Source organism: Harmonia axyridis, chromosome 6, assembly GCF_914767665.1.
Source record: "Harmonia axyridis chromosome 6, icHarAxyr1.1, whole genome shotgun sequence".
Lineage (NCBI taxonomy): Eukaryota > Metazoa > Arthropoda > Insecta > Coleoptera > Coccinellidae > Harmonia > Harmonia axyridis.
In genome coordinates, this window is record NC_059506.1 from 1,785,189 (window position 1) to 2,033,010 (window position 247,822).

Consider the following 247,822-nt stretch of genomic DNA (forward strand, 5'->3'; position numbering starts at 1 on the left):
TTTTCAGGATACATTTTTATATTTATAAGGTCCGCGAGGGGGGGGGGACATGGCCTCCATGCATCCGTGGATCATAAGCATATAGAAATAAATCTCAGTCAATCATTCAAAATATCATTGGCATATAGTATCAACATCAACATCAGACGAACCATAGGCTGTTTGAATGGAATATGGTGGAGCTCTGATATTGGTAGAAAACAGAAATACACCATCTATGAGACCTTTGTCAAGAGCGCTCTAATATATGGCGCAGAAACATGGAGAATAACGGAAAACAATAGGAGGAAGCTCGAAGCGACTGAGATGGATGTTTTTAGACGATCTGTTAGAGTATCCCGAAGAGATAGGGTCAGAAACGAAGACATCAGGCGGCGTATGGGAGTGGATGGATCATTAACAACAGATATTGAAAGAAAACAGCTAGTGTGGTATGGACATGTACAAAGGATGAATGTGGACAGACTGCCAAGGATGACCATGCACTGGATACCACCAAACCGCAGGAAGCGAGGAAGACCCAAGAAATCATGGAAGGAAGGAATAACCAAGGCTATGAGTGATAGGAATCTAAGAGAGGACCAATGGAACGATAGGAACGAGTGGAAGTTAGGCATCGGACAACGTTGCCGGACGTTTTAAAACCGATTATATATATATATATATATATATAGTATCAACAACACCCGATCCAAAACCGAACCCTGAGTGGTACACCTCTCTTAATTTCGCGCAATTCACATTTTACATATTTCTTTTGTGACTTCTGTTAAGATATTTTGATCGCTACGAATTGAATTCTTTGTTTGTTTTTTTATCCAATTGAAAGCATTTTCACGTATACCCCAATATGATGAACGACTTTTCATTTTAATGATTTTTCAGTTTATTAAAAATAATAACTTCATCAATACGATTAACTTTTTCATGGAATTAATGTTCAATTTTAGTCCAGGGTATCAATTTGAAATTAACTTTGCGATAGAAGAAATTAATTTTTCTTTAAACGACGGCAACGGTACCTTATGAAGTGAATTTATTTCAAAAGTAATATATCACAATAAATGAAAAAACAAAATGTAATACTACAGAGAGTTCGTAAACAATCTGGTAGGTCAACGAATCACTTCACTGTCACCCAATTCCAGGAACGATCATTTTAATTTAATACCGTCATTAAAATTTTAATCCTCCAGTAGGAGAAGCCTATATTTCGTTACCTGTACCGTTTAATGGAGGATTGATGATAGCATTGAATTTTAATGAACGTTCTTGCAATTGGATATGAGTTATGAATAAAACCTTAATTTTCATTCTTATTGTGCACCCAAGTTTATAACTCAAAATGAAGAAATGGGCATCTGAACGGTAATGTTCCCAATGAATCAAGGTACAATTCAGAAAATAATCACTAAATCAGCCAATAGGATCAAGAAAAGATGAGCTAGAAATAAGGTTGAGATTTTGCTCGTTCCTCTAATTTTGCCGGTGTGCATATTCAATTTTTTGAGGAAATGATTCAGTCGACTGGAAAATGTGTGTAAGCACCTGAAGAACATAACTGATCATTTTCACTAGTAGTCCGGGAGCCAGTAACAGATATACATGACCAAGTTCCTCTCAAACGGTAATTAGTAGAATGCATCTGGTAATAGTAATAAAAAGCCTCGTGAACGTCAGCTGCGACTCTTCTGGGGGGGAGAGCGGCGGCAGCCCCCCAAACACGAAGAAAAAAAAGATAAATTCAGTCATTTCCTCCCAACTGAAAATTTGTCAAATTGTAGCTAACCCAATATCTAGACGAAAAAATAAAATCAGCTGGCTATAGCATGGTGGATTATACGTCAGCTGGTGCCTCAAACATGAAAAAATAATATATTTTCAATGACAGCTCTGACAGCGACTCTGATAATGAATCAGAGAGTGCCACATTCGCGAGAAAAGGACTTTATTTGTTTCTCATTTGTAAACGTCAGTTTCCAAAAACACAATATTAATCAAGAAAGTTTATTTTATCAAGTCGATAACTTGTAAAACTGACAGTTAACTTGCAAAATTTTTACAAGTTAGTAGTATTATTTACATTAGAAAATTTTGTTTTATCGTCATACATGTTGAAAATCATGGTACAATTGTTATCTCCAGTAACACAGATTTTTGATGATGAAAGAGTTGATACTGATGATGATGAACCATCTGTTGACTCAGAAACTGCTGAACTCGAGGACTGCAGAACATTTGTACTCTCCTTACTACCAAATAATTTGCTAGACATTTCGATTTTTTTGTTGACCGAATCATCTACATAACTCATCGCAATTTCGGTGCTCTTCCACCCTCCTGCACGCTTTAGTGCTAAAATATCTCCACCCGAATCCGCAACCATAGTGGCTCCAGTTCTGCGAAAAGAGTGACCGGTGTATAACTCTGGGTCTTTTAAACCTAAATATTTCGCTATTTGCTTTGGGATACCACCAATAGTGTGCTGGCCAGCATTGAGGGAAATGCACTTTCCATGTCGGTATGTCAAAAAAAATCTTAGGCTTTCTGTTCCAGGAGGCCGAAGATTTACATATTTTCTCTATAACATGCAAGGCTTGAAGCTGCAGCCATCATCGGTTATGGTGAATCTTCTTGTTGTTAAATTTTTTGTTTGCTGCAATGTCACAATAACGTATTTTCCCATATCTTCTACATCATTCATGTTTAAGGAGAGAATTTCTTCACATCGACAACATCCAAAAATCCCAAATATTGTTACAATTTTCGTCAGCAAACACTGGTCATCAGGAGCATGTAGAAGAAATTGTTCAGCCTCTTCTTTACTTAATACCTCGGCCTTTTTTGGCGTATAACGCTCATTTTTTCGTTTCAGAAACGCTATTACCTTTTGAAATCTGCAAATGACAACTAAACGTCATATTCTTCAATCAATTTTTTAAGGAAAACAAACCTGCGAACAGGGGCATTTTCTTTCATTTCCAAGCAGCTTTTCAGCATAGACCATTTTGCCTATAAAGTACCTTGAAGCTGATTTTGCAGGTAATAAACTTGAAGCTACACTACTGGCTGCCTCAATAATTTCTTTTGGTACATTCATTCTCGCTTTCGCCAAAACAAATGTAAAGAAAAATAAACAGACATGTTCATTGCAACACTTCCATAGCTTACATAGACTTATATAATATATATGTCTATGATAGCTTACGACATTTGAGACAAATTATTGAGATTTTTTTGGAATTTATCTAACCTTTTTACAAATGAGAAACAAATAAAATATAAAACAATACACGCAAGGTAACGGGTTTTACTGGCTCAATGAGGTAACTGACTCGCCTGCGGCTCGTCAATTATATCCTCCATTCGCCAGTAAAAACCCTCTTACCTTGCTAGTAATGTTATATACTATTCTACACATGTTGCACAATAATATTTAGTTACTTCCACTCTCTGATTCAGTATCAGAGTCGCTGTCAGAGCTGTCATTGAAAACATAATTTTTTTTTTCATGTTTGAGGCACCAGCTGACGTATAATCCAGCATGTTATAGCCAGCTGATTGTATTTTTTCGTCTAGATATTGGGTTAGCTACAATTTGACAAATTTTCAGTTGGGAGGAAATGACTGAATGTATTTTTTTTTCTTCGTGTTTGGGGGGCTGCCGCCGCTCTCCCCCCCAACCGAGTCGCAGCTGACGTTCACGAGGCTTTTTATTATCTGATTATCTGATTCATCTCACCAAGTATCTCTCGAGAGGAAATAATCAACCAAATTTGCACCTGGCTCCCGGACTATAGATGTTTTATCATTTGTTTAAGATAAATTTTTCAAACACTATTATTCTAATTTAGGCTTTCGCAACGCCGTATCTTCAAAAGAGCTAAAACTTATTAAATAATTATAAATGTGATTTATCTGTTAACATTATACTGTAACGTATTTAGATTATACCGAAGGGAATAATGTTCTCAATAATCACATTTCAACTAAGCAATGCAATCGAAATAACTAACGGATATGACAATAAAAATTTTTTGTCGTAGAATTTCCTCCTATTTGAGCTTTCTGATTGCTATGAATTTACTACAATTCTTTACACTCTATCTAAGAGAACACATTTTGTTATCGGTGTCCAAAAGCGAACATTTTTCCTACCCCACAATAGTACGTTCCAGGAAAATGGAAATATATTACAGTGATTATAAATATTCCATTTTTTTATCAGTTGCAAGGTAGATGATTTTTTAATGTAACTGTGTTGGGACATGTAAGGAAAAAACTCCTATTTAACAAAATAAAGAAGTATAAAAATCGGCAGAAATGGATTCTGAATTACCAGGTGAGAGGATTTGAAACTATTTCATTTAATTTTTTGAATAAGTAGGAAAATCACATAAAAAAATTAAGTGTATCGGGTGGCCCAAATTCGTTGTCTAGTGAGGGGATCTCAGAACCTCTTTGAGTTCGAAATGAAGAATGGCACATTTTCGGGCTTGATTTTTGAGAGAATTAATTTGATGAATATCAAACAATCATAAATTCAAATGTTTTCAAGCTATAAGAGAAAATTTGAAAATTGCGTGAAATGAAAGTTCTCATAACTTCTAAATTATTGGTGCTTTTAGCATGAAACAGAAACATCCTACAAGCACTTTTTCAGTAGAATTCATTGGTGTATTAATTTATTTTTATTGCTATTAGGTTTTAAAGTAAGAATGTGAACCATAATAATTTCTTTGACAAATTAATTAATTATTTTTTTTTCAAAAATATATAACATAATATATAAATTTCTTATTGAACTATAAAAATTATCAGAAGTTTGAGTTTCAATTGGTAAATCAACCAAGGGCCTACCTATTATAATCTGTGAACTTTAGATGATAAAAATATTCGGTGGCCACCAAAGTCTCCGGACTTAACATCGTTAGATTGTTTCCTTTGATCACATTTAAAGAACAACATTTATTAATTTGAAGATGTTGGGAAAATCTAACGGTATTAAATCCGGAGACCGTGGTGGTCATCGAATACATATATTAATTATCTGAAGATCACAGATTATTTTAGATGAGCACTTGTTGATTTGCCGTGTGAAACTGAAATTTTTGATGATTTTTATAGTTTGATAAGAAATTTATATATCATGTTATATATTTTTGAAAAAGGAAAAATTAAGCGATTTCATTTGTTATAGAAATTGTTATGGTTTACTTTTAAGAAAACACAAATTTGTGTTATTATACAACAAAGAAAAAATTAAGCGATTTCATTTGTTATGGTTTACTTTTAAAACGGCACAAGTTTGTATTATTATAATGGGTGTTTTTTTTCGAGGTATTTAACTTTAAGTTGGCATTACTATTCAAGATGACGACCGATTTAACAGCTGTTAAGTGATTTATTCTCAGTTTGGTTTGGTAATTTATCATGAATAGACTCACGCCTGAACAACGCTTGCAAATAGTGCAATTTTATCTGTGCGGAATACGTATCGCGTACTACTTCCATTTTAGCGATGAAGCGCACTTCTGGTTGAATGGCTACGTCAACAAACAAAACTGCCGCATTTGGAGTGAAGCTAATCCTCAAGTGTATGTCGAAACACCGTTACATCCAGAAAACCTGACTGTTTGGTGCGCTTTATGGGCTGGTGGAATCATTGGTCCGTACTTCTTCAAAAACGATGATGGCCAGAACGTTACAGTCAATGGTGATCGATATGGTAGGTATAGAGCCATGATTACTAACTTATTCATTCATGAATTGAACAACCATGATGTCCAGGAACTGTGGTTCCAACAAGACGGCGCAACATATCACACAGCTCGTGCCACAATCGATTTATTAAAAGACACGTTTGGTGACCGCCTAATTTCACGTTTTGGACCTGTGAATTGGCCTCCAAGATCTTGTGATTTAACACCGCTAGACTACTTTCTGTGGGGCTATGTAAAGTCATTGGTCTATGCGGATAAGCCACAGACCCTTGACCATTTGGAAGACAACATTCGCCGTGTTATTGTCGATATACGGCCACAAATGTTGGAAAAAGTCATCGAGAATTGGACTACATCATATGCCAGAAATCATATTTAAAATGTAATGCCACAAGATTATCTTGCGGATAAATAAAATTCATGTCAATTGAATAATCCATCGTTGTTTTATTGCAATTTGGAGTTCGATAGCTCTAAAAAAAAACACCCTTTACAAACTCGTGTTTCTTTAAAAGATAAAAAAAAAGATAAAAATTTTTGAAAAATATAATCAAGCCTGAAAATTTTCCATTCATTTTTTCCCAACACCAGACAACGATTTTCGGAGTCTCGATACTCTAATGAGGAAAATATCAAATATCTATGTCTTACTAAAATGTTATTGTATTTCCATAATTATTATCATATATTAGAAGGACAATAAAGGTTAATCTCTTCGATTCTTAATTTCTCATTAACTATCTTACAAAGCATCAATTTGATTAACATTAAATTGAGTTATTCTAATTTTCACTATTTTATTATGTAACTAACAATTATTTCTATACACAGTAGCTTCTTCAAATTTCGTGCAGTTTGAATAATAATGAAATAGTGGTAATTAAAAAAACTTTCGTATTTAATATAAATCTTATTGAATATATCCCTACAATATGGGTATGTTCAATTCAACATCCGCTTGTGTACTTCCTCAGATAATTTTTTAGAGAGTAGATACTATAAAGCAACATGTGAGTTGTCATCTCATCAGTATTGTGTATTATGTACAATTCGCTACATATATAAATCTCACCCTTATTTATATTGAAACCATGAAAAAACCAATGAAAATTACAGCTTACGGTATTGGCGTACGTCATGGTCAAGTAGCTTTGATATTTTCGATGGTGGTCATCATGTATCTAATTAATATGGCTGCACCTATAGCTATAGTAGCTATGACAACTCCAGGAACAAGCCCCAATCCAGAAGTCCCAGTAAGTAAATAAACATTCAGTTATTCGTTTTTACGGTCACCAAAACAATTATTCTGCTTTGCACTCGTGGCAGTAGTTTTTGTTTATTAAGTTCTCCTTTAAATTTATTAGACTACAATCATTTTCTCTTCACTAAATATTTGTATTGGCTATTGTTATAGTGTATGTATCATATGTGTCAAGCCTCTGCCATTAATATTTATGCTACAATAAATTTATGAGGTGTGCAATATATTATAATGGCATTTATTTTAGTTATTATGATTTTGTTCGAAACGTTTAGCAGAAGTACGTCGACTTGAGTTCTTGAAAAATAGATTTCAACTTTTAGAGTCTATAAAACATTTGCAAATTCGATTCAAATATTGATATGAATTAGAAATAAGGGTGAAAACCAAAAAATAGAAAATGGTAAAATGGGAAAAATTTTGATTCAAATTCCATAGGTCTAAAATTTAAAAGTAGATAAATTTTGATTACGGGATTATACAGGAGATTTCTAAATTGGAGGTACCAACGAGAACGAGTTAATTCTTAGATTATCAAAAAAAAACAGTCCACTATGAATATGGACCCAAAAACACTTTGTATTCGAGACCAGGGTGTTAAAATTTGATATTTTCAAGTTTTAATTTGTCATATGCAGGATGTTCCTAAATTGGAGGTACGAATAAAGTGACAGATTACTCAGTATTAAAGCTTTTTTCTGAGTTTTTTCTCATAGCACAAGATATTCACGGAATATTCAACTTAAATTTGGCATAGATATTCTAATTCAAAGTTTTCAACATGTGACATGCTTATTTTCATTGCAATTCTGGATACTTTTTCTGGAACAGTGGCCACTTCTTTCCTCCAGAATATTTGCTGGTGGACCAGTGATAGTTTGAAAAAATATAGAAAGAAACTTTGGTCCAGACTACAATTCTTGGTGTCTTGTTGTTTTGTCGTATCTGCTACCGATTTCGAAAAAACATTTCAAACTATATCGGGTGTCCCAAGGTGAGTGGCCTATTAGATTATTATGGAAACTATTGATGGTAAAGATTTCAAATTTTGTGGATAGATATTTGGCCATGTAAGGTACATTTTTAAAATAATTTCACATTTCCAGTGTTGCCGGATGTACGACAATTTGGCAACAACTTTGTTATTTTGAATAGGACATCCGGTATTTCTATTTTTTTTATGATACTCCATAAAATATTGAATCTATTCACTCTTACTTTTCCATCCCTATCTTCAACGGTTTTTGAGTTATTAATTATTTTTCGAAATTTTAGATCAAATTGGCGTATTACGAAAATGACTCTAGTTCGCTCAATATTTGAGATTTAAGTCAGAAATTTTGCAAGTCGTTAGATATTGATCTGATCTGTGTCACTGCTTTTGAATTATGGTTGTCAATAATACAGGACGGACCAAAAAAAATCATCATTTGCCAAGTTACAAAATTGTAAAAAAGTCTATTTTTTCAAATTAGACACCTAGTATATTTTTCAATTCTTGGAATCAGTACAACACACTCTACAATTTTTCTATTCACGTCCCTATACCTATCTCAACTGGATTCCGAGTTATATGCGTTATATGTGTATATCTTTCTTGAGTCATTATTTATAGAAAAACCTCGGAACAAAACACCTGTTAGGCAATAATTGTTTATTTTGACATTTATGGATTGAACTGATTCATTGATATATCGATCTATGAACGACAAAGAGAAAATAACAATACAAAAGAAATTAACACTTATTGAATCGATGTGAAATCTAATAAACGCATATAACTCGGAATCCAGTTGAGATAGGTATAGGGACGTGAATAGAAAAATTGTAGAGTGTGTTGTACTGATTCCAAGAATTGAAAAATATACTAGGTGTCTAATTTGAAAAAATATATTTTTTTACAATTTTGTAACTTGGCAAATGATGATTTTTTTTGGTCCGTCCTGTATTATTGACAACCATAATTCAAAAGCAGTGACACAGATCAGATCAATATTTAACGACTTGCAAAATTTCTGACTTAAATCTCAAATATTGAGCGAACTAGAGTCATTTTTGTAATACGCCAATTTGATCTAAAATTTCGAAAAATAATTAATAACTCAAAAACCGTTGAAGATAGGGATGAAAAAGTAAGAGTGAATAGATTCAATATTTTATGGAGTATCATAAAAAAAAGAAATACCGGATGTCCTATTCAAAATAACAAAGTTGTTGCCAAATTGTCGTACATCCGGCAACACTGGAAATGTGAAATTATTTTAAAAATGTACCTTATATGGCCAAATATCTATCCACAAAATTTGAAATTTTTACTATCGATAGTTTCCATAATAATCTAATAGGCCACTCACCTTGGGACACCCGATATATTTCTAGTAAACCTCAAGAAAATCCAAATTAATATAAAGATCCAGTTAGTATGCTGTGATGTATAAATTAATTATAAGTTTTAGGACTTAATGACCCAATCTGTAGTGAAGATTAAAAAGATTCGATAAAATGGTAAAGTCACCAAAAAAGGTGGAAAGGCTCTGTATTTCAAAAATAAATCATTCGAGGGCCTATGTTAAGACTTATATCTTAAAATTAACCAAGGAATATCTCATTTTGGTTTGTAACCCTCCAATCTAGGAACATCCTGTATATTGGAATTACAAATATTCATCACGCTATATGCAAATTTCGAAAACAAAGCGTTTGTGATCCCTTGATTTTTTTTCTAAAATGATACTCAGTGTCTCTCGTTCCCGTTCTTACCTCCAATTTAGGAATACCCTGTATATAAAATTCCGAGATATGAATTTATATCGCTACCGCTTAGGGATTCACGGCTTGGCTTGATATTCAAGCTACTTGGCTTCAGCTTGACTTGAATCAAGTTCATGTCAAGTTGTAGTTTTTCAATGTCAATTGAAGTAGATTTCAAGTCAAGCTCAAGCCAAATAGCTTGAATATCAAGTCAAGTAGCTTGAATATCCAGCCAAGCCTCGAATCCCTACTACCGCTCTGCTCACTACAGGTAGGTATAAGTACTATACAGGGTGCTCCATAGAAATTGCGAACAAATTTAATTTTTTTTTCAAAATATTAAAGTCAATGCCAGAACGCACTCCACTGAAGGTGCTGAAAACAAGTTGTGATATTCAAAGCCTAAAAATTGATATGACAGCAGATTGGAAAATAAAAATGCATAATAAGAATATAATTTAGAATAATACTAATAATCATTATAATTATGATAATATGTTTTTTCAAGCCAAAAAATGAAGTTATGTAGATTTTAGTGCATAATATCATTTTCATTATTTGGCCTATCTTTTTATATTTGAAACATTTGAAACTGAGGGTCAAAATATTCTCTTCAATTCAGGTGCTCAATTATTAAAATTTTTCTCCAAAATTTACTTCAGTTTGTCACAATGGAGTAATTTTTCTTCGATTCCAAAAAAAGCTTCGAATTCGACCTGAAATTATTTGTTTCTAAATCATTATATTTTTATATCTTTATTTGTTCATTATATTCAATGGATAATTTCTTTGGAATCGGCCAAGGAAAAAAAAATCAACTTCAACTGAAAGTTTTTGTAGAAATCAAAAATCGAATAAATAAATATTTTCTTTTTCACTGCCACCCCCCTTCCCCGTATTTGCATGAAAATTGGTATAAATATTGGTAGCTAATGTTGTTATATCGCATTGAACTTCCTTTAACCTAAAGTAGTGAATCATGAAAGCACAAACAAAAACCAAAAAATTCGACACCACATAATCAGGAAATAGGGAACATTTATTTCTGCTATAAAAAACAAACACTGCAAAATCCTAGCACTTATATTTTCGAAATTATGAATCATGCCTCTGAGTATTATTTTTTTTACATTGATAATTCAATATTCTCTTCTTCAAGAGCGTTGGAAGAGGAAATAAAGAACTAAAAAAAAAATTAAAAAAGAAATTTGCAGTGTCTTTGATTGTTGACGTCTATGTTGTTTGAATGGATCTATTTACTCCAAAAAATGTTTATTTATGTTAATTCTCATTCAAGGCGTTCAAGAGCTGGACAGACCAAAGTTTAGTCTTAATTTCCTACTACTGGGGATTCGCACCAACTCAACTAATCGGAGGACCTTTGACAAGAAAATATGGCTTCAAAAAGTTTATGGTATTATCTATGGTCATTTGCTCTATATTTTCCATGTTTTTGCCTTCTTTAGTCATCGAATATGGATCGAAAGCAATGATTTTCGTTTTATTCACCATTGGCTTCTATCAGGGATTAATATTACCAATGTTGTCCGATTTTGTAAGCAAATGGGCTCCAGTCCGAGAGAGAACTCCAATTGGAACATTCATTTTCGCCAGTAAGTCTACTTTTAAGAATTTTATGAAGTACACACTTTTTTGTTCCACAGATTTTTATCATTTCGATATTTATTTTATTTCGATATTATTATTTATTGATAGTTCAAGACAAGGAACACATAATAACTTCATATTTTCTCTTCGCTACCCGTCACCTAAGCTTAATAGTTGTGGTCACTATTCAATTACTCATGTTTTCTTTTTAGGTAAAACTTTAGGAACAGTGTTTGCCTCAGAAATAACTGGACTTTTGTCTAGCTCATGGTGGGGATGGCCATCAGCATTCTACCTCTATGGTATGATCGGTCTTGTATGGAGTATCTTTATGATAATTTTCGGATATAATTCACCTGAGGAACATAAGAGCATTTCTCAAGCAGAGCTTGAATATATTAGGAGAGGGCAGACCCTTACAACAAAGGTAATATAGGTACAGTTATTCTTATAACTAGCATGGTTGATTTAACTTACTTCACACAAGCCGTAAAGTATAAAAGTTGATAAGTTTTAATGATCATAATAAGAATGTTCATTATCATTGAAGATGAAGATTAAGACATTGTGATATGAAATATTTATTAAAAACTATTAACATCATAAACGTACCAGAATATACATTAATCCTTAGTTACTCTTAATACATAGTAACCATAATTTAAAATCTTAGTTACGAAAGCATAATACGGTAGATATAAAATGATAATAGAACTAGTTTTCATGTATAAAGTAGGCAAATTTCGATGTTTTAGCACTACAACTTTTAAACCAGAAGAGATAGACAAAATCTGATACCCCATTTTCGTTCCCTTTTTCCGAGAAACTAACAAGAGTATTCATTTTTGCCCAAATTCTCTTATTTTCGAGTTATTAGCGTAAATTAGAAAAATGGCGATGTCGAAAAAAATTTATATCTCCGCTAATACCAACTGATAGAGCTCTGAAATTGGAACATTATACTAGCAGTTTTTTTACGTTGATCCGTATTTGTCGATTTCAACTTTTTTTTTCGACTATTACTCTGAGATTGATTAAAAAAAACTAAAATAAAAGATAATCAAATTTTTCATTATGATGTTATTCAAATTGAAAATATTACTTCAGAGAATACCGTGGAATAAGATCATGAAATCTGTGCCTACGTGGTCCACTTGGATATCCCAAATTGGTATTGTTTGGACCATAAGATTGTCCACAACTGAATTCCCTACTTACATCAATAGAGTTCTTGGAATCGACGTAGGATCTGTGAGTACCACACTTAAATTTTGTTTTTAGGTGAAATATTTCTGAATTTCATATTTTTTTTCAGGCTGGGGCCTTCATGTCCATCACTTATTTGGTATCATATTTCTTCACATTCTTCGTAAGCAGCTCTTCACAATATTTGATCAACAACAATTATCTGAGCACGACAGTTTGTAGGAAACTGTGTAATGGTTTAGGTAAATTGAAGTTTTTGATTTATATCTTTCATACATATTTGTATTTGATATGCCACGTATTAATCGTAATGAATGGCTTTATGTACCGAACTTCTTCAAAGCGCCATAATGTTTAATGTTGTTTTTTTTTTATATTTCTCAATTTACTTAATTTTTCTACGTTGACCATGTTTGATTTGGATTTTGGAATATTTCCATCGGAAAAGCAAAACTATGGTCTATTAGATGTTGAATGAAAATAAGTATGATTTGAAAATTGATATATCAAGAAAAGATTCATAAATTTCTAATATAAACTTGCCTGCAACTTTCGAATTCTACAATTTATGTATAACAAAATTATTTCAAAAATTTGCCAAATTTCTCCTTATTTCCTAAAAAAGCTGTCGTTAGAATGCCAGCTGTAGGTTTGTTTCAGCTGATATATATTTGAAAGGGGAAAAGAGCAAAGAGAGGAAAGTAATGAATTAAATATTTTTTATTTGCAATTAAACTCAAAATTTTAGTGGAAAACGTGTTCATAAAAATGTTTGAAATGCCTCCACCATTCCTTATACAAGCACGTGCCCTCTTTCTCATTTCTTCAGTTGTTACTTTCCGCCTGAAATTCACTCTCAATCTTCTCTATTCTAACAGTGTTCGATCCGGACTTCTCGCTGGGCACCAAAAATAATCCAAAATTTTAATCAAATTTGATCAATGTAGAAAAAAATTGACGAAAAATGGGGTAAGGTGAAAAATCTTTTGAAAATCAATAGAACACAAATATCTCGTAACTGGTCACTAAATATGGCTCAAACGACAGCAAAAGAGTCATACAAACAAGTTCTCCAAAGTTCACGTCTAATTTGGAACCACAACGTATAATATTAGGTTCAAAAATATTCTTCTTCTTTTTCATCAAATATTAATTCTTCATCAAATATATATATATATATATACCTATATAAATAATCGTCATCAAATATATATACATAATAATTCTTCATCAAATATTAATGATTGATAAAATTTTTCTAGCGATTTTTAAAGAATTGATCAATTTTATTGAATGATAACTATTCAAATTTTGTTTCAGCTGCATATGGTTCATCGATCTTTTTAGTTTTCCTCGCTGTTTTCCGTCTGAACCGATTTTTAGCTTTGTTATGTATCTTCTTCGAAATGATCTGTTTGAACGCTAGTTTCTCTGGTTACAATATCAACTACAATGATCTCAGTCCAAACTTCTCAGGATGTCTGTTTGGGGTTGGAGGTATAACCTCCACTATTGTGTCCTTCCTTCCTGTGATGATTGTCCAATACATGGTGACCGACCAGGTAAGTGACGTTTTATTCAATGAAGAATTTTTGAAAGATGGAAGAATTATTTGGAGATACAGACGACGATATTCATTCGAACACATTTGGCCCATAGATAAGTGTCAGCTAATAATACTAATAGCTTTATTTACCCAACAGGAAAGTTCCCAGTCACAGGGTAACAAATCACATCAACTCATTTTCTTTGAGTTGTGAATTCCCTGAAAAACTAAACGAAATGGCAAGTACTCCAAAAATTATAGATATAAAGAAGGAAAAAAAACATAAAATAAACAACTACAATAGACTAATGTTAACTTTGTTAGCACAATCACAAAGCCGATACATTGGTGCCCGCTGGAGTCCGAGGCGTGGGTATACTAAATATAGGAGAACCTCTGGCTCTGGATTATGTCCTTGATCAGCTGCTGGGGTACAATCACCACATAACTACCGTCCAATCATTCTTCTCTCGTGTAAAAAAGGGAAGATTACGGAAGCGGTTGAAAAAATTAAAGACAATAAAGCAAGATAAGAAAATCGTACAGTTAAAACAGTTTGATTTTCAAAGCCAACATTTCACTGTGAAACAAGTGCTTCGAGTAGTGGAACAAATCACGAATGGATTTAACCGCAAATAAGTCACAGGGGTTGTGTTCTTGGATGTGGCCAAAGCTTTTGATGAGTTATGGCACGAAGGACTTCTATACAAACTGCTTGTAGCTGGTTTCCCTCTCTCCATTGTCTAACTTGTAGCTTCTCACCTGCATTCTAGCAAGTTTAGAGCCAAAGTTGACGGAGTACTGTCTTCAGAGAGGTCTCTTGCAGCTGGAATTCCACAAGAATCTCTGCTGTCTCCGTTATTGTTTACAATATATGTAGCCGACATCGACATGCTGAAAGGGAGAAAACCTCCATGGAACTGTACGCTGACGATTCCGTCCCAAAATGGCAACGAAGTATCTATAATAAGCCATCTACAGATTTCAATATTGGTTTGCTCGATGGAGAATTGAGGAGGGCAAAGCCGTTTTTTTCAGCCTATTGAAAAAAGATCCCTAAGGACACGTCATAATGTTCGATAGGAGGATCGAATGGAAAAACGATTTGAGTGGTACTTAACAAGAAGCTCACTTGGAGACAACATGTCGCATCAGCTGTATCGAAGGAAAGACAGCAGCGACATCGTTTCAACTGCTACTATGCAAAAGCAACGAAATGTCTCTTTCTATAAGCTTCTTTTCTGTAAGTCTACTATTCAGCCGGTCATGACTTACGCATGCTCGGCCTGGGGATACGCCGCAAAGATCCATCTGCAGACACTTCAAGTCGTGCAGAATACGATCCTGAGGCGAGCCGTAAATGCATCATGGTTTGTCAGCAACGTTAGGATACATGAAGACCTTAAAATACCATTCCTAGACGACCATCCAAAAGATCTGAGCGTGAAGACCTTCAGTAAAATGAAAAATCACGCAAACCCTCTCATAAGGAAGGCTTACACTATGATGATAAAGTCCCTAGAAAGCATGAAGTGTGTGTTAAAGCCAAACATCGACTGGCATAGAGATTACACACAATGATTACACAAACCTTCTGAGTGCCATATTGCCACCTGCTAGAGCAGATCAAAATAGCTCACCAAAGGTGAATCATATTGATATAGAGCAGTAAAAGGCTAATAGTCTATCTGCATAAGTGTCAGAAGCATTTCATTTTTATTGTGCTTTTTTATTATGTTTTTCTAAAGAAAACAAACTGTTTAAATCTATGGGAGATGATTACCCAATTATTAGGGGCCTGTAGCGACCCTTGTACATCTGAGGATTCGAAAAATCATCACTTGGAGAATCGGTCCTGGTTGAAGCAACCCTCCCGATTTCAGAGCGAGTTTAGTGTTGAAGACATAAATATTGAAGGAATTTCTAAGGACAAATGCGATTTTTTGTCTAAATTGGCCATAGACAATGATGCGGAGGTGATCCTTCTACAAGAAACCCACACGGCAACAGCAAAACAACTCCGTGAAAGAGGATTTATAACAGGTTATGTATTGATAGATTACCTTTTGAGTCCTGTTTATGGTCTAGCTTGTTATGTTAAAAAATCATTAATTACTAATGTTGAATTGGTTCGGAAAGGTGAAGTTGACGGTGTGTTTTTTATAGCCTTCAAATTTTGTAATATTTTTGTCATCAATATTTACAAACCCCCTAATACTCTTTGGCCTAGAAATTTCGATGTCATTTTCCCTCATCCTTCAATTTATTGTGGTGATTTCAATTGTCACCATTTGATGTGGGGCTATGCAGTTAATGACATGAATGGTATAGCATTAACTGAATGGATTGAAGATAATAATTTCAATCTGATTTTTGACGCAAAAGATAAACCAACTTTCCATTCTTCTAGATGGAATAGAGGATATAATCCAGATTTGTGTATAGTTTCTGCAGATACTGATTCTAAACCTCTTCCTGTTAGACGTAAGGTTCTCAATGATTTCCCACATAGCCAACACAGACCAATTTTAATTCGTATAGGAAATATTCTTCACCTTAATGTTTCTTTACCTAAGGCTAGATGGAATTTCAAGGAAGCTCGTTGGGATTGTTTCAAAAATAAAATAGATAGTGATATTAGATGGTTTCGTCCATGTTCTCAGAATTATTTTAGGTTTGTGGGTGTAGTGAAAGCTGCTCCGAAAAAATTCGTCCCAAGGGGATATCGTCAGAATTATATTCCTGGTTGGTCTCCTGAGACGCAAATGTTGTATGAGGACTATAAAAAATCACCGACTTCCCAAAAAGCGGAAGATTTATTGAAATCTTTGAATACAGGTCGTAAGGAAAAATGGAATTCTGTTTTATCTAACATGAACTTCACTCATTCTAGTAGAAGTTCCTGGGATGTTCTACGGAAATTAGGTGAAGCTGCTCCTATTGTTGAATCAACTTCTAAAATTAATCCAGAACTAATTGCTCGTCGGCTCGTGGGCGTTTCTAATTCCGTAAAAATTTCCAGATCTGAGGTAAAAGAGATGAGGAAAAATTTACATAGGTTGAGATCATCGTCATCTGTTGTAGATGTTATTTCTCGTCCATTCAGTTTGGAAGAGTTGACATCTGCAATTAAATGTACAAAAACTAGAAAAGCTGCCGGTTTCGATGGAATCTATCCTGAATTCATGAAACATTTGGGGATGAAGGCCTTATCTTGGCTTTTGTCGTTCTATAATGATATATTGAGTTCAGGTAACTTTCCAAATGAATTTCGTAAAGCAAAAGTAATTGCTATTTTGAAGTCAGGTAAAAATTCTTCCGATCCAAGTAATTATCGCCCGATAAGTCTTCTGAGTGTTCCTTTTAAAATCTTGGAAAGGTTGATTCTATTCAGGATTGAACCTTATGTTGAGGATGCTCTGCAAAATTGTCAAGGAGGTTTTAGGAAAAATAGAAATTGCTCCGATCAAGTACTTAGTTTAACTACCTTCATTGAATCAGGTTTCAATGATAAGTTGAAAACAGGAGCTGTCTTCTTAGATTTGTCCGCAGCTTACGACACTGTGTGGAAGGATGGTCTAATTAAAAAACTACATGATCATTTGAACTGTGGAAAAATGATTCGTTTAATCGAAAACATGTTGTCTGATAGGAGACTTCGTGTTTTTGTTGATGATAAAAGTAGTAGTTTTAAAACTTTGAATAATGGTCTTCCGCAGGGATCGGTTTTGTCTCCCATACTTTTTAATTTATATTTGTGTGATATCCCAGTTACTTCATCTGGAAAATTCATTTATGCCGATGATATTGCTCTTTTGTTTCGTCATTCTGATTTTGGAATTATTGAAAATACTTTCAATGAAGATCTTAAAATTATGGAAAATTATTTTCTTGAGTGGCGCTTATGCCCTAATCCAAATAAAACAGAAGTCTCCTGTTTCCATTTGAATAATCAACAAAAACACAGAAAATTGAGAGTAACTTTCAATAATTCCGTCTTGAATCATAATTTTGCCCCCAAATATCTTGGAGTTAAACTTGATTCTTCTTTGAATTTCAAGGTTCACTTAGAAAATTTGCGTTTGAAATTAAAGTCGAGGAATAATATCCTCCAAAAATTAGCAGGATCTTCATGGGGTGCTGATGCCAACACTCTTCGTACAGCAGCTTTGGCCTTGGTTTTTTCTGCTGCTGAATACTGTTGTTCTGTTTGGTTTAATAGTGCTCATGTTCATAAAATTGATGCACAGCTTAACGTTTCTATGAGAATTATTAGTGGGACTATTAGATCTACTCCTTTAGATTGGTTACCGGTGCTATCACATATAGTTCCACCTCATATTCGTAGACAGGTTGTAGTCAAGAAATCTTGGGATAAATTTCATTTCTATCCGAACTCATTTCCTATTTTATCCTATTTCCCAGATTCTAGAACTGCTAGATTGAAATCACGCAATCCTTTATGGACTAACACCTTCCTTGAATTCAATGAAAGCGACAAGGAAATTTGGCGTTCGGGATGGACTTCTTCTAACGTTTTCAACAAAAGTCTTATTGTTGATCCTTCAGAAAAAGTTCTAGGTTTCAATCTTCTTAGGAAAATTTGGTGTATTTTGAATAGACTTAGAACTGGTCATGGTCGTTGTAATAGTACCCTCTTCAAATGACGTTCTATTGATAGCCCACTATGTGAGTGTGGTGTAGAAGAGACCATTGACCACTTGGTGAATGATTGTCCGATTTATAAATTTCATGATGGTTTCCAAGCTATCCATTCAGTTTCAGATTCTTTTTTAGAATGGGTAGTTAACTTCAAATCGATATAATGAAAACTAATATTTAGTACTCCTTTCTGCTTCTTTTCTTTTTGTTTTAGGATCCAATTGGAAATTATAGAGTCGTCAACCGAAAAGAGAGGATAAAGGAAATTTTGTTTTGGTTGAAGAGGAAGTCCTTCAATATAAATTATGTCAGCTTATTCTGTAAACGTTTACACAAACCAGTCACTACACCGATACGGGGAGACAGAGTTTTTGCTGAGGTTTTTATCTGTTCTCTTGTATCATACGTTGAAATGTATGATGCCCCGTTACATTTCCTCTGCTAATACTGAGATTCATCGACACATATGCTTGATTGTTTGAAATTAATATTTTGTATTGCTCTTTCTCAAAAGAATATATATATATATATATATATATATATATATATATATATATATATATATATATATATATATATATATATATATATATATATATATAGTCTATCTGCAGAAGAAAAAGATGTTCAAAGTACTAAGTTAGGGTACAATCCGATCTAAGAAGCCTAGAAATAATTTTGAAATAGTCCACCTCTTGCTTTTGCTAGAACTCAACAGAGTTCTGTAAGGTAGCGCTCTTCAGAATTGTTCAAACTTCCTCCTATCGGGATTGCAAAATGGAATAATGATTTGAGAAACTGCAAACTTTCACAAGATATTATATTGCAGTTCATATCGAATTCAGAATGAAATTATTTGAATATAATGATAGACAGCTATACATATATTCAGAGAATAGAAGGTTGTTATGAGCATAGAATATAAAATATTGTTATTCTACACTCAGAGGGTTAATTTGGAAGAAAGGAAAGACAGGAAAACCCATTGAACTATCGACCCATCAGCCGATTATCGGCAATTAGTAAAGTGCTAGAGAAGCTAATGAACAGGTTATGAGGGTTTCTAGGCATCTTAATCCGATCTTGGTATAATCAGAAACCACATGTGTCATCAATGTCATTGTAGGTTAGGTTAGATCTATTATGCTTTATTTGTTGTAACATGTTCCCTCAACAGCTGATTGGTGTTACCAAATTTATCAAAAAATTTACTTTTTTGTTTGATTCTTTCAAGCTCATGTAATGGGTGTATCATGTTTGGTGGTGACTACTTAAATTGTAAGATAGGTACATATATGTATTTTGGAACGTTTTAGCCAATATATAGCTCAATTCTCCATTAATTTGTAGTTTTACCTGATCAATAGATTTATAGGAGGTATTAGTATTCTATTTCGTCCTATCAAGAAGTGTGGTCATTGAATACTTGGAATATTTCTTTGTTTTCATTTTATTAATTCTCAACTTAACCAAATCTATTATTTGTTTTGCTATTTCAATATTTCTCTTGTATTCAGTCGAGCAGTACACAATGGGGTTATGCGTTCCTCATATCAGCAATAGTAGCTTCTGTTGGCACCATTTTCTTCATGCTGAAAGGATCTGGAGAGGTTCAAGATTATGATGACATAGATGACAAAGAAGGTAAATAATTTTTTTAAATTTTCCTCTACTGCCTTATTTCTTTATTTATATTTCAGATGAGGAATCGCAACTTCTGGAGAAAAAACACCTGAAATAATCCAGTCATATGTTCTTAAATTGAATTAGTTTTATGATCTCCATTCATATATGTTCCTCCTTGAAAATATATAAATCGTTTGGTAAAAGCTATATAAGAATAAAAAATATTAAAAACCATTCTATAGGCTTAAATGCATTGAGATATGTTGTTATAATTGTTTATATTTATTGAAAAATTGTTGAAAATTTTAATGGAATAAACGCAGACGAAAATTTTTAACCTAATCCTGAGTCATTTTTTCACCAGAAAAAGTTGATTTTTTGTTTGTTTTGATTTAATCATGCTGCAAAATACACTTCCATCCAACGATCCATAACGGTCTCTGACCTCAGATCAATCATATGAGATTCGGTACAAATGTATTTAGCAATACTGAATTGATTTCCCTAGTTTGGGAATTTCATTCATGAATTGCTAAAACTGAAAAATATCTCCAAAATGAAGCATTGTTTACGGTAATAGTTTCAGAATAAAGATATTTAAAATAATATTCTGAGAATGTAGGTACCAGGTTTATCACCATAATTTGACCCCCCCCTTAAATTTTGTTACTGAAAGAAATATAGTATATCCAGTCACTTGGAGGAAGCTGGCTATTTCGATTATACAAGGGTTGTCCAAGTTTCTAGAAATTCTTTTGGGGCCAGTGAATTTATCGCCTAACAATACTTTCAAATAAACCCCGGATCGCGGTATCCACTTCCAAGACACATCTATGGCTAATCGTTTTATGGACTAGTTCAAGAGACTTTGGATATACTGTACAACAAAATGCTTTATACAAAAGTTTCACGAAATCGACTAGTGTTTTTTTAAAACGATTTAAAAAAAATGAAATATACACAGGGTGGGCAACATATTGATTGCAACTTCATTTTTTCAAATGAAACACCCTGTATATTGTTCTATATTTGACTAGCTCTTTTTCCCCTGATTTCGAATATATAACATTTGTTTGGCCTATCTTTCTTATTCTGAGTACCACAGAGTTTCAAATTTTAAGAACTACCTGGCAAACTAGGTAATCAGTTTTCAAGTGGCAAGCTGCGATTATTCAAAATGCCCTTTTTTGAATTATCATGTTGTTCACGCGGTATAATATCCTGTGTTAGTGCAAAGTGAAGAAGCTGCTCACTCACAATTCTCTCCAGGACCTTGGACACCGAAGAGGTAAGGCTTATGGATCAATAATTTTATTGGACCTTGGGAGCCTTTTTTTCATTTACAATAATATCACCATGCACAGGTACCCACAGTAGAGTTACTTTATTGGCTCTGGCTAGTTAATTTATGGTATTACAGCACTGCAATGTCAATAGTCACATGTCAATAAACCTGGCTAAAGGATTCCATGGACCTCAGCATGGCCTGGTTGTCCGTAGTGCCCGTTTCTTTTGAGACACTCTTGGGCGCAAGTATAGGCAGCTAGTGTTCCCAGAGTTTGTATTATAATTTCAAAACTAATTGCAATAAGAACAAATGACTACACCAATAGAATCAACTGAAAAAAGTGACTGAATGTTTTTGTTTCATGTTCATAGCTCCAGTAATAAAGAAGTTATGAGAACTTTTCATTCGCATTTTCCAAATTTCTCATATAGCTCGAAAACAGTTGAACTTATAAGGAGGGAGTTTGACCATATTAATTCTCTCAAAAATTGAGCCTGAAGTTTTAGCATTAATTTTTCCAAGCTCAAAGACATTCTGAGATCCTCCCACTAGGCAACAAATTTAGGACGCCTGATACAAAGGAATTGGAATGATTAACAACCTGTTTCCAATAAGGTTAGAATTGAACTGAAAATCACCTAAAAACTACAACGAATTATAAAATGGATTAATTTATTGAGGAACCGATTTAGGCTCCTAAAACTCTTAAAATCAAACAATAAAAGAAGAAAAAAATTAAAATCTAATTTATTGATGCTTAGTATATCGTAAATATATAAAGAAATTAATTTTGAAGAAGTTAAGGTGCGTCAAAGGTGTATAAATGAAATATGAAAACATTAAGATATAAAATGAATACAATCCCCGAAAAATATATAATCTATGGATAAGTCGTAAAAAATTGATAAGAGAAATATTGAAGGACTTTTGCATTAATGCTCATTTTATAGAGCCATCATATTTGTCAGTTTTAAATCGACAAACAAATTAATTTTGTGCCATTAGCACAGTATTTGCTAGAATTCCATCTTATGACTTTTTCTTTCGTTTGAAGTCTACGAAATAAAAAAATACGCGTACGAGTAATGTTCGAACAACTCTATGAACGCACATTAAGGTTACATTCGAAATTCTATGAGCGTGCAATTTCGTTGTACTTATTACCGCCACGATTATATTTTTTACTGTCAAAATGTAAGATATTAAATGCATAAAACTTCATTAGAGCTGAAAAAAATAGATTCTAGTAATAATTCATCTTTCGAGTTCTAATCAATTCTATAGAATTCCATATATGAAATCTATGTATGACCATAGTATAATAATTATACTATGGTATGACTAATGAACGGAATCAAAGGAATTTAGGAATATTTTCTGTTAGGTAATTTTTAAAAAACAACTTGTCATCATGTTTTCAATCTTCCATATGGACTCTGTTTTCACTCAATTACAGTCAGATAATTATTTTTTGGATTAATGATACCGTTCATATACTTAAAGAGGTATGATAAAATAAAGAGCAGATTTTATCATATGCTGTCAAGATCATTACAAGTGGACAATGATCCTAGATGGTTATCGATATCATGAAAAAATCATATTTTTCAAATTAGTCGAGATTGATTTTTCGAATTAGAGACCCCAGTAGATTTCGTATTGATAATTTTTGGATTTCAATGAAAGTTTTAAAAAACTTTCTTTGTGTAACCGAAAATTGTAGAGATCTGAAAAATTTTTCTGGGAGAAAGATCATTGTCTCAAATCCCAACATGCAAATTTTCAGCAGAAAATTATGATTGGTTTTCCAAAAACGTCTTATAGACCATCGTGGTGAATCACCCTGTATAATAATTACGAAATTGTCATCAAGGAATTCACGAAACCAAAAAAAATTTAAACAAATAATTGTACAGATCAATTAATCATTCAAGACTTCAGGTATTTTCAGAATTCCATATAATTAGGAAGACTATTGTCTAACTCATAAAATTGTTTATTATTTTCTAGTTACATATAAAAGGTTGATAAGTCATTGGTTGGTTTGTCTGCAGTAAATAGATGCAAACCATTGAAAGACATATGCAATAAAATAATTTCAATGTTATTCGATACAAATAGAGAAACTTTTCAAAAATTTCAAGAAAATAAATACAAAAGGTAATTCGAAATGATGAGAGTTAAACTACTTATAATGGCGATAAAAAAATTTACGAATGACAATAGAATATTAGAATATAACGTATTGAATTGATATTTAATGAGAATTAATATAACAGTTATTGAACAAATTAATATAACAGTGGTTTAACACAGGAATCATTCAATCAATGACAGAAAAACTATACATTACTGAATTTCGATATGTAGCCAACTGCCAACTAAGGCGTTGTGTGGCACGAAGCATGTTCAACATAAAATTTTGCTTGAAATTGTTATTCTGAATACACATGCAAAATCTCAACATGATTTTGTCACTGAGATATTGAAGTTTTTCCGATATTATTGAATTTTCTCTGAACCTGGTGATGTGATCAACACCAAATTTTGCCTGGAGCTTGAATAATTATCTATGATAAAACAAGTGCAGAAGGCATTGATATTCTTCCACGAGTTCAAAATTTTGACTTCAATTAATTTCTCTTGGAATATACTAATTTTTTATATCAAAATGAAACCTCTTATTAGAAATCCTTCTTGAAAAAACGTACATATTTTCACATCAAATTTTATTATTCATTAGAGCGTCTACTAAGATACAAGATATAGTTTAGAAATACTGAAAATGTTCAACTTTTGAAAGGAATTTTAGATGCTAAGCTAATATTTCTAGTTCCCTTACCATTTCTGGGTAAATTTTCAGGGTCAACAAGCGTAAACAAAATCCGAATTGTCCATTTTGAGAAAGAATGTTGGATAGTAGCAAGGAATTCCTCTATGAAAAAAAAATTTACAATTCTGATTATCTGCTTGAAATATTTCAGATAATAGGAACAATGCACTTGTCATGACGGAATCTTTCTGTGAGACTTTGGCATGCAATTCGCATATACAGGATGATTCAAAAATGTGTACCGAGCTTTCTGAGGTTGAGAGTACAGGGTGGGCAAATTTCGATGTTTTAACACTACAACTTTTAAACCAGAGAAGATAAACAAAATCTGATACCCCATTCTCGATATCTTTTTCTGAGGAACTAACAAGGGTAGTATTCATTTTTGGCCACCTTCTTTTGTTCTCGAATTATAAGCGAAAATTGGAAAAATGGCGATATCGAAAAACATTTATATCCCCGGTAATACTGATGATAGAGCTCTGAAATTAAAACATTATACAGGCACTTTTTTACGTAGAATCCAGTGGCGTGCTTGTCTTTTCAAAAGGGTCTTTAATCACGAATATATATGACCCAAAGTTATGTTTTTTTGAGGAAGAACACTAGATCTTGTGCCCGTTTTTGAAAATTTAATTGTTTCTGATTTTAAAAATATATAACATCGTATGGTTATTGAAATAAATAACAAAAAATTGTCAAACACATTTTTTTACCTAAGAGTCTCAATATTTCTATGGTTTCAACTGTCGATGAGCACAGAAAAATTGAGCTTCCTATAAGAAGAGCAGTGTCCTTCCGTCAATCTAATTATGTTTTTCTATGCTTTTTACTAATTTCTACAAAATTCGAATCTAGATATATTTTATAAAAATACTTTCGAAAAGATGAATGAACTCGAAGAAAATTTCCTAGTTTCTTGAACACAGTCTCAAATATTCATCTATTGAATTCGGTGCGAAATATCAAGAAGATGTGTCGACTATGCACTGTGCAATTGTTGTCATTATTAGGTTAAGTATTATTTCTTGTTTGTTCCCTTCGTAATTAAATTGTTGAGTTCAATCATATATGCGTTGTTTCATATGCTATTTAAAATGGATTGGCACTTGTGCGTATTCATTCTGGAGACCTATGAAAATAATCTTCAGATACATCCATCTCATTACAACTCTTTCGATTGAAACATTCGATCTTGTGGATCTTTTCGTTATTTCCAAATCAAATTTTAGATAAATAATTTCTAAAATATATCTAGATTAAATTTTAGTAGAAATTGGTGAAAAGCATAAAAATAATCAGATTGACGGAAGGATACTGCTCTTCTTATAGAAAGCTCAATTTTTCTGGGACTTTCAGATAAAAAAGATTTTTGACCATTTTCAATCATTCACATTGATACAAACCATACGATGTTATATATTTTTGAAATCAGGGAAAATTAAGCTTTCAAAAAATGTAAATATAAATATAGTGTTCCCATTTAAAAATACATAACTTTGGGTCATAGCTTCGTAATTAAAGACCCTTTCGAAAATACAAGCACGCCACTGGATTCTACGCAAAAAATGCCTGTATAATATCATAATTTCATAGCTCTATCATCAGTATTAGCGGTGATATACCTGTTTTTCGAAATCGCCGTTTTTCCAATTTTCGCTTATAACTCGAAAACAAAAGAAGGTGGCCAAAAATGAATACTACCCTTGTTAGTTTCTCAGAAGAAGAGAGAATTGGGTATCAGATTTTGTCTTTCTCCTCTGGTTTAAAAGTTGTAGTGCTAAAACATCGAAATTTAGCCACCCCCCAGAAAGCTCAGAATATATTTTTGACTCACCCTGTAGATACAGTGCAATTTATGATGTGTTTCACCGTTTTTCAATTCGACACCGTATAGGTTCAATGGCGGTTAGAAAATCAACAAAACACCAGACAATATCCGATAGTGAGAGTCTACAACTTTATCACAGATACAAAGTTTTTTTTCAAGACTTCACATGGAGAGTCAACTAATTAGTTTTATCAATTGTAAGCTCATTCATTTCATTATTTAATTGTAATCTACGTTTCCACTCGACTAACGGAACTCACATATATATTAATTGAAGATGCTGATTATGAAGTCATTTATTAAATTCATATTCGTTGTCGATACAACAACTCAGTACTTTCTAAGTGTTCTTGACATTACGAGGATATCAATATGAAAAATACAAGTGCAGAAGAGAAATTCAGTTTCTCAAGTGAGTGTTTGATTTTGGATGTTTTGATGTATATTTCTATAAACATAATCATGTCATTCAAAAAACACTGTTGCGGTTCTGGGAATTCTTAGGAATAATAACAGCTGATGTCATCAAATCATAACCAGTAACCGTGTGACAGAAATCCTTCTAACATCTTAAACTCAATGGATTTTTAGTGACAATTTTCAAAACATCTTCTCTTTGAAAGTCTATTACAGATTGTTTTGGAAGAACTCAATTCAGAATATTAGACCCATTAAAAAAAATTGAACAATTCTATATTTGTTGAGTCAAATAATAGAAGAATAAATAAATGATTCATATTCCCTCATATTTTACAATTAGGTTTTTCCAGAATGAAAAGTACTTGTTTCCATATCAAAACCATTTATAGATGAAAAATGTGAAAAAAAATTCATGTGATTATTCATAGAAGAAGCAATACCAAAGTTTCCATCAGAGAACATTGTTGATACAGGCATATCTATTGCGTGTTACATTTTCTGCTCACTTATTTCATTGAAAACTCCACTTTCTTTTGAGATTCTTTATTGAAATACATCTTTCGATTAGATTATATGTCATTCAAACTCATTTCATCAGAACAATAGCTTTCCTTGCCCCTATTTTTGTAGTTTCCAATTTTTTTTCAGAAAAATTTCTAGATATGCTCACATCCAGTTTAATTCACTTCCACTCAGTCAATTGGAAACATTATAATTCTTGAAAAACTATTGAGATCTGAATATATACTGTCCAATTGCATTTAAGAACACATTGTTTCATGATTTAAAGTATTTTCGAAGCGAAATAAATAAATTATACAATATTTGAAGCATACCAACCCGATCGATAGAACTCAATAATATGTTGTAGCATAACGAAACAATTTTTTTTTGCTAAATTTTATCAATAATTAATTTTTCGGCAACCATCCGGGAAGTGCTCACTTCCCGGACGCTTTTTCTCTGAGAAAGTAGCATTTCCCGGCCTAGTCCGGAAAGTACGTACTTCCCGGACTAGGCCGGAAAAGAATCATAGAATCCATAGCAACCGAGATAACGGCTGACAGTTCATATGAAATAAGTTGTCAAAAATTTGCATGTTTTTTTATCGCAATCGCAATAAAATATGGAAAGCAGCAACGATAGTGTTATTTTACATGGTTTCCGAAAAAATATTGTACGCAACACGCCCGAAATAGTTATTTATAATACAAGTGCAGAAGGCATTGATATTCTTCCACGAGTTCAAAATTCAAAAACGAGCCACGAAGTGGCGAGTTTTGGAATGAACGAGTGGTAGAATGAGCCTTCTGTACGAGTATCATACATTATTTTCTCTAATTCATTGCATTTTCATTGAAATTAATGAAATATTTCCATAAATATAATTAAGTGATTTTTGCATTGAAAAATCTTGGTTGGCAGAACTGATTTCTTTGAGGCAAATTGATGAATTGACAGATAAATCCGTGGCGGAAAGTTTGGAGCACCAACATAGAATAATAAAATATAACCATGAAAACTGTGCGTTTCTGATATATTCTCGCACGATTTTGTTCTACAAGATGTGGAAGAATGAACGGAATAACCACAGAATTAGAGAAATGGTTTTTTTGGACTCACAGACTTCCAGGACTCGCTTACGCTCGTCCTGGAATTTTGTCTATTCGTCCAAAAAAACCCTATTTTCCGGACTTGTTACGTGAATTACTATTTTCATAATTTTTACATTATGTGGAATGGTCATGGAATCAAAAAAAAAAACACATTGATATGAGATTAATGAACTGTCAAATTCACACTAACTTTTGGACGACTTATGTTTTTTCATGGGGCTCAGTTGGAAAGTTCTCTCATATATAATTGTCTTGAGCACTCCTTCTCTCAACAGAAAGCTCAATTTATTTTGTCACAAAGTGTGTAATTTTCGAATATTCAGCCGGGAGTGATCTCAAACTATAAGGTTTGACTCGCAGATGATGAATCCGTTGTCAGATTCGATTCTGCCCGGCCGTATACATACACAATCTATTTCTCAACCAGAACCTAAGACCCAACATTTTCGTGACTATGAAACCAATGAAGTTAACATTTTGGATAGGTATTCATATGAAATAACAATCTCGAACTCCATTCACAATATCGAGCTAATAATATCATCAAAACCATAGAAAATTCAAGAAGAACATTGGCAAACAAATACCAATATTTCCGTGATTACAAATCCGTTCGGGTTGATATTCAGCGTATATACAGAGTGTTTCATAAACAATGCAAACAAATTCAGGGCATTGTTTTCTGGGTTTTTTGGGGTCGAAAAGGTCCTCAAGGCATTTATTTGAAATGCTTCATTTCAATTTGTTTCAAATAAATAATAAATTCCTCGATATTTTCGAAACGGTTGGGATCTTTGAACCAGATGTGATAGAAATGAATAAAGCAATAAGGTGATTATTAGTATGCCAGTTCCGTTTTCCAAAAGCATAATAAATCCTGATATTCTCTAACAAATTAAAAAAAATAATAACTGCGTTTTTTTTGGTAGGATACAACTTTGTTAAAAAAAATATCTAAAACCGTTTGTTATTCAAAAAAATATAGTGTATTAATCGAATTTAATAGCATCAAAAAGTTTCTCAAATTATCAGAATTGTTGGTAATGGCCCCCTCCATATCAAACCAGTCAATTTGTGTTTTTCACGGTAAATTTTTGGGGTAGCTTTGATTCTTCGATTCTATATATTTTTGGGGTGGTGAATCTGAACATAAGGTTCGAAAAAAAGGTGAAATCTTTTATTTTTGAGCGTTTTCTGCACATAACTCGGAAAATATCAATTTTTCCTGAATAATACGAACTTAACAAGAGAAATTCGTTTGGAATTTTAAATACTTGAATTTTGTATGGGTTGGTCATAAAAGAAAAATTGATATTTTTCGAGTTATATGCAAAAAACTGCTAAAAAAATGAACTTTTTTAACTTTACGTATTTTTCAATGTTTCGTCATGAAATTTTTGGGGAAAAACTCAATCGGATTCAGCACCTCAAAAGTCTTCTCAATCCATTTCGACAATATCGAGGAATTTGTTATATTTTTAGAAAACATGTAACATTCTTCATCTTGAAAACAGTATTAAACATTTTCTTTCTTTTCAATATTTTTCTATAGATACCTATGATTTATTTCAGAAAGAGATAAAAGGACAAAGACGCATTGAATGAAACATCATAATAACAATTAACAATTTCGCAATCAACAATATATCTCGCAATATATTGATTTCAGGTGGTTTATCCGATATTTTTTTCAAAGTCTTTGTTCTATCTTATCATAATCACTATAGAGCTATACCTTATACCAATAAATAATAAATTTTTTCTTTATTCTTTAGAATAATTACTGATCAATATCAATGATTCAATACTCTGCTTTCGATACTTGTTTATATCAATAAGATACAGCAAACTGTTTCGAAATTGGAATAACCTAAAAAATTATCCTGTTACATGAATTAAATTATGTTGATCCACAGGAAGAAGAAAACGAAATGTTTACAAAATAAAGTTTGCTTCATAACTTTCGTTCCAATTTTTTCTGTAAACACTCCAAATGACGCAAATTGGGCCAGTCCTAATTTCGAGATCTATATATTTTAATAGCAATAGAACTTTGCATCATTCCAGTTATCTTTTATTCGCATTTCTTGATAAATACTGGTGAAATATCATGTCCATGACCTTGTCTTGTATCCGAGGGTAATTTTTTTAGTGATCGACTTCATATATTAAACATTTTTCAAACTTGTTTCTCAGCAAGTATGTCTAGTACAGGATTAAATAGGTCATATATAAGTCTGTTGTCATTTTCACAAATGAATGTTGTAGTGCGGATAGACTTAGAGTACAGTGATTTAATTTCCAACGGTATATTAGTTTCGTTTTTTAATCGAGCAAATTAATTTGAATTCCATTCTCTTCATTCTGAAAAAAAATCAATATGAAGTGAATCAGGTGAAAATCGAGTAATATCATAAACTGTAGGAATTCTTTGAAACGTTAGTTAGCGTTGTACATAAATCGTCAGTTGTCTACTTGGTCGTTTTCATTAGTAGGCTGTGTAAGGAGGAAAGAATCACATAAGGTAACTTAAATAATGGGAATAGGAAATATACTTACAGCTCATGAATTGATAGCATCGCTTCAATGTAGTCGAAGAAGGATTTTGGCAATGAAAATCCTTAGACGGTGTCATATATCAGCACCTTGTCATATAAAATATCTTATTAGCCTGTTTGTGGCAAGGAGTCAAATAAATTATTTGGAATCTCAGTGACGAGCCTCTTTGTATTACGCATCACAGACATGAGGAGTCATTGAAATATGTTTTTTTATTTTTTCTTAGAGAAAACTACTGGAATCATTATCAATCTTATACTTAATGTATACTCTTTAGAAAAAGTTTCATCCGCTACTCAATCAGTCCATCAGAACCTGATACCGAGATGGCAACATCAGTGCCATACCTCTTTTTTCTCGTTAGTAACAAGCTTCAAAATATGCTGGTCATAATTTCGGAAAATAGATTTGAGTCTTGATCGAGATATACAGGGTGTCCCGTAAAGACCACGTCAAACCGAGGGAGAATGTAGATCAAAGGATAACCCACCTGTTATGACAAAATTCCCATTATAAAAGTCTTACCGTTTTCGAGATATTTTTTTTTTTAATAATGAATTTTTGCCTCTTTCAATAGTTTTGTCTTTAGCTTAGGGTTGGTACAATTTTACACCTTTTTGGTTAATTTTTTTAGTGAAATATTACTGAAGAATGATTTTAACATTTACATTAAGAACATCCTCCGAACATTTTAAAGGGGGGCTGTTAGAAATATTTTTATGGAAAATTTTGGTAGTGGATTCTTCAAATGTACTGAACTACTGCTGCACATTACACCAATAAATTGTTTATTTTATAGTGATTTCAAAAAGGTATCACACAAATCATCTGTTATTCAAAAAAAAAGATATAGCAGTTTTTATTCAAATGGGTACGTTTCTGATAAAATTAAGTTTGTCAATTCTGTTAAGAAATCTTCGATGTTGCATTACCTAGTGAACAATGGTAATTGTTTACGTGCGAAAATATTATTCGCATAATTATTCACCTCAACGAAAATTATTCCTCACATGCAAGGTGCAGCTGTACACCGGTCATTATTATTATTATTATTTTCAAACAAAAAAAAATATCTCGAAAACGGTAAGACTTTTATAATGGGAATTTTGTCATAGCAGGTGGGTTATTTTGATCTACATTCTCCCTCGATTTGACCTTATTATTATTATTATTTGAACTGGGGTCGTTTTGCTTCGGTGAGCCTTCCGGGAACTGCGACCATGCAGATCTTTTGTTCACTACCCTACTCATTCATAGAAACCCAGGGAGGTCGTCAACGACGTTAATAAAATTGACAACCTCCCTAGGGGCCTTGGCCATTACCTCTCTGGTATCCAGGACCGGCTTGCCCATGTGAATGGTTCTTAGGCCAGCCAGCTCTGGACACTTGCATATCAAGTGTTCAGAAGTTTCTACTTCCGATCCACAGAGCCTGCAAATCTCGTCTGCTGACTTACCCATACGGTACAAATGATGTTTGTACCGACAGTGCCCCGTCAGCAGTCCCACCATCACCCGAAGCTCCGCTCGTGACAGCTTCAGGAGTTTTCTGGTGTAAGTAGGTGAAATCTTCACGAATTTCTTTGCCTGAGCAAGTCTAGGAGTGTTAGTCCAGTGGATTGTCCTACTGTTCAACTCCCATAGCTGGACCGCAGCTTTGTATTGGTCTTTTCCTATCCCACAGAAAGGCTCAGGTCCAGCAGGTCTTAGCCTAGATGCACTTTTTGCAAGCTCGTCCGCTCTCTCATTTCCTTCAACACCACAGTGCCCTGGTACCCATAGTAGAGTCACCTTGTTTCCTCTGGCCAGTTGCTTTATGGTGTTACGGCACTCCCAAGTCAGCAGAGACCCCTGACAGCACGATTCCAGGGATCTCAGCGTGGCTTGGCTGTCCGTAGTGATGTAGATATGCGCCCCTTTGAGGTTCATTTTGAGACACTCCTGGGCGCATACATAAACAGCCATTATCTCGGCTTGTAGAATCGAGGGCTCACTTCCCAGGGCTTTAGAGATCCTCAGTCTAGGTCCATATATCCCAATGCCGGTGCCCTTCTCTGTTTTTGATCCATCTGTAAACCATATGGATGACTTTTTGTCTAGACGATTTATGAAACTTATTGCACTATGACGGTCATTTATAACCGTTTCAAAGGGCGTTTCAAAATCGTAGGTGGTTGGCATAATATCTGATGGTTTTGCGAGGAGGTTTGAATCTAGTTGATTCAGTATCCTCATATGTCCAACCCAGTTCCCAGGAAGGAGCTTTCCATTATGGGAAATCCTTATTGCTTCGAGCAGGCTACATTTCCTTACATGTAGGTGTAAGGGAGGCAAGTCTAGTATGACCTCCAGCGCTGCCGTAGAAGCTGTGCGCATAGCTCTTGTGACACCAATGCACGCCAGCCTTTGCATTTTCTGCAACCTGATGCGTGTGGTGACCTCCTCGGTTTTTGTCCACCATGCTAGAGATGCATAGGTGACAATAGGGCGTACCACCGCTGTGTATAACCACAGTACCATTTTCGGTTTCACTCCCCATGTCTTTCCAAAGAGTCTTTTGCATGCCCACATAGCCGCCGTGGCTCTGGAAAGAGTCTTATCTATATGTTTCCCCCAGTTCAGTTTACTGTCCAGGGTAACACCTAGATATTTACACTCACTAGAGAAGTGCAGAGTCTGACCATTTAAGACCAGAGCTCTGAGGTCGAGATTCCTTCTTCTAGTGAACGGGATTATTGATGTTTTCGAGGGGTTGACAGTAAGCCCCTCTTCCCCGCACCAATTTTCAATAGTTTTGAGAGCAAGTTGCATTCGGCTACTTATTGGGCCCACATGCTTGCCTCTAACCGTCACCACTATGTCGTCGGCGTAAGCCTGGACGTTAAATCCGCCTGTTGTAAGCCTCTCCAGGAGGCCATCCATGACCAAGCTCCACAGCAGGGGTGATAGAACCCCTCCCTGAGGGCATCCCCTGCACGTCAGCACAGTCACTTCGGTTTCTCCCAGATAGGCTGTAACGGTTCGTCCTTTCAACATAGCTGATATCCACTTAACAGTGGAGGGTTCTATCCCTTTCCTTTTGGCTGCATTGCATATGGAGGTATGTAGGGTATTGTCAAAGGCCCCTCCGATATCACCGAACATTGCAAGCAGAATCTCCTTTGCGTTGAGGGTGCCTTCCACCTCTCTAAGAAGATGATGAAGGGCGTCTACAGTAGATCTACCCGCCCTATAAGCAAACTGTTTGCTGTGGAGTTTTACACTGCCTCGTATGTTGTTGTCAATTATTTTCTCCATGGTCTTCAGGAGAAAGGAGGTGAGGCATATGGGTCGATAGGATTTAGGCTCTGGGGAGCCTTTTCGACCCTCTTTGGGTATGAATACTACCCTCGCCTCCCTCCATGATTTCGGGATATAGCCCCTTGTAAAACTGGCCTTGAAGAGCTCAGTTATCGGGGCTATAAGTACTTCAACACCTTTCTGAAGCATGGCTGGAAAAATACCATCCATGCCTGCTGATTTGAAGGGCTGAAAGCTCTTTATCGCCCATTCAATTCTTTCTGGTGTGAATAGTCTACCAGCTTTCTGAGAATCCCACCTGGTGGGGTTGTATACTTCCCCAGCGGGGGCCCCATCTTCACTGGTAATCTGCCTGGAGCCAGGAAAGTGAGTCTCTAGTAGAGCTCTTAGGCTCTCTTGAGGATCATTCGTGAATTCCCCACATGGCTTCTTTATTTGGCCAATTGGGTTTGAGTGATCCTTAGATAGTACCTTTTGAAGTCTAGCTGCTGGGGCCGTTTTATCTATTCCCTCACAGAAGCTTCTCCAGGACTGCCTTTTGGCTTTCCTGACCTCTTTGTTGTAGTTGGTCAGGGCTAGTCTGTAGGCATTCCAGCTGCCTTCTCGCTTAGCCTTATTGAAGGCTTTTCTAGCAATTTTCTTGAGGTTTTCAAGATGATTGTTCCACCAGGGGACGTCTCTGGAGATCGTTTTCTTCCTGAGTGGACAACTGTTTTCAAATGCCCTCTTCAGACATGATGTGAAGTGAGCAGAGGCGTTCTCCAGATCCTCATTGGAGCTGATGTTGTATTTCAGGCCCTTCAGATCAGAACTCATGTGGGCTATGTAAAGTTCCCAGTCTGTCTTCCTGGGTATCCTGCACTCAACATCAGCTGAAGAAGTTGCTTCAACGTTGAATTCTATTGCCATATGGTCTGACATGGATGGCTCTTCTGAGACCCTCCAGTTCTTGACCATCCCCGCAATAAAAGGTGTCACCAGTGTAAGGTCAATTACTTCCCTTCTGATCGCATTCATGAAGGTTGGACTATTACCCACATTTACTATCTCTATGTTAGTAGAAAATAGAAAGTCAAGTAAATCCTCACCTCTATGATTTATATCTGTGCTGCCCCATACTTTGTGGTGTGCGTTCGCATCGCAGCCCAGAATAAGTTGTTTCTTCTCTATGCGGCACCATTCGATGAGGCGTTGTACTTCCTCCGGTGGTGGGCTGATGGCGTCTCCTGGAAAATATCCTGAGGCGATAACAAGCTGCCTCTTGATGTTCTCAGTTCGCACCTCAACCAATGCCGCAGCAAGATCCCTTGTCAGGAACTCTGTAAGTGGAAGACAGGTTAGTCCCCTTCTGAGTATTATTAGGGCTCTTGGACTTACTGCCTTATCGCAGTATATCATCTGATATACTTTGTTTGGTAGGCCTCTTACTTGGCCTCCATTGATCCAGGGCTCTTGTATCAGCCCTATGTCAACATGCCTTCTAGATGTTCTCCAGCATAAGGCACTAGAGGCTGCCTTCGAGTGCTGGAGGTTTATCTGAAGGCATGTCAGACATCTACTCCTTATGAGGTAGGTTGTCCGCTAGGCTTTTCGGAAGGGACCGCCGGTTTTTCTCCGTCGGACCCCCCCTTATCACGCCCTTGCGGATCAGCCCTCCCCCCAGAGCTGGTGGTCAGTTTTATGGCCTCTTCATTTCCTGGAGGCTTCACCACCTTCTTCTTTACCTCCCCTTTGGGCCTTTTCGACGCCGGACCAGAGGTTGGGGCCTGAGAAGCTCCTCTCCTCTCGGCCATTGTCTTTGGTCCCTTAAGGCGGAGATTTGTTTGGCCGAAAAAGTAATTTATCTGCCAATTCTTTGCTCTAAGTCTCTCGACCGATGTTCTATCAGCCGAGATGACAATCTCGAGCATGGGTCCTGATGGTCCCCTCCGAAGGACTCTCCAGCTGGAGGTTTTGAGCCCTGCGTTCTGATTCTCTACCGCCTTGAGAATTTTCTCATTGGAGAGATCATGGCTGTCGGGGAGATATCCGACCAGGATCTCCGGGTGAGGCAATTCTGCCTCTTCGGCTATCCTTAGATCAGCTCCCTCCCAAGGTTTGAGTTTTGGCTGTATGCTCTTCAGCCACTCCACAGTGGCTTTGTCAGAGCATGTCAGCCCAAGCCAGCCTGGCCTCATATGCAGTTGGTGGAACGTAGGCGTTATGGCGTCCTCGTTCCCCAATGCAATAATCTCTTCCATTAGCGATTTTTTGATGGCCATTAGTTGGTCCATTTCCAAAATCACCTCTGGAAATTTTTTGTGCATTATCCCCACCTTCAGACCAGCGGTAGCCTGGCTGTAGGTGGGCCCACCTGATGCGGGACCCTTGGGAGTTCCTAAGGGCTGAGCCCCGGAAGCTCCCGAGGATTGAACTTTGGAGGCACCCGAGGCCTGAGCCCCGGCACCTCCTGAGGACCGTGCGACTTTTGAAGCCTCGCATTTGGCACTCTTTGGCTGCTTGCCTTTAGGCGTGCTGTCCTCCGACCTATTTCTCTTGGTCCCTCGGCCTGTTTTCTGCTTTGGACCAATTGGTTTGGAGGCTTCTTTCCTGGCATCGTCAGGAGCCATCCCTTTCTTTAGAAGGAACTTCATCCTCCTTCTGGCGGCCCCGGAGAGTCTATGTCTCCTGACCGTCAGCTTTTCGAGGCCAGCTACGACCTCTTCATCGCTGCTCTTCAGCAGCATTTCCTCCGCCATGGGGTCAGGACTTGCGCCCTGTTCCTCAGGCTGAGCGAGGCTTTGCTCTTCCTCGATTAGCACATTAGGGCTAGTGCTAGACCCTTCTTTAGTTTTTTCTATCTGGTCCATATGAAGTCCCACGTGCAGCTAGGGAATTTCAGTCACCAGAGGCAGAGCCCCGCATGCCCCTGGAAGGCCAATTAAACCAGAGGTCGCCTGGTATCTGGAGTTCGCATATTCAGGACTAGATCCTTCCACTAGCCACGCAGACTTCGGCATACGCTGTTCCACCTTGTCTTGGGGAAAGTTTTTATTGTGTCTTTCATACACTCGGTTCAGGCGGTTAAGCCAAATCCCCCGGCATGTGTCCTCTGCTCGCGAGACATGACCACAGACATCAGATTCCACATGTCGGTATATCAGGCATGAAGTGCTGATCCCTTGCATACCTGGCATCGTAAACTCCGTGCAATACCCCAAGCCACGACACTACAGCAGGGTATGGGGAGTCGCACCGCATTGGTCAGTGTCGGTCGATCACTGTCCAACTCTCGCCCCGAGGAGGCTGCGGTGAACCATGCCAGCACAGACCTTGGCATGGCTGGGGTCGACTAATCCCCCGAGAGCTCGATTTGACCTTAATGTTATATTTTTATTATTGTTTGAAACATGGATGATAACGAATTAATTATTGTATTTATAATATTTATATTTTTTGAGATATTAATACTTAAATACCGTGCAAGCCAAGTAAAGGCTTGATAAGTGTTATTCAGACTCTGCAATAAAAACAACAATAGTTAAAGGGTGTTAACTTTTAACGAGGTCGAAGAACCAGCGACGATGCTGGTCACCCAAATTCGGCAGTTGTTTACGAAAAAATCGAACACGAAATGGTTTTAAGAGATCGTAAATTGGAGTTGCATAAGTTAGTCTATTCGGAAAGATGTTTGGATCTTTTTGACAGGAAGATCTTCAAAATGAGGCATCGCAACACTCCTCATCCCTATTCAAAATCAAGGGGTTATACTCACCCCCGTTAGGGGGTTGAAAGAACGGGGATGAAAAAAGCGGAAAAGTTCTCGAATCAGAAATTTATAGGTCCGAGCGATTTTCCACAATTTCAATTTAAAGCCAGAAAATCGAGTTGTTAAATTTTCGTTGGACTACAGTGTATATTCATCACTACAGTCCGTAGCCAAACAAAGCATCAGCTGAGTGGAAAATGGTCGTTGAAAGCCATCCAAAATGACTGAAACATAAGCTGGCAAAGTTATGGCATTCGTATTTTGGGACGTGAATGGTATATTGTTCATTGATATACTTGCAAAAGATAAAACCATCAACAGTTAATGTTGATTAAGTGCAGTTTCAATAATTGGCTATATTAGAGCTGCATTCTCAAATGGTTTGGAAATACAGAGTGTGTACCTACCAAAAAAGTGGAAATGACCAAACACATACACTGTGTCCGTAAAGTATGGAACATATTCATTTTTAGCTAAACAGACCATTTTAACAAATAATCCTGAAACACGTCGATTTTTGATTTTAATTCACCGTATTTTAAAATAATAATCTAATATACAGGGTGAATTACTTTCGAGTAATGACGTCACCGTCATTTTTTTTGAATGGAACACCCCCATTTTGTCTCAATTTTCCGATTACTCTAGCTGAGCTGACTTCAAAAATGTATCACATGTTGATTCCAATTGACAAAAATACAATAGTTTTGTGTGTGCTAATAAAATAACGCATAACATTCTTCATTAGTTAAATTAACATTATTATCAAAAATACTAATTGTCTAGCGGCAATTGATTTGAATGTAACACCCTGTAGTTTGTTACATTTTTAGATTAGTAAAAATTCAAAACATGTTTGGTACTTGTGGTCTAGCAGACAGAATATCAAAGAAATCATTCTTATCAATTCAAAAAAAAACATAGTAGTTCAGTTTTTTGTGAAATGTCATTATTTGTTTAGTAATTTATTGGTGTTCAGTATTTTAAATAATATAATACTTCGTCGGTTGTTACTTGATTTCCTTGGTAAGGCATCCCAGAAATTCATTCAAAAGCCATATTAGGAGACTGTAATTGACTGATGGTATATTCATCTTCCTGTCAAAATATTTTTGTGATAACTCCAACTCCAAATTGGAGATTTCAGAGCCAGCATGAAAGACAAAAAAAATTTCACTATGAAGTAAGATTATGTCACATTTACTTAATAAGGGTGAAACCGGTATATCGCTGTTCTCCCTCGATGACATGCATTCTCCTTGGGTTACTTTCGATTATGATTCCTACGTAATAGCGTGGAGACCTTCTGTCTGACAATGGTTATGTAGATGGCATTTTGCTGATACATTAACCAGATAGATAATTAATATCGTATGATATTATTACACACTTGGAAATTGTACTTCTTTTTCTTTTTTTTTCATCATTCATTTCCAAATATCAGCCGTTTCATTCATTACTTATATCGCATTTGAAAAAGTAGTGGTAAATTCTCGGGTCAATTTATATGATTCAAGGTTTGAAAATAAGAAGATTGCCTGAATTCTCGATTATAATGTCTTCGGTTTTTGCTTCCCTACTAGGTACAGCAACAACTCTTCGATTCTTAGGACATTATATTTGTACCTTGAGTGATATATTTATAACATTGTCATTTACACGTGGATCTTGTTCACCAGGATCTTGGCGTTTCTCAACCAACAGCGGTTCTAGGAAACCTTCCAGAGAATTATTTTATTTTTGGATCACGACCAACGTAAAACCTATTTTCTTCGGAAATTACGTTAGATACCACAATGGATTTATTGAAAATCGAAATAATGAATATTTTCCTGGTAGTCAACTTACGTGACTTCTTCGGTTGCTGACATGAATTGAAAATAAATACGTGTTCAATGTTGTTCACATGGTATTTCCCAGTAGCGATGAATATTGGCAACTCGATAACTTTTTAAGATTAAAAAAAAGGTGAGAATATTAATAGTATCAATACTAAGATGAATGATCAGTTGAATCAACAATGAGGAAGAATATCAGGAAGTGGTTTCAAATCATTACCGCAGACAAAAAGTATAGGATAGATAATAAACTCGATAGATTAGTGTTTCATAATCTGAGAACAAAGATATTGATTTGTTCTGGAGAATTTTTTGATCTGAAATTACTAGATTGGATTCAGGAAAGATTTTTGAGCGCTCGTTCTTCAAACGCTATAGCGTTTACAATATATTGTATCGTCACTGTGTACTTTATGTACTTTTCAGGTCTTGAGCCTGCAATTGTCTCAAAAGATAATTAACGACTCAGTGATGATGAATGCATTATCAAATTATATTCAACTTGAAAATTTAAGGCAGATTCGGATCTCGAATTCCACGGTTTACCTAGTTAATGGCAAAAATATGACTAGACCATAGAGTAATAAACATGAAGGGTGTTTTTTTTAGAGCTATAGAACTTTAAATAGCAGTAAAACAAAGATGGATTATTCGATTGACATGAAGTTTATTTATCCGCAAGATAATCTTGTGCCATTACATTTTAAATATGATTTCTGGCATATGACCGCCACTACTGGCTCGGATGTAGTCCAATCTGGACGTCCAATTTTCGATGACTTTTTCCAACATTTGTGGCCGTATATCGGCAATAACACGGCGAATGTTGTCTTCCAAATGGTCAAGGGTTTGTGGCTTATTACCAATGACTTTACATAGCCCCACAAAAAGTAGTCTAGCGGTGTTAAATCACAAGATCTTGGAGGCCAATTCACTGGTCGGAAACGTGAAATTAGGCGGTCACCAAACGTGTCTTTCAGTAAATCGATTGTGGCACGAGCTGTGTGACATGTTGCGCCGTCTTGTTGGAACCAGAGCTCCTGGACATCATGGTTGTTCAATTCAGGAATGAAAAAGTTAGTAATCACGGCTCTATACCGATCACCATTGAGTGTAACGTTCTGGCCATCATCGTTTTTGAAGAAGTACGGACCAATGATTCCACCAGCCCATAAAGCGCACCAAACAGTCAGTTTTTCTGGATGTAACGGTGTTTCGACATACACTTGAGGATTAGCTTCACTCCAAATGCGGTAGTTTTGTTTGTTGACGTAGCCAATCAACCAGAAGTGAGCTTCATCGCTGAACAAAATAAAATGGACGTAGTGCGCGATACGTATTCCGCACAGAACCATTATTTTCGAAATGAAATTTCACTATTTCCAAGCGTTGTTCAGGCGTGAGTCTATTTATGATGACTTGCCAAACCAAACTGAGAATAAATCAATTGACAGCTGTTAAATCGGTCGCCATCTTGAACAGAAATGCCTACTCAAAGTTATATACCTCGAAAAAGACAGCCTTTACTTACGACTCTGTTATTCTTTTATTTCCGCTCACTTACATTTTTCATAAAATTATGAAAGGAAAAATCGGTTTCACCGCTATAGATTTTCTGGAATATACGCATTTACCTTTACCATCGTTATCTTGGTATCAAATAATGCACTTTATATAATTTATTTACAGGAATTTTCAAAATTATTCAATGATAATTGTTCCATGAAATATAAAAGAATTAAATGAGGTGAATTTAATGAACCTTGGTTGAAATTTTGCTGATTCCATTCAATGATCATTTTGAGCGTGGGATATTTCAGACAAGGTAATTGAAATGTTGAAGCACCTAAACGTGATGTAACGGTTGGTAATCCAGGAAATGTACAGATTTCCTTGAATCTGCTTCCAGGTATTTTGTTTAAAACTGTAGATATCAGTTGGAGCAAATGCAGTGAAGTGTAAAAATTAAACGTGTGAGTGGAAATTGTAGATACTACTTTGCTCTATGTAAATCTGCGGCCTATTTTCAAAATCGGCATAAACCTTTCACACTCTTGTTCTTGAGAGCAGGGTGCCATTATTTTTCTCGAATTCTCGTTGGTCGCGATTCTTGAGTCAAAAATTTCTATAAATAATATAAATTTGGAATCAGTGATGATTGATTGATACTCGATGATCTAATTAATGTCAATAAGTGTCTGATTAAGACAAAACCTCGGATCTAAAGGGTGTTTTTTCTAGAGCTATAGAACTTCAAATTGCAATAAAACAACGATGGATTATTCGATTGACATGAATTTTATTTATCCGCAAGATAATCTTGTGACATTATATTTTAAATATGATTTCTGGCATATGACCGCCACGGCTGGTTCGGATGTAGTACAATCTGGACGTCCAATTTTCGATCACTTTTTCCAACATTTGTAGCCGTATATCGGCAATAACACGGCGAATGTTGTTTTCCAAATGGTCATGAGTTTGTGGCTTATCCGCATAGACCAACGACTTTACATAGCCCCACAGAAAGTAGTCTAGCGGTGTTAAATCACAAGATCTTGGAGGCCAATTCACAGGTTCAAAACGTGAAATTAGGCGGTCACCAAACGTGTCTTTCAATAAACCGATTATGGCACGAGCTGTGCGACATGTTGCGCCGTCTTGTTGGAACCACAGCTCCTGGACATCATGGTTGTTCAATTCAGGAATGTAAAAGTTAGTAATCATGGCTCTATACCGATCACCATTGACTGTAACTTTCTGGCCATCATCGTTTTTGAAAAAGTACGGACCAATGATTCCACCAGCCCATAAAGCGCACCAAACAGTCAGTTTTTCTGGATGTAACGGTGTTTCGACATACACTTGAGGATTAGCTTCACTCCAAATGCGGCAGTTTTGTTTGTTGACGCAGCCATTCAACCAGAAGTGCGCTTCATCGCTAAACAAAATAAAATGAAAGTAGTGCGCGTTACGTATTCCGCACAGAACCATTATTTTCGAAATAAAATTGCACCAGTTGCAAGCTTTGTGCAGGCGTAAGTCTATTCATGATGAATTGCCAAACCAAACTAAGAATAAATTACTTAACAGCTGTTAAATCGGTCCCCATCTTGAACAGTAATGCCAACTTAAAGTTATATACCTCGAAAAAAAACACCCTATAGTATGCAGAATACTCATCATTTTCTGTATCTACCTGCTGAAATCCAAGGTTTGGCAATTATTGCTCTCCTATTGTCGTCCGTTGGCGGGCTCGAAGTTTGTTTTCTGAATTTCTGATATAATTGGGTATTCATCTCAATCATTTTGAGTTGATATGAAACGTTGATTCACTATGGGGCATGAGAAGTGCGTTTTTTGTGGAGAAACTCGCGAATTCAGTGAAATATCGTATCACTGATATCATTTCCGCGTGCTTCATGTCAAATTTGATAGTTCATGATGGGGACAAAATTTGCTCACTGAAAATGACATATGCTCCCTCTTTCTATGTTTATTATTCTGAGGTCGAAATCAAAGTTTCCCTACTGACGAAAACCGAATAATTTAAAACACAGTAGGTATCTATATTTTTATCGCATCGCCTTGGATATTTAGCATAATGAATTGCGAAACATACGTGTAAAACGATAAGAAAACTTAGAACATAAAACGTTCCATTGCTCTTCTTATCCTCTATTCGCCAGCAACTATGTGTTTTATACCTATTATTCTCTATATACTCTCGAAAATGGTTTGTTCACAGTGATACGAAACGTATTGAACCTTTTGAAGGAGTTATCCCTGATGTTGACATTAAGCTCCTTTCTTTTAAGATCTGTTACGTTTATCGAGTATTATTCGAACCAGTTCAATTAATGTTGACTTTTCCGGAACTGCAATTTGTTTGATTACTTGAAATCCGCTACATTTTGCAGTAATTGATATGCTTGAAAGATATCGAATTCAATGCTACTGATTGTTGGTTAATATTCTTGATTTACTCCGTATATTATATACCATAAATTTATACGTGTTTTCCTTCTTTTGGCTTCAGAAATGGGTACGAGACATCTCCAGATATTCCTGCTGTTTGCGGCAGGATTTATAGGTTATGGAATGAGAGCTAATATGTCTGTTGGTATAGTGGCCATGATGAGCGACAAACCACCTGATAAAAGTATACCTGTGAGTACCTTCTTTATGTTGAACTATTAATTTAACAGAGAAATGCTCTGATGGCCAGTGGAACGACGCTAAGGTGCTGGAGACAAGAGATCTGCGTGAATCGGCAAATAATATAGGGAGGCCCTCATAGTATATGAGTTTTTCCGGAATATTTCGGAACAGGTGAATTTTCATTTGAATTATATAGATTATACATTTTTTTGTCACGCAGTAACATTAGACTCCGTTAGAGACTAATTAAAATTAAAGTCCATTAGAGCTTAATTGGAAATATACAGGGTGTACCTAAATAGTGTAAAAAATCAAGCATATGTTCTGTCTAATGAGTTATGAAACATTTTCAGATTGCATGGAATTGAATTGAGTAACCCAAGTTTGTTCGAAGTTTCATATATGTACCTACTTAAAACTTCCTGTTTTTCAGATATTTCGATTTTTTATGAACCTTAGAGTCTTTGGAAGAACCTAATGAATCCAAAATGAATTAATTCAATTGAATATTATTTCAAAAGTAAATACTAGAAGAACGATAATCATTGAGGACTCTACTGGGTGTTCAAAATGAGACGATACATTCATGTTTTATTCAAACCTTAATATCGGTCTTATTCCAAATGATACACCCTGTATTCAATTTTTTTATTCGGTTTATTTTATTACTCAGAAAATAGATATTCCATTATAAATAATCCCGGTATTAACATTTCAATGAGTCTCATTTTGAACACCCAGTTAAATTCTTATTAATTATCAAAAAGTCAGTACTTACCTCCGTTCTTCTAGTATTCACTTTCAAAATCACATTCGAATGAAATAATTTATTTCGAAGCTCTTTGATCTAATTCATGAAAAAAAAAGTTATATGCCGATGGAACATGGAACAAACTTAGGGTCATTTATTCCATAGAATCTGAAGATTCAATTGAAAACAGTGTGTTCCATAAGAAAAACATTGGGAATTTTCAAACAATTCGAGCAAATTGAGCCTAATGTCTCGAAAAATATTCGCAAATTTCGGCGTAAAATTGCATAATCTACTGAACACACATGAAATAATTAATGTCCAAAAATTATACACTGTGTATAGCCGTTATAACCAATTTACAGTGTATTCTGAAAGTTACAGGTATTTAAAAATTCTTCAAATTTTCAAAAACACCTTGTATCTCGAAAAAAAGAAATTTTTTGGTAACTTCTAATATAATTTTCCAACTCTTACATATGTCCTCTATCTAAAGGTTGTCCAACGGATCACTGAACATAGAGCTACATAGAAAGACTTATTCCCTAGATAGTGGACCAAAATAAAATATTCACTTGAATTGTGACCACTCAACAACCAAACTGGTTTTTCCAGATTTGCAGACAATGTCCGAAAAATAAAAGTGAGACTAAACATTTCGAATTGATAAGAAATCAAAACAAATATTCAAAAATGCAGAATTAAATTTCTAGATCGTGTTTCAACTTTGTTTTTGAAGTTGATCCGTGACATTTGTTTTCGTATCTTTTGATTAATTGATGAACAATGATAAATTCATTCCAATTGGGACTTTAGTAAGGGTCTTCTGTAAAACAATGATGAGAAATTTTCACTTGGAATTGGTAATACCACCATCATGTATTCCACCAATTTTGTTCAATTTTTAAGTCCTCGTTAAGGATGTATCATTTTTCAAAACACCTGTATTTTTGAAATTTGAGCCGGAAATGGTATCAAACAAAAAGGTTCGACTCAGGGTTCCACAAATTTGGCCGTTCAGTTTTTTTTCCTGTTGATGTCAAAACTACATATTCGATCGAGATGAAAATTTGCATTCGAGTATACCATTACAAATTCAAGCCCCGTACAAAACTTCATCTTGATTAGGTAGCCAGAATCATAAAAAAAGAGGAATATCGAAAAAAATTAACCAATATTTCCGTGACCATAAAAGTTCAAATTTTGGATGTTAATATAAAATAACCATCTAAATCAAGCTCCGTAAAAAGTTTCAACCTGACACTACATTAGGGGGCACAATTGCCACATGGTTGAACGAGCACTCAAAAGCTTCTGATTTCATGTTAGTGCTTTCGTCATTTTTTTATGGTACCTACGTTGTTGAGTTGATAATTATTTCACTACACAGAAACCTAATTATCTAAATGAGCTAAGCTTATCTCAGCATTTAAACGACCAAAGCGTTAGAATCAGTAAGTCGATAATATGAAAAATTAAATAATGATAGAAATTATTTTATATGTTGGTACTCCGAACTTTCCGCCACGGCTTTATCTGTCAATTCATCAATTTGCCTTAAAGAAATCAGTTCTGCCAACCAACATTTTTCAATGCAAAAATCATTCGTTAAATGATATTTAACGAAATATTCCATTAATTTCAATAAAAATGCAATGAATTAGAGAAAATAATGTATAATACTCGTACAAAAGGGTCATTCTACCACTCGTTCATTCAAAAACTCGCCACTTCGTGGCTCGTTTTTGAATTTTGAACTTGTGGAAGAATATCAATGCCTTCTGCACTTGTATTATAAATAACTATTTTATGTTTACTTTTGTTTCTTCTGTTTTTATACGATTCAGTGAATTTGTTGCCCGGCATTCATTTTAAAAAGACGTTTTTTTCAGTTAACTTCCTCAAATTAGTATAATGATATCAATACAATTCGGCAATTTCAATTGATAGAGAAGAATATAAAACTCTTCAGAAATGGCCAGTTCACGCATTTTGTGGTGTGGAGTCAAATACCTATATCCTATGAATTTCGAAGACTAAAAACTCATTCTTTAAATTTCGAAAAATTTCCGAAGATATCAAAAAGGAAACCTACTTCAGGCAACTCAAAAGAATATAGTAATGGTATGATACAAAATGCAGGAGAAATGATACATACACCTTGGTGTAAAACTATCATTTTCTTTTTTAAGTTCCATATGAATTACAAATTCAATTCATTATCTTTATTTGACTTGTTTCTAGACATATCCAGAATGGGACGACAAGGATACCATCTTATCTTCCTTCTTCTGGGGATACGTTGTATTTCAAATTGGAGCTGGACAGATCGCTGAGAAATATGGACCAAAATATTTCCTCATGACATCTCTTGCCATAGCATCTTGTTTCAGTACAATAATTCCCTACATGGCAGCGCAGTTTGGTTCCACTGGAGTCATCGTCAACAGGGTTATCCAGGGGTTATGCCAGGGGTTCTTATTTCCCTCTACCCACTGCGTGCTGAGCAAGTGGACGCCACTGGCAGAGAGGTCAAGGATTGCAGGATTCGTTTATACAGGTAAAATTCAAATAAATCTTATATTTATATCAAAAGATAATGCTTATTAGCGCTAATTTTTAAGCTTATTAGAGCTTTGATGAGACATGAGGTGTTCAAATTAAAAAACCTCTGGATTTAGGATTCATATTAAATTTGCATGCATTTGCAATATTTCATATCAAGAAGAAGTGGAAGCAGAATATAGAAAAGCTGTTAGCATTTAATATTTGAGTGAACACTACGTCATGACACCGTTTCCAGACTTTTGAACCACCCGGTATATGGCTCAACGTCTCTGTTTCATGGAGCAACCTGAATCTTCCATATATGTGTCGTTTGCTTATATTCGCTTGTTTTGTTCACAGCTGGTCCATTAGGAACAAGTGTTTCTATGGTGGTGACAGGTTACATTTCTGATACCTCCTTTGGTTGGCCATATGTCTTCTACTTGTATGGTTGCCTAGGACTATTGTGGGTTCTTGCCTACACGTATTATGGGTGTAACAAGCCCTCCGAACATAAAACTATTTCAATGGAAGAGAGAAAATATATCGAGGGAAGTACTCAAGCAGTGAATGATGTAGATGTAAGAAACGTTCTCAAAGTAAAGTTTATTTTCGATAATGAGATTTTTTTAAGGTACAACTGAAAACACCATGGGGTAAAATTCTGACATCGTTGCCTTTTTGGGCGATATTGGTGTCTCATGTGGGGAACAACTGGGGATTTTGGACATTGTTGACAGAGATCCCCTCATTCATGTCTTCTGTGCTCAAGTTTGACATAAAAAGTGTAAGTATAAGACAGAACAAGGATGAAATTTCGCTAACGAAGAAATTATTTTCAGAATAGCGAACTTTCTGCGTTGCCATATTTGGGTTATTGCATTCTTGGACTCCTCATCAGTCCTATTTCGGACATTGTAATTGGGAGAAAAATTCTGAGTCTTGGAAGCAGCAGGAAATTCTTCAATTGCATAGGTAACCTTGATTAAATACATTTATTTTAAGATAAGGAACTCACTGATTTCACACATATATTTTACGTTTAAAAAATCCGATTCCGTTTCCTCTGATATAATTTAATTTTTTCTGTCTAATTACCTAATGCATTTTGTGATAAACATTAGCTTTCAACGGAGCTCATATTCGTGATATGGTTTTATTAATCAAAAATTTATAGTCATCAAAGTTCAAGTATAACTGAAATAATCTCAGTTAGTTTCATAGATCATTTGATTCTATACATAATAATCAAATTTAGATATAATGGATGATATGTTTGTTATTAAAGATAGTTAAGTTAGGTAGGACAAAGAAAATTCACAATTGAGTGACAGCCATAAACAGTTCATAGACGAAATATGGAACATCGAAGAGAGGAATGAAAACTGAAAATCCACGATAGCGAGAAATTACGAAATTTGAAGTATTATTTTGAGAATTTGAATTTGATATCAATAGAATTGAAAAAAGGAATTTGAAGTTGGAGTTAAGTTATTAACGAGTTAAAGAAGAATTTATAAAGATATTGAAAGAGTTTTGGAATTGGAATTGAAAAGGGAATTTGAAATTGGAATTGGAAAGAATTTGGAGTTGTAACGTCGAAGTAGTATTGGAATAGGATTTTCAGTTTTCAAAGAATAAAATACAGAGCTGGACTGAATTGAAAAGAGCATTTTCTTAGATAAGTGTTTTAAATTTTTTTTTGTATAATAATAAATTTCATTTCAATAGATAGATAATTAGTTAGCTCTTCCGTACTCATATGGAATTTCAAGCAGTTATTATGTTGACTGAAAAGTTCATAGGCTGACACATAAATACCTACTAGTGTAAGTCAATTTTATTTAGCCCTAAGCTTCGAAAGATACGTGTACAAATTGGACAGCTGTGAGACTATTGGCTTGTGAGTTATTGCACTTTGCGTGAAGCAACTATTGTTAGTACGAGAAAAAAATGGCTAAAAAGGAATTTCGCGTGTTAATAAAGCATTACTTCTTGAGGAAAAATACTGTTTCAGCCACTGATTGCATGAATTTGGCTACGAATTGTTTCTTCATCAATTGTTTTCTCCAGATCTGGATAACAGCGACTTTTTCCGTGTCTCAGACCTCAAGAGAATGCTCTCTTGAGAGAAATTTAGCCCCTTTTGAGAGGTAAACGCCGAAACCGAAGCCTATTTTGAGGCTAAAGACAAATCGTACTCCAAAAATGATATCGAAAAATTTTATGTTCGCTAAAATCGTATTGCTCTCGAGGACAACTATAATGAATAATAAAATCAAAGTTTATCAAACATTATTTTCTTATTTTTATTTCATTTATCAGTATCAACATATTTCATCTATTGATCAATCGCGAAAGTAACTTACATTTAACTTTTTCTAGGTTTGATTTTGCCAGCTTTGTCCCTGATTGCCCTAGGTTACCTTCCTACAGGACATGCACACATTGCAGTTCTATTGCTAATTTTGGCTGTCTCTACGAATGCTGGTGTTCTGGTTGGCTTCAATGTGAACCACATTGATATTTCGCCAAATTTTGCTGGCACCCTTATGGGCTTGACGAATTGTGCTGCGAACTTTGGTTCGTTCATTGGACCTTTGATGGTTAAATTCATTGTGACAGATCCAGTGAGTATAACTCGATGATCTAATAATATTCAGATAGCGCGTTCAGAGAGAATATTTGGCAACAATTCAAAAGTGAGACGCCTGATATTTACATCAGTTCATGTCACAACATAGTAGTTCTTGTTGATTCAACATATTGAGACAACTCTCCCTCTCCAATGTAGGAGACAATGCCCTACACGTTCTTAAAGGAGATTCAAATTTTTATTCGATCAAAAAAGAGAACAATCGGTCCAGCAGAGAATACTAACGTTACCAAACTGATATAGTATATCCAGAGTCACTTGAACTACTCCAAAAACGCTTTGCCAGATGTACCTTTGAATTGGATACCGCTAAATACTGGGGTTTATTTGAAAGTATTGCTAGGCAATAAATTCACTGTTCCCAAGGGAATTTCTGGGAACTTGGACATCCCTCGTATATCGAAATATTCGGGCTTCCTCCAAGTGACTTTGGATATATCAGTTTTTTTTCGAGGTATATAAGTTGGCATTACTGTTCAAGATGGCGACCGATTTAACAGCTGTCAAGTGATTTATTCTCAGTTTGGTTTGGCAATTCATCATGAATAGACTCACGCCTGAACAACGCTTGCAAATAGTGCAATTTTATTTCGAAAATAATGGTTCTGTGCGGAATACGTATCGCGCGAATTTTGTTTAGCGATGAAGCGCACTTTTGGTTGAATGGCTACGTCAACAAACAAAACTGCCGCATTTGGAGTGAAGCTTATCCTCAAGTGTATGTCGAAACACCGTTACATCCAGAAAAACTGACTGTTTGGTGCGCTTTATGGGCTGGTGTAATCATTGGTCCGTACTTCTTCAAAAACGATGATGGCCAGAACGTAACAGTCAATGGTGATCGGTATAGAGCCATGATTACTAACTTTTTCATTCCTGAATTGAACAAGCATGATGTCCAGGAGCTGTGGTTCCAATAAGACGGCGCAACATGTCACACAGCTCGTGCCACAATCGATTGTAATGTAAAATGTAATGTAAAAGCGAATGTGACTTATGTCCCAAATGCTCAGGCCCTCATGAAATCAAAAATTGCGATTCGAATGATATTTGCTGTGTAAATTGTAAGTTTCTTAATTCAAGGTTCAATACAGCTCATGATATAGGTCACAGTGCTAACAGTTCTATATGTAACTATTTTCTGTCCCATATAGGTAAACTTAAGTCTAGAATAGATTATGCAGAGTAGATCACGTGCATGTTTGAAGATAGCCCATTTTAATATTTGTTCTCTCTTTCCTAAATTAGATGAGTTTTTTGATGTTATTACTGCTGAACGTATTGATATAATTTGTTTAACTGAAACTTGGCTGAACCAAAACATTCCGGATGAAAGCATTTTTATTTCAGGTTTTCGTGTTTTCCGTTGTGATCGTGTTGCGCGTGTTGGGGGGGGAGTTGGTTTCTATGTGAGGGACTCTCTATCATCGAGGAGTGTGTTCGTCGACTTTGACCTGCCTGATGGGGTGGAACATATTTGGATCGAGCTGAGGTTGGGCAAGGAAACTCTTCTGCTGGGATCTATTTATCGAACAGCCGCGTGTTGTATTTCAAATTTAATCCACTACTTGGATGATTTTTTATCCATGGTATCCTCAAGGTATGAGCATGTTATTGTCGCCGGGGACATAAACGAGAATCAACTGATTGTGAGTAATTTTACTGATTGCATTGAATCTTATGGTCTGAAACAACTAATAGATGAACCAACACGTATAACGGCCACATCCCATACTCTACTTGATGTGATTTGTTCTAGTAGGCCTGAACTGGTAATTGATTCTGGGGTCATTGATCATTCGATGTCTGACCATAGGGGTGTATTTTGCAAGATCAATTTAAAAAAAAAGATTAATTCGCCAAAGTTAATACGTTATCGTGATTTTCGTAATTTTGTACTTCAGGACTTTTTGTCGGACCTTTCTGGTGCATGTTTTGATGATGTTCTCTATATTGGTGATATTGATTTGAAGATCTCCAACTTTTGTCGTTGTCTTACGGAAATATTTGACCTACATGCCCCATATGTTGAATCGAGAGTTTCTAAGCCGTTTGCTCTTTGGATAACGCCAACCGTGAAAAGCATGATGAAGTTGAGGAACAGGGCCCTATCAAGATATAAGCTTACGAAAAACTTAGCTGATTACAGATATTATGCTCGTCTGCGAAATGCTGTTACATCGGCTGTGCGAAGGGAAAAATTCAGCTTTATGTCCCAAGCCCGCTCTCAAGGTTCAAAATTTTTTTGGAAATCTTTTAAATCATTGCAGGTTGGTTCAGAGATGTCGGTGCCCGAAAACTTTGTTGATCCTCAGCAGTTTAATGATTATTTTCGTTCTGTTTTCAGCCCTCCTCATGTTTGCCCGCAGACAACTAGTCATTATTGTTCGAGTAAATTCGATCCGAATATGGAATTTTCTTTCAGACTTGCAACTATGGAGGAGGTAAGGTCTGTTATTTCAAATCTTAGTTCGAACGCATTGGGCATTAATGGTATATCTGCTAGAATGCTACAATTGTCGGTCGATGTTGTTTTGCCACACATTACGCATATAATTAATGTTTGCATTGAGTCTGGTTATTATCCGAGCGTCTGGAAGTGCTCTATTGTGAATCCTCTACCCAAGATTCCTGATCCTAAAGATTTGTCCGATTTTAGACCTATAAGTATATTACCAGCCATGTCGAAGATTCTCGAGAAAGTACTCTTCATTCAGATTTATGACTATGTTTCCGAGAGTGGAATTCTTACTGCTCACCAGTCAGGTTTCAGAAGGGGTTATAGCACTACCACTCTTCTTTTAAATGTAGCTGATGACATCCTGCGTTCTTTGGATAGTGGGCATGCTTCATTTCTTACCTTGTTAGATTTCGCAAAGGCGTTCGATACCCTAGACCATGAGTTGCTCTGTGCTAAATTGGGTTATTTCGGATTTGATGAATCTTCTTTGAGATTTTTTAAGTCTTATCTATTTGGTAGATATCAGTGCGTTAAATTGCGTGATGCATTTTCGGAGTACTGTCTGATAACTTCGGGTGTTCCTCAGGGTTCCATTCTTGGCCCTCTGTTATTCCTTATATATATAGCTGATATGTATAAAGTTGTTAAGTTTGTTGACATTTATTTTTATTGTGATGACACTCAGGTTCACCTTTCTTTCCTCCCCTCCTCTATTTCTATGGCTGTTGAACGGTTAAATGAAGATCTCTCCAGAATTGAGCAATATTGCAGGATGAACAATCTGAGAATTAACGTGAAAAAATGTTTCTATATACCCTTCTTTCCAAGAACGTTTCATGCTGAGGTTGACGTTAAGATAGGTGTGGAGAAGATTCCATCCTCCTCCTGCTGCAGGAACTTAGGAATTTTTTTCGATTGTCGACTGAGATTCAAGGAGCATGTCTCGATGTTGTTGAGAAATTCTTTTCTGGCACTACGTTATTTGTATCGCCAGAGACAGTTTTTAGATTTCCATTCACGTAAGTATCTCTGCGAAACACTCGTGCTGTCCAAGCTGAGCTATGGATTGCCAGTTTTTTATCCTTGTCTAGACTCTGTCGAGAGATATAGGTTACAAAAAGTGCAGAATTCGTGCTGCCGCTACGTTTTAGGTTTGAGAAAGTACGATAGGGGGATCAGTAATGGAATAAATGGGTTAACGTGGCTCAGGGTCGAAAATATTTTTCGGCTTCATATGAGTATTTTAGTACATCGAATTTTGAGAACGGGTATTCCTCCTTATTTGAAAGCCAGGTTGGTCTACAGACGAGATGTTCACCGTGTTGCTTTAAGACATGGGCAGAGGCTCATGCTGCCTCGATTTGGTTCAGCCATGTTTCAGCGCTCTTTCACCTTTAATGCGGTGAAGTTGCATAATGAAATGCTGATTTCATGTAGGGGTTCTTCTTTGAACTCTTTGAGAAGAGAATTGAAGAATACATTGTTTTTGAGCCAGTTATAGTTTTTGTAAATTATGTTCATTTTTGGAAATATTTCAGTTGAATATTGATAGGGTTCATTTATGTTTTTTTCCTTTTATTGATTTTTTTGTTTTGTTTTTTCTTTATTTGTATTTTGTCGGGGGTTGAGTGGAGTAGCCTTGGCTAGACTTCGCCCCTGAAAATTGCCAAATAAAGACTCTATTATTATTTATTGAAAGACACGTTTGGTGACCGCCTAATTTCACGTTTTGGACCTGTGAATTGGCCTCCAAGATCTTGTGATTTAACACCGCTAGACTACTTTCTGTGGGGCTATGTAAAGTCATTGGTCTATGCGGATAAGTCACAAACCCTTGACCATTTGGAAGACAACATTGGCCGTGTTATTGCCGACATACGGCCACAAATGTTGGAAAATGTCATCGAAAATTGGACTACATCCGAGCCAGCCGTCGACTAAACGAATTTCCAACCGAATTTTTGAAAAAAAAAACTGTCCAATAAAAACTCCAAACCACAGAGCGCACCATACAGTGAAACATACATGTAAAGCATTTCAACATGTGAAGGCTTCCCAACAATCTGTCTAGGATTTCCAGAAATTAAATTGCGTAAAATAAAGATAAGAAAAAATAAGATTTTTTCAGAAGACCCAACGGGTTGGTTCTTGAATGAGTTGAGAGAATCAACTGCGATGAAAATGGTCTGCTGGCTTCAATTGTTCCACCTTGCAAAGCTTTAAAGCCAAATCCTTACGCAGAATTCGCCTTGTGGTTGTTGTTGATAACTTCAATTGTTGAGAACGTCGAGGAATTGACAAATTCGGATTTTTTTGAAAACTGTGTCTCTCGGCTGAGATTTTTTGCCCTCAAAATAACTGGTCGGACATGTGTTGGTGTTGGCACATTAAGAACCGAGCCTATCAACTCAAATTTATTGACCAAATTCTTAATAGCGGTCTCAGAGGTACGATTCAGTGTACTATTTCGTATAGCAGTCCCATCAGAGTCAACAAAAAATTTTCTGTCACACTGGACCTGTTATTTTTTAATTTCAACTCTCACATACCATTCCCGTGAAGATCTTATAAGGCTGAGCAGGAGCAAATAACTAATCTTCTAATTCTGTTTTTAGAAAGATGAGTATTTATGGAGAATAGTATTCATGATATCAGCTGGATTTTACATAGCAAGTGCTATATTTTTCGTCATTTTTGGTTCAGGAGAAAGACAAGAATGGAACGAACAACAGGTTTCAATAGAAGGTAATTTTTTGTTCGAATTTGTATTGTTGAACGTTGATGTAAATCTTCAACTAAACTAATTTTTTTTTTCAAAGGTGAGATCAACTATGGCAGTACAGCAGACACAAAGGAAAGAAAACTCAGTGCTTGAATCACAATGTATTGTGTGTTCTTTTATTTATTTCATATTGAAATGTTCATCAACCTATCTGTGATAATTTTATTAGAGTATGCAAAGAATCCCCTGTGAATTTTAATCCCCTCCCAATATTTTCCAAGAACGACATTAATTATTTTGTATTGTTTACAACGAATGCCAGGATGAAATAACAATTTTCATATCAATTATCGCATCTTGAACTCTCAGCCTCGTAATCTATAAAAACTAAATATCCCAAAAATGGCAAAATCTTCAAGGTTTCAAGTTTGACCGATTGAATATCTACTAATGTCAGATCTCTTATGGTGTTTTTTATCAGGACTTGAAATACCTACCTGGAATAATGATTTGAATAAAAAAAAGGAAGTTGCACTAATGAGGAATATGTACCTAATCAAAATGATATTTGGAGCTTAAGGTTATTATTTTTATTTATTCACTCAGATAAAAGTAAATGAAGGAAATTTCTATGCGATGCAAAAATTTTTAGGTTGTTAAAACAATCGATTCAACCAGGTTAGATCGCGATCTATTTGATAATCTTCAGTTCGATCTGACTAGAAACTTCTCGCTTTATTTAAGTTTTTTGAGCTCATCTGTTTCTGCTTTCGATATAAAGTGTGTGTTGCTGAGCTGGTTTCTTTGAGTTTTATTCTACGACGAAGTTCATCATAATGTGGACAGCAAGATGGAAGGTGTTCTTCATATGTATTAAAAAATAATTTTTTAGATAATTTTGATTAAATTTGAAATTATCTTAGTGGGTAAATAACCATGGTGATCACTTCAACATAATAAATTCAAAACCCTATATTTTGAAAGCGGCTCATTCTATCGGAAAAACACAACATACATTTTTTACGTGAATTTCATAGGATATTTGGAAAAAAACTCAAAATTTTTCTGCGATGTCAACAAAATGGTAAACGGGAGTTTTATGTATTACTCTTTTTTTTTTTTTGAGAAAACAACCCTCAAAACTTTTTTGTTGTGAAGAAAATATTGTCAGCAAAAAATTTGTCCTGAAAATTTGTTATATGACTTAATTTCTACTGAAATCAATCGAAGCATACAAATTTGAAATAGAAAGGATATCGGGTGTGTAGTCAAACTTGAACAATTTTATCTCTTTATTGCTTCAGCCAAGCTTTCGGACAATAACTTGTCCTTCTTCAGGGCCACTGAAAATTACATAAAGTTGTAAAAAACAAACAGAAATTAACACAGCATAACTTACATCAATGTGAGACTTAAAAGTTAAAATTATTACAATGTTCATATATAATACTTATGTAATTAGGCAGGAATAACTATATTTTACTTAATCTTAACAACAGAATCAACCTAGTCAAATCTTAAAAGACATATGAACGAATAATGTCAAAGGTTAAAAACATAGAAAAAACACAAAGACAAGAGACACAGAGAGGAACGACAACAGAAGACGAGTGACGTCACACAATGAGGAAATGATAAGGCGTTTTATAGTGAGGGAATCATCTGTAATGCATAATCATCTAATTTGACTCACATTAATCAGTTGAACGATGTTGCAATAAATGGAATTAATACCATTAAAATCTGAGTAGATATTTAAATTTGTTTCATGGCTCATGATTTCAACCGCCTCCAAAAACTCTCTTTTATATTTGTTAGCCTCTGAGAACTTCATAGTATGTCCCGTTTCATATATGTGTTTAGATAATCCAGTGGTTTGTCTCCCTTTTGTACAATCTCTAACATGTTCCTTTATTCTAGTACTTAAATTTCTGCCAGTTTGGCCTATATATGGTCTATTACATTCAATGCAATCTATGGAGTAAATTATTCCAGACTTGTTAGATGTTGTTGTTTTGTCCTTCATTTTTGAAAATACATATTTACCCAAAGTGCAAGGCATGCGTGCAGCAATTATAAGATCTTGATTGTTTGGTACATGGTTTCTAAAAGTTCTTATAATGGAAGGTGTGATGGCAGGATGGTAAGGAATAGAGAAGAATTTCTTTGCAACAACTGGACTCTCCTCATCAATGGATGGAAGGTTATCATGTATCACCCTTGAGCCAGATTCTGTAAAGCGACCAGGGTTGTTAAACAAACATTTATTCAAAAGTCTAGCAAGATAAGAATTTTTAAGGAGGAGGTGACGTAATCTATGGAGGCTAGACTGCAATAGATGAGGGCTCACTAACTTTTCTATTCGACTTTTCAATCCTATAATGAGGTTGATTTTATATTTAAAGTCGTGTAAAGATTTAAAGTTGAAGTAACGACCAGATGCCATTGGTTTTTGGTACCAATCTGTCCACACCTTGTCATCATCACTGCGTATTAACTGTTAGTCTAGGTAACTTAGAGTGGAATTTACTTCTCGTTCATAAGTAAATTTTATGTTATGATCTTGAGCATTAAGGGTGTCAACAACACTGATGAGTAAATCTGTTCGTACAATGCAAAACAAATCATCCACGTATTTTTTAATAACGATGGGAGTGTAATTCAATGCTTCAAAGGCATTATCAAGCAAATCGTCCACAACCATATCTGCAATATATATTTATCCTTTCTATTTCAAATTGTAAATTGTTAGTCGAGATTTACATGTAGTGAAGCATATAAATGTTATCGGAGAAGATGTATGATTAAAATGAAGACTTTGGAGGAAGCATTTTTGGACATAAGTTTATAGAAACATTATTCTTATTTCGGTGAGTAATATTACCTTCTGAAATTTTGCCACACTAATAGACAAAATCTTGTATACTCACGTCTCAATCTATCGAGAAATTAATCAAATGATTAAACACGTATATCTTTATTGAAAGTTAGACAGATGTCTATATGCTTTCCAGAAGATCTTCGATAATCGATATTTATCTCACAGACAGGATATGAATTATAAGCATACAGACCTTCAACAGTATTAGTATGAGAAATTCAATACGTTCTCACGAATAAGAGACATAACAAATTTTGGCTTATCAGTGTACGTAAGAAAATTAGAGTATCTTGCTGAGCAAACAGAAACTCCGAATGCACGAAGTACCAAGTACAGATTTGGAAAAATTGCAACATGGGCATTTGTTGACCGATGATTCAGCTCTGAGTGGAGCTATTGGTTGATTTTTGGCGAATTAAAAGTACCATAAAAGAGACTCGGGATTCGGGAAGGGCAGTATCGCATGGGGATTGAGTTGAGGGTGAGGCCAGAACGTCTGCGTTTGGAGCAGAACAATTTTTTCAGAATATTTGAGTATTCAGTCAAGATATTTATGAAAATAATAGGGAGCAAGAAAATAAGTATTAGCAGACAGGATATATCCTAAAGAAAGAATTGTTCTGACTCTATGACAGGGAATAATGGGATAAACAGAAAAAAGGGAAAATTAGAGTTTAGTTTTGGTTATTATACCTTATATATATAGGTTTACCTCAAAGTGCGCGTATCAGATGTGGTTAGTGAACAAAAAGCAATTACACGACAAAATCTTGAACTAGTTATATGAAGGATATTCAGATCTAGTACCGTTGGACGAAGGCAAGTAAATTTGAAAATCTAATTTGGCTATTTTTGGAGAAACCAAAAACCTTTTCCTCAAATTCTAATAAAAACTCCCATAAAATCGTGGGGATTTACTCGATCAAATCATTTCTCTGTTCAATTTCAGTTTATTCTTGACACTCTCATAGATTTAAAACTACAACCAACGAGTTATCGGTTGATCAAAGTTTTATGAAACCCATCGTTAGTCTAACTATATGTACTTCCGATATCTCCCTATTTCAAAGTTGTAGCAGTACATTTCTTTGTTTTATTTTTGCTTGTTATTGGTTCAATTGATGCAGTTGTGAGCATCAGGAAATCCTGGCTTTTGAGCCAATTGACGAAAAATATGTGTATGACTTTTTTTAAATTTTCTTCATTATACGTATACATTTTAAGAAATAATCCTGAAACACGTCGATTTTTTATTTTAATTTACCGTATTTTGAAATAATTTGAAATATACAGGGTGAATTACTTTCGAGTAATGACGTCACCGTCATTTTTTTCAAATGGAACACCCCCACTTTGTCTCAATTTTCCGATTACTCTAGCTGAGCTGATTCCAAAAATGTATCACATGTTGATTCCAATTGGTTCAGGGTGGACAAAAATAATTCACGAATATTGAAAATATTGTAGTACTAAACTGTCATTGAACACGTATAAATTACTAAACAAATAATGACATTTCACAAAAGACTAGAGGACTATGTTTTTTTCAATTGATAAGAAATAATATCTTTCATATTCTGTCTGCTAGACCACAAGTACCAAACATGTTTGGAAACATTTTTATCAATCTAAAAATGTAACAAACTGCAGAGTGTTACATTCAAACCAATTGCCGCTAGACAATAAGTATTTTTGTTAATATTGTTAATTTAAGTAATAAAGAATGTTACGCGTTACTTTATGAGCACACACAAAACTATTGTATTTTGTCCACCCTGTACCTATTGGAATCAACATGTGAAACATTTTCGGAATCAGCTCAGCTAGAGTAATCGGAAAATTGAGACAAAATGGGGGTGTATATTAGATTATTATTTTAAAATACGGTGAATTAAAATAAAAAATCGACGTGTTTCAGGATTATTTCTTAAAATGGTCTGTTTAGCTAAAAATGAATTTGTTCTATACTTTACGGACACAGTGTTTAGAGCGTGCCAAAAAAGTAACGTAACTCGTCAATAATTCTTGTATGAAGAATTATCGAGAAAAACACACGCACCCGCCGATTTTTAATTTTAAAAGCAATTTTTCCTGTGCTTTTTTTAATTTGATATTTACCACCCCCTACTTTATTTTTCCAAAAAAAGAATATATGGATTGTGATACATCAAATGAATACTAATTTGATAATCTATTCAGCGATGTGGGTAAAAGTAAAATTAGTTGTGTTTTTTATTGAAAAATTAGTAAATAATTCACAATTTCTGATTGAAGAGTTACTGCAATCAGACCATTATTTTTTTACTGATTATTATTGAGGGAAATTCACGAATTTCAGAAGCAGGTATCTTTATGCTTTTTTGAATTTACGTTTCACATCCCTCTTATGTTTTTTCAAATAGGAGTAAATGGATTGTGATATATCAAATGAAAGAAAATTCGATTGCACATTGAGCCGTGTGACTGAAAAAAAAATTTGTTCAGTTATTTTTTTAAAACAAAATTAACACTTTGTGATTGGCGTCAGGCTCTTATTCTTGAAATATTAATCAAAGTACGGTTTGCACATTGTCAAGCAGTCAACGGTGCTCAATTCGAACATTTAATACACTAAAATTATTTTCCACCCTTGCGTAGGTCGGTTTCAAAAAGCGGGTAACCATACCAAATTGATTATTTTTTAATGTTTCAATAAGAAAAAACAGCGCAACCAATCTTCTTTTCATTCACACCGTTGAGTAGGTAATCAAATTACCTTTCATTTGATGTATCACAATCCACATATTCTCATTTGGAACAATTGAGTATCTAGCTAGAGGTGTGTAGGGGCTGAGAAATATCAAATTCAAAAAAGCATACGATGAATTGCTTTTGAAATTAAAAATCGGCGGGTGCGAGGATTTTGGTTAATAATAATGTTTAAGAATTATTGACGATTTACGATACTTTTTTGGCACGCTGTATGTGACGTCACGTCAGTGCATTCCTCATTTTTTTTTTTTTCATTATTTTGACGAGGGATCAACACGAAATTTCAAATAATGCTCAGAATTTATATTTACTTACAATATCTCTATTAGGAGCATCTGTTGTTACGGAATTATATTTTTTTCGATTTTCTGCATAGGTTTCTAGTTCTGATTCATTCTATAGCCACACGCAGAATCTCAACCCGATCAGATCGTTAGATCTCAGATATTCGGTATTTGTTTTTCAATATTTTTCTTGAATTTTCTATAGTGTGCTGTGGTGATGTGGAAATTTTAAACGTTGCTTCAAATATAGGTATTAAATATGAACACTTAGTCTAGGTTTCTGCCTTTTCTAATGATTTATGATATAAAACTCGAAATAAACCTATAATTTTTATTTTCGTTCTTCAGTAAAAATTCTCTAGAAGCTAGGTGCTAGGGGGAAATCACAAATTAAAGTTTTTCGAGACATTGATGATATAATTCATCATACATATTAACTGCAGGAGCCTGCAGAAAAGTGCTAACCATGGAAGATACTAGTTTGTATATCAACCAGGTGACCTAAAGATATGCAACGTCATACCCATATTATTCGGGTCTGTCAAGCATACCATTTTCTCAAAAATTACAGCATCGTTATTGTTTATCGGTAATTATAGAGGAATTCTAAATATCATGAATATTCCTGACAATTCAAGCAATCTGTTGCGAGTAAATGGAAATAATCATATCATCATCCTGAAAATTATTCTAATTATCCACACGATGTACCTACCTAATTTACAAATAGTTTCATCCTTAGTCATTGGTTATGGTTGGAAAAATCTTTGTGTGATATAATTGAAAATCCCTTGATATTGATGTTCTGTATTCCATTTATATTCCATATTAGTTTTTCTAAGATTTCCTCGTAATGATAAATTCTAATTATTTTTGCCTATCATTAGGGATTCACAGAGATTGGCATCAGATTGAGAGCATTTTTCTTGAAATATTGTTACCAAATCAATCACTTTAAAGTTAAATGATTAAACAAGGTTTTCCTGAATTGTGAGTACAAACGGAAAATGGCAGATTCCGCAAAGCATTTCAAGGAAATAAAGTCCTAAGAACATGGGTCCGCAAACGCTGTTTTCGAGGTATACAGGGTGAAAAAGTTTGATTGTATTCGAGTTTTTTTTTCTTATAGCATCTTTCCTTCACAAGATATTTACTCCAAATTTTGCATAAATATTTCAGATGGAATTTGAAGTTCTCATCATGTGATATGCTGATGATGAACGCAAATGTACAGAGTGATATTTTTTCTTTTTTTGGTGGACCTGTGTTAGTAAAAAGAGACTTTGGTCCAATACTACACTTTTTTTTACTTGTAGTTTTCCCGTATCTACTAACAATTTCGAGAAAAAATGTTCAAACAATTCTCTACTCTCTCCCCAAGAAAATCCAAATTAGTTTATTATGAAGATCTATAGTAAGTTGTGATAAATAAATCAATCATTAGTTTCGGTAATCATTCACATTATCTTCAGAAAATTTCAAAAAAGATGTGATAAACATCATAAAAAAGTAGGACTTCAAGAAACTCCCTGTATCTCCAAAATGAAGCGTTTGCGGGTCCATGTTCCAGAAGTTCCTTGAATATGACCGATCGAAATTCTGTTTTTTCATACATTTTGAAACTGCTGATTAGATTGAGATAAAAATTTGCTTTAAGATGTAAAAATAGCGGTTCTTCCTCATTTGAAGTTCTTCCCCGATAACTCTTGAAGTATTCATTTTAGGTTTAAGGTTTGCTTAAGTAACCCCCACTATTTTTGTACGTAGAATCGACTAACATAATAAAAAATACAGGTTCTAATTTGAAAATCTTGTGTTTTGATGAATTTGAGTTGTCCAAGTTCATGATCCTCTTGTAAACACCCTGCACATTTTTGGTCCAAGCCGAAAACAATCTTATAATAATAAGTATTTGCGGAATCGAAAAAGAAAAAAAAATTTTTCGAAAATGCTATTTCTGCTGAAATATTCACTAAAATGCGAGTCCTCATCGCCACTTTTTTTCATATGAATCCCAATAACTCATGAACCGTTGAATTTTAGCCAAGGTATGGCATATTGCCGAAATTGCCATAAAAAAATCTATCTAATGATGCAATAATATATTATGTATGCCATTCGAAATAAGGAAGTAGTAGTCTGTTTCCGGTATAACCGGAAGTTATAGAGATCTGAAAATAATTTAGGGAGAAAGATCATTAGCTCAAACCCCAATATGCAAATTTTCAGCTCAAAATTATGATTAGTTTTCCATAAACGTCTAATAGGCCATCCCGGCGAATCACCCTGTATGTATTATTACATGGCACGATCATGAACTTGAACAACTCAAATTCATCAAAACTCAATGTTTTCAAAGCACAATCTTTATTTTCATTCTTTCAGTCCATTCTACTTATAAGAAGAGGAGGAGTTACTTTAGAAAAACCTATTCCTAAAATGAAAGCTTTGAAAGTTATTGAGGAAGAACTTGGAATGAAAAAAAAAATAACAATTTCTAACTGGACGGAAATTTTTATATATAATATAATATTTTTATTTACCATTTCAATTTCAAATACACAATAGTCTTTTAGTTAATGATAAACAATACATGGAATCCCCACAAAAGGATAAACCTGTGCATGGGTTGTTTCTTTTTAGATGTAGAATTGACTGAAAGAATAAAAAACATTGGTTGTAATTTGAAAATCATGAGTTTTGATAAATGTGAGTTATTCAAGTTCATGATCTTCTTATAAACACCCTGTACATTTTTGGTCCAAACCGCAAACAATCTTATAATACTATGAATTGGCGGAATTGAAATTGGAGAATGTTCTTTCGAAAAGAACTTTTTCTGGAGGAATATTCGATAAAATGTGAGTCCTAGTCGCCACCATTTTTTATAAGAAGCTTTGAGTTTTTCGACAAGTTATAGCATATTGCTGAAATTGACATCGAATAAGTTATTCAATGATGCAATAATATACTGGGTGTGTCATTTGAAATGAGAATTGAGGTAGTAGTATGTATCCGGCATAACCAGAAATTGTATAATATGCAAACTTACAGCATAAAATAATGATAAATTTTCCATAAATGTCTAATAGGTCATCGTGATGAATCACCCTGTATATAGAACAACAATTCAAAGCTTCGTACATAATTTCGTCATGATATCATCTACAGAATCGGGAAAACTCAAAAAAAAAAAAATAAGAAAAAATCACTGAGATTTCAAGTCAGTAGATTCCTCATTTTTTCAATAGATTTAATCAAATTTTCACTTCAAAATTATGATCTGATTCACGGAATTTGTTCTCCGACTGTCAGAAAGAACCTAACCATATTTTGACAAAATAAAGTCTGAACTGTAAATTGGTGATTAGAAGTTAATGGCTTCGTTTATTCATATCTCCCTAATTCATTAGTACCTAAATCATATTTGGACAGGAACCATGGCACATAAAAGATTATTTGTACTGAAGAAATAATAGACAAGATAAGGTATTTAATTAGTACATGATAAACGGAAATCAATTGAATTTAAAAAATATTTGAAAAGCATTAAGAAATGTACAACACAAAAGATTAATGATTGTTCCTCTTTAATAGTCACTCACTAAATAGCATGCATACACCAAAATCTTAAGACCTTCGGTATTCAACAAAATCTGTTTTTATTTTTCAATTTCAAATTACTGTATTTTTCCATTCACAGACCTAATCAATTCTTCAACACAGAAGTTCTTTATGATGAAACGAAGCCGATGATAAAATTCCATCATTCTAACTGAGTAAACTGTATAAACAATCACCTACAATAATCAGACGTGATATGTGATGTGTAATTTACTGTGTTCAGTGTACATCTCCAGATATATCGTACTTTCTTTTTGTACCAGTTGGGATCAGAGTCGAAAATAATCAACAAGGTCAATATCGATAATCGCGTCAAAAAAAAAGTGCGAAAATTACACCAATGGATTGTTCAAGAGATACTGACTGTTTATTGGGCCACAGTACTACCAAATATGGAAAAAACTACAACAGCATCAACATCAATATAAAAGAACTATCTGGAAGTGTACCTGACGTACCGACTCCAGAACATGAAGCTGAACTGAAACCCGAAGGTAGGTTAATAAATTTTTCATATTTAAATTTTTGATAGACGGAGATGTAAAGAATGATATGGTTGTCATATGGGACACGTTTTTGTTTCTACGTTTACTTACTTGATAAGCCAATACCTCCAAATGTTGACACATATTCTTTGATGATACATAATCTCAAGTTTTGGTGATAAAACATAAATGATAAAAGTGAAAATATTAACGTATTGTTAGTTGCTTCTGTAATGATTTTCTACTGCATTATTACTAATCAATTCTATTGTTCTGTTCGTTTTTTACTCGTAATCTTCGAACTGATATCTATATAGCGTTAAACTCTCGGAAGTGTTTAGGGAAAAAAATGACGTTAATTATTTTTTCTGATTCGTTAAATATCTCAACTTGTTGAGGATAAGCCGAGAAATGAATATCATATATAGAATGAATTAAAGAATTCAGAATTGAATATGCCAGATATGAATTCGCGGTGAAAATACTCTAACCTTTTCCTATTCCTACTTCTATTTCAAAAGAATATAGAACAGTAACGCTTCTACATTAAAAGCATCGAAAGCGCGAGTTTTTGAACAAATCGAATTAAGCACTTAATATTGAACTTACTACCGCAAAAAAAATCGAAAAAGCAATAACTTGATATCAGGGGCTTTTGAGATCTCCTACCTGTTATTTATTACAATGTAATTTTTTTCCGGTAGTTCATCTGAATGAGTGGTTTTAATTATATGGTTCTCCTGAAAAGCATGAAAGTTTCAGTGACTGTTTGACATAATATACACTGTGTCCGTAAAGTATGGAACAAATTCATTTTTAGCTAAAAAGACCATTTTAAGAAATAATCCTGAAACACGTCGATTTTTTATTTTAATTTACCATATTTTAAAATAATAATCTAATATACAGGGTGATTTACTTTCGAGTAATGACGTTACCGCCATTTTTTTTAAATGGAACACCCCCATTTTGTCTCAATTTTCCGATTACCCTAGCTGAGCTGATTCCAAAAATGAATCACATGCTGATTCCACTTGGTACAGGGTGGACAAAATACAATAGTTTTGTGTGTGCTCATGAAGTAACGCGTATCATTCTTTATTAGTTAAATTAACAATATTATCAAAAATACTTATTCTCTAGCGGCAACTGGTTTGAATGTAACACCTTGTAGTTTGTTACATTTTTAGATTAATAAAGATGAGCTGTTTCCAAACATGTTTGGTACTTGTGGTCTAGCAGACAGAATATGAGAAAAATTATTTCTTATTTTTATACATTTTTATTAATCTAAAAATGTAACAAACTACAGGGTGTTACATTCAAACCAATTGCCGCTAGACAATAAGTATTTGTGATAATATTGTTAATTTAACTGTTGAAGAATGTTACGCGTTACTTTATGAGCACACACGAAACTATTGTATTTTTGTCCACTCTGTACCAATTGGAATCAACATGTGATACATTTCTGGAATCAGCTCAGCTAGAGTGATCGGAAAATTGAGACAAAATGGGGATGTTCCATTTAGAAGAAGAGAAAACTTCTCAACTAAACCACATCCAACATCCCTTTCCTGTTGGGGGTTGTTTTCCCCCTCAGATGGATATTTCGGTATAATTTCATCATCACCATTATTAACACTATGCCCAATATTATTGTTTAAAACCATCCTCGGTCACAAAATTATGAAGTTCCAGACTTCATAACGAAATGTTGGAGTAGGTCTTTTCGGGGACCAATTTTATTTTTTTAAGGACCAATTCCCTGCTATAGCAGAAAATATTATAGTATCAAATAAGCGTTCGATTCTTTTATTGTTTTTCGGTCCAAATTTCATTTCGAGCTCATTGCCGATGTTCATTATTGTTCTGGTTATTAATTTGATTCTATATGCCGCCTATTTGTTCGGTTCAGTGTTTATTGACTTACTGTATAATAAGCTTTGCTTTTGATAATGGGTTTGTATGCTATTTGGTTAGGTCTGTCATAATTTCTTTTATAGTTTCGTTTCCCAGATTGAGTTGCTTGTTTTTCCTGATTAAACAGGTACCTATTGTAAATAGTATTCTTATTTCTAAACTACTCCTCAAGAGGGGTTTATACCACGTGACTTTCTCGTGATCTGCCAAAGTTCAACTACTCCTATCTCATCAGCGTTTATGAAATTTCACCACTTTTCAGGTTGAATCAAGCAATCTCAAACGTTCCTCTGGTTTACCGTATTTTCTATTCATTATCTCATATATTCATTATCTAACATTATCACATGCAATAATTCAAAATACGTTTTAACGTCTTTATACTTAAATTTAGAAAAAAGGCATTTTCAGCCTTCGACAAGTATATTTGTATGATATTGTTGTGTGAATATTCATCAAAAAAACAAATGCTTGTTGGGAAAGTTACATTATGTATACATTTCCTTTTCGGAAAAATCATCTTATTCCTTTTTTCCATTCCAAGAAAAAATTATGAAAAAAGACGAATTTTTCAAAACGAATAAAAGTGAAATGCTCATATAAATCGATGGTCTTCAGCGTGAAATGAAGCGGGCTAATTATTGAACTGATCGCTGAAATGGTATAGACCCCTCTTAACTCCAGCGTTGTAAATATTCAACAGTACATTAATATTGTGTATTTATGTGTAGAAAAGCTATAATTTTAGTATTGAAGATTTTGGATCTGATCTTGAAACTAAGTAATTCTTATAACGGGTGTTTTTTTTTTCGAGATATATAACTTTAAGTTGGCATTACTGTTCGAGATGGCGACCGATTTAACAGCTGTCAAGTGATTTATTCTCAGTTTGGTTTGGCAATTCATCATGAATAGACTCACGCCTGAATAACGCTTGCAAATAGTGCAATTTTATTTCGAAAATAATGGTTCTGTGCGGAATACGTATCGCGCACTGCGTCCATTTTATTTTGTTTAGCGATGTACATATTTCGTTTTGTGAAATCATTTTAAAAAACACTTGTACCTCCTTTAGTCAAAAAATAAAGAAGGGGTCAAATTTTGGTGAAAAACCCGGTATACTTATTGCTCCTGGATCTAAGTGGTCATTTAGCATTAATTAATTTCAAGAGTACGATAAAAACTTCGAAGAACAGAACGAAAAATTTCTTTATATAGGAAGAAATTATTCTTTTGATAGTACTTCGAACGAGACTGTAACCTCTTCGTTACAACTCAAAATGCCCGAGAACAGTCGTTTGTTTGAGTCGTGGTTCAGATCCCTGAATCTACCAAATGGAAGGGACAAAAACCCAGGTCGATCAAACACCTCTTATAATTACATAAGTATTTCACAATCCGAATCTTTAAAATATCTGGTACCAGAAAAATTTACATACAATATTTATAAAATGAAAATATATACAAGTGAATCCGAAATTTATAATTGTATAAAAAAAGAATGAAATTTTCTAAGATCCTAAATTACTTTCCTGAAGAGGTAAAAGTCCTAGCTCTATACTGAGCCAATCTTCCTCCACCGAAGTTGATAAGAACTTAGGTCTGGCAGTTCTTCAATTGTAAGGAGAGTAAATAATTTGACTTGTAAGTTGACAATTGACAATGATGGGCTGTCTTTAGACGAAGAACTCTCAATGTAATTATCCAACTTTCAACGTTTATCAAGAACCAATCAGGAATTCAGCAAAGAAAATATACCAAAAAAAAACTGAAAATCAGAGAACAGAAATTAATAAGAAGCCAAATTAAGGTGATGGCTTTTCTGTTTCTGAAACAACCAAAGTTTACATAAAAGATATTAACACTCATGTACTTATTTTATCGCTTGAACAAAATGACTGCCAAATGAGATAAGAAACTAAAAGGATGATCTCAAGGCAATCATATGTAGATTGTTTCAGAAAAGATCTCTTTCAAAAATGTAACAAACGAAAAATGTAAAAAATAATAGATACGAAAAACATCCTCTACATAAAAGTTTTGTGAAAATATTCATAAACTGAGTTATAACTTATTATGCTTCATTTAAGATAAAAATTCACGATAGTTAAAACGAAGTTACATTTAAACATCAATAATAGGTATTAAAAAATATTTGATTATAATAAATTATATTTAAATAAAGAATAAAAATTTTCATTTCACGTAAAATGATGAAATGTTAAAATGGCGGATGCATTCCTTTATCAAATTAAATCTGAATATCAAAAAATTTTCATATATATTACGTATACAACAATCAAATAATGACGATAAGAAAAATATACAACTTACCCCTTTTTTCAGGGTTTTATGAATGAACTAGAGAAAAACAATTATAACTATTTTGCAGCGATAATTATCGATATATGTACGTTCGAAGAAACTAGAAAAGAAAATGATATCATAATTTCGAAGTATCGAGTACATATGCACGAAGATACGCATTGGCGTACGCCCAGATTTCCATCAACTGTCTGACTCAGTTGAATATATAAAATTTGAAATGTAGCACGCTACAAGACATTGTTATTTCATCAATATTATCAAGAATAAGAAAGTCTCTATGACTAAGAATTATTATGCTTCTGTGACTTCCAGTCAAACTTCTTGGAATTGTACATGCTGTTCTTCAGTTGAGAATTACTTTCTCTCGCATTTTCTAGTTTTGATTCAAGTCTGAATGAATCACTGACAAGGTATTCCCGTGAACAAAATCATCAGCATCGTTGAGTTGACAAAATGAGTACTTTACATGAATAAACAATATTAGACTTTTAGTTGAATGAATCGGTCACATGGGTATAGACATCACCTGAATTAGCAATGGGTCAAGATGACCCTCGTAAAATCCTTCAATGTTGATGTTTTTGGATCCTACATTTGTTGTAGCAATGAGAATCATGGCATAGGATTGCATTCTAAGTTGACATGAACTCGACCTTATCAGGAAGATCAACAAACTTCTATGATTGACCTTACCTTCAACACGAAAATTCTACCGAAATACAAACTTCCAGTGATTAGATCGTTTTCTCTAGGAAGTTTTCATGCACTTCCTTATGGTTTTTTTCAATGGGAATTTATGATAACATACTACTGGCATAACAATTCCATTCGAGCAAAGGGTTCAAGCAAAATATTTTAATATCTTGTTCCAAGTAGTTTACCGAATAAACATTTACGGATTTTTCCATCAAAAATTGCCTGAAACGATTTGGTAAAAATCGACTATGAAACATTTAAGGTTTTTTAATTTAGTAATATCTATTATCCTACATATGTAGGTATAATGTAAGCAAAAGGTTTACCGTTTTGAGGTTCCGAAAGTTAAAGTAAATACAATACACTTTCATTTAGAATATCAATAATTTTTTTTATTTCAATACAGGGTGTTTCACTGGGAAACGGAAATACTTCACAGGTGCATAGGTGGCACCAAGGCGGTTCTGGAGATACCCCATTTATTGGGTCTTACTGTCTTTGTAGCCGAGATACAGGGTGTTTTATGAATTTTGCCCGTTTCTTTCTGAGGCCACATCAAACGAACCACCTGGTAAATTTTCTTCATATTTGGCAAATATGTTCCTAATTGAGAGCCCAAACGTATCATACAATAACCGCCTTAAAAATCCAGGTCCAGGTTAACAAAAAATTATGAATCGTTTGAATCCTCGAAACAACACCCTGTACATCGGAATTTTGAAAATCTGTTTTAATATTCGGAAACACCACTAAAAACTAAACTGAGACGTGTATTTCAAATTTTCGCGCAGACAGTTTTACTGCACAAATTTTCAACGTAAAAGTGAAGTTTTTAAGAACTTGGATACCTGAAAGTGCTTTGAAGTGAGTTTTAACAATGAATCATCAAAAATATTAAATCCATACGTGTTTCGCTTATAACGGGTGTTTTTTTTTCGAGGTATATAACTTTAAGTTGGCATTACTGTTCAAGATGGCGACCGATTTAACAGCTGTCAAGTGATTTATTCTCAGTTTGGTAATTCATCATGAATAAACTCACGCCTGAACTACACTTGCAAATTGTGCAATTTTATTTCGAAAATAATGGTTCTGTGCGGAATACGTATCGCGCACTACGTCCATTTTATTTTGTTTAGCGATGAAGCGCACTTCTGGTTGAATGACTACGTCAACAAACAAAACTGCCACATTTGGAGTGAAGCTAATTCTCAAGTGTATGTCGAAACACCGTTACATCCAGAAAAACTGACTGTTTGGTGCGCTTTATGGGCTGGTGGAATCATTGGTCCGTACTTCTTCAAAAACGATGATGGTCAGAACGTTACAGTCAATGGTGATCAGTATAAAGCCATGATTTCTAACTTTTTCATTCCTGAATTGAACAACCATGATGTCCAGGAGCTGTGGTTCCAACAAGACGACGCAACATGTCACACAGCTCGTACCACAATCGATTTATTGAAAGACACGTTGGGTGACCGCCTAATTTCACGTTTTGGACCTGTGAATTGGCCTCCAAGATCTTGTGATTTAACACCGCTAGACTACTTTCTGTGGGGCTATGTAAATTCATTGGTTTATGCGGATAAGCCACAAACCCTTGACCATTTGGAAGACAACATTCGCCGTGTTATTGCCGATAAACGGCCACAAATGTTGAAAAAAGTAATCGAAAATTGGACGTCCAGATTGGACTTCATCCGAGACAGCCGTGGCAGTCATATGCCAGAAATCATATTTAAAATGTAATGCCACAAGATTATCTTGCGGATAAATAAAATTCATGTCAATCGAATAATCCATCGTTGTTCTATTGCAATTTAAAGTTCTATAGCTCTAAAAAAATACCCTTTACATATAAAATACAGTATTGAAAATCAATATCCACCTAAACCACACTACATGATAATTAATGAGGCGTATAGTTTTTTCATGAAAATTTCATATATTCCACTTGGTTTTCTTGGTCATCGATGCGTTCATTGAACGATATAATTGTCTTCGTTGAGTTCTTTTAGGCGCCTTCATTCAAAACAGCACAAATCAAAACTCCCAATTATCAGATAATTCAATCAATGTAATTTAATCGTTACAAGGCTCAAAAAAAGACGAAGTCATTATTTTATCATTTGATATTGAGTATCTGATGAATTATATATTGTTCGGGATTATTTTTCTATAGGTGAGTGGAAAATGAATCAGTCTGAAAACCATGAGAAACAATCAATATTGATATTCATTATCGCGTTGAATTTGAATGATCCACTGATATCACAATGAATTAAGACAGTGGCTCAAGATCATCTTCGATATGCTACTACTTGGATTATCCATTTGCTGAGATCTGATAAGGAATAGCAAATACATAAAGGTTTCATAGTCGATACAGACATAAATAAAAATTATAAACAATGCATTGTTTGGATGTGTATAGTAAGAATTTTTGCACTGAATCTAAAACAATGGTCTGACATCAGAGTTATGCTCCACTTTTTTGTTCAAGGGGAAAGTTTTCGAGATTGCCGAAGATGTTTTTCAAACACACTTGAATAGGGTTTTCCATTTTCTTATGGGAAATACGTCATATTATAAAATATCAATTCATAGTACTCACGACAGGTAATAATAACAATAATAAGAGAATTTATTCATGAAAATACATTCAATAAACTCTATACTACTGTAGAGTTATATAAAAATATAAACTGTGCACAGTAATGAACATAAAATTTACTCTTTATACACCGCAAAATATATTAGCTTCTAATTAAGTGGAACAAACGTGTGCTTCATCACAGATAATGGTCGAAATCCTGTATAATATTTGTCAAAATCCTGTAGTGAATCTGTCGAAATCGTGGTTTTAGTGTGTCATATTCTGTATTTCTCTTTGTCATATTCGTGGGTACATTAATAGTTCTGATTTATCATTTTATGTAATTTTGTTTTATCAAAGTCTATCATCCATTTTTTCAATTTTCTTTTGAATGATATTTTGTTACCTTTGTGAGTATTTTCTCTAGAAAAGTTTTTCAATAATTTCATGATTTATTGCTCAAAAAAATTAGATGTGCCGTAATTTTCTTCAATTAGAAATGTATTGATACCTTCACTTTTTTCTTCCGTTATTATGATTTTTCTTGTATTTTGGAATATCTTCACCTTCCATTCAAATAACCGAAAATATTCGTAATAAATTAATTTGTTATCGGAAAAATACTTCAGAGATTTATCAGATCGAAAAAAATGAATAATTTTTTCTACGTAAAGGCAATAAAACTGAAAAGTTTGATTATATTTATATGTTCACAAAATTTCAGTGGAAATTGACGATTAGGTTTGGAGATATCGAAATTTTGCTAAACTTTCATTTAATCTCCCAATAATACATTACTCACTAGGTTTTTTATATTATTACAGCTCTAAATTTTATAGAGAACATTCAGCATCTGGAAAATGAAATTTAAAAGATTTGTGAAATTTTCTCGAACATATGACCTTGAACTTGTACATCGGCAGTCATGCAAAATAAAACTAAAAGTCTTTCAAGCTCTTCTGAATCATATCATCATTAATTCAGTGGAATCAAATCGAAATATAATGCTATCATGATATTTACAGTGTTAACTATGTGAACCCTCCAATTTTATGAATGAAACTAACTGGAAATCCCAATATCATTATTCTACTCCTAATGAAATTAACAGGCATTAGTGACTGGGTACCATAACCATTAGCAGTCATTCAAATATAATCAAATGACAAACTTGAAAAGTTGATTTAAAGAAGAGGTGAAATACTAATTAAATGTATCACACTTCCAAAAATGTTTCAACTCTTACTTTTATTGTCACAGGTGTGATGAGTTTACTATCAAATGATTAATAGAAACATTCCACATTTTAATCTATTATACAGGAGATCGTTTTCAGGCTGTCGTTCCCCGAACAGATTGCTACTCAAATCTTCACTATGCCTGTAAATTTTGAATTTTGAGCCGAGATTGGTCTAAACCAATAAAGTTTGGCCACTGTTTCGTGATCAAATGCAAGAACGTCGGTCCGGCCAACCGTAAAAACGACAATTTTCGGACAGAAACTGCCGCGGTCGAATTCATTAATGAAAATTTTGTAACCTGATAATTTCTAAACTTCATATTTGATCTACATAGATCGAATTTTTCATGTCGACTGGGTTAAAATTCAATTTGTTTTTGTGAAAAAATGATATGAATTTTCCAAGAGGGTGAAATCGTCAGAACACCGCAATTATACAGGGTGTTTACAAATAAGACGGAGGTATTACTATCACTCATTGGCTGTCGATAGAGCCATATTTATTAATAACCGAAAATCAACAGTTTTCGAGATATTTTAGTTCTTGTTCTTTGAAAAATTTCTCACCTTACTTCATTTTTCGTCAATTTTTTGCAACCTTAACCAAGTGTGATTTAAATTTTGGAATATTTTCATCAGAAAAGGAAATGTATGGAAAAAGCAAAACTATGATGTATTAGATATTGAATGAGAATAAGTATGATTTGAAAGTTGGTGGTATGAAGAAAATAATAGTGAATTTGCCTGCAACTTTCAAATTCCACAATTTATGTATCACAAAATTATTTTGAAAACTTGCCAAATTCCTTTCTCCTAAAAAAAGTTTTCGTTAGAATACATGTACTTGTTTTGTTCCAGCAGATTTTGAATTGAAGGGGAAAAGAACAAAGAAAAGGAATAATTTAAGTATTTTTGTTCAAATCAAACTCAAAATTTTAATAGCAAATGTATTCATAAATAATGTTTGAAATAACTGCTTCGTCTATTCTAACAATGTTAGATCTGGACTTATCGCTGGCCACGATTTGGTCAACGTGGAAAAAATTGACGAAAAGTGAAGTAAGGTGCGAAATCTTTCAAAAATCAAAAGAACTCAAACATCGTAAACTGATGATTTTCGGTTATCACTAAATATGGCTCAAAAGACAGCAAATGGTTCATACTAATACGTCCTCACTCATAATTTGGAAACACCCTGTATAAACTGACCGACAAAATCGACATAGGACTAAATCGCATCTTGTATTGAACTTTATACGGTATTGTGGTCTCTAAGGACGCAATAGAAGCATGAATGAACGAGTGGTCAAAAGCTCCTGATGCAAAGTTAGTGCTTTTCTTTGCACCAACGGTCTGTGATGGATAATCTAGACATTAGAGCAATTAGAAGAATGTTTCTTGTTATTATTTCATTAATCCATTATTATCAATTTGAGCACGAAGAACTCTCTTTTTGATAACTTCCGCGAGATCAATACATCAAAAAATTCCGTTAATTATATCATTTGTTAAGAAATGGAGTGGAAAAATACATATCTGTTAAAATACTAAAGAATCCGCCACTTCATTCTCGTGAAATGTTATATTAATTAAATGAAGATAACTTTTTGACTTTCATCCAAGGGAACGAAGCCTCCTTCTCCAATATGTGCTCTATCTGACTATTGAAAGGACACCAAATTCTCTCAGAAGTTTGAGTGTTAAAAAATACGTAGATATAGAGAGAAAGAGAGAGACAGACAGAAATTATAAATATACTTAATCGTTTTTATTTATGAATGGATTTTGTCAACATTAAACTTGGCAAAATTAGTGTAAAATGTTCTGTCAAGAAAGTACCTACCTACTGCTCAATTAAAAAGCCCCGTTTTAGAAATAACAAAATTCTTTTATGTTGAGTTTGAGTTGCATTTTATATTTGCATTGAGTTAAGTATCATCTGCTATTTATTATGTTTATATCGTACCATATATTGCGAGTTCAACTCGAGTAGGTTTTGCGATTTTTTCAAAGGATTAATTATAGAGCAATGACTTCATCTCAAATTTTCAACATCATTCTGCGAAGCACAATTTATCGGAAAATAGCACAAACATACCTATCTGGAGACAAAATTCATGATGCAGCATGAAAAAACTTCCTAGGCCAAAACTTATATGGAAAAACCATATTCCGCCTAAATTTTCTTTTTATTCCAAAACTTAAATTACCATTGTAGGACACCCCTTTTTAGGTGATACATGACGAAAAATATAATTGATATTGTATTAGACTCCATTCCAAAAACATTTCTGTTGTAATTTTATTATTTCGGATGAGGTTAACTTCAGAGGCGATACAATTTCATGAAGAGAATAAATATTTTTATTTAAAGAATTCGGTTTTCTTTTTTATATTAAAAAAAAGGAATTTTTCAAAGAATGTCCTCGATAACGCCCCGGCAAAATAAAATTTTGCCGCCCTGCTTTGCCTCATATATCTGAATTTTCTTTGAAGAAGCCTCTATTTTTACTCTCAGTCATATTATCAATTCCATATGAAATTGTTTTTTTAAATTAATACTTCTTTGTCAAACTAATCGAAGGATGTTTTGTTTATGTGATCAAAAAACTTTTCGCAGTATATAGTAAAAAGACGACGTAGTTCTTGAAGGTGCAATTTAGTACCTATTTGTATAGGGTGTTTTTTTTTCGGGGTATATAACTTGAAGTTGGCATTACTGTTCAAGATGGCGACCGATTTAAAATCTGCCCAGTGATTTATTCTCAGTTTGGTTTGGCAATTCATCATGAATAGACTCACGCTTGCAAATAGTGCAATTTTATTTCGAAAATAATGGTTCTGTGCGGAATACGTATCGCGCACTACGTCCATTTTATTTTGTTTAGCGATGAAGCGCACTTCTGGTTTAATGGCTACGTCAACAAACAAAACTGCCGCATTTGGAGTGAAGCTAATCCTCAAATGTATGTCGAACACCGTTACATCCAGAAAAACTGACTGTTTGGTGCGCTTTATGTGCTGGTGGAATCATTGGTCCGTACTTCTTCAAAAACGATGATGGTCAGAACGTTACAGTCAATGGTGATCGGTATAGAGCCATGATTACTAACTTTTTCATTCCTGAATTGAACAACCATGATGTCCAGGAGCTGTGGTTTCAACAAAACAGCGCAACATGTCACTCAGCTCGTGCCACGTTTGGTGACCGCCTAATTTCACGTTTTGGACCTGTAAATTGGCCTCCAAGATCTTGTGATTTAACACCGCTAGACTACTTTCTGTGGGGCTATGTAAAGTCATTGGCCTATGCGGATAAGCCACAAACCCTTGACCATTTGGAAGACAACATTCGCCGTGTTATTGCCGATATACGGCCACAAATGTTGGAAAAGTCATCGAAAATTGGACGTCCAGATTGGACTACATCCGAGCCAGCCTTGTCGGTCATATGCCAGAAATCATATTCAAAATGTAATGCCACAAGATTATCTTGCGGATAAATAAAATTCATGTCAATCGAATAATCCATCGTTGTTTTATTGCAATATAAAGTTCTATAGCTCTAAAAAAAACACCCTTTATTTTCATAACTATAATTGAGGGCGCCTATTCTATTTGAAGAAATGGCTCTATGTAATTTCATTATTTTCAGTAAGAAACCATTTTTGGGTCAAAAAAGATGTCCTGTTTCATTAATTGGCAGCACCCCTTAAATTTGGGACCCCGGCAAAAAGTCCGGTTTACCGCTCCTGGCGGCGGCCCTGATAACCACCATCTTGAAGTTATAGTGAAGCGATTGTGGGGCATGGGGATAGACCTTATCTTTCACATGGCCCCAAAGAAAAAAGTCACAAGATCTCGGTGGCCAATTGTGATCACCTCTTCAAAAGATAATACGACCAGTAAAGTTTTTTTGCAAAATTGAGATTGTTTCGTTGCTTGTGTGACACTTAGTGCCATCATGCTGAAAATGAACGTTGTCCCCGTCAATATCTGTCAATTTCGGCCATAAAAATTCATTAATCATTTAATTATAGCTCGGTAGCGTAATCCATTCACAGTTGCACCAGTCTCATTTTCAAATAACCAACTAGTCACTAGCCCAAAAACTAGATAGAGAGGCTTTTCGAACAAACATTCTTTGATTTTTCTAACTTCAAATGCCTCAATTTCGCTTATTAACGTAGACTCCAAGGTGAAAATGGACTTCATCACTGAAGATGATTTTTCGATGAAAATCCTAATTATTTTGATTCATTTCAAGGACCCAATCATCGAAGATGATATGTTGTTGGTGATCGATCAGCTTGAATTCTTGTGTTAACTGACTTTAAAAAAGCCTCAAGACCTAAGTCAAAATAAGGTGTAATATTATTCCTGGAATGGCTAATTTCCTCTCCTATAAGTGAAAATAAAGGCGTCAAAATTGAAATATTTTCGAACATCGATAAAGGAAACTTACATTTACATTTCTTTAAGATTTAAGATATACCGGGAGATAACGGAATTAATAGACCTTAAAATAAGTAGCATTGCTCTTCAGCCACCTGCATACCTACCTAAGCATTGAAAATTTCAAGGATTTTTTCATGTGCAAATTTGATAGGTAGGCACAAACACAATACAGCTGGGGGAGAGTCAAGTATCACTTAGAATTGGCATAGTATTTATTCTTCCCGAAAAATGTATTCATTTGGAGAACCGTGGGATGAAAAAAAAAGAAATGACACTGGAATAATGTATCCACGTTAGAGATATGAATTATTTTGGTTCATTTTCGAAAATTCACAAAACCATTCATGCAAAGCTTTCCTATATTGGAGGTACAAACGAAAATGACAGAATCAGGATCATTTAAAAAAACTATATAAAAAAATCTATAACACTAGCTCGCAAATGCTTTGTTTTTGAGATAAAGGCTGATAGAGTTTGATGTTCATTCATTTTTTTCCTCATAGCACCTTCCCTACGTGAGATTTTCAACTTAAGTTTGGCATAGAAATTCCAATTTAAAGTTTTCATCGTTTGATTTTGAAGGCAAATATACAAATAAATAATATAATTATTTTTCTAATTTTTTCTGGAACAGTGCTCTCCTCAAAATTCTTCGTGTGGTGGACCACTGGTATTTTAGAAAAAATATGAAAGGAAATTCTGGTCCTGTACCTAGGTACACTTTTTGATTTGTTGTAGTTTTGTCGTATCTGCTTCCGATTTGGAAAGAAAATTCAAACAATTCCCAAGAATATCCAAATTATGTATTATAAGGATCCAGTTAGTAAGCTGTGATGAATATTTCAATTATAAGTTTTGGTACTTTTACACCATCTATAAAGACGATTAATAATATTCGATAAACTGATATAATCATCACAAAAAAAAGGACTACTAGAGACACCCTGTATTTTGAGAACATTTTCCTTTGTTTGTACCTCCAATTTGGGAACACCCTGTACAATACTTTCAACAATAATAATAATAATAATAAAAAAAACGGTAGATTATTGAAACATATTGTATTGCAGATAATGCAATCAGAGAATATTGTTCAAAGAGTGCAATGATTTGTTTCCAATTGTTTCAGTGGAATACAGAATCTCCTTCTTAATTTGCCACCGATATACAGTCTTGACAATATCATACATTGATATGGTGAATATCCACGAGCAGAACAAAGATAAGAGCCCATCAGTCGAATAAAGATAGAATGAAGCGGTCATTTGAAGAATTCATTTTCCAATATCGCTTTGAGGGAAGAGGGTTACACGTAGACGTGTTCGAAATAGTACATTAAAAGTAATGCAATGTGGGGTGCTGAATTTCTTCAAATAGTGAAGGCCTGAGAATTACCACACCCATTGGCAGTGAATTTTGTTATTACATTTGATTCGAAACGAAAAATTGATATCGGTTTTTTCCCTTTGCTGCATATTATGCAAATACTAGAAGAATTCTAGAATCACAAAAAGATTGCACATGTTATTAAATCAAATAATTCGTCTCGGTTACATGAAAAGTAGGGTACAGTTTTGCGTGCGCTGATTATAATCATCGAAATATATAGTTCAAATATTTTATATTCATCTGAGGAAATATTCTATTATCCTCATCCGAAGCAATTAAGTTTTAAAATCATGAATTGGATAGGAAGTAATTTCCTTATAAAGGATGTTTTTTTTAGAGCTATAGAACTTTAAATTGCAATAAAACAACGATGGATTATTCGATTGACATGAATTTCATTCATCCGCAAGATAATCTTGTGGCATTACATTTTAAATATGATTTCTGGCATATGACCGCCACGGCTGGCTCGGATGTAGTCCAATCTGGACGTCCAATTTTCGATTACTTTTTCCAACATTTGTGGCCGTATATCGGCAATAACAAGGCGAATGTTGTCTTTCAAATGGTCAAGGGTTTGTGGCTTATCCGCATAGACCAACGACTTTACATAGCCCCACAGAAAGTAGTATAGAGGTGTTAAATCACAAGATCTTGGAGGCCAATTCACAGGTCCAAAACGTGAAATTAGGCGGTCACCAAACGTGTCTTTCAATAAATCGATTGTGGCACGAGCTGTGTGACATGTTGCGCCGTCTTGTTGGAACCACAGCTCCTGGACATCATGGTTGTTCAATTCAGGAATGAAAAAGTTAGTAATCATCGTGTTTGAAGAAGTACGGACCAATGATTCCACCAGCCCATAAATCACACCAAACAGTCAGTTTTTCTGGATGTAATGGTGTTTCGACATACACTTTAGGATTAGCTTCACTCCAAATGCGGAAGTTTTGTTTGTTGACTTAGCCATTTAACCAGAAGTGCGCTTCATCGTTAAACAAAATAAAATGGACGTAGTGCGCGATACGTATTCCGCACAGAACCATTATTTTCGAAATAAAATTGCACTATTTGCCAGCGTTTGTCAAGCGTGAGTCTATTCATGATGAATTGCCAAACCAAACTGAGAATAAATCACTTGACAGCTGTTGAATCGGTCGCCATCTTGAACAGTAATGTCAACTTAAAGTTATATACCTCGAAAAAAAATACCCGTTACTTTCAACCCTTCATCCCTGTTATAATTTCTGCAGCATCATTTTCAACACCGAAGAGCTCAACTGAAAACATTCAGATGAGAATTCAAAAACAATTGTTTATTGGTCTATTCTATTCAAAACTTGAATAATCATTTTACATATTATCGGATCTATAAGTGGGTAAATTCTATCGCGGATTTACACAGAATAAGAGTACAGATTGATCCATTGATTCTCTCCAAATGCGAGTCTTAAAGCTGATAATTGATTTATAAAATAAATAAAATTAATTCTCGAAAACTATTAAACATAATATTCATCAGATTGAAAAGTGGAATGGTAAAATAAAGTAAAAGTAATGATATATTTTTTGAATTTTGAAACTCAGTGGAATCACGAATATTATAAATCATTCTGAAGTATTATGATCATAAGGCGAAACCTTACAGTTAAATATTATAAGCTTGAACATTGATGAAATGATAAAATAAAATAATGAATTATTTTAGTTAAATGAACTCATTAAGTGTAATCCAACTCTTGAATGAAAGAAAAATTCAATTTTCATATACAGAGTGTTCCACCAATGACGCAACGCTCTATTAGGTTTGAACGCTGAAATTTTTGAATGTTTTTTCAGGACGGTATCGTCAGTTTTAGAAATAAAGGGTGTTTTTTTAAAGCTATAGAACTTTAAATTGCAATAAAACAACGATGGATTATTCGATTGACATGAATTTTATTTATACGCAAGATAATCTTGTGGCATTACATTTTAAATATGATTTCTGGCATATGACCGCCACGGCTGGCTCGGATGTAGTCCAATCTGGACGTCTAATTTTCGATGACTTTTTCCAACATTTGTGGCCGTATATCGGCAATAACACGGCGAATGTTGTCCTCCAAATGGTCAAGGGTTTGTGGCTTATCCGCATAGACCAATGACTTTACATAGCCCCATAGAAAGTTGTCTAGCGGTGTTAAATCACAAGATCTTGAGGCCAATTCACAGGCCCAAAACGTGTCTTTCAATAAATCGATTGTGGCACGAGCTGTGTGATATTTTGCGCCGTCTTGTTGGAACCACAGCTCCTGGACATCATGGTTGTTCAATTCAGGAATGAAAAAGTTAGTAATCAAGAAACAGTCAGTTTTTTTGGATGTTAGGGTGTTTCGACATACACTTGAGGATTAGCTTCAATCAAAATGCGGCAGTTTTGTTTGTTGACGTAGCCATTCAACCCGAAGTGCGCTTCATAGCTAAACAGAATTCGCTTATGAAAATCGGGAACAACGGTAATCTAAAAATTGCACTATTTTCAAGCGTTGTTCAGGCGTGAGTCTATTCATGATGAATTGCCAAACCAAACTGAGAATAAATCACTTGACAGCTGTTAAAGTTATATACCTCGAAAAAAAACACCCTTTACATAGGATGCACCAATAGGGTGAAAATGACCTAAAATATTATCATTTTATGAAAACAATTAGTGGTGTAAATTCTATCGCGGACTTACACAGAATATTGACAAAATCAAGCATTCTATCACTGCCTCCCCACCTCCAAAGTTCTACCAGGTACTCAAAACCCCAAAAATTTTCCGGAATTCCTAGTGCATACTTCCACATCGTTAAAATAATTGCAAATCCGAATTCGAGGTTTATAAGTACGTACATTCTCCCCAGTTCTCAATTTCAGTCGGTCATATCGCCGGTAATGAACGCTAAAGGTTATTACACACTAGCAGTTACGATTCTCCCAGCGAATGCCTAATAGAAACGGCGATCTTAACCTTCGTGTGCACCGCTCTCGGTTCGAGAATTGTTTTTTGTTCAAGGAAGTACAGAGTGGTTGAACCAATAAAAATCGTGTCAACACGGTGGAGTACGTTTGCAGGTTGCATTCTCCCTCCAAATCATTCGTAGATATGATCTGCACGATAATCTGATATAATACTGTCAGTATCAAATAACAATTCTTTAGTCTGCGTATTTTTGTGTTCGGTTTTACCGGTTGTACGACATCTGAAAGAAAATTGTTCACTGTGCCAAGGTGGTAGAACGAAAAAGAAACGTTTCTAGTTATTGACTGACTTCTGGATAAATTGACTTTCAGTTCAGCAATGGTTCACAAACAGATTTTCACGATAACGAAGAAAGATGTAGAGTCTAATAAGAAAGAAGATGACCTCAAACCCGATGGTAAATTCACCCAATATTATTTCATTTCTCTTTCCACATTCTATAAATCATATCAATTTAAATAATTGAATTATATTTGTTTAACACACACAAAATTTGATATTTACTAACGTTTTTTCACCATATGACATCCATACTCAGACAAAATAAACAAAATTCACAACAAGAATCAATGGGATTAGCTTACATTATATACACTTAAAATCAATCATATTATCAAAAATATTATAGCATTTACTATTATTCTTATTGTTTATTCCTAACTCTTTGATTCTCATCTGTTCCTCTTCATAGAACTAAATATCGAAATGGTAAATTCAGACAATATTATTTTATTTTTATAACCCTATATTCCATTTCAAACTCTTCTCACATTCCATAAAACATATCAATTTAAATAATTAAATTATATTAGTTCAACACAAACAAAATTTGATATTTACAAACGTTTTTTCAACATATGACATCCATACTCAGACAAAATAAACAAAATTCACAACAAGAATCAATGGCATAAGCATACACTTATAATCAATCATATTATCAAAAATATTATAGTATTTACTTTAACTTTTATTGTTTATTCATTAAGTATTTATTTCATATTGGTTCCTCTTTATAGAACTAAATATCTAAATCATTGAAATGAGTGAAAACCTGCTCTCCATCAATTCTGTTTCATGTTACCATCACAATCGATGGGAAATGTGTCATGGAATTGTTTATATTGATATCATGCCCAATTACTCTGATTCTATTCATCCACTTGTAATGTTTTCATTGTATTTTTTATCGAATTAGATACTGTTTAGATGCCTCACAATTCGAACTATTGTACTTGATTATCGATATATCGTTTATATGCATCTAGTGTTTTTTCGATCAATTTTTCGAATATATAGGTTGTTCAATCTAAGGTTCTTACTTGTCTTTATGTAAAAATTTTTGGGGAAATTACTAAAAATTCAATATTCAGTTTCTAATTTTGAAAACATACAACTTTAAGACGTTCAAAATAGTCTATTCAGAAATGGTATATCATCTCACATTTCGAATTTCAATTTTTTTTCTCTACCTCTTGGTGTATTATCATCTATTTTAATTCCTTATTCTGGAAAAATCTCAAATTTTCGAATGAAATTGTTCAATAGTAAAATATTATGAACCCCTCACAATTTTTCATGGTTTCATTTTAAAATATTACTACGAAAATCGAATGAGTTATTGATAATTGATAATTCATTCCCTTCGAATTAGAGTAAGTACAGATTGATCCATTTATTAAATATTGATTCTCTCCAATTGAGAGTCTTAAGGCTGATTGATTGATTGATATATAAAATAAATCAAAGTATCGAAAACTATTCAAAAAAAAATTTTATAATTGAAAAGTGGAATGATATGACTACACAATCTAAAAGTATAATATTAATTATCAGTGATTTGTTTGAAATTTGAAACTCAATGGAATCACGAATACTTATTATAAACCATTCTGAAGTATTATGATCATAAGGTGAAAGCTTAAAATTAAGGATTATAAGCTTGAACATTGATGAAGTGATAAAATGAAGTAATGAATTATTTTAGCTAGATAAACACATTAGGAGTAATCCAACTCTTGAATGCGAGAAAATTTTCATATACAAAGTTAAAGCGGAGTTTAATCGCTGAAATTTTCTATTTTTTTTCAAAACAGTAGCATAAGTCTAGTTTAGAGCTACTTGTTAAAAGTTTCAGAAATACATTGGATGCATATCAATTTGAGAAACATATTTCCATTTTCTATAAATTAGGGGGTCATTGGAAAAACCTAATAATTTCGAAATAAATAACTTCATTTGGATGAGATTTTGAGAGTGAATCCTAGAAGAAATGAGGTAAGAACTGACTTTTTGATAATCATTGAGAAATCCATTGGGTGTTCAAAATGATACTATTCATTAACGTTTCATTCAAAAGTTATTATCGGGCTTATTCCAAATCCAAATGCACATCGTATATTCTACATTCAATAGAATTCGCAATGATTAATACGAGGTCAGTACTTTCTTCCGTTATTTCAAATATTCACTTTCAAAATCTCATTCGAATTTCGAAGTTATTGGGATTTTTCAAAGGCAAAACCTTCCAATTGATGAAAAATCGAATTATCTCAAAAACGGTATATTTTAAGCATGGGAAGCTTCGAACAAACTTCAATTGTTCCGTGCAATCAGAATATCCAATAAAAATTGGGTTATGTTCTTTAATAAAAAACATATGTGTCGTTATTTACACTTTTTTGGTACACCCTGTCTATTCCCGAAAAAATTGAGAATTTAGCTCTAAGGGTGCCTAATGAAACTGTGTCAAAAAAATTCATAGAAGACCAGACAGCAGCCTAATGGAAAAATTATTAATTTTTCTGAATTTTACGTATTTTGTAGAATAAGATCTGAACAAGAAAGTCTATGGAACCAACTCAATCATATGACTAGTTTTCGAGATACAGGTTGTCGAAGTTGAAAAATGACATTTCTTCAAAGTAACATTTCCCAAAGGAAAGCATCTTGAATGAAACACTTATGCGCGATAAATATCGATTACCCATGAGGTAATAATTTCAAACTGGTTTTTAATAAAAATTATTCCCAGATACGGGGTCAATCAAACATTATTCAAAATGAAATTCGTTTCGTTTATAATTCACCCTGTAATTGAGAAAGTCATCCGTGGAATTTTCCAATTTTTGTCATTACTCTTAGTTAGAGTATATATTATAATCTCAAACAGTATTGGATTTGCTATGAGAAGTTTTTGAGATACACACAAAATTTCATACAGAGTAACGTTAAAAGACACGTCAGCGTTTACTTATTGTTAGTTTGTTGTCATCGTACTTTGAAAGTCAATTGGGTCTCCCAAATTAAATACTCACTGAGAGCAACTCAAGAAGTATAAGATATAAAGAATAAATTTTCAAGAAACCTTCATCTCTCTTTTCAAAATAATAAAATATCAGAAAACAGATCATAAATATCTTGACTCAGTCTCGAGTTACTGGGCGTTTCTGAAAAATTTATCGCGCAAAAGTGTTTCATTCAAGATTTTTTCCTAAGAGAAATGTTAATTCAAAGAAATGCTATTTTCCAACTTCGACACCTTCTATTTCTGAAATTAGTCATAGGATTCAGTTGGACCCAAAGACTTTCTTGTTCAGGTCATATTCCACAAAATACGAGAAATTCAGAAAAATTAAACGTTGATAAATTTTTCAATTAGGCTGCTGCCTGGTCCTTTCAGCGCTTAACCGTGATAAAGCGTCGCGCCAATGGTGTAACACCCTGTTCATTCATACAGGGTGTCCCGGGAAGAATGCGACAAACGAATACCATAAATTAAGGTCATCATGGAGGAGCCGTATCAAGATGTTTCAATCGCCTGAGTGCCTTCGTTGGGGATATACAGGGTGATGTTCACCTTATGAGTGAAATTTCACTGTTGAATAACGCTTTAACTAATCGATCGAATAATTTCAAATTTTGAAGTTTTGTCACCCTTTCCTATCGCCTTCCTTCAATATTTCTGAATTCGAGTGAATCAGACCCGGACTAGGAAAATTTCAGACTTTTCCTATTTTCGTGAATATTGGATCACCCTGTACGTGAACATTATGATTTTTCCGTTTTCGGAACCACAAAGAATCAATTCCATATAAAAATTCTAAATCTTTGCTTGGCACGGTCATATAGCGTGATCAATAAACATTCTCTCATGAGTGAAATTTTTTTTGTTCAATAACTCTTCAAGAAACCCACCGAATAATTTCAATTTTTCAAGTTTTGTCGCCCTTTACTATCGCCTTCCTTCAATATTTCTGAAATCCAGTAAATCAGATCCGGACTAGGAAAATTTAAGACCTTTTTTATTTTCGTGAATATTGAAAAATTGAAATTATTCGGTGGATTTCTTGAAGAGTTATTGAACAAAAAAAAATTCACTCATGAGAGAATGTTTATTGATCACGCTATATGACCGTGCCAAGCAAAGATTTAGAATTTTTATAATGAATTGATTTTTTGTGGTTCCGAAAACGGGAAAAAATCATAATGTTCACGTACAGGGTGATCCAATATTCACGAAAATAGGAAAAGTCTGAAATTTTCCTAGTCCGGGTCTGATTCACTCGAATTCAGAAATATTGAAGGAAGGCGATAGGAAAGTGTGACAAAACTTCAAAATTTGAAATTATTCGATCGATTAGTTGAAGAGTTATTCAACAGTGAAATTTCACTCATAAGATGAACATCACCCTGTATATCCCCAACGAAGGCATTCAGGCGATTGAAACATCTTGATACGGGTCCTCCATGATGACCTTAATTTATGGTATTCGTTTGTCGCATTCTTCCCGGGACACCCTGTATATAAAATGCATAACATAAATATTTATTTTTGGTCATTGTGAATTGAAAACGAATAGAAGGCGAGATATTTCATTCAATTAGCACCAATTTGATTTCGATACAAAAACAAGCGGTAGAAACTAATTTTTTCTGGAGCAGAATCGAAGAGTAACAGTTCATTATCGAAAAATTGTGAAATTCTTCATCGAAGGTAACGCATCGGGCATTTCGTATAATAACTTCCGAAGATGTACTACTCAATTATTATTTCACTACCAATTTGCATTCAAATGAAGTAGCAACCACGCGCACCGTTACAATTTGAAGAGTCAGGAAATTGTTGAATATGTGAACGGTACAATTACAATGGAAAATGACTTTTAATTATATTGCCGTATCATAATTTCATGAAGATTATATCAACCGTCACAACAGTGCATGTGTGGTAACAACATTGAAAGATCAAGTTCAGTTGAATTTCTTACGGTTTCTTCCGAAATATTAAAAAAAAAAATAAGTTGATAATGATTATGGTCATCATTGGAATGAGGCGTGTTGCATAAGTGGATACAGTATAATCTCATCTTGAAGGGTTTATGAAAATCAGTCTTGGAATAGTAATTATATGCACGGTCAGGTGTACCAGATGATAATATCGATTTTATCTGTGTTTTGAAGAATAAATGGGAATTTTGGAGATTAACGGATTATCTTTACGTATAATTAATATAAACTGAGAGAATCAACCGAGTGATTTCAATTGATATTTTTCAAAAATATTTTTACCGATAGCTATAAAAATAAAGAGTTAGGTAACTTGATTTGAATTAAGACATGGGTTATACTGCACAAAATAATGCACAGAAAAAATAGCACTAGAATTAGTAACTAAAAAAATCGAAAAAAAGCTAAAAGGGATTTCAGTAAGTGGTTTCATTGCGAACAAATAGCTTTACAGGCTGGGCAAATTTCGATGTTTTAGCACTACAACTTTTAAACCAGAGGAGATAGACAAAATCTGATACCCCATTCTCGATCTCTTTTTCTGAGAAACTAACAAGGATAATATTCATTTTTGGCCACCTTCTTTTGTTTTCGAGTTATAATCGAAAATTGGAAAGATGGCGATATCGAAAAACATTTATATCTCCGCTAATACTGATGATAGAGCTCTGAAATTAAAACATTATTCAGGCACTTTTTCACGTAGAATCAAGTGGCGTGCTCGTCTTTTCAAAAGGGTTTTTAATTACGGAGCTATGACCCAAACAATGAGTAAAAAGCATAAAAATAATCAGATTGACAGAAGGACACTGCTCTTGTTAGAGAAAATTCTATTTTTCTGTGCTCATCAACAGTTGAAACCATAGAAATATTGGGACTCTTAGATAAAAGGAGGTTTTTGACCACTTTCTGTTATTTATTTTAATACGAACCATACGATGTTATATATTTTTGAAATCAGGAAAAATTGAGCTTTCAAAAAATGCCACAGAAATTTAGTGTTCCCATTTGAAAAAACATAAGTTTGGGTCATAGCTCCATAATTGAAAACCTTTTTGAAAAGACGAGCACGCCACTTGATTCTACGTGAAGAAGTGCCTGCATAATGTTTTAATTTCAGAGCTCTATCATCAGTATTAGGGGAGATATACATGTTGTTCGATATCGCCATTTTTTCAATTTTCGCTTATAACTCGAAAACAAAAGAAGGTGGCCAAAAATGAATACTACCCTTGTTAGTTTCTCAGAAAAGGAGATCGAGAATAGGGTATCAGATTTTGTCTATCTCCTCTGGTTTAAAAGTTGTAGTGCTAAAACATCGAAATTTGCCCACCCTGTACAGGGTGTTTCACGTAAGCGAATCACTGAATTTTGTGGCTTATCCTTCAAGCAAAATTGAAAAGTGACCCATCATAATGATAGTATATTCCAAAGGGGTTTCCAAAAAAAAAACTATCGATCCAAGGCATGGAAAGTTATTGAGGAAAAACGTTTTTCGAAAAAGAAATTGTTTGCAAATTTGACTGATTTTCAAAAAAAAGATCTAGAGATTATTTCTCACTAATTGTTCCTACATTTGAAGATCCGGTTTTCAAATAAAGGATATGTATTTTTGCCCATCAAAGACATGAATTGAATGATATGATCGCCCCTTTATTGGACACTTTATTGGACTTTATTGGTTCATCTTCGTTGTCAGAGCTTTCATTTTTTTCTGTGACATCCGCAATCATCTATAATCTTCCTAAAACTCTGCTTCTCAATTTTCTCCATCATCACCTAGTGTCCATTTTCTGTTTCATCTATTTGAACATACTACGATTTACTTTGTTCACTTATTCCACTAAATCAAAACCTCGATCTTGTCCTTCTCCTGATTCACTCAAAGGAAACAAGTCTTCTAAATGTAGAAGATTTGTACCCTATAATCCGAACGGCCTGAACTCTGTAATCCGAACGGAAGAATGAAATGTCATTCTTCCGTTCGGATTACAGAGTTCAGGCCGTTCGGATTATAGGGTACTTCGGATTATCCGGGGTTCGGATTATCCATACATTACCTACTGAGATTTTCAAGTTCCTAGGATCTTCCTTTTTAATTTTATCGTTTCAACGGGCGGACGAACAAATTCGAGTTGAACTTCATCGTCAAATTCTAAGACCAAAATAACAGATCGTGAATAAATATAGCGCTAAAATAATCATTGTGGCATATCTGTAATTGATACAATTTATTTGTCTATCTACAACAATATTATCCAATACAAAACAATACAAAACAATCTACAAACTATTCATATATGCATTGTGCATAATCAGAATTCCATATAGTTTCCCTGCATCAAAGAAACAGACTAATGGAGAACGTTGAAATTCTTAGTACAGTATCTGCGTAAATTTTCTTAAAATTTCATCATATCAATTATCAATTATGTAAGAAAACCGCTTTCTTATAATTTTTTCTGATGCGATTCTGAATGTTTATTACTCGAAAAAATAAATCAAAACACTTCAACTTTATTCTATAACTATAATTATCTTTCAAACCATTATAAAGAATGTTGGAAGGTTTGAAACCGCATTCATTCGTTCTAAATTCCGAATAAAATGTTCAAAATTTTCTGAATTCTTAGTTGTAGATTAACGTTTTTATTCGATCCTATTTTGCCAATACTCTTATTCAATTTCATCATTTTACATCGTGAAATTTTGAAGAAATTATTGTTTTCATACGATTCCTCATGAATATCAGATTTTTCTATTCATAGAACCCAATTTTCAGATGGAAGGATAAATGATACCGAATTTCAAAAATATGATACCGAATTTAAAAAATGTCTTACAACATCTGAATGATATAATTAATAGAGAGCAATATCGAAGAGCGAAGATATAGTAACCAAATTTCATATTAAAATGTATACAATTATCTAGTTTAGCTTCTAAAAAAATATTCAGATGGTGTATTTCAGGCGGATGAATATTGGAATCGAAAATTTCAAGAAAATTTTCCAATTTTGTATTGGTACATTTCAAAGAAGGCCATCACATCTTTATACAGTTTTCAATTCCTGATTATTATTATAATGTTGTATACAGGCTGTCCCGGGAAGAATGCGACAAACGGATACCATGAAATAAGGTCATCATGGAGGACTCATATCAAGAGGTTTCAATCGCCTGAGTGCCTTCGTTTGGGATATACAGGGTGATGTTCGGCTTATGAGTGAAATTTCACAGGTCAATAACTCTTTAACTAATCTACCGAAAAATTTCAAATATTGAAGTTTTGTCACCCTTTACTAGCGCCTTCCTTCAATATTTCTGAAATCGAGTAAATCAGATCCGGACTAGGAAAATTTCAGACTTTTCCTATTTTCTCGAATATTGGATCACCCTGTACGTGAACATTATGATTTGTTTTCGTTTCCGTAACCACAAAGAATTAATTCATAATAAAAATTCTAAATCTCTGTTTGGCACGGTCATACAGGGTGATCAATAATTATTCCCTCTTAGAGTGAATATTTTTTAGTTAAATAACTCTTCAATTAATCCACCGAATAATTTCAATTTTTGAAGTTTTGTCACCCATTACTATCGTCTTCCTTCACAATTTCTGAAATCGAATGAATCAGATCCGGACCAGGAAAATTTTAGACTTTTTCTCTTTTCGTGAATATTGGATCACCCTGTACGTTGATATTATGATTTTTTCTCGTTTTCGTAACCACAAAGATTTAATTCATAATAAAAATTCCAAATCAGTGCTTGGCACCGTCATACAGGGTGATCAATAAACATTCTCTCATGAAAGAAATTGCATAGTTCAAGAAATCTTGAATTTATCGTTAGAATTATTTCGAGAATCGCATTTTTTTTCACCCTATACGAATGCCTTTCCTAAATTTTGCTCAAATTATTTGAGAAAACTTCTAATCAACAAACTGCATGAAAAATAGAACAAAAACAGCAAATATTTGAACTTGAAAACAATGAATCAAAAATAAATAAATAAAATATTTTCAGTTCAGCAAGGATTGTTCAAAATAGTATCCTTCCATTTCAACACATTTTTGAGCACGTTGACTTAGTTGTGACTGATTTCGCTATCGTATTCGGTTGAGATTTAATAATATTTCGCAAATCAATAATTATTTGTAGCAAATGCTTCATATTGTTAGTCTGTACCGCATAGACTTCCTCATAATGAATAATCCAAGGGTGTCAGGAATAGAGGATACCAAGCCACATTTCCACCTTTGCCAATCCATATGTGTTCAACAGACTCAGTCAAATATTCACGCACTTTTTTTGGTTATTGCGCATTAGATCCATCATGTTTCAACTACAACGTTCCCATTGGAATGTTTATTAACTAACAGAATTATGTTTCTGAAAATTTCCATGAAGTTCTCCTGTCTACCTATTTTCAAAAAGATTAACCAAACACCAAACATTTAACGAGAATTTAACTTGGGATTGTTTATTGATCTCCCTGTATGAAGGTGCCAAGCAGAAGATTTAGAATTTATAATGAATTAATTTTTTTGTGGTTACGCAACGAAAAAAATTCTTATTGTTTACGTACAGGGTGTCCAATATTCACGAAAATGGAAAAAGTCTAAAATTTTTCTGGTCCGGATCTGATTTATTCTATTTCAGGAATTGTGAAGGAAGACGATAGTAATGGGTGAAGAAACTTCAAAAATTGAAATTGGTTTAATTGAAGTGTTATTGGACTATAAAAAAATTCACTCATAAGGGAATATTAATTGATCACCCTGTATGACCGTGCCAAACAGAGATTAAAAATTTTTATTATGAACTAATTCTTTGTGGTTACGGAAAAAAATTGAGTGGATGCTCAAATTGCTTAAATTTCATAAAATATATCAAATTCCTTCGAGTTACATACTGTTCAATGATCAAAAGAAATTTTTCGGAGTTAATTTGATTGCTTCAGGTTTGCTCTTTTTCCTAATGTAATTAGTAAATAATGATTCATTACGCTCGATGAATAGTGAAAAGTTCATAAATGCATTCATATACGGAATATCAACAATGGAATTCAAATAAAAATTGAATTTCCTCAACCTCAGACAATTTTATTACAGATAATCTACTCATTCACTTCAATTATGAATACATTTTCAGTTCATCAAACACTTCTCTTTGTTCTCGACAAAAACCTGACCAAAAGACCTTATCCACCTACTTCTACTATCTTTTAACCTAGTCATGTTTAATTCAATTCTACTCGAGAAATTCTTTCAATGAATCACTTCTAAATTTTCCAATATATACACTGTCCCAATCAATACATCGTAAAGTAGGTGATGCAAATTTTTGGCACCAATTTCCAAGAATATTAAAATAATACAATATTAAAGAAGTTATGAGAACTTTTCATTTTACGTCATTTTCTAATTTTTTCTTATAACTTGAAAACAGTTGAGTTTATGAGGTTGTGGTTTCCACCAATATAATTCTCCTAAAACTCGAACCCGAAAATTTACCATTCACTTTTTTTTATCTCAAAGGGGTTCTGAGATTCACTCATTATACAACGAATTTGGGACACCCGATACATACAATAAAGTTCTTCAGGAAGTTGTGGAAGAATTTTCTTCAAATTAATGGAAAAAGTTCAAAAAATGATTCTATTACATTTTCATCAGATTGGCAAAAAAAGGTGGTGTAGCAAATGAACCATGAGATGATATCAAACTGAAAAGCATTCGGCAAACTTCTAATGTTGTCAAATTATACCGTTTCCTCATCATGCATTGCTTCATTTCATACATATACATATACACCTAATTTACGTGTACGAAATATTTTAGCATCAATAGAAATACATGACATCGTTCATCAAATTCCGACGAAAAGTGTGTCGACTTCAAGATAATTGAAGAGATGACCAATCATTGAGTGTTATTTTCTCTTGAGTCTTGATATTCCAAATGCATCTACATTGATAGATTCTTCAGACATATCAATTAAGAAAATAGTACCTAAAATATAGTTTTTATATGGTTATCCAATCGGACTGAATTTGAAATACTAAAAATGGCAACACTTTGTGATATGTTTTGACATTTTTCATATCATTTGTTTTCAGTAGGTTATGCAATTCAAAAATGGAAAGAAACACGATTTGACAATGTTCGGAAAATTTAAATTTGATTCATTAAAATTAGTACAGCTTTGCTGCTGCCGTTTTTTTCCGAAATTCGAGGCTTTATTGTAAAAAACTGGTTATACATTTATGATTCAAATTTCGAAATATTGTCCATCGTTGGCCACTACTTTCGGGCAGCGTACGTATCCCGCGTTGAAAAAACTGATCATCTCTCGAATCGATCCAGTTTTTTACTTCTTCATAAGACCGGAAGTGCTGGTCGGCCACGTCGTGTGCCATTGTTCAAAACAATTGATAGTCCGAAGGAGCAACGTCTGGAGAATACGGCGTGTAGGGAACTTTCTCAGTATGTCTTGAGTTCTGACCACTTTCGCAACGTTCGATAACGATCGCCTGTGATTGTTTCAGTCGGTTTTAACAACTCATAATATTTTACGCCGAGCTGGATCCACCAAATACTGCGCATGACCTTGGAACTGTGAATATTCAGTTTGGCCGTCGACGTGGAAGCACTTGGTGTTATCGTAATGAACCAATTTTTCGTCTCCAGTCACAATGCTATGCAGAAATCTCTTCCGTCTTTGCCTTGAAAGCGGCTGTTCACGAGGATACAAACGCCGTTCAACATCTATCGGCTTCAACTCGAACAGCACCCAATTTCCTTGTTTCTGAATCATTCACATGACTTTCAGGCGTTTTGAAATGGCTTGTTGCGTCACTACTAATGATCCTGGCAATTTTTGTTGCGTTTAACACGAGTCTTGATCAAATAATACGTCCAATTCTGCATTTCCGAAAACCTTCTATTTTCTAACGCCATGCTGGTCTTCGACGTCACAATCACCGTTCTTGAAGCACTCTCGTCACTAACGGCCTCGCCATAGGTATTTGAGAGCATTTTATGAGCCTCAGTCGCATATTTGATCATATTGGAGCCAAAAATTGAAAACCTCTTGCAAATTAAAATAACTAGGCTCGTAAGCTGACATATTTAACCGAGAATAACTTCATGATGTATGCACAAATCGATTTATAATAAAAATAATAATTCAGCCTTTTTTCTTGATTTCAGAATGGTATGGAACCAGACACACACAATGTCTGCTCCTATTTGTGCTGCTCTCTATTGGATATGCCATGAGGGTGAATTTATCTGTGGGGATAGTAGCAATGACAGATAAAACTGCTAGCAGTAATCCTGATGTACCGGTAAGTTGATAGTTTTAATGAGTTTTTTTTCAGGGATAACTTGAATTCCACCCAGGAAATGAGATATTCGGTGGTGTATAGGTACATAATATACTAGGCTATATTTCAGTGATTATTACATAGTGCATTGTTAGAAAATCTATTTGAGTTTTTCATTATCATCAAAGAAACACTCTAACGAATAATCCAAGCAACAAAGCATTCTTTAAATTATCTTCAATGAGCAATTCATTCTCTTTCGCATCTTCTATCTATTGAAAATGGATGCTTCGAAGAGGTTATATTTTTTTTTGCAAAGAGAAAATACTCATAAAACTAAGTTGAAGAATAATGCAAAAAATCATAACAAATCGTTAGGATATGAATGAAGGTAGACCAGTATAGTTAAGCACGTTAGAATTACGCCTACACTCGCAAATATTGATTGCATAACACAGAATGGAGATCTAATGTTTATGTTTCTTGGATTAATCTTGAAATCTAGCTTTTCAATTTCTCATCTTCTATTCATATCAGCCTAAGAACCTACAATTTTTTTTTACACCATCCAGAGATTCGACTTCAGGGTGGTTCGTTCAAATATCTCAATAATAATTTATAATGGGTTATTCTTTTTGTGGTTCCAAACGTGAACGTAAATAAAACACACCTTCCTTCAGAATATCGAACAGATTTTATTGCAATATACCTAATAATCGGACGTAACAATTAAGTATATTTGGTATACAAGATCATTCGAATGTTCTCCGCGTGATCTCTTACAGGACTCGATCCTTGCGAGGTAATTTTCTATGACCCGCTGGCACTTTTCGGGCAATATCTCACCAATAACTTGACAGATTTGGTGTTCAGATCGTCAATAGTCTGAGGTTATTGCGATAAACGCAATTCTTCGCATAACCCCACAAAAAATCCAAAGGCAATAAATCGCAAGATCTTGGTAGACAATTTACAACGCCGAAACAAGAAACAACGCGTCCTTGGATTTTTTTTTCAATAAAGCCAAAAGGGGGGTCGTGTTGTGTGGCTTGTTGCACCATCTTGGCGGAATCACTTCTCTTCCAATTCGATATCATTATTTTCAGAAATTTTTAATCAATTGGCTGTTCTTCTTCTTCTTCAAGTACCTATCCGATTCGAATATAACGTTGTTGGTAGCAGCTAGAAACAGTTCTGCTGAGCTTTTCCCAAGCCAGGTTCTCAGGTTCCGCAACAATGATATTCTTTTTCTTCCAGGTCCCCTCTTACCTACTACTTTCCCTTTAATTATATTCTGCAGTAGGGAGCATCTTTCTTTATTTCTCATAATATGCCCCAGGTATTCGAGCTTTGTTCTCTTAACTGTATGAACGATTTCTTGGTCTTTTTCATTCTCTCTAGCACTTCTTAATTGGTTATGTGAGCTATCCAAGGTATCCTGAGTACTCTTCCATATAGCCACATTTCGAACGCTTCCAGTTTTTTCGTGATGACTGTAAGTGTCCAAGATTCTACGCCATGCAGTAATACGGAAAATATTTAGCATCTTAGTTGTCTTACCTTCAATTACAGAGGTTCTTGTAGATGGCACTCATTTTGTTGAAAACCATCCTAGCTCTATGCGACTTTTTATTTCTTGCACATTTATTACAGTACCAAGATAGTTATACTACTTTACTCGTTCTTCTTCTCTTATACTAGCTTTGTTTATTTTATTATCATCTGTTTGGTCTTCTGCACATTGATATTAAGACCATATTGTTGACTGTGATGCGTGATTTGGTCCATTAGATTTTGTAATTGCTCCAAACTGTCAGCTATCAACGGTATCGTCGGCGTATTGAATATTGTTCAGCATGACTCCGTTCAAAAGGATACCTTCAGTCATACCATCCATCGCTGTAGCGATGAGAATTGAATGACACCTTCATTATTTTCAAAGTAGTACGAGAAAATCACTCCATCAGACCAAATTGAACACCATACAACGACTTTTTATTGAAAGTGTTGGTCTCTCATCAGCAACATGGGGATTTTCACTGCCCCATATGTGACAATTCTGCTTGTTTACATAGCCATTGAGTAAAATTTGTGCTTCGTCGCTTAAGAAAATTCGATGCGAAAAAACGTTTCCCAAAGGTTGTTGTTCAAGCACCCTATCGGTATATTTTCTACGCATTCCATGGCCAGCTGGCTTAAGATCTTGTATTACCTGAGCCTGATACGGAAGGAGATGCAAATCCAGATGCAAAATACGCCATAGCCTGCCGTAAAAGAGGACCAAATATTTTGCGCGCCGAGTAATGGATAAATATGGATCTTCGTGAACACTTTCACTTACAACAGCAATATTTACGGTCAAGCGTCATGTCGATGATGTATAGTTCTTAAGAAATCAGTAACGGATCTAGACTCTTGGAATTTTTCAGTGTCTTACCAATTATACGTTCAAATGGACGATTATTCCGACCATAATCTGCCTGTAATGCACGAAACGTGCTTACAACTTCATTATTATTGCCATTAAAGCCAGGTGAAAACTGCTTACTTCATCATATCAACTGTAAATAAGTTTGACGAAAACTAAGGAACATAACACTATAAAATTATCCGGATCTAAAATGATTTCTAGTATAATTGTCATTGAAATTTTTCTGTAGTTATACTAAAAATTGCCTCGCTTGCTTTGGCACTTCATCTTGAATAGACTCATGCCTGAACAACGCTTGCAAATAGTGCAATTTTATTTCGAAAATAATGGTTCTGTGCGGAATACATTTCGCGCACTACGTCCATTTTATTTTGTTTAGCGATGAAGCGCACTTCTGGTTGAATGGCTACGTCAACAAACAAAACTGCCGCATTTGGAGTGAAGCCAATCCTCAAGTGTATGTCGAAACACCGTTACACTTAGAAAAACTGACTGGTGCACTTTATGGGCTGGTGGAATCATTGGTCCATACTTCTTCAAAAACGATGATGGCCAGAACGTTACAGTCAATGGTGATCGGTATAGATAGAGCCATGATTACTAACTTTTTCATTCCTGAATTGAACAACCATGATGTCCAGGAGCTGTGGTTCCAACAAGACGGCGCAACATGTCACACAGCTCGTGCCACAATCGATTTATTGAAATACACGTTTGGTGACCGCCTAATTTCACGTTTTGGACCTGTGAATTGGCCTCCAAGATCTTGTGATTTAACACCGCTAGACTACTTTCTGTGTGGCTATGTAAAGTCATTGGTCTATGCGGATAAGCCACAAACCCTTGACCATTTGGAAGACAACATTCGCCGTGTTATTGCCGATATACGGCCACAAATGTTGGAAAAAGTCATCGAAAATTGGACGTCCAGATTGGACTACATCCGAGCCAGCCGTGGCGGTCATATGCCAGAAATCATATTTAAAATGTAATGCCACAAGATTATCTTGCGGATAAATAGAATTAATATCAATCGAATAATCCATCGTTGTTTTATTGCAATTTAAAGTTCTATAGTTCTAAAAAAAACACCCTTTATATTTTTGCGTGTGTAAAGCGAATATGACTTGAATGAGAAGACGAGGCTCTCATTTTTTCTAATTTGATTTCTATTCTTCATTAAGTCACTACCTGATGCAAATGCGTTTGTTACATTATGGGAATATGGGATGAAACACAGGACAATAAACCTTCATGTAAATGTTGTACTGTTGGCGTCATACGCCCGATATCTTCCAAGAAAACTGCAGGACATGCCTCCTTATAAAATTTTCGAAAACTGTTCCAACTCCATTCCCTTCACATCGCTACCATATCTAAATCCGATGAATCAATACTCAGGGATTTTCATAGTCCCACTTCCGGTAATATGTTCAATAAAAAGAACCGCAGTAAGAAGTTGATTTCATTGACAGCTGTTTAAATCGCCTCTTTGTCCCGATCAGGAAGATGTGGGAACATTTTAATGGATTTAAATTCATTACTATTCAAAAATCGTCGGTAAAAAAACACTTATATTTATTTCATATTCCAAACTTGAATATCCGGTACAGATGAGTGAATCTTTTTTAGAACGTTGACACGGCACGCTCTATCAGAGTTCATCGAAGGTAATCGCTAAAATCGTCCTTTACGCGACATGTGAAGGTGATTTTTCTAATCTGGCCAGCATTTTATTCGTGTCACAGTGCGTTGTTTTCTAGGAGTTCGGAATTCTCATTTTTTTTTATCGGACTGTGAAGCAATTTCTTCACATTATCAGAAAATTACTCGTTTATTTATTTAGTTATGCACCGCATAAATACATATTTACGGTATAGTCGTACATATAATATACAGGCTGCTTAAGCTTTCATCATTGAATCCTCATGCAATGTTTTTTTCGAGGTATATAACTTTAAGTTGGCATTACTGTTCAAGATGGCGCCGCTTTAACAGCTGTCAAGTGATTTATTCTCAGTTTGGTTTGGCAATTCATCATGAATAGACTCACGCCTGAACAACGCTTGCAAATAGTGCAATTTTATTTCGAAAATAATGGTTCTGTACGGAATACGTATCGCGCACTACGTCCATTTTATTTTGTTTAGCGATGAAGCGCACTTCTGGTTGAATGGCTACGTCAACAAACAAAACTGTTGCATTTGGAGTGAAGCTAATCCTCAAGTGTATGTCGAAACACCGGTACATCCAGAAAAACTGACTGTTTGGTGCGCTTTATGGTGGAAGCATTGGTCCGTACTTCTTCAAAAACGATGATGGCCAGAACGTTACAGTCAATGGTGATCGGTATACAGCCATGATTACTAACTTTTTCATTCCTGAATTGAACAACCATGATGTCCAGGAGCTGTGGTTCCAACAAGACGGCGCAACATGTCCCACAGCTCGTGCCACAATCGATTTATTGAAAGAAACGTTTGGTGACCGCCTAATTTCACGTTTTGAACCTGTGAATTGGCCTCCAAGATCTTGTGATTTAACACCGCTAGACTACTTTCTGTGGGGCTACGTAAAGTCATTGGTCTATGCGGATAAGCCACAAACCCTTGACCATTTGGAAGACAACATTCGCCGTGTTATTGCCGATATACGGCCCCAAATGTTGGAAAAAGTCATCGAAAATTGGACGTCCAGATTGGACTACATCCGAGCCAGCCGTGGCGGTCATATGCCAGAAATCATATTCAAAATGTAATGCCACGAGATTATCTTGCGGATAAATAAAATTCATGTCAATCGAATAATCCATCGTTGTTTTATTGCAATTTAAAGTTCTATAGCTCTAAAAAAAACACCCTTTAGAAGACAAAATGTAATTACAACCTACTCTCTAATTCCTCTTCATGGAGATTACGGGTTATCAAATTCAAAGAAAGAAACCAATTTTGCCCATTTGTATTAACTCTTCAATATACAGAATAACACTTCACTTGATAAGTACCCTGCCAAACCAGTTAAACACATTTTTTTCCCAAAAATGCAACTTTATTCAGCAATAAGGTCACCTTCAAGAGCGATAAGTTCATTTCAATGCTCCTCCAATTTTTCAATATCTTTAGAGTAGAAAGATTCATCTGTGCTTTTAAAATAGGTTTCAACCTCGGTAATAACTTTTTATAAGAGCCAAATTTCTTTTCCTGGAGCATCCTTTTGAGGTCTGCAAAAAGCCAGATCTGAAGAAGCTGGCTGGTCAAGTACTTCAATTTGAAGGAGTAAAAAGAGAAATTTTTTCCTTTGCAGTTGAGGATATTTTTCTGAATTTCTGCACTCAATCGATCCAAAAACGTTATGTTTGTTCACTAGGAATGCGTAATTGTCTTACAATTATAGTAATAACTTGTCCCAGTGTTGTACGCTAAGTTCAATTCAAACTGAAACTTTTTTCTGTCATCCGGCAGATAAAGTTGAAATTTTAAATGTGATCAAATCGTTAAAGAACAAAAAAAGCTGTGGTGCTGATTTTGTATCAGTCAGGATTTTGAAGGAAACAGCGGATTATACATTACATTTCTGATTAATTTTTCAGTTACAACTGGTACGTTTCCTACTGTCTTGAAACATGCAATAGTACTTCCGATCTATAAGAAAAATTATCCTAATAATTTAGCCAACTATAGACCCATTTTCATACTTAGTGTCTTCTCTAAGGTCATTGAACGAATAGTATTCAACCGTATGATGAGTTTTCTCTCAAAATTTGATCTAATTTCCAGTTTAGACCTGGCTGATCGACGCAAACGGCTGCCTTGTACTTTTTTTATTTTATTTATCGTTCTCTGGATGTTTCGGGTGTATTTTTCGAACTTACAATTGATTGTGTGATCCTCAGTTTATTGTAAGCAAGTTGCATAATATCGGATTTAGGGGGATATTTCTCAGTTGTGTTCAAAGTTTCATTTCAGACAGGACAATGTCTGTTAGTGTCGGTAATTCAATCTCTCGCGTGTTCACGAACGACTTGGGGGTTGCTCAGGGTTCCGTTTTGGGGCCTTTGTTTTTATACTCTTCATTATTGATTTGCCTGATTTCGTTTTCGAATGGCTTGTCATTTTTGTGGATTATACTTCGGTGCCGGTCTCGGCTCGGAATCTTTGCTGAACTTATACGACGCTGCGAGCTCTTGGTTGATGGTTTTGTAGAATGGTGTAAAGTTAATACTCTCATTGTTAATATTCCTAAGTGTGAATTGATAATTTTCGAAATTAAGAACGCCTTAGATGAATCGAAAGTGACAATTCAAAAAGATAGAGAATTTTCCAAGGATTACAGTGATGATATTTTTTTTTCAACTTTATATCAAACATTTTCGAGTAAAATTCATTTTTCTACTCGACGGTAGCTATTACGCCCCCTAGCGGTAGAGGTATGAACTTCAAAACAATTTCCAGTGTGTTCTCTTGTACACTTTAGTGGTACCTCGCTTATTTGCCCACCCTGTACATAGGTACAGTCTATCTGTACTTCTGCCTTCTATACTGCTTCATTATCTTTTCGGATAAAGATTTCAAATCAATCTTTCGAAATGCTTTCACGTCAATTATCGAAGGAGCTTCAATTATACCACCGAATGATCTACAATATACCTACATAAAGTTCAGATATCAATTACCGAAATTATACCTTCGATCTACTCTACCTCCAAATCAAATTATAGAAAGAAACGGAAATGGTGTAAGAACTCGATCGTAGTTTGCAAATCAGTAGAAATACATAATCAATTAGTTATGCACTTCTTTAACCGTGTTATGACAAGGTCAAAAAATACTCTTCGCGAAAAAACTAAATATCGAATCTTTCATCTGGATCACTTGCTTCGTTGAACATACCTACATCCGTTTGTTTTTCAGTCACATTCCTAGATGTTCTCCATAGATACAAAACAATGTTGCAAGGTCCCATTAGAACCTTGCTTGGCCGTCTGACCTTCCAATCTGACGAATGTTTCCCGATGTAGAATAAACCCTTATATGGTTTCAACTATCCCAACTTAGGAACAAACAGTACCCGTTTTAAACACTTTCAAGTTATGCAATGAACTTTCATCGTATCAGATAAGATTTAGACGCGTGTTATTGATTAGGTGATTTCACCTGGATTTTCAGATAAGCAAGTGAGAAGTCTATTATCGCATATGGAAAGTTGCCTTTCCATAGGCCATCAAAGGAATACTAATGAAGAAGTTGTTTTGAGAAGCTTGTTCTTGTTGAAATATTTCTGAAAGGTTTACTATGTTTGATAACGTTTCGTCGACGAAAATGAGAACAAATCATTGTGAATCTGCAGTAAACTGAAGGGTTTTCCAATAAGAGGTTTCATTTTGAGGAACCCGTATCTGAGCAGTTGTCACTTTAGACGCTGACATTTTTTGGAAGAACGATAACCGCTTCAACAACGCATTGATCTTGTTATAAGATTCACTACCAAAATAGTAAAATTTTACAGTCACAGTTATCAAACTAAAGCACTTTTGAATCGGTTGTGAATAGGGATTCACGGCATGGCTTAATTTTCCAACTACTTGGCTTGAGCTTGACTTGATTTAAAGTCAAGTAGTAGTTTTTCAATCTCCAGTCAAGTATTTATTTATCAAGTACTTGAATCATATCATGCTACTTGATTTTTAGCAGTTTTATTGTGTAGTGTCCCATCAATTGAAAAATGATGAAATGAGAAGGAACCTTGCAAAAAACACTTTTATTCATCAAACTTATTGTATAAAAGAACCGAAAAAATCAATTTTTTTGAAATAGGAACATGAATTGAATCATACAAAATAAAAACAAATGAAAAATTAAGTTCCTCATTATTGAGAAACCTCCAGGCTTTATTTGATTTCATAATTTTCCATCCAGGATCTAAGACACATGAGCCATTATAGATTTGTCGCCTAACCTATTGCGAGTTTTGTAACTGTAAGGACAGTTCTGTTCACGAGCTTGATTTTCAAGTCAAGTAGTTCGTTAAAATGTCAAGCTACTCTCATTTCTCATAAACCTGCTAAAAATCAAGAAGATCGATGTGATTCAAGTACTGATACAAAAATACTTGACTTGACGTTGAAAACTAATAAAGGGTGTTTTTTTTTAGAGCTATAGAACATTAAATTGCAATAAAACAACGATGGATTATTCGATTGACATGAATTTTATTTATCCGCAAGATAATCTTGTGGCATTACATTTTTAATATGATTTCTGGCATATGACCGCCACGGCTGGCGCGGATGTAGTCCAATCTGGACGTCCAATTTTAGATGACTTTTTCCAACATTTGTGGCCGTATATCGGCAATAACACGGCGAATGTTGTCTTCCAAATGGTCAAGGGTTTGTGGCTTATCCGCATAGACCAATTACTTTACATAGCCCCACAGAAAGTAGTCTAGCGATGTTAAATCACAAGATCTTGGAGGCCAATTCACAGGTCCAAAACGTGAAATTAGGCGGTCACCAAACGTGTCTTTCAATAAATCGATTGTGGCACGAGCTGTGTGACATGTTGCGCCGTCTTGTTGGAACCACAGCTCCTGGACATCATGGTTGTTCAATTCAGGAATGAAAAAGTTAGTAATCATGGCTCTATACCGATCACCATTGACTGTAACGTTTTGGCCATCTGACCAATGATTCCACCAGCCCATAAAGCGCACCAAACAGTTTTTCTGGGTGTAACGGTGTTTCGACATACACTTGAGGATTAGCTTTATTCCAAAAAAAAAAAAACGTTCCATGGTTAATCGAATTAACTGCTCTGATGGACGATTTTGTCGACGATAAAATGGACGTAGTGCGCGATACGTATTCCGCACAGAACCATTATTTTCGGAATAAAATTGCACTATTTGCAAGCTTTGTTCAGGCGTGAATCTATTCGTGATGAATTGCCAAAGTAAACCAAAAAAAAATCACTGGTTAAATCGGTCGCCATCTTGAATAGTAATGCCAACTTAAAATTATATACCCCGAGAAAAAACACCCTTTACTTGCCTTTAGCTTGACTTGAAATCAAGTCAAGCTCAAGCCAAGTAGCTTGGAAAATCAATCCAATCTGTGAAACCCTAGTATTCTAATTGTCGTGTTCTGTTAAAATCAGAAAGTTGAGACATTAAATTAGTAATTTAGTTAATAATACCTTAAAATAAGCTTACAACAATGAAGAGTATGCAGATATCATATTTTTTTTATCGTTATTGCAATGGGAATATCCAGAATGTACTGATAAGTGTACATATTTACGGTTTTTTAAAAGCATACTTTTTTGTTATTAATAAATCATATCAATAGACATGAATGAAACTTTTGAAGTAATTCATTTCCTCAAATAATTGAAATGGGACAAATGTTTCCAAAATGTTTTTTGTTGAAATGACATCACCTTTCATACGGCAAAATTTTTCGGTGGGCTAATGAATAACCCTGTTCAAGCATGTCGATACATTGGAAAATATTTTTTATTATGTCAAAAAGCCTATCAGAAGGATGTTCAAGGAAATGTTTTAATAATACTTGAGGCCTTATTTAAAAATGGTTTTTGAAGAAGTTCGATAGACATTTCCTCTCCTTATTCAATTTTAAATATTATTCTCCGATGTTCTTTCTCCATTTGAGGAATATCTCATATTAGAAGGATAAAATATTAATATTTCAGCGCATCATTATTCCAATGCGCTCAAAAATAGGTTAAGTAGATAACGCTGGTTTTTCTCACAATACAATAGTACCTACTTGAAATAGCAACCTACTTCTACTTCTAACCTTCGAAATTAAAAAAAAAGTAAATACGATATTCGTTACATAGGTACTTGATGCATTCCTATGTTGCGATTATAACAAAGCATTTAACTGTATCGAAATTGATTTGAATAATGCGAAAGTTCCAACTAAGCATCATAATATTGATTTGAAGGCCAAATTCTTAGGGTTAATATGAAATTGATGATGTAATTGTACTTTCAAATTAAAAAATTGGAAAAAGTATAGGAAGCAATCTCGAGAATTCGAACAAAGCACGATATTGAATTATTGATGAATTAAAGCGTGATCCGAAAAAATTTGTCATAATGAAATGGAGCAGTAGAAGAACACAAGAAATAAGTAATCCAAAACTAATTACATTGAAGGTTGATGTTGTACGGTAGAATTTATTCTTTTTTCCAGTTGGTAGGTACGTGAAAACGCTTCCTTGTTGAATAATGGTGAGAATTCAATACTAAGGTGTGATATTGATCAAAATTGTTAGTGAGAAAAGTGTTTTTACGTTCTGCACATTAACACTCAAGATAATATCTAGGAATCCTTAGTTATTATTTCAGAAGTGCATGGAAAATGTGCAATAGAGCTGTCTCCCATCCATATATTAACCAATATCCATACCTACTGAGGGCTTGGACTTGCACAATAGAAATCTATACACTCAATATCTGTCCCAAAGTTGCGGTCTTAACTATCATCAAAGATTATAAGTACTCGATTAACTTGTGGAGGCACATGTTATGAAAATAGAGAATCACTTGATACTTTCAACATAATGTCATTGAACAATCTCGTTGAGAAAAAAAGCATAAGATAAAGATTCGTTTTTTTTCTTCCTTGTCATCAAATCTCAGAAGAAAAACATTTTTGATTTGGATTGGAGTATTTCGGACCAAATCCATGTTTTTATTACAATTTACAATCTTATTGCAGATTAAAGCCTGCTCCTATATCTTCTTTCATGTTCGAATTTGTTAAATTCTTCCTGCAAATGAAAATTCAAAAGGAGTCATTCGGTTCCCAAAAAAATATGCTGGTCCTTTAAAGATTATGAAATAAGATAATTTTGATCAGTTTTCCGCTAGGTTTTCCGAGTGTAGAAGCTGCATTACATTATTTTTGGACAACTCAGTTAATTGCCCTACTTCATATCTATCAAAAATTTCAATGAAATCTCATGAATGGACTCTGAAAAAATGCCCAATATAAAGGAAATAAAGGAGGAAAGCATTTCCGTCAAATTAAGAGCTTTTGAGCGTTCGTTAAATCAAGCGCCAATTACACCTTTAGAGACATGAACTTCTAAAATAGTGAGAAAAATTACACTTTCTCCACTTGATGCACAATATACTTTTTTCGATATTCTGCTTCAATTTTCTACGATTCTGATGAAGCTATCAACTGCAAATTTTTACCCTAGCTTGATATTATTATTTGATATAAGCACGCAACTGATTCGAATTAATTTTGATTAGAATATTGAGTACTTTTTAAGAAATTCTTCTGTGCTTATGGTTACGCGATCAACATGACATTTCAGACAAATTTTACTCGTTTATTTCCCTCAAAACTTCACAGGGTAATTCTTAGACCTAACAAGAACAAACACTTTTCGTTCTTGAAAATTCGACTTCATTTGTCAACATAGTTACCTTCAAGAGTGAACTCTTACGCTCCTTTAACTTTGCAATACCTTTTGGTATAAACATTCGTCTTTGCTTTCGAAATAAGCTTCAATCTCGGCAATCACTTCTTTATTAGACATTTTTTCTCTGGAGCATTCTTTAGAGGTCTGCAAAAAGCCAATAACCATTGGGAGATAGATCTAAAGCGCAATTCGTTAAATTGTAGCATGGTTTTCATCGATTTGTGACAAGCTGTATTGCCTTAGTGAAAGAGGCTTACTTTTTTCTTTTGAATTTGAGGACGTTTTTTTTTCATTTCTGCACTCTATCCATCCAATAACGCTATTCACTATTGATGGTTTTAACTTTGCTAAGATAGTAAGATAGTCAATGAACAATAATATCGTGCATTTCCCAGAATGGACTAGTTTTCACTTTTTTGTTAAGGATTAATTCTAAAAATTTAAGTAAAATGAAACGCAAATGTGGAAGAATCAATGAAATATCTCTAGAAATGAAAAAGTTATGGGACTTTGAAGTTGCGCTTGGAAGAATAATTTCATAGTACGTGTAAGTGGCGTGACGTCACACACTAGACGACTGGTATTACGAATTCATTGGTGTACAATCACTTGTGCCGTTCATGTCGTGTTTTGTTCGTTACACGATGGCTGAAATAACTTACTATATACATACATATAAATTACTTTTTTCTCTTTCTCAACAACCAGTACTCAACTACAAACTGTTTATGAAACGTTTTTTAAATAAATCATCGTTATAAGTTGAACCATGATGAAGCAAACTCAAAAGTAGATACTTACTTGAAAAGTTTAACTCCTTTTATTTCAGCACTGACATAAGATGGATTTGAAGAAAAAACTCCATCACTGCGAATATATCTATTTTAGGCAAATTGTCACTTTGTCCTTTCACGAAGCCTTCTTCCATTATGGTGACATAAAAACAAAACTCGAGTTAAAACTACACTGTACAACTACAAACGGCGCGAGAGCCTTGGCGCGGCTAAGTATTTGAACGTAATTTATTGTGTAGCGATCACAGGCAAGTGCCGTGACGTCACAGACCAAAGACGTTCCGCGCTAAAATACGTGAATTTAAATAATCTATTTCTCAGCCAATTATTGACGGATTTTCAAAATTTTTTCACTGATTTATCAGTTTTGCTCTATATTTTAATTCTATCGTGTCAAATATAGTATTATCAACATCACTAAACTAGTCCATTCACGCTTCAATTTTCAATTGCAGACCTATGAGTGGAAAGACAAAAGTATAGTCCTATCCTCGTTCTTCTGGGGATACGTGGTGCTGCAAGTGCTGGCAGGTTACTGCGCCACACAGTACGGCGCTAAATGGTTCCTGACGGGATCAATGTTGGTGAATTCCTTGGCCTGTATGGGCATCCCATTCATGGCTGCCGAGTTCGGATCTAAGGGAGTGATGGCGTGTCGAGTCCTGCAGGGACTGAGCCAGGGCTTCTTCTTCCCCTCCGTCCATGGTCTTCTTGGACAATGGGTACCGACGGGCGAGAGATCACAGCTTGGGACGTTCGTGTACAGTGGTAAGTGTCTTTCTCTAATTCTGTGGCATGTTCGTTAATCCTGCCACACCTTGTAAAGGGTGTTTTTTTTAGAGCTATAGAACTTTAAATTCCAATAAAACAACGATGGTTTATTCGATTGACATAAATTTTATTTATCTTGTGGCATTACATTTTAAATATGATTTCTGGAATATGACTGCCACGGCTGGCTCGGATGTAGTCCAATCTGGACGTCCAATTTTCGATGACTTTTTCCAACATTTGTGACCGTATATCGGCAGTAACACGTCGAATGTTGTCTACCAAATGGTCAAGGGTTTGTGGCTTATCCGCATAGACCAATGACTTTACATAGCCCCACAGAAAGTAGTCTAGCGGTGTTAAATCACAAGATCTTGGAGGCCAATTCACAGGTCCAAAACGTGAAAATAGGCGGTCACCAAACGTGTCTTTCAATGAATCGATTGTGGCACGAGCTGTGTGACATGTTGCGCCGTCTTGTTGGAACCACAGCTCCTGGACATCATGGTTGTTCAATTCAGGAATGAAAAAGTTAGTAATCATGGCTCTATACCGATCACCATTGAATGTAACGTTCTGGCCATCATCGTTTGTGAAGAAGTACGGACCAATGATTCCACCAGCCCATAAAGCGCACCAAACAGTCAGTTTTTCTGGATGAAACGGTGTTTCGACATACACTTGAGGATTAGCTTCACTCCAAATGCGGGAGTTTTGTTTGTTGAAGTAGCCATTCAACCAGAAGTGCGCTTCATCGCTCAACAAAATAAAATGGACGTAGTGCGCGCGATACGTAAATACTTCGGGTTATAGCAGCAATATTTTCGGTTATTCTTGAGCGACTTACACGGTTTCGATTTTTCACGCAACCAACTCATCCCAATAGCAACAGCTCAAATTTTTCTACCATAGTTTCACTATTGCCCACCAAGAAAGTGCTTCACGAAGATCAAAAAGAGGTTTTGTTTTACAAACTGTGACTCCAAAATTTTCACCATTTTTATAGTCAATTTTAACAATTTCAATGTATTGTTGAATCATATATCGTTCTATTTTCAGTAATGGCGTTTTTACTTGTCAAATATCTAAAGATGACAGCTTCAAAGGAGGCAGCTGTCCTGATATAGAATTATTCGAAATGAAATCACTTATTGGAAAATTCTGTATATAGCAATAGTTGCGTGGTGTTCAATAAACGCATAAATGGACAAGCGCGCAAAAGCACCTGATTTCACGATATTTTTCTATTCGAACACTTTCACGAGCATAATATTGTTGAATTGATTATTTCTTTTAATTTCCATCCATATCAGTCGATAAAGGTACACAATTTTTATTTCGCACTAACAAAATCGACAACAATTCTACGAGAAAAACAATATTTACTCAATAAAAATTCCTGGAATGCATATATTTTCCCGATAACACCTCAAATTATTGCTGTCAAAATATTATGTTATTCCTGATTCAGTTAGCACAATATCAAAGCCTCATAAAATCCCCTACGACATCAATTCCAAATTGAACTGTACCAAACACTATTAAATCGTGTGACCAATTTATAATGCGTCGTTCTTTTCATTACGACTCGAGGATTTGAATATCAATGTTCCCTTATTGGTTTATAATAAATTGTCAATAATAAAAGTTTAGAATCGTTCAAGAAGCTATTCACTTGAAATTTCCTACAAAATCGAAAACACGATTTTTGTAATTTTGGAATCAACGAATCAAATTAAAAAAAAATCGTATCCCCAAGATAATAATTAATAGAGACTATTATATAGACACTATTAGTCTGACGTCACACACCGCCATTTTTGGTTCTCCTGTCAGTGTTCGGAATCCAAACAAATAAATTGTCATTCAAATTAGTACGGTGTCGTTGAAGAAATTGGCTTATTTTCATAAATAAGAGTATTTGAGGAATGATTTCAGTATTAATTGATAGACAGAAGGAACGAGGTTAATACCAGTAAGTTTAAATCCTGTATCATTCTCCAGATTTTGTAAAAAGCCGTGTTTATTAGTTGAAATTACTGGCATTAATCTCGTTCCTTCTGTCTATCAATTAATAGTAAAATCGTTCCTTAAATAATCTTATTTATCAAAATAAGCCAATTTCTTCAACGACAACGTACTAATTTGAATGACAATTTGTTTGTTTGGATTCCGAACACTGACAGGAGAACTAAAATGGCGATGTGTGACGTCATCGCCAATAGAGAGTAAAAACTTATAGAATTAGGGAAGTAAACTCCTTGAAGCTATCCCAGATGGCAAATACTGAAGTTTATTAGAACTCTGGAACCAAATAAACAGCGAGAACAGCTCTGATAGGGTGCACAATATACCATAAGGTTATGAAGGTCGCGGTACAATGAAACCTCCCTTAAATTTAGATCTAAATCTAATCTAGTCAGTTCAACACAATAATCTGATTCGAATTTTTTTCAGGTGCTCCATTTGGTACCATAGTGGCTCTACCTCTAACTGGTTTGATCTCGGCTAGTGAATGGGGATGGCCAGTGAGTTTCTATCTATTTGGAATCGTAGGGCTTTTTTGGACTGTTTGGTGGTGTTTTGCAGGCTATGACAATCCGTCAGAACATCCCACGATCACAGAGCAAGAAAAGTATTACGTCGAATCGTCCTTGGGTCACCTCAAGAAGAAAATCGTAAGTTCCATAGTTCTCAATGGAGGTTTAAAAGTAATTCAAATAATTTTCTCTAGTTACCCACTCCCTGGAAGGCCATATTTACTTCACTACCGATGTGGGCTATTGTGGTGGCCAACTTTGGGCAAAATTGGGGATATGCCACACTGCTCACCGAAATACCAAATTATTTGCACGAAGTGATGGGATTTAACGTGAAGTCTGTAAGTATTATTCTCCGTAAATGATAACAATAACAAATGACAAATAAGTAAGCCTATTGGCAATGTTGCTAATGTTGAATTCACATTATTTTATGTTGTATTAAATATCGAATTCACTTCAAATAATTGTAAATGCGATCCGGTTGATCACTGAATTATACTGGCACTAGAAGCTCACTATCGTAAGGTCGCTTTCCAAATATCTTCCAACAAAAAATCGAAAGATGTGAGGAAATGAACCTAGTAGAAACTATTAGTCTAGGCTCCCTATTGCTCGGGAATTGAAGAAAATGAAGAGGCTAATACACTTTCCAGAAAAGGAGCACAAACTACCACTGGACCCCTGTGGAATAGATAAATGTATCTACAAGTTTCAGGAGAGATCTAAGAAGTATCTGTATCTCAGCTAGAATATATACTAACTGACAAAGGAACTGCAACACCCAGAAGTAGCTGTTTAAATTTTAATTTTTTTTTGGTAAAACATAGATAGTATAGCAAGGAGTAAACGATTGAAATTTGGAGATTAAAGGAAGGGTTTACAATTTGCATTTGTTAATAATGTGTTTGTCCACCGCGATTATCTATACACTCCCCAACACGTCTCGGCATTTATGCAATAAGGTGGTATATTTCTTCTTGAGAGATACTATCCCAAGCTACCTGTACTTCATGTCTCAGAGCCGCCAAAGTCCGTGGGGCTAGGGTAAATTTCCAAGCCTTCTACCCATGATGTCCCAAGATTACATATAACACGGAGCGCTGTCATGTTACCTCGAATGAAGACTAAAGATGCATTGCATGTGCATTGCACTCCATACCATAGCGCCTACAGTCCGGTGTACTTGACGCTCAACATCAAACTGAGGTTCACGTCTTTCTCCCCAACGTCGTCAAACCCTTCTTGGACCATCATGTGCACCCAAGGAGAATCGAGATTCATCATAAAAGACGACCTGATGCCATTCCACATTCCAATGTTGACGTTGTCTGCACCACTGTAATCGTTGCCGACGATGCTCAACCGTCAACCTCAACCGTAACAAGATGGGGTCGATAAACCAGCAAACACAAATACGTATCATAGACATAACATATATATTACAACGATCTATGTTACATAACAATGTAACATACACGCGCCTTTCTAGTACCGCTCAACGACCGCTCTATGTCCGCCTTCCGTTACATAACATGTAACAAAATTGCCATGTATCATGTACAGATCATGTAACATACATGATACATCGCTGGTATATTACATCTGTAATATTTATGGTACATCCTTTATGTATCATATACGTAGCTGTTACATTTCATGTAACATACATGATACATCGCTGGTATATTACATCTGTAATATTTATGGTACATCCTTTTTATGTAATATAAATATATACAGGCTGGCTCAGTTTTTTGTAGAATAACAGTTGTGAGAGTTTTCAGTTTTTAAGATGAAAACATAATATGAATATGGGTCGTAATTTCATAATAAGGAAGTTATATCGAGGTTGTTCAAGTTACCAGATTTATCAATAAAATCTTTAATTTTGAACAACCTGATGTCAATAACCTCCTTATGTTTTTGTGAATTTATTGATCTATAAAGTGACTATGACGCTTTCATCCTAAAAGTGAATACACCAAGTTACTCTACAAGAACTGGGCCAACCTATATATGGTTATATCACATAATATATACTCAGTAAAAAGTTCACCATGCAATATAAAAAAATTTATCCGTTCTATGTGATATAACCAAAAGAAATATATCTGCTACAAACAAGAGACATAAGAAAAATGTAATAGTTATCTGAATGTTTATATTACATATAGGTACTCAGAAGTAAATTCTCTATGCAATTCAAAAACAATACATACCTGTACAATTCTTTCTGGAGGAAAAAGAAATAAATTCTCTATGCAATTCAAAAACAATACATACCTGTACAATTCTTTCTGGAGGAAAAACTAATCAAACTACATATAAAAAATCTAAATAAGCCGACACCACACAAATTATGTTTTAGTGAATTTGTTGGAATTTTTTTCAATACCTTCCAAACAAAATTATAACAAATGATACACAATACCAATTGAAACTAAAACTGCTGGTATCTAGCCAACATCAATTAATAAGAGATATATCACTTATAAATTACATGAAAAGAGATACTTATGAATTAAGGTGCATTCCAAAAATATATATTTAAACTCCATCTTTCATTTTTTGCTAGAAAGATATTTTTTAGTCAACAATATTATTATTTTGAACCTAGAAAATTCAACAAAAACCAGATTCCTACGTTTGGTATGCACCACATTTGAAATATTACAAATAATTTATGAATAGTAAAACAGGATTTAATAATTTAACAATTGGGTGTTTGTTAAATGAAAGATCATAGAATTATTGAAAATTTTTAATGTAATCAAAGTACCTACATCAACCAAAACTTATTTTTGTCTCTTGATCCTCAATGTGGCCAGCCTTATCCACTCGGCTGATATCTATCTTCTCAAAGTCTGCACATTGGATAAAAGATTGAGATGCAAAACCTAAACATATTGGAATGTTATTAAAAAATGGTATTTACAATTAAAATTCTCAGTAACGAGGTTTCCTGATTGGATAAATAACAAATTTCTTACATAATATAAAGTTATGAAAGTTTTGAATACATGAGTAAACTTCAGGAGGTGATTCCTCACTCTGAAACAGCAAAATTATTTATATCATACTAAAACATTTGATTAAACTTATCAGAATCTATTTCTCAAAAAGCATCCTTATGTGATCTGACATTGGTCATTAATAATGATGGAAGAAAAGTGTATTGTGCATATATGAAATCTAGATGTTTTAATTTCACGAATAGCAGATAATAACATAGGTATATACATCACAAACATAAATAAAGTATAGCAGAAAAATAGTCTAAGTAGTAAAAACTAGCGCACTATTCAGATACTTCTTATTTAGATGATAAAACAATTGTGGTTTTACTTCAGAACTATATACACCCAAATGCAAATTACCATAAAAAGGAAAAATATCAAAATGCATATAATTTGAATGAAGAAGACAGAAACCATGCACACATTCCATTAACGATCCACAAAAACATGCAGCAAATATACCTATGCTATTAACAGGCATGCAAGTACAAAAGCAAAATGAAAGGCACATACAACAGCATTTATATATCTAAATGTAGTTACGTTGTCGAAGTATACTTATATTCACTTACCTCACATATTTTCACTATGAAACTAATCTGGAATTGGTGAAAAATCATCGAATGTTGAATATTATTATTACAGTTTTTCACTTCTTATCTCACATATTTCCACGATGAAAGTAATCCGGAATTGATGAAAAATCAAAGAATATTGAATATTATTATTATTATAGTTCATCACTTCTAACTAACAATCAAAAGTTAGAAAATGCATATCACTTTTCACTGCACTAGTCCTGGCAAAAATCTCTAAACAGTTCAACTTTAATAAAGGTTATGTATTATAAGAGTACTTGTATAGATCTGAGTAATATATCATGAATATGCTATATTTACATAGCTTTTACATAATATTAGCAATGTAAAATATATATTGCGAATGTTACATATATGATATGTAACTATATTACACACTAGTAGATATCAGAGTTATATTGTTTTTAGGGATGCTGGAAGATGTATCATATACGTAACTTCAGTAATATAACAATGTTACATATATGATATATGAATAAGTCAAATAATTTCATGGATATATGAAATGTTATGTATCAGATACATTAGTTTTGAGATGTATCAGGTATATACCTCATTTCTTAGGGATGTTATGTAACGGGAAGGCGCATATAACAACATGGTTTGCTGGGAATGCTGCAGTCCGAAAGACCTTATCCGGCGGTAAACCGTTCGAACATTTACAGGTTGGCCTTATTATCAAAACCACTCGTTAGCCAAAGATCTGGTTGTCGCAAATCGGTCTCTAATGGCCATAAGTCTTAGACGTCGATCTTGAACTTCATTTGTGCCCCTTAGATGTCCGGTGCCTAATCTTCGTCATTTTTGGGCACTATCAAACCAAGCTTGACAATATCTCGTAACAGTAGTTGGATTTCTGTTCGTACGGTTAGCGATTTCTCAAAATGACAACCCCGTAGACCAATAATTCGACCTCTTTCAAATTCATTTAGCTGGCGATAAATTCCGCGTACACGTGGTCTAGGCATTTTAACAACAACCAAACATCGACTTTGGATCTCCTCGAACAGCTGGTTTGTTGTAAAATTTAACAAACTTGCAAAAAAACGCCTACAATATTTAAGTAACAAAAATTGTTCACATGAAAAAACCTTCACGATTTTCTCTCCAAATTCAATTATTTACTCCTTGCTATACTATCTATGTTTTACCAAAATAAATTTAAAATTTAAACGGCATTTTCTGGGTGTTGCAGTTTCTTTGTCAGTTAGTATACTGCACCTTCTGATGGGATTCCTTTCAGAGCATTGCCTCCTCAGGAAGAGACTCATGAGAATGAGTCTAGCAGAAAATGACGGGTTCAGAACTTGGGGAGAAGAAATTGGTAATCACCTGGTAACGGAACGCCTCACCATCGCTAACCAATGCAAAAAATGCTTTGTACAAGAGACTTGTAGAAATGAGGAAGTAGCCTCCTTGAAACCATCTACTATACTGGAGTTTATTAGAACCCTGGAATTGGAGAGCTAGCTGTAAACTACGACGATTAATGTCGACAACAGCTCTGATGGGGGGCACAATTCCATAAAGTCGCGGTGCAATGAAACTCCCTTCAAATCTAAATCTAATCTAATTCTCGATTACATTTGGGAGATTCTAGCTTCACTTTAACCTGCGGCGAAGGCTTGGAATCGCTTAGTCTTCCCTCCTGTAAATTGTCATCACCGATAATTTCTAAGAACAAAATTATTCATAGGTGTAGAGTAAAATTATCTCACCCGAAAATTGCAGTTATACGGAAAAAATGATAATACGTTAATGTTGTGGTTTAAAGAATATTTTTCTTTCCTTTTACAGAACAGCTTGCTTTCTGCAGCTCCTTACCTTGGTTACTGGATCATAAGTATGTCCTTTGGACCTCTTTCAGACTTACTAATTAATCGCAAAATCGTCACAAGAGGAACATCTAGGAAAATCTTCAATTCTATCGGTGAGTAATAATCCCCAAACACAACTGAATCGAAATAATATGTTTGTTCCTTATTAGGTATTGTGGGTCCGGCAATAGCCCTAACTTTATTGAGTTACCTACCAGATGATGAAGACTTCCTTTCAGTAATAGTATTGATATTTGCTGTTGGAATAAATGGATCTGTATCATCTGGTTTCCAAGTGAATCACATTGATATTTCACCCAATTTTTCTGGAATATTGATGGGAATCACGAATGGTTCGTCAAACATATTTTCAATTATTGCCCCATTGGCCGTCCAAGTCATTGTAACAGATGAGGTAAGAAAACTAACATTTATTTTTAAATCCTTTTTGAACTAGGACTTTTGTGCCTTTTTGCTATTTTTGAGTTTCCATGAGCTTCATGTGCTGAACATTAACTTTGACTCCTACATTAGACAGAAAAAGATTAAGCCCAGGGTCACGACGTGTAAACAAAATGCTTCTCACCTTTCTTTTAGAATCGATTCCTTTCTCTGTCTTTATGTCTTTGAGTTATTTACTTATTATTTAGTAAATCTGTAGTAGCGATATTAGAATATAAAGGTACTGATGGTAGAATCAATTAACGAAAAGAGTCTTTTTTATCAAATAAAGGTTAATTATGAAAATATAGGTTATTTATTCGCAGACCATGTTTCTTACTCGACCTCAATAACTTTTCTGAAATACAGGGTGATTCACCGGGATGGCCTATGAGACGTTTATGGAAAACTAATCATAATTTTGTGCTGAAAATTTGCATATTGGTGTTTGAGACAATGATCTTTCTTCCTAAAATATTTTCAGATCTCTACAACTTCCGGTTATACCGGAAACAGACTTCTTCTTCCTTATTTCAAATGGCACACCCAGTATATTATTGCATCATTAGATAGCTCTTTTGATGGCAATTTCGTCAATATGCCATACCTTGGGTAAAAATTCAACGGTTCATGAGTTATTGGGATTCTTATGAAAAAAAGGTGGCGATGAGGACTCACATTTTTTTAAATATTTCAGCAGAAAAAGCTTTTTTTGAAAAATTTTTTTTCTTTTTCGATTCCACAAATACGTAGTACTATAAGACTGTTTGCGGCTTGGACCAAAAATGTACAGGGTGTTAATAAGAGGATCATGAACTTGGACAACTCAAATTCATCAAAACTCAAGATTTTCAAATTAGAACCTATATTTTTTATTATTTCAGTCGATTCTACGTACAAAAATAGTGGGGGTTACTTAAGCAAACCCTATACCTAAAATGAATACCGAAGAACCGAGGGAAGAACTTCAAATGAGGAAAAAACACCCTGTCCATTTTTGGCTCAAACCGCAAATAGTCTAATAATACTACGTATTTGCGGAATCGAAAAATAAAGAAAAATTTTTGGAAAAAGCTCTTTCTGCGGTAATATTAAAAAAAATGTGAGTCCACATCGTCACCTTTTTGTTCATAAGTATGCCAATAACTCATGAAACGTTGAGTTTTTCCCAAGGTATGGCATATTGCCGAAATTGCCATCAAAAAAGCTATCTAATGATGCAATAATATACTGGGTGTACCATTTGAAATAAGGAAGTAGAAGTCTGTTTCCGGTATAACCGGAAGTTGTAGAAATCTGAAAATATTTTAGGGAGAAAGATCATTGTCTCAAACCCCTATATACAAATTTTCAGCCCAAAATTATGATTAGTTTTCCATAAACGTCTAATAGGCCATCCCGGTGAATCACCCTGTATAATAACCGTACACTTATGGAGGGTAGAGTGTCCATTGAACTGACCTAAATTAGGTTCGCTAGTGTAGCTAGGGATTGAATTTCTTAGGAAACGTCATAAAGTACTAATAGAGATAAAGCATTAAAGCAAGGATATAAACAGGGATTTTACCCTCTAGCTACACTAGCGCCTCCTATTTATCCTTTTCCGCAGCACACTTTCTCAACACTTCTACCATAATAGATGATTGTCCCTATCTCTACCCTCCATATTTCATATGAAACGTCGAAAAGTATTGATAAAGATAAAGCAAGAAGTAAACGAGGATGAAAGTGTATCCACCTTTGGCAATACTAGAGCCTTTGTGGAGAATTTTTGAGCCCTTATTTATCCTTTTCTGCTGGACTCTTTCTCAAAAGTTCAACAAGAGATTATTCTTCTTATCTCTACCCCCCATACGTACAATAAAACTGATGATCAGACCTAGAGTGATAATTATCACTAGTGTCACCTACCAGCGCTCTTTGAAACAATCTCACTTCCTCACAGGTTTCTAGACCGATTAACAATCCATAACTCATTTAGCGCATTCACCAAAATGCATGCAGATCCAAAAAACTGAAGAAAAAAACCAAGATTCAGCTTGCAATTAGGCTTTATAGAAAGATTGCTCTTGTGGAAAATTAATTGCAATCCAAAGTTGAAAAAATGAAAATGATAAAACTGGTATCATAGAATAAATTTCATATAGTACAGTATCACAATATAATAAGTAGATAATTTCAAGGAATATCAGAAAATTGCAAGATCCAATGTTATGCTACAATGTTTGTATTTTCATTCTAAGTGTTGAAATCATTGCTTTCATCTCCTACAGTCCAATACATACGTTGAAATGATAGTTATTTGAAAAAGCACTCCAAGAAAGACAAGTGAGCCACAAAATAAACTTCAATGTTTGGGAATAAATAAAAAAAATAAATAAGTTTATTGAAGCAGAAAATCCAAAGAACATTGAATTTATACTTTTCAGTAAAAATTTCAACAGAAATTAATATAATTTTTTTTTTCAGTCTGATAAGTCATTATGGAGGATAGTGTTCCTCATAGCTTCAATAATTTATGTTCTATCTGCCATATTCTTCAACATGTTTGCATCTGGAGAGATTCAACCATGGAATAACGAGCAACCGATAGATGACAAAAAGAGAAAATTGAGCCATATGGACAATCACGAAAAATATGAAAAATCAACGAATACACAACCGATTGCAGAAGAAAAAGTATGATAATAATTCTCCCCTTCAACAGGACTCGTTTTTATAAGAAAACAGTTGTTTTTTATTGAATAATTTATGTATGAACGTGTAAATTATTACTTAGACTATCGTTTAATTGAAAAAGAATGTTTGCTATGTACTAGGTACATTAATAATAGTTTAGATTATTTTATTTATTGAATTCATTGTTAATTGTTATTTTATCTGTGATAAAGTGATGTGAATATTATCATGTTGTTGTTTTAGCTGCAGCATGATACCCCTACATTTAAATAATAAAGATGTTCACACAAAGTTTCATTTCACTCTGATAGTAATATTTTATCAGCTAACGATACACAGGGTGTTCTACAAGCTCTACGACAAGCTTTGAAAGATGGTAGCTGCACTCATTTTGAACATTTTTTTTCTATGAACATAGGCCCGATTCGTTTTCGTTTAGAAGTTAGGAAAATTTCAAAAAAAACATTTTCTTGTTAAAGTCAGAAATATGTTTGAACATTGTATAAAACTTTCTCAACAATAAAAATTGTTCCAAATGTACATCTTTGATTTAAATGCAAACCTCACACAAACTTAAGATGACACTACTAAGAGGATAGAATATGAGTTGTTCCTTATTTGATTTGCTGCATCTTGAATTGTATCAAGTAATTAAGGTAAGAAAACTAAAATTTATTCTTAATCGTTTTTCGAACTAGGACTTTTTTGTGCTTATTTCCTATTTTTGGGTTTCCATGAGCTTTATTATGTACTGAGCATTAACTTTCACTCCTACATTAGACAGAAAAAGATTAAGCCCTGGATCACGTGACCACTTGGGAGAGGATAAAATGTTTGAATTTCAACCAATCAAAACATCGGTTGGTTGAGCCTAGGGTCACGAAGTGTAAGCAAAGTGCTTCTCATCTTCTGTTAATATCGATTCATTTCTCTCTCTCTATGTTATTGATTATTCGAATTGATTTGATAAGATTTGATTTCAACATGATACACAAGCTGCTTCATATATTCTCATAAATTAAAATAAAAAAATTAAGATTCAAAGAATGAAAGGATTACTTGCCCTTGACCTATCCATTTATTCAAGAAATTTTCATTCCACCAAGCAGCTACTTGTTATTCTCTCTGTGGTGATGTACCTTCGATGAGCTCTAGATCGTCAAAGAAATTAAGAAGGTTGGGATCCAAAATATTGTTATACAAATCTGCATTTAAAAGATCATTTATAACATATACTGACTGAAAATCATTGTTGAAAATCCCACCACAAAGTTGACACTAAAATGTGGCTAAAATTATCTTGGTCTAATTACTAATGACTTATGAATTTTGCAGTACCTATTCATGTTCATTATTATTGTTGTTGATACTGTCGTTAGTAGATCACATTATAAGTAAAATAAATCTATTCATTCTATTCGTTGTCATATCACCCTGTACATATTTCCATTAGTCCATCTACTTTTGATTATTTATTTATTTATTATTACATTAAATCTACAAATCAACTGAGTTGTTCATAGAAAAAAAGTTCTTTGAATCAGACCTGGACTACCTCGGTAGTACAGTGGACTGAGAAGTTGGCTGTGGTGCCGAAGGTACCGGGTTCGAATCCTGGCTAGGTCATGGATGTTGTGTATGTCTGGTGGAGGTTTATGAGTTTGATATAGTAAATATGAAATGTTCGCTGTGTAGATGGCCTTAGTAGCCAAGCACATATAAAGGAAAAAAAAAAGAATCAGACCTATGTTCATAGAAAAAAGTTCAGAATGGGCACATCTGTCAAAGTTTGTATAGAGCTCTTGTATACAATATGTATTACATCCTAAATTGGAGGTACAAGAAAAATGAAATATTTTCTTGGATAATTAAAAAAAAAGTCCTATAAACAAATATTTTGTTCATAGTATTATTATTATACCAGTTTACTGAATCTCCATTAATCTTTGGTACAGTTAATAAATACCAATACATATAATTAATTTATTCATCGCAGCTTACTAACTCAATTTTAATAATAATTTGGATTTTCCAGAGGATTACTAGAGAATGGTTTCGAATTTTTTTCTCAAAATCGTTAGCAGATACGATAATTCTACAAGTAACGAAAGAGTGCAGTAGTGTTGTACCAAAAAAAATTCTGGAGTAAAGAAGCGGACAGTGTTCCCCAAGAAATATCACCCTGTAGATTTGTGTTCAAAATCAGTTTATCACATGATGAGAATTTAAATTGAAATATTTATGTCAAATTAAAGTAAAATATCTAAAAATCAAACTTTAACACCCTATATCTTGAAAACAAAGCATTTGTAGACCCATGCATATGGGACTTTTTTCGTTGAAATGGTCTAGAAAATCTGTAAATTTGATTGTACCTTCAATTTAGGATATGATTAGTATATGATTCTAGGAACGGAAAATTGAATTATATTCAATTAGACTATTAACAAAATGAACCAACTGAACTAGAGATAGTAAAATTTATTCAGTCTTCATTACAAGGAATGGTTTTTTGGAGAACATTGATAAAAGAGACAACACATAAATGCATCCAATACATCCAATCAATAGAGAAACTATTGATACTATCGGATAATGATCAAGGTCTCCAACTGGCACTAATACTTCATCAATATCGAATAACTAAAATCAGTATGATGAATATACAGAAAAGTCAAAAAGATAAGAACTTACAGCTTTATATGTCACATTTGTCCACCTACATTTCTTCAGATTATCTAAATGGCATGGAGCCATAACAGTACTTCGATGACACAACTTCCTGATTTTTTGTGAACATCTAGCCAGTATGATAGGTTTGGGTAATATAACTTTTCCATACCCACCAGTTAATTGTGCTCTTTGGTATCTCAAATGAAATGGCAAATCAATAGAAACTTTAGAGTAATCATCAGTCTCAATAATTATATATACAGTGTGATTTGACGCCTCATGTTCAATGAGTTCAACATCTACAAAACCATCGATTACAGTTTTCAGCTAAAAGATAAAGATCTAAGATTGAATCCTATGAAAATAATTCCAAACGTACTTTGTTCATTCTATCAAGATCAGCAAGCTCATCAGGATTGACAAATGCCCCTTGTGGCATATCCAATTGCATAATAAAACTACATTTTTGTTCTGAAATGATATCTTTAGAAGGATTTGTTATTTCCAATAACCATTTCAGTTCCCTGGAATTAAACTATTTTTAGGTTACATCGTTTTAATTATCAAAATAAAGATCTTAATTCTTTCAGAAGTTTGATGCCACAAAAGAAATAATTTATTTCTGCAGAAAAACCAATTCAGAAATAAGATCTGGTACTAATAACACCTACCTGTGAAAGCCTGCTTTATCGATATTCTGAGTTAAAAGTATATCAAATGATAAGCAACCTGAATCTGTTGCAATCAACTGTGCTATTGTCTGCAATAATATTATTATAAAAAATAAATGTTTGTTGTTCATGGTCATTATTTCATCCTGAAAATATCAGTTCATCAGTGAAAGTTATCCTTACAAAATAGTGGTAGTGAAAATATTGAGGTTATATATAATATTATTATGATTGATATCGACATAGAATAAAAAATTATATGATTGTAGAGTATGAATTTATTGGCCTCCTGTCATCAACTATTGAAATGCTCACATTTTATGATATCATATATTCTTACTATTGAATCTTATTTCAACTTCAACAGTATTATAAATTACATGACAGTTCTCTCACGTGGTTCATACTATCATCACTATCTATTATTCAAATTATTTTCAAAATAAAGTAATATCTACCTTATTGGGCTTTACTAATTTTGAACCACCAAACAGCATTAAATAATAAAATAACTTACTGTGTTTGTCTATCTTTCGAATGGTACTGATTTTTCCAGCTTTTTTTATAGCAATAATAAAAGAAATAACATAGTAGAGTATAAGAAGTCACAATTTTCACAGCTCCAAGGAGGAATGGAACAGAAGAAATAATAGAATTCAATCCCCTTCTCAACATCATATTGAACAGATTAAATAATATCAAGAAAGCAATAGAAACTAAGCAACATCACTAGGTAACTTAACCAACGCACTGATATTGTTATTGCTTGTTGGAAGGAAACTCAAAATACAACAACAGAACAGGACAAAGGAACAAAGCATAGACCAAAAGTGGATTACTAAAGCCACATTCGAGAGAAAACGCAAGCGCAGATTCCTTATTGACTAGGTAGTAAGGTAGGCTTCTAGGATTATCTGTTTAATGCTGAAGCTGGACTACGAATTACGATCCGAGATATTTTTAAGGACCCTTGAACTGCAAGGAATTTCATATCATACTTGATATACATAAATGGAATAACGGAGACATTCAATATGTTTATTCCGATACTTACTAACCAAACTTGGAATCCCTTTAAGTCTAAAGTCTAATAATAAGATGACCGTGAATTATTTAAAATATTGAATGCAAAATAAATTGGATATTATGAAGAGTACAATTCTATCAACAAACAAGAATTAAAACAAAAATAATTCAAAATGAATGTATCATAGTCATGAAATACTATTGAAATGAACATTTGCACTATTCAATTATAAACGAAAGAAAACACATTGGATGATAGATAGAATGTGTTTAATCAGTTAATCGCAATTTCATGTGACAAAATAACAACTTATAGGTAATATGTGCGTTTTTCACTAATGCAAACTAATAAAAGCAAAAATATTTTTATCAAAAGAAGAAAATTCTCAAACGTTGTCGACTCTTAAGATGTATATTTTCAAACTTTTTAACTAATCTAACATTTCTACAACAATACCTCCCTTTTTCCTTCAGCATAGACTTATTTATATAAGGAAGTTAAAAACCATAAAACGGACAATTATTACATATCAATATTTTCTATCTGTTTTAATCAGTAAGTATCTATAATTTATCTTTCAATATTAATCCACTTGATCAAATCGAGGAAACATTTTCAATGTAGTTTTCTGTACCTAGGTATTATTCTGTTATGATTTCCTTTAATTTTTATATCACAGAATACCTCAATTCCGTATACAGAGTGTTGTTTAGGTTTCCATTTTGAGGGGCGGCAGATTGAGCTTATTAATTTTTTATTTTGATTTACAGAATTAAAAAATATATTATACTCTCACAAAGTACGAATTTCGAAAATTGGAGAAAAATTGAAATATTTTACAAAAATCGAAATATAGTCCTACCTACAGGGTGTATCAGTTTTTTTATCGTAAAAAATTAATGGGATATTCCCCTCTTTGTCCAGATTCGGAAAAATGTATATTATATACCTCTATCTCGATACCTAAGAGACATACAGGATGTTGAAGTTTACAAGAAAAAATCATTTTTATGCAAAAGCTTCCATAAAAATGCTTGAATTCAACCGAAATTTTGCATGCCTTCCCTACTACCTAAAGGCCTTTTTATGAGGATATTTTCGATTTTCGGGGTACACCAGTGGCGTGCGATTCGGTCACATCTCAAGTATTTCGAAGAAAATAGTATACCGCTGTTTTTTTGAAGGAATGAATGAAGCAATATCGAACTGCTTGTTCAATTTGGAGTATAATTTGCTTTTACAGAATAAAATTTGAAATTCCAGATCCAGAGATGATTAGTTTTTTCGAAAGACGTGCTAACTCAAAATTGGCTACAAATTCATAATTTAGTCAGCCACGAATTGAATTCGGTAATATCTCGGATATCTTTTGTATTAAGTGAACGTATCTGTCAAACAAAAAATCAAATACATTGTTTCAAGATATCTCTCCGAAATATTACCGAATTCAATTCTTGGCTGACTAAATTATGAATTTGTAGCCAATTTCGAGTTAGCACGTCTTTCGAAAAGACTAATCATCTCTGGATCTGGAATTTTAAATTTTATTCTGTGAAAGCAAATTAGACTTCAAATTGAACGAGCAGTTCGATATTGATTCCTTCCTTCAAAAAAACAGCGGTAAACTTTTTTCTTCGAAATACTTGACATGTGACCGAATTGCACGCCACTGGTGTTCCCCCAAAATCGCAAATATCTTCATAAAATAGCCCTTAGGTAGTAGGGTAGGCATGCAAAATTTCGTTTGAATTCAAGCATTTTTATGGAAGCTATTGCATAAAAATGATTTTTTCTTGTAAACTTCAACACCCTGTATCTCTCTTAGGGATCGAGATAGAGGTATATAATATACATTTTTCCGAAACAGAACAACGAGGAGAATATCCCATTAAATTTTTAAATTTTTCACGATTAAAACTGATACACCTTGTATGTATATGTACACAGAGCCAAATACTCAATATTTCAAGATCTCTATACACGAACAATTGCGAGACTCTTTGTAAAATATAGTAATGAATAAGATGTCGTACGATAACATTATTAATTCTTTTGTAAATTTGAAGTCTAACAAAATAGTGTTGTAATGCTTTTATAATTTAAATTAAACTGTAATACTAACCTAGATTAGATTAATGAAAAATATTTAGCACCAAATGTATATTTTTTGTGTACCTAAGCTCATTTTATATCATTCACCTATGAATTTTAGGTATAGTGTTAAGACTTACCTTACTTTACCTACATGTTTTTTGATAATTCTTTGTGGTGAAAATAATGAAGGATCTGACACGGTACCTTAGTACTCAATGATACCAACCATCTGGAAAGACTTGATTCAACGAGGATGATGGAGCACAAATCTTAAAGGTAAAATCTCATTGATAATAAATGTAATTGATAACATTGTGAACTAAGGTTCAAAATTCAGAGGCGGCAAAAGTTGAATAGCCTACAGGCGGCAAATCTGTAACTCCGCCTCTACATAGGGCTCAAATTCAAATGAGGCAGTCATGAGTTTCACATAAAGCCATTATTATTGCAAATAATTCAGATCATATGCAAAGTTTTCTCTTTGTTATAAGTAGGTACTCATTCAAAAAATATGACTCATCAATTTTCAAACAAGGAATATGCGGCTTATATTTATTTATGGTTTTGTAATGGAAATGAACTGGCTGCAAAAAGGGAATACGAAAACCGATTCTAGCTGAAGACTGCCAAAAAGCAAAATATCAGAAGACATGGACGATTTTCAACAGCAAAATGTAACGACCATATTGAGACGATATATACTCTAATGGATATGGAAGACAATACCGATTGTAGATTAATAGGTACTCCCGCAATAAGCACTACTGTACTATAGAAGAATTAGTGCTGCCTGAGGTGCTGCCCTAAATATACCTTATTCCACAGTCTGGCGTATATTGAAAAAACATCACCTACATTCCTATCACATTAAACATGTTCGGAGACTGGAGAATGGGGAAAATATTCCCAAATTAAACTTTAGTAGATGGGTAATACGCAATAGGCGAATATCAAACAGATGTCTGTTTACAAATGAAACCCAATTCAAGCGTGGTAGTGTCTCAACTCAAGAAATTTTTATTCCTGGGCCACAGAATCTTACTAGATAGACGCATTCCCTATATAAATTTTCTGTGAACGTATAGTGCTGTGCAGGGCCACCGCCAGACATTTTGGCGCCCCGGCAAAATAAAATTTCGCTGCCCTGATTTGCCTAATTTATCTGAATTTTCTTTGAAGGAGCCTCAGTTATTTCTCTTAGGCATATTTTAAATTCCATATACCTAAATCGTTTCTTCAACTCAAAATCACCTTCTAAAATTTATCAAAGGACGTTTTGTGGATTTCATAAAAAAATGCCCTGCATTGTTTAAAAGTACGACGCTTTATAAATAAATCAATAGTAAAAAGAGGACGTATATCTGAAATGTGTATTTTATTACCTATTTGTATTTTCATAACTATAGATGAGAGCGCCTATTTGGTTTTAAAAAAATTAGCTCTTAGTAATTCTATTATTTTACTAGACTGAGTGGTATTTTCACCGAGAAAACATTTTTGTATTAATAAGTATGTGTTGTTTTATTGGCTGACTTCGCCCCTAAATTTTGGCGCTACGGCAAAATGTTCGGTTTGCCGTTCCTGGCGGCGGCCCTGGTGCAGTGCTTCTTCAAATTGATTGAACCCTTTATTTTACCGACGCGATTAACTGATGAAGTGTTGGATTCTTTAGAAAATATGCTACCAGTTTAACTTCATGTAATTATTGCTGGCATATATTTTCAGTATGATGTGGTTTAGCCTCATTATATAGGCTCATCCATAGAGAATTTTTGGACGATAATTTTGGTGATGTATGGATTGGTCACAACTGGCCTTCCAGATCACCTGATTTTGATCTCATATACCTGGGGTTGTCTGAAGCTGTGGTAGGTATATTCTAGTGAAATGCGTATTCACTATCAGATAATTTCAAGAATACAAGAAGCAAGCAGGGAAATAAAAACAATCCCAATTAATTCGCGAGTCAATTAGACATTCTTAAACGAGCACAAAGATGCATTAATCAAAACGATTTTCGCCAATTTTCCTTTTTTAATTACAATTAGGTGTATCTTCCTGGTAATTTCATGAAGGGTTAGTGTAAAGTTATAAAAATGCTCCTTGTCTTCGTTAGTGACCGATTTTGTTATTTCTTCTTCTTTTGTATTAGTCATTTCCTGTCTATAAATTTATTCAAAAGCCTCCGAAAACTCGATTCTTTTGGATATCTTCTCTCGGGCTACTTGCTAACAAACATATTTTGCGGCACTGCCATGAAAATCATAACAACCATTCAATTTTTTCCTAAATTAATCTCGATTTATTGTATCCAAAAGTAACCTTGAGACCTAAACATCAATAACTTGATTAATAATCGATTATTGGAATTCCTATAAAACACTGATTTATTGGTTGAATCGACATGTGATCAATATTATTCGAAAACCATTATCTTGTTCATGCTGAAGCTCAAGGATTATAATATTGAGAATGTTCATTAAAAAAAAATTTCAGTTGTGATGTCATTTTTCTTATCCGCCGGACGCTGGAGACAAAATAGCCCTAAGTGTCCGTAAGGGTACTTCTGAGAAAATTTGAGGTATTCAATTGTATCGTGAAAAAATACAGGGAGTTACCCCTACATTTGAAAATATCGTGAAATAATATTTTTGAAGTTTTTCATATTTGGACATTAATAACGGACATCCTGTTTATGACAGGTAGATCCTTCAGGAGCGAGGATTACTCATGCTTACCTATGAAATGTTATTGGTCAAAAGTTAACTTAGATCTACATCCAAAATGGCGTACTGATACCGCTTTAAGTCACGTGATGTCGACTCCTTCTCTATTCTATCTCGAGGGATCAACCGAATAATTTCAAATTCTGAAGTTCCGTCACCCTTTCGCCTACTTTCAATATTTCTGAAATCGAATAAATCAGATCCGGACTAGGAAAGTTTCAGACATTTTCTATTTTCGTGAATATTGAATCACCCTGTAGGTACGTGAACATTATGATTTTTTTTCGTCTTCGTAACCACTAAGAATTAATTCATAATAAAAATTTTAAATCTCTGCTTGGATCCGTCATACAGGGTGATCAATAAACATTCCCTTATTAAAGAAATTTCAGTCAAATATTCGCGCACTTTTTTCGGTTAGTGCGCATTAGCTTCATCATGTTGCAACTACAACGTTTTCATTGGAATGTTTACTAACGAACAAAATTATGTTTCTAAAAATTTTCAAAAATATTAGGGAAAAACCAAACGATTGTTGTAGATACTGCACCAAACATTTATGGATAATATAACTTGGGATTTTTATGAATCACTGATTTTGGATTATCTTGAGCCCATACATGAAAATAACGTGAATTGTTGCATCAATTCCTAGTGAATGGCGAACTGCAAAATTCGAAGATCAAGATTTCTTGAATTATGAAATTCCACTCTTGAGGGAATGTTTATTGATCACCCAGTATGAGGATGTGAAGCAGAAGATTTAGAATTTTTATAATGAATTAATTTTTTGTGATAACGAAAACGAAAAAAATCTAATTGTTCACTTACAGGATGTTCCAATATTCATGAAAATAGAAAAAGTCTAGAATTTTCCTAGTCCAGAACTGATTTATTCGATATCAGAAATATTGAAGTAAGACGTTCGTGAAGAGTTTAAAAACTGCAATTTTCGAAATAATTCAAAGGATAATTTCAAGATTTTTTGACCTCTTTAATAAGGGAATGATTTGATTATTGGTCACCCTATATGACGGTGCCAAGCAGAGTTTTAGAATTTTGATTATAAACTAATTCTTTGTGGTAACGAAAACGAAAAACTCCTGATATTAACGTACAGGATGATCCAATATTCACGAAAATAGAAAAAGTTCAAAATTTTCCTAGTCTGGATCTGATTTATTCAATTTCAGAAATATTGAAGGAAGGCGATAGTAAATGGTGACAAAAACTTAGGAACTAAAAATTTCATGAAAAGGACATGGTGCTGATTCCGTAGCCGTGGTGGCAATTTGGCTAAAATCTTTTTCCATTGTTAATGACATACCTTCCTCTTCACAATGAAATAAACATCCGTTGATTTCTCAATATATGTATATGTATACTGTTTGTTTTAATATCAAAATGAAACCTGAGAAAAATTAAAACTCCTGAGCATGAATCGATTATTTTTATAGTCTTTTGTTTCCGAAGAAAATGTTAAAAAAATTATCCATGACATTGTATTGAGAGTACCACTGCATTCTTATGTTTTCATTTTGTGTTTAGAAGATTTTTCATAAGGAAAAACCGCCTTCTCCTATGATGTGTTACCTGCAAAATCGTTGTTTGGATATGAATAATTTCCATATTTTTACGATCGATTGAATCGGGTTATGGAAATAAAAAAAAATTCAATTCTGTATCCGCGCAATTATCAAGGTCACGAATTAAGGCAAGCATCAAATTCAGATAGTGATAATTAAAAATTTATCCTGTACTCACTACTCAGTCCAGTAAATGTAAACTACATAATTATTGGTGGTAATAAGGTATTATAGACTTGACCCACCACAGTTGGAAATTCAATACCATAATACCAATTTACTTCTTCCTCAACCTAAACTAATGAAGTTATTCCAAAGTCAACAACCAATTGAATCACATCAAGGTCTGAATGTTTTTTCGGTGCTATTGATCATGAAATTTGATGAAAAAAAAATGGGAAACATTAATACCATTGTGAGTTCTAAACAGGTTAGCAAGAAAGAAGCGTCAACTCGGATCGTACTCACAAAGTGTAGATATAGGCTCAGTTATCAATTTTGTTTCAGTCATGACTATTCATTTTGAATTTCGATTAAATTCAAATTAGATGAAACAGTTCGTTCAAATACAGTTTATGTTCTTGAGTAGTGCTTGATGCGTTGTGGTATGAAGTGATAGTGAATGTAGGTTATTAATTTCGATCAGTTATTTTGAAAACGGTCGATGTAACCGTAAATGGGTGCATAAGAAAAGGATACAAACATTTCAAGACCAATCAAAAATTTTACGAGATGTACAAGCAGGTTTGGATATTATTTGCTCTATTCAATGGATTATTTCAAGAATTGGATTATTGTTACTTGTTTCAAAATCGAATCAGGCATCTTATCAACTTTTCGAATATTCAAAACAATGAGAATTTTATTTTGGAGTGAAAAATTATCTTCCAAATACATCTACAAGTCAATAATGCTCTGATTTCATTTATACTTTTCGATAAATTAGTTTTATTTGATCTGGATTTTCATCTTTCAAAATTTTACCGGTTTTGTAATAAAATCTAACAGAAACAAATCTTACTTTCCTGAAAAAGTCTCTGAAAAATGGAGATATATATTTCTTATTGTGGTACAGTGTTTTTTATACGTAATTGAGTTTTTGAATATGAAGGTCAGGTTATTATAACTTCTCAAAAAATGAACAAGTTTCGATTTTATTCTAAAATCATCCTCAGGGCTCTAGAATGCACATACCTACAAAATTTTACTTTCATTTACATCTTATAAATATTCTATGTTTGTAAATATTCTATGTCTATGTAAATATTCATATGTATAAATATTCTTACAAAACCGATATTACAATTTATTTTGAAATGAAATTATTTTTCATTAACGAAGGATGAACGAATATAATATATACATATTTTCCATTTTTTGGGAATTTCCATCTTTGCGAAGAGTCTTTTATACTACAACTACATGACTGAGCAATTCTTTACAGGTTGAATTTTTCTGAAGGGTCTTTTCTTAGTGTTAGAAGATTTAAAACCAAAGTTGATACTGACATTTTCACCTATTTGTTCTGACAGACTCTCTTGTCTCATTTTAAGTTCCACCTGAAATTTAGCGCTGGTTAGTTTCATCAATAATTTCATAGATAATTTGTATGGATTTTTTATATGATAAATTTAGAAAACGTGCCATGCTTTTCTTCTATTGCTAGTAGAATATGAGGTTTGAATGAAAGTTACACATAATATGACGAAGTTTAACAAAATTCCCTTAATATTGACTCTTTATTTTTCAAAAAATTATATAGTTTTTATGCATGATAAAAAACCAACGTTTGAACTACATAAAATTGCATATGTAAAAATGTTTTATCCAGATCTTTTCTCTGTACCTTAAGAGCTATCAGTCTGAATCGTGTAATAAGAATTTTTTATCTATACAACATTTTTCCATCTAGCTTCAGAATCTGATGAATCAGTTTTAAGTACTAAAAGTAAAGGAATTGACTCCAAAATATAATTTTAGAAAATTATGCAATATTAAATTATGAAAACAAAGGCATGTATCAAAAACATGAATATTATTTTATTCATAGTTTTTAATACATGATCATTCTTATGGAATTTTCCTAATAATTATACACCAAAAAAAACATGAATTATTTTTTTGTCAGGTTAAGAATTCAGAGAGAATGATCATTAGAATATAATTTTGATTTTATTCACATATCTGGTTTGTCAAGGATGAGTGCGTTGACTTTGGAATTTAGATTTTAGATTTTATAAATGAACTTCTTAGGTAGTTCCAATGTTATTTTACGTATTAATGTTTTTTTATGTTAACTGAATTGTTTTGTTTGATTCAGCTAGCATTAAAAAAGTTGGTGCTCCCCTATGTTTCGCTTTCGCAAAATATTTTTTCAAATTTGATATATTCAGCTGATGTAATATTAGCGTGGTGTCAAAACGAGAAGGTTGTTCGAATTCTTAGTGTTTATAAGGTCAGTTATTATGTGCTTATCAAAATTCGATATTATGACGAATTTTATTGATATCTTTTATATTTTACGAAAACATTAGATATGATGTCGATTGATCTACTCTGTTACATTTTTGACTATCAGATGACCCTATTTCTAATTTGCTTGTTAATTTTCCACAAGTTGATAATGCCAAAATCATATCATTGGTTGTCACCAGCTGATGCAATCCCTCACACTTCAAAGAATGTACTGTCAATATAATTGTAATAGTTCTAGCAATTAAAAGGAATGTCTGCTATAATTGCAATATAATGCAAAACCTGATCTCTTCTTTTGATGATTATGCGATAGAAACAGTTTAACGTTGAGGTCAATGGCATTCGCATAAGATGGTTTCTCAAAAAAGAACGTTTTTTTTTTGAAGATTAGGTGCATAAATCGATACATTCAATGTGCTCTTATTATCACTAGATAATTAGTTGATTTATTATAGGATTTCTATTATTTTTGGCTGATTGATTCGAGCATTATATGTCTTTCTATTTTGAAAAAAACTTCCACGGTTTCTGTCAAGGGCGTAGATCTTTTTTTTTTCTTGAGGGGGGAAGTAATCGAAAGAAATTTCGTTTACTCATTTCTGTAATGTGAGAAAAAAGGTTTGATAACGAAGTCTGATCCAAAAATTACTCGAAATAATAGAATTATTTTGATTACCGATTCGATTGTTCTCACCTCTTACAGGTGTTCCTAAATTGGAGATACGAAGAAAAATGAGATAAGATGAGAGACATCTTGAATAATTTAAAGAATGAAATGTCGCATACATGGCCCCGTAAACGCTTCGTTTTCGAGATACAGGGTGTTTCTTGTAGTCCTACTTTTTTGAGATGCTTAAACAGTCTATTGAATCTTTTCTTCTCTACAGATTGGGTAAATAAGTACCAAAAGTTATAATTAATTTTATTCATCATAGCTTACTGGATCCTATAATTATTTGATTTTTCCTGAGGATTTCTAAACAATTGTTCGACAAGAACAATTTACAATTTTCTAAATCACCAGTAGTTCACCAAAAAAAGTTCTGGTGGAAAAAGCGGGCACCCTTCCAGAAAAATTATCAGCCTGTAGATTTGCATTCAAAATAAGCATATCACATGATGAAAACTTTAAATTGGAATATCTATGCCAAATTTTATGAGAAACAACTTTAACATTTGAATCTCGAAAACAAATCGCTTGCGGACTCATGTTATAGAACTATTACTCAGAATGATCCGAGGAATCTGTCGGTTTTGTTTGTACCTCCAATTCAGGCACACCCTGTATAGTTAATTCAAAATTTATGTCTCCACAAATGAATTGCAATTTGAATTAAACTTATTAAATTGTAAAACACAGCACAGACAATTTCTCGATGTGAATATCTCAGTTCAGTTCTTTGATAACTGCATTATCAAAATTTTGTGACGAAAAAGATACAGAGAACCGAAAACAACGGGTTAGTGTATACCGATGACGAATGCAAAATTCACAGATGGCAAAACAAGGGGAACGCCGACAAAGCGGGTAGATAAAGGAAAATAAAAAACCTCTGACATAGACGTTCTCGTAGTGCAATAAAACTACTCATCTCGAAAGCGATAAAAACTCATAAACCGTAAACGGGTCCGATTTTCAACTGTCGTGTCGATTTCACAGGAAAGTAAAATTATGATTGGTTCATTTTATGGAAAAATTTTCGTTCTTCGTTTTTGCGAGAATTCTGAAATTTTATATTCTGCAAATCGTGGTACCCCAACAATTTTACGCCTTTGCCCTGAATGTGATTATTAGAAAATAAATTAATCATAAAGATACATTTACAATTAGTTAATGGTTAATTGGAACATAATGATGTGAAAAAAAATTTAGCGGAAATGAAGTAATTTTACTTTCAATTAGTCCAATATGAATTTCCGCCAAGTAGATACCAACACAATCAATATATTCCTGTTAATTATGAAAATGAGCATATTTAAATGACCAGAAATTTTTGCATATCAACCAAATCAATTTATTCCATCATTTATTTATTTCTTTCATTGTAGGAAACCATGGAAATTTACAAGAGTTTTTTTCCCGAAATATCCAAAACTTGCTCCAGAAAACCCATCAAAGGTTTGCCTCAAATAGGATCTAGTTTGGGAATAAAATATCCTTCAAGCAGAGACCTACCTCTTCACAGTGGCGACATCTGGCTGCAAGGGAAAAGAGCAGATGAAGGAGCCGAAGGATTATGGAGGATACACGATGAGCTTTACGACCTCACTGACTTTATCTCTTCACATCCTGGTGGTAGTGAATGGATAAGAATGACAAAGGTAGGGTTCAAATCGTTTCAGTATGAGTAATAAAACTTCTGTAAGATATTTACAAGATTATTCAATAAGTTTTGCGATTCGATAAAAAAACACAATTTTATGGTTTGAAATGAACTTTTTTATTCAGTTTATAGTTTTCCTGAACATTAATACACTAAATTCCATCCCTGAAGTGAGAATTTGGAAGAGTTGTAAAATACCTCAGCGAAATAAACATAGATAGAGAGATATGTCATTGTCAGTAAGTAAATTTTGTCCCCAACATGATCTATCAAATTTGACATGAAGCGCGCGGAAATGGAAACATATCAGTGATACGATATTTCACTCAATTCGCGAGTTTCTCCACAAAGAACGCACTTCTTATGAATAAAGAATCAACGTTTCATATCAACTCAAAATATATTGAGATGAATACCTAAATATATGATATCAGAAATTCAAAGAATAAACTTCAAGCGCGCCAAACGATGTGAAACAACGGATATGACACTAGGAGAGCAATAGTTGCCAAACCTTGGATTTCAGCAGGTAGATACAGAAAATGATAAATATTCTGCATACTTTAAATTCGACAATTAGGAAAAATCTCTGATTCCAAATATTCAAATTTGCATATTTAACTGAGAATTACTCAAATAAATATACACTGCGCAAAAAAATTAACGCACATTCTGAAAATCTCAATTTTAATGAAAGTTAACTCTTCATTGACTTTATAACTTATTTTTTATGTTCTCTCGGGAAGGTTTTGAACGAAACAAGACACATTAAATAGAAGAAAAATTCAGGACTTCACCGAATCTTATGTGAAAGAAGAGAAATAAACAATTTTCAAAATACTGGAATGCTGATAAGTGATTTAATACTTGGTATTTCCACCCCTTGCGTTAATTACAGCTCGGCAACGACGGTTCATACTCAAAATGAGTGATCTTAAAAAGTTCTGATCTAATCCTTCCCAGATTTCTCTGAGTTGGATTCCTAAGTCATTAAGAGTAGCTGGATGATTTTCTGAACTTCTCAGCCTTCTATTGAGGTTGTTCCAAATCTGCTCAATCGGATTGAGATCTGGACTTCTTGCTGGCCATTCCATTCGAGAGACTTCAACCTCTTCAAGGTACTCCTGAACGATGCGCGCACGTTGGGGTCTGGCATTATCGTCCATAAAAATGAAATTTTCACCGATGTATGGGGCAAATGGCACTACATGCTCTTCAAGAATGCTCCTTATATACCTATCAGCATTCATACGACCACTAGGTCTGTGCGAGCAGTCAAAGATATTCCACCCCATACCATAATCGATCCACTGATATGCAAAGATATGCACTGAGCATATCTTTCATGTGGACGTCTGTATACAAGGGAACGTCGATCACAATGGTAGAGGCAGAATCTAGACTCATCTGTGAAGAGAACTCTTTCCCAATCAGCCTCTTCCCAATGGATATGCTCTCTCGCAAAATCCAAACGCGCCCTTCGATGGGCTGGGGTAAGAGCTGGGCCTCTTGCCGCGACACGAGGCCTTAAATCATATTCTCTGAGGCGATTTCTTATTGTTATTATTATTCTGAGTGCTAAGTTGCACCCCATGAGTTTGCTCAAGCTGATTTTGAAGGAGGCGAGCGGTTGCAAACCGTTGTCTCCACGAAGAAACTCTCAAGTAACGTTCTTGAATGGCAATTGTTGCCCGTGGTCTACCCTGTCCTGGTCTTCGGACATTCATACCTGTCTCCCTGAATCGCTGCAACATTCTGGACACACTTGTATGGGAAACTCCAAACCTTTCTGCAATTCTTGTGTATGTCCACCCTTCTTCTCGCAAAACTACCGCTTGGGCACATTCCTCTTCGGTCAAATTGCGTGTTTCGCGTTGCATAGCGATCAAGTGTAGAAAATCAAACGAAAGAAAAACTATTGATCACTAGAATTGATCGAGAACAACTGATTTCAGAATGGAGCCAATACATTCAAAATCTGATAATCTCATCTTTTTTTATTCCTGCTGGGAAAAAACATCTGTATTGAAGAAAAACGTTGGAAGTGGACAACATATGCATGCATAATTCTGATAAAAATAATTATCATTGAGAACACCTTCAGTTGTAGAATAAATTTGAGATTACCAGAATGTGCGTTAATTTTTTTGCGCAGTGTATTTCATCCAATATAATATACATTCATTATGATATAGTGAAATTGTGGATTCGAAAATATATCACAATCCGATAATGTAATCTAACCATGTTGGGGACATGTAAAAATTGCGTATACTCTCTGTCTATGTTTATTACTCTATGTAAAATACGATTTTACAGCTATTATGACTTCATCATTTGGTTAAAAAACGCTTTCCACGCATACATTTTTTCAGTTTTGGAAACAGAGGAAATTCGCTAGGTTCCAATCTTGATGAATACGGTAGATGTTCTAACAATTCTAACTTGAATTTATGGATTTAAGCCATTGTCAAAATGCTCTTGTGACACGGTGCATTGTCCTGATGAGAAACAATTTTTTTCTTCTGGAAACAGGAAATTTTTTCTTCAGCTGTTCTATAAAAGATTACAATAATATCAAGAATTTATTGTTACACCAGTTTCCTTTGGCATCTCTCTGGATCTGTAGATCCGAAGCCCCTCCCCCCTTAGCTGATCTAGTGCATTTATCAAATGTTAAACGCTACAAATCGCAATTAAAATTAAATAATTTTTACGAACCATGGAATATCTTGAAGTACAAACAATGAGCATTTTCTTCAATTTTTGGGTTGTTCTCCTTCACTTCAAATGAAGCAACATCCAAATGATACTAATATCTGTTTTTCAGGGCACCGACATCACAGAAGCCTTTGAAACGCACCACATACAAGAAACAGCTCAGAAACTCCTTCCAAAATACTTTGAAAAGAAAGCAAGCAAGCCCAGAAACTATCCTTTTACATTTCACGAAAACGGATTCTACAGAACAATGAAGAGAAGAATACGAGAGGAAGTTGTTAAGATACCTCAAAAATTCGTCAGGCAATCTGAAATGATTGTAGATTCCCTCTTCATATCTTATGTTTTAACGGCTTGGTTAGCTGCTTACAGTTATAATTTCTGGATAGGGGCTTTAGCAGGTGTTTTTCTGAGTTATACTGCTATAGCTGCACACAACTTTTTCCACAGTAGGGACAACTTCAGGATGCATTATTTCGATTTCTCTATGTTATCCTCAAGGTAGGTTGTGATATGAAGAATATTATATTATGAATAATCGCACAAAAACACTGCAAATATTACAATATGGTTTCTTGTTTCCTCTAATCTCATAAAGCATTCAAACGAATGAAAAAAAACATTGAATTTCGGAAAAAAACGGCGTATAACTTTGCATCCGCCGTTTTTTTCCGAAATTCAATGCTTTATTTACATTTAAGTTTCAAAGTATTGACCAACGCTGACCATTACTTCCTTCCATCTTTCGAGCAGCGTACGATCCAATTTTTTACTTCTTCATAAGACCGTGTGCCGTTGATCGAAACAAGTGATAGTCCGAAAGAGCAACGTCTAGAAAATACAGAGGGTGGGGTCCCATTTCAAGGTTTCCAAGTATGTCTTGACCACTTTCGCAACATAGGGTCGAGTATTGCCATGCTGTAAAATCACTTTATCATGTCTCTCGTTGTATTGCAGCTGTTTCTGTCGGCTCAAACGAATTAATTAAATTCGATAACAATCACCTGTCATTCTTTCAATCGGTTTTAACAAATCATAATACATGACGCAAGGCTGGTATCACCAAATACTGAGCATGATCTTGAAACCGTGAATATTCGGTTTGATGTGTAAGCATGGCCGGCATATCCCCATGATTTTCTGCGCTTGGGATTATCTCTCGGCTTCAACTCGTACGGCACCAAATTCCCTTGTTTCTGAATCATTTCCATGAATTTCAGGCGTTTTGAAATGGCTTGTTGCTTCACTCCCGATAATCCTGCCAATTCTTGTTGCGTTTGACACGAGTCTTGATCAAGTAATACCTCCATTTCTGCATCTTCGAAAACCTTTCTCTCTTCCAAAGCCATGCTGGTCTTCGACGTCAATATCACCGTTGTTGCAGCGTTGAAGCCACTCTTCGCACGTCCTTTTACTTATAGCGGCTTTACTATTGGTATTCTAGAGCATTCGATGAGCCTCAGCCGCAAATTTCTTCATACTAAAGCAGAAAATTAAAACCTCCCACAAATGACGAGAATTTGGATCGTAAGCTGACATGTTTAGTGAGAGATATTCTTGGGTTCAAGCTCAGATCAGAAAACTTGATTATTCATTCAAGTGTAAAAGCAGTATTTTCGAATTACTCAGTTTATCAATGAAGTGCAAATACGAACAAAATTTCAGTGAAATTTGAAGGATACCTGCTGAGATAACCAAATTTTATCAAACAATAATCAAGAACTGATAATCTTCCAGAGAACATTTGTGTTCGTTTTATTAGGTATTAATTGTTTTTAAAATTTAAGTCTTATGGAAATGGTATTTCTTCAAATTATTGGGAAATAATATTTCATAACCGGAAACATAAAAGTAGGACATAAAGTAAAAAAACAAAAAATAAGAGTAAATCTGCAGAAGCTTGATTTTATCGAAGACAAAAATTTGGAATAGTAGATATCGATTATTCCGTATTAAATTTTGATTATTGAAATTTTGCAGTAAATGAATACAAATCGCTTATAACTCTCAACTATACCTCATCCAGAATAATACCAAAAATTATACATAGTAAATAACAAAACAATTATGAATCATTCAAATATTTTGATGCATATTCAGTTTTTGAAACTTTTCAGTGGCGTAACTAGAGTGGACGCATGATGGTGGTTACCCTCACTTTGAAAAAGCAAAATCTTTTAATGTTAAATTTTTTTTTCAAATTTTCTAATCAATGTAGGTATTCCCAATAAACTTCTCTCATTACGCCTATGCAACTTGTAAATTTCAGGATTATTCGAAATGAAAACAAAGTGAGTTAATTATTGAAGAAACCATGAACCATGAACGTTATTAATAAAATATATTACGCCACACTGAACACATTCATATGTTCAGCTTGAAAAAGTAATTGAAAACGTTTTTTTTTTTATTTTAACGATGTTCGTTATTTTTTCAATAGCATCTTTTTTTGAAAGAAATGAACAGTAGATATATTATTTATAATACGTAAGGATGTTTATCTAGATCCCGTAATTTGAAGATTATACCCATTAATTTTTTCACATTTTTTTTTACAGTGAAATTGAATCTCAATTAGTATTTCGCATTTTACACGGTGGACCATGGCCGAGGGTAGGGGAGACCGAGTCTAGTTGGAATCTTTTTTAAACTTTAATTTTTTAAATTATATAAATTGAAATTGGTTGGTTTGTGAAACTAAGTTTAAATGCTTCGGGTTTTAGCTTCTATAAAAAACTTTAGAAGAAATTGTAATTCATATAGATTGAGAGTAATAATTTGGTTTATGTGTTGCCTAGTGGGCCAACTAGCCCACATGCGCCAAAAGTAAATAGAGAACAAAAAAACAATAAAAAAGTTAAGGGATTACAAAAACAATATATCCGATATATGAATATCTGAGTGACAGTTGAAAATTGCTTTAATTCAACTTTGAAACTTAAAAAGCTTATAAATAAATTACATACATTATGGAATTGAATAACAACCAAATATTTGAATTATACTTTATTGCAATGCCCTATAATGTACAATATTTTTGATTTTCCTATAATATACAATATTTTTGGTTTTCCTTTCTGGAGAGAAAACAAGCAGATGTTTTATCAACTCTCGAGCATGCAACGTACAACTGCCCAAGCGAAAAGAAGGCAGTTCAAGGTTTATTCCACGAATTTGTAACAATAGACATTGTGTTCAAAATCACAGGCTTCAACGAGACATACTAAAATGATGAGAAGTACATTTTTTTTCAAGAGGAATGACCTTCATAGTCTTAAGGAGTTTCGAAAAAAAATAAATTTCCTTTCAGACGATGTAAAATTAAAAAAAAAATCAGTGAAATGCTGAAGCGTTTTTTATTGATGATCGAATAATATTTAGGCGATGTGTATTATGTACTCCTTTCGATTAACTTTGCATTTTATTTTAGGGAATGGAGAATAAGTCATGCTCTGAGCCATCATCTCTATCCAAACACCATTTCCGACATGGAAATTTCTTCACTGGAACCGTTTTTCGGGTGGTTACCATATAAGAAACATTTCTTATTCAAATATATGTCAATGATTTTAGGACCAATAATCTACAGTCTTCTGTTCGTTGCATCATGGATCAAAACGTCAGTATAAATGGATAAAATTTATTTTAAATTTGTAGTGATTTAATTTTTTTTTTCCAGCACGATATCGAATGTTTTAGTGAATGGACATATACAATGGGAAACATTGCTACCATTTACAATTTTATTCGTTCAGTACTTTGGTACTGAACAAAGTTTCTTAAGCTGTGTTATAATATTTTCCTTCATAATCGGCTGTGCTAGTGTCCATTTTTCAATAGTTGGTGTCAATGCTGCTCATCATCATCCAATGCTCTTCCACGATGGGGATGCTCCCAGGTAAAAAACCATTTTCATTATGAATATACAAGGTGGTCTAACGAAAACTTAACACCTCGATTTTCCGATTCTAAAATTAAAATATGGGAAATCACATGGACATGTCAATTCTTGATTCGAGGGGGAACAACATTTCCGCTTTTTTCATCCCCTTAACTTCAAACCCCTAACGGGGTGAGCACAAGTCCTTGATTTTGAATAGGGATGAGGGGTTTTGCGATACCTCATTTTGAAGATCGTTTCAAGCAAGGGCGTAGATCTTTTTTTTTTCTTGGATAGGATAATCTAAAAAAAGTATCTTGATAACATTCTATACTTATATCTATAATGTGAGAAAAAGAGGTTTGATAACGAAGTTTGAACCAAATTACTCCAAATAATTTTTTTTTATTACCAATTCTATTGTTCTTATCTTATACTGGGTGTGCCGAGGAGGTCACCATACGCATCAGGTTGCAGAAAATGCAAAGGCTGGCGTGTATTGGTGTCACAGGAGCTATGCGCACAGCTCCTACGGCAGCGCTGGAGGTCATACTAGACTTGCCTCCCTTAGACCTACATGTGAGGAAATGTAGCAATAAGGATCTCCCATAATGGAAAGCTCCTTCCTGGGAACTGGGTTGGACATATGAGGATACTGAATCAACTAGATTCAAACCTCCTCGCAAAACCATCAGATATTATGCCAACCACCTACGATTTTGAAACGCCCTTTGAAACGGTTATAAATGACCGTCATAGTGCAATAAGTTTCATAAATCGTCTGGACAAAAAGTCATCCATATGGTTTACAGATGGATCAAAAACAGAGAAGGGCACCGGCATTGGGATATATGGACCTAGACTGAGGATCTCTAAAGCCCTGGAAAGTGAGCCCTCGATTCTACAGACCGAGATAATGGCTGTTTATGTATGCGCCCAGGAGTGTCTCAAAATGAACCTCAAAGGGGCGCATATCTACATCACCACGGACAGCCAAACCACGCTGAGATCCCTGGAATCGTGCTGTCAGGGGTCTCTGCTGACTTGGGAGTGCCGTAACACCATAAACCAACTGGCCAGAGGAAATAAGGTGACTCTACTATGGATACCAGGGCACTGTGGGGTTGAAGGAAATGAGAGAGCAGACGAGCTTGCAAAAAGTGCATCAAGGTTAAGACCTGCTGGACCTGAGCCTTTCTGTGGGATAGGAAAAGACCAATACAAAGCTGCGGTCCAGCTATGGGAGTTGAACAGTAGGACAATCCACTGGACTAACACTCCTAGACTTGCTCAGGCAAAGAAATTCGTGAAGATTTCACCTACTTACACCAGAAAACTCCTGAAGCTGTCATGAGCGGAGCTTCGGGTGATGGTGGGACTGCTGACGGGGCACTGTCGGTACAAACATCATTTGTACCGTATGGGTGAGTCAGCAGACGAGATTTGCAGACTCTGTGGATCGGAAGTTAAAACGGCTGAACACTTGATATCTAGTGTCCAGAGCTGGCTGGCCCAAGAACCATTCACATGGACAAGCCGGTCCTGGATACCAGAGAGGTAATGGCCAAGGCCCCTAGGGAGGTTGTCAATTTTATTAACGTCGTTGACGACCTCCCTGGGTTTCTATGAATGAGTAGGGTAGTGAACAAAAGATCTGCATGGTCGCTGTTCCCGGAAGGCTTACCGAAGCAAAACGACCCCAGTTCAAATAATAATAATAATATACTGGGTGTTCCTGAATTGGAGTTACGAAGGAAAATTAGAGATTTCTTGGATAATTTCAAAAATAAAATGGCCCATAAACATGAGCCTGATGCAAACGCTTTGTTTTCGAGATACAGGGTGTTTCTTGTAATCTTACTTTTTTGTGATGTTTCACCAGTTTATCGAATCTTTATCAATCTTCGCTACAGAGTTGTTAAATAAAACTTATTATTAATTTATTTATCACACCTACCTACCTGGATCTTTAAAATAATAAGGATTTTCCTGAGACTTACCAAAGAGAGTTGTTTGAATTTTTTTCTCGAAATCGATTGCACATACGATAAAACTTCAACAAACCAAAAAGTGTGGTACTGAACCAGAGTTTCTTTTTGAATTTTTCTAAACTACCAATGGTTCAAAAAAACATAATTCTGGAAGAAAGAAGCAGGCAGAAAAAATTCTCATATTTGCAGTCAAAATTAGGATATCACATGATGAAAAATTCAAATTGGAATATATCTATGCCAATTTAAGTTGAATATCTTGTGACGGGAATGTGCTATTAGAGAAAAACTTGAACTTTAATACCTGTATCTCGGAAACAAAGCGTTTGCAGACTTATGTCATGGGACTTTTTTCTGTAATTTTCATATGTATCATTCCAATTCAGGAACACCCTGTAGATACAGTCAATTCGAAACTGATGTCTCCACAAATAATTTGCAATTTGAATGAAACACAATAAATTGTAAAACACAGTCCAGACAATTTCTCGATGCGAATTACTCAGTTCAGTTCTTTGATAACTATAGTATTGAAATTTTGTAACGAGAATGATACAAAAAACCGAAAACAACGTGTAAGTGTATACCGATGACGAATGCAAAAATCACAGATGGCAAATAAGGGGCGATGCCGAGAAAGCGGATAGATAAAAGGAAATAATAAATCTCGGACAAAGACGACCTCGTAGCGCAATAAAAGTACTCATCTTGAAAGCGATAATAAACTCATTAATCCTAAAGGGGTCCGATTTTTTGTGGACGTGTCGAAAAGGAAAGTAAAATGATTATTATTATTATTATTGGTTAATTTTATAGAGAACTTTTCGTTCTTCGTCTTTGCAAGATTCCTGAAATTTTATATTTTGAAATTCTTAGAGGGGAAGTAATTACCCCCAGTACACCCTCATTTCTACGACCTTGGTTTCAAGTACTATCTGATCACAAAATTTCCCTCATCAATCTTCATTTATTGAAAGTTTTTCAGAATAATAATTTTCTGGAGTTCAATGCATGGATTCTGAACACGAGGATATTGCGATAATTTATTATGATTTTTTTTGTTGTTGCCGTGTTGAATTTTCATTAACCTTGATGCCAATGAAACGAGATGAACTTTGACAGCATTTTATGCGTTTACATTTGAAAATAATTTCATATCATATTTATCAAATGATCCAATAAAAAGATTAACTCACTCAATTTACTTATTCTCATTATTTCGTAATTATCAATAATAACTTGATGACTTAATATTCTTGGTTTCGACAATTATAAATAATTCTGGATAAATTATAGCAAAAATGCCTCGTCAGCTTGATTTGCATTTTGTTCGGTCAATGCTAGTCTAGGAGTGCAAAATGTTAGTCAACGCACTCGAAAAAATAATCAGGTCAATCTACCTGGGGTGCACGGTAAAAAATGGCAGATCAGCTGGGAAGATACGAGGGCGAGTGACTTCATTGGATCAGAGTCTTTCTGCGATTGAGATTTAGGTATCTAAAAATGTCTTAATATTCTATAAGAAATATTTTAAATTTAAAAAGTAGTTCACATGAGTTAGTAAAATTTCCCCTTGCCTATTGTGGCAACAATTCGCATAAAGTCATAAAAATTTTCATCCAGTAACCAGCGAGCTAGTCAGATAAGATGAAATATCTGAATATTTTGTGTTTTCGATACAAGTTTCGAAAAAAAACCCAAAAAATCGCTTTTTGACAAGGAAAGTCCCGTTTCTTTCGTAAATAAGGCACGAGTTTATCCATATATCAATTTTTCTCAACCACAATGACAACAAGAGAACCTTGGTATCAACCTAGGTTAGACGCAATTTTCCTAACTTCGGTTTTGGGTAGCGCTTCGGCACTTGGGTATTTTCGAGATCCATAATTATACGTCAATAATTCATTAATTATTTTTTGAAATTTAATAGAAAGGTGTGAAATGCAGGGTATTCTCAAAAATTGCCAAATTATTTTTTTACTTCCTAAAAAAGTGTTCGTTAGAATGCAGGCACTGTAGTTTTGTTTAAGCAGATTTTGATTTGAAAGGGGAAAGAAGCGAAGAAGGGAAAGTAATTAATTGAATATTTTTTATTGCCATTAAACTCAAAATTTCAGTAGGAAATGTATTCATAAATTATGTTTGAAATGACCTCCACCATTCTTTATACAAGCACGTGACCTCTTTAATATTTTTTCAGTTGTTACTTTCCTGCCTTTCTGCCTGAAATTTACTCGCAATCTTATCGCAGCTTCCTCTATTCTAACAGTTTTAGATCCGGACTTCTCGCAGGACACAAAAATAATCCTAAATTATAATCAAGTTTGGTCAACGTATAAAAAAATTATGAAAAATGAAGTGAGGTGATGAATCTTTCGAAAATCAAAATAACTCAAATATCTCGTATAGTATATCCAAAGTCACTTGGAGGAAGCCAGATATTTCAATTATACAAGGGTTGTCCAAGTTTTCAGAAATTCCTTCGGAATTTATGAAAATATTGCTTACAACACTCTCAAAAAAACCCCAATATTTAGCAAATCGTCTTGGAAACAAGAATGAGCCGATTTGATTCTTCTCATTGGCTGAATATTCTTCGTTCCACTTGGGGGGCGTTTTTGGTTACACTCGTTGGCTGCATCTATCACCTCTTAATTATTTTCTAATGATTCGCATAGACAGGTGTGGTCCATAGGGGTATTATTGAAATGCATTTTTACGTAGTTTTAGTTCGTAGTGTGACTGATGTTTTTGACTATGATGTAAGGCTAACCAACAAATTTTTCATTACATTTTCTGATTTTATCAATGGTATTACTAGTTTGAGTAGTCATGTAGAATAGGAATATGACCTTTGAGGCTCTCTTATTTGCTGCGTCAAAATAGCAGCTACGTAGTCAGATCGAAAAATTAATCAAATTTCATAGAAAATAGAGATATTTTACCATCTCCTGCCATCAGTCGGGACAGTTTTAATAAGGAAATACCACAATTTCTAACTGAGTGGAGTAGTCTATGACTTCCGGAAAACATAGAAACCAAAATCGAAATTTGGATAACTAAATTTGACATTTCATGAAATGTCATTAATTATTCGTAATTGAAAATTTTATTGGTTTATGAATTCTCAACCATCTTAACGAATAATTGATTACAATTTATAAAATTTCAACTTTTTAGTTTGTTTCTAGGTTTTCTGGAAGTCGTAGACTACCCCATTCAATGAGAAATTGCAGTTTTCCTTAGTTCAAAGTTTTCCTCAATATCTTTCAAAGTATATGATTTGATGAGACCACTCTCTATTTATAACTACGTAAAATTGACTGAAAAAATAAAAAATATAGGTTTTTTCCAAAAAACTTTTCCATAATATTTTCTATAACAATCTCATTAACTCATGAAGCTTATACCCAAGTATTGTCATATTGCTGAAATTATCATCAACTAAGCTATCTGATAATGCGATAATATACTGGGTGTGCCATTTAAAATAACAAAGTAGTACTCTGTTTCCAGTATAAAACGAAATTGTAAAGGTCTGAAAATACTTTAGGGAGAAAGATCATCACCGCAAATCCCAATTTTCAGGACAAAATTAATATTAGTTTACCATAAATGTCTAATAGGCCAACGTAGTGAATCACCCTGTATATCATTATCATTCAGCCTCCTGCTGCCACTGCGGGACATAAACTTCGTCTTACAATAACGAAGAAATAAAACTCAATTCGTCAACGTAGATGCTAATTTGATGTAGAAAATTGGATGTCATTCAAGGATCTCAAGGTCATCACCTATTCTACCCTAGTTTGTCTTATCTTCAGATAGAACGTTTCCGAATTCATCTCAAACATTTTTGTGCTCTTATAATCTCATGCAACGCTCAGTTCATCATCGTTGTTAATGTTCCTTGATAGTAAACTGCAGGTCGAGAATAAAGAATAATCAAATTATAACACCGTAAAATGACAAAGGATCATTTTAGATGTGACAACAAAAGTTATTCACGTCGCAAATTTTCTGAAAGAAAAGACTAGTTCAAGTGACTTTGGATATACTATAATTTGTTGATTTTTGGTTTTCACTAAATATGGCTTAGACGACAGCAAATGAGTCATACTAACACGTCCTCCAAGTTTCACGTCTAATTTGGAAACAACCTGTATATTTCTGAAATATTATTTATGATTGACAGACACTTTTATGTAATAATACCGGGACGCCTGCGGCGCCCCTAAATTCTATGCGCACCTGGGCATTGCCCATCTTGCCCCTGAGGGGCAAGATGGAGCGGCCCTGCTATTGAATGTAAACTATGTAACATTACATCACGTTTATTTTTCAGACCCGAAGAAGAGATGGATTTTGGAGTTTTCCAATTGGATGCAGTGGCGGACAGGAAAGAAATAAACAGTTCTCACCTCCTGACAATCACCCACTTTGGAGATCATGCACTTCACCATTTGTTCCCAACGATCGATCACGGCAAACTGAGGTTTCTCTATCCCATTTTCATCAAGACATGTGAAGAATTTGGTGTTGAATGGAAATGCACAACTCAATTAGACTTGGTTAAGGGGCAATATCAGCAATTGGGACGGGATGTCAATGAGCTGCAACCGAAGAAAATGAAGAAAATCGTAGAATAAAACTATAGAATAATTTAGCGAATTTTACATTTATGACTGATTAAACTTTATGAATTGTTGGAATAAAGGTATTTTGAATTGTTTTTTGAGTATTTTATGAACTTTAGAAGATGAGGTAGGTTTCATTATATTTTAACGATCTTGTAGACTACTCTCCATTTGAAAAGATTTATAGTTAAAAAAATGAACATAAATTCCTAGTCCAACCAGTAGAAACTAACTGAAAAACATTAAAATTCATTTTCATTCGTCAACTTTCAACTTTCAAGAGTGAAGCATATACAGGGTGTCCCAAATCATAATCATAACAATTGATAGAAGAATTTGGCATTTTTGAGATATAGAGGAACGTTGGTGTTTTTTAAATGGGACTCCCTATATTTTTCAACGCGGTTTTTTAGCCGCAAAGATATCGAGTTTTTCGACTTCCTTTTTTGATGGGGCAGTTCATACAGAGTATTCCGTAAACTGACGTCAACTCGACGCATGCTGATAGCTCAGTTCAAGCTCGACCAGTATATCCAAACTTGATTTTGGTAAAAGTGTCTTAGTTTTTGAGGTATCAACAGTTTTATGAAAATCATCAAAATCTACACCTTATTCATTGCTCTGAATGACAGTGTGCCACAGCGACAAATATTGGTATTTTGTGATTCTTCTTTCGATCGAAAATTACAGACAGATCAGCCTACCCAACATGATCAAAGATTTTGCCAAGGTAGTTATGGTGAGCTCAGAAAAATGGAATAGTTCTAGTTCTAGTACTAGTAGTTTTTTAATTTTTCTAAATTTCGTCATCTAGTTTTGATCGTTTCTGCTATAAAAAAATTATATCAGACTAACTCGGTACGTTGAGCCGAAAGTTAGCCTTTCAAGTAAAATTTTCGATAAAATATACGTTGCTTGTGATGGTACCCAGCGCCGACTCGTTGGATATAAACGTCGCCAAAGTCAATATCTTCAATTCGGGCCATAATCTATATTCTGTGGAAAGGAGTTCTTTATTGCACTAGTGCAATAAAGTTTTTATTGCACTCATCTGTCATTCTACTTCAACGTGCTATCATCATGACAAACAAATATTTCAGCCTGAAGGAAATAACGATGTACAGTTACCAAGTACTAGTACGTTTACAGCAGTAACAAATCAAGAAGTGGATTTAAAAAGTACTTCACTACGAAATATTCATATTGAAAATTGCACCAATTGTTCATTCACTTTCAACATTGAGGGTAAAAATAAAGTTTGAGTAAAATTGTTCGTAACGTATTAGTTCCTGTTTCAATGCAAATCGATATTAATAATGAAGTACCTATTCAAGTTGCGCTTTTCATTTTCCTACATCTAGTGCCGCACCTCAATAAATCATTTTTTGCTTTTTGCATGAACGTAGAAAAAATGTTGTATGCAACTCGTGCAAAAATTGTTTATTGCACTCGACGTGAAATTGTACGACGAGGCCGTTAGGCCGAGTTGGACAACACCAGAATTTAAACAATTTGAATGCATTGTTGAAGCGTGTATCGACAAATGTCAGAAGATGGCAGCTTCAAAAGTGCCAGCTCCAGCTGCCCAGATAGCTATTCAAAATTTTACCTGTTATTGACAAAGTATTTCGAATTTTTTTTTTCTATTATCTATTAAAAGTTTTTAAATTCTTATTGCTTCTATTTTCTATATTGAAACGCCACGAGCCGCCACTGCTATAATACTTGCAATTGATGAACATTTATTTAGAATGTTTCCAAGAACTAAATCACTTAATCACAAAAAAAAACCAAATAACTCTTTCATTCTGAACTTCAATTTGTCTTCTTTGTTTCTCCATAGAATTCTCACGAATTCTTGAAATGAAGACGATATAATCTACTACAGATTAAAAGATCCTTAATGAATAAGATGATTTGCCTCTGGACACTGATAAAACTGTTATTCGATAGAGTTCGAATAAATATTGTTTACGATCATCAATAACAAGTGAGTACGACTGTAAATATCGTGATCTCAGAATGGCGCCAAGAGATGACTCCTTGTATTACGAAAAAAGGGGTAAAAAACTTGTTTCTACAGTTGGTTTGCACTATTATACAAACAGGGAACAATATATGATATCTGGAAATGAATGGTTGAAGGGCAAACGATGTGATGATGACCTTGGAGGACTTTGGAGAATACACGATAGGGTATATGATTTGGGGAGTTTCATCAGGAAGCATCCTGGAGGACCAGAATGGATTCAGATGACCAAGGTAGTGATGATGCCATTTATTTTGTCATTTGCATCTCTGAAATTATGTTCTTCATTCATCATATTAGCCATTAGATCAATGAAATTGTAGGGACTTCATACAACTGTTATTAGGTATTTCTTTCTTCACATCCAGATGTGAGAGAAACATCAACAGAATAATGATTTTCAGGGCCATCAATGATAATTTTCTTTTTTCTTCTCGTTAACACTATACAGGATGGCCACTTTTTCAATGGGATTGTATTGGTAACTTTTAAACCATAAGAGTTAGAAGGTCGGTCAAATGGAGAAAAAGTTGCATTCATAGAAGCATTGTCAAGCAGTTCAAACAAATCGAGATTATCAGGGTAGGTTATTGAGATACCATAAGAAAAGTAAATTCTGTCATTTTGATTTTTCTTTTTTTCCCACTTCATTTCAAATATTATCAAAAAATGTTACAGGAATTTTTTATTCGATAGTAAATTGTTTTCAATTTGACGTAATCAGATTTCGTATCCAACGTTTCGTGCTCTCTGGGCCACCCTCAACCTAATTTTTTTCAATACGGACCTTCATATTTTATGACACTTTTCGAAATAACTTTTAACGCTGAATTCAACGATATATAATACAATGCCATTCAAAGTTGATTTTTAGGTGATTTTGACCTCATCCAATTTTCTTTGGGTCGGATCTGTAGTGAATGCAAATTATCAAAAACTGCTTTTAATAAAATAGTCAAGAGACGCGAATACAATGATTTTAAATTTGAATACCAAGCCTTGCAAAACTTATATCGTAATTATATCGAACTAAAGTTCGGTTCTGTAATTTGTTTCAACGGAACAAATGACAAATCCAACAATAGTGATTTCTCGCGAGAAAATTGAGAATGTATTGGAAGGTATTCAAGAAGACGAAATAAGCAAATGTATAAGAAGTATGGGTTCCGGAACCGTTAAGTGCATTTTACAAAATGGTGGACATTTCGAACACTTACTTCATTCATGTTCATTTACTTTTGAATAATCATTCGATTTTTCTTTCATTAAATGATAATTCGTTTAATTATCATGAATTGAAATATATAAATAATTATTACTTGTTTCTTGATTTGATTCTGATATGTTCCATTTAGTTCAAGATGAGTAAGTTGATTTTCTCATCGAAATGTATTGCATGTTGTTAATTGAACTAAAAGTACCTAAATGTAATACAGATCCGACCCAAAGAAATTTGGATAAGGGTCAAAATCACCTGAATATCAAGTTTGAATGACATTGTATGATATATCGTTGAATTTAGCGTTAAAAGTTATTTTTAAAAGTGTCATAAAATATGCAGGTCCGTATTGAAAAAAATGAGGTTGAAGGTGGTCTAGAGAGTACGAAACGTTGGATACGAAATCTGATTACGTCAAATTGAGTATGATTTACTGTCGAATAAAAAATTCCTGTAACATTATTTGATAATATTTGAAATAAAGTGGGAAAAAAAGAAAAATCAAAATGACAGAATTTACTTTTCTTATGATATCTCGATAACCGGCCCTGATAATCTCGATTTGTTTGAACTGCTTGACAATGCTTCTATGCATGCAACTTTTTCTCCATTTGACCGACCTTCTAACTCTTATGGTTTAAAAGTTACCAATACAATCCCATTGAAAAAGTGGCCACCCTGTATACACATCGTTAATTTAGAGCTACGTAAAAAATTATAATGCGGTTTATAGTTCATTTCCGCTTGATCCTTTGGGCTGATTCAATATTTTTTTTCTTGAATTGTAACTTGATGCCCCGAAAACATAACTGTTCAGATACCGTTCTCAGTTACTTTGTTTTTGATTATACAGGGTGATTATTGGTAAATGGGCGGAAGCTGAGGGTAGACAGAGGACACTGAGGCGAGTCAGAATATTTGAAGGGTCTATTTCTCTTTATAATCAAGAAACAGAGTGTTTTATTGATTTTGTCAATTTCTTCAATTATACCCATAACTTTCAAACCACCCTATATATATATTAATAATATTTGATAGATACGTTTATTTTTTGTAACAACTAGGTACTTTTTAAAGACATACCAACTGAGATATTTTTTTTAGGTCCAGCCTAGGGAAAATTGATAAATAAGATTCAACAAAAAAAAAACACCCTGTTAATTGAAATTTGTTGGATTTGATGGGATATTCGAATGAAAGAGACAAAATAAAAAGAGCAAGGTATTTCTCGAACTTCCGCATGCGATTTCAATACTCAATAAATCTAGTCAAACCTGAATATTTGGACAGCACAGTACCCAAAATGTGATTAAAATTGAATTTCATTCGGTATTTATTGATTCTACCTATTTTATTGAAGGTAACAAAATTGAAACACAACGAAATGCAGAGGTCTTTGTTCGAAGAAATCTTTTATGATTTCAATTAGTGATATCACCAATGAATACGATAAAAACGAGAATTGAATTTATTTATCGAATATCTGAATTAGAATAAACAAGAATATAAATTCAGGAAAATATAGCATCTAAATCAAGAACCTCAATGCTATAAAAAACCTTTGAAACAGAAAAAAAATCACAAATTGCTCAAAATGGCTATCATTCTGCTCAATGCATTTCTGTGCTCATTTAATTAGACAAGTTCGAAAAATACCTTGCTACATTTTGTCTTTATCCGAATATCCTATCGGATTCAAGAAATTTTGATATACAGGTTGTTTTATGGGTTGAATCTCATTTATCAATTTTTTCTAGGCAGGACCTGAAAATACATCAGTTGTTATGTCTGTGTGAAGAAGTTGCTTCAGAGAATAAATGTACCAAATATCATGAAAATGTAAAGGGAGGATTCAAAAAAGGAAAAGCAATGGACCCTTCAAATATAGGATATTTTGACTCGCCTCAGTGCCCCCTATCTACTACCCCCAGCTTCCGCCTATTCACCAATGAATCACCCCTTATACAGGAGTTAACAAAAAGTGTGAAAAGTAAGCTTTTATTGAAAAAAAAATGAATTACCTACATTACATACATTGAGATTTTGTCCGATTTTTTAATTTTGCCGGTGTGTATATTTTACACATAGAAAATCAAGCGGGAATGAAAAAAATTCAAAATTCGGTCCAACTTTTTTCTTTACGCAAAACTCTGTTACTACTTCGACGTAAATTTGAGTGAGAGAGTTCTTAAGTCGATTTCTGAAAAAGCCTTGCAAAAATGTTCATTTCCAACTAACCAAAATCTCATTTCAGGGTACCGATATCACAGAAGCATTCGAAGCACACCACATCAAAGGAGTAGCAGAACAATTACTCTCAAGATACTTCGTTAAGGAAGCCACAACTCCAAGAATAAGTCCGTTCAAATTCAACGACAAAGGTTTTTACAGAACGTTGAAAAGAAGAATCGCCGAAGAATTACCACATGTTCCAAAATATGTAGCTCAACAGTCCAAATTACTAGCTGATATAATTATGTCCACATACCTTCTTCTCTTTATAATAGCAGCAAGCTGTGAGAATTACTATATTGGAATACTGGCTGGATATTTTCTCACCCTTACTGTTAATATAAGCCACAATTTCATACACCAAAAGGATAACTTTAGAATGTACTATTTGGACTTATCCATGATGTCATCCAGGTGAGCTGTCCTTGATTTGAAATATTTTTTTTTTCTTAGGGAATAAGATGAGATATAAGGATAAGGGGGCTACTCCGGAAAATACATTACCTATAACTGTCAGCAGCTTGAATCTACCATGAGTTGAGCAACGGGTTATGGTGGGACTTGCTGATAGAACACTGTCGGTGCAAATGAAGGGTGTTTTTTTCGAGGTATATAACTTTAAGTTGGCATTAGTGTTCAAGATGGCGACCGATTTAACAGTTGTCACGTGATTTATTCTCAGTTTGGTTTGGCAATTCATCATGAATAGACTGACGCCTGAATAACGCTTGCAAATAGTGCAATTTTATTTCGAAAATAATGGTTCTGTGCGAAATACGTATCGAGCACTACGTCCATTTTATCGTCGATAAAATCGTCCATCAGAGCAGTTAATTCGATTAACCATGGAACGTTTTCGCACCACGTTTACTCTTATTGATAACTCGCATCTCCAGAGGCGCCGTACGGTGCGTACAGAAGAAGCTATTGCTGCTGTAGAGCGTAGCATTGAGGAAGACCCGAATGAGTCTATCCGCCATCGAGCACAGGAATTGGATCTGTGTCCAACCACTTTATGGAAGATTTTGCTGAAGGATCTTGGTTTGCGTGCTTACAAAATCCAACTCGTGCAAGAATTGAAGCCGAACGATCATCGAGTAAGGCGTAAATTCGTCGAATGGGCCCAAAATGAGATTGCCGTTGTTCCCGATTTTCATAAGCGAATTTTGTTTAGCGATAAAGCGTACTTCTGGTTGAATGGCTACGTCAACAAACAAAACTGCCGCATTTGGAGTGAAGCTAATCCTCAAGTGTATGTCGAAACACCGTTACATCCAGAAAAACTGACTGTTTGGTGCGCCTTATGGGCTGGTGGAATCATTGGTCCGTGCTTCTTCAAAAACGATGATGACAAGAACGTTACAGTCAATGGTGTTCGGTATAGAGCCATGATTACTAACTTTTTCATTCCTGAATTGAACAACCACATGTCACACAGCTCGTGCCACAATCGATTCATTGAAAGACACGTTTGGTGACCGCCTAATTTCACGTTTTGGACCTGTGAATTGGCCTCCAAGATCTTGTGATTCAACACCGCTTGACTTCTGTGGGGCTATGGAAAGTCATTGGTCTATGCGGATAAACCACAAACCTTTGACCATTTGGAAGACAACATTCACCGTGTTATTGCCTATATACGGCCACAAATGTTGGAAAAAGTCATCGAAAATTGGACGTCCAGATTGGACTACATCCGAGCCAGCCGTGGCGGTCATATGCCAGAAATCATATTTATAATGTAATGCCACAAGATTATCTTGCGGATAAATGAAATTCATGTCAATCGAATAATCCATCGTTGTTTTATTGCAATTTAAAGTTCTATAGCTCTAAAAAAAACACCCTTCACATGGGTACACAGTGACGATATAGCGTTTGAAGAACGAGCGTTCAAAAATCTTTCCTGTATCCAATCTAGTAATTTCTGATTGAAAAATTCTCCAGAACGAATCAATATCTTTGTTCTCAGATTATGAAACAGTAATCTATCTTTGTTCTCAGATTATGAAACATATAATCCATCGTTGTTTTATTGCAATTTAAAGATCCATAGCTCTAAAAAAAAACACACTTCACTTTTTGTACCGCATGGGCAAGTCAGTACAGAAATGAGATTTGCAGGCTCTGTGGGAAGGAGGTAGAAACAGCTGACAACATGGTTTGCAAATGTCTGGGGTTGACTGGCTCAAGAACCACCCATATGGGAAATTTAAGAACAAAAGATCGATTTGGTCGCAGTTCCCGGAAGGCTAACAGAGCTGCAACGACCCCGATTCAGTAATAATAATATAATAAATAAATGACTGTCAGAGAACCTTTGTGATGTAAGGGTCATTTCTTGCCTAGTAAATTAGATTAGATTATAGGGGGACGATAAGATCATGTTAACCTTGGAAACACTTTCATCCCAAGATCTTTTTCATTCATATTAGTTTTAATGAATTCATTACCGTCCTAGGTGCTAAATTCGTTAGCTGTTTTGGTTTTGAGAACCATGAGCTAAGGTGTTGTAGCTTTTTCCTATGGATATCTTCACAACTGTAAAGCGTCTCAGTTGCTTCTTGGCAGATATGAGATCAATCATCTGGAACCTTTCATAATATGTCCAACAATTAGAAGAGAACGGGAAAGCTGTGAGTCTTTAAGATCTTGGATGAGTTGTGCACCATTGACATATATCTAACCTTTCACGTGGCCTAAAGAAAAAAAAAATTGAAGGTGTGGAATCACATGATCTTGGTGGCCAATTGCGATCACAACACTGCCAGGAGAGTTTTATTACAAAATGACGATTGTTTCGTTGCTTGTGTGTCTAGAAATCATTAATTATAGCTCGGCAGTGCTATCCGTTCACCGTAACAGTTACATCTATCTCATATTCGAAGGGCCAATCACACTATCAGTCCAAAAACTACCAAACAGTGATACGTTGATAATGGAGAGGTTTTTCAACAATCACTCTAAGATTTTCCGGGTCCCAAATGCGACAATTCTGCTTATTGACGTAGACTTCGAGGTGAAAATGAGCTTGATCACTGAAGATAATTTTTCGATGGAGACCTGGACTATTTTAATGCATTTTAAGAACCCAATCAGCGAAGATACTAGTTGCTGTGATCGACCGGCTTGACCTTGAGTTCTTATGGTAACTGAACTTTAGAAGCCTAATGACCTAAGTCTTTATGCAAAATACTGTAACTGCAAAATTTTTGTAGTGAGTTTCCAGTGCGTTGTTGAAGGCTGTAGCATTACATTTTTAGTATAATGGCCTAATTTTATTGTCAAATTTCAAAAAATTACAGCTTCAAAAGTGACAGCTGCCCAGATAGCAAGCTATTCAAAACGAAACCTCTCTTGGAAAACCTTTCACATAGAATTTTACATTGTTTCGTTCTTAGAAATACCGGATTTCCCTTAATGTAATAGTCAATTAAATTTTTTTGCAGAGAATTTCGGGTGAGTCATGTTCTGAGCCATCATTTATTCCCAAACACGATTCATGACTTGGAGATCAGCATGTACGAACCAATATTGTACATAATGCCGCAGACTAAATCTTTCTTGGAGAAGAGTTTGTCATGGTTGTATGCTCTATTGCTTTTTCCAACACTTTCTATAAAAGCCTATTTTTCCACGTAATGTATTTGATTAAGATTGAATTTCATAATCGTTTATTCACGAATCGTTCGTTGTAGGTTGATACAAGAAAGGAAGATCGATATACGTACCTTCATACCTTGGATACCATTGCTATTGACTTTAATCATAGCACGTTCAGAGTTTTTGGAGACTATAAAAATGTTTTTCTGGATTATCAGTTGGGGAAGTTTAACTTTCCATTTAATTGGCAAGACTGCTGCTCATCACCACCCCGAAATATTCCATGATGGAGACGCTGCCAGGTAATTTATAAAAAGTGTTTCATTTAAACTCCTTTACAACTTTTCACCTCTAGTTCTCCAATAATACAGCATCTGTAAAGTAAATCGCACGGTGAATAACCAATGAGATAAAACCTTTGCTAGTTGCCATGGAAATAAATAACGAACAGCCTGCGTAGCCGACAACTTTTTAACGTTTCGTTATTGTTTCGCGATTTGTCACCAGTTTTTGGATTTGCGTCAAAAACAATTACGCACTTCTAAAATAATATTTTCTAGTCATGCGTAATATGCTTCTTACACCTCTATACTATTAATGCATTGCTATCAATTTGATTGCTATCAATTTGATTGATAATTCGTTCAAAAAAAATTGCATATTATTGATAGCTTTTCAATGAATCAGAGAATCAATTGGAATGGGATTTATCATTGAGTTATCTATTAGAAGACAACTGACCATATCAAATTTATAAGGTAATAAAAACGGTTATGCAAAATACGTTTCCAATACATATACACTGCGCAAAAAAATTAACGCACATTCTGAAAATCTCAATTTTAATGAAAGTTAGCTCTACATTGACTTTCTAACTTATTTTTTATGTTCTCTCGGGAAGGTTTTGAACGAAACAAGACACATTAAATGGAAGAAAAATTCAGGATTTCTCCGAATCTTATGTGAAAGGAGGGAAATAAACAATTTTCAAATACTGGAATGCTGATAAGTGATTTAATACTTGGTATTTCCACCCCTTGCGTTAATTACAGCTCGGCAACGACGGTTCATACTCAAAATGAGTGATCTTGAAATGTTCTGATCTAATCCTTCCCAGATTTCTCTGAGTTGGATTCCTAAGTCATTAAGAGTAGCTGGACGATTTTCTGAACTTCTCAGCCTTCTATTGAGGTTGTCCCAAACCTGCTCAATCGGATTGAGATCTGGACTTCTTGCTGGCCATTCCATTCGAAAGACTTCAACCTCTTCAAGATACTCCTGAACGATGCGCGGACGATGGGGTCTGGCAGTATCGTCCATAAAAATGAAATTTTCACCAATGTAAGGGACAAATGGCACTTCATGCTCTTCAAGAATGTTCCTTATATACCTATCAGCATTCATAGCTCCATTATCAACGACAACTAGGTCTGTCCGAGCAGTCAGAGATATTCCACCCCATACCATAATCGATCCTCCCCCGAAACCAGTAGTATTCAGGAAATTGCACTGAGCATATCTTTCATGTGGACGTCTATATACAAGGGAACGTCGATCACAATGGTAGAGGCAGAGTCTAAACTCATCTGTGAAGAGAACTCTTTCCCAATCAGCCTCTTCCCAATGGATATGCTCTCTCGCAAAATACAAACGCGCCCTTCGATGGGCTGGGGTAAGAGCTGGGCCTCTTGCCGCGACACGAGGCCTTAAATCATATTCTCTGAGGCGATTTCTTATTGTCTGAGTGCTAATTTGCACCCCATGAGTTTGCTCAAGCTGATTTTGAAGGAGGCGAGCGGTTGCAAACCTTTGTCTCAACGAAGAAACTCTCAAGTAACGTTCTTGAATGGGAGTTGTTACCCGTGGTCTACCCTGTCCTGGTCTTCGGACATTCATACCTGTCTCCCTGAATCGCTGCAACATTCTGGACACACTTGTATGGGAAACTCCAAACCTTTCTGCAATCCTTGTGTATGTCCACCCTTCTTCTCGCAAAACTACCGCTTGGGCACATTCCTTTTGGGTCAAATTGTGTGTTTCGCGTTGCATAGCGATCGAGTGTAGAAAATCAAACGAAAGTGAAACTATTGATCACTAGAATTGATCGAGAACAACTGATTTCAGAATGGAGCCAATACATTCAAAATCTGATAATCTCATCTTTTTTTATTCCTGCTGGGGAAAAAACATCTGTATTGAAAAAAAAACGTTGAAAGTGGATAACATATGCATGCAGAATTCTGATAAAAATAATTATCATTGAGAACACCGGCAGTTATAGAATAAATTTGAGATTTCCATAATGTGCGTTAATTTGTTTGCGCAGTGTATATAGGAAGTTCTCTTCGAAATGAGAAAGTGACTTTAAATTGACCTTCCGTGAATGACCCTGCATAATATTCGAAGTAGATATATCTGCAAATAATAATTAATTGCAATCAGACTATTCACTTTTAATATTGCTTACGTCGTTTTATTCGTTCCTTCATCCACTACTATAGATTTTATCACATACTTCACAGGCCTTCAGAAGAACTGGATTTTGGAGTACACCAACTCGATGCAGTCAGTGACAGACCAAATATAAGAGGATCCCTCATACTGGTGCTGACAAACTTTGGCGATCATGCGTTGCATCATCTATTTCCAACCCTAGACCACAGTATTCTTGATTATCTGTATCCAACATTTCTCAAGACTTGTATAGATTTTGGAGTAGAATGGAAACTCCATTCTTCAGGAGAATTACTTGGTGGTGCTGTTAAGCATTTGGTTAGAGAACCCAGGACAACACCACCACAATCTTTGAAGAGAAAAACATTGTAATAAAATTGTAGTTTTCGGACAATTTATCTCTTTTTCCTCTTTCTTTTTGGTGGGTCAAAATGTCAACGAAGTTTGTAGTATTTATTATTAAATTTTTTTCTTGAATTGTAACTTGATTCCTCGTGAACATAACTGTTCATATGTCGTCCTCATATATTCTGAACATCTTGTGGAGTGATTCGTTGTTACATGAGAATCATCACATTGTTTACGAACACTAAGATGCTGCCTTATTTTTTTGAACATTTCCTCTTTTTGTTTATTTCGATATGTAATCGTCAACATTATCGTCTGTCAACGATTCACTCCAGAGCTGAATAAAGCTTCACTTTTCATTTTTGTTTATTTGTGTGTATATTTTATTAGAAATTTTTGTTTATTATTTTTCGATAAAGTTATCTTCTGAGAATTTTTTTTCAGAACTCGAATAAGGTAGTTATGGGTAGGTATAGAAAAACTACGATATTACCAATATAGTTTATATTATTTTACATAAATAATTAACAATTAACATTAAAATAAATACAGAGTGTAAATGAATGATGACGGAAGGATGACAAAAAACACTCGTAAATAAATACAGAAACAATATAATCTTTTATTGGTGCCTTAATCCATACAATTCACACATATACAATACATGTTGAACGAACCTACGGTTTATGATTACGTTCTTTGGTACTAGAAACGCGGAGAGCAAAAGGGCTTTTTATAGATGGAAATACGTGTCTCATTTTCTCCCATTTTCTCCTTGTCCCGTACACATTCATCAACGTCGGAATTTTCCAGAATAAAGAAAAAATAAAAAAAAGAATGTAGGTATGCTTTAAAGAACTAAAAATTTACGCGTAGGATGTTTAGCGGAAAGTCCTTAATTACTTAACACTGTGCCTAACTTTAAAAATCTTCATTTGCAAGGTCGAACCTAGGTGGGAAGGTTCCTCCTAAGCCATCAAGGGCGCGTTGGCGAGGCTGTAAACAAATCATTTTTAGAACGATCATCACAAAAATATTATATAATTTCATCGAGAATAACAAACAGATCAAATAGGGATACAGAAAATTAAATGCTGACTGAAATTCTTCAGGAAAAACATGGAGTGATGGCAACATTAAGTAATGTCTTAGCTAAATAAAAATATGGTGGTATATTTCGTTATACTTTGGAATGCGGACAAACACATTTCAAAATAGAAAAAGCGACAATATGGACAAAATTAAAACAGAACTATGTACACATTGGGAGACGAGGATTGTAAACTCGAAAATCCTCACTTACTTCGTGTGCCAGTTACTCCAAAGCAATCGGCAAACGTGATTTTTGTTGGGGCTACAAGAAATTAGTACAAAATATGAGAGAACAGCGTTGATGGAATGAAATGTATCGAGTTTACTTGTGTGATAAGTGATTTTTGGGGTGTAAAGTTTAAACGAGGCGATTTGATGATGGAATTGTAAAAAACTTAGAAACTTACTGCTGGGCTGGCTCCTCTGGTGACAGATGGGGCACGTCCCTTCGCTCTGAATTTGGAAATAGCTTGTTCGGCAAGATCAGCGCGTTCTTCAGCTTCTTCCAATTCCTGTTGTGCCTTGCGGAATTTGGCCAAGTTGAGGGCAGCAATTTCTTCGGCTTCTTCGATCTGCCTCTTGTAGGTCTTGATCTTCTGTTGGAGTTTGTCAACCAAGTCTTGCATACGTTCGTGGTTCTTGCGGTCTTCTTCAGCCTGGAAGCTCAATTCCTTGATACGTCTCTCGGACTTCCTGAGGTTCTTCTGGGCGTCAGCGTGTCTCCTCTGTTCTCCGTCTAATTCGTTCTCCAATTCTCTGACACGTTGTTCCAATTTCTGGATGGCCTTCTTTCCTCCCTTAAGGGCATTGGCCTCGGCTTCATCAAGACGAACTTGGAGGTCCTTGATTTGTGTTTCGAGGGCCTTGCGGAGTTTTTCTTGAGTTTGAGCGTGGTCTTGTTCGGCTCTGAGTTCATCAGCTAGACGGGCAGCATCAACCATAGCCTTCTTGGCCTTCTCTTCGGAGTTCTTGGCTTCGTTGAGAAGTTCGTCGAGGTCGGAGTGGAGGGTTTGGAGTTCGCTTTCGAGTTTCCTCTTGGCAGCAGACAAGGATGAGTTCTGGGCGGAGAGGTCGTTGAGTTGTTCATGGGCATCTCCCAATTCTTGTTCAGCTTGACGTCTGGCACGGTCAGCTTGTTCCAAAAGTGTGCGAGATTCTTCAAGTTCGTTCTGAAGAGCATTAGCACGACGTTCAGAGATTCCAAGTTGTTCACGGGCTTCGTCACGTGCACGTTGTTCTTCTTCGAGGGCAGTCTGGGTATCCTTGAGTTGTTGTTGGTAGCGTTTGATGGTCTTTTGGGCCTCAGCATTAGCCTATAAACAAAGAGAGTATTAGCAATGGAGTCGTCCCAATATGTTCGATATGTTTCTTACCTTGTTGGCGTGGTCCAATGCAATTTCGAGTTCGTTGATGTCGGCTTCCAACTTCTTCTTCATGCGAAGGGCCTCAGCTTTACCCTTGGCTTCAGCCTCGAGGGAAGCTTGCATGGAGTCGAGGGCACGTTGGTGGTTCTTCCTGGTGTTTTCGAATTCCTCCTCTTTCTCTTGGATGCGGCGGTCGATTTCTTGACGTACTTGAGAGAGTTCCAATTGGGCACGGAGTACCTTGTTTTCTTCCTGTTCAAGAGCGGCTTCAGCTTCTTCGAGAGCGGCTTGTAATTCGTCCTTTTCAGCTTCCAAACGTTTCCTGGCCTTTTCGATTTCATGGATGTTGCGTCCACCTTCGCCGATTTGGTCAAGAAGGTCCTTGACTTCATCAGCCAAGTTCTTGTTTTCACGTCTGACAGCTTCCAATTGTTCTTGTCCTTCTTCGTAAGCTCCCTTGAGTCTGAACAATTCGGTGGAGTAGTTTCTGCATTCCTTCTGGCTGGCGTCAAGTTCAGCAGCAAGGTCGTCAACCTTGAGTTTCCATTCTCCAATGATTTTGTCGAATGCCTTCTGTTTCTTTTCAGCAGCATTGGCAATTGCGTTGGCACGGTCGACTTCGAGTTGGAGATCTTCGACTTCAGTAGCCAATCTCTGTTTGGTCTTCTCGAGGGCAACGACTTTCTGGTTGAGTGATTCGATGGTCTCTTCAGCTTCAGCCAAACGAGCTTGGAGTTTCCTCTTAGCTTCTTCAAGTTCTTCAGAGCGGGCGATACCTTCAGATTCGTATTTCTGTCTCCACAATTGGGCTTCAGCGTTGGCTTTGCTGAGTTGACGTTGGATGTCAGCCTTAGCTTCAGCTTCTTCCTCAACTTGTTCACGGATGTTGTCCAAGTCGTGTTCAAGATTACGGAATTTGCCAAGGAGTGTGGCACGTTCGCGACCTTCTTCATCGGCTAACCTCTTGGTGTCTTCCAATTGAGTGGTGAGTGATACCTTGATCTTGCTGAGTTGAGAAACTTGAGATTCGGCTTCCTCGAGTTGTCTGAGCAAGTCAGAGTTCTCGATGGACAACTTCTTCTTGGCAGCGTCGAAGTCATTGAGGGTACGGTTGGTTTCATCAAGTTTAGCCTGAACGTCGTTGAGTTGTTGAGAGAGTTGTTTGGATACCTTTTCAACAGCAGCCTAGGGAACATAGTTATGGTTAGTGAGAGTTCTCAACTTTTCGAAAACAACACATCGAAATCAACAGCAATGATTAGGGGAGTTGAATATTAGAAATCACACATTTGTAGCATTTAGTCTCCTCAGAGCTGAAATAATTATGAGTATATTTGAAAGCATAAGCGGCTAGAGCGACTCCCAACAATTCTTGTGTACCTTTTCGTTAGCCAAATGGTCCACAGATGCACGTAAGTCGTTGAGTTCGCCGAAGTATTGAGCCTTCTCTTTTTCAGCCCTAGGAAATTAAGAAAGAACAGAATGTCACAAGTACAATAAATAACAAACACTGGGGGTGGAAAGGTGGGTCACATGAACGTCTAACAAGTAAAAGATGACGACAATCAGTAATACCTTATCTCGACCGACTTGTTCAACAGCTGATCTAGTTTGTTGAAGTTCGGTATATATGTTGGCACGATCCCTTTCTGCCCTATATTACATAGAATTCAAATTGAAATTTATGATAAATTAAAAATGATGTGTCCATTGTGCAAAGTTTTGTTCATGTGATGTCGAAGAAAGAAATTGATTGAATAATATTGGTAGTATTTTGGTGTGAGATATTTTCATACTTACTTTGCCTTGAGTTTGTTGAGTTGGTCGATTTGTTCACCCATTTCGGAAACAGCATCGTTGTGCTTCTTGCGAAGGTTGGCGAGAGTGCTTTCGTGTTGGATGTTGGATTCCTCAAGATCCCTGCGGAGCTTGGCGAGTTCAGCCTCACGTTTCTTGTTGAGTTCGATTTGGGCAGAAGTGGCACCACCAGCTTCTTCCAAACGCTCACCAAGTTCTTCCAATTCTCTGGCCAAATCAGCACGTTGTTTTTCAGCCTTGGCACGAGCTTGACGTTCAGCTTCGACTTCCTCTTCCAATTCTTCGATGCGAGATTGGAGTTCCTTGATTTGTTTCTGGAGTTTTCCAACAACGGATTGTTCGTCCTCCAGTTTGGCAGTGAGGGATGAGATTTCCTTGTCTTTGCGTTGGATGGTCTGTTCGAGTTCCTTCTTGTTGCGTTCCAAGTCAGCGACAGCTTCTTGGGTGAGTTTCAAGTCACCTTCAACCTTCCTCTTGGATTTCTCAACATCTCCACGAAGTTTCTTCTCTCTTTCGAGGGAGTCTTCAAGCTCGTCCAAGGTTTGTTCCAATTTGGCTTTAACCTTGTTGAGATGGTTGACTTTGTCTTCGGCAGCTTGGAGTTCCTCAGAGATCTTCTGGTTGTTTTCTCCAGAAAGTTTCTTCTCTTTGTTCAACTTGTTGATGAGCTCGTCTTGGTGAGCGATTTCATCGTTCAAGTTTCTGATTTGGTGTTCCTTAGTGGCTTTGTCTTGTTCAGCCTTTTGGAGATTGAGTTCCAAGTCTTCAACGTCCTTCTTGTAACCGCCAATTTCTTGTTCCAACTTCTTCTTTTGTTGGTTAAGTTGGTTGCGGGCATCCTCTTCTTGGCTCAAACGGTCTTGAGTTTCCTATGATGAATATACATTGAAAGATAAAAATTACGAATATAGAATTATGTAGGTTATTTCTAATCGACTGAACAAGTTTTCGTTACACATAAACATAATTAAAGAACACCTTCATCTGGCAAGTAGCCAGGTGATTTACCTATGCTCTTTCCAATTTGTGAAAGTTTTGGGTTACTCTCAAACGTTGAAACCTCTTATATTTAGATTATAAAATTGAGATTGAATCATTTGATTCATCGTGAACTCGATATTTTAAACTTTTCATCGTTCATGTTATCTCGGGAATAGAAACAAACAAAGGATGTATTTTCATATATACATAAGGGTTTATAAATAGCTTTCAATAGCTTCTTTGATACTTATTCATAAATTTATATCTCATCGATGCTATCATAAAATATCTGGTGTTAACACAAACGATGGTTCAGATGAAATTCTACTTTGTTCGAAAAACAATCAAGAGCTCGAAATATCACATTGGATCAAATAAAAGCTGGGTGTTCTGTGAAGTCATTTTTTAGGTTGATTCTCTCGAATTAGATATTTTTGGTTCACTGAGAACTACAAAAAGTCTACAGTGGTGATTCAAATGGAATAATCTAAGGTGAAAATTTCAGTTAAATGAAAGATTATTACATTACGAAGAGTATTACTCAATTTTATTTAACGGAGTATAAAATTATTGTACTCTTTTTTTATGGAAACTTTACTACGAAATTTTCAATTTCTAACAATTTAGAATAGATTCTGATTTAGAAAAATGTGATTCAAAGGAATATGATGGTGTGAATTTGAATTTCTCTAATGAAATTGAATATGAACGAATCCAAACGTTGCAATGCTATGAAATTTTGGATTATCAACATTTTCAGGTATAATCTTTGAATTATTATGAAGAATAATATGACGATCACTCAAGTTGATCTAAGACAAAACAGAATAAGTGATGAATTCTTTAGAGATTTTATGGAAGAGTAGCGAAATTCAATTAAAAGTTCAGGAACCAATTTATTGATGAATGAGAAGTAAAATACTAGCGATGAGCAAAGAACATTTTTCCCGAATGTTTTGGATGATATGAATGAGTTGAATAAGGTAAAAGTATTTCAATTAAAAACCCGTGTTTGTGAATATAATGAATTGTGACTTACCTGGAGTTGAGATTCCAAGTCGTTCTTCTGGGCTTGCAATTTGTTGGCCCTTTCTTGAGTTTCAGAAAGAGATCCCTTCTCTCCTTCCAAAGAGTTCAAGAGCTCAGTCTTTTCAGCCAAAAGTTTGGAGTAAAGACCCTCGAGCTCCTTCTTGGCTTTGGATTCACGTTCATAAGCTTCTTCAGCCTTCTTTGCCTTCTCTTCCAGTTTCTGCAAGGATTCATTGCGATCAGATAACTTTCTCTGTATTTCGTTCATTGGTTTATCGTTTTCGGTTTCAGTTGTCATCGCGATTTATCAAGTCAAAATTCGTATCGTATAAAGTCGAAGGAGTGTTAAGTTCTTGCGAAGAACTAAGAAGTTGGGAAGTGCCCGATACCGAAGACCACCAAGACGCAACTGTAAAACCATCACTTGATCCCCTCTTCCAAGTTTCTGGATACCTATAAATTTATCTGCGTGGGTTTGGAAACCCGATTTGATGAAAGATTATAGAAGTATGCGATACTTCATAAACTAATGATGGGTTTGGGAGGGGTGGATATATTTAGACACCTGATGTAGGACATTGCACAGGTGAATTTTTATTTTTGGGCGTTTAACACGATTTAGAAATCCGAACATCGATTTAAGAATGTCTGCGTGATTATGACGTATTCAGATTGATGAAGCGTTGATCCAACCAACTTTGGGATCATATCAGATGTCGAGGCAGAATTCATCAGCCTCTACCAGAGATTACAAATACCGGAAATTTCTTTGAGAGCGACTCACTGGGGACAATCTAAGAGGTGAGTATTTTGGAGATGATTAATTCGGTCAGAAATAGAATCTCTTGGAATGAAGGATTTACGATGATTTAGATCGAATGTGGGTGGTAACAGGTGAATCATATGCTTGTAGACATAGAATCTGACATTTTCTTAAATTGAATTTTGGGATGATGATTGAATTTCATAATCTCTTCTGGAAAATAATATCCCAATTTAGATTGCTGAAGTGAAATATTTACTGTGACTAATAATAACTATCCTAATGAAAGAAAACCTAGAAGAAAAAGCAAACCATCTGAGAAAAATTCCAGTCTCTCTCATTTGATTGGACAAAATAAATATTGAGATTGGAAGGTATGTGTGATGAAAAATTATATTATGAGAAGATATTTCGATCCAAAAATTTTATCCTCAGAAGGTTTATCATTTCAGTTTTCAGATTGACTAAAAGTAGAAAATGAAACTGAATTTTCAAGAAATTAATACTAACTCCACTTTGCTAATAAGTACCTGCAAAATGTTGTGAATAACTTATATCAATCAGAATGAAAGAAAACCTAGAAGAAAAAGCAAACCATCTGAGAAGAATTCCAGTCTCTCTCATTTGATTGGACAAAATAAATATTGAGATTAGAAGGTATGTGTGATGAAAAATTATATTATGAGAAGATATTTCGATCCAAAAATTTAATCCTCAGAAGGTTTATCATTTCAGTTTTCAGATTGACTAAAAGAAGGAAATGAAACTGAATTTTCAAAAAATTAATACTAACTCCTCTTTGCTAATAAGTACCTGCAAAATATTGTGAATTACTTATATCAATCAAAATGTAATTAAAATCATTTCAATTGAGTAAAGAAAAGAAATAAATTGAGGGAAAAAACTACAAAAATGAATGTCGATAAGATGAAGTAGCCAATACTCGAACTGAATAATTCTGAGTATTGCCGGAAAAGAAAGCAAAAAAGAAATACCTACTGAGAAAAACCTCACGACTAAAGCTTTCCCAAAAAATTGTTATGGAGATCTAATATGAACAGATAATTTCGACATACCAATTTTAAAAAATCTTGACTTCAGCAGCCAACGTATTACTCGAACTATGAACTCAGAAGAAAGTCTGAGAACAAACTGCAATCATTTAGGTCGAACAGCTACTTGAAAATTTTCTATCCAGTTTGAAAGTTCACACAAAAAAATTTTGAACTGTTTCAATTACAAATTTAAAAAAATCGAAAAATTTACTTGAAGCGGTCCGAAATAATATTTGATATAACTGACGAATAATTTCTGAGTACAATATGATAAAATATATCCCATCCATAAGGATATGATGTAGAACTTGAAAGAAAAAAGCCAAATTTCCAAAAAATTAAAAATGTTAGCTCCTTTTTCTGAATAAAAAAAATATTGAGAATAGAATACCGAACTATATATTTGAGTTAGCCTAGTCACTAATATGAAAGAAGATTAATAAAGCTTATAAGCTTATCAACATAACTTGCTGAAGAAATATTTCCTTCTACTTGGAAAATCTTTACTGATGAATTTTAGATTGATTATTGCATGACTAAAACATAAACATGAACAAAAAATTTCAGTTAATCTGGAATTAATTTTTTAAGATACAGAAAAAAATTTTAGAACACTATCTTAATTAAATTTTGCATTTAAATTCATTTGATATTGTGAATTTTTTGTCCAATGTTATTATGCAATCGGCTAGCTAGTGAAGTTTTAATTCTGTTCAAAACTCCAAAGTCCCACGCGTATAGAAAGACTCTATGATTCTATGAACATATCAAAGCGAATTATTGAAACCGAAAAGTCTAATGCGCCAGTCAAATATTGAATCCTTTACTCACAGCAATCTCATCCTCGATACGGGTGACGTTGAGGAGTGGTCTGACCTTCTGCCAGAGTTTGTACCATGGCCATGTGCGCAACTTTAGGTATTTGCGCAAGTTCCTCTGGCAAACTTGGAGAGCCAAACGTTGCTCTTGTAGTTTCTTGAACTCCTTCCTGGACAAGTAACCACGAGCCCAAGATTGCATCCAGGTGACAATCTTTCCAAGACGTTCGTCACGTAGTTCTTCCATCTGACCCAAGACTCCAGCACGGAAGAATACCTAGATTATATCAACAATGAGATGAGAAGTTCCGTCGTCTTTGAAGAACCATGTTGCATCTCCAACATGGTCTTTCTTGCAAGAAGCGTATTTCAACAAATCAAGAAGCAGCTGAATCCATCGAAAAGGCAGTTTTCATTGAGAAACGAATGTTTAATGTTCTCATTTACTATTTCTTTGACAGTATTTATTCTATTATTCCAAATAATCGTTTCTGAATGAAAATTCCCATGAAGCAGAAGTGCTAGAGCGTCTAAGTAGTGCCACTCTTGAAAGAAATACCTTCGTCTTGCCAAGACGATACTGCTCCTTATCAAGGTTGATAGCTTCCAAAATAAGTGTAGTTGCTTTTTCAGCGGTAATTCCATCTTTAACCGAACTTGCTGCCAGAATTTTGTATCTGTTTCCAGCAAGTAAAGAAGCATAACATGAAAAACACAAAAGTGATAAAACAAACACTAAAGAAATAAATGAGGTAGAGAAGTGAGAAAGAAAAACAGGTAACAATAAAACATAAAACAGCTCCGCCAGTCTTTCGGACGAAGTGATAGGAAAAAACAAAATCACAAGTGTTCAGGAACATGCCTTGGTGTGTCCTAGACGGTAATTTTCAGGGTCAAGACCCGTAGCATCCAAAATGTGTCCAGCACACTTCTTGGGATCGGATTCCTTAGTAACAGCGGCTGGGTTCAAGATTTTATAACTACAGGTAAAATGGTAAAACAATTAACATGGACTCTTTCACAAGGGTTGAAGTTATGTTGGTTTTTGTCAAAGTACTATGGGTATAAAATGTTAATATTTAAAAACTATTCTACTATCCAATCATGACGAACAAGACGGTGGTCCACAGGAATACTGAATGTTACATATAAATAGGAAATTTTGACTGAAACAATTTATGGACATTTACAGGGGTGTAACCCTTGCCTTAGTGTGTCCAATTCTGTAACTGTCAGCATCAAGACCGACTTCTTTAAGACATTTGCTAGCTGCCTCTTTAGGATCCTTTTCTTTTGCCATTGTAGCTGGAGCTAAGATCATGTAACTGCATGGAAATAAAGTAGTTATTGTTTTCACCCCGATTCTTATTCAGAAATGTCTTGGAGAATAAGTACCTATTCATTATCCAGAATTCTTTTTTTTCCTATTTAAGTTAATCATAATGTCCGGGATAAAAATTTAGAAATATCTTTGATTTATCTTTGTTGGCATATCCTTATAGATATGTCAATGAAATGTAACTAGAAAGGTTTTGTGTTCACAGGTATGTGTTGCCTGTTGTGGTTTCTGATGCTTACCGTAGTTTGAAGTCAGGGTAGACCATCCTGTTGGGGAAACCTTTCCTACAGATACGGATACCTTCAAGTACACCGTTACAAGTCAACTGGTGCATAACCAAGTGAGAATCAATGACTCCAGGTTGTTTCATTTCATTGGGAATGATACAACGTACGAAGTGAGGTTGGGTAGATCTCAAGGTGGTCATCAAGTTGTTCAATTGTTCCTATGGACAAAAATATATTAATGTTCTGCACCATTTCTTTTTACGTTTCAGTCTATTACATTGAGTGAACGAAGATATTGGTGAGATCACAAAAAATATTGAGAAGATATTTGTTATTTGAAATAAGGTAAACAAGAACATTGTTAATTCCTCACGAATGAAGTTTCGTGAAATTCTGTTGTTACATGAAGAATCAACTTCTGAGTGTTAAACGTTACAGAACAAAACACTAAAACTTAGTAATTATATTAGTGTACGAAGCAATTGGCTTGGTTTAGTAGTTGTTGCTTCTAAGCAATTTAACTACGTATACCATTCCTCGATAGTTAATTAATGATTGTTTAAAAGGTCGCTGTAATCCAACAGCGATGTGAAAATCCAGAACTCCATACTGAAGAATTCTGTACGTTAAAACAATGGTGAATAATCTCTACGATGTAAAGATAAGGTGAGGGTGAAAAATCATGTTCTACAGTCTTCTACATGAATGTTTGCAATCGTTCCAGGTATTTTGATTGCTATGGTTTTGTATTTTTTTTTGTGTATGAAAAACGATTGGTGACTGAAAAAGTTTAGAATATAACTATACCTTGTAGGCAGAAGATACAGTAGCAAAACCACCTCCCTTCTTACCACGTCCACCTGTTACATCATAATACATTAGAAATCATCACAAAAATTACGTTTAAGACCGACAGATGGCGTTTTATCGAAAATATCCTGGTTCGTCCATGTATTCGAACAATATCCTGCCTAGATATCATTGTATACGTATTTTAAATAATCGAAAAATTAACTCGTAGCATGAGTATAGCAATATACAATGCTTGCATGGAGGCTGCTGTAAAAAGTTAGAACTGCGTAGCTATTGTCGAGGTAATATTCAATTCGTACCCTGTATAAACTGGATACAGTTTGGAAAGCTGAACCCTTTGGCCTCTTTGCTCCTAAATTGGTATAACAGATAAGAATTATGAATATGAATGAAGACTGTTAAAGTTGGAAAACATTTCTGAATTATGAATATTTAAATTTAGAATTCAGTTTCCTAAGTAGATATTGATATATGGTTGTTGTGATCCTCCTAGGCTACCTTGAAAAAAATTTAATAACCCGGATAAAAAGTATGTCTTTTATACCTTTAGCATCAGCTGCGCTACCAGATTGACCTGGGTGATCAGCGAAGATTTCTACCAACAGTTTATTGGTACCCTTCTTGTAGAGATCGACAACAGTGTCGTTCAAGGGGTCCTTGTTCTTTTCCAACCAACCGGTGATGTTGTATGGTACCTGGAATCGAAGACAGTCAAGAGAGGTATTCATAAATGAAGTATGGTAAGACTGGATATTGCCAGTCAGATGAATACTTACATTACCAGCATAATGCCCAATGGCGAAGTGGGCAGCTTGCTGACCAGGCTTTGGTGGTTTTGGTTTCAAGAAGTTGGGTGATTTACCCAAGTGGTTGGTGTTCAACTTTTCTTCAAAGGTCCTGTCAGTAGCTTTGGGGAACATAGATTCTTCTTCAAGGATGGAGAGGATACCCATAGGCTAAATTGAACAATTAAATTATAAAGGATTCGACAAACCTCATCCAAGAAATTCGCATTCTATCTCATGTAGCTTAATCTGTGAAGATTATCGAGAGAATTTCTTGGATGGATTGGATATTTGTTGTTAGATATTAGGGTGAACTGTGCATAAACTCTGGTTTCTAATGGTGCAGCAATACTAGGTGTTTCTACCACTTATGGTCCAAGTGCTTGCTAGATTTTCGAAGAAGGTGCTTCAATTCTTCGAGAAGAACCTTAAGTACCTTTTCTATTAAATCAATGCAAGGTTGAAGATCTAAACCGAAATCGATAAAATCCCAATTTATCCTTTCGCGCTCATACTCTTCCTGTTCCAGAATGAACATATGATGATTGTAGAATTGTTGCATTTTTTCGTTCGAGTAGTTTATACACAGTTGATTGAAGCCATTGTACTACAAAAAAGCGGCATTATTGTTATTAGGTTTACGTGGAATTTTCAAGAATATTCCTGATGTTGACGAAGCACATGAGCTGAAAACATTTAACATATAATGAACTGATAGTCCTGGTTAGGTAACTGAGAGCTGAGCTGTTTTGGCAGGTACCAGATGCCAAGTTACCTTTTCGATAAGTTCGATACAGGCTAACAAATCCATGCCAAAATCAATGAAAGCCCATTCAATTCCTTCTCTTTGGTATTCTTCTTGTTCCAACACAAACATGTGGTGGTTAAAGAATTGTTGCAATTTCTCATTGGTGAAGTTGATGCAAAGTTGTTCAAATCCATTGAACTGTGGTTTGGGAACAAAAGACAGACACATAAGACATAAACACAAAGCAATTCCTAGTATTGTCCTGTTGGGGAATTGCTTCTACTACATAAATACATTTCACACAAACATTTACGTAAACATAAACGAATGATAGGGTCGAAACTATATTCGTTTATATCGGGTACACAATACACAATGGAGACAGACACATACAATAACAGTTCAAGACGAATTGAGTTTTGGTTTCGTCGTTTTCGAACTTTTACCAACATAACATAATAGCGAAAAACAATATCGGCGTATACTCTGAAGGGTTCCTCCAAACCTCCAATTACCTTCTCGATCAACTCAATACAGGCCAACAAGTCCATTCCAAAATCGATGAAGACCCAGTCGATACCTTCTTTTTTATATTCTTCTTGTTCAAGTACGAACATGTGGTGGTTAAAGAATTGTTGCAATTTCTCGTTGGTAAAGTTAATGCAAAGTTGTTCGAAACCGTTGTACTATACATATAAAAACAGATAATTTGTTAACATTTTACGAGTTATCTGAAGGTGTTAGGTGGTGATGCTAGGAAAGACTCGAGGATGCAAAAGTAGCTGAGGTACCTTCTCGATAAGTTCAATGCAAGCAAGCAAATCCATTCCAAAGTCAATGAATTCCCAATGGATTCCTTCTCTGGTGTATTCTTCTTGTTCCAACACAAACATGTGGTGGTTGAAAAATTGCTGAAGCTTCTCATTAGTAAAGTTAATGCAGAGCTGCTCAAAGCCGTTAAACTGGACGGAAATATAAATAAATATAAAATGAAAAGTAAAGAAATGTTAAAAAACAAAAATTGAAAATAAAGACTCAAGTAAAATGAATTAAGAATTTGAATAAAATGAAAGCAAAATGAATTTCAGGAGGGCAGGGGTAGTAATAGAAATCATATGTTTCAGATAAAAAGCTTGGTCCTAATTAGCTTCTTTCTTTATCAGTTGAATTTATGTGTCTGATCAACCATCATTTTATTCATGAAATGGTAGGTTTTTGATGTGTGTCTTATGTAGTAGAAGTGAATTGAGAATGAAATCATGAAATCGAAAATGTTCATAATATGTTGATCTGGCCAATTCTCTCATTATCGGTTGAAGAAAATGAGATATTGGTCAAAATGCATTCACACATTTGTGTTTAAACAGTTTGGTGATTATTGATTTTTCATTTGAGATTTCATGATGTTCCGAGTAGTACTGGTAAACTTACATCGAAGATTTCAAAACCTGCAATATCAAGTACACCAATGAAGTGTTGTCTCTTTTGTTTTGTGTCAAGAGTTTCGTTACACTTCTTGACCAAGAACTTGAAGAGCCTGTCAAACATGGCCTTTGACATGGCACCAACGGAGTATGATACTTGGTTGACATTACGACCTTGGGTGACGAACTCGTTACCGACTTTGATTCTTGGTTTGCACAAAGCTTGGTACAAGGCATTTTGGTCAATACCCAGAAGTTTGGCAACTTGTTCACCTCCCTGGAATAACAGATAAAGTAAATATCGTTACTTTTATATTTTTCACAACTCATCATACTTCTGTGCCATCTGGTTCAGCCTGTTCTTCACGACCCCTTTGCTTGAATTTCATGCAACCCATGTGCATAACAGAGGCAGTGATCTTGTAGATGTTGTCTTTTTCTTCTTGGGTGAAACCAAGTACATCGAAAGCTTGCTGTGGGATCAAAAAGCAAATAAGTCACATTTTCTCATTTTCTTACCGAGAATCAAGAATGGAGTTGTCTTTGAATTTTGGAATGAATAGATTAATCATCAAATGTATTGATTTTACTCCATTCTTAGAGCCTCAATTGATTCCATAACACCATGAGCCACAAATGCTATGGTGAATGAAGGCTATATACAAAATGATAGGTGCCAATATATACAGATGGAAGCACTTACCAACCCACATTAGTCCCAACATAAAGCTAAAATTGTAAGAGGCATTAGTTGATACTTTTTGACATTTTGATTATTTCACAGGAGTGACAAAGACTCACGAATGGAAATAAAAGAATACAAAGGGTGTTCAAAATGGACGAGGTAACGTTTTTGAGTTACTCACATCAGTCAATGTCAATTCTTCATTGTCATCTACTCCAGGAATTGATGTTTTACCCTGGGAGACGAAGAAGTAGTCGTACACGTCATTACTAAGTAAGCATTGTTCTATTCGGGTTGATGAAAATAAGAAAATAATAATAAAAAAATTAAGAAAAGATGGTGAAAATATGGTGTTGATATTTACAATGTAATTCGATGTGAATTGTGTTCTGATGAAGAAATAAGGAGGGAATGTTAATGCATAACATTAATTGACGTGGTTGTTATCAAAATTGTCAAAAAGTGTGCGTTGCTCAGGGAGCTCAGGATACCTAGATATTAAGATGATTTGTTGCATCATCCATTGCTCCCTGAATTAATTCAGGGCTGATTGCTTACGTCAGTGACTTCAGCCTCCAGACTATCATTTACACCAGGTATCCTCGTCTTTCCCTGACTTATGAAGGGGTACTCAGAGATACGATTACTTAAAATGCATTTTTCTACGACAAAATTAACATATTAAACATCTTGGTATCTAGGCATCCACGCTGTTCCTAGAATGTTAGTGCTACAGTAACTATATCACAATAAAACACATAGACACAAAAGATAGAAGGGTAGTAGTCTTAAGAGAAGAAAGTGTATACAACATAGAAAGGATGCATGATATGGACGTAGTCCATTCTTTAGCTGATTTTCAGAATATGATTTGAAGCATCGTTTGCATTTATCATAATGATTATGTAACTGCAGAAGATGCTTAAAAGATAGAGATGAACTCAGCGATCAACTTTTTATGCAACAGGCGTTGAACATCAAGGACTTACATCAGTGATGGTGCATTCTTCGCCATCATCTACATTTGGAATAGTAGTTTTACCTTGTGCAACGAAGTGGTAGTCGTTGACATTATTGGACAACAAACACATATCTGTTCATCCAACAAAAAAAGATAGTGAATAAACAAGGCCGTGTCATGTAGCGGCTCTTAAAGACTACTTAGGATCAATAATACTAACATGGGGAACGAAGACATACACTAAAAACAACTTCAAACTTAAGAGCTAGCAACTCAATTCCATGCTATATAATGGACTGAGACAAATGTTCTACTCTTTAGTTTCTCATGGTTCAAAACAAATACAATAATCTACTTCAAACTCTCCAAGCGTTCAACACGTTGGTACTCTGCTTATATCCTGCAGGTTTAACATCGTTTGTTTATGGTAACAATTTTGAAGCAATTTTTATTATTTGCACCAATAACTACTGAAAGATAAATCGAAGGAAACCAAAAATATTCTGTTGTCGAATTTTGCGAGCCTTACGTCTGTCAATGTACATTCTTCACCGTCATCAACGTTTGGAATTGTGGTTTTACCCTGAGAGATGAAGTAGTAATCCATGATGTTGTTGGAGAGGAGACACGACTCTAAAGTTATTAACAGATTATATGAGAATTTTTGTTAACATCTTTTTGGGAACTGGAGAGAGTACACTGCTGGGCATGTAGTTTTGACTTGTGGTAAATTTCATTCAAGAAGATGTATGAAAATAATTGTTCAATCATTCGTCGATCCTGATCATCAATCTGGTAACATCAATGATTTAACTTTACGTACAAAATTATCATTTGAAGAATTTATTTTAAAACCGAAAGTCCATTCTATGATGATCAGAATCTCCAGTGTAATGTGTCTTGTTCTATGTTAACGTTTGTAGGTATATGATGTGACGTTTACCTTTAAGTCCAGGAACGGCACCAGACATCATCTGGTAGAAAATGTGGTAAGATCTTTCAAGAGTTTGCTGGGAGATGACACGAGCCTTCTCAAGTAGATCTTCAATGATAAAATTACGTTAGAAAAAGATTCACCAAGTCAATAGGCAAAACTTACAAGTTTCAATATCAGCACCAGCAAGTTTACCAGTAGGACCGAAGTGAATACGGATGAATTTACCCTAAACGAAGAAGAAATCATCAATAAAATTCGAAGAAACGTATAAGTTTGACAACTTACGAAACGAGAAGAGTTGTCGTTACGCACTGTCTTGGCGTTACCGAAAGCTTCAAGTACAGGGTTAGTTTGTACAACTTGATCTTCAAGAGTACCCTTCTTCTTTTCTTCTTCAGTGGGCTTCTTGGATGAAGCACCAACGGTGGCGAAGTAGGCAATTACCTTTTTCGTGTTTTCAGTTTTACCAGCACCAGACTCACCACTGGGGAAGAAAATGATGTTTTTGAGTTAAGAATAAATGGACACGGTGCGAAAAAAACGGACACCGTAACAAGAAAGAATGTACAGGGTGGGCAAATTTTTTGTTTTAGCACTACAACTTTTAAACCAGAGGAGATAGACAAAATCTGATACAACATTCTCGGTCTCTTTTTCTGAGAAACTAACAAGGGTAGTTTTCATTTTTGACCACCTTCTTTTGTTTTCGAGTTATAAGCGAAAAATGGAAAAATGGCGATATCGAAAAACATTTATATCTCCGCTAATACTGATGATAGAGCTCTGAAATTAAAACATTATACAGGCACTTTTTTACGTTGAATCCAGTGGCGTGCTCGTCTTTTCGAGAGGGGTTTTTAATTACGAAGCTATGGCCCAAAGTTTTGTTTTTTCCAATGCAAACGCTGGATTTATGTGCCATTTTTTGAAAGCTTAATTTTTCCTGATTTCAAAAATATATAACATCTTATGGTTTGTATTGAAATAACTAACAGAAAATGGTCAGAAACCTTTTTTTATCTAAGAGTCTCAATATTTCTATGGTTTCAACTGTTGATGGGCACAAAAAAATTGAGCTTTCTAGAACAACAGCAGTGTCCTTCTGTAAATCTGATTATTATTATACTTTTTGATAATTTCTACAAAATTCGAATCTAGATATATTTCATAAAAATAGTTTAGAAAATATAAATGAACTCGGAGAAGATTTCCTTGAAAAGCATAGAAATAATCAGATTGACGGGTGGACACTGCTCTTGTTATAGAAAGCTCAATATTTCTGTACTCATCAACAGTTGAAACCATAGAAATATTGAGACTCTTAGGTAGAAAAAGGTAACTGACCATTTTCTGTTAGTTATTTCAATACAAACCATACGATGTTATATATTTTTGAAATCAGGAAAAATTAAGCTTCCAAAAAATGGCACAGAAATCTAGTGTTCCCATTTGAAAAAAACATAACTTTGGGTCATAGCTTCGTAATTAAAAACCCTTTTGAAAAGACGAGTACGCCACTGGATTCTACGTAAAAAAGTGCCTGTATAATGTTTTAATTTCAGAGCTCTATCATCAGTATTAGCGGAGATATAAATGTTTTTCGATATCACCATTTTTAAAATTTTCGCCTATAACTCGAAAACAAATGAAGGTAGCTAAAAATGAATACTACCCTTGTTAGTTTCTCAGAAAAAGAGATCGAGAAGTGGGTATCAGATTTTGTCTATTTCCTCTGGTTCAAAAGTTGTAGTGCTAAAACATCGAAATTTGCCCACCCTGTACATAAAATAGAGAATTAATCTTTGACGATTGAAGGATAGTTCTTTCTTGTTCAGTTGAAAGAAAGAGTTGAAATACTTACGTAATCAACATAGATTGATTTTCATTGTCTGTAAAGAAGAAAATTGGTCATTAGATGAGTGTCTAAGATTTCGATAATTTCAACTTACTGGTCAACATGTTGACATAAGCACCATCAGAAATGGCGAAGATGTGTGGTGGTACTTCATTACGCCTTTTACCACGGTATAACTTGGCACAACGGTTGGTATATACAGGGAAACGCTTGTAGGGGTTAATAGCAACACAGAAAAGCCCTGAGTAGGTCTAGAAATAATAGAAAAAAATCATAAGTGTTCGAAATGATATTCTAATTGCAGTTCACATAAACGCAAAAAAAAAAACGGAATTGCAGTTTCATCTTGTCCCAGAGATGTTCTGCAAGACGTAAAACAAAAGTCCATCAATACAACTTGAAAGTATTGGTAGGACGACAAAAGCTTATAGTTCTAAAAACGAGAGAATAGAGAAATTTTCAACAATAATCATTGACAAAGCAAACATTTTCTGATTTTATTCTTGAATTATTCTCGATCCTTTCGATTCAACATAAATAAAAAGGCAGTCAACACAGTCTTAGGTGTTGTTGAAGAAAAAACTGGTTCTGTACAAGAGACAGTAGAGACAACACATTGTAGGGATAAAACAACACAGTCCTTCAGGTGACATAGATCCATCAGGAAAAAGGGAAGCCCTCAAATCAAATACTCAATCTGGTCCACCAGTTTTGAGAGTATTGTTTAAACATGGAAGAAAGAACACCAGAAAGATCTACAGAAGCGTAAAGAATTGAAATTTTTATGAAATGAATTTGTTTTTAGGTAGATCTTTCTCGTGGTCAATTCAATTCCAATCCTTGACGCCACAGGGTTGTTCAAAACCTTCCTTTCGTCGACTTACATAGATAAGCTTAGCATAATATCTTTGCTTCAAGTTATGTAAAACTGAAGCATCGTTGAGGTATGTCAAGTTTGACATATCCTCGGCTTTTTCGTACTTAGGTGGGTTGACTTGAGTTACTTGCTCCTTCTTGAAGTCCTTGGTCTGTTTAAAAGATAAAAATGATTAATTTGAGTGAATTGAGGTACTTACATATATGAGTTTTGCATAGTATCGCTGCTTCAAGTTATGTAAGACTGCAGCGTCGTTCAGATAAGTCAAATCGGCCATATCTTCGACTTTTTCGTATTTTGGAGGATTCACTTGGTGAACGTTTTCCTTTTTGAAATTCTTTTCCTACTCTCAGAAAATGCATGTTAGAAAGGAAAATATGGAATATTTGAAACAAAGATTAGCACAAATGTTCACTACTGTTTTGGTCCGAAATAGCTATTATAAAAATTGTGAAAAATCTTGATTCAAGTCAATTCAAACTAATGTTTTGTCTTTGAAGAATTTTATATTGCATTTAATCAACTCAATATTCGTTTAATCTTGTATAGTTGAAGTTATATTATTTTTTTTTCACTCCAATAAAATGATCAATTTCATTATATTTGTCCTTATCTTTGAATTGTTCTGCAGAAGTCTTATCAGAATTTCTAGAGTCATTATTAGTTGTTGTTTTTTTATATTCATCAATGTGTACACATTGGCAAAATTAGAGGAACGGACAAAATCTCCATGAAATTTGTATTTATTTTCTCTTGAACTCTCCGGCTGATTATGAGCAATAATTTTTTTGAATTGTAGCTTGATTTCTCGGGAATATAACTGTTCGAATGTGTCCTCATTCACTTCCTTTCTGTTATTGACAGGGGTAAATAAAAACATAAAAAGTAAGGTATTTTTCAGAACACCCTGTGGAATGATTCTTTCTGATAATCGATAATTATTTACGAACACTCAGATGTTGCCTCATCTTTTCTGAACATTTTTTTTATTCATTGCTATATCTTAGTTTTGAGTAAAATTACAGCACTTCATAAGGTATCGTTGTTGAATGATAAATTGATGTTTTGAATCTCAAAGTTCTTAAAATTGATTTCAATTGATTCACAGGACCATGTACATAAATTCGATAAAAACATAATTGCATTGATAAATTCAATCATTTCTCAACCGATGAACAGAAACATTAATACAATGAAAAGTAAGTTCATCATATTATTATTGCTGAATAAAGTTTATTATTATTATTATAATTGTTTTCATTGAATCAAGGAACAATCAAGGAACAACCAATGAAATGTTTATTATTACATTATGTTCAATTTATTATTCGATCGTTTGTAGTTTGTAGCAATAATTTATTACTGTTCATTGAAATTATAAGAAGTTATACATCTAATGGAAAAAGTTCATGTATCGAAACAATGAACATTCAGAATCGAAATATTGATGAATAGGGATTCATAAATTTCATTATATGGATTTAAAAGTACTTGGTATCAATGAAATCAAGTTGATGATTGCCATCCTTCAATATAATGAGCAAATTTTTTTTTCGGTGTACCGAAACATTTCAATGTGATGTGATTTCTCTCAAAATTGAGATACAAAAATTACTAAAAAGAGAAAATGTTCTGAAAAGATTGGGCAACATTTGAGTGTTCGTAAACATTTTCGTCTGTCAAGGATTCACACCACAGGGTGTTCTGAATAGAAGCTTACTTCTTATTCTTTTGATTCATCCTTGTTTATAACAAGAACAAAGTAACTGAGGATGCCTTTCGAACAGTTATGTTCCCAAAGAATGAAGCTGCAATCCAAAAAAAACATTCTAAACACCAAAGGGTTCAAGAGGTATTGAACTACAAACATCGTTGAAATTTTGTACGTTCCCCTAATATTGCGGGTTTGTATAATCATATTCGAAAACTATCAGTGATTTCAGATCTGAACGTATGAAGAAATTTATCTCAACCTTAGCTTTTTTTTTAATTTTTATTGAAATGTATTAAACTCTCATTAATGTTTTTTAACTTTTTTGTTTATTTTTTTTTGTTTAGAAATTGACTAAATTTTTGCTAAGGTTTTTTCTCTAATACTTTGTGCCGATATTACCTCTCCTCCAGGAACACCAACGGTGACAAGGTCTCCTTTGGTACCCTTGATCTCTCCAAGGACAAAACCTTCCTTCTCGTCCGGTACCCAGCATGATTTCTTGGCATCATAGGGCTTAGTCTGGTCAATACGTTTCTGTTCGAGAGATACGAACAAGTATGGGGTTGGATCTTCGTCTTCTTGACCTGCTGGTGCTTTAGGCATCTTGGCAACGGACTTAGAGGGGCTTCGAGACACGTAAATACAGCCCTAGAGCCTTTCTAAAGAAAAAAAAATTATGAAACGACGTTGAATCATTAATTTCTGCAGTTGTAAGGTCCAAAAGTGCCAAGACAAGAAGGCGTTATGGTCTATGGATAGAGAACTATCATTGAATTATTTACCAAGATCGAATACAGCATGAACGAAAAGAAGTAATAAATATAAAAGTAATACTATCGAATTCCATTGAATGAAATAAATTCTAGAAAAATTTTAATGGATACGAGTTTGGTAGGAAAAACTTTGCCAAACAAAATCAAAAAGATTAAACAATTAAAACAATAAACATTTAAAACAAATTGTCTAACAAAAATCAAAGATCAAACAATTGAAAGACACAGTTACTATCGATAACATCCATCTTGCTTTTTGAAACTTTTGGATCTTTTTTCAATCAATTCAAACAAGTTTAAGACAAGCAAAGCTTTAACATGAGGCCTAATTAGATAAGAAGCTGAGATGAATATGAATGAAAAGCCTTAATTAGTCACTGAGGTTTCTTTTTTATGTTTACAAGAAAAAAGTTTTGCTTGAGAAGACGTTTTGAAATAGTTGCTGTTATCAACGATATGAAATCATAAAGAATCGAAAAAAAAAGCAAAAAGAATGACATATTTTAAATTTGTTTTACTTTATCGCAAATGGAACCACCCTAATTTATTTGAAACGATCACTGACAGGATTTTAAGATTGTAATTCAACAGGATCCTCACATATTTCTATATATACGCGTTCGTCCCGCTAAAATTAGTCCTAGCCTGAGTATTGCGAAATTAGGGAATTGAGTAATATTCCAAGCAAGATCCAAAAATATACTATCCTGATTTCATCATCAGAAAGTGACGTTATTCTGACTCATAAGAGAAACCGTTGATTTTTTTTCAACACATGTAAACACGTTTGGAATTGAGAAGACTAAGTGAATCGAAACCTAAATTGAATGAATTCAAATTAAAAAAAAATTCAATTAAAAAAAAAATTTTTTTGTTCAAAATGATTTGATCTGATTATAATAGAGGTCATGTTTATTTCCTGAAAGCTTTCGAATTTAAATGACCGTAAGATGTCATTACTTTTTTATCGTTGAATGATAGTCGAAAAAAAACTATTCATAAGCATTAACTTGATTTCATTCGATTGCTTTAGCCCGATTCTATGATCTTATTACGTCAGTACTCATTCTAAAACGCAAGAAAACCTTCCAATTCATGAATCGATTCACGCCAACAAGGAAAACGAAGCCAGGTTTTACGTTGGAGTTCAGTTCGGATCCGTTCTAAAAATAGTCCAAGAATTTGTGGCAAACTAAATCGAGAAACAGAACACCAAGCATATACAGGAGAAGAATGACTATTTTAGGGCGCGGTGCCAAAGATTTCCGGCATTGTTGAACTGCTTGGCATCCCAATTATTACATAATATCCACCTCGGACCAATGGCCTTCGATATCTCCATATCCGAATCGCATAGATAGGAATTTGCATGTTTACCGTTCCGCATTTCTGTTTGATATCGCGTGAGCTACATTTGCAGGTGGAATTGACTCTTCAGACTAAAAAAAATTGGATTTGATACTTAGCTACTGCAGAAAGATTCAGAAAAATAAGATTGATTGACAATCTTCCAATTATTTCAAAAGAAATTTCTTTGGACTCCGAAATATTTCTTGAAATCGAAAAGGCTTATAACTGCTTTCAAATACTTCAGTTATGTAACAAAAGTTTCCTTTCCATATCATTATTTATTGATATTCCAAATAATATTATTGAAATTTTTAGCGAAATTTTGTTCGAAAGTTAAGATCTTCTATTAATGTTGAAGATATTTTCCACTAGATTGAAAGGATTGTAATGGTAAAGTCATATTAGCCAATACAGATTGACAATTAATAAAGAACCTAAAGCATTTTTTGAACTTCTGAATAATATTATTGAAATATTTGGCGAAATTTTGTTCGGAAATTAATATTGATGTTGAAAAGATTTTATAATTGATTGAATGAGGTGTAGTCATAGTAGCCAATTCAGATTGACAATTGATTAAGAGCCAATAGAATTTTTTGACCTTCTGAAATTATTATTGAAACTTTTGGCGAAATTTCGTTCGAAAGTTGATATTAATGTTGAAGAAATTTTACAATGGATTGAATGAAATGTTATGGTGTAGTCATACTAGCCAATTCAGATTGACAATTAAGAACCTATGGAATTTCTTTGACCTTGGAGCTACATCTGTAAGACCTATTGTTGTGTCCATCTTCAAGGATGCTTATTACCAACTCCAAGGAACACTTTCACTTTTTCCTTCTAGATATTATACTCAATTTGATGTGTTGAAGTCTCAAAAGATTCCTTGAAGTTGGCTTTCCCTTAGAGTGGCTCATAAGCCTTGCAGATGAGTCCAGTTACAATAAATCTACACGTCATATCCATTTTCACCTCTACAGGTCGTCCCGAAAATGACTGAATACACAAACACTTCCACAAAAGTGACAAAACGAAAGCTAGTATGACTTGTGAGGGTGATTGTGTGGTAGCCTAATCAACTGCACGTTTGATGATGGCACAAGTCACTTCAAAGCCACTCTCAACACAGTCCATTAAAAAGTATCCATAAAAGCGCGTGTTGTGCACACAATTAGAAAAAAAAAATGAAAATCACAGAGTCTGAGCGACGCACACTTCTCACTTACGTTCGCAAGGTTCTGAACCAGACCAGTGACGTACCAACAAATATAAACGAATGCAACCTTATCCCAGAATGTAACGAGGCACCTGATTGGCGGATAATATTAACCAATGGCTCGAGCTGTTACATTTCCGTCAGTCTACCTTTTTAGGATGGGGAACTGGGATGCTGAGGAAAATTCGAATTTTCGGACCGTTCAGGGAGCGGAGAGGGGCTGTCACTGCGAGGGGGAGAGGGATAGAGCGTTCACCTAATGGCTCATTTTTGAGCTGGACCTCGGGAACATCTGATAACGCTATCAAAGTTTGAGTTATTGAGCACCATGGCGTTTATGAGTGATGTTATGACATGGCCGGTTGATGAATGTTTACATGACGTGAAGATTGACAGGTAAATTGACTGTATGAAACGTACATAATCGAGCTAGATTATATTTGGAGCATAATTCACTTCGAGATCTGATATCTGATCTATGTTTTCAGGGATTTGCGTAAACATTTGGTGATTCATCTGGTGAATTTACTGTTTTCGATTACCTTGACAGTTTCTTTGGAAGAATTCTTTCTGATTAATTATAAACTTCATCTATAGGTTTTATTTATAAGAAAAAGACGAGATTGGATAACACATAGTTCCATTGATTTGAGTTTTATTACACGTCATTGACTTTCACAATAGCAACTCCAGGTGGTTTCAAAAGTTTCAATACTTCTGTGCATGTTTTTGTGATGATGAAAAAGGTGTAATTTTTTGTTTGAATCCAGTTGAGGACTAAATTTTATTATGTGTTATGTTATCTGTTCAAATGAAAATTTTTTCCATCATAGAACAATATATATACAATCTGATTAAATTACGAAAGATTCAGGAAGTTTTAGGAATAATATGAGCAGGTTACAATTGTTTTTCCTTGAGATTATTCCAAAGCAAATTTCTTCTCAACCAACAAGAGAGTTATTTCAACCTATAAGAAAATACAACTTTCAGTTTGATATCTCATTCGTAACTGTTTTTCTGATTGTCAAGTACACAGTTTTGGTGAGAAGGTATATAATTTTTTTTTCAGATACTGCCTTCAATTTTTTTTAGGAATAATTTGAATGCAAGGAAAAATGTCATTATTTTATACAATGATTATCTATTTCTATACCAATTTGATATTTGAGGAGAAGATGGTTTAAAAAGGCTGAAGCAAATCTGCAAGAATATTATTCGACAAAAAAGTTGCGAGATAAATTCCAATCATTTCGAAATTATTCCCTACATTCAAGTGGAATGTCTCTATATACAGGGTGCTCCTAAATTGGAGGTACAAAGGAGAATGAGAGATTCCTTGGATAATTTTGAGGAAAAGGGTTCTATAAATATGAGCCTGCAAACGCTTTATTTTCGAGATATAGAGTAGTCCTAGTTTTTTGTGATGATAATAACAGTTTATCGAATTTTTATTACTCTTCTCTAAAGATGGGATAAATAAGTACCAATACTTAATTTGTTCATCACAGCTTACTAACTGGATCTTCATAATAATTTGGATTTTCTTGGTGATTACTAGGGAATTGTTTGAAATTTTTGTCCCTCAAAATAAAGAAATTAAATGAAAGAAAACATAGAAAACATCACTCTGTATATTTGCATTCAAAATTAGCATATCACATAATGAAAACTTCAAAGTGGAATATCTATGCCATATTTAAGTTAGATGTCTTATGAAGGGAAGGTGTTATAAGAAGAAACTTGAAAAAAAATCAAACTTTAACTTACTGTATCTCTTAAAACAAAGCGTTTGCGGCCATATGTTTCTGAAAATTTTCTTTCTCGAAATAATCCGAGAATCTGTCATTTTCGTTTGTACCTACAATACTCTGTAGATGGCATTCACTGTAAAGAGTTATATGAGAATTTAACTCCATAGCGCCTTCACCGAAAAAATATAAGAGATAAGATTTTTCTGAAAATATTTTTCAAGTTGTGTCTCTTAGAATGAGTTGATAATGTTTTTTTTCTTATGAGAAGTCACTTTAATATGAAACAAAGAACAATAAAACTTAGACTTCTTAACGAAGATATTCATAGGAACATATTGTCAGATCAGATTTCAATTTGACATTAGAATAATATGAGAACTCAAATACAGACTAACCCGGTTTCTGTAGAAGACAATAATCTGATTGAAATACTTCAACACAAATTCTTCGGATAAGTGTGATCAAATTTCTAATCGAAATTATTCAAATTAATATTTTCTACATCAACAGAAGAAATATTTCAACATCAAGACATTAAAATTAATCAGTTTTGCATTCTACTTATGATATCATTCTACTTTTCTGATTGTCAAGTTGTTTGGAGTACTAATTCTCTTCCGCTGCTACCTATATGCTAGGAAAGGGTCATTATATCTTGTGCAACGAATATCTATTTCTGTACCAAATAGGAGTTTGTAGAGATGAAATTTGAGAAATGGTTTCATTTTATTTTAAGTATTTGATATTTCCATCTTAACACTTATTTTCGAAATTTTTCGTCACTGTATTGCCTCCGGGTGTAGCGAAGGTAGGAAAGCTTTGTAATCACTTCTGGGATGAGAAATTTTTGATATTCAAAATTTTCGTCATTAATTTTCACCATATCAGACTATCAGAATGCGGACACATAGGTGCAGAGCCTAGTACCCAATAGCCTTGACTTTAAGCTGATTTCAACAGAATTTTGTGAAGGTATCCTTCATTTAAGATTTTCCAATAAGATTTTAATAATTTAAAAATGAGTATATTTCAGAAGAGATCAATGTTTATTTTATTGTGAAGAGGGTGGCATGTCATCAACTTTAGGAATCGATATCAACCAAATGAACGCCACGGCTACAGTTACAGCATCATATCCTTTTCATGAAATTTTCCATGACTAATTCGCACATTTGCTGCTGTATGTCCTTGATAACTTCACGAATTCCATCTTTTAAGTTGTTGAATCTATTGTGGACCATTAGTATATAGGAACCTTATCTCACGTGGTCTCAAAGAAAAAAATTCCAATCACAAGATCTCGGAAGCCAATTGTGATACCTCTTCGTGAAATAACCAGGAAACTTTTTATGCAGAATTACTATTTTTTCATTTCTTGTGTGGTACGGAGCCACATTTTTTTGAAAATAAACTTCGTACACATCAATATCTTCCAATTCCGGCAATAAAAAATCATTAATATTAGACTAATTCCCAAGATAGATGAGGAATCTACAAATCTGGTCCCTAGGTTTTCGTCAACACTGCGGGATACAACAGCAATATTCTCAGTTGTTCTCGAGAGCCGCACACGGTTTCGATTCTTCACATCACTAACTTGTCCCAACAGCTCGAATAATCCCAACAATTTAGTATTGCCGGCCGAAAAGGTGCTTCAAGACTAACCAAAAGTGCTTAGTTTTGCCATCAGTGACTGCAAAAGAATCCAAAGTGAAAAGATTTGAAAGAGATTTTTCCAGAAAACATTTTTTATATTCCCTTTATAACCGGAAGAACTAAGGTGTCGCAATATCAATGGCAGATTTCAAATGGGTCCCAATTTTACAGAAACGTCTAAAAGACAGTCGAACTTGAAACACCCTGTATAATTAAAGCCACAAAAAATTTCATTTCACACAAATTAGTCAAGTTTAGTGTATATATATATATATATATATATATATATATATATATATATATGGCGAATGGAGTCCCATTCCTGGATACCAGGGTGATTCGAACACTGGAAAATAGGCTGATTCTAGATTGGTACCGAAAACCAACAAGTTCAGGGAGATACATACACTATTTTTCTAATCATTCACATGGACAAAAGGTAAACATGATTTTAGGATTGAAGAATCGCATAGAAAAGGTTGCCCATCCAAGTCTAAGGCGGCAGAATCTGAGGTTGTTGATGCAGTTGATGCTAGAGAATGGATACCCAAAAAGGTTATTGTCCAGATTGATTTTTAATACCACTCCTTCGACACGGCCAACGAATGGAGAGAGGAGCGCATCCACCACTGTGGACACTGAGAACACGGGTAGAATTCTTTACTTGTCTATTCCCCTAATTAATGGTATGACAAACGCATTAATTAACCTCTTAAAGACCACAGAAATTATGTTGATTCAGAAATCTTATTTTAAAATTGACAGATTATACAGTCGAGTGAAAGATAGGATGACTGTTGATAACATGAGTGGTGTGGTATATTGTATTCCTTGTTCAATATGCAGTGAGGTGTACATTGGTCAGACGTCTCAGCTTCTGAAGAGAAGGATTGCTCAACACAAAAGCGACATCAAAAATTCAAGTAAGATTTGTGCCCTAGCAGACCATACCCGGGACAAAGATCATCCAATGAATTATGATTCCACCAAAATCCTAGAAATTGAAGTTAGTGGAAGAAAGAGATGTTTCTTAGAGATGTATCATATTAAACGTCAAACCTGTTCGATGAACTACAGAAGGGATGTAAATAATATCAGCTCCATCTATTCTTATTTGATTCATTATGACCGGTTCTGTGGGAGAGAATTGGATGGATCACATACAGAAAGAATTTCAACAAGTTCAGCAGTCGTAGGGATAACGTGAAAATGAATTTTGTGTTCTAGGCCATTTCTGTGAGAGGGGATTGGTTTCGGTTCATGGAATCTTTCAAAAAATCGCATTTGTTCTGAGTTTGGTGAGAGTGAATTACTGCGACCAATGTGATTTAATGCTACTCTATGTTTCATCTGTCATGTGCGTGTATTCTGTGGCAAGTCTGGTTGACAACATTTTTGACAACCTCTCATTTTGTTGATTATTCTGTTTACCTTATTTACTTATTATAATTGATTTCTACTCCTTTACTAACGAAGTGTCAGATCTTTTTTCGCTGAAGTTGTTGATGTTCTTGTTAGTTGCTTTCTTGAGAGCTATTGATTTGTGTTCAAATAAGATCTTTACAACTCTGTATTTCGGTATGTACTATTTTTACATGTTTTGTGATTGCCTTATTTTGACTGTTTTTTATTGCTATTGTAGAGTCCTGAAGAAGGTCCCCATCGGGATCGAAACGTCGACTAAATGAAATAAAGAAGAGTGACATTATAACACTTATCAATTTTCCCACACCCCTTATCTAACTTATAACTATTGTTGTATATTGGGAATTAAAATTGTTGATATATATATATATATATCTCTTATACACATTGACTTTCAATAGCCATATAACAGCAAATAGCTGAGTTCATAGTCAGCAATACTTACATATTATCAAGTTGAAGAAATAATATTGCAACGCAAAATTTTATTGCTATGAAAATAGTATATCCAAGTTTATGAATGGAGGCACATAAACTGACAAAGAAAAAATGTGAACTTGAACTATGGCCAACTACCAGAGGTAATTAGAGAAAACTCGGAATGATAGGCATACGAAATCATACAAAGTAGTCAAACATGTCTTCGTTGAAATCTATTAAGTTTACGATTGTGGAAACAGGAAGTTATCAACAAGGGTTTAACGAACACGAAAATTCTTACAGATGAATATTGTGATCTTTATAATTGGGAAATAACTTCGAAAATCATCAATTTTCCCGTAAAGGTATAGGTAAACTTACATATGTAGTCTCAAGTGCTCAAAAACCCTAGACGTTTTGTTCATAATTTTTTTCCGTGATGCTGCTTGAATTTTCTATGATTCAGATGACGAGATCAATATGAAATTCTGCTTGAAGCTTGAAATTGTTTTGTATATTCACATGCAAAATCTCAACTCAGTAGGATCCGCTGTGTCTAAGAATAGTCCACTATTTAGGCAGCTCTCACTTTTGTAATTTTTGACATTTGACAAGTGAAAACTACGTTATTATTGAGAATGGAACAATACACGCTTCAACAACTTATTGAATTGGTTAAAATTCACGAATGGTGAAAGTTTTCCAGTCACTGTTCGCAAAACTAAAATACTTTTGGGTTGTCGTGAAGCATTCTCTCGGACGGCAATAGTGAAACTCAGAATATTGCTGCTGTAGCCCGAAGTGCTCACCAAAACCCAGGTTTGTGAATTCTGCTTCGATTTGACTTGATGAATAATTTTTATGGGCAGAATAAGAGGAAATTGATGTGGATGATATTTTTAACAAGACGGCGCTACGTGCACCCCAAGCAACGAACAATCGCAATTTTGCAAGAACATTTTTCTGGATGTGTTATTTCTCGAAGTTGTGATTACAATTGGCCACAGAGAATTTGTGATTTAACATCTGTTACGTGCTCAAATTTGTTTTGGAATTTTCCGTAATTTATAGGTTAATGATGTCGTTGTTTATTTTTCGTACTGCGTGCATTAGCTACCGGTGTCAACTGTCGATCATAGATATTCGAGTGAGAAAAATTGACGGGCCAGAGACTCTGTGAATATGGAAAATTTTTCTTTCAGGCAACGTTGAAGATAAGATGTATGCTAATGCTCGACAATCGTTTCAAGACCATAAAGATGAAATTCGTGAAGTTATTGAGGGCAGCCGTAAATGTGCGTATTGGTCATTGGAAAATTTCATGAAAAGGATATAAGGCTGCAACCGTAGTCATGGTTGCCATTTGGCTGATTGGATCAGGCTGATATCATTTTCCATCGTTAGTGGCATGCCTTCCTCTTCACAATGAAATAAACATACATTGAATTCTCTTGAAATAAACTCTTTATTTTAATATCAAAATGAAACCTCCTATTGGAAAACCTCTTACTATACGAGTATCTCATATAGTATAAAAGTATAAAAGATTTTTCTGTTGTCTCCAAAATAGATATTTTTTATTCGGAATGGAACTAATAAAAAACAATATTCTGTTATTGATTTAAATTGTGTGAGTCTTGTTGTAGGTACCACAACACTGTTTTTTATACAGGGTGAGTCAATAAAAATCGATAACTTTTGTAAATTTTGGGTTAGGAGAATGATTCAAATTTTGAAGGAATCGGCAGTACTCCTACAACTACAACCTTTGATTATATTTGACTCTATAGGCTAACCCGAAAATGGAAAACACGATATCACTCTGTTTTTTAAATGGGAATCCCTAATTTTTACCTCATACTCATAACATCCATGAAATTCTGATTTCGAAATATCCCATCATCCATCTGTGCTTCTTTTTGGAGTGGGCCTCTTTTTTCTAAAAATTTCATGGTTATAATGAATTCATTGAAATTTTTTTAAGGTTATTTTTGAAATCGTAGTGTCGTCCGGGCCACCTGTAGAGTGATCTGTAAATTTGCAGAAGACATGGAAACTTTTCGGGAATTCAATAAACAAAATCAAACCATTATCTTGAATGGTTTTCAAGATTACGATTCCTAGTTTTACCCATAATAACCTTGAAATTTCTCGAAAAAAGTGGCCTACGTCAAAAAGTACCACAGATAAAAGATGGCGTTCCTAATACTGGGTGTATATCTATGACAAAGTAGCCTACATCAAAAAGTACAGCAGATCAATGATATATAGCAATCGTGATATTTCGAAATCACAATTTCATGGAGATTATGAGTATGACATAAAAATTGAGCATTCTCATTTAAAAAACAGGGTGGTATCGTGTTTCACCACTTTTAGACCAGCCTGTAGAGTCAAAAATAATTCAAGCTTATGCGCTGACTACTGTCGATTCCGTCAAAATTTAACTCATTCTCCTAATCCAAGATTCACAAGAGTTATCGACCGATCAAGCACTATCGACTCACCCTGTATAAAGTTTGTGACTGGCGCCAATACTTATCTGGATTTTTTCTATTCTATTCTCTGTACTCCTATTTAAATAACTCTCAATTCGGATCCAACGAAATATTTCTGGAGCTGCCAAAAGCTGGTAAAAGTAATGTAAACATTTTTCTGATAAAAATAAAATATTTCTTAAAAAACTTGTTCCGTTGATCACCATGTGAACGCTGGAGTATCTACCTACTATATCTGCAGTTTTGACAAATTAGCAGGTGATAGGAGTATTACACTAGGCGTCAATTCGATTATGACATGATACATCACTAGTTAATGTTCAATTCATCAAATAAATTTATGCACCTAATCTATGAGGAATTTAATACTTAGTAGACGGCTGATTAAATGTCCTGGCCTCTGAGTTATGAGCAATTTACCACATTTAATTCTTAAATTTAGATATACCCAAGTAAATCTAGATTATTTTCTATTTGGAATTGTTCCATATCAATTTTAGTCTCCACTGTAAAGATAAAATCTGGCCGAGATCCAGCCCAACACCAATTAAAACTGATACTCTGGGATCCTTTCTATTGTCAATGTTGATGTGATTGTAGGGTTAGCTGAGAAATAGGTCAACCACGAATTTTTCAGATTTATTGGACGATTTAGGAGAGGCACCATAAGGTAGTTGACTAATTCGTTCCAGTGCACATTTTCCAATAAATAAATGGCTTTCCAATGAGAGTTTAATAATAATAATAACGATTATTCAAGAAACAAACAGTAAAATTCATTTGCACAACACGGATTGAATAAACATTGTTTATATCCAGGTTTTCACTGAGACATAAAAAAACGAGTATTTTCTCAGAGAAAGCAATGTTTCTTCCATTGTGAAGAGGAAAGTATACTAAAAGGTGTTTTTTTTTAGAGCTATAGAACTTTAAATTGCAATAAAACAACGATGGATTATTCGATTGACATGAATTTTATTCATCCGCAAGATAATCTTGTGGCATTACATTTTAAATATGATTTCTGGCATATGACCGCCACGGCTGGCTCGGATGTAGTCCAATCTGGACGTCCAATTTTCGATTACTTTTTCCAATATTTGTGGCCATATATCGGCAATAACACAGCGAATGTTGTCTTCCAAATGGTCAAGGGTTTGTGGCTTATCCGCATAGACTAATGACTTTACATAGCCCCACAGAAAGTAGTCTAGCGGTGTTAAATCACAAGATCTTGGAGGCCAATTCACAGGTGCAAAACGTGAAATTAGGCGGTCACCAAACGTGTCTTTCAATAAATCGATTGTGGCACGAGCTGTGTGACATGTTGCGCCGTCTTGTTGGAACCACAGCTCCTGGACATCATGGTTGTTCAATTCAGGAATGAAAAAGTTAGTAATCATGGCTATATACCGATCTCCATTGACTGTAACGTTCTGGCCATCATCGTTTTTGAAGAAGTACGGACCAATGATTCCACCAGCCCATAAAGCGCACCAAACAGTCAGTTTTTCCGGATGTTTATTGACGAGGAGGCTGATTGGGAAAGAGTTCTCTTCACAGATGAGTCTAGATTCTGCCTCTACCATTGTGATCGACGTTCCCTTGTATACAGACGTCCACATGATAGATATGCTCAGTGCACTCTTTCCCAATCAGCCTCTTCCCAATGGATATGCTCTCTCGCAAAATCCAAACGCGCCCTTCGATGGGCTGGGGTAAGAGCTGGGCCTCTTGCCGCGACACGAGGCCTTAAATCATATTCTCTGAGGCGATTTCTTATTAGTGCTAATTTGCACCCCATGAGTTTGCTCAAGCTGATTTTGAAGGAGGCGAGCGGTTGCAAACCGTTGTCTCAACGAAGAAACTCTCAAGTAACGTTCTTGAATGGCAGTTGTTACCCGTGGTCTACCCTGTCCTGGTCTTTGGACATTCATACCTGTCTCCCTGAATCGCTGCAACATTCTGGACACACTTGTATGGGAAACTAAAAACTTTGTGTATGTCCACCCATCTTCTCGAAAAACTACCGCTTAGGCACATTCCTCTTGGGTCAAATTGCGTGTTTCGCGTTGCATAGCGATCGAGTGTAGAAAATCAAACGAAAGAAAAACTATTGATCACTAGAATTGATCGAGAACAACTGATTTCAGAATGGAGCCAATACATTCAAAATCTGATAATCTCATCTTTTTTTATTCCTGCTGGGAAAAAACATCTGTATTGAAGAAAAACATTGAAAGTGGATAACATATGTGCATAATTCTGATAAAAATAATTATCATTGAGAACACCTTCAGTTGTAGAATAAATTTGAGATTTCCATAATGTGCGTTAATTCTTTTGCGCAGTTTATAATAATATGTTTATTATTACTATTTATTTATTATAAATAAATAGATAACTAAAACAATCCCATTCGGTTCTGAATAAAAAAAAATCTCCTAATTCTTTCACTCCTCCACGATCAAACATTCTCACCGAACCTCATTTGTTTGAGAATAGAACTTGCTGCAATTGTATTTATAGACGAATCAGAGCTCGGGCGTTAAAAATATCGTCAACAAGAAAAAACAAGTGATCGTTACTGTTTTAGTGGTCAGATCGCATTTTTGACAGGTTATTGGAGCATAAGACGTTGCCAGAAACATTTTTACTACCAACGTCGGCATTGTTTGATTCTATTTCATTTTCAGGAGACGCAAGAAAAATGAGATTGAAAATTTCATACATATCTGACTGTGATGTTTTCGTTGGCATGAATTACACAGAGGAATTCACGATAATTATTCGCTTTTTGAATTTTTACGAGTCTGTTTACGTCAGCATGGCAGAGGTGTTATGCCAATTGGAAATGATGGGAAACAAATTATATGTCTGAAATGCTCGGTTATAGCATTCTAGTTGAAAATCGTCTCTTCTGAGTCGGATGTTTGTGAGGTTAGGTAGGAATTTTAAACTACAATCCATCCGTGGATCCCTACACTCAATTACCCATGTATTTATTTTGGAAAACTGGAAAATTGTTTGTCTATTTTCAATTGTTTTTGTAAGTTTCAATTCATACTGAAATTTCCAGTGAACTTTCAATTAGTTAGTTAGTTTTTTCAATGTAACATGTAACAATGTGCCATTTGAAATAATTTTTGACCATTAATTGTAGTTAATGTTTGATTAATAATTATTTCACTCTGCATAATCCAGACTTGAAATTTTTTACTGATAGGAGTATTCAATATGTCTACCTACTCGAAAAAATATTGGCTGTATCGGCAGCGTAACTGATTCCTTCATTAATTACCAATTAAAAAAACTCCTTATTTTCATTTTTTCTAAATTTCCTCGTAAATGGTGAAACGTGATCTGAAAAGACTCATCATTTTTGAGCCCTTCCATTTTTGAATTCATATACACGGTGTTGTATTGAAAAAAGTGTAACTTTGGTCTTTATATTTGTTTTCGAACACCCTGTATATATGAAAATAATTTTAAATTGTGCTTCTGACTACCCTATACACATCGCAAGCATATATTTTCAAAATATCTTTTTTTACATCCTTAAAATGAGATCCGCGACTGTGTTGGGCCACCCGGTATAAAAATTGAATCTGTTATTATAGTTTGAACAAAAACTGCGAATGGCATTTGAAGTTAAAAAAAAATATTCATTGAAATTCTATTTAACAATAACAACGAAACATATCAAGGACTAACTAATGGCTGACATGAATTTGTTTCAAGTCTAACAATTTCACTTAATTTGGTTCCATTCAATTTTACAAAGATAAGACTTTGGAAAAGGCAAGAAAATCCGATAGAAAATCCTAAGCGCTTTGGGCTTCATAATGGAGTATTCTTTCGGAAGCTCTGTCCAGAAGTTTATTAGAGATTTTTCAAAATTTTCCGTATTACAACGAGGGGCCGCGAGCAAAAGTTTGAGAACAGCTGCCTTAGGAGAAGAAAAATTAATCTTAATTCGAACCTATGACTTCCGCTTGCTAGACAAAGGCTCTGCCAATTGGGCCACAAGCCCTTTTGAAAAGAAAAGATCAAATAATGGTAAAAAAGAGATCACAAAGACCACTCAAAGCTGAAGAAGAAGAAAAGATCTTATAAAAATAAACGGAATAGAAAGCGCAAAAAAACCAACAACAATTTGAATTGAGAAACGATTATATGAAGCACTAAACGAGAAAAGTATAACCATTTGTAGAATGATATTTAAAATAGAATTGGCGGCTAATTTCTGCTGAAAATTTTGAATTAAGTGAATACTGTGAAGAAGATAGAAAGATTCGTTTCGATAACGATGGTGTCATTCTCAGAAACGAAAAGTTGCTATCCATTGCGAAGAGGCTGATTGGGAAAGAGTTCTCTTCACAGATGAGTCTAGATTCTGCCTCTCCCATTGTGATCGACGTTCCCTTTTATACAGACGTCCACATGAAAGATATGCTCAGTGCACTCTTTCCCAATCAGCCTCTTCCCAATGGATATGCCCCTCTCGCAAAATCCAAACGCGCCCTTCGATGGGCTGGGGTAAGAGCTGGGCCTCTTGCCGCGACACGAGGCCTTAAATCATATTCTCTGAGGCGATTTCTTATTGTCTGAGTGCTAATTTGCACCCCATGAGTTTGCTCAAGCTGATTTTGAAGGAGGCGAGCGGTTGCAAACCGTTGTCTCAACGAAGAAACTCTCAAGTAATGTTCTTGAATGGCAGTTGTTACCCGTGGTCTACCCCGTCCTGGTCTTCGGACATTCATACCTGTCTCCCTGAATCGCTGCAACATTCTGGACACACTTGTATGGAAAACTCCAAACCTTTCTGCCATTATTGTGTATGTCCACCCTTCTTCTCGCAAAACTACCGCTTGGGCACATTCCTCTTGGGTCAAATTGCGTGTTTCGCGTTGCATAGCGATCGAGTGTAGAAAATCAAACGAAAGAAAAACTATTGATCACTAGAATTGATCGAGAACAACTGATTTCAGAATGGAGCCAATACATTAAAAATCTGATAATCTCATCTTTTTTTATTCCTGCTGGGAAAAAACATATGTATTGAAGAAAAACGTTGAAAGTGGATAACATATGCATGCATAATTCTGATAAAAATAATTATCATTGAGAACACCTTCAGTTGTAGAATAAATTTGAGATTTCCATAATGCGGGTTAATTCTTTTGCGCAGTGTACTTCATATGGATATTTAGTTGAGATTGAAGATCCCATAAAAAGGTCCAGATACTACTACAGTTCGAATATACTCCAGTATCTGGGATGTCTTCAAGGTTAGGTAGGTATTTTCTCACTTCTACAAGTCTCTTGTCCAAAGCATTTTTTGCATTTGCTTGTGATGGCAAGGCATTCCGTCACCAGGTGATCTGGAGTTTCTACCTCCTCCCCGCAGAATCAAGACTCGTCGTTTCCTGCTAGCTTCATTCTGGTGGGGTACTACCTGAGAATGCCTGCCTTGAAAGTAGGGATTCACGGCTTGGCTTGATATTCAAGCTCAAGCTCAAGCTCAAGTAGTTTGTGCTTGAGCAAAGTAGCTTAAATATTAAGCCAAGCCGTGAATCCCTACTTGAGGAGGTGTATTTTCTGGCTAAAATGCAGATACTTCTCGCATCATCAAACTTTTAAAAAAATTATTCAACGCCAGAGTGTTTCTCTCTCGGTTTTTTCTTTCCCTTGAAACTCTTTCATGTAGGTACATTTACCTCAACCAAAATTATGAGGTTTGGGGCCAATGAAAGGAGTTTGTGTTCCTTTTCTGGCAAGTGTATTGGCCTCTTCATTTCATTTAATTCCCAAGTGACTGGGAAACAATACTAAAAAGACCTTGTTATACTTACCTCTTTCATTGAATTTCTTTCGCCACTCTAATAGCTCCATTCCCTGTCGTGGAACCTCTTAGGGGCTGATTCAAAAAGTAATATCTAACGAATTTCATTAATTAGTATCAGTAGAAAACGAACACGAATTTATGAGTTTCCTGAAATTTAATCCTTACTCATGAGCAAAGCGCACCATATATGTACTTTATTCGAAAAAGCTTGATTTCATGTGAAACCTGATATTCATATCATATTTCATGAATATCAGGCCAGTAGAACGTGAGATATGGAGATCCTGGCAATTTCACAATGGACCATGCTCAATACGACCTTAAATATGAAGAATCTAGAATTTATATACAGGGCGAGTCAATCGTACTCAATCAGTCGATAACTCTTGGGAATTTTAGGCTAGGAGAATGATTCAAACTTTGATCAAGATAATGTCTTTTGCAAATTACTATCGGATCTTAACCCAAAATTTCCAAGAGTTATCACCGATCTAACACTATCGGCTCACCTTGTAGAACCATATTCGACCATTCCTCCAGATTTGTTAGTTACGTTAGGCTGTTCCATTGAATTGCTAGCGAAAATTTCGAAATGAATTGTTGTCATGTCAAAAATGAACACAAGGCTTTCGTTTCCTCAGGTAGACTTGCATAGGGTTGGCTAATTTCGATGTTTTAGCACTTAGTACAACTTATGAATCAAAGGAGATAGATAAAATCAGATACCCCATTCTCGTTCTTTCCTCCTGAGAAACTTACAAGAGTAGTATTGAATTTTGGCCAACGTTTGTTTTCGAACTATAAGCGAAATTGGAAAAATGGCGATATCAAAAACATTTTTCTCAGTTTGTACTGATGATAGAGCTCTAAAATTAGAACATTATAGAGGCACTTTTTAATGTAGAATCCAGTGGCATCTCATCTCATCTCTTTAGCAGGATTTTTAATTACGGAGCTATAAACCAAATTTATGTTTTTTTAAATAGTTGTCTGTGCCCATTTTTGTGAGCATCATTTTTTCTGATTTCGAAAATATACAACATCGTATGGTTAGTATCAATATAAACAATAGATAATGGTCAAAAAACTTTTTTCATCTGAGAGTCTCAATATTTTTAAAGTTTCAACTGTTGATGAGCGTCATTCTGGAGTCCTACAAAATAGTTATTTATAATACAAGTGCAGAAGGCATTGATATTTTTCCACGAGTTCAAAATTCAAAAACTAGCCACGAAGTGGCGAGTTTTTGAATGAACGAGTGGTAGAATGAGCCTTCTGTACGAGTATTATACAATATTTTCTCTAATTCATTTCATTCTTATTGAAATTAATGAAATATTTCCATAAATATCATTTAGTAATTTTTTTGTTCTACAAGATGTGGAAGAATGAACGGAATAACCACAGAATTAGAGAAATAATCTTCCGATGTATCCATTTCGTTAGTACTGATGTATCGATTGAAACAGTCGATCATGTTCTTTATTTCCGAATCCATTTTGACCATTTTCTATTATTTATATTGACAACAAAGCAAACGATTTTGTATATTTTTTAATAAGTTTAAATTAAGCTCTTAGAAAATCTTTCAGTAATCTAGTGTTTCCATTTAAAAAAACATAACTTTGGTTTATAGCTTCATAATTAAGAATCCTGCTAAAGAGATGAGGACGCCCCTGGATTCTGAGTAAAAAAGTGCCTGTATAATGTTTTAATTTCGGAGCTCTATCATCAGTATTAAAGGAGAAATAAATTTTCTTCGATATCGCCATTTTTCCAACTTTCGCTTATGATTCAAAAACAAAAAAAGGTGGCCAAAAAAGAATACAACTCTTGCTAGTTTATCAGAATGAGATCGAGAATGGGTGTATCAAATTTTCTCTATCTCCTACCACTTAAAAGTTTAATACAAAAACATCGAAGTTTGCCCACCCTGTAGGTACACCAAAGCTATCCCGGTATTGATCCTCCGTTCTCAAAAATCTAACGCATGAAATTTGAAGGCAAAATATCGGCAGATGAACATTGCTGTTCTTAAATTAAGTAGCGCAACCCATTTACCTCATTACGATACATTATGCATAATACTATTGTAATCCGATGTTGCCGGGCCTTTCAGATGGATAAGAGAAAGAATTTTCACGTTACTATTTCTGGTTGGGCCGAACATCAGACAGTTATCGAAAATGTAAACATGACTAATGCGAACTTATTTTTGGATGGTTTCTTTTGGTGGGAGTGCAGGCAGGGTTACTCAGGATTGAAATATTCACATGGCATCATCGAAGAATAATAGTGAATAACATTTTGTATATATAAGCCACCAAAAAGTAACGATTACAATTCGATTGTTGTACGCACCTTTAGAGAATTTGGGAAATATAAACTCTGTTTAAAATAGAAAAGAACGCGCGACGTTTCAGTGTACAGGGTGATTCACTTATTTTGGTAACCCCAATTTTCTCAAAAATACGTTTTTATTTTGTAAACAGCGTTTTATATGAGTCAGCGTCGAGGCTCTGTCAATTTTTTACATGAACATAACGTATCTTTTATGTCATTCGAAAGACGATTGGAAAACCTTTTTTTTTAACTAGGCAATTTATCTATGGAATATTGTTCTATTCTCTAGGTATTACAAATAATAATGTTTACAAGAATTACAGAAAAAGGAACGCAGTACCATAAATACATTGATCAGATTTGATTGTACAATTGGCATTCTTTAAGAAATTTTATTATTGCTTCAGTTTGTGTTGCTGGGTCGAGGATGTCCTTTATATACTAACTGACAAAGAAACTACAACACCCAGAAGGAGTTGTTCAAATTTTAATTTTTTTTGGTAAAACATAGATAGTATAGAAAGGAGTAAATTATTGAAATTTGGAGAAAAAAAAAGAAGGGTTCAAAATTTTTTCTAATAAATTGGGATACAATCTCAAGCTACCTGTACTTCATGTCTCAGAGCCGCCAAAGTCCGAGGAGGCTGAGGTAAATTTTTAAGCCTTCTACCCATGATTCTCGAGCCGGTTAAGGTAAGGGAGAACATATGGCTCCACTATTTCTTGACGGTAACGCAGCGCTGTCATGTTACCTCGAATATAGACTAATAAATACGAATAAGAAAAAATTGTCGGAACATCATTAGACGTGCATATTTTAAAATTACCTGGAAACTAGCGTGGTTATCTCAACTAACTGAGTCCACTATAAACTCAAGAAAAAATAGTATTGAACTATTGTCCAAGAGAGAGCCAAATTTTTTTTTGAGGAGGCCAAAATAAAGCGAAACAATAGTTCTGCTAATCTTTTAGCCTCAGTTTGCTACATTTTAGGGATAGCCAGCAGAATTTTAGGGGGGCTCGGTTGACGGAACAAAAAAAATTTAGGCATCCCACAAACGACATTACACCATATTTTGTCTTATAAAGCTTTTTAATTCAGTAACTCTTTTTAAATTCAATAACTCTAGTTGGTCCTTCACCAGCAACGTCATATTTTCGATTATTGGATCCTCAAAATGCATCAAAATGATCTGGATTTTCTTCGAAAAATGATCTTCAGTGATGAGCGAAGTGATAAGGCCTAATTTCACCTCGGAGGCTACTTTGATAAATCATATCTCGGTAGTGGAAATATATTCACCATAACAATAACATCGGTCTCATTTTTTTATAAGAAATGTTCAATCACACCACTAGCCCAAAAACTGCACCAAACAGTGAAACATTGAGGCTGTTCAACAATCATTCTTGGACCGACAATTCTGCTTATTAATGATTTTTTCCAACAACTGCTATGAAAAGTAGCGTTTTCTTCATAGCTTACTCAATTTCAAAACTATGTATTGCCCATACTGTGAGAAATATTATTTCTCACGGCACTTTTCCCACACCTTGCTTGGTAGACCAATGAAATTGGGCTTTTGAGAAGTCGTTTCTATGGAAACGCAATAAATTAACACATACTGTCAACAAAGGTCATTTTGATTTGAATCAAGTCCGTTAGTTGAATTATTGAAATTTGTGCAGTTGTAGGAAAAGTATAGTGTGCAACATGTGGAGAAAGTCCTTTTCTCGCTCGTGTGTGTTCTCGCCTTTCAGGCTCGTGCCACAAACTTCCACACTCGCGAGAAAAGTTGGACTTTCCCCACTTGTTGCACAGTATACTATTTTATGTCGAGAACTGGAAGATATTGATGTGGACGACGTTTATTTTCAATATAAGCGCACACAATCAGAAAAATAAATTTCATTTTGCAAGAAAAGTTTTCTGATCTTGTAATTTATCGAAAAGTTGATTCCTATTCGTCATCGAGATCTAGTGATTTACCACCCTTAGACTTTTTTCAGGGTCTGTGAAGAAGGAGGTATATGCAAATTTCACCAATCAATTCAAAACCTTGAAAATGGAATTCAGAAGGCCTCAAAAAAGTTATCGAAGGCATATAGACGAAAATTAAAATTTGATGACAAAAATATGGTGCTGCAACCGAAGGCCATTTGGCTAATATTGGTTTTCTTCATTATTGTCTTAACTTCTTCTTGACAATGGAATAAACATCCATTGATTTCACCTATATTATACTCATTTTTTGTCGACTAAGTGGAAATAATCGGAAAATCCTTCAAAATAACTTCCTTTGAATTTAATTATTACCTTCAACCATCTCATGAATTTAGAGGCTTAACAACAATTAGTAGGTACGCGGATATAAATTTTGGAGGGAAACTATAAAAATTGTGTTGCATTATTATTTATATAATTTCCAATCAGAATTTCTGATTATCACATTTTTTCAGAACAACTTCACTGTTCTGCCTATTTGTATACATCAAAAGGTATTCCAACAGCCTCCCCACCATTCTCATATCTCTCAGCGAGGTTAAACGTTCTTCTTCTCTCAGTCTCTGACGTCTCTTCTTGAATATCAACCTCAAGAACATCTCAATCACCTCAATAAGTCCAATGACGGATAATCCAAGAAACAGTCCAAGTGAACCTCCCAGATCGCCAATGAAAGAGCTCCAATCGTAACTGACAACTTGTTCGACAACTGAGACAATGTTGGAGGTGTATCCCAGATAAAGGAGGGAAAATGGTGATGAGGTCACTGTCTTTCTTTGAAGTACCTTGGGTAGGTAGAGGTGAAGATGGCATGATTTTGGACAATCGCAATCTTCGGAAAATGATTTTCGTTTGCTGAAAATTATAATGAGTTTTAAAACAAGTTTTTATCATTACTGAGTTTTACTACAAATTGAGTTGAATAACAATTTAAGGAGTACATTGTAACCACAGTTTCGAACTTATTCTAGTTCATCTTCAGACACTGTGAAGATTTTATGAAATGTAGGTACAGACTACAGAGCATTTATGTGGAACAGGTACAAGAAAGTTACAAGAAAGGTGGTACTTGGGAAAATCCAGGGAAGAGGATGTAAAAATTGGTAGATAGCGAACATTTTTACCGTTATCTAGCTTCCATGAACCATTTAAAAACATTGAATTATTTTAATAGCAAAGTTCTGTTTGTTCGTTCAAAGTTCCAAGCATTAAATACACTGCGCAAAAAAATTAACGCACATTATGGAAATCTCAAATTTATTGTACAACTGCAGGTGTTCTCAACTCAATGATAATTATTTTTATCAGAATTATGCATGCATATGTTATCCACTTTTAACGTTTTTCTTCAATACAGATGTTTTTTCCCAGCAGGAATAAAAAAATATGAGATTATCAGATTTTGAATGTATTGGCTCCACTCTGAAATCAGTTGTTCTCGATCAATTCTAGTGATCAATAGTTTTTCTCTGGTTTGATTTTCTACACTCGATTTCTATGCAACGCGAAACACGCAATTTGACCCAAGAGGAATGTGCCCAAGCGGTAGTTTTGCGAGAAGAAGGGTGGACATACACAAGAATTGCAGAAAGGTTTGGAGTTTCCCATACAAGTGTGTCCAGAATGTTGCAGCGAGACAGGTATGAATGTCCGAAGACCAGGACAGGGTATATCACGGGTAACAACTGCCTTTCAAGAACGTTGAGAAACTTGAGAGTGTCTTCGTTGAGACAACGGTTTGCAACCGCTCGCCTCCTTCAAAATCAGCTTGAGCAAACTCATGGGGTGTAAATTAGCACTCAGACAATAAGAAATCGCCTCAGAGAATATGATTTAAGGCCTCGTGCCGCGGCCAGAGTACCAGATCTTACCCCAGCCCATCGAAGGGCGAGTTTGGATTTTGCGAGAGAGCATATCCATTGGGAAGAGGCTGATTGGGAAAGAGTTCTCTTCACAGATGAGTCTAGATTCTGCCTCTGCCATTGTGATCGACCTTGCTTAGTATACAGACGTCCACATGAAAGATATGCTCAGTGCAATTTCCTGAATACTACCGGTTTCGGAAGAGGATCGATTATGGTATGGGTTGGAATATATGTATTTGACTGCTCGCACATACCTAGTGATCGTTGATAATGGAGCTATGAATGCTGAAAGGTATATAAGGAACATTCTTGAAGAGCATGAAGTGCCATTTGCCCCATACATTGGTGAAAATTTCATTTGTATGGACGATAATGCCAAACCCCATCGGGCGCGCATCGTTCAGGAGTACCTTGAAGAGGTTGAAGTCTCTCGAATGGAATGGTCAGCAAGAAGTTCAGATCTCAATCCGATTGAGCAGGTTTGGAAAAACCTCAATAGAAGGCTGAGAAGTTCAGAAAATCATCCAGCTACTCTTAATGACTTAGGAATCCAACTCAGAGAAATCTGGATTAGATCAGAACATTTTAAGATCACTCATTTTGAGTATGAACTGTCGTTGCCGAGCTGTAATTTACGCAAGGGGTGGAAATACCAAGTATTAAATCACTTATCAGCATTCCAGTATTTTAAAAATTGTTTATTTCTCTACTTTCACATAAGATTCGGTGAAATCCTGAATTTTTTTTCCATTTAATGTGTCTTGTTTCGTTCAAAACCTTCCCGAGAGAACATAAAAAATAAATTATGAAGTCAATGTAGAGTTAACTTCCATTAAAATTGAGATTTTCAGAATGTGCGTTAATTTTTTTGCGCAGTGTAGATATAAAAATTCGATCGAAATTATAATTGAAAGTGTGTTTTAGTTACGTTTACTTCGGATAACCCTTTGGAATGAATTGGATTGTAGCTAAACCTTACCTTACCTTCTCTATATACAACTTTACCTATTGAGTACATTATTCATTTTGTCGATAACCTCCGAGTCATTACAGGATGGAAATATCAAGTTGCCCTTCATCCAAGGTAGGGAACATAGGAATTCTTTCATTAGTTTATCATGCATGCATTCCTCAAAGCACTGAAAATAAATTTGAATAGAGAAAAACGAGAGATGGAACTTGACACACATACTCTCGATTGACTGTAATTACTGGTAGACACACATCGTTCATCTGGGTGATCCACCATGTGGAATTCCTTCACTTCTATATTTAATTGGACCGCTTCTCCAGATTCGATAAAAATGAATTGAGAGTACGTTTCCATCTGCTCCGATTGATCTGTAAAAATTGATTAATTTAGGTGACGATTGGCGATGAATGTTATGAGATCTCTAAAGTTTCGATAATTCAAAGTTCAACGAAATGGAGAAAAAGAAACTTTAAGGTTTTCCAATAAGAGGTTTCATTTTAATAATACAAAATAAAACGAGTGTCGAGTATACTGTAAGAGAAATCAATAAATGTTTATCTCATTTTGAAGAGGAAGTTATGCCTTTAACGATGCAATATTATGTCCAAATGGCCGACACGGAATGAAAATTTCAACTTGTTAAATTGCTAAATGAATAAATTCTGCTTCAATTATGAAGTATTTTTATAGTTCTGCATCTTTCGAATTCAAATTCATGTTGAAATCATTTGGTGATTGTTTCGAATATTTGATTTCTGAAGTCATTTTAATGTTAGTATTCATTTGTATTTCAAAATACATTCTTTAAAATATTTTAATAATAATCTTCAATTGCAGGAGAAGCTGATTGTTTAAGAAGTTTCATCCAGGAACAATTGACTTCAATACGCATTACAATAATCTTCTTCAACACCATTGTGGCAAAATGGAAGATCCCAAATAATTCATATGTTCATCTTCGAAAAAGAAATGCAACTTTGATTTATTATTTCTTAGCGAAAATCTAGTTACGTTCGAATACAACCTAATAATTTCCCAAAAAACACGAAATTGTAGACCTTAAAAAAATGTAATTTACCTGTTATGAATTCTGAAGAATGATGAAGGAAAATATTAAAACCATCTGAAAAGTCCTGAGCCAGCACAAATTTCTTCGTTTCATTCCTAGGACTCGACATTCTGTTAATATTCCCTAGATAAAATATCATACCTCCTTCCGGTGAAAAATCAGAGGATAAATTAGTTGTGATGAAAGTATGGCATTTTCCCAGTTTCAGATACAAGTTAGAAGAAACGTTCATGCCTGAAAACAATTTTCTCACAACGTTTCTTCAGAAATTCAACCTCATCTTACTTTTAAATCCAACAATTGAATTGTAACCGAAGAACTGCTGAGTTTCATTCAAATCATAGGTTGACTCCTCCATAAATTCATCTAGTGAAAATTCATCGAATTTGAATTTTGAAAATGCTCCTTTATTGCTCAGTTCTGTCCTTCTTCTCATACCATATTTCTGAAAGGGTTGATGAATTGTGTTGATATTTACATAACACAAAATTTATGATATCTAGGGGAACTAATCAGTTATCAGATGTATTAAGGATAAAATAATTATAAAATTACTGAATTATCTAAGAACTGAACATTCTGAAGAAACTCGGGCTTTTACTGCCAAGATAGTACCTCACTCTACTATGCAATCAAAAGATCCACATTTATAGAAGGAATAACTTCTTCAGTTTTGAAAACTGAATGACTACATTTTTATATAATAATAATGATAATCTTATATATGATATGATAGGCAAAGAATCTATTGCGATAACAATCTTTATTGATCTCTTTAGGCATATAAATAATGTATAAGACATTAAATCAACAAAATGTGTCATTGTTAACAATAATGAAATTTCATTTACACCAAATCTTAACATGTAGGTAACAATTAAAATGTACAGGCTGTTCTTTAATTGAAGGAACAAAAAAAAATGACAGATTTCTTGGATAATTTCAAGAAAAAATAGTCCTATAAACATTGCTCCATAAACTAATTATGTTATTAATTAATTTATAATTAATTTATTCATCACAGCTTACTAACTGGACCTTAAAAAATCTGGATTTTACTGAGGATTACTGAGGTACCCACTAAAGAATTGATTAAATTTTTTTTTTTTGAATTGGTAATCATAGACACTACTAGACATTTTGGCGCCTAGCAAAATAAATTTAGCCGCCCTAGCCTAATTCATCTGAAGTTTTTGTAGTTTTTGTATAATTCATCTCAAGCATCTTTTCAGTTTCATATAAAATCGTATTTTTAACTTAAATTCGCCTTGTCCAATTTATCAAAGGACGTTTTGTCGATTTAATCAAAAAAAGTTCTTCATTGTTTAAAAGTACGACCCTCTATAGTCTACAGGGTGTTACCCAATTGAATGTCAATATTTATGGGGGTGATTTTTGGGACCAGTTTGACAAAAAAACTTCATACGGACATATGGAGTCCTGAACGTCTTATCTTTTGAGATACAGGGTGGTACCTGAAGTTTTCAAAAATAAAAAAAATTAAATATGTATTCAATTATGAGCAATTTGATCTTTTAAATTTTTTAGTCCGACGCACAAGTTCACCTTGAAAAAATAAATTAAATCTACGTATGTCTCTGCATGGTGATATTGTCATATGTAGGTATGTATTAATGATATTGTTATGATCATGCAGAAAAACTGTTTTTATTTTATTAAACGGAAACCGTGCATCGGATTAAAAAAAGTTAAGTGATAAATTTTGGTAAGAAATGATTGGGAATTTTAAAACTACTTTTTATTTCAGGAAAAATCTGTGGCTTACCATCAATGTCTGCCAAAATAGGCAGGTCAAATTAGGTACGATCGCCACACAAAAAGTTATACATTAAAAAATGCCTCTTGATTCATAGTATACATTTACAGCAAAAAATGTTGTACCAACTGGACCAATCATACCCATTTACATTTTTCTAACTACCAATAGTCCACCAAAAAAAAAGGTTCTGGAGGAAAGAAGCAGGCACTGTTTCAGAAAAAATATCACCTGTATATTTGCATTCAAATTAGCATATAACATGATGAAAATTTCAAATTTGAATATCTATGTCTAATTTGAGTTGAATATCTTATGAAGAAAAGATGGTTTGAGAAGAAAACCTTGCAGGGCCATGTTTATAGGACTTTTTCTTCTTCGAATGAGATAAGGAATCTGTCATTTTCATTGTATCTCCAATTTAGGAGCACCTTGTATATGAATATAATCATTCATATCCTTCGATATTATTACATAGGGTGTTTTTTTTCGAGGTATATATAACTTTAAGTTGGCATTACTGTTCAAGATTTAACAGCTGTCAAGTGATTTATTCTCAGTTTGGTTTGGCAATTCATCATAAATAGACTCACGCCTGAACAAATTCGTCGAAGATTGCCGTTGTTCCCGATTTTCGAATTTTGTTTAGCGATGAAGCGCACTTCTGGTTAAATGGCTACGTCAACAAACAAAACTGCCGCATTTGGAGTGAAGCTAATCCTCGAGTGTATGTCGAAACACCGTTACATCCAGAAAAACTGACTGTTTGCTGCGCTTTATGGGCTGGTGGAATCATTGGTCCGTACTTCTTCAAAAACGATGATGGCCAGAACGTTACAGTCAATGTGGACAGGAGCTGTGGTTCCAACAAGACGGCGCAATATGTCACACAGCTCGTGCCACAATTGATTTATTGAAAGACACTTTTGGTGACAACCTAATTTCACGTTTTGGACCTGTGAATTGGCCTCCAAGATCTTGTGATTTAACACCGCTAGACAACTTTCTGTGGGGCTATGTAAAGTCATTGGTCTATGCGGATAAGCCACAAACCCTTGACCATTTGGAAGACAACAACGTGTTATTGCCGATATACGGCCACAAATGTTGGAAAAAGTAATCGAAAATTGGACGTCCAGATTGGACTACATCCGAGCCAGCCGTGGCGGTCATATGCCAGAAATCATATTTAAAATGTAATGCCACAAGATTATCTTGCGGATAAATAAAATTCATGTCAATCGAATTTTTGTTTGTTTTATTGCAATTTAAAGCTCTATAGCTCTAAGAAAAACACCCTTCAGTAAGCTTTCGACAGTGGAGTTTTTATTTTGGATTTGATGTTTTTTGTATGTAGTATGGAAATTGGAATTTTTTTCTAAAGACTTAATATTAGCTCCTACGTGAATCCACAGAAGAAAATTAAGAAGAAAAGGTAAGAATGTTTTATTTTCTTATTGGTTGGAAGGTGTCCCAATAAGTTGGATGGAGGGTAATAGACAAATCTGTAATAAATACTATAATTCTCAAGAGAGAAGACTTCGGAATGGAATCCTTTATATGGGATATAGTTTCTTGAAATGAGGTGATAATTTAATCGTTTTATTTACCTAATATAAAATATTGCCAAGAAATTAAGATGAAGAAAAGTTTGGTTCTTGGAGTAGGTACCCTTTTTAATTACATTTTAACCCTGTTTTCACACAGAACGACATCGTTGAGATTTAGGTTAATTTCAAAAAAGTGAAAGGAAAAAATTCGATTAATTTCTGTTATCCTAGGTGGAAATTCATATTATGAAGTCAAGAAGACAATGAAAAATTAAAGAATCTTTGAGAACTATCAATTACCACTCTTTCGTTATTGATATGTTTTAAATGGGCAGCTATACCTGATTCGTAACTGATAACAAACATGTTTTTCAAAATATTTGTTATGATTGTCACGATCAAATCATTTCGGTACATTTCAATTTATTTCTGAATTACCTACTTGCTGTATCTGTTGCAAATACAGTTCTTTTCCACTGGTTGATAGGCCAAACGCGTTGGTAAAGAATTTTGTCGGCGTCAAAATAACTTGCTGGCGTCTCCATTTAAATTCAATTTCACATAGATATATTCAATTTCACAATTCAGTCTCGAAAATTTAAAAATGTTAATATTTTCATAAAAAAAATGTCTCGGGTTTGAAAATCTATGTGTGAACATTGAAAGTATGGAATATTTAATTTGCCCATTATAAAAAAAATCTTATAACGTTTTAACTCAGTTGAATCTGGAAAAAATGGGATGTTTTTTTATGAGAGCCGAGAGGAGTATATGATTTAATATAATCTACACCTTCAAGACTCACTGACCCACCCAGTATATTTTGATTCTGATTAAATTTTACATACATATTATACCCTGTAGCTTACAGAATAAACCGAGGAATAAACCATATTATTATTATTATTATTTTTATTATATGTATTTGTTAAAATAAAAGATTCTGTGTTCAAAATTATGTTTTGAAATTTTTTTATCATAAAATGATCTAGTTTTTGGTTAGTCCTCTATACGATTATCCAAAATTCTCAGTTTTTTCTTAGGATAATTTTTTTTTATTATCCCAAGAATTCAATAACATAAATCACACGTTTCAACAACATTTCTTATAGTAGAAAAATAATTTTAGTAGGTATATTTCAACAGACAAGATTGCTCATACACTTACAAGAAAAACTTCTGTTTTGTAAGCAGGTTTTTTGCAAATAGTAATCGCTGGATATTGCATTGTATCATTAAGTTTTACCATATTCAAAGTTGTAACTGGTGGATGAACCAGTTTTCCAATACAAATTTCTAACTGAAACGAAAAAAAATTTTCAATTCCATTATTATTCAAAAATTTAAATTGATTCATTCTTGTACTTCATTTTTTAAAGTTCCTACCTCATAAATAGTAACACAAACACATATCATTAGAATTATCAGTCTAATAAACTGCTTTGGATCGGTAAAACAAGTATTGAAATCCACGAAAACCATTTTAAACTACAGTTCATCAAGTCACCAATCCAGAAATCCTCATACCTTCAGAAAAAGCATCAATTTCAATGCTCCAATAAACGGGGGAGATAAAACATTATTGATTTTGTTTGAGAGTTTTATTATATCCTATATTTATTAGCGAATGAATGTTACAACACCTTTTATGGTCTATATATCAAATAAATAAGGTACTTTCTACAAATATGGAGCTACATAAGCCGAATATCACATATCACAAATAATTCTTCACTAGAAAACATGATATAAAAACCTACATTCGGTAATATAAAAGTGAAAAATCTAGACGAATAATTCAAGGAGAATTCCTTGTTGAAAAAATTCCCGCTATATAAAATTTACAAAGGAAAAAAAAACATTAATTGAAAGTATTGACAATAAAATTTCTCTATAAACAAACATTTAGCGAGAGACTATAATACAATTAAATTATAAATATGTACAACAAGTTAATGGACAACCATCTAAACTTTCACCAAAAAAATGAGAGATATAAATAATAACGTAAGTGAAGAATATATTGTTGTTGAAGCTCCAGGAGCACTATCTTTCTGTGTTGCGCTCTCAACATTAGTACTGACTGCCACACTAGGCTTGAATCTATCCATAACAACAGACTGTTGAGTGTCGCAAACTGTACCTTCTACTGCCTCAGATACTGGTGCTGTCAGAATTCTGAAATTAACATCTTGATCGTCTAATTTCTGGTACATGAAGATTGGAAGTCTATCGGACAATACCCATAGATTATCGTTGGCGTCTACTTTGATATCGTTAGGAAAAACCATAGTGACATCGTTCTGATACACCCTTCCTTGATTTTCCATAGTGTATGGCACAGTAGTGTTCCAACAGTCTATAGCGTTCAAGTTTATCAAACCATAGAAGAGAACGCTAGTTTTCGAGTGGAAGAAAGAGGCAGTGCTCTGACTTTTAGGTCCTCTCGATCCCAAGAGTGTGAAGTTTTGGTAACTGTTCTTCGCTAATTCTGGATCACGCAGTATTTCTGTGCTCACAGAGAATTCGTTGTAACTGAGCAGAGGATGGAAGTAGAGGGTGCTGAAACCGTTTTCTTTGGGAGGTGTCAAGGCAAGACCAAAAATAGCATCATCCCATTTCAAAGCAATTCCTGACACGTTGAGATCTCCTGCCAGAGGATCCACGTTGAAGTAGTTATGCGCTATTTTCCATGAAGTGTTGTTCTTCCAGGAGTAAACAATAAGAGCGGCCTTTCCAAGGTCACCAATGTAGGCGAAGGTATCTTCACAGTTAACTACCTCGACCACTATGTTAGCGAGGAAGCTCTCTTCTTTCAGTTGGTCCTTAGGTATGACGTATTGTCGGATCAAGGTGTCGTTTTTGAGGTTGTAGACAGAGATTCTTGGTTGGGCTAGGATTTTGGTGTCTCCTAGAAGATCTGAAGTGCCTGTGTCGAGAACCCAGAGACGGTCGCATTGGTCGGCCTTTACTCTGAAGGGTGATACTATTTCTGGTACTGTTGATCCTCTGATGTTGTGAGCTGGCCAGTTTGGATAGGGACGTAGCTTTGGAGATTTATTCGAATCTGAAAAAAATGTATGATGTTAGTTGGTTGTTTCACTCTGGTGCATTGAATGTGAGTATTCCTTCCTTTTATGAAAAGGCAGGGTGATCAGTGGTTTCACAGGAATATGAACTATTTATGATTCACAGTGTTATCTATGTATTTTCAAACTGGAAATTACTGAGACCAAAATATTTTGTGTTTTTTCAATTCAATTCAATTTTCAATTTCAAATCAGGATTTCTCGAGAGGTAATAAGTTACAAGAACAAAAATAGCCTACCTAACTCTGATGTTTAAAAGCTAAAGCTAAAACTGCCGCATAAATTGCCAGAGTATTTTTTATTATTTTCAACTGTTTCACTTGTAGCTAATTGGCAATTGATCAAACTGGTGAAAAAATTTGAGCTGTTGATACAGGTTAGTGATGTAAAGAATCGAGGCTGTGTGCGTCGCTCAAAAACAACTGAAAATTTTGCTGCTGTAGCCTGCAGTGTTAACGAAAAGCCAGGTTTGTCAATTTCTCGTTGTAGTTTGTCAATTCCTCGATTGAACTTAGGCATTCTAAAAATGACATTATACCGTAGTTTGAGTAAAAACTTAGGTCTTGAGTCTCTTATAGTTCAGTTAAAATAATAACTCAAGTGGATCGATCACCAGCAACGTCTTCGCTGGTTGGGTCCTTGAAATGCATTAAAAATGATCAGGATTTCATAGAAAAGTTATTTTCACTTCGGAGGCTACGTTAAAAAGCAGAATTATAGCATTTGGGACTCGGAAAATCAAAGAATTATTGTTTAAAAGCCTCTTCATCCTTAACGTGTCACTGATTGTTGCGGCCTTTGGGATGACAGTTGATTGAGCCTTATTTTTTCGGAAATGAGGCTGGTGCAACTGTTTCGGAGTATAGATTGCGCTACCGAGCTATAAATAATGATTTTTATGGCCGTAATTGAAAGATATTATTGTGGATGACGTTCATTTTCAGCAAGACGGCGATATGTGTCACACGAGTAACGAAACAATAGCAATTTGGCAAGAAATGTTACCTGGCCGTTTTATTTCGAAGAATTGATCACAATTGGCCACTGAGATCTCGTGATCAAACACTTTTAGACTTTTTCTCTGGAGTCATGTGAAAGATGAGGTCTAATCCAACGCTTCACAATGGATTCAAGTCCTCAGAGATGGAATTCGTGAAGTTATCGAGGACATGTAGCTGCAAATGTGCGAATTGGTAATGGAAAATTTCATGAAAAGGATTTGGTGTTGCAACCGTAGCCGTGGCAACCATTTGGCTGATATCGTTTTTCATCATTAATAGCATACCTTCCTCTTTGCATGCATTGATTTCTTTTGAAATATACTCATTTTTTTAACCAAAATGAAACCCCTTTATATTGATATTCGAAAGGAAGTCCAAGAATAGTTATTTATAATACAAGTGCAGAAGGCATTGATATTCTTCCACGAGTTCAAAATTGGCGAGTTTTGGAATGAACGAGTGGTAGAATGAGCCTTCTGTTCGAGTATTATACATTATTTTCTCTAATTCATTGTATTTTTAATAAAATTAATGAAATATTTCCATAAATAGATATCATTTAGTGATTTTTCCACGAGTTCAAAAGTGGCGAGTTTTGGAATGAACGAGTGGTAGAATGAGCCTTATGTTCGAGTATTATACATTATTTTCTCTAATTCATTGCATTTTTAATGAAATTAATGAAATATTTCCATAAATATCATTTAGTGATTTTTGCATTGAAAAATGTTGGTTGGCAGAACTGATTTCTTTAAGGCAAATTGATGAATTGACAGATAAAGCCGTGGCGGAAAGTTCGGAGTACCAACATAGAATAATAAAATATAACCATGAAAACTGTGCGTTTCTGATATATTCTCGCACGATTTTGTTCTACAAGATGTGGAAGAATGAACGGAATAACCACAGAATTAGAGAAAATTATATTATCGCATAGGAAGTTGGTAATTAGACTGTTTAACGTGTATCATTTCGTAAACTGTTTCAAAATTTTGAAACTGGTGCGAATACAAAAAAAATTGATGAAGGACTTGAACCAAGAGTATACTACAAACAATTTAATCTCTGAATAACATGATCAATTTAGTTTTTAATGGTAAAAAGACGATGATTAGATACCTTCTCAGAAAATAATACTAATGAGTTTTGGTTTCAGAAACCTCGAAAAAACCTTACACGTCGAGTCGATATACAAAATCAATAAACATATCTGAATGTATCGGAAATACCGCTGTTATACAAATTAATGGATAATTCCTTATTCATCAAGGCTTGTGTCTAAGATCAAAGCAATGAATAAAAGCGAAAGGCAAGTCAGCACAGACCGACCTTTCATTGATTTTCTTGATCAATTCAATCAACGGTAATGTTATCCGAAAGAGTAACACAAAGAATTTATCTTTAAAATTATTAAAGGACGGAAAGTACTGAGATTTCTTCTTTACGATATCCTAGTGGAACTATCAAGATGTTAAATTTTCCTCAAATTCTGAAGTCCCATTATTGAAAGTAATGAGCCAAAGTACCTACTAGAAATTTCCAACCCAGAAGCAAGAACTTTGCAAAAACAAAGTAGTGAAAGGATTTCAAATATTTGTTATTGAAAATTATAAACCTGAGATCTAAAGCTGGGTGAAATATATCAAATGACAAAATTATTATCATATTATATTATCATACTTCCATTCCAGACAATGGAATTGAGAAGTTTGAAATCAATATTATTTTCATTCAAAAATATTTTTCCATTGTTCTTAGAAGACGAGAAAATGTTATTCCATTTGGCTATTGAATGAACCTATATAATCGATTACTTTAGCTTGCATAAGTTTGGAGCTACTCATATGTCTAAGATTAGAGGCTTCAATAAAAACACAATTGTACACAATAATTCAATAATTGTTTAAATTCAAAGATTAAAAAAAAGATTTTTAATAACTTCGGAAAGTACACAGATGGTTCTTAAACCATAACGAGGACTGACACTGAAGTATTTGAAGCTGGCACCAAATGCTCACTTTCTTAGGACGTTGTCCAAGTGTCATTCAGGTCGAACTTGAAACATCCTGTATATAATTATGTTTTTCGTTGAGAAAACCACGTTTTTAAAAACGAATTTATTTACAAGGAAATATGGAAATGAACAATAGGATGAATCTAAGATGATTCTAAAGCTGATTATCTATCTGACTGACTATCTGACTGACTGACTATAACATATTGTCTCCTATTTATAACATTATATTTTCTTATCTTAATTGACGCCACGCGTCGAACCACCTGCATTATGCTGGTGTAAGCAAAATGCAGCACACTGATATGTGAATCTAAATGAACAAAACAATATTACGTCAGTTGATCAGAACGGGATGGAATCCTGTAATTCCTCCCCACCTAAGTTAAAGTTATCACCTTTAATAGGTGTGACTTTAGCAAGTCTATTATTTTTCAAATATTTAAAAATAAGAAAAAATATCAAAATCAATATTATTATAAACATAAGAATAAAAATTAATGAATATCCTGGTTGGATGTGCCATTCTTCTAGGTCTTCCAACTGGATGTCAGGGATGTCTTCTTCCTTGAAGTTCGAACTGGGCTGGTTCTTCATTGGATGAGCCATCTTGGGCAGGACAATGTATTTTTCTTCCATAATCGTAGAAATGGGAAAAATTTCCTTTTGTGTGTTTCCTACAACACATCTTGAACGAAGGATTGCCATTGGGGGTATGAAATAATGTTTTGTTTGCTGTGGGCATTTCTCTTGGACTTTTTCATTTTTGATTGAGAGGATATTTCCATCTTCTAGAAGTTTCAAGTTAGCTTGTGGGACTGATACAATTCTAGAACAATTTTCTTTGTGATTTTTCAACAAATTTCTGATGCATTCTGGAGGCTTGGATAGTAGATCTTGATCGCATAGGAAGTCTTCTTCAACTGGGTGACATTGACTCGTACTCCATAGTAATTCTTCTTCTTGTGAGAGCATGTAGGAGTCGGTTAAGGAAAGGGATTCATTATTTTGGGAAAGAAAGTAAAACTTGTATAATTCGTATCCCTTTTCATAAATGGTTGGAATAGATATAAGAAATAGTAAAATTTTATTTTTGAAAATTACCTTAGTATGGCATAATTGATAATAGTCTTTTATATGATGTAAGGGAATGATACTTGAATTTTTGATTACTTCTGAAAACTTTGAATAGGGTAAAATGGATTCATGCAACAAATGTAACCTAGCAAAACTAATTGCAGTTTGAATTTCATCCAAAGTATTTTTAATGTCTTTGAGTTCAAAAGTCATAAGATGCATTTGCTGAACTTCTTCGAGTGCTGGTACAATTTTTAATAATTCAAGATTATCATGCATTTTCTGAAATTTATCAATATATTTGTTTTTCAAGTCATTAACTACAGTAGCGATCTTCTTTTGATTCCTTATGAGGGTTTCCTCATTTTTCTTTATACTATTAAAATAATTTCTGTATAATTCTTCATCGTCAGAATCTAAGGTTCCAAAGAGTATTTTTGAGATTTTGCCTCCTAAATTAATCAATCCTCTCTTAGTCCGTATTTTTTCATTAACTATTTCTTCGAACGATTCAATATTTATTTTATTAGACTCTTGCAAATATCTATAGTTTGCAGTCTGCGAAAAACCTAATGGTTCCTTCTTAAATTTATCTATTTCTTTCTGATATGCCAAAATTACATTTTCTATTTTATTTAAATCAATATGATAAATTAGTTGTAAATTCTTTTTTGTTATGTAAGCTTTTCCTAATTGAATGGGCAATACATTATTTTCAATTGGAATAATTTCTAGTGAATTAATTATCTTCGTTATCATTAAAATCATAATTATCAATGTAAATGAATGGTGATCCATGTTGAATCTGAAAATAAAATTTGAAAGTTACTTCTTTCGTTGCTTCATAATTTTCTTATGATAAATATGTTTATTCTTATTATCTTTTATACGATGTGAATCAATTTCACTTGCATCGATTCTTTTGAACGCTGGGTCGAGTTTTCTTGTTTTCGGATTTTTAATATACGTTGGATTTTCATTTAAGGGACGATCAGCAGATCTTTTCTTATTTGTTTTTTCTAAACGGGCCAAGTTTTTCTCTTGTCGTTTTTCTAAATGTTTTGAAATATCGTTGAAATTTTCTAAGTAATTTTCAACATAATTTTGAATTTGTTCATTATGAGTTCTTTCAATGGGTAAAGAATAATTTAAATCGGCTTTGATGATTTGCATTGGAGTCATCTCTAGACTCGAATGATTTGAATTATTATAACTTAATAAGGCTTGAGCTAATTTATTTTGAAAAGTCAAATTTTTATTTCCAATTGTTCTCAATTGTTCTATGAGAGTAGAATGAAATCTTTCAACTAATGCGTTTGAATTTGGGTTATAATTCGTGATATAATGTATTTCGATTTTATGGACTTTGCAAAAATCTTGTATTACATTATTTTTAAATTCGATCCCATTATCACAAGTAATTTTGTTAGGGATTCCATAATGACTAAAATAAATTAATAATTTGTCCATAATTTCTGATCCTGTCTTTTGTAACAAAGGATAGCATTGTCCAAATCTGGAAAAAGAATCTATCACGCTTAAACAATTTGTTTGATTAAATTTAATCGTGTCACAGTAGACATGAGTAAAAGGTTTCGTACCGACGGGATTTGGTTTAAATTGAAGTTGAACTGGAGTTCTTTCATATTTAGATTTTTGACAAATTTCACATGTATTTATATAATTCTGAATATCTTTATTCATATTCGGCCAATAATACTTTCTTTTCAAACTTAGTAAATTTTCGCGTAATCCACGATGTGAAGTTTTGGTTTCATGGAATTGTTTCATTCTAAGGAGTTGTTCCTCCTTGTCTTCAACATCTTCTACTAATGTTCTCGATATTTTCAAATCGAGGCTCTTATAATCGAATTTCTCTTGCAAAATTCGTATAAGAGGTTTTTCTAATTCTAATGATTTGAAGTATATTGTATAAGGACTTTTTGGACGTAGATATTCTCGAATGAATCTACATAAATCTGTTTCGACAGAATTTACTGATACAAGAAATCTTAATTTTTCTCCGAATAATTTAATTTTCGTAACATCATAATTCGATGCTTTTTTAAATATGACCTGTAAATTCGCGGAGTTTATACTTCTCTCCGTATAAGGTATTTCGAAGATAGGGTTTTCTATACTACTGTGAATAGTTACATCATCGTGTATAATCACGTTTGAAGTTTCGAAATCAATTATATTTTCATCTTCATTTTCATTGGAATCATCATTTTCGCATTCACGTGCATTTAGTAATTCCAAGCATTCATCAAGTTCTTCGTCAGTAACTTGATTAATTATTGACACTAAGTCATCTTCAATACCATTATTTATTTCTTCGATTTCGTTCAAATCATTCATTTGCATATTTGATGCTTTGATTTGATTCATTTCATTACCATTCTTATTTGGTAAATAGAATATAGTAATTTTTATATTCAAATTCAGAAAAATATATTTTATCATATTAAAAATTGTGGACCATTTCAATCGGTCTAATCCGCTACTTATACGTGGTATTGCTAAATATTTTTCATTATTCATTTCACAAATTTCTCTGAGTTCCATTAGAGATTTAAATACGTTTTCGTACGTAGGTTTATCATAATAATTTTCTTTCGTTATTAAATAATAAATATTTCTATTATCTTTTCGAATCTTGGCAACTTGACCTACCATTTTATTTTGCGATTTCAGTTTTTCAATATTTCCGTATTTATTTTTAAAACAGACGGCTATACCTCGACTCATGTGGAAGTCTTTAGAAACACAATGCGCTAATGCATAATTTTTAGGGGCTTTAAATAAATTACCTTCTTTCTCTTTTACATTTGGAGAATCCGTTATTTCATTTATTTCATTCAGCTTTATAAAATTTTCAAAATTAATTTCATTTTCTATAACAATTCTGCTCAATGGGTAAGCACATTCTTTATTAGTTGAGAAAAATTGTGAATTGCATAATTGCTTTCTTCTGAATATAGGATCAAGGTTGCGAATAATTGGTGCTTTGATAACAGTTGGGTTTGTATTACAATAGGAGTAATTGAACGGTTCGTGACCTACGTAGCTTGATTGAAATTGTATGGGAGAACGTTTGAATTTGCTTTTTCGACAAATATCATGGGGAAACCTATGGGAATTCATATCATTCGAAAATTCTTTATTTATTTTCGTTCTCAAGTATTTTCGTTTTGGATTACTGGAAATATCCGTATAATTATGATAATTTACATCTTCCATCAATTTATGAATCAAAAACTTATTATCTTTTTGTTCACTAGTATTTAATAATTCAGAGGGTTTATCTAATATTTCTTCCGTTACTTTATTATTTTCGATTTCAAAGGTTTCGCTATTATTCGTATCATTAGTTATATCGCTTTTGGAAAATACGTTTTCGATATTATTCATTTCTATAGTTTTCGACAATTGACTGTTTATTTCCGGTTTTGAATCATTACTGTCAATACTTTTTTCATTTAGTTTTCTAAAATTACTTGCAATACGCAATTTCTGATTTTGTGATTTATCTCTCTTTCTAGTTTCTAGATGACTAAGGTCTACTGGTATTTCCATAGGATTTTGATTCGTATTATCAAGCATATGATTTAGGTCAATTCGTTTTCTAGAGTAGGGTCTCGAAAATTTCGTTCCTCAAAATTTTTTGAAGTCGAAGCGTCGCCAATTACGAATTTTGTGGGAAATTGTTTTGATTTATTTGAATTCGAGGTTTTCCAACGACCTCTATCATTTTGTTCATAATAATTCTTTTTATTCTGACTCGAATCTAATTGGGTTAGTTCCTCAAATGTATAATTGGGAATTTGTTCATTGGAATAAAATCTCTTATTTGGATTTGTTGGGAATTGCGTCGAATAATTTGGACGTTTTTGTGCAAAGTTTCTAGTTTGGACTGACATTTTTTCTGGTGGTGTATTAATTCGTTGGTTGGGATTTGGTTTAAAAACATTTTGATTATTATATCGTTCCGTCTTTGGATATCCGAACACTTGTTTGTTTGTAGGATAATAATTATTCACAGGTCTTTGATTAAACTGAATAGGTTGTGAGGGGAAATTTGAATTTAGATTTGAATTATAATTATTATTCGATCTAAAATGATAATTATTGAGAATATAATTTGATCTATAATTATTTGGAATATAGTGTCTTTTATTATTATTATTATTTTGAAAATTATTTTTCGTCCTTCGCGATTGAAAATTATGTTTTCTACTTTTATCTAATAAATCATATTGCTCCATGTTTGACAAATAATCTTTAATTGCATTTATGGTTTGGTCAAACGTTAAGGCATTATTCGCGATTAAATAAGTTCTAAGTTCCGTTGGTGCATTCGAAATTAACACCGTTTTACAAATTTTCAATATATTAGTCTTATACAATTGTTTTTCTTGAGCTGGCATCGTGTCAGCATCTATTCTGTAGTTAATTCTTATTTTCATCGAAATTATTTCATCTATAAAGCTAATCATATTTGATTTCTTTACTAAGAATTGTAATTGGTGAATCAACACATCTAAATTGATTTGATCGCCAAATTTATCATTCAAAAATCTTTTCAGATGATCCCAATTATCGGGGATATCTGAGGTAGAAACTTCAGCAAGTGCTCTACCGACTAATTTTGATTTAACTAAAGCTAAACAGTATTTTTTAATAAGTTCATTTTCGTTACTGAACATACTTAAATAACTTTCTACGTTTTTAATAAAAGAATGGAGTTCGTTCTCTATTCCTGAAAATTTAGGAAGGAGTGATCCAAACTTTTCTGCAGTTGATAAATCCATTTTAACTCTAGCTACTTTCTTTTCTTTCTTACCGTGGAACTGTTTAAAAGAAGTAATATTGATAATTTTAATGATCGGTTTTTATAATAAGAAACCTAGGAAAAACTTTGTGATCGGTTTTTTTATGATAAGAAACCTAGGAAAAACTTTGTGATCGGTTTTTTATAAGAAACCTAGAAAAAACTTTTATACAAGTTTTACGCTCAAAACTTGGGAAAAGGTTGACTATTTTTGGGCCAGAATAGGTAAACTGGGAGTCAGTTAGAAAGGATTGCTCACCTCGTTGATATTCCTTGTTTGAAGTTGAAACTGTCCTGGGCGCTACTCCAGTGATCGAGCCTCTGGTTTTCTTATTAGGGGTTGCTTCTCACCTTAACAGTTGAAACTGATAGTCGAAAGAAAGTTTTTGTTTTTCACTTCTACGACCGGCACAATATTTCAGATAATACGTCGCGAGATTCCCGTCGCGCTATTATTTCCGAAATATTTAAAGAGATCCCATCCTCGTCGCCAATTATGTTTTTCGTTGAGAAAACCACGTTTTTAAAAACTAATTTATTTACAAGGAAATATGGAAATGAACAATAGGATGAATCTAAGATGATTCTAAAGCTGATTATCTATCTGACTGACTATCTGACTGACTGACTATAACATATTGTCTCCTATTTATAACATTATATTTTCTTATCTTAATTGACGCCACGCGTCGAACCACCTGCATTATGCTGGTGTAAGCAAAATGCAGCACACTGATATGTGAATCTAAATGAACAAAACAATATTACGTCAGTTGATCAGAACGGGATGGAATCCTGTAATTATATACTTATTGAAACAAAAACTATTCTGCTATTACAGATTTTCAGTTCATGCGAAATAATTCATATTGATGCTTATATCAAAAGTTTACACTATCCAACGATTTTTATATTTACCTGTTATGTCAACGTATGCTAGAGAGGCTGCTACTCCAGATTTCCATCTGGGAACCGTGATAAAAAGCTTATTTTCGTAAACTTCCAAACCCAGCGGTAGATTGTTCTCTTGTATAAAATCCTTATGTTCCACAGCATACTTCCTATGATTATCTGATGGGAACTCGAAATCTAATAGATTCCATTGAAATTTAACATCTAGATCTGCATAAGCTTGTATGCAGAATACGCCCAGCAACAGCAAGACTGACCTCATCTTTGCTCTGAAAGGAGGAAAAGAATAATTATTACATTGATGAAAAAAGCAAGTTAACCAATCTGTTTTCGTCGAGGTGAAATATTTATTATTCTAACGGATGTTTTCATGAGAAGTTTCGATGGTTGTTGTCTCTGGTTTGACAGTTGAAAATTTCAAATACGCTCTATTAGTGATGACGTCACACACCGCCATTTTAGTTCTTCTGTCAGTGTTCGGAATCCAAACAAACAAATTGTCATTCGAATTAGTACGTTGTCGTTGAAGAAATTGGCTTATTTTGATAAATAAGATTATTTAAGGAACGATTTTTCTATTAATTGATAGACAGAAGGCAGGAGATTAATGGAGTTAGTTCGAACTTAAGTTCAACTAGTAAATAACATGGCTTTTCACAAAATCTGGGGAAAGATACAGGATTCAAACTTACTGGTATTAACCTCGTTCCTTCTGTCTATCAATTAATACTGAAATCGTTCCTCAAATACTCTTATTTATGAAAATAAGCCAATTCCTTCAACGACACCGTACTAATTTGAATGACAATTTATTTGTTTGGATTCCGAATACTGACAGGAGAACCAAAAATGGCGGTGTGTGACGTCACACTAATAGAGCGTATTGTGTTGACATTTCTGTTCAGCGAGGTTTGGAAATTCATTATGAACTGTTTAACCCCAGAACAACGCTTCCAAATTGTAAAAAATTACTTTAAAGTTTGAACCAAAAATTTCTCGAAATAAAGCATTTTTTATTAATTCGATTGTCCTTAACTTATAAAAGGTGTTCCTGAATTGGAGGTACAAAAAAAGAATGAGAGGTACCTTGAATAATAAGAATAAAATGTCCTATACATGGGCCCGCAAAGGCTTTGTTTTCGGGATACAGGGTGTTTCTTATAGTCCTACTTTTTTGTTATGCTTATAACAGTTTATCGAATCTGTAGTAATCTTCTCTACAGATTGGGTTAATAAGTACCAAAACTTATAGTTCATTTTATTCATAACAGCTTACTGGATGCTATTATAAAATTTCAATTTTCCCAAGTATTACTGAAGAATTGTTTGACAAGAAGCCAAAAAGTGTAGTACTGGACCAGAGTTTCTTTTCACAATTTTTTAAAGTACCAGTGGTTCACTAAAAAAAAGTTCTGGTAGAATTAAGCGGACACTCTTCCAGAAAAAATATCACCCTCTATATTTATTTTCAAAATTAGCATATCTCATGATGAAAACTTTAAATTGGAATATATGTACCGAATTTGAACTAAATATCTTGTGAAGAGAAGGTGCTATGAGAGTATTGAACTTTAATATCTGTATCTCGAAAACAAGTCGTTTACGGACCCATGTTTCATGACTTTGTTTACTAAAATGATCCGAGGAATCTGTCATTTTCGTCTGAACCTTCATTTTAGGAACACCCTTTATGGTCAATTCAAAACTGATGTCTTCACAAATTAATTGAAAATTCAATGAAACACAATAAATTGTACAACACAGCCCATACAATTTTTCGATGCGGATAACTTTTTTGACGAAATTATACAAAAAAACCGAAAACACTGGGTAAGTGTATACCGATGATGAAGGCAACAATCACAGACGGTAAAACAAAGGGCACACCGACAAAACGGGTACATGAAGGATAATAATAAACCTTAGACATAGACATGCTCGTAGTTTATTAATGAAAGTAATCATCTTGAAAGCGATAATAAACCGATAAAGGGGCCAATTTTTTGCTGCCGTGTCGATTTAAAAAAAAAAGTAAAAAGATTATTAGTTCATTTCATGAAAAAAATTTTCGTTCTTCGTTTTTGAGAGAATTCTGAAATTTTATATTTTGGAAATCTTGAGGGGGGTAATTACCCCTAGAACCCCCCTCGATTTCTACGCCCTAGCGAATAAGTTTCTGAATATATTCTAAGTTTATCAGCTCCAACAAATTCTAGATATTCGACAGATGAATAACTGAAACAACCGTCAAAAGAAAACAATTAACTCAGTATGAATAACGATTTAGCGTACGAATGAAATCGATGATACCTCTGTTGACGCAACATTTACCATTCATCGGAGCTTGAGATGAAATCAAGGAAACCAACGAAATATCACAATATTTCGTTGATGTTTCATCATCTGAACGAAAGCGAATAATCAAATATGAATCATATTTAATGATCGCGAAGAGAAATATCAGACGAAACTGATATAACCGAATTTGAGCTAGAAGAAAAGCACTTCCTTTGAGATACCACTTAAGTAGGACAATAACATATCGATTACGTTTGTTATTCTATACGGAACCCTTTGAACAAAAGTCTTCCTTTCGCGACTTCCTCTGTTTTAACAGGTGTGCGGTATTACCTCCTTAATATGCGCCGTTATTATGTGACCAAAATTAAATTTGAACTAGCGAAATATTATATAGAATAGGATTCTCATATTCTTCCGTTATAATAGTGAAAGCACAATTTTTTATCGTATAGTTTTATTCCTTATTATCTATTTTGGAATTATTTCAATCTTATTATCCAAATAGATGCATCTACACTGCTCTCTCGGGAAGGGTTTGAACGAAACAAGACACATTAAATGGAAAAAAAATTCAGGATTTCACCGAATCTTATGTGGAAGAAGAGAAATAAACAATTTTCAAAATACTGGAATGCTGATAAGTGATTTAATACTTGGTATTTCCACCCCTTGCGTTAATTACAGCTCAGCAATGACGGTTCATACTCAAAATGAGTGATCTTAAAATGTTCTGATCTAATCCTTCCCAGATTTCTCTGAGTTGGATTCCTAAGTCATTAAGAGTAGCTGGATGATTTTCTGAACTTCTCATACTTCTATTGAGGTTGTCCCAAACCTGCTCAATCGGATTGAGATCTGGATTTCTTGCTGGCCATTCCATTCGAGGGACTAAAACATCTTCAAGGTTCAACATGCTCTTCAAGAATGTTCCTTATATACCTATCAGCATTCATAGCTCCATTATCCACGACCACTAGGTCTGTGCGAGCAGTCAAAGATATTCCACCCCATACCATAATCATTCCTCCCCCGAAACCAGTAGTATTCAGGAAATTGCACTGAGCATATCTTTCATGTGGACGTCTGTATACAAGGGAACGTCGATCACAATGGTAGAGGCAGAATCTAGACTCATCGGTGAAGAGAACTTTTTCCCAATTAGCCTCTTCCCAATGGATATGCTCTCTCGCAAGATCCAAACGCGCCCTTCGATGGGCTGGGGTAAGAGCTGGGCCTCTTGCCGCGACACGAGGCCTTAAATCATATTCTCTCAGGCGATTTCTTATTGTCTGAGTGCTAATTTGCACCCCATGAGTTCGCTCAAGCTGATTTTGAAGGAGGCGAGCGGTTGCAAACCGTTGTCTCAACGAAGAAACTCTCAAGCAACGTTCTTGAATGGGAGTTGTTACCCGTGGTCTACCCTGTCCCGGTCTTCGAACATTCATACCTGTCTCCCTGAATCGCTGCAACATTCTGGACCCACTTGTATGGGAAACTCCAAACCTTTCTGCAATTCTTGTGTATGTCCTTGTTGAAACCTGTATCGTTTTATGGAACAGATACATTAAGGTCATTTGGATAAAAAATTCAAAATCGATTACAGAGTCACTTGTGACAATTCGTGAACCATTTCTCGTGAAAAACTTTGGTATTTTTTGCCATAGAATACGAATCTGCTTTGAAAAACAGGGGTTTTCATTTGAAATTCCAAAGTTGATCCATGTACCCCCCACAATGAGAAATTAAATAGAAGAGGTTCTGACATCAGGGGACTTCCCCCGCAAAACCACGATCACATCAATGAATCTATCTAATTCTACATAACGAACTGAAACACCGAAATTGAAAAGATTTAAATTTAAGAAAACACATTTAAGATATATTATGTACGAAAATTGTTCAACATAAATCTAGGGATATGAACTTGATGTAAAACTTGGAGCTAAAAACAACAAAATTATCAAAGAACACCGGTGGTTTTTGAAATTTAGACTAGGAAGTTTCCATAAGAGTTGAAACCTGTGAGACAGGTTATTTCTTATATGTAATTGGAATGATGATTTAGAAATCAGTTCTAAACGAGTTTTTATTTCGCATTCTCAAATCTTCATCAACACGGAACATCATTGTTAGATTTTAATTTATTTTGCTCTCAAATTTAACATACAATATTAAATTCATGTGATGTTCTTGTCATTTCAATGCACAATGTCTTAACAAATAACAACATACAATGGTGTGAAAAATATTCAATTTCATAAATGAGATATGGGAAAATGATGGCAAAAAGAGAGTTTATGGAAATATACTAACCAGCGTCATTCGACATACTTAATAGGAAAGTAGGTTGAACAAGAATCTGACATTTGATTTTTTTCGATTTTTTTCTACAATTTATAAGGAAGAATTCATATTTTGCATAGATTTCCTACACATTCATCACTTTATTGAACGTAAGCTCAGTTAAAATAGTTAATTGAGTAAAAAAACAGCCAAAGGGGTGTTGTAATAGTTATTTATAATACAAGTGCAGAAGGCATTGGTATTCTTCCACGAGTTCAAAATTCAAAAACGAGCCACGAAGTGGCGAGTTTTGGAATGAACGAGTGGTAGAATGAGCCTTCTGTACGAGTATTATACATTATTTTCTCTAATTCATTGCATTTTCATTGAAATTAATGAAATATTTCCATAAATATAATTTAGTGATTTTTGCATTGAAAAATGTTGGTTGGCAGAACTGATTTCTTTAAGGCAAATTGATGAATTGACAGAAAAAGCCGTGGCGGAAAGTTCGGAGTACCAACATAGAATAATAAAATATAACCATGAAAACTGTGCGTTTCTGATATATTCTAGCACGATTTTGTTCTACAATATGTGGAAGAATGAACGGAATAACCACAGAATTGGAGAAAAAATATTCTCTTATATTGATTGATATGCCACGAGACAAAGTTCAAGAAAGAGAGAGAAAACGAAACTCGGCGATGAAACTGATTGCGCCTACTAAAATCCCAATCTGTTCATCATCAAAATTTCTCTCTTGAACATTTTTATGGGATACAATGATACATTTTATGATCTTGTTTGTCTCGAGTATACGGGGTTTCACTAGTTAATCAACTCGAGAAAGAATCATTGCTTTTGGCCTGAGAATATCTGCGGGAATTTTCTAGGATATGCCAGGCCTCTTGAGTCTTATGATTTAGATTACAGACTATTATTATACTAGTAATTGGTTTAATGAACTTGCCAAACAAGATGCCAATTAAACAAGTGGTCATCGAAATATTCGTGATGACACAATTGTCTACATTTGGTTGCGTTAAGATTCTTCTTTCATGGTAGTACTGTTATAAAATATGTCTTGTATGTATATGGACAATATTATTTAGGTCTGCATTCATTTTGATGCAGTAAAATTAAATTCTGTTCAATCCATCTAGTGAAAAAATGTATATGAAATGAGGAATTCATATTATTTATTTTTCATACTAAAAACTATCAGAAAATAATAATGTATATCTAAAAGCGAGTCAATCAATAAATATCTAAAATCAAATCAAGTCAAGCTCAAGTATGTAATGTTTCACGAGCTTGATTTTCAAGTCGAGTAGTTGATTAGAATGTCAAGCTACTTGCTTGATGAATCCCTAATGCCATCTCAGAACTTATAAAGGGTGTTTTTGTTAGAGCTATAGAACTTCAAATTGCAAAAAAACAACAATGGATTATTCGATTGTAATGAATTTTATTTATCCGCAAGATAATCTGTGGCATTACATTTTAAATATGATTTCTGGCATATGACCGTCACGGCTGGCTCGGATGTAGTCCAATCTGGACGTCCAATTTTCGATGACTTTTTCCAACATTTGTGGCGGTATATCGGCAATAACACGGCGAAAGTTGTCTTCCAAATGGTCAAGGGTTTGTAGCTCATACGCATAGACCAATGACTTTACATAGCCCCACAAAAAGTAGTCTAGCGGTGTTAAATTACAAGATCTTGGAGGCCAATTCACAGGTCCAAAACGTGAAATTAGGCGGTCACCAAACGTGTTTTATCAATAAATCGATTGTGGCACGAGCTGTGTGACATGTTGCGCCGTCTTGTTGGAACCACAGCTCTTGGACATCGTGGTTGTTCAATTCGGGAATGAAAAAATTTGTAATCATGGCTCTATACCGATCACCATTGACTGTAACGTTCTGGCCATCATCGTTTTTGAAGAAGTACGGACCAATGATTCCACCAGCCCATAAAGCGCACCAAACAGTCAATTTTTTTGGATGTAACGGTGTTTCGACATACACTTGAGGATTAGCTTCACTCCAAATGCGGCAGTTTTGTTTGTTGACGTAGCCATTCAACCAGAAGTGCGCTTCATCGCTAAACAAAATAAAATGGACGTAGTGCGCGATACGTATTCCGCACAGAACCATTATTTTCGAAATGAAATTGCACTATTTGCAAGCGTTGTTCAGGCGTGAGTCTATTCATGATGAATTGCCAAACAAACTGAGAATAAACCACTTGACAGCTGTTAAATCGGTCGCCATCTTGAACAGTAATGCCAACTTAAAGTTATATACCTCGAAAAAAAACACCCAATACAACAGGCTTTACTGAAATTTTGTTTCACGATAGCTACCAGATTTAGCTCAGTAGCTTACAAACGGAAAAACATCAATTATTCTGATATGATACCTAACCCTTTGAATCACAGAAAATCTTTCAGAAAACGTATTTTTTATCTTTTTTGATTATTTACAGGAATGTCCGAAGAAAAGCCAAGATATGAGAAAGGAAGCAATAGTGTTCATACATAGCTACACCACTATTATTATTGTATTGTTAATCATTCAAAATAGATGTGCTCAAAATTCATTATTATACTATACTTATCATTGAAAAATATCAAGTGTAACAATGTACCTACTTGAGCATATATGGATAATTAATTGGAATAGCAAAAGTTGTATACTACTTTTCCTATTTCAACGAATTGTTTATGTGTCATAAGAGATAAATTATGATCAAGATAATGAATATAACAAAAAGTGAAGCTTTTCACATGCAGTTACAGTTTATCAATTTCACTATTAATAATGGTAACAAATATGAATTAGATCATCATTAACGTGGACAGCTATTGTAGTAGTCGGCAAGGTTAACCACATACCATATCCTGTTGATCATGATACTACATCGTTTTTGATTAAATTCGGATAAATAACGAATCATAGATACTGAGAGAATTCACGTCCAAATAAGCATGATAAATCACTTTTTACACCGATGTGAATAATACGATCTAGAGCAAAATAAGAGAGCCATTCTTTTTACCTTTTTCTACAAAACATTTGTTCGTGAAGATAATAGTATATATGCAAGATTTCAAAAAAATTAAAATTTCAAACATGAATAGTTTGCGCAAGTTAATTATTTCATTCATTTTAGTAGAATGTGTGACCTATAAGATGAATCATATAACAAACACTAATATAGTTCAAGACAAATGGAGAAAGCACTACTTCCATAATGATATTTCCTCTGATATTTCAGTGTTTGAGTTTACTTCACTCAGAAAATATCAATGAGTTGATATTCCTTTATGAAATTGTCCACAATTCGGTATAGTAGATTTTAGGGAAAAGTCAGGTGCTCAGAGACGTGAAATATGCATGAACCAGTTCCAAAAGGAAACAGGTGTAATATTTCTCAATATTTAAAAGGCTTTCGACACCGTATGGTACTACGAGGGTTCCGTTTTGCAACTTCATGAAGGAAAGTACCCCTTCTGATGTGTCAACTCATCCGCTCTTTTCTTCGGAATCGCTCCTTGAGAGAAAAATCTCCAAAAGAATATTTTACTCTAAAGATCTGGATGCCGGAGAACCTAAGGTAGTGAGCTGCCTCTTCTTCTATATTCAGAATATTAGATAAAAACAAGAGTATAGATAAGAAACTCTCACAACGAGTCAAAACTATACACTATATATATTCAGAGAGACAGGTTTGAATGTCCGAAATCCAGGACAGGGTAGACCACGGGTAACAACTGCCATTCAAGAACGTTACTTGAGAGTTTCTTCGTTGAGACAACGGTTTGCAACCGCTCGCCTCCTTCAAAATCAGCTTGATTGATCAAACTCATGGGGTGCAAATTAGCACTCAGACAATAAGAAATCGCCTTAGAGAATATGATTTAAGGCCTCGTGTCGCGGCAAGAGGCCCAGCTCTTACCCCAGCCCATCGAAGGGCGCGTTTGGATTTTGCGAGAGAGCATATCCATTGGGAAGAGGCTGATTGGGAAAGAGTTCTCTTCACAGATGAGTCAAGATTCAGCCTCTACCATTGTGATCGACGTTCCCTTGTATACAGACGTCCACATGAAATATATGCTCAGTGCACTCTTTCCCAATCAGCCTCTTCCCAATGGATATGCTCTCTCGCAAAATCCAAACGCGCCCTTCGATGGGCTGGGGTAAGAGCTGGGCCTCTTGCCGCGACACGAGGCCTTAAATCATATTCTCTGAGGCGATTTCTTATTGTCTGAGTGCTAATTTGCACCCCATGAGTTTGCTCAAGCTGATTTTGAAGGAGGCGAGCGGTTGCAAACCGTTGTCTCAACGAAGAAACTCTCAAGTAACGTTCTTGAATGGCAGTTGTTACCCGTGGTCTACCCTGTCCTGGATTTCGGACATTCATACCTGTCTCTCTGAATGGCTGCAACATTCTGGACACACTTGTATGGGAAACTCCAAACCTTTCTGCAATTCTTGTGTATGTCCACCCTTCTTCTCGCAAAACTACCGCTTGGGCACATTCCTCTTGGGTCAAATTGCGTGTTTCGCGTTGCATAGCGATCGAGTGTAGAAAATCAAACGAAAGAAAAACTATTGATCACTAGAATTGATCGAGAACAACTGATTTCAGAATGGAGCCAATACATTCAAAATCTGATAATCTAATCTTTTTTTATTCCTGCTGGGAAAAAACATCTGTATTGAAGAAAAACGTTGAAAGTAGATAACATATGCATGCATAATTCTGATAAGAATAATTATCATTGAGAACACCTTCAGTTGTAGAATAAATTTGAGATTTCCATAATGTGCGTTAATTCTTTCGCGCAGTGTATGTCCTACCAAAAAAAAATATTGAAATGTAATGAGCGTTTCTGCTGGGTGTTGCAGTTTCTTTGTCAGTTAGTATATTTCCTCTTAACATCCCATTTTTGGTAGCAAAAGCATAGATAGTGTAAAACGTGTTTTAATTCAGTACTAGAGTATTCTATCACAACAAGTGATTTTATGACGTCACACCTATCTCGGTATTTCGAACAGGCCGTAATTTCCACTTTTCTTCGTAGACATATGTCCCAATTGAACAGATCAGTCGGTCAAACCAAATTAACTCTACTAAGCGAGCCAGCAGCGACATTTAAAACCAGGCTATGAATAAGTTTTAGCGAAATTGGTCAAGGCGGCAACAGTGACAAATAATGTAAGTACTAGGTACTTTAGTGGTTGATTCCGGAGACAGATAACTTCTCCGTGTTAAAAACTATTCTTCAGAGGATGCGGGCACCGTTTCAACTGTTTGATAAATGTAACTTTAATTCATTTAATGTCGTTGTTTACTTTTCAACCTACGAGCCAATTACGGCCTATGGTAATTGGTTGAATACAAAAGAATATTATCGACTGTTTTTCTCAGTATTCAAAAATGTTATCGACTTCTCATTGAATTACTCATGAAGGTGGATCGTAGAAGGTTGTCCATTTAGATTACAGTTTTGTTTGAATATTACACCATTCAAGAAGATACTATTATTATTTTGAAAACATATTCTTGATGGAAGCGAATGAGGAAATTATAAAGCGTGTCAAAACGTAACGCAACAAGCCTATAATGTTTGTATGGCGAATTATTAAGAGAAATCCTCGCACCTGTCGGTTTTCATTTTTAAAAGCAAGTTACGCTATGCATTTTCCAATTCGATATTTCTTATACAGGGTGTTTCATTGGAAAACGGTGGCACCAAGGCGGTTCCGGAGATACCCCATTTATTGGGTCTTACTCTCTTCGTAGACGAGATAAGGGTGTTTTATGAATGTTGCCCGTTTCTTTCTGAGGCCATATCAAACGAACCACCCGGTATATTTTCTTCATATTTGGCAAATATGTTCCTAATTAAGAGCCAAAACGTATCATGCAATAACCGCCTTGAAAATCCAGGTCCGGGTTAACAAAAAATTATGAATCGTTTGAATCCTCGTAACAACACCCTGTACATCGGAATTTTGAAAATCTGTTTGGATATTCGGATACACCACTAAAAACTAAACTGAGACGTGTACTTCAAATTTTCGCGAAGACAGTTTTTCTGCACAAATTTTCAACGTAATAGTGAAGTTTTTAAGAACTTGGATACCTGAAAGTGGTTTGAAGTGACTTTTAACAATGAATTATCAAAAATATTGAATCCATAATTATTACAACATTACTTCGTAATTCATTTTTACATTGCTTTTCCTTTTCATAGCTGTATACCATTTCAGTTTTTATTTTTGAGTTACTCTCTCAGTCTCTCGTCGTTTCTCATTACTGCACAAATTTTCAACGAAAACGTGAACTTTTTAAGGATTTGGTTTGCTGGAAGTGGTTTAAAGTAACTTTTAGTGATTAATCTATGAGTTAGTTATTGAGATCATAGTCCTCTTTTGTGAGTGAAGTCTATTGTTTCTTTCAGCAGAGCTTTTCACTACTGTGTGGGGTGGTCTGTGACTTCCGGGAAACACAGAAAGAAACATGAACTCGAAGTTTCGATAACTGAATTTGTTGCTAGAATTGTAATGAATTATTCGTAATTAAAAATTATATTGGTTCATAGATTTCTCAACAATCTCAACGAAAAATTAGATATAATTCATTAAATGTTAAATTGAGTTATTTGAACATCGAATTTTAGTTTCTTTCTGTATTTTTCGGAAGTCACATACTACTTCACACAGTTAGGAATTGCAGCTTTTCCTCATTTAAAATTCTTCCTCGATAACTCTCGAAGTATTCATTTGAGTTATGATGAATTTGTATAGTCCAAGTTTATGATCTTCTTACATTGTACCTTGTACATTTTTCATCCAAACTGAAAACAGTCTTATAATTCTACTGATTTGCAGAATATAGAATGGTTTTTTCGAAACAAATTTCAGAATAATGTGAATCTCAATCGCCACAATTTTTTTCATAAGAATCCCATCAACTCATAACCATTGAGTTCTTATCCAAATTATGGCATATTGCTGAAATTTTCATTGAAATAGTAGGTGTGCCATTTGAAATAAGGAAGTAGTAGTCTATTTCCGCTGAAACTAGAACTTGTAGAGATCAGAAAATATTTTAGGGAGAAAAATCATTGTTTCAAACCTCAACATGCAAATTTTCAGCATAAAATTATGATTAGTTATCCATTACCGTCTAACAGGTCATCACTGTATTAAGCGCATTAATTAACGAACGCTCGTATAAGCTCCTTCCATCAAGTCAGAGCTAAAAATTTCAGCTAGCTGCATCGGTTTATTTACCTCGCAAACAATGATTTTTTTTCGATATGTCACTTGAATTTTTTCTGGTTCTGGTGACGCAACATAAAATTTTGCATAAAACATTGTTTTTTCAATTTAATTTTTTTTGTCAAAAAAATCAGTGAGTTAATTCTAATCTGTCATACGGAGGCTTCTTCCAAAAATTGAAAGAATCGATCGAACAATTTCCGTGCAAAAACAAAATGAATCTTCACTGAAGAACCTAGTGAGAAAGGTAGTGTACTTACACCCTTAAAAAGAAAAATTATAAAATAAACTGCAACCTAGGAAGAATCCCTTCAATTGGCCCTTGCAGCACACAATACTTCGGTTTTACCGACTATAAGCTTTGGAATCGATACATACTTTCCACCCATACTACTCAAATTACCCTTCTTCTTTCCAGGTTAAAAGGTCTTAGCAGGGTGGATTCGCAACATTCGTCATGTAGTGATTGATCAACTCAACAAAATTATCAGGCACTTCCCAATCAGACTTGAGGTTGGGAATAAAAATTCTCATTCGAAGCCCTTAATCTTCCTTTTTGCCCTAATAAAGGAGTGTCGGTGATAAAAATACAGATTTCGCAGAATTTTTCCTCATATAGGATATCTCATGAAAAAGGTTTTAAAATAAAAAAAAAATGTTCTTGGATTCGATTCCTGGACTTCTGGATGACATACGTACAAGACATCAGTCAGATACAAAACTTATGAGCACAAGAATGAGTTATTTCTTTTACATTCAAATGTGAATATTTATATTCATATTTTCAAAATGATGATTATGTTATCAATCGGAAAATGGACTGCAATGAGAGTAGGAGCAAAACTCATTACATTATTAAATAATTAAATAAGAAGTTTTTACGCTAGTTCGTTCTGGATTTGTCTCTAAACATTTTGGCATTGTGTCTTCTGAGGAAGAGTCAATCACGAAACAGTAGAGGAATAAGAATTCTCTGGGATCGAGCCTTGGGGGACTCCACTGAAATACTGGTTTACACTAGAAAAATATCAAACCCCTATTTTATATCCTTTCAATTTTTTGACCATACGGAAGATCGAATGAAATTGAATTCGAAAAAGACAATTCTTCTTCGTCTAGTCATCACTGATATTCGAGAAAATTATACCTCCTTATTGACTAGAACAAAAACTGAACGGAATAATAAAATATGAAACAAGAATATAGGTATAAGTGACCCTTTAAAACAAGTGCCACTTTTATAGCACGACGCATACTTTATAGGCACTTAACACTTAAATCATACCCTAAATTTTATTATACCTGCATCATAACAATACTGGAAATCAATTTCTAATCAAGAAAATGGTCCATTCAATTGTTGTCAAGCTTTCATGACACTTCATATGATTAATAATAATAATAATTTCAATCATAGAGTAATAAACATAGAGGGAGTATACGCAATTTTTACATGTCCCCAACATGGTTAGATTACGTTATCGGATTGTGATATATTTTCAAATCCACAATTTTATATTCAATGAAATAGGTATATTTATTTGAGTGATTCTCGATTTAATATGTAAATAGAATATTTGGAATCCGATGATTTCCTAATTCTCGAATTCAAAATAAGCAGAATATTTACTCGTATTTTCTGTATCTACCTGCTGAAATCCAAGATTTGGCAACTTTTGCTCTCCTAGTGTCATCGGTTGTTTCACGTCGTTTGGCGCACTTGAAGATTGTTTTCTGAATTTCTGATATATTTAGGTATTTATTTCAATTCATTTTGAGCTAATATGAAATGTTGATTCATGTTGGGACATAAGAAGTGCGTTCTTTGTGGATAAACTCGAGAATTGAGTGAAATATTGTATCACTGAAATGTTTTGATTTCCGTGCGATTCATGCCAAATTAGATAGTTCATGTTAGGGACAAATTTGCTTACTGAAAATGACATATGCTCACTCTATCTATGTTAATTATTCTGAGATTCCAATATATCATTATTCTAGTTGTGATTCAAAGAGAATTTTATCGGAAATTTGAGAATCAGTGGAAAATGCAAGTTCATAATTGAAACAAAAAAAAAACAGAAATTTCTATTATAAAGAATACAGAACAAAAATTTGATGAGGCTATGAATCAGGAACTTTTTCCTGTTACCAAGAAAGACTTGTTTTTATTTCATAGAACAAGGATTATGATGCAAGTATTGCTTAAAAATCAAAATAAAATTGAAGTGCATTGTTCAATTCACAAGAAGTAATAAAATGCATAAAAGATATTTCAATTCTCTCGGAATTATTTTCAAATGCATATTGAAAAGTCGTAGCTCTCAAGGTGAAGGATACTCTCCATATAATTGAGAATGGGTTGATTTTATCGTTTCTGGGCTGGGATCCTACTAAAACATAATCGATTGATACGTTAAGAATCGGTACCTACCTCAACATAGTTACTTTAGTGAGGGGAAAGGAGGTATCGATTATTAACGTATCAATCGATTATATTTCAGTAGGATCATACCAGAGGTTTTCATTTATACAAGATTTCCTGGTGGGATGATGATCTTGAAGATATCCTCTATACGAATCGTCTTTCAACACACAAATCAAATTATTATTCGATTGTCGGTTATTACCGACAATCGACAAGTGACGCTCGAGATGAGCTTTCCATATTGGCAAATCAATTGATTTCGATAGTTTGTTTTGTATAGCGCATTATTTTGTTTATTGCACCATACTAGATGAACAATCACATCTAAAATTCATCGTAAGCAGTTTTTCTTGGGAATGAATTGCTTTGCGACGTGACTTATCATACATATGGTTTTCCAATGAGAGGTTTCATTTTGATAATTGAAAAAAAAAGAGTATGGATGTTTATTTCATTGTGAAATGGAAGGTATGCCATTAATGATGGAAAACGATATCAGCCAAATGGCCGCTTTGATTGAATCACCATATCCTTTTTCATGAAATTTTCCATAACCAATTCGCACATTCAGAGCAGAATGCAATAAACTTATTTATTTATGTCCTCTATAACTTTACAAATTGGATCTTCAAGCTCGTGAATCGATTGTGTACCATTGGCATTATCTTTTACAAGTCTAAAGGTGTTACATCACAAGATTACGGTGTCCAATTGTGATAATCTCTTTGAAAAATAACACGACCAAAAAACTTTTCTTGAAAAATTGCAATTGTTTCGTTGCTTGTGTGGTACTTAGCACCATCTTGTTGAAAATAAATGTCGCCCAAACCAATATCTGCCAATTCCAGCATAAAAAAATGATTAATCATAGCTCAGTAGCGCAATCCATTCACCGTAATATCGGGTGTTTTTTATTCGAGGTATATAATTTAGTATTACTGTTCAAGATGGCGACCGATTTAACAGCTGTCAAGTGATTTATTCTTAGTTTGGTTTGGCAATTCATCCTGAATAGACTCACGCCTGAAAAACGCTTGCAAATAGTGCAATTTTATTTCGAAAATAATGGTTCTGTGCGGATTACGTATCGCGCACTACGTCCATTTTATGAAGCGCACTTCTGGTTGAATGACTACGTCAACAAACAAAACTGCTGCATTTGGAGTCAAGCTAATCCTCAAGTGTATGTCGAAACACGGTTACATCCAGAAAAACTGACTGTTTGGTGCGCTTTATGGTCTGGTGGAATCATTGGTCCGTACTTCTTCAAAAACGATGATGGCCAGAACGTTACAGTCAATGGTGATCGGTATAGAGCCATGATTACTAACTTTTTCATTCCTGAATTGAACAACCATGATGTCCAGGAGCTGTGCTTCCAACAAGACGGCGCAATATGTCACACAGCTCGTGCCACAATCGATTTATTGAAAGACACGTTTGGTGACCGACTAATTTCACGTTTTGAATTGTGTGAATTGGCCTCCAAGATCTTGTGATTTAACACTGCTAGACTACTTTCTGTGGGGCTATGTAAAGTCATTGGTCTATGGCGTCTATGCGGATAAGCCACAAACCCTTTGGGCCATTTGGAAGACAACATTCGCCGTTTTATTGCCGATATACGGCGACAAATGTTGAAAAAAGTCATCCAAAATTGGACATCCAGATTGGACTACATCCGAACCAGCCGTGGCGGTCATATGCCAGAAATCATATTTAAAATGTAATGCCACAAGATTATCTTGCGGATAAATAAAATTCATGTCAATCGAATAATCCATCGTTGTTTTATTGCAATTTAAAGTTCTGATTTCTGTATTTCTTAAATATTTAGGTACATATTTATTTCAATATATGTATTTTGAGTTAATATGAAACGTTGATTCACCATGGGACATAAAGAGTGCGTTTTTTGTGGAGAAACTCGCGAATTGAGTGAAATATTGTATCACTGATATGTTTTCATTTCCGCGCGCTTCCTGTCAAATTTGATAGTTCATGTTGGGGACAAAATTTGCTCACTGAAAATGAGATCTGCTCCCTATATCTATGTTCAATACTTTGAGTAGCAGACTATGATGATGAAATTTCTTATTTGGGTACTCTCTATTAGTGGAACAATTAAAAAATAATAGCAGGTGAATTTCCTTGTTCTCCCCAGACAGACAAAGAGTGATCCGAAATGTTGCTTATGTTCGTGACTGAGATAACAAGTTGTTTGATCAATAACCTGTGATTTTCATGGTGGCGAGAAGCACGGTTTTATTTCGAAAGTTGAACTGCTATTAAAACGTCATTAACTCGTTAGATAGGAGTTAATATCTCAAGAATCCAGAAACTGTTGATGGAGACAGGTAGTGCCAGTAGGAGGGTGGGTGATAAAGTGATCTACATATATTATCAACAACGAGTCCTATGAAGTATTCTCTAATAAAAGATTTTTGAAATATGTATAAATGACTGAATTGAAGTCAGGAGCTTTAGGCGCTAATTCCTCAACCGATTTATCCTACACATATGAATAATAGAGTAATTACCAATCCAATACTGCTTGCCACTAGTCAAATATTTTGCTATATGTATAGTTGTAACGGGTGTTTTTTTCGAGGTATATAACTTTAAGTTGGCATTACTGTTCAAGATGGCGACCGATTTAACAGCTGTCAAGTGATTTATTCTCAGTCTGGTTTGGCAATTCATCATGAATAGACTCACGCCTCAACAACGCTTGCAAATAGTGCAATTTTATTTCGAAAATAATGGTTCTGGGCGGAATACGTATGGCGCACTACGTCCATTTTATTTTGTTTAGCGATGAAGCGCACTTCTGGTTGAATGGCTACGTCAACAAAAAAAACTGCCACATTTGGAGTGAAGCTAATCCTCAAGTGTATGTCGAAACACCGTTACATCCAGAAAAACTGACTGTTTGGTGCGCTTTATGGGCTGGTGGAATCATTGGTCCTTACTTCTTCAAAAACGATGATGGTCGGAACGTTACAGTCAATGGTGATCGGTATAGAGCTATGATTACTAACTTTTTCATTCCTGAATTGAACAACCATGATGTCCAGGAGCTGTGGTTCCAACAAGACGGCGCACCTGTGAATTGGCCTCCAAGATCTTGTGATTTAACACCGCTAGAATACTTTCTGTGGGGCTATGTAAAGTCATTGGTCTATGCGGATAAGCCACAAACCCTTGACCATTTGGAAGACAACATTCGCCGTGTTATTGCCGATATACGGCCACAAATGTTCGAAAAAGTCATCGAAAATTGGACGTCCTGATTGGACTACATATATATGCCAGAACTCCTATTTAAAATGTAATGCCACAAGATTATCTTGCGGATTAATAAAATTCATGTCAATCGAATAACCCATCGTTGTTTTATTGCAATTTAAAGTTCTATAGCTCTAAAAAAAACACCCTTTATTTTAGATGTTTCAGTTCAGAGATGCTGAATTTTTCAGAAAAGAAATTATAAGGTTTCAATTTGATATAATAGAAAACGAGTGTGTTTAATGAGAAATCAATGGATAAGTTTTCATTGTAAATGTGTATAATACAGGGTGTTCCATTGGGGAACGGAAATACTTCACAGGTGCATATAGGTGGCACCAGGGCGGTTCTGGAGATACCCCATTTATTGGGTCTTACTGTCTTCGCAGCCGAGATACAGGATGTTTCATGAATTTTGCCCATTTCTTTTTGAGGCCATATCAATAGAACCACCCGGTATATTTTCTTCATATTTGGCAAATATGTTCCTAATTGAGAGCCCAAACGTATCATGCAATAACCGCCTTGAAAATCCAGGTCCGGGTTAACAAAAAATTATCAATCGTTTGAATCCTCGTAACAACACCCTGTACATCGGAATTTTGAAAATCTGTTTTAATATTCGGAAACACCACTAAAAACTAAACTCAGACGTGTACTTCAAATTTTCGCGCAGACAGTTTTACTGCACAAATTTTCAACGTAATAGTGAAGTTTTTAAGAACTTGGATACCTGAAAGTGGTTTGAAGTGACTTTTAACAATGAATTATCAGAAATATTGAATCCATAATTATTTCAACATTACTTTGTAACTCATTTTCACATTGGTTTCCCTTTTTAGTAACCACTTTTCATACATTCATATGTCTGCTCCTTTCGGAATGCTCTCGAGTTATTATTCCTACATTTTTTCCATCCAATAAAAAGCACGAAGAATAGATAAAAGAGTCGAAATTTATAGTCCACTCGAATTATAAACATACAATATGTCAGTTTATCACAACTGAACATAGTTCATCTTATTGACACTATTAACCCTTCGTGATGGGGATGATTCACGACAGCGAGGGTTCACAATGTTCACATCGAACAATTAGGGGGGAACCCCCATGACAATCTTCAATCTGACTACATTTGAGCTTTGGTTTCCCATGAGACTATTACTGGAGAAAACCCCTAGAGAAAATCAGTAAATTTTGGACAATACACATACCATAGGTGCATATTGAGTTGTTTCCTCATTGCATCTGTATTTTTCAAGATATTCAATAGAAATTTGGCAAATAACTATATTATACTTTCAGGTTTACATTATATAACCTATGAAAATGTACAAGATGTTGTGTTCTGGAACAATTTTCCCCTTCAGATGTATTATTTCTAATGTTTCCAATCAGAACTCAAGCGCAATATAAAAAACATTTAGTTTTTTTAACATATCGATTTCTTTCAACATTTTAATAGCTGTTAATTATCTCTGAGTATTTTGAAATTTTCTATGGTTCTGACGACGATATTAACACAAGCTTTAAAATGAAACTTGAAATTTTTATTCTATACCTTTAAACACGCAAAATCTCATCTTAATTCTTAGTCAGATCTGTTTGTTTTCACTGAAATAAATGTTTTTTTTTTTCGATATTCTGCTTAAATTTCTTCAAGTTCTGACGATGTTATCAACACGAAATTTCGTACAAAACTTGGAATTGTAATTCTTTATAGATATATGTACATGCAAAATTCCAATCGATTGGAAATTCTTCTTTGCCTCAATATTCTAAGATGTAACCACCTTTGCACATCAGGGTATGTGATTAAAATGTGTGTTTTTCTTTCCCGGGGGTGGAAATCACATAACACAATCACTTCAGTGCTTAAATGTGTTTCCTATCAACGGAGAGAACATGAGAGAATATGTATGTATCTACGCTTTGTATCTGAATTCATGTTGGAATAAATTTGATTTATTTTCACGGAAATATTGAATACCTACTTCTTTTCCAATATTCTTAATGATTTTCCATGATTCTTACGATGTGATCAATTTGATATTCTGCTTAAAACTAGAGAGATCTACACCTACAATCGCAACTTCGTTGATTTTTTTTCGTAATCGGAATTTTATTTTTTTTTATTCTTCATGAATTTTCTCTAGTTCTGGTGATGTGATCAATATAAATTTTTTTATGAAGCTCGATACTGTTTTTAAACTTGTCGATGCAATATTTCACTTCGATTAAATCGAAAGTTTCGAGAAAAAATTTCAATCAGCCATATTTACTCTCAGATGGATTTGGCCCACGAATTCAATTGCGGCATTGGAGATCCAACCCTTCTCTAAAAATTTCAAGATTATAGGTTTCTATTTGACAGTTATCGTATTCACGGCCGGACCTGAACGAATTTGAGGAAGGATTCGTCATGAGTAAATCGAACCTTATCGTTTGAGACCATTCCCGGATCAAAATTGAGAAATTCCAGACATTATGAGGAAATGATAGAGCGATATGTTCAAAAAGCGTGCGCTAAAATTCGTTGTCTAGTGTTTGGTGAAAATCTCAACCTCATAAATTCAATTGTTTTCTAGCTATAACGGAAAATTGGAAAATGGCGTGAAATGAAGGTTTTCATAACTTCTTTTTTATTGGTGCTATTAACATGAAACACAAACATCCTACAGCCTTTTTTATAGTATCTGTTGGAGTAATAATTTATTTTTTATTGCCATTAATTTTGAAGTGATATTACTAGTGTTCTTTTGAATGCAAATCATAACAATTTCTATAACAAATAAAATCACTTAATTTGTACCTTATCGCCAAATTTTTCCATTATCATGCAATTGCCAAATTTTCTAAAGCACAGTTCTTCAAGCCATTTAAGTCAATTGTCCTTCATCGCTTTCTTACTTGGTGATTTTTCCTATTATTGATATTCTGAATTTACAAATTGAAATACACAAGAACACATACATAACTCTAAATAGATTATTGTATGTATTTTTTATCACAATGTGAAAAAGCAAAATATTTTGTAATTCATCATTGCAATGATTGAGATACGATTGAAAAATCTTTCAATTTCAAAATGATATAAAACTATAAACTTTTTTGTGAAAAAAATTCCAAAAGAGAGGTAACCACTCTCTCATTGATATTTTTAATTTTGCTCACGAGAAAAATATACATCTTCTGGAATCTACGTTCAATTTGGTAATATGGTGCATTATATCTACAAATTACTGATTTTTCGAAAGGTTGAAAAATCAAGTTCAATTTTATGGAAGAACCGAAATCCTAAGGCTTAAATTCTTATTCTTATCACTTTGTCTGATAAAGGAAGGAAATAAAATTGCTATTGCAATATCTTACATTTCAGTTGAGCTGTTAAGTATCCAAAAATTCGAAGACCGATTAATTGAATAACAAATCAAACCATAGAACTCGTTAAAATCGAAAACTTTTCAAATTATCCTAAAATAATTCAAGCTACAAATACGCCACCCACAGTAGCGACAAATAAAAAAAATTATTACCACAACTAATTCAATTAGGCGAAGAAAAAGTATGATTCATCCAAATTAAAAGTATGACTAAAATCAAACTTACTCTTAAATTAACTATCCGTTTAAATCCACAACTAACACACAACGCGTTCAAATTCAAACTGTTTACTATCACTCAACAACCAACTGCTGGTCTGTTACTCCAAGGCACATGACAAACATCGATTCAGGTGCGACAACTTGTAAGACTGGCCTTCGCAGTTCTTGGCCAACACTTGCGAGCGGGATCAGTGAAAGTACTGGATCAAGTACTTTTGATGAAAAAGGGACTCCGCCAATTTTAACGTACCAATAAGGTGGCAGCTGCAAACGCGGTTAGGGTTGTTGTGGCGCTCTAAGAATAGGGGGATTGTGATTTGGATTTGGTCCTCCGCGTCGTCGGATAAACCAGATTGAATTGATGAAAAGTGCGTTGACGTGATAGAGAATGGGGGCATTGTGACGAATATGTCGAACATTGGAGAGAAGTAGTCTCTCTGATTTCTTGATATAAATGTTTTTTCGGAAATTGGAGTGGAAAGCGAGGAACGTAATGAGAAAAACTTGATAGTGTGATTCGCTTATGGATTAATGCTCATTTTGCAAATGCTCGTTTCGAGAATCTGGAAAAAATTAGGTTTCAACGTAAACGAATCAATTGCATTCAATAAAATACATGAAAAGCGTGGACGTGAAATCAAAAACTTTTGAGCGCTCATTCGAAAAACTTTAATTGCTCATTTTGAAGCCACAAAACTATTTTTAGGTATATCCGAACGTACCGAGTTTTTCACTATAATTTGACCCTCCCTTTAACTTTGATATTAGAAGAGGTACAAAAAAATGTTTTCTACAAAAGTTTCACGAAATCGACTAGTGTTTTTCAAAATGATTTCACAAAACGAAATATATACAGAGTGGGCAACATATTGATAGCAACTTCATTTTTTCAAATGGAACACCCTATTTATTTTTCTATATTTGACTAGCCCTTTTTCCCCTGATTTCGAATATATAACATATGTTTGGCCTATCTCTCTTATTCTGGGTACCACAGAGTTTCAAATTCTAAGAACCACCTGGCAAAAGTAATCAATTTTCAAGTGGAAGGCTAACTTAAAATACCCTTCTTTCGTTGGCAACGATATGACATAACGTTTTTCACCATAAATTGGAATTGGATCATTTGGATGCAACTCCATATATTCTCTCCTTGTAGCTTTCTTATTTTTACTGTTCTCCACATAAAGCGAAAATATTTCAAATTTTTCCGCTTCTGTGTAGTGCATATTCGAAGAATAGTTTTATTCAATGACAAACGTATGTTTTATATCGTAGCCAACAAGATAACTCAAAAAAGGGTATTTTGAGTTAGCCTTTCACTTGAAAATTGATTACTTTTGTCAGGTGGTTCTTAGAATTTGAAATTCTGTGGTACTCAGAATAAGAGAGATAGGCCAAACATATGTTATATATTCGAAATCAGGAGAAAAGGAGCTAGTCAAATATATAGAAATATACAGGGTGTTTGAAAAAATGAAGTTGCTATCAATATGTTGCCCACTCTGTATATATTTCGTTTTGTGAAATCATTTTAAAAAATACTAGTCGATTTCGTGAAACTTTTGTAGAAAACTGTTTTTTGTACCTCTTTTAGTAACAAAGTTAAAGGGGGGGTTAAATTATGGAGAAAAACCCGGTACATACAATTGACAAATGATTGAACTAGCGTTCAAAACTTCTTAACTTTTCTGACTTTTCAAGTCAGTGCTTTGCAAATTTTTTTGATTTCTACATGTTTAAATATTTTTATGCTTTCTGTGATGATGCGATCATTATTCAATTTCTAATAGATTCACGAACTCTTATTCTGGAATTTTTGAAAATTCAATGGCGTAGTTTTCATTTATCAAATTTCAAAAGATGGCAGCTTCAGAAATGACAACAGCTCAGATGGTGGGCTATTTAAAATCAAACCTCTAATTGGAAAATCTTGTACATAGGCGTACAACTTTGCTTCTGGCGTTTTTCCCGAAATTCGAGACTTAATTGTTAAAAACTGATCATAAATTTATGATTCAAGGTATTATTAATCGCTGGCCACTAGTTTCTGCTATCTTTGGAGCAGCGTACGCATCCCGCGTTGAAAAAACGGGTCAGCCAGGCCATGTGCCATTGATGGAAACAAGTGATAGTCCGAGGGAGAAACGTCTGGGGAATACGTCGGGTGAGTGGGGTAAGACTTCCTATTTCAACGTTCCTAAGTATGTCTTGGCCACTTCCGCAATATGTGGTCGAGCATTGTCATGCTGTTAAATCACTTTATCATGTCTCTCGTTGTCTTTGAATGCTCGGCTCAAACGCATTGATTTCATTCGATAACGATCACCTGTGATTGTTTAAGTAGGTTTTAACAACTCATAATACACTACGGCGAGCTGGTCCCACAAAATACTGAGCATGACATTGTAACCGTGAATATTCGGGTAGGCCGTCAACGTAGAAGCATGGCCGGGATATACCCATGATTTTCTGCGCTTGGGATTATATGATGAGCCCACTTTTCGCCTCCAGTCCCAATGCGATGAAAAAATCCCTTCCTTCTTTGCCTTGCAAGCAACTGTTCACAAGCAAACAAACGCCGTTCAACATCTCTCGGCTTCAACTCCTACAGCACCCAATTTCCTTGTTTCTGAATCAATCCCATGATTTTCAGACTTTTTGAAATGGCTTATTGCGTCACTCCCAATGATCCTGCCAATTTTTGTTGCGTTTGAACGAGTCTTGATCAAGTAATGCCTCCAATTCTGCATCTCCGAAAACCTTCTCCACCGCCATGCTCATAGGTATTTGAGAGCATTCGATGAGCCTCAGCCGCAGATTTCTCCATATCAACGCAGAAAATTAAAGCAAATGATGAGAATTTGGCTCGTAAGCTGACATGTTTAATCGAGAATAACTTTATAATGCAGACACAAATCAACTAATATTTCGATGGCGCTATGTTAACGAATACCTAAGCTTATTGTATCACATCTACGATCTATTTATTTCGACTACAAACTTATCGCTGCAGCCATTTATTGCAAAACGGCGGAAGCAAAGTTGTACACTAATGAATACAATAAAACAAAGTAACTTCCAATTTCCAATAATCCCGAGATCATTAAATTTTGTATCGAACTTGAAATCGCTATTAGAGGTACATCTACACTGAAAATTTTCACTCGATTAGATCTTTCTACGTCTTTCCATTCGATAGTTAGTCTGTTTACGGCCAGTGGTACT

The 247,822-nt window shown here is 34.4% G+C and overlaps 9 protein-coding genes and 1 long non-coding RNA gene across 62 annotated transcripts; 5 read left to right on the forward strand and 5 right to left on the reverse strand.

The window, feature by feature from the left end:
* Window positions 1-4,163: 4,163 nt before the first annotated feature.
* LOC123682552 (putative inorganic phosphate cotransporter) lies at window positions 4,164-20,728 on the forward strand. Of its 2 annotated transcripts, XM_045621208.1 has the most exons (9): window positions 4,164-4,342; window positions 6,840-6,979; window positions 11,036-11,351; window positions 11,559-11,773; window positions 12,454-12,597; window positions 12,662-12,794; window positions 13,873-14,114; window positions 20,278-20,404; window positions 20,461-20,728. In XM_045621208.1, the coding sequence occupies exons 1-9, from the start codon at window positions 4,324-4,326 to the stop codon at window positions 20,499-20,501; spliced, it is 1,377 nt and encodes a 458-aa protein (XP_045477164.1). In that variant the 5' UTR covers window positions 4,164-4,323; the 3' UTR covers window positions 20,502-20,728. The 2 variants fall into 2 exon arrangements, with proteins under 2 accessions (XP_045477164.1, XP_045477163.1); XM_045621207.1 differs by lacking the exon at window positions 4,164-4,342 and having other exon boundaries at window positions 6,727-6,979.
* A 5,866-nt stretch (window positions 20,729-26,594) lies between these two features.
* On the forward strand, window positions 26,595-55,360 carry LOC123682554 (putative inorganic phosphate cotransporter). 3 transcript variants are annotated; one of them, XM_045621209.1, is made up of 9 exons: window positions 26,595-26,750; window positions 43,859-43,989; window positions 46,976-47,291; window positions 47,639-47,859; window positions 47,913-48,065; window positions 48,121-48,253; window positions 49,664-49,908; window positions 55,011-55,140; window positions 55,215-55,360. In XM_045621209.1, exons 1-9 carry the CDS (start codon window positions 26,711-26,713, stop codon window positions 55,268-55,270), a joined length of 1,425 nt encoding a protein of 474 aa, XP_045477165.1. In that variant the 5' UTR covers window positions 26,595-26,710; the 3' UTR covers window positions 55,271-55,360. The 3 variants fall into 3 exon arrangements, with proteins under 3 accessions (XP_045477165.1, XP_045477166.1, XP_045477167.1); XM_045621210.1 differs by having other exon boundaries at window positions 26,618-26,750; window positions 43,852-43,989; XM_045621211.1 differs by lacking the exon at window positions 26,595-26,750 and adding an exon at window positions 30,707-30,898.
* Window positions 55,361-64,930: 9,570 nt separating this feature from the next.
* On the forward strand, window positions 64,931-120,497 carry LOC123682555 (putative inorganic phosphate cotransporter). Of its 2 annotated transcripts, none has more exons than XM_045621212.1 (8): window positions 64,931-65,151; window positions 95,289-95,425; window positions 108,546-108,858; window positions 111,319-111,539; window positions 111,596-111,742; window positions 116,818-116,950; window positions 117,008-117,252; window positions 119,748-120,497. In XM_045621212.1, the coding sequence occupies exons 1-8, from the start codon at window positions 64,998-65,000 to the stop codon at window positions 119,961-119,963; spliced, it is 1,566 nt and encodes a 521-aa protein (XP_045477168.1). In that variant the 5' UTR covers window positions 64,931-64,997; the 3' UTR covers window positions 119,964-120,497. The 2 variants fall into 2 exon arrangements, with proteins under 2 accessions (XP_045477168.1, XP_045477170.1); XM_045621214.1 differs by lacking the exon at window positions 64,931-65,151 and adding an exon at window positions 82,673-83,179.
* On the reverse strand, window positions 113,172-113,730 carry LOC123682556. Its single transcript, XR_006747831.1, has 2 exons — window positions 113,688-113,730; window positions 113,172-113,623 (listed from the first exon to the last, which is right to left on the reverse strand). It is a non-coding gene; the product is annotated as an uncharacterized LOC123682556 (long non-coding RNA).
* A 1,926-nt stretch (window positions 120,498-122,423) lies between the features above and the next one.
* Window positions 122,424-131,047, reverse strand: LOC123682558 (phosphatidylinositol-glycan biosynthesis class X protein-like). 6 transcript variants are annotated; one of them, XM_045621220.1, is made up of 5 exons: window positions 130,913-131,047; window positions 123,302-123,447; window positions 123,010-123,154; window positions 122,652-122,957; window positions 122,424-122,600 (listed from the first exon to the last, which is right to left on the reverse strand). In XM_045621220.1, exons 2-5 carry the CDS (start codon window positions 123,436-123,438, stop codon window positions 122,439-122,441), a joined length of 750 nt encoding a protein of 249 aa, XP_045477176.1. In that variant the 5' UTR covers window positions 123,439-123,447; window positions 130,913-131,047; the 3' UTR covers window positions 122,424-122,438. The 6 variants fall into 6 exon arrangements, with proteins under 6 accessions (XP_045477176.1, XP_045477175.1, XP_045477177.1 ...); XM_045621219.1 differs by lacking the exon at window positions 130,913-131,047 and adding an exon at window positions 126,560-126,689; XM_045621221.1 differs by lacking the exon at window positions 130,913-131,047 and adding an exon at window positions 124,789-124,853.
* On the forward strand, window positions 131,036-148,857 carry LOC123682557 (cytochrome b5-related protein-like). Of its 2 annotated transcripts, none has more exons than XM_045621215.1 (6): window positions 131,036-131,164; window positions 135,259-135,531; window positions 138,364-138,755; window positions 141,685-141,873; window positions 141,934-142,152; window positions 148,471-148,857. In XM_045621215.1, the coding sequence occupies exons 1-6, from the start codon at window positions 131,036-131,038 to the stop codon at window positions 148,772-148,774; spliced, it is 1,506 nt and encodes a 501-aa protein (XP_045477171.1). In that variant the 3' UTR covers window positions 148,775-148,857. The 2 variants fall into 2 exon arrangements, with proteins under 2 accessions (XP_045477171.1, XP_045477172.1); XM_045621216.1 differs by having other exon boundaries at window positions 131,152-131,478.
* Window positions 148,858-150,655: 1,798 nt separating this feature from the next.
* On the forward strand, window positions 150,656-160,776 carry LOC123682565 (cytochrome b5-related protein-like). The gene is made up of 5 exons (XM_045621271.1): window positions 150,656-151,024; window positions 154,265-154,656; window positions 157,692-157,880; window positions 157,941-158,147; window positions 160,368-160,776. Exons 1-5 carry the CDS (start codon window positions 150,785-150,787, stop codon window positions 160,669-160,671), a joined length of 1,332 nt encoding a protein of 443 aa, XP_045477227.1. The 5' UTR covers window positions 150,656-150,784; the 3' UTR covers window positions 160,672-160,776.
* A 360-nt stretch (window positions 160,777-161,136) lies between these two features.
* LOC123682560 (myosin heavy chain, muscle) lies at window positions 161,137-185,311 on the reverse strand. 43 transcript variants are annotated; one of them, XM_045621268.1, is made up of 25 exons: window positions 185,285-185,303; window positions 182,332-182,591; window positions 180,226-180,369; window positions 179,436-179,592; window positions 179,348-179,375; window positions 177,772-177,970; window positions 177,649-177,712; window positions 177,493-177,591; window positions 176,578-176,681; window positions 175,239-175,376; window positions 174,911-175,180; window positions 173,507-173,677; window positions 172,723-172,902; window positions 172,491-172,641; window positions 171,941-171,993; window positions 171,146-171,351; window positions 170,430-170,547; window positions 169,581-169,844; window positions 166,942-167,151; window positions 164,904-165,790; window positions 164,484-164,562; window positions 163,113-164,288; window positions 162,147-163,052; window positions 161,951-162,001; window positions 161,137-161,643 (listed from the first exon to the last, which is right to left on the reverse strand). In XM_045621268.1, exons 2-24 carry the CDS (start codon window positions 182,533-182,535, stop codon window positions 161,963-161,965), a joined length of 5,847 nt encoding a protein of 1,948 aa, XP_045477224.1. In that variant the 5' UTR covers window positions 182,536-182,591; window positions 185,285-185,303; the 3' UTR covers window positions 161,137-161,643; window positions 161,951-161,962. The 43 variants fall into 43 exon arrangements, with proteins under 43 accessions (XP_045477224.1, XP_045477181.1, XP_045477185.1 ...); XM_045621225.1 differs by lacking the exons at window positions 161,951-162,001; window positions 176,578-176,681 and adding an exon at window positions 175,770-175,873 and having other exon boundaries at window positions 185,285-185,311; XM_045621229.1 differs by lacking the exons at window positions 161,951-162,001; window positions 170,430-170,547; window positions 176,578-176,681 and adding exons at window positions 170,775-170,892; window positions 175,770-175,873 and having other exon boundaries at window positions 185,285-185,311.
* An 18,307-nt stretch (window positions 185,312-203,618) lies between these two features.
* LOC123682566 (acid-sensing ion channel 4-A) lies at window positions 203,619-211,972 on the reverse strand. The gene is made up of 7 exons (XM_045621272.1): window positions 211,844-211,972; window positions 211,626-211,757; window positions 207,416-207,575; window positions 207,140-207,364; window positions 206,281-206,429; window positions 206,094-206,227; window positions 203,619-204,078 (listed from the first exon to the last, which is right to left on the reverse strand). The coding sequence occupies exons 1-7, from the start codon at window positions 211,937-211,939 to the stop codon at window positions 203,649-203,651; spliced, it is 1,326 nt and encodes a 441-aa protein (XP_045477228.1). The 5' UTR covers window positions 211,940-211,972; the 3' UTR covers window positions 203,619-203,648.
* A 71-nt stretch (window positions 211,973-212,043) lies between these two features.
* On the reverse strand, window positions 212,044-244,949 carry LOC123682563 (protein yellow). The gene is made up of 3 exons (XM_045621270.1): window positions 244,599-244,949; window positions 223,391-223,653; window positions 212,044-213,524 (listed from the first exon to the last, which is right to left on the reverse strand). Exons 2-3 carry the CDS (start codon window positions 223,644-223,646, stop codon window positions 212,425-212,427), a joined length of 1,356 nt encoding a protein of 451 aa, XP_045477226.1. The 5' UTR covers window positions 223,647-223,653; window positions 244,599-244,949; the 3' UTR covers window positions 212,044-212,424.
* Window positions 244,950-247,822: the final 2,873 nt, after the last annotated feature.

Bases quoted from the DNA above. Each gene is read 5' to 3' on its own strand.
- LOC123682557 (XM_045621215.1), top strand. From the start codon at position 131,036: ATGAAGTTATTCCAAAGTCAACAACCAATTGAATCACATCAAGGTCTG. The intron at 138,756-141,684 runs GTAGGTTGTGAT...ATTTTATTTTAG, and splicing joins TTCTCTATGTTATCCTCAAG to GGAATGGAGAATAAGTCATG. The intron at 142,153-148,470 runs GTAAAAAACCAT...TTTATTTTTCAG, and splicing joins CACGATGGGGATGCTCCCAG to ACCCGAAGAAGAGATGGATT.
- LOC123682563 (XM_045621270.1), bottom strand. From the start codon at position 223,646: ATGAGGTCAGTCTTGCTGTTGCTGGGCGTATTCTGCATACAAGCTTAT. The intron at 213,525-223,390 runs GTAAATATAAAA...CATTTTTTTCAG, and splicing joins AGCATACGTTGACATAACAG to ATTCGAATAAATCTCCAAAG.
- LOC123682552 (XM_045621207.1), top strand. From the start codon at position 6,815: ATGAAAAAACCAATGAAAATTACAGCTTACGGTATTGGCGTACGTCAT. The intron at 6,980-11,035 runs GTAAGTAAATAA...TTCTCATTCAAG, and splicing joins GCCCCAATCCAGAAGTCCCA to GCGTTCAAGAGCTGGACAGA. The intron at 14,115-20,277 runs GTAAGTGACGTT...TCTTGTATTCAG, and splicing joins AATACATGGTGACCGACCAG to TCGAGCAGTACACAATGGGG.
- LOC123682558 (XM_045621217.1), bottom strand. From the start codon at position 123,798: ATGCTGTTTGGTGGTTCAAAATTAGTAAAGCCCAATAAG. The intron at 122,958-123,009 runs GTACGTTTGGAA...TTTATCTTTTAG, and splicing joins ATCTTGATAGAATGAACAAA to CTGAAAACTGTAATCGATGG. The intron at 122,601-122,651 runs GTAAGTTCTTAT...TACTGATTTTAG, and splicing joins CAAATGTGACATATAAAGCT to TTATTCGATATTGATGAAGT.
- LOC123682566 (XM_045621272.1), bottom strand. From the start codon at position 211,939: ATGGTTTTCGTGGATTTCAATACTTGTTTTACCGATCCAAAGCAGTTT. The intron at 211,758-211,843 runs GTAGGAACTTTA...TTTTCGTTTCAG, and splicing joins TTTGTGTTACTATTTATGAG to TTAGAAATTTGTATTGGAAA. The intron at 206,228-206,280 runs GTATGTGTGTCA...ATTTATTTTCAG, and splicing joins GTAATTACAGTCAATCGAGA to TGCTTTGAGGAATGCATGCA.
- LOC123682555 (XM_045621212.1), top strand. From the start codon at position 64,998: ATGGATTGTTCAAGAGATACTGACTGTTTATTGGGCCACAGTACTACC. The intron at 95,426-108,545 runs GTAAGTTGATAG...TTTCAATTGCAG, and splicing joins GCAGTAATCCTGATGTACCG to ACCTATGAGTGGAAAGACAA. The intron at 111,743-116,817 runs GTAAGTATTATT...TTCCTTTTACAG, and splicing joins TGGGATTTAACGTGAAGTCT to AACAGCTTGCTTTCTGCAGC.
- LOC123682560 (XM_045621225.1), bottom strand. From the start codon at position 182,535: ATGCCTAAAGCACCAGCAGGTCAAGAAGACGAAGATCCAACCCCATAC. The intron at 177,971-179,347 runs GTAAGTATTTCA...TTTCTTCCCCAG, and splicing joins AATCAATCTATGTTGATTAC to TGGTGAGTCTGGTGCTGGTA. The intron at 175,181-175,238 runs GTATGATGAGTT...CTGTTATTCCAG, and splicing joins CTGAACCAGATGGCACAGAA to GGAGGTGAACAAGTTGCCAA.
- LOC123682554 (XM_045621209.1), top strand. From the start codon at position 26,711: ATGAAAAATACAAGTGCAGAAGAGAAATTCAGTTTCTCAA. The intron at 47,860-47,912 runs GTAAGAAACGTT...GATTTTTTTAAG, and splicing joins AAGCAGTGAATGATGTAGAT to GTACAACTGAAAACACCATG. The intron at 48,254-49,663 runs GTAACCTTGATT...AACTTTTTCTAG, and splicing joins GAAATTCTTCAATTGCATAG to GTTTGATTTTGCCAGCTTTG.
- LOC123682565 (XM_045621271.1), top strand. From the start codon at position 150,785: ATGGCGCCAAGAGATGACTCCTTGTATTACGAAAAAAGGGGTAAAAAA. The intron at 157,881-157,940 runs GTAATGTATTTG...CGTTCGTTGTAG, and splicing joins ATAAAAGCCTATTTTTCCAC to GTTGATACAAGAAAGGAAGA. The intron at 158,148-160,367 runs GTAATTTATAAA...CATACTTCACAG, and splicing joins CATGATGGAGACGCTGCCAG to GCCTTCAGAAGAACTGGATT.